This window comes from Prinia subflava, chromosome 3, assembly GCF_021018805.1.
Source record: "Prinia subflava isolate CZ2003 ecotype Zambia chromosome 3, Cam_Psub_1.2, whole genome shotgun sequence".
NCBI lineage: Eukaryota > Metazoa > Chordata > Aves > Passeriformes > Cisticolidae > Prinia > Prinia subflava.
This window is the reverse complement of record NC_086249.1, coordinates 42,205,276-42,446,041: the sequence shown is the minus strand read 5'-3', so window position 1 is coordinate 42,446,041 and position 240,766 is coordinate 42,205,276. Positions and strand designations below refer to the sequence as shown.

The window sequence follows — 240,766 nt, the reverse complement described above, 5'->3', positions numbered from 1 at the left end:
TCTGAGGCTGGGTCCTATTTCATGGGCTTTTACACTTCTGCTGGAGCAGTGATAAATAAATAAAGACACAGTCATCAGAGATCATTGAGAATTACAACATAATGTAATGGATCCTTAAATTTCCAAACAGCCCCCTTTTCTTTGATGCTTCTGCAAAGCTTCTTGGCTTCAGTGAGTACACTGCAGATGTACTTTTAGGCAGCAAGCCCAGCTCCAGTGGCTGTGGAGAAGAGTATTAACTTGTACATTATTTTGTAAATATCTGCCAGAAGTTTGCTGCATGCATTCTCTACTGAGGGATCAAAAAGTGTTGACTCACAGTGACAGCATTAATGCCTCTGACCTGGCTCACATGTGGGATGTCAATATACTTTATACTTTAGGACATGGAATCTTGCAGTCACAATCTGCACAGCCTGCAGCATTTATATACTGCTGTTACTGTAGCCTGAAGCAGCAAGAAAGGAGATTTGTAACAATATAGTTACAAAAATTATAATGCTTTCCCCTCTATCCTATGGTTAGAGAAGTGTATTCCAAATTATTCTCTATGTAATTATTTGGAAATAGCAGCTTGTATGGATAGGAACATCAAGTACTCTGCAGAATATTCCCGTCTCGGTTACAAACCATAAAAGATCACTTGCCCCTTTAAAAATATTAGCAGTGACAGCATCCTGCACAGCTTTCACATCCGTAATTTCCCCCTATCACCTCCCTTCCAGAGTCCTGCCGTGCCTGCCTGCAGAGCACCCCTCATCCCAGCGATGGGAGGGGCGCTCGGGGCTGGAGGGAGCGCACACACTCACGGAGCCCTGGTGCCATCCAGCGGGCAGCCGAGCCCTGCCCCGCGCAGCAGCTCCTGCAGGACTGTGCCATCGCCAGCCCCGCTGCCCGAAACCCCCTCGGGTTCACCTCCCAGCCTGGTACGGGCAGTGACGGGGAGACAGCTCCGCATTAGCACGTCCCCGGGTGGTTCTTCTCCACAGCGCAGGATGCTCGCACATGAGCTGTGGATCCGAGCCCTGTGACAGCCAACACAGCTAGGTGGGTTTAAAAAAGCAATTTGGGTCACTGAAAGGAGGGTCTGCATCCTGGTCTGTTCCAAGGAGCGCTTAAACACTTGTATGTAAAAACAAAGAAGAAGAGAAAATAGAACAATGCTCCCCAAACAAGTCCCAGGGAATGCACTGGCAGTTCAGAATCAAACATTATCTTTGTGACACTCTGATGGGATTCACTTTGGAATACTGGGAGTTGCTCATCTCTTTACTCACCTGTCTCAAAAACCACCTCCTCCAGATACAAATCCAGGTTTTTATCCAGTTTGCCTGACCTACAATTTTGCAAAAAAATGAGCCAGCAAATCCAGGTTTTTATCCAGTTTGCCTGACCTACAATTTTGCAAAAAAATGAGCCAGCAAAAGCAGTGCTGCTCAAATCCAATTTTCAGGGTAAGGTTGTATAAAGTCAGTGTTCTCTCAGTTGGCAGCACAGTTCAGGGCCAGTCATGAGCACCTTGCTCTGCCCAGGTGCATCAGCCCCATGTCATTAGACCGTGCAAGACAAGATGAAAAGGTTTGTGCTGACCACCACAGTTTACTGCCAAGTACAAGGCTTATCTCATATGAGTCCTTTCTGGGGTGATTATTGCACTCAGAAGTTTGATCCCACTGCATGCCTTTTGGAGATTCTGATTTACTGCAACACACTCTTCCCACTCCCTGAGAGTCAAGAACTTATCTGGGAAAACAGATGCCTTGAAAACGTGGGGCCCCCATTCTCTGTTCCAGCTAAATTCCACTTATAACTAGAAGGGAGGGTAAAAGATTACTTTAAGCCATCTTTAAGATCCCCCTATTTCACAGTAGGCAGAGGACTAACATCACTTCTACAGGAATTAAAGTGCCTTAAGGTATTGTGATAAAAGACTAACTGTTTAGGAATGCTAGCACCTTTCTGGCAAAGAGAAGTCGGCAGAGAGGGTCTTAGTCTTCTCTGTCATAACATGTATCTCTGAGGTTAAGAAAACAGAGAAAAAAATATACTTTCTGAGGATATTTATTTTACTACTTATTTCTCTTTACAGTCTGTAGATAGCCCTTCTGATGTGGGAGTTACAGTAGAAGTAAAGACTGTGTTAACTATATTTACCATGCTCTTAAAGAATAAATAACCCAATCTGTAGCTGAGATATCTGTGCACTCTCTAAGGAGTCAGACAAGCAGGATCCACTACATGGAGCAGTGCAACACCATATAAAAGCAAGATAATAGATAGGCATAAGGTAGGGACAGAAGAATGCAGCTATGCACTTAGGAAAACACTCCTCACGCAAGTTTAGATAAAGCAGAAGACATTCCTCCCTTTTCTGCAGCCTTGAGAGAGGTACTCTGATACCTCCCCATCTGCCAGCAAAGGTGACCCACAAACACCATTTATGTGGCTGTGTGCATCCCCCTGCCCTCACCCACTGGGGGTACTCTTCACCTCTCTAGCACAGAACTACCTCCTGCTTTTCCACTGCAGAGTCCAGAGTGAAAAGGGTCTAGGACCTCAGAACACAGCCCTCGCTGCTCAGAAAGTAGCTTACATCTCCTTAGTGGTTAGAGAACAGAAAACAAAGCATGTCTCATACCTTGGAGTTTGGAGAGTAAGCCTGGCCTTGCCAGAGTCCAAGTTTATCTTTAGTTATGGAGATTCTTTAAATGGCAATAGAGGAAACATGGGTAGAAAAATCTATGCAGAGGAATCTGCTCGTACCCATAATGCTGAGCTGTATTTGGAATAACAGAAGATGAAGATACTGGGATAAACTTGTGGAAGAGTTGTGACGTAAGAAATTCCCTTGTGGTGTTTTTTGTTGGGGTTTTCTTTAGGTTTTTTTTGTTTGTTTTGTTTTTGTTTTTGTTTTGGTTTGGTTTGGTTTTGTTTTTTGTGGGGTTTTTTTTGTTGTGTTTTTTTTGTTGTTGTTGTTGGTTTTTTTTTGTTTTTGTTTTTTTTTTTTGTTTTGGTTTTGGTTTTTGGTTTTTGGTTTTGTTTTTTGGAAAAGGAATAATCAGCCATGCAAAAATTCGTGTTAAAAGTCAAGAACAAAAGCACAACTGTGGGGCTGGAGCTGAGTTTCCATCTCCCCACATCCTTTTTTTTTGTTGTGGTGTGAAAGTGAGGATACCCAGGATCCGCCCTAGCAGAGGCTCTGCACCATTCCTGCATCAGCGAAAAGAGAGGAGGGGGATTTTCCCAGAGCAGTTCTGAGGGGAAATGTATACATGTGGGTACCTGGCAGTAAAGGAGGTAAAATTAAGAATTTAAAAAAGCAGATAGAGATCTTCATTCATTGCAGTCATTAAAGAGACTGCATGAAGTCTTACTTTCCTCATCTCACTTTACTTTCCAGTGACAGTGGTCAGAATTGGCCCAATTTCTGGTTTCCTTGAAAACCCTTTAGTATGCACATTTATTCTAACATCTGGAGTGCTGTTAGAATAATCTTGTAACTAAAGAAAAGCCTGTGAATAAAGAGATTTAGAGAGTTCAGAGAGATTTCAGAGATGTATGCATATGCAGGTTTACATGAACGTGTGCGTGCCTGCCTGTATTTGTGCACAGATGTGCACAGGTTTTACACAAGTTTCCAGGGGTTGTAATTTTTCTTTGGGCTGTGCAATAGCTGAAAAGAACAGAAGGTGGCATGTTTTCAGCATTTTCATCCAGCAAGTAAGTGCAGTAAAGGAAATGAAAGAAGGAGCTACAGTAAAGGGAAAAAGGATGCAGGAGAAAGAAGACAGCTAAACCCAGACCACATCCAATTGGATAAATCCCTGCTGTTAATGATTGTGTTGATACTGAAGGCTATTTATGTTCCTCATTTTTGCAGTGTGATTCACTAGTGTCATAAGGGCTGATTTTACTAGACTTTGGAAAATAGCTGGTCAGTTCACTGCTGCAATATTTTTATAAAAATTGCAAAATGCAGGTGGGTAATTTTTTCTGGGTTGTTCTTTTACTTCTTTGGGTTTTTGTTTGGCTTTGGTTTTTTAGTGATAAAATTCATGCAGTATGACCAGTTAACCAAGAACCATATAGGGAAGATAAAAGTATCTGTTTCCCTCTTAAGTACAGATACGTGGGAGATAGCAGCAAGCAAAAAAGAGGATTAATTGACTTTTGCTAAAAAGTTATGAAGCAAAACCACAAACGAAATAAATTAGAAATTACAGAACTGTGTGTTCTCAAGTCATTAAATTAAGACCTTTCTGAATATTTAATCAGGCTTTGTGCAACTCTTACCACAAGCAAGTGCCTTTTGTCTGCAGGGGCACCCCCTTGGCTGCCTTGGCTGCTTTTCTTTAAAGCATAGATTTAACTCTTCTTTCCAACCCACCAGTCTATGAGAAGGAGCAGTTCCCCACGCCCTGAGTGGCAGCAGCAGAAAAAGCCCCCTTTACAGCCACTATTGGTGACTCACCAGGTAGGAAGCTCCTCTTCCTGAGCTCTCCTTTCACCTTCTTCCACGACTAATTGCCACAGCTCCTTTAATGAGAAGCACACTGCTCCAGAGGGGTGGCGAGGGCTGGTCTGAGCGGGACAAAAGCGACCTCTCCTGCCCCAGCCGGGGGTGGCAGGAGCCGCCAAGGAGCTGAGGTTCACTCCCGTGGGAATAAAGCAGCACTTTTGCTGCCCCTTTGAGAAATCTTGGACAGCATCTGACAGCAGACAGCCCTCCTTTGTTTAGCAGCCAAAGCCCTTATTCCCTGGGCAGCTTTGAACTTCATACCTTCACCAGATGAAAAAGACTCCCTCAGAATGTTTGGGCACCAGGGACAGAGGTCTCAGGTGGCCCAGGGGCTGGCAGCATCCCCTGCCACGGGCTCTGGAGACACGTGTACAGGGAGCCTGCTGCACACCCCCTTTGGGAGAACTTCCAGGCCACTCTGCTAATGAGGGACCAAGACCAGCTCACAGCAGTCACAGAAGGGGAGCCCAGAGCCCTTGTGCCCAGTGAGGCACAAGGAGAAGCTGCTGCTGGGTTTCCTGCCCCACACTGCAAGTTCTTGGGGTGTGGAAATTCTGGTGCTGCAACACCTTGACATAAAGAGGAAGCATGGGCTTTGGAAAACTTCTGTCATTTAACTTCTCTTTTTCTCAATGCCTTTACTTGCTGATCGCCAAACATGAGGTATTTTGAAGGAATGGTTTTGCTTCTCCTTGGCATCCTGCAGCACACCAGGACTGAGAAGCTCAAAAGCTGGGGGTACAGATTGCAGCTGCTGGTCCCAGCTACAACTGCTGGTCCTCATCAGGGAGACAGTCCAGAATGCCACCTGTTTGCTCATTTTGGACTCCAGGAGAGTGTATCAAATCAGCCTCCCTGACTCCAAGGCTCTGGGATGTGCATTCTCAGGTTTTGACTGTGGGGCCAGCTGCTGGGATTCCTTCCAGGCAAATACACCCAGAATTCTGCTTGTAACGTTTCATCCTTGAGATCTTATCTGAGGAATTACATATAAATAATTTTTTTTGGTATTTTATAATATAAAAATATAGACATACCCATAAAATATCTGTAATTTACATATATCAGTATCTATAATGTATTATATAAAATGCACAGATACTATCTGTATTGTACATATATGTTTAAAATATGATAAAATCTGTATAAAATTTATATTAATAAAAACATATTGTATGTCTGTGTATGTTTGTGTGCACATGTTGCAATCATGCTTTGAAAACAAACATTTTGCTAGAGAATAGAAATACCCAGCACTTCTTGAGAAGACTGAAGAAATGCATATTACCACAGCTGACAGTCCCAGATGTGGCACTACAGGCAATGACAAAATGCTGCAAGAATTTTTTTGAATTGTTGGCCTCACATTTACCATTCAGAGTGATGTTACGGATGTCAAATGGAGTTCCTGAGGAAACTGAAGTTTCCTGGGGGAGAAATATTTCCCTGGTCCCTTCGTTTTGAGAGCCACATTGGAAAGGAAAATCCTAGCAGCAGTGTACCAAGTCAAATAGCTTGGACAGAACTTCCTGTGGGTGGTCCTGCTCTGAGGGTAGTGTTGCAGGGTAGAGAAATCACCACAGCTGAGGAAAGATAAAGTAATCTTAATAAAATAATATAATAAAAGTAATAAATGAGTGCCCCAACTGTTGCAGGGGCTGTGCACACAAACACAAACATAATGTCTGATAACAGAATGTGAACTTCTCAGAAAATCTGTCTAAATACCCAACTAGTTCAAGAAAAAACCCTCCTTGAGGGAAAGCAGGTAGCCTGGCTACATAAAAGCAAGAAGTGGGTTTTGTCTCTGATACTCCTCCTTTTTGAGGTGCCAGCCAGATTGGCAGCAATTAAGTTAGCAACAAAACAGCTTCAGGCATGCACCCTCTGGGTTTCTTCCTGCAGCTGGGTTGGGTCTCAGTGCACAGCATGCTGTGTTGGGAATCACTGCTGACCAACCAAGCTCCTCCCATAACCAAGCACAGCATGCAGACCCTTAATCAGCAATAAGAGCTGCACCTCTCTGTCACACTTGTGCTCAGAAAACCTTAGGTGTCTGTGGCCAACATGACACTGTCTGTAAAAGGGCTTTTTTTTGGAGCTTGCTACTAAAGTTTCAGCTGAGTTAGGATCTGAGAGGGGTTTAGGTGAAGGGAACGTGCTCTGCTCAGCCTTTTGCTGCTGATGTCCTGGAAGATGTGACATACACATCTCCTGTGCAGCATGGCAATGTTGTGTTTGACATTACAATCTGTGGTGGAAGAAATCTCCTGGGGTGTGCAGGAGCTCTCAGAGTCCCTGTGCTATACTGCACACTCTGGTGCATTAATGTTATCTGGGATATTAAGGGCGTCATGTGGCACCTCTGCTGTGTCCTGGACAGATGAAATTTGCTGGGTGTGTGATGTATGGGCAACTGCTGATGTCCATAAAGCCATTACAAGTCTCTCCAACTCTTTGAGGGTGGATCCAAATCCTTCCTTTCCTCCTACTGGGAAAGAGTGTTTCAAAATCCTGACACAGGAGGCCAGGAATCCTGTCTCCAGAAGACTGTGGAAGGCACACCACTGATGAGGTGGTCTGTGGCACGAGATGTGTCATGAGATGTGGGCATTAGAGGACACCTATGAAGCCGAACTTCTGATATAGCAACATCATTTTGTCCCCAAAGACAGAGGTTTTTTTTTTTAAAATATATATTCTTAACAATTACCCAGATTGTACTCCTCCCTTGGTTTCACAGGTTGGACAATACTGGGGACCAGTCCCTGAGGGGCAGAGTGCAGCTTGCTGCACTGAAGTCCAAGTATCTTGCCAAGAAATGGAAGCAGAGCCCAGCCACATTCCCACGAGCTATTACTTTTAAAGAATTAGGTATTTATGTTTCTTTCTTGACACGATTGTTCTGGTGCCATTAGAAACATAAGAAAAAAATACATCAGTGAAAGAGACATTTGAGAGCCCAAGAAATATTATTTTAACCTTTTGGTACAAACAGCAGAGAATAAATGGAGCATGTTTATAAGGTAAATAAAATCATCAACAGTATCTTTTACCTTGGCCCCCAAGTTCCACAGTCCAGATACTTTACCTCATTCTGCCCAGCTCATATGCCTTCATAGGATATGCACCAGGAAAAGGCTATTGGATCCTGCTACCATTTCAAGCAGTCCTCAGCAGGAGGTTCAGGCAGATGTGAGGTGCAGGTAAACCAGCTGTTAGAGGCCTAGGGTGCTGAAAAATGAAAACTTCCATTCCTTTTTTACTCCAAGAAAAACAAAGTCAGAAAGGCACATTATGGTATTTGTACTTTAAACTACCAATTCCAAGTCTGGGGCTGGTGGCTCTGTACAACTGTTAGGGCCTTAGAGTGGCTCTTCTGGGTTGGTTCACCTGCCTCTGGCAGTACCCAGGAGTGGAGTTGTAGGGAACAGAAAGAGGAGTTGCTCGATCATTCCCCTGAACCCTACTGGCTTTTCCTAGTCGAGGCTTTCTGAACCAGCTGTTGATACAAAACAGCTGAATGCAACTTTTTCCTCCTTTTCCTCCTTCCTAATTCCTCCTGAATTACCCTTGGGATTTTTGTTTGTTTGTTTGTTTGGTTGGTTGGTTTGCTCATCATCCTTCAGTAATGAGTCTTGCAAGTTTAATTTTAGGTTGTATGGTTAGGTATTGACTACTTTCATTCTTGTAGCCAGCAAATTTTATTATGTGGAACCTCTGTAAAATATTACAAGGAACAGTGAACCATTGCTCTGTACTCACAGTCTCTTTAACATTCAGGATTTAATGTACCCCTGGTACATACTCTCCCCTGGGTATTTTCTCCAAGGCTGAAGAGCAGAAGAGAGTTTTATCTAGTAAATCTCTCTTCATGGTGAACAAGATTCCTTACCTTTTATCATCCTGCTTGTCATTTGCTGTGTCATTTAGTTCCATTGTACGCCTTTTTTTTTTTTTGGGGGGGGGGGAGAAGGGAATGAAAGTGGGAGAAGAGTAGAAAGTAATATATTCTCAAAGAGGAGGTAGAACACACACTACTTATCCAGACTGCCTCCTCTTGCCTTCCCTGCTGAGTACGAGGTTTTGCTACAAAAGTGGTCAAAAAGACGCTTGAGATGACAACTGTTACATGTGATCTTCCGGCTGCACTGGTTTAACCTGAGCACTTCTACTTGGACAGATACAGATTTATGCTCTACATGTAAACTTATACTCAGGAAAGCTGCAGGTAACAGGCAGTAAGAGGAATCCAGCACATGCTGGAGTATTGGCCAGGAAATGAAACAAGATGTATCATTTAAGGATCTTCCAGTTGTTTGCTTCAGTTTCTGTGGAAGTCAGTGGCTACCTACCAAAGCAAAGTGGTGCAAGGTGAATTTTGAATTACCTCTTGAGGTAAATAATAAACCCCCTCAAACTCAAATAGCAACCCTGAGAGTAATTTACTGAAGAGCTTTCAGACCTAAAGCACTCCCTGGAACGAGCTGAGTTCCTTCAGGGTAAGAGCTGAGTCATTCTTTCAAAAGACAGTGAGGATGCATTAAAAACCCCTGACTCAGAGATGCTGAAATGGGGCTATGCTTGGGCTTTGAAATGCAAGTTATCCAGGACCTGTTGAGACTTGCCTAAACACCTCAGGGGTACAAAAATTCTTCCACTAAGTGCCAAAATGAGTGTGATCATGGATGTGTGTGGACGTAACTTGATTGCTGAGGATGATCTTAGAGTGGGAAATTAGTGCCCTTTGATTTATTGATAATGCCATACTTCTAGGACCAGAGTATTAATTTACATCATATGTAGCTATTTATACTGAAGCAGGACAGAAACTCCTTCAGTCTGATTTGCCCTGGCAGAAATAACAACCCAGAGCTCACAGATATGACACAGGGCTTCTCAGCCCAGACTAAGTAACTGCTGAGCTTGTTTCACATGAGCAGCTTTAGGTAGCAGAAGGGAATACATGTAGCAAATCGGGAATCATTCATCCTTCCTTATTGCAAGGAAAGTCAATAAATATATTGTGTCACTCGTAACTAGCCATGAAATATTGCCTTTCTGACAGTGAAGGAGGTAAGTGATTGCTTAAATTCACACAGAAGTCAGAGGTCAATGCTTACAAAGGGTGGATGAGAAGGGAAGAAGAGTTCAGAACAGCTTTTTCTTTCTGCACCATAGTTCTTCACGTGTGCCCACATCTATCAGTGATGCGTCTGCCAACAGGGAAAAACAATCTGATGACCTGGCACAAGAAGCAACACCAGCCCTACAGCAACAAGGGAACTGCTCCCTGCAGAGCCACTTTCTCTTGTCAGTGAGATGAGTAAAATAAAGCCTGCCAGCAGCACACAGGAACACGGCAATCTAACCTACAAAGGACTTGCAGGTATCTAGAAATATCTGATATTCTGAAATTGAAAGAGAAATCCCTCTCTGAGCCATGAGCAACCACAAAGATTAAAAAACAAACCCTGTGCTGAACTCTTCATGACAAGAAAACTGAGGAATTGAGGAACAAAGCAGTGAGATTTACTGCAAACACAGGAAATTTGTGTTTTTCCACTGATGTGACAAATTAGGATTTCTTAACACTGCATTACTGATCTCTCTCCAGAGCATGATGATCATACACAAAACTTTAGATCAGTAACCAAACACAAGTAGTTTTATTTTTTCCTGATACAAATGCCAAATATCACAGCCATAGACATCAGCAAAAAGTTGTACCAAATAAATACGACAGCTTGATAATGAATTTAAACACAGTAATTATGTATAAATGGTTAAACAAATGGTATTATTGCTAGCAGAATAAGCATTTCCGGGAAAAGAGGATTGAATACATAATCTGGAAATAGATTAAATATATATATAAAATATACTCAGTTTATTGCTTGGATAGATAAATATTAAAATATTTGTGCACATCACTGGGAACGAGGCACTTATTCAGGTTAGTATAAACAAGGCCACTTGATAAGTAAAAAGAAAAATGTTAATAAGCCTCCAAAACATCTTGCTGAAATCTAAAACCTTGAAGCTGTAATTAAAAAAAAGGCAAAAAAAGCGCATGCTGTTACAGATGTATTTATAGTTCAGTGAATTGTAAAAAATCCAATTTCTTAAGAATGGGACAAATCCAGCATGCCTTACTAAAAACATTGGGATTTTTTTTCCCAGGAAGAGGATTTTGGTATTTGACTCATGAATCTTACTTGTGCTTGTCCAGCTTTTCAGTGTTTGCTTTGTCCTTTTCTTTGTTATCACCATTTTGCACTATTATATTATATATTGTTTCAAAAACATTAATCTGATTATTCCCATCAACCTAAATATTTCACAAAGTTTTAATCAGACACTATTCAAAGTAGTGATTAAGTTGCTTACTGGGCTAAATATTTGGTTTGTAGAACACATGGGTTTTGATATGATTTTATAAAAACCATTAATAATTAAAAAAAAGATTTTGCCTGCAAGCACCTTTAATGATATTTTGCTCTGGTAAAATTCAAAAGCAGAAAAATAGCTCAACTGATAAACACCGAATTTATATATTTTATATATTTTTTTTAAAAAGATCATCTCTGATTACATAAAAAAAGCATTTCATAAATATTAAAATGTTCTATTATTTACATGTATCCCATTCTACTGCAAAATCATTGACTGGTACTATCCAAACATGCAGGTTCTAGGAGAGAAATTCTGCTTTTCTCATAGTGATGTCACACACAGGCACAGAGGCAAATTTTATCTTAATGTATATTTGCAAATTAGTGGTAAACTTACTAAATGTAAAAAATATCCGTGGGTTAAGTCTTTGATCAGTCTTGCACACATAATACATGGATCACAAAACCAGAAACTTCATTAAAAGGGCAAATTGATGTCAGGTGACTGGGGGAAAGGTCTAAAGCATTGGGCATGGCTTACAGATAATTGTTTCAGGCTAGAACTTGGATTAATGAAAATAAAAGATGACTGCAAGTGTTTAGCAATGGAATTTGACCCTTTGGGTGCTGCAAACATTCTTCAATTAAGCTGTCAATTAATCACCATCTTCAGAAAACCTAGAAAAGGTAGGACAGATTCTGACCTGAGTCATTTTGTGAAAAGCTGAGGAAATCCTGTTAAATGAGTGAAGTCATAACAACGCAAATCCAGAGCAACAGATACCAGCACAGGTATCTCTGAGGGTGTATTCACTCTGTACCACGAATCACAGCACAGATACTCCTAGGGTAGTAGAGCTTCATGTTCCTGAGCCTTATGGCTCACAGGAAAACTGTGCAGAATTACTAGGTCAGGTCTGTCTGTGTTGACTGACCCCCACAACCAGGCTGGAAGCCTTCTGGATGGATTTTTTTTTTTTTTTTTAGCTCAGAGGCAGCATTCTGTGCTTACAGGCTGCTTTCATACTGAATCCTGCTCTGCTGACTGATCTCTGCAGCATGATCCCTGGATCACCAAATGCCAAGTGTACTGGGGACTGCCTGTACACACCATCAAAAGATGGTGGTGCTAGAAGGGAAGAGACATTTTAGCAAGGTCTCAACATCCTAATTCAGATTTTGTATAGTTCAACTCCACTGAGAATTCCATTCACTCCAGTGCTGTTTGACAATCTCATGGACAGTGGGATCAAGTGCACCTTCAGCAAGTTTGCAGATGACACCCAGCTGTGGTGTGGTGTGGCTGATACGATGGAAGGAAGAGATGCCATCCAGAGGAACCTGGGCAGGCTGGAGAGGTGAGCCAGAGCAAACCTCACAAACTTCAACAAGGCCAAGCGCAAGGTGCTGCCCCTGGGTCAGGGTAATCCCAAGCACAAACGCAGGCTGGGCACAGAGTGGATTAGGAGCAGCCCTGCTGAGAAGGACTTCGGAGTGCTGGGGGATGAGAGGCTGGACATGCATGGCAACGTGCACGCCCAGGCCCAAAAGCCAACAGATCTTGGGCTGCATCCAAAGCAGTGGGGCCAGCAGGGTGAGGGAGATGGTTCTGCCCCTCTACTCTGCTCTTGTGAAACCCCACCTGGAGTGATGCATCCAGCTCTGGGGTCCCTAATACGGGAAGGACACAGACCTGATGGGGATCATCCAAAAGAGTGCCACAAAGATGATCAGAGGGCTGTGGCACCTCTCCTGTGAAGACAGGCTGATGAGAGAGCTGGGGTTGTGTAGTCTGGCCCAAGAGAAGTCCCTGGGGAGACTTTAGAGCACCTTCCAGTACCTGAAGGGGACTTAGAGGAGAGCTATGGAGGGATTTTTCTCAAGGGGATGTAACAATAGGACAAGGAGTAATGACTTCACTCTGAAAGAGAGTAGGTTTATGTAACAGGAGGAAATTTACTATAAGGGTGGTGAGACACTGGCACAGGTTGCCTAGGGAAGTTCCTCATGCCTGGAAGTGTTCAAGGCCAGTTTGGATGGGGCTTTGAGTAAGCTGGTGTGGTGGAAGGTCTCCCTGCCCATGGCTGTGGGGTTGGACCTAGATGATCCTGAAGGTCCCATCTGACCCAGGCCATTCTATTGATCGCATGACTAAAAGGAGTTATGTAAAACACTAGTGTGACAAAAGGGACAGTTTCCTGAAGGTTACATAGCTTTCATAGCCAAGGATTTCAGAGGGACAGAGCAGGTCCTGTCTGGATAAAAACATTGTTGGGAAAGAACAGGTCATGTCTGGATAAAAACTGACACAGGACACTGCTGACCAGACTTGTCAAGTCACCTAAATCAAGAACGCTGAGAGAAAATTAAAATTACTCTTGCAGAAGTAGTCACTTAAAAATGTTAAAAAATGCTCAACAATGACCCAGCATGTTTGTCAAAATGTACTATGATTATACAGCAATAAATACTACTTGATTTAATCAAATGTTAATTTTTTCCTCTCTTTTTGTTATTTAGTATGGCAACTAACTAAGCTGGATTCATTATCATGATTCCTAGGCTCAGTTCAGCAGAACCTTGTCCTCTGCATTTTGAATCTATCATCTTCTCTAGGTACTGAAATACTAATGTTTGCATTTCTCAGCAGTGGACTTGCACTAAGAAATAAAATTGACCTTACAACACTTCCGTGATCCATTATAAACTTAAGAGGACATAAGCATTCAGTTTCAGTGAAAACCAAATTTTTTTTCTGGATTTGTTGCATTCTTTGGCTTTATATAAACATAAATAAAAAAAAAGGTCTCAGATTAAATAGATTAATAGGAATTTGCAGGAAAGAATATGTATTGGATCCTATGACATGCAACTGTTTATAATGCTATGCTGTATTTTAGCTGTCTTTTGAAAAAGTTCAGTTACATATAAGTAAAAAAAAAAAAATCACTGGTACAGATTAAGTGAAGTCAAATCTTACAGGATGGAGGATCCATGCCTAAAGCATTCCATCACCTTTCAAACTATTTGTAGACATTGAGTTTTTTGTGAGAAACAGTACAAAATATTACAGAAGAGTGTAAGGATCCTCCCTTTCAAGTATAATGTGTTTCTGAAGAAAGAGGTCTCTTATTGCAGACAGGATATATAGCACCTTTGTTCAGCTTCTTTTATTCTTTTGAAATGTCAGAACATACAAAACCACAACAATGATCTCTCCCTTACATTGCAGTCCCTCGAATTGCTGCATAAAATTAGTGCATGGTATAGGAACATCAGCATTTCCTTTCGTGCAACGTGGGAGGTTCGGTTCAGCTTCTTCTTCTGCTAATGGCAGTAAAAACTCAGGATAACAAATTTCAAGTACACCTAGAAACACATGGACTCCTCATGAGTCACCATTATCTGCTGCTAAAAATGCGCAGTTCAAGAGTTTTTTTGAGGCACTCTGGAAACTCTGGCTTGAATACTGTGGTCTTGGAATCAAACCTCTGAGCTGTCATTGCTGTAGTTATGTGGTACCATCATTGGTTCATTGCTGCCTGACTCGTTCGTGCTTTCCTTCTTGTCAGAATTTTGTTTCCATTTTAGCAGCAGAATGATAATTGCAATTAAGCAGACGGCAAGGAAAACAGCAGCAGCTCCCCCGATGACTGTGACTATGCTGATTCCTGCACTTTGGTTATTCAGTTCCCTGGGGAGAACACCGTTGAGCGCAACCTCCCTCGGAGGCACCTGCTTCCTGCCGCTGCGATCCAGGGCTATGTGCTGTATGTTTGTTCCGCGGCTGTTCTCCGCTCCAATGTCTCTGGCAAGTTCTGGGGCCTGCTCGACTCCCCTCCTCTGCCTCCTCTGCGTGGATGCTCCTGGGCTCCCAGCGCTGAGGACAGAGTGGTACTGGCGCTCCACGCTTCTTTTGCCGATTCCGCGGTTAGCGCTCTCCTTGGAACGCACGGTGTAGATTGTATGCACGTACCACTCCCTACCCAGAGACACCTGGGAAGAAACATTTTTCGCGTTTAAACACACACGTACTAAATCCGGGCAGTGCTAAATGCAGAGGAAACCAGTCGCTGTTCTGAATGGAATGCCTGGGCAAGCACTTTCAAAGTCATGCACAGATAACTCCTGACAACGTGCCAGTGTGCACCAGAAGAGTTGTATTTTCTGCCAAAATTTTGAGAGGGTTTAGTCTCCATTCCTCTCCACAGTCAGACTCTGCAGCTACCAAGTGCAGATGAAGAAGGCTGTGGCCGTGGCATGATTTTGGTACTATTAGTACCAAAAGCCATACAAAGTATCATTAGCTATGGATGGGACACAGAAAAGGACCTTCCAAGCCCAATCTACCAAGTGATTAGGCCCTAACTCTAATTCTCTCCAAACATAAGAAAGCAATTTTTTACTGCAAGGATGGCTGAACATTGGAACAGGAAGCCTGTGGAGTCTCCTTCCATAGAGATGTTCAAAAGCCAACCGCTCATGGTCTGGGGCAACCTGCTCTAGGTGACCCTGCTTTGAGCAGTGCTTTGGAACAGTCAATTTCCACAGGTGCCTGAAGACTTCATCCACTCTGCGTGGGTCTCTGCAATCTGTGTGTGAGATAATACTACCTTCCTTCAATTTCTCTCATTTTCCCTGGATACATACCAGATTTGGCTTACACAAGGTCAAGTAGCCTTGTCTGAATACTGTCCAAAAGCTACCGCCTGTTAATTTGAATGGTTGAAGACCACTTTCATTATTTTGAGAAATAACACATTTTCTATTCTACTCTTGTTTTTCCAAGTATTTTTCAAGATATACTTTTGTTTCTTCATATTCTCTTTTTTGGACTGGAAGAGGACCAAAAATCATGGCATTGGAATCCACAGAAATGGATTCTTCACATAAAAAAGGAGATTTCATTTTCCTGGGGGCAGATTTGAAACTCTTTTTATACTTTTAAGTAGGCTTTCTTATTAAATACTCTAATGCTTACAATGGGACCTTTAATACTGAAGTGGCAAGGAGTAGAATCAAAGTCTCCTACATATTTTTCCTACTAATTTATACACTTGAGTTGTGCATGCAGTTTTGCAAATACTAGAGACAAATAATGAAGAGAGAACTTTTTGGCTGGGTTATATAGATCAAAGGGCTGAATGTACACAGTTGAAGGATTATATTTAATTAAGAAGTAGTTGCACCCTTTAGTTGTCAATTTTTAGGCTTTCCAGTGCTTCACACTGTGCAAGTTTGCAAGGAATGAATTGTACAGAAAATGCCGAGTATCAACTTGATTTTGATTAAGTTCACTATAAATGCTTATGATTTTTAACTTTTTTGTCTTTGAGAAGTGAGATGGGAGGCAATAAAACGATGCTGTGCAACAAGAACCTTAAAAACTTCTTAAAAGAAATGTACGAGAACAATTTGCTTAACTTCTGGTTAGCCTGTGGAATTATACATGAGAAAAGCTAGAGTATCCCTACCGAAACACTTCAATAAGTGTTCCAGAATATATATCTAGAAGTTTCTAAGCATTTATAATTGTGTTTTATTGCAACTGGAATCAGAATAAATCTTTCTGTTGGTTTCAATTTGACTTACAGTTAACAATAATACTTGTGCAAGTGTTTCTTCCTTGGTTCAGTACTATTGCTAATAAGCTACAGAAATCATACCTGAAACAGAGGAGTTGAGTCTACTTTAAATCCATCAGAGCCTGGCTGTTTAACTAATGAAATTGCTTCAGGATCGTCTACTGCAAGTTTTGCATTAAAAAGTACATTTCCAAAGCTTGTGGCTTGTGTCTCTGGCTGAGCTTTGTCCTGCATGGAGGGGAAAAATGTTTGTAAGACACAGATTCATTTGTTTGAGGAAAAACAGTTTTAGCATTTATTTGCAATGTATAAATTGTATGTTGTATACATGTTATATATGCTTAAATGTTGTTTAAACATGCTATTTTATACAGTCTAGGGAAATACTACTACAAGAGAAAAGACCTGAGAAGCAGTTGTGATCCCATCTGACTTGTATTAACTTCTATTTAGTAGCTTGCCTTTCTGGAATAAAAGCGGAAAACACTAGAGAACAACCATACTACAGCTCTTAAATAAAAAAAAGATACATAAATGTGGTCTGAAATGAAAGTAAGAAGTCTATTTCCCAGTCTAAAGAAGCTACGTTTCATTTCATTAACAGATAGTCACATAAATATGTTTAGCTCTAGTGAGCTATAATTATCTTACTTAGAGTTAACTCTAAAAGTTGGGCATCAGGTCTGTAGCTACCTGGGGTTACTCTATAGTTATTTTCAGGAAGGAAATTAGATCATCCAAGCCAACTTTAGAAGTATTTCTCTTTCCCTATGGACTACAGAGGCAACCTGGATGACTAACTTTGCAGTATACACTAGATTTTGGGTGGCTAAATATGAAACAAATTCCAATCCTTCACCTCACTTGGATGTCTCCTAAAATTCTCTCTATTGTCTCTCTGTGGATACAGACAAAGCAAGAGAAAAAGCCTATTTTGGGATTCTAACTTAGGTCAAACACTTAATGAAGGCAGCTCCCAAAAAGGTAATGAACCAGGAGGAAAAAAGGCTGTTAAGAATATTTTAAAGAACAGGTGGGTTTTGGATAAGACAAATTAGAAAAAAATTAATCCTCCCAGAATTAGAACACTTACCACAATCTTAAACCTGTACAGAAGGGATGGAGAATCAGCAAGGCACCCGTATTCAGTGTTGGATGGATTATATTTGGGTACATATCCATCAGCCCCTGTGCACAGGAAAACCTTCTCGATGCTACAGTAGAAGGAATCACCCAAGTTCTGCACGGGATCCACCATCACCCGACCGTATATGACATCCCCTGTGAATAGTGCACAGAGTTCACATCCAGTTAGACAGCACAGCTCTGAGGCTGAGCTGACAAAGCCTTGTCGAGAAGCTTAGTGCAAAGAGCACAAACCCTTCCTCCTATCTTGTTTTGACAGCAACAAGATCCTGCTAGTGTGGCACACAAATTAAATGCACGCGATCTGTGCACAATTGTACCTTCTGAGAAAGCCACGTCACTCTCTTGCCCGAAGCCCATCGAGCCATCAGACAGCCACAGTGTCTTTTTGGAGAGGAGGAACATCTGGGTGTTCAAGCTGAACTCAGCAGCCACTGGGTCACTGACCTAAAACCAAAAAAGCATAAGGCTCTTACAACAAAACATTTTAATGAAAAAAACATAGCATGAGCTTAAACTCTTAAAACAAAGCAAGATCTTCTCCCAATGTACATTACTTATCAGCTCTGCACATCTACATGCAATGATACAGTTCAAAAAAAGATGTCCTGGTACTAGAAATATATTTCTATGTATTTTATATGCAAACAACTTTTGGATTATCTGCATCTGTGATATTTGATAGTATTCTAGGTTAGTTTCATTCCACCCAGCTACGGAGGTGTCCAGGGCAACTTATGTGTGAGGGTAACATGAGGCAAATTTTTCCCTCAGTAACTTGTCTTGGACTCATCACAGCCTGTTTTCTCTATCCCATTCTCATTCTTACAAGTGTCACCTCTGCTTCTGATCCTCTATCAATATTTGAAAGTACAAATTGCTGGGAATTTGTTTGCAAATATCAGTTCTTCTAATGAGCTGCAGGATATATCAGATCATGCATGTGAAAATGAACCAAACCATTTGAACATCTTTTTATGCTGGTATTTTTCTTTATATATTTGACATACTTATCTATGGTTCTTCCTTGATTACATGAAAAGTGTAAAATTAATCAATACTATCAACAGCAGTTTTTCATAGGACCATAAACAAAAGAAAGAAGGCAAGTTATAAAGGAACATGGCATAATAAAAGGGAAATGATACAGTGATTAGAAGAACTGGGGGAGCCTAAGTTCAGAAGGTTTTTAAAAACCTGAGGAAATAATGTGGAAGACACATGTATCCTAAAAAAAAAAAAAGAAAAAAGAAAAAATAACAAGAGGCCACTAAACAAAAAAAAGAAGCTAACATATATATGTATATTTATGTATCTATATGTATAATTGTGTGGACAGGAAGGAAAGAAAACACCAAAGAAAACATTCTGGTCTTGAACAAGGTCCATTTCACAAGAGTCTCAAAACTTATCAAAGCAACAGGATCTGGCGAGAAGAATGCAGAGCTCAAACCTTTTTATAAATGGAGTGCTACTCTTCAGAAAAAGGAGCCCTACTGTCATAGCCTTTGCAAAGAAAAAAAAAAGATAAAAAATTTCATTCCCTTGGAATGCTTCCATCTAAATGCCTGGAAAACAGGCCATTGGTAGTAGTTCCACAAATACTAGATTAGCACAACTGTTTCCAGCTGTGTTATTTATGACAGTAGTTTAAGCGTAATTATTCTCATGGACATTTGAGACATTTTATATAAGAGTTCTTAAAAAATAATCTGAGGATCTCCTGGGTGAGAGGAGTAACTGTCAGTTTATTCTGCCTATTTGCCATGTCCATCAATTCTGCATGTGGATGATGTGGGGACACTGCAGATCACCCATGGGATCAAAGCCCATGTAATACCTGGTACCTCAAGGAATAGAGCACTCTTGTGATTGGTCCATCCCAGGGTAACAAGTATCGTGAGTTTGGAAGTGCTTTTGTCAGGAAATAGTCATACACATTGAAAGAAAGGAGATGATGAAAGGACTGGGATAAAGCAAAGCGTGGAGGTTGAACATTGTTCATTTTCAGGGAATCCCAGAGTGAAAGAGTGGTAATACAATCCTCACTAGAGTTCCAGGTTACCTGATTCACTTCTCAGGGGCCATGGAGAGAGGAAAAAGGAAATATGTAGATGACACATGTTAAAAAACGAAATAGTGAACAAGTGGGGAAACACCAAATACATTTTCTTCTTGATTCTTAAAATGGTTCCTCACTTGTGACCAGTGAAAACAATTTCAAAGGAAATTAGAAGAAAAGGTTTCCAAGGAAATGAAAAGCCTCCTATTAAAAAGCCCAAGAAGATAATTTAGTATGGGAGATGGAGCATTAGACTAAGAATTGGGGGACATAACTCTTGCCCTACCTCATGATTTTATCATTAGACTTTGCAGTCAAAAGTAATTCTGGTCCAGTTGTGACACCTACACTCACTGCTTTTAGGGAGTCACAGAGTGGTTTGGGTTGGAGGGCACATTTAAAGATCATCTCACTCAACCTCTCTGCCACGGACACCTTCCACTACACCAGGTTGCTCAGAGCCCTATCCAGCCTGGCCTCAAACACTGTCAGGGATGGGGCATCAGCAGCTTCTCTGGGCAACTTGTACCAGTGCCTCACCATCCTCACAGCAAAGAATGTCTTTTCATCCAATCTAAACATACCCTTTTCAGTTGCCTCTTATCCTGTCACTGCAGCCCTGGGTAAAAAGTCTTTTTTACAAGCCCCATTTACATGTTGGAAGGCCACAATAAGGTCTCTTATTCTCTTCTTCAGGCTGAACAACCCCACATCTCTCAGCCTTTCTTTATAGGGGAGGTGTTTCAGCCCTTTGACCATTTTTCTGGTCCTCCTCTGACCCCCTCTAACAGGTCCATGTCTTTCTAGCACTGGGCACAAGAGGATTGGATGCAGCGGGCCTGGGCAAGGTATCAAGAGTTCCCTAGCTTAAGGAATGGCATCCTTCAGTCTCATCCTTCAGTATTCTGTTTCTTATTTGTAAAACAGTGGATACCAATGCTTATTTCATTTTGCAGAATGACTAAAAAATATTAGTGGTAAAGTGCTGCCTACTGAATTTGTGCTATTGTACTGCTGGTTTTTTGGGATCTGCTTTGGGACAAAGTGTTTCAATCTATGATCAGATGGAAAAATTATCATGGACCACAGGAAGCATAAGCCCCTTTTACTATGAGTATCTCAAGAGACAGACTTGGTCTTGGTTTGAAAATTGTTGGTGATGGGGGTTTAGCTGGCCACAGTCCATGATGTTGTTGCAACTTTGCACCTTGTGCCTATTTTGAACTGATGTACCAGAACCTTCCATATACTCTATTATTAAAGTCTTATCTGATATAATAACCCCTACAGTGTCCATTCATTTATTCCAAGCAGTTCTAATTCTCAGCCATAGCTTTTACTTGTAGGCTACTTCCAGGTAAGATTTAGATCTCTTCCTAGGATACTTTGCCCATTTTGCAATGATTTTTGTACGTTTTTTGACCTTTCTTTGAAATAACAACATCTTATTGTTTATACTAGGATCAGGGACAAGCATTGCTATGAATTGCTTAGGAGTCCCTAGAAGTAGATTAGAAATGCCAGACAGAGGCTGAAGTGCTGAACTAGTATAAATTCCCCTCACCCCTTCCATTCAAACTTCTCCAAAATGTTGAAATGTGGTTAACTCAGAGAAGGCAGGTTTCCCATCAGATCATGTATCATCTCTCTTCTTTGCCAGGACTTAATGCCCTATCAGGAATCATCTGTTCTCCCACAGGTGGCATAAGGCCAAATGAAAGCATAAAGCCTGCATACATTCCCTTGTGTACTCTGACTAAGTCAACAGAAAAGTGATTGTGTACCCCTGACTGACATGGATTTATTCTGTAAGATAATTTAACAGCATAATCTATACTATTAATGAGCATGGAACCACAGCCACACTGTTCTAGTATTAGCTATATTGGCTCCAAACAACAGAAATGATATAACTTCCTCCTTACACATCCCAAGGTCACACTAGCCCTTTTGATAACCTGGAAAGCGGGCAGTTAACTATCCAACATGACCCCCATTTTTTTTTTTAAACCAATGTTTTCTACAGCAGAATCCATTTCTCCATAATTTGTTCCCAGCTACAGAGCTTCACAGCTGGGCTTTGCGAAAGGTATGCTGTTAGCCTGTTACCATATGTTCCCATATGATCCAGTCCATACTGCTATGGACTGGATTTGTTTTGGTCAATTTTGTGAGTTTTAAAGGTAAGCGTTTTACCAGTGTTGCCTATTTACACCTCCCTCTACAGTCAGTGAAGGAAGTTCTACCTTAGGACTGAATGAATCTTCTTATGGAGATTCCACTTTCAGTACTAGAGACTCAACACTGATTTTGCGTCAGATGAAAACCTTCTGATAATAGTTTTATATTTTACTAATTACCTGATAAAACTATTTACTGCCAAAGCTAACAGACAAAAAAAGGATCCCCAAATGCTACTCTCGTATCACAGTAATTCTCCTTAAACCAATGGTTATTTAGCAGGAGGAGTGTGTGCTCTCCCACCAATTTAGGAATGCCTTGTTTATTAGCAAGAAATTCAGTTTCTAGTACCGTGATTACAACACCAACAAATGGGAATCGAATTAGAAAGGAAACATGACGAAGATGTCATTGGAACGGCACCTGCTGGAATCGGATGTCCAGGTCGAAGGTGATGGGCTCTCTGGGATTGCAGATCACTGGCAGGCTGTACTCCTGATGTGGGGCAGTGGTGCAGGCTATCAGCTTCACGGTGTACGTGCCGGAATAGTCTCGAACCTGCACACAGAGAGAGGGGGAGCTGTTCCACCCATGTGCCAGCTAACAGGCTGGGCAGCAGGGCACTCAGCGGGGGCGGAGGTTTTACCGCAAAGTCTGACACGAAGCTCCACTGCTGCACCGGCAGGTTGAACGTGGGCTCACTGCGGACGAGGCTGAGGCTAAAAGTGAGGCCCGGGTGGTCAGCCGACATCACCATGGAAGTTAGAGAGGAAGCTAGAAACATGACAAAGAGACAGATTTGTCACCTTTAGTGTTTCATTGCAAACTCTCCAAGCCTGAAAAACATTCCCAATAATTCATAAACCATAATGCCATAGCTGATGCTAATACCTTCACAGGGTATTATTAGCTGAAATTAAAATCAATTACAGTCCATTCAGCTGAGCCTCCTTGATTCTTGCTCAAGTGTCTATTCAGCAGCTGATTTTGGGCTACACAAGGAGAACTGTATGAAGAATAAATTTAAGAGACTGGCAAAACAGTGAGAGTAGAGTGACAGAGATCTATAATCCCTCCTGTTTTAAACTTAGAATGTCAGCCCAGAGAAACACAACATAATTTCTCTTAGGAACTTAACACTTATATCTCTGCCTGATAGCCAAAACCAAACACACTAGAGGACAGCTGAGAAAAAGTAGAAGCACCATGAAGGAGTTTTATGGGTTAAAAACACCTGAGTTAAACTAAAAGAGATTTCCTATTTTTTTCCTCTTCTCACTGTTGTTCAGCAGATTTAATTTAGTTAGATATTCTTTTCCAAGGCTGGAATTCATGATCAGATTTATGTCTGTAGACAGAGTATTACACCTGTAATTATTCTGAATAAAGGCAGTGGGGTTTAAACAGATTAAATTGCAGAAACAGGTCCTCAGCAATGACTAATTGAATGTCAGTGGGAGTGTTATATTAACAGAGTGATACAATGCCCACACAAGACTTTTTCTTTCTCTCTGAAAAAGGTCTAGATATCCTAGAAAAGCTTCAAGTCAGAAAAGAAATTTCAATGCTAAGTTCCTAGGGCAAGATAAATAAATAGTAATTATAACTGTGGGGTTAAAAACATATATCCATAGACCCCTAATGGTGTATATCCATAGACCCCACAATGGTGTAGATTTTCATCCTTCATAAATCAGGCTCTTGATCAAGTGGAACTATTTGCCTTCCATCAGATTAATGCATATTTCAACAAGTTTGACAACATACAGTCATCAATGAAAAGTAAGAAATCTAAAACAGAAGAAAAATCTGTATCTCAATAGCATAGTATATATAAAAAAATCAGCTATCAGAAGCAGAAACAGAAAAAAACCAGAATAGTACCAAATTTGGGAAGGGTGTCTCTATTTCTGTGGTACTGCTAAAGGGTAGGTTACACTTACCAGGATGGGACATGACAAACAGACCATGAAACCGGGCCTCAGTCTTGAAGTTGACAACCAAGCGCCCCTCCTCGCTGATGCGCATGCTGGTGGGGAACAGGGAACCTGCCAGCAAAACCCAATTAACACGCGTGTTTTAATTGCAGGGGACAAAGAAATCACACTCCTGTGAAACACCAGACATGCTCTTTCATCTACCCCTGCCATGTCACATGTTTTGGGGGGGGCCTGCTGGTACTTTCTGGGTTGACTCCAGACTCTTCTCAAACAACAGTTTACACAGCAAGGCCTTGAGTTTTCAGGATGTGATGCAGCTTCCAAAGCATATAGGGAACCTCCTGCAAAGCTGTGCTTTTACATGCTACCATGGACCCACACAGCTGCTCTAGCAGGCTGAGCAAAATCCCCACAGCAGTCTGTGCTTGGGTTCAGGCAGCATGGTCAGCTGCCGGGGGAAGGAAGGAAGCTGCAGAAGGAAGACTTTTGTTTTCACCAGCTACTCAAGCTGACTGCTACCAATGAAAGCTGCTTCAGAGAAACCCTTTATCAGTGCCTCCCTGCCTACTGTGCCAAGGTAGCAACTATCAGCACTAGCTGGAGCAGCTGGTTGTGACTTCCACAGCAATCTGCTCTAGGGTGCTGCAATCTGTGAAATTCCTTCTGACAGACTTTGCATTGCTGGCAATTTTTGGCATGAATTTGGCACAAAACATAGGCCTTACGTATTCTAATTTCAAATTACAAGATCTTGTCTACACAACACAAGTGATTTAATTCTGTACTTGCAGCCAAGACACTTTTTTTCTGGAGTTCTGCAAAGCTTTAGAGTTCAGGCATCTGCTCCAGTGCCCCCTTACAAACAGCCAGTGATGTACCACATTCTGCTTGCCAGGAAAAAGAAGGAAACAGGAATGTTCCCCCATGAATATGCTGGAAATCTAACACACCAGTGTGAATGTATACCACCTGTACAAAACGATCTGTATCAATCATATATCTTGGTACAACAGAAACAACTATATATCCATGTATGAATTAGGGCTTTAGAAGACCCTGACTGCTTTACAGTGTTACTTAGAATTTATGTAGGGCAATTATATGAATTGAGAGGTATGGAAAGAAACTGGAAATCAGTTAATTCCTCCCTGTCCAGAAAAACAACTGCTGAAAAAATACTACCCAGATGAGACTGGGACAAGTTGGGAGTTGTTTTGTACTGATTGTTTTCAAAGGGAACTGACAATGTTCAGCACCTCCAAAGATGTGACCATCAGCTTCTTAAACAATGAAATAAAGAAATTAAAGATGAGAAATTGTGGCAAAGATGCACCACGTAACTGCTGAGACAGAGGATTAGATCTGGTTATTATTTGGTGACTAGCACATCACATGATTTATGGCATGTGGCTTATTCTTTAGGCTTGGCATGACATGTGCTTCATTCTTCATGCACTGCAGATTCCCCTTGCTGCTCCTCATTTCCTGCTCTTAACATAAGGACAGAAATGGCATAGCAATGATTTCTGTACTTCATATACAGAGTTAGCAGAAGCAAAAAGTGATTTTAGGTTTCTAGGAGTCCTGAAATAGTGTATGTACATAATTACAGCTAGTACCTGTATTCTACCTTAGGCTGAGAGAGATAGGAAACACCTGAAGTGCAATGCTGGGAAATATTAAGTAAATTTGCATAAAAAGAACAATGCAGCACATAGGTGTAACTATATATTTTAATCTTAGTTTAATACTTTTTACTGTTTGTAAAAAAGTAAATTAACTACTTTAAAACATAAATTCTGCAATAATAGATTTTGACTTGTTGACTACTAGTTATACTCACAAACATTTACTGACAGAATCTAAGATATTGTAGAATGTCTCAGAGTTCACTACTCTCACACAGAGGACAGGGCCCCCATTACACAGTTCTGTTTCTTTTGAATGTTTCATAACATTTTCAAAATATCAAAAGTTTCTGAAATTGACCATTCATAGGGAGAAAAAATGATATCACAGAAAAGCTTCAATTATTTTCATTAAAGTGCAAACATCTTGTGTGCTAACAGAATTTGGTTACATGATGTTCCCTGAAGTCCTGAGTAGATATAAATGTTTTAAATTTTGCACATATAGTTCAAATATAACAATACAATTGTCTTTCTTTGCCATAAAAGACCTGATGTCAACTTTACACAATTTTCATAAATGCCCCAGCAGGCACCTGCGAGTGCTAGGAAACGACAGACTGCAATTGATAATAAATGAAAATTTCAAATTTGGTTTTAGTACTGGAATGATTGAAAACGCATCCTACTGTGTGCAGACTATACTCCTAGTAACAGAGGATGAGTTCTACGCCAAGAAACACAAGACCCACCTTGGAGCTCTGCCTCAGGTGGGCTGCCGATCCCATCCTTCCACAGGATGGCAGTGTCATACACGAAAGTCAGCCGGAGCTCTGACTGCAGGTCGAAATGCTGCCAGCCTCCGACGCCCACAGGAGAGTGGAAAACGTAGGAGACGTACAAAGGGACTCTCAGCGTGACATAGGACTGCACGAGGTTGAGAACCTATAAAAACCAGAATTGTGTATTAGGGTTAGTGATGATGAATGGCAGCATCACACAGGTAAGCTGAATGCAAGAGAAAGGGAAGACAGAGCTTGAAACAAATACTGTGACTCAGTCAAATTGTCTCTCTTTGTAAATTACAGGTGAAGTGCAAAACCATGTTTCAGTGGATTTCAGCTGAGCTTATGTCACTTCAAGTTTCATCTTTGTACTTCAAACTGATAAAACATAATCCTCTCAATTTTGACTCATCATTTTTGTTCAGTTTTTTAAAGTACATAAACAACACAGCTACAAATGAAGGCTTTAGAAATTTTTCAAACATGCTTTTGCATTTGCTCTATGGTTATGCCTTAACCAACTCTTTTGCTTACGTTCTTGCTACTATCAACTAAGAAACTCTTCTGGAAGATGCTGAAACTGCTCAGATGTCATTGCAAGACTGAGTCCTTAGACTCTACTTAGTCACCTCTGGAACTCTTTCTTCCTTTGTGCATGGATAATAGCTAACATGCTGCATGCAAACACAGAAATCATACTGTTCATCACTGTCTGGAGGAGCTAAAAATAATAAGCAAGCTGATATGGATTTAAAAATAGAGCCTTTCTTTATATATTGTACCAAACAAATGTAACTACCAAAGAATTACATATTCTTTATATATATTTTTATGAAAAAAGACAAGAATAGTGTCAGTAAACTGTCACCTCTTCAGATAGCTCTTACATGATACATGGATCTAAACCTGTCTGAAGAGACTTCATGTTTATGTTTATTTACAAATACTTTGTCACTCACATATCTCTGACTAGAAATGTGCAATCCAGATCCTTTTAGACCTAGATTTTCTTAGAAATACATGGGAGGAAAGACACTGAGATCATCTCCTTGTGGGAAACTTTTCAAAGTCATAAAAGCTGTTGAATTCTCATTTAGTTCCAACAGAAGTTCCATATATAAATTTGCACATCTGAATATTTTCCTGATTACCTTACATCTTTCTAAAGAGTGTTTTGCACTGTCAAAAATCCCCAACATTTAAGGAAGTTTACAAGCTGGATGCAACCAGCAGCAAGTCAAGGGGATGAATGACCATCACTTTACAGTCGTTTTACACTTTGAAATGTCTGACAGAACTTTTACTAATATAACGTAACCACAAATTTCCTGCTTGCACTGACTAAATACTTTGACCTAATTAAGGACGTCATTAAGGCAAATGTTCATAATTTCCACAACTCACTTTCACGTGTGACTCTCCTTGATCTGCACTCTGTGCTACCAAAATATTTTTGACTTATATTGTTTGACTTGTTCCATAATATGTGCTAGCCTTTAGACAGTAGCCATTTGGAAACACACAGTATCACAGAATCAAAGAATTTTAGGGGTGGCAGGAACCTCAGGAGATCGTCCAGTCCAGCCCACCTGCCAAGGCAGGGTTATCTAAAGTAGGTTACACAGGAGCATGTCCAGGTGGGCTTTGAATGTCTCCAGAAAGGGAGATTCCATGATCTCACTGGGCAGCCTGTTCCAGTGCCCTGCCACCCTCTATGTTTTTCCTCATGTTGTGGTGGAACGCTTTTTGCTTTGGTTTATGGTCATTGCTCCTTGTCCTGTCACTGGGCACCACTGAAAAGAGTCGGGCACCACTGAAAAATAAAACACTAACACAGACAGGCACATGAGATGCTACAGTTGTAGATTATATTAATGCTTCTTTGTTGGTTTACATAAACAAAATCAGGAACTTGTATTTGGAACAGAAAAAGAATTCTCTCTATATACTGGATGACCAATTAAAGTTAGACAAAAGTATTATATAAGTTGCTAGTTTATCTTTGGGATACCTGCATGAGTATCTGAGCAATTATTTTGGACACAGATTCACTAAATTGTTCCAAATGTTCCAACATGATATCCTCACTTCTATTAAAAAAATACAGTGATGATGCAGCTCTAAAGTGTCTCATGGTTTGCCTTTGATTCAGGGGTGACCCCAAAAAGTTTTCATTTCCTGAAGCCGTATCAAAGATTGAATGAACAAATTTTATTTTACAACAAATGTGTTACTATTGTAAGGTCATCCCAGAAAAACTGTGTTGGCTTTTCTCTGTGTGTTTTTGTTCTATAGCTGCATGCTGTACAGTAAGAATTAGACATTGAAGCCAGAGATCTGAAATTTGGTTTGCTTGTAAGGGAGAGACAGAAGTATGTAGAAGAGGATTTAATACATGTCCATTATTTTTTTAAATAGAAGCATACATAACGCTTAATGATAAAGTAGAGGACTGGAATATCAAAGTGAGAATTTAATGACCTTGAGGATTAGAATAATAGCAGTGAGATGAAATCTTATAGCTTAAAGTATAAGGTAATAGAAACCAGTCACAGGGATTTCTCTAGAAATGAAAGGCATTCATTAGATACAATAGAGGGGAAAGAAATTTTGTTATGTGAGTTGATCACATCATAACTATGACCTTCCTACCCTCTCCATGTGCTATGATCCTAAGATAAACTTAGAGGAATGGGGTGGAAATTAGAAGCATGCATGCCATTATACAGAGCACTAGTGAGAGCTTATCTGAAACAGCTTTGATCATCCATGCTTGAAAAAGTCTAATTTGCATTGTAGACTGCAGAAAAAGAAATCAACATAATCAGAGGAATGGCAAAACTATCTGATGAGAAGAGTCTAAAATAGCCATGCTGTTGAGCTCCATACAACAAAGGGTGAGAGGAAATAAGAATGCTGTCTATATCCATCAGGAGACTAAGTGCAGAGAAGGGCCACTGATGATGAAAGATAGTGCTGACACAGGAACAAATGGGCATAAGATGGCCATGACAAACAGAGCCTAGAAATCAGAAGAGTTTCCAGCCCTCAGTGTAATGACATTCCACAAGAATTGTGAGGCCATGAAATCCTGTTAGGTTTTAGATTAAGTTTACTAGTGTTAGAATGACAATATATAGACATAAGGCAGAGGCCTGGATAGGGTGATCCACACAGTTCTTTCTAGCTCAGTACCTTATGACACATCAAGCTAAAAAACCACCCGTCATTACAAAGATTTTTTTGGATTTCAATGTATCTTTGGCTTGTCATGTGCACTGTACATTAAACAGTCCACTAGTGAGGTTTTTAAGCCACATTTTAAGGTTTTCTTGCCTCCATTTGATGGAATCGTAGTGTTAGAGAGCTCAGCTTAAAGTGTTGGTCAAAATCTAGTGGCAGGATCCCTTCTGGGGCAAGTTGCCAAAGGAACACTGCTCCTCCAACATATTACCACTGCTCTGGGGAGAAATCTGAAATCTCTCCATTTCTAGGACCATAGATTTTAAAATGTTCTTCTGTTTTAGTAAAACCTGAGAGAGGTGTCTGGGCATCAGAGCTGCTTGCCTCAGTCTGGGAATTTATTTGTGTACTCATGTGCTTCCATCAGTATTGCTGCCCTTTTGTGTGATTCATAGCATGCTGGGAGAGGAAGAATTTCCTGCTAAAAGCTCATTGAGTTTTTCTGCACACAAACCCTTCTACAGGTGCTCATGGATTTGCAGGTCTGGAGGTAAACCTACAACATTGACAGTCAGAGAACTACTGAATAAATAATTCTTTCTAACAGTAAATGAAAACTTTTAAGACCCTCTCATTCCTACAAGGGGGAATCTACTCTTCTGTAGGCAGAAGAGAAAAATCTCAAGAAATGGTATATGAAAGGATCTTTTTCATAAGTAAGAACAAAATAAAGAGGAAGTCAACTGCAGAGGAAAGCTGTGTCAAAGTGAGCAGACACCACCCTGCCCCCTAAATGAATCAGTGGAATGTGTAACACAGATGGAGGAGTTTGACTTCTCCAGCCGTCCTAATAATGCTGTTTAGACACACATGAGAAAACATTCTTTCCATTGAGTTATTTTTCTTTTCCAGCACTGCATGAAAAGCCTATTGGGAGCAGACAGCTGTTCATTTCATATCTCGATGTGACACTAATGAAACCAAAAGGGTAACTTAGAGCTGTGTAAGTGTAGGATCAGCTCAACTGCTGTGGAGAGACAGGACAGGTGCATTATATATGCATTATGTATGCATGCATCCCATGCACAGGAGATTTTACCAGTTACACTGACAAAATTACATTCAGTAACATTGATTTTAAACAATAATAAGTGGGTGTGAATTTTAGTCTTCTGACACCAGGAGAGAAATACAGACTACAGCTACACCCCAGATGAACTGGGAAAATTGTGTATCATACTCTATAAGGAGTATGCCAGATCTGCAGGACCTGAGAAGACAGAAGACAAAAACTGTTCCAAAGAGGAACAGACTCTTACAGATAATATCTGAAAATATTTAGATAAAAAACCATCAAACAATGCACCTCAAAATTCACGTGTGTGAGAGAAGAACATGATTTGTACTGGATATTGATCTAAGCAGTAGAGCTTCATATTATTTTTCGTCAGAAAAAATTATCACAGATCATAGGGTCTGGTTTAGAATACTGACAATTCCCATTTAAGACTTAGAAAGTATTAATGGGAGTTCCTATAAGTGTTTTTCTTTTCTTCCCCTTTCAGATGCAATCTGTCAAACTTCATTAAGTAAAATACACAATTATTTTGAGAATCTGTCAAGCAACAATGTAGAATATTTACAATAAAAAATGCTTTCAATACAGGGTTTGTGGCATGGACTCTATTCTACATTTATAGTGTGCTTTATTTAGCTGGCTTACACTTCCAGAGGGCAGAGCTTGTCAGTGTATGTGTGTGTATATTGATAGTACTGATAAAATTAGAATTAGACATTAGAAATAACATAAGTTCATGTTTTATTTTGTATATCTCAATGATACAGGCTTTATATGAAAATTGTATTTTTATTCCCTAAATTACCCTAAGTCTCATTTTCTATTGGATTTACTTGTGATGTCTGTGCATTTGAGTCACGCAAGCTTAACAATGTTATCAATTTACTGTTTACACAGTGTCAGTATGGCAAAACTAAGATTTGGCCCTAAGAAGACACCCAGACAGGTAGGTCACAGGTGAAATGCAAAGCAGGTTTTTTTAAAGAAGTCTGAATGGAGAAGAGAATGCAGTACAGCCTTGAAATGCCAGTCCCTTGAAAAAATTTAACCTCTGACTTTGTTACACAAGCTGGTGCGTTCACTTTACAGTTTTTTTCTTTACAGCTTGCTAAATGCACATGCTAGCAGCTAGAGAAAAAATGTTTGTCTTTTAGTGAGGTTTCATGTCAAGGGAACATGAGTTGTAGAATTTTCTTAAACTTCACTGGGGTCACTAAAGTGAATATAAAAATCTGAAAACAGACATTTCTGTCTGTTTGCATTTTACAACATCAAGTGAGATTTTCAGAATGGGTGAGTTTTCATCTTAAAGTATGATTTTGGTAAAACTAGTTCCAATAAAGCTGGAAATATACTGTTTCTGTGTAATAAAACTCTCTGCAAGCTGCCTTGTATAAGGTGAAACAGTACATTAGTGGTTTTAAAACCTGCTTGCAGATGGGTTTTCGAAATGCTCAGTGCCATAACATGTGTAGCATAAATGTGAACTGAACATATTGGAAGAAAGACATTTTCAGTTTGGGCCAAAAATAACTGGTTTTTGAAGAGAAAAAAAGCAAACTACTCAGTTATAATCAATTACCATAGTTTCAAGGTGTAAAGCTATACATTCAAGTATTTTAATACATGTTCTTCACCTTCTTGTTCCTATAAAAGACTTTATTAACGAGCTGTCCTTAATAAAATTAGTTTGAATGGTAAATTCCTTGCTTCCCTATTCCATGTCTGGAAATGGACTGGAACAATGGAAAGCAACATCCATATATAAATACTTGGCCAGAACCACGCAGAAGCCTTCAGATGCCAAACTGCCTGGCTATAGCAAACAGTTATAACAGTAGGAAATGAGATCAAATAATACTTCACACTCCATGAAATAAGTGTAAGCCAGTACTGCAATGTACACTTCAATAAAGTACAGCCACTTACTTGGTTTTCACTGTCTCATTTTTTCACTTCCTTTCGTGAATATCTGTCATTGTTTTGGAACCTGTGTTGCGAGAATGTGTGAGGTGTCTGTAGTACTTGACTCTCACAATATCCTCATGAAGTAAAGCCCAACCTTTGGTAGCTACTTGAAAATACTGGAAGACTGCCCTCACATAGGTGAGTTTCCCCTTTTTAAGGCCTATACATATCCAAATGGAGACACTGAATTTTAGACTGTGACTGCAGGTTGTCCTAAAGGAAACTGATAATCATCAAAGCTGACCTTAACTTTAACAAGGACAGAACTCTAATCCAAATTAATGACCTCAATTTAAAGAGGAGCAAGTCTTTAATTTTAAGTAGAAGTTCTTTAAACTGCACATCTAAGTTCATGTTTAGATACATAAATGCCTGGTTTTTCACTTGTGGGCAGACCCCAGGAACAAACTGTCAAGCTGTACACTGAAAGGAGTGCTGCATCTAGCTCACACAGGGTTTGCTCATGCACACAATAATTGGGAGTGGGTCACAATCAAAAGGCCTCAAAGAGAAAAAAAAAACCAAAACTAAGACCTTCTCTGTATGTATTATGATAGTTCATGAGTTCATGGGAACTGGCTAAGACAGCTGCAGCCTTCAGCAAATGCTAGGAGTTGTGCCAGAAGAAGTGCACCAGCTGTAGGTCTCCTACCTCACTTCTTGCTTACTAAAGTTCATCTTCTCCCCCTACCATAGCAGGATCTCCGATAAAGTGAAGGTCCACATCATTTAAGATATTGCCAGTTCTTAGCATAAAATCTCTCTGTCTGAGTCAACATGGCTATCTTTGTTTGACCATACAGGTACTGGAGAAGTAGAATCCAGAAACAAAATTTTGAGCCTAAAGAACTAGCCAAAGTATCTGGTAAATTCAAGATATTAAATTTACAGTGGTGGCAGGATATGGCAAGAGTGTTTTTGTTATTTATCTGTTCTGTCTGTATAATAGAATTTAGGCTTCCTTTGTCTGCAAAAAAAAAAAAAAGGTGAAAACCATAGCTGCCAGCTTTCCTCTCACAGAAGAGGATTATTAATTGTTCACTGAAGGAGAAAAAAACAACAATGGTGACAACCACAGAGATAGGGCACTGACTGCCTCCCCTCTCAGCTGGAGGGGGTCATGTGAAGATAAAGACCAAACCTGGAGAAGAATTAAATGGAGGTGGGGAAAACCGGGGGGGCAGTGAAGCGCGTACTGGCTGCGGGGCAATGCTTCACCGCTAGAAGTAATTCAGCTTGATATTTCACTTAACACACTGTAACCTTTTTTCCATAGCTTAGAAGGCACTAAAGGATGACTTCAGCTGCAGTTTCATGGCTCTCCCAGCTCACGTTGATCCCTCTCTGCTTGTAAACGAGAGAGCTTACATAAAGTACATTAATGCCTGTGAAGCCTAAGGAAAGTACAGCTCCCTTCTCTGGCTGCAGTTCCACTTATGCATGTCCTCCAAAACTGAAAATACAGGTTCTTTCAATCTACTAAAATATTCAAATGGTACTTATTTCCTCCTCTGCTTATATGAACATAGACATAAATCATGAGGTTTTGTTTAGATACATATTTGTCTAAAGCAACTCTTCAGCCTTTTCTCTAAAGGACACAGAAGTATTTAAAATGGAAAGGATTCATACCAGGTCTTCCTTCCTTTTCACTGAGGGAGAAGTGGCTTGCATAGTTCGAGATGCTCAGGTTGTGTGTGCTTATGGTTGTGTTGTATGGGAAATAAGAATACATGGTTGCATATTGCCTGGGCATAAGGAGATAGTCAAAGAATGATGAGTCGAAGCAATGAAGAAATGAAATCATTCTAAAAACAGTGAAGACTGCCATCATTTTTATCTTGTGGGAATGTGTAAGGTTTACATCCCACGCTTGGATGCCTTCTCTTTCCCTCTGACAGGTTCATAGATCTTGTGGAATGCATCTGTAGGAGGATCTGCTTTCAGCAAAGGCCAAGCCTAAGCAGAACATGGACTGTGAGCTTCCAACATGAAGGCAGAGACATTGAATTGGTCTCTGAAACAGACAAGGAACCAGAACTGATGACAAAGCACTGAGATGACATATCCATCAAGGCCTTTGTACCTGAGACAGGCAGAAGCTCCATTTTGTTCTCATCTTCTGATTTAGAGTACATAATCTCTAGTTAAGAGGGGCAGAATGTTAGGAAGGTAATCACATGCTGAAGAGATCCTGGTGCAATTTCTTTTACAGGAAACTGACTGTATGATTACCTCTGAACACCCACGGAGTAAGGTAGGACTTCAGGCTTGCAATTATAAAAAAAAATCAAAACAAACAAACAAAATCAGTTTATCTGATTTAGGTATCTCCATGTCCATCAGTGACTACACTTTTAGTAGCAATTTGGTCCTCTTGTTGCATATGCTTGTATGTTTCTGTGGGCAATGACACACTTTCCATATCTGCTTTATGCCATTTGGGAATCAAAAAGATGAATTTGTGCTAGTAAGTCTACTGAGGTCTCATAGACGATAGATCCCTGGCAAAATATCAAAAGAAATTATGGCCATTTCACAAAGCAGGCTCATTCTTTTCATAGTAATTCAACAAGGAATGCTACTGTACTAGGAAAGTGAGTTTGCTGTGGATAGACTTCTCTCATATGAGTCCTTCTTCCAGCCTGTAGGATTGTTCCCCAAATATATTTTCCTGTACATAAACTTTAAAGTTACAGACACTGTACTCCAGAGCCTGAGTGGGATCAGGCAGGCTTACATAGTAATTACACAGAGAAGACCCAGGAATTAATTTCATTGTCACTGCTCCAGAAGAAATCCTGCACCCTTTTCCTTCCACATTACTATGGATTTCTAGAAATTATTTTCCAAAGTATACCTGAAGTTCTCTCCAATTCTCTTGGTTTCAACTCCCCAACCAGTTTCACATCTCTGTTCTTTAGCCATTCGATATTGGCACATTTTTTGCTTCCCGAACAAGTATGTGAGAGCACTGTGCTGTCTGCACTGATGGGTCACGTTATGCAGTGAACAAGAGATCAGCAAAGCCAAGCTGCTGGTAGGACACTGCAGTCTTTTGTTATCAGCAAGAGGTCTCTCCACAATGTTTTAAAACTGCATTTGAAGATATACCACAACGAATATTGAACAGCCCAGTGCTATCTATATGCTAAAAGCAATTCTTCAGAAGGGTTTCCTTTTAAGAAAAGACTAAGCTGGCTCACTATACACTAAAAAGGGGATTGGTTTGGCCTGAAATACCCATAACTGTACTGGGAGAAAATCATAACAAATTTCATTCAGAACAAATCATTCTCTTATTCCTACTAGCACAGGTGTATTATAAGGGAAATATTTCATTACAAGAGTATAGTATAAAGTCAGGTTCCAGTTCCATACCTGTCCATCTGTCCCAATGGTGCCTCCACAATCCGTGAGGAGCTCGGACATGTCATAGTAGCTACTGAACTCCCACAAACAGGCTTCCAGGTTCAGGTTGCGGTAGAAGCGCAGGGTATTGAAGCCTCTGATTGTTGGGCTGTACTGATAGGGAATGGTCTCTCCAATCACATCTGGATTCTTGGTGGCATCAGTCAGAAAACCATGGTGGGTCTTTACCTCTGTGTAATCCAACAGGTTGGAGCACTTATGGTTTCCAACCCTAGTTCCATCAGGGCTAAGTGTCAGCTCAAAGTTGGAGAGCTCTCTTGTAGAAATAACAGGCAGCATGCCTAAAAACATTAATTTATAGCGCTATCACTACATGTCAGTTGTCAGACCTGCCTAATTTAGGCAGACTTTTCAAACACTAAGCATATTTTGCTTATGTATTTTTGCATATGTGCTTTTGTATTTTGTACTTACACTGATTACTGTACTTTAGAATTCAAAGAAAGTTGTTATGCTAAATATGTATGACAATTTTACCCACAATAACTGTCTGTATACTATGAAATAGACAAATAAAATAATTCTAAACTTATTAATAATTAAATATATTAATATAAAATATTATAAAATAAATATAGTGTGAATAGTAATTAAATGGTATATTTCTAAGCACTTCAAAGGAGTTTTACAAAGCTTAAAAATTAAGCTAAAATTGGTCTAGATCAATTTATGTAAATTATGCAGTTAATCTGAAAATGCTATTCTTCACATCAGAAACTATGTATCAATACAGTATCTTATGCACCTTGTTGCAAACTGCACTTATTCATTCATAACATTTTTCTTGTTTACTATTGTTTAAAGATTACGTTATTAACTTGTCTACTCAAAATAACTTGACCAATAAATAGCTCGAATAACAGCATGTTGTATCAGTTCTCCTAACTCCACAGCTGACTTTCTCATACCATCAATATGTGGCATTGTGACTGTCAGTTTGATGAGGTTGGCATAGTCGGGATCTTCTGGGCCAGTGTAGCGCAGTTTGGCAGAGAATGGCTCTGCTCCAACTACTCCTGATATACGAGGCTGACAAAGACCTAAGGGAAAAAAGAGAAAGCAACCTTACTTTATGCCCACAGGAAACAATCTGTTCTTTCCCTTGCACTATTTTAGGTGTGCTTGTCTTCCACAGTACAGGCATCCAAAACAATGAGAATTTTCTTGAATGACAGGTAAACACTCTGAGAAGCATGTTCCAGAGGTATTAACTATGCAAAAGAGGATTCAGACAGAAATGATTACTTGATCAACAGGATCACATTTTCAAAACAAGGTGATGATATTGCATTGGTGTCTGTTCAGTTGCATGTGTCAACCTTACTTGCAAAGCCAGTGCCAAGTGCCATACTTTCTTACAGAGGTCTTCAGAGGCATATGTTTTAATTCTTCCCACTATCCTAAGTTTTATAGAAGACACCTGACCAGTGTTGTTGGTTCTGGCACTGGATTGGTGTATGCAGTGATATGCCCTCACAGAGATTTATGAGTCTCTTGATCTATTAGTAACAAAAGTGTAGTTAGAAAGATTGTGTCACAGGATATCTAGAAATATTCTGCATAGAATAGAGCCAGCTCCAAGGCTGGATCAAGTTGCTTTAGGCCTTGTTAATTTGAATTTTGAATTTCTCCAAGAAAGGAGAATATGTAATTTATTTTGGTAATCCTTTCCAGTGTTAGTTCAATGTGTTCCATTATTAGTCCAAGTCTGTAGGACCAGAAAATTAGGTTTGCAATCACATGATCAGAGATATATGCAGCTTCTAGTTGGAGAGTTTAATGCAGAAGTGTTCGTATTTTGGTGCTTTTCTATGTGATGACCAAAGGATTACAAGGTACTCCAAGTAAGAAAGCAGATGTGGCAAATCGAAACAGTTCTCTTTGCCCATTTCTGAGGGATTTCAAGAAAAGAGGAGGCAGGGACCTCCTCTTGGAGAGTTTATTGGTTCTGGACAACCTCATCATCCTCAACATCTCCAAGCTGGAAACTTCTGTCAGGACGAAATAAAATTTCTTTTCTGCACATGACAACTTTTTGGTTGGTGGTTTTAGTTTGTTTTCTTTTTTCTTCAAATGCAAATAACATTGCTAAAGAGACTAAATACTTTTCCTTTTTGCACAATCTGAATTCCTTTTGAGAGTTTGGTCTATGCACTGGAGGTCAGGCATCTTCAAAGTGGAAAATATTCAGGATTTTTGCAGGTTGCTTTGATCATTGCACTTCTTTCCTTCCACATCACAAGTTAGCTCAGGTACTGGAAGTAATTTATGCATGACAACTCAGTCCTGAGACTAAGCTAATTAGCTCTGCTAATTTGTCAACTGTAATCCAAATAATACTACAATAACAAAGCCAGTCTGTTTCACATAACAAGAAGGACGAATAATTATGAATGCTTTGACGAGGGGAAAAAATTGTCCATACCCTGTTATTGGGCCCAGTTGCTTTACTCTTTAGTCAAGGAAGACATCAATTCTCAGGTGTCCAGTGAGGTCTGAATGCCAAATGAGGTTTTTCTTCTGGCTAGGCTTTCATGTGCCACTCCTATGTGGATTCTCCAATGCCCAATAGGAGCTGAGATTGTACTGCATCATTACTGCAGTCGAGTTCAAAAGTCAACAGAAACCAGGCTTCACTAATTCCACTGCTTGTTATATGTTGTTCTCATGAACATACAAGTTTGCTATGTGGATTGTTATTTAAAGATGTGGAGAATTAGGAGAGAGGAAAAACTTTCTCTTTATACAATGCTTTGCTGTGTCAAGACAATTTTTGCACCATGTCTAACAACAACAGAAGAAAAGCTGAGATGGTAATGTTAAAATGTCTGATCACGTAGCCAGCTTTTGCTAGGACTGAATTTGGGATCCAAAAGAGACCTGTGAATTTTGCAGTAGGTGATGACGTCTTACCTTCTGATGTGCTTATAGTGACAATAGGGCTCATAAGCTCAAGACCCTCATTCCCGTCTGAATTCACGGCCCGAGCTGCACACTGGACACGAGAGCCGGCTTGAAAGTAAATAGAGTCGAGTGTAATCATCTTAGAGGAGGTGAAGAAGGTGTCAAAGTCAACCTCCTTCATGGGGCTGGTCACACCATCGGGGCCAGTGGGGGCACTGACAAGCCACCTGTACTGTGTCAGGGTATTATTGATGTTCTCGCTGGCACATATAGAACCAGTCTTGTCAAAGTCTTCATACTTAGGATTACAAGCCTGCAGAACAAGGCACATGTGTTAGGAATTTACTTGCACCACGGAAAAAGAGTTTAAGTCTTCAAGAGTCACAAAACTCGACAACACGGAACTGACAATCTCATAAGCAATCACCTTATTTTGACAGTGATGCATTTAGCCCTGTTAGGGTAGATTAAAAGGTATATCTAGTTGTGTTTACTGAAATAAAAAGTATTATTTTTAATTGATTTATAGGAGAAAACACGGCATAGTTATGAAGGCACAAACTACACTCCTACGTAGTACCTTAATTTGAACTTCTCCCTTTGATCTAATTCTGCAAATACACTTTGCATTCAAAGATTTATTTTCTTTGATTCTTTTTTTTACTTAGAAGAACCATTCAACTTGTGACATTCCTGTGCAAAAGGAATGTGCAGAAAAACAAACTGAAGATGGACAAAACACTCTTCAAGGTATATGAATATTTATGTAAACTTTTCAGTTGCAAAGCTACTAGTGAAAAAAATTGAAAGAAGCCTGAATTCCTCCAGCACTCATTTTATAGTCTGTGACACTCATTGAAAACAATGGCTCATCTGTTACCTCCAGTGATTCTAACCCTGCAAATTAAGGCAGGATAACGCAGGAAATACTAAGGTCATGCAATCATAGACACAGTGTGAGTATCAATATCAAATTATTCTTAGTGAGGAACAAGTGAAACATCTTTCTATGCTTTTTGTCCTCCTGAAAATGGATTCATTATCCAGACAAATTAGATTAGCTCTAAGGATAATTCTAGCTTGAACTAATATGTGTGACTAATATGTGTGACTCGTCACCATATAGATTGGTACTGGCCACCTAAAACCCACTGAACAAAATCCTTATACTGACTTTGCTCTGTTTTTGCACAGAGATACTCACTGTGATACAGATGACAGGATAGCCAGCAATAGGACTGGTTCTGTCTTTGGCTTTAGAAGTATCATCATATATCAACAGAGATGCAACTTGAGGGACAGAGGGGAAGGTAACATCTGCCATGCTGTTCATTTCTTCGATGTAAACAATGGCCTTGGCTGTCTGACAGTGAAAAGGACAGAAACAGTTCTCTGTGAAAATTTAAATAAACAAGCTGGACCTCGATCACAATATGTCTAGCCTTCACAACACTGTTCCAAAGGAAGTTCTAAAACCTCATCTGGATGAGTTGTTGAGAAAGGGTTGAGGCACTGAAAATACACTGCAGAGTGCAAAACAAAGAGCTAAAATGAAAATCTTCTTTTCAGAACAGTGAAGATCCCAGACTTTCAACCTTGTCTCCCAGCATTTTTGTTATCACTTCAGTATTCTGTTAGAGCCCCCAACGTACACTGTATGCTCTAATGACTGGTGGAAATGGGGTGTTTGTCATCAGCAAAGGCTATGTCTCTACTGTCTGGCTGTCTGGAGCCAGACTATATATGGTATGACACTGATGAAGCAGATAAAGAGTTTCAACAACACTTTATGCCAAATCAGAGGAATATATACTGTTTAAATTAAAACTATGTAAGATATAACTCTAAATAATAAGAATGTGAGGCTATTTCATCTTACACAATAGGAATAATATTAACATAGTTTTGACAACCGAAGTCATATTTCACCTGAAATTGCTCTTTTTATAGCATAGAGGTTATATTGTATTGCCAGAGAGTGTTTCCAAGAGGATATAAGTTTCTAAGACTGATTATATGAGAAGACTATGTCTGGAATGATAACCTGAAGACTTTCATTGACACTATGGCCCCATCAACATTATTGCCTTGACAAAAAACTCTTTTGTTTAGGTGTTACTGTGACAGCTGGGATGGCCTTTTTGTCTTTCAATATACAAGCCAAGATGGTATGAATAAATCCTAAAAGAAGAGTAAAACAATGAGCCAGAAAGTAAGTAAGAGGTCTGTTTACCAGATTTTGTTGTTCAGGACTTGGTGTGAATTTGTTACCTGTATTTCTGCGACCATGTTCTCATCAGGCTTCAGGTGAACAGTGAAGGCTTCTCTCATCTCCCTTACCCCATCAAAGAGAACTTCAATCTCCACAAAATGCTGTGTTTCACCCTCCCTGAACTCAATTTCTGAAAACATGAGACAGTTAAAAATAAATCCGTTGTTCATAACAAGCTGTGCTTCTAGGTCCAGCCATGAGAGACGGCAGATAATCCTCACTTTTCAAATTACAGATGCTTGCAAATGTAGTTTAAGCTATTTGATGCTAGAAATAATAGTAACGAATAGCAGTAGACATGCGGAAATCACTGAAAATAAGATATAAATCAAGAGATTTGCAAAGCTCAAGATTCAGTCTAATGGAACTTAATGTTTTGAAAATTATCTGTGGCTAATTACATAAATGTTGGTAACATATGTGAATAACCAAAAGAATGAAGAATTCTAAATAAATAGTATTGTTACATCTTTTTCCAACAAAATGTAATAAGTGCAATGGTATATACCAAAAATACAGAACAAAGATGTAGCTACACAGGAGTATTGTCTTTTGGAAATCATTTTCTCAGAAAAAACTTCCTAAGTCATGGTGATAAAAAGTTCAGCCTTAGCTGATTATTTGGTTTGCATGGCAAGGCTTTGGTAGTGGGGAGCTACAGGGATGGATTCTGCAAGCAGCTGCCAGAAGCATCCTCCATATGTCAGCTGGCTCCAAGATGGACCCACTGCTGGCCAAGGCCGAGCCCAGCAGTGTCAGTGGCAGTGCCTCTGGGATAACAGTTTAAAGAAGGGAAAAAAGTGCTGAACCACAGCAACTGGGAAAGAGGAGGGAGAATATGTGAGACATCACTCTGCAGACACCAAGGTCAGTGCAGGAGGGGCAGGAGGTGCTCCAGGCACCAGAGCTGGGATTCCCCTGCAGACCCTGGTGCAGCCCATGGTGAGGCAGCCGTGCCCCTGTAGCCTACGGAGGGCCATGGTGGAGCAGGGATCCACCTGCAGCCTGTGAAGGACCCATGATCAAGCAGTTGGATGCCCAAAGGAGGCTGTGACCTTAGGGGAAGCCTGCATTGGAGCAGGCTCCTGGCAGGACCTGTGGCCCCATGCAGGGAGGAGCCCACAGTGGAGAAGGTTTGCTGGCAGGACTTGTGAGAGACCCTCACTGGAGCAGTTCATGAAGAGATGCAGACTATGGGAAGGACCAAGGTGAAGGACTGCAGCCTGTGGGTGGGACCTTGTGCTGGAGCAGAGAAGAGTGAGGAGAAAGAAGCATCAGAAATAACGTGTGATAAACAGATTGCAACTCCCATTCCCTCGAGCCGGTCAGAGGTAAGGAATTTGGGAGTGAAGCTAACCCCAAGAAGAGGGGAGGGGTGGGAGGAATGAGTTCTAAGATCCAGTCTTATTTCCCACCACTGTGCTCTGGTTTGATTGGTAACAAATGAAATTAATTTTCCTAAGTTGAAGCTGTTTTCCCCTTGCTGATAATTGGTGAGTGATCTCTCCCTCTTCTTATCTCAACCCGTGAGCCTTCTGTCATATTTTCTCTCTCCTCTGTAGCTGAAGAGGGTGAGTCACAGAGCAGCTTTGGTGGGCACTTGCTGTCCAGCCAAGATCAACCCACCAACTGACCGAGTTAGGGAGTAGTGATTCTTGACTGTATTAACAACTAAAGAATTAAAAAGTACAGAAACTATTTAACCCTTGTGCCAGGAAAGCGTGAGAGTGATAATAACAAAATAAGTGCATTTCTAATATTTTTATTTTTAAAGAATGTCAAAATTACTTCAAAGATGTACAGAAATAACCAACAGAAACTTAGGACCAGATGAACTTGCAGAAAGTGATGTTCTCACTGGTGTATAGAAACACTACCATAATCAAAATACACCAGTTGATAAAGAACTCTGCACTCTAAAGGGACAGGCACAAAAAGCCTTTGTGCATTAAAGCTGAATTGTATATGGCAAATAAGGCACAGTTAGGTGATAGAGACTGCCTCTATCTCTTCCTCTCCAAAACCTTCAAACCAGGACTGGATCCCCTTTCTAAAGGATATTATTTTCTCCAGCCAAAGTTATTTGGATCAATACAGAAGTAACTTGGGAAAACTGGGAGAATCTTGCAATCCACAGAGAGTCTGATTAAGTGATCTAATGATCCTTCCAATTCCAAGTGTTATTAAGCCAGGGAAATACTCTTATGTGTAATAAACATATGAACTCTTAGCTGTGTGACAGCTAAGAATTTTACCGATTTTCAGTTTGCAACACTTCCTCCAGAAAATCTGTGCTTTTCAGGGGGAAAGAGCAAAACTCTAAATTGCAGGAGCAAAGTGACTGGAATTAGCAAGCTCTGGGTTGATGATTTTCTTGTGGCTAACAAGTTGCTTCTTTAGATATCACTAGTGGCAAATGCCACTCTGATGGAATTTGAAGATACAGTGCAATGTTGTTGCTGGATATTCAAAGGCAAGTCATATATTCCAGCTGGACTGGATGCCAAAATAGTTTATCCGAAACTATGAGAACACTCCAGCATGAATGATTAATCTTAAAACACAGAGTAATATCATGCATTATCATAAACTTTAAAAGAAAAAAAAATCATAATGCTACAAACTCCATTAGTCGTTGCTTAAAGCACACAGGTGGGCTACTAATGGAAAGAAGTTTATCAGCTAAGAGATTTCTCATTCTGTTGCACAACTTCTCTCTTCATTCATTAGCAGTGTAGAGCAGCAGGCAGTGAATTCAGAAATACAGAAGGAAAGCTTTAATACTATGAACATAGAAAAATAAAAAGAAATATACATTAATTCCTACATACAGAAAATGCCGTTATCTTAAGATATTGCTCAAGAAACAACCACACAATCATATCCTATAAGTAGATATTTCTTCCGAGTAATATTATTACATTCTGCAAATATAACTAAGGTTTAACTCACACGTCTTCCAACTCACAATTTCTTGAGCTACAGATGTTTTCAAAGGCGTCACAATTCTTTTGTAAATATCTTCACTGATAATTGGTATTCCAACAGCACTTGGCTGTTGTATACCACAGGAGATCTGTCTACACTGAATTCAAACAGGAAAATGCATTTTGGGATGTGGTTGCAAAGTACTCTAATGACAAAGTTATTTCAATTTTCAAAAATTGTGTTACAGTCATGAATGAAAACAAATAATTGGATGTGGTAAGCATGATCCTACCTTCTGATATAGGGTGATAGTCTTCTCCAGAAGTAGCAGATCCATCCTTTGTATGAACTCTCACAACAGAAACTTTGGAAGTGTCTCCCAGACGAAGCACTGGGATTTTCACAATTGCTACTTGCCTTGTGTCCTTCGGTTCACTTACACTAAATTTGGTCTCACCAAACTTAATAATAGCCTCTGTAATTGGAAGAAAAAAAAAATGGTTTTAGAGCACGCAAATGGGCTTCCAAAAGCCAGTAACAATAAGCTATTCTCTTACTGTCTGCGTCATCACGAATCTTTATCAGCGTCTCGTTCTGCTCGCCAATAGAGGCACCAAAGGAAGAATCACTTCTTGGAGTGCCAAGAACCAGGCGTAGTTCTTCCTCCTCTTCATGGAAAGTATCATCCATAAGCACCAGTGTGCAAGGCTTCTCTGTTTCACCTGCAATCGTTCTGAAGGTAGCATCAGGCAGAACTTAGGTGTTCTTTGCTCTAACACAGAACTTCTCTCCAAGCCCAAGGCACCACAGGATGCTCCTGCTGGCCAAGGCATCCACCTCGACACCATAAAAGTTAATGAGCAATGACAGCAGTGAAAGCAGAATTAGCAGTCATTACCTTTCTATGGAAACTCATTAAAGTGGAATCTCCCATTCTGGGACTTATGTAAGACAAGTTTCTATTTGGTATGTCCACTTTGCATGTATTAGTGCAAAATACTCATCCTGTTTATTGTTACATGAAAACTGAAATGAAACTGCTGCATATTAAACAGGCCTAGGAAGCCTATGGAGACAAAATATAATTCTTTGCTACTTGTCTTTACAGAGAAATGGTAGGGTAACACTCAAAAAAAGAGAAAGTCACTTCCTAAGTGGCCCAGATCCATTAATTTTTACTAGCTGGACCCTTTCCTGGTGTCACAGAAACAATAGCAAAGGCTTGAATACAGGACAGCACTTAAGGCCCTAAATAAAGAAAGACTGAACAACTCACTTTTTCAAGAGAACTGTGATACATGTCTACAGAAACATGAAGGTTGTAAGTTCTGTGATAAGGGCATACCAAAGATTTCATGCTGATGACAGAACTTGTTTAAAACTTGTAAAAAATATCACATGCATGTGAACTTCAAAGGCTAGAAGACCAAACTGTCTTCTGTTCAAGTAGAAAGAAATAGGCAATATTCTTTCAACATAGTAACATTTGATTTATTTGCATTTCATCTCTGATGTGAGATATTAAGTACCTGATATTTGTGGGCAGTCTTGGGAAAGCCTTGGTGGGAGAAAAAATTCAAACGGGAATTAGGGAGCTGTTGAAAGATCTATTACTCATTTCAGTGCAAGTCAAATGTATTTGCCAGGAATCTGCTTAACAAAGAGCAGAACTTCTTAAGTTTCCTTTCTGACAGCAGATCTGTGCTTCTGCTGTGTTATGCCAAACCTGCTATTGCTATCAAAAAGGCACTGAACCTAAATGAAGATATACTCTTTTGGTTCTTATTAATTATCCCTCTAAGTCAGAAGTGAAGAAAACAGCAAATATAGACACGTCATCCCATTGTGTATGAAAAAAATCCAAACCTTTGTTTTCCAGAGTGATCTTTTTGGCACTACTCTATATGAGAAGGCACAATTAAAGCACAGCAAAATGAAACAAACAAAGCAAAGCAAAGCAAAACAAAAGAAAACATGATAGACAAAAGGCTTCTAAAATAAGATCAAGAACCTACCAGGAAGGAATGTGATGATGGAACTGTCAATATTGGGACGTTCTTCGAAGTCCATCATAACCTGAGCTGAACCTTGCCTTGTATAGCATCTCACAGTGGATGTGTATCGGATATCCCCACTCCTGTATATCATGGCAGAAATCTGCCCATCATCTTCATTGGCTACATACACAGATTCCTTAAACTGCATCTTTGGCACTGGGCAGAAAAACATAGAAAGGACTTGTAAGTATAACTGCAGAAGTTATCATGTCTTCCCTCCATCATTTCACATTTACTTATGCCACGCTGCACCAGATACAGAACACAAGCAGCCAGACAGCAAATGACTTAACACATCATCTCCAAAATATGAAAAAGTAAAAGAAAAAACAAATTACTCACAATCAGACACTGAGTCATTAATGAAGATTGTGGTCTTGCTGGGTTCTCCAAGAGCAGCATTCATGGGCATCCTTAGCACAAGCTCAAACTTCTCAGTTCCTTCCAACACTGGCTGTCCAAGATCATCCAGAATTATCACACGAAATGTCTGCATATTGACTCCAGGGGAAAAATCCAAATTACGACTGATGCCTACATAATCTACTCCAGCTACCAATGGAAAAGAGAGAAAAATAGCATTACATATAATTAAAAATGAAAATATCTATCATTAGGCAGCTAATTGGAGGTAAAAAATTTTCCTTTATAACTTTAGTATTTTCCAAATTCTAGCATTCATGTAAAACTATCTTTTGGTTATTAAGTTGGACTACACAATAAAATAAGTCAATATTAATTAATTTTTTGTTTAATGATGACTTGAGTCACAAAATGAGGCTGACTCTGTTCTGTTGTAAACCAACAGTTATTCCAGAAAAACTAACAAAATTTGCTTGAAGTGAGAAATGAAGGTAAGCAAAAAGCTTTGAGAGAGACTCTGGAGATGAAGCAAAGTCTTTTGGAAAGAAATTTCACATTATTTTGTAACAAAGATGGAAATTTTAACGTATAAAGCAAAGGAAACAAGGCCAGTGAGATGACTGGGGGAAGAACTGCTGTTCAGAGGAGTTGTGTAAAACAGAATGAATGGAAAACAAGCAAATCAGATTCTGCCCAGAGCATATCAGGTGAGGTCTGCCACTTTACTCTTAAAGGAAGTTTGATCTGGGTCTGTTTTCCTTTAAGCAAAGCAAACCAATCCATAGAACAGGTTCATAGTTTTACAGGCACCCAGCCATTTCAGAGCTTTCATGCTGTGACCAACCGACTAGAGATCTCAAGAGCTGAGCCACTCCCAGCTCTTAATCCTAGAGGTCCTGGCACAATGGATGAGGATCCTTACTGCAAGGAAAGACTTTTTATCAGAAGTAACTTAAATATTAAAGATTTGATAAAGACATCAGATCATATAAGCAAGTTCAGAACTGAAGAAATCATGTATTTTTTTCAGACTTGATAATTTTCTTTTTCATAAGAAAAATACATATATGTTATGTATATTATGTTAGGCATATATCATACATATATATCACGTTTAGATATTTTGGAAATAACAGTGAAGTTACACTCAAGATAAGCATCTAAGGAAGATAATTTTTATGCTTCCTCTGTAGAAATATCTTAGTTTAAACACCATGATATGTTTTGTGAAAAAAATAGAGTATGCTAACACTTGATTCTGCAGACAAAGGTTCTGCTGAAGGATCTAAGAACAACACAGCTGATGCAATGCTGCTCCTAAACAGAACAGGTAATGATTTCTCAGTGCCTACAGTAAAAATGAAAGAAGCAAACTCAGCATGCTGCCAGTGATCATAACCACGCCCAGAGTATGCTCTTGAGGCAGCAATCAGTTGCCTTTGTAGCAGTCTTTATATGAGGATTTAGAGGCATTTCTCTTAGTGCTATACCTCACAGCAGCTCTTATTACTGTTTCTCTGAAATTCTGTCACCTCTTAATTCGCTCTAAGAAGAAGAGACCTGCTAAGAGCAAGACACACACCATTTTCATTCTGTGTGGTGGAAACGGTACCAAGACCCACTGAAGCAGCCCTAGTGAGACGCAGCAGCCCGTGCCAGCAGTGTGCACTGGCATGTGCAGTGCAGGAGCAGCCTGAAAGCAGAGCAAAGCAACAACTCACCCTCTGCAGTGACTGGTTCAGATTTGCGGGACCTCACCGTGACAGAGGCAGCCTTGGACAGGTCGGTTCCAGTCCTCCAGACACGGACCTCAACATAGCCAGCACTCTCATCAACATAGTATTCATCATTTCCAAAGTAGAATGCTGGTTCTGGTGAAAGGGGAATAGTGCCCATAAATGCTTCGTTACCTTACACTGAAGTTAACACGAGACCATCAAATCCACATTGAACAATGGAGAGCACTTTGCTCATCTCAGCAAGTGAAATAAAGCTTCTTTTTCTAAAGTTTAGAATAATTTAGCTATTTTTGGCTTCTTTTCAAGTATTGGTTTCTGTGGTTTTAGATAGCAGTTGTTATATCAGCACTGTGCTCTTTTTCTTACCTCCTACATTTTCACATTTTTGTGTCAGCATATAGTGAATCTGGGTACAAAACTAAATGTGGTATCTCATTAAACTTGTTTTAGTTGAGTCCTGCACACAAGCCAGAAAATTCCTTGCATTTTTCACTTTGGTGCAAACATACAAAGGTGAATACAGATAATGAAATTTAAACTTAAATGTTCTCACAGATTCCTGTTGCTAAAACCAGACTGGAACATGACATTTAACTGGAGTTACTCTTGGTAACGTTTTCCAGCTAACTGAAAGGGAAAATACTTAATTTTAGTTCTCCCACATCTAGCATTTAAAACAAAATCAATCTTATTTCATGTAAACTGAAATGTGAACAGTCTTTATCTTAATACTTAAGTTCCGCAGTTCATAAGAAAGAAGAGCAAAAAGCAAAGGAGATTAAGAGCTTCCACTTAACAGACACATTGTTTAGCTCCATTTTTTCCTCCCTTTTCCAGTTTTCCTACCCACAGTAATTTCACAAAGTAAACAGCCTTAAAAACATATCCCAGCTTCACCCTGGATTTTATCATCTCCTCTTTTCTATCTTTTCCATTCAGTGCCAGTGCCTCAGCTTTCCCACTGCACAGCAGAAATCACCCCTACCTCCCCCAAGCATAGAAAGACCTACCCAAGTTCTCCTTGGGCTTCATCACAGTTTTCCTGTGCTGTCTTGTGAGAATTTATTAGAATCATGAGGCTACAGTATCACAAATGACTTTGAAATACCATGCAGCATACAGCCAACTTGAGTTCAGTCAGCAAAGACCACAGCAATTGCTCAGTGCTCTATGAGTAGCACTGTGGGTACTTCCCCTTCACCAATCATAGGAAAAAAGGCAAAAAATTCAAAGGAAAGGACTGGAAAAGGTTATGGTTCTATACAGCTATGTTTTGCTTATAGAAAAGGTACAACAAAAGAGGAGACACAAATACTTTTTAATGGTAAGTGGCAATTGGGACCATCATTTCTATAAGTCAGATTCCTGTAAGATTATATGTCTGATGCAAAAGCTGTGACTTCTCTTACAATGGAATAAATGTTTTGGAATTGAAGAATCACCACAGTGTATGCAACAATCTCCTCTGGTAGATTGCTGAACCATGTAAAATAGTAACTCCATTAAAACTAACCAGAAATAATATAAAATTTTAAAATTTAATTATTACTAAACCAAAACTTCATCTGAAAAAGCAGCAGTTAATAAGCATTTTGGAACTGTATTCAAGAGGGAAATTGCAAGTTTTGCAGAGAAGAAATTTTTCTTCTGCATTCAAGATTTTCCTGTATTTTACGACTAATAAAATAATAACAATAATAATAATAATAATAATAATAATAATAATAATAACAAAAAAGTGAACTCCTTTAATAATCCTCATCAATGAAAAAACTGCAGCTGCCTCCCTACTTATCTGCTAAAACTGAAATCATGCAACAAATTGATGGAACTGAATGTATTTACTGAAAAAGTAGTGCAGATTCATAGACCTGTTTGAGCATTATCGAAGTCATCAACCTTTGCAGGATAAAAGACAAACTTGGAACAAGTCTAACTTTGGAAGATGAAAACTATGTCAGTTCCAATTTATTTATGTATTTATTCTTTTTAAATTCAAGAGTATGTGTACTTAAATGAGTGTATTTATGTACACAGACAGACACACATCAATTTTACTTGATTTGCTCACAGAGGCTGGCTGGTCAATGGCGGTTTTTAAACTCAGAATTGCAAAGCTCTTATCTGAAACGTTTTCAATGGGTAAACAGGACACACCCTCTGCACCTTTTGTGTAACTGCTATTAACTTTGATGAGAGTTCTTCTTACAGGGATACTGAAGCACTGGATATTAGATCTGCAAAGCAATGTATCATTTCAGACATAAAATCTTCTTCTAAATTCTTAAGATGGACAAAGACTTCCCCAGCCTCTAGACAATAAAAATACAGAATGCCTGCTAAGACCAAGTGGTTATTAACGTGCCAATAGTTAGATAAAGGCAGTTAAAAACATTTTCAATTCTAATACATGTAATTTCTTAAACAGGTATGCTTAGGGTTCAGCACACTTTTCCAAGTCTGATCTTGTTATGTCCCAATGGTTCTGTAACTTGATCTGGACTTGGCTGCTCCTCATTTTAAGCACCTTAGTGAGAGGTACTCACATGGAGCCTGCTTGCTCTCAGTTTGCAAGGACAAAGATAGGCCATTCCAGGTTTCCCAGCACAATGAGCATACAGGAGGACAGGTGGAATGGCTCACTCACTGCAATCAGAAAACTCTGAGGACGTGTGGAAGCATTCCCTTCTACTTACTGCCTACACAGGCTAGCTGATCTGCCTTAAACTAGATGGAAGGCATAAAACAAAATATTTTTTGTTTCTTACAGCATTATCCTAGCACTTGCTTTGCTGCTACTGAAGAAGAATCCTCACATACTATTCATTCCTGTAGTCACAGCCAAACAAAAAAAATATCTATACCCTCAGCTAGCTTGCCTTGTATTTCAGAGTGAGTTTTTCACACTTTTTGAGGTATGTATGTTCAATGAAAGACACATTCTGCATGGCTACCCGTCCTAGGAAACAAATCCTTACAAATGTTTTCTAGATTCATTTCCTGTAAGTTGTGTTAGTAGCTCCCCAGGGGAAGCAGCAAAGCCAAGCTCCTAACAGGGAAAGCATTGTCTGCCTCAGGTCACGTCTGGAAAACACCCTGCTCAGCGGCTGCAGGCTCACTTACAGCAGACCTTTAATCTACTAATCACTCTGAAGAGAGACTACCGCAAATTTAATGGTTCCTCTTAGAGAAATAAGAGGACGTTTTCTAAGGTTTTTTTTGTTCAGAGCCAGATTTCACCGGCATGAAGTTGCAATAATCAGAGGAGAAAGGTTAGGAGCTTTAGTCCCAGGTTTCTTGGCACGGAAATGAAAACTCTGCCTTGTACATAGAGAGTCAGAGGCATATCTCAACTACAGCACTAGTCAGTCATCAAGCAGGAAAACAAACACACTTCTCATGTTGTTAGGAACATGTTTAACTTTGAAGGTACATCGTCAAATCAGTGTGATAGCAAAAAAATGTTTATTTCCAAAGAGGCTTTACCTTTTAAATTATATCCTTATGAACTGCTTTAGGGAGACATTGCAAAAGAGTAGGTTGTTAATAAAAAATCCTGTTGGCAGGATATTTAGGACAAACACAAAAGAACAGACCCTTTCGTGCTGACACTTTGATAAGGCTTAAAACTAAAGTGAATTTCAGTGATATATGCTGCCAGTGATGCACACACACACACATACATATATATACTCTCAGAAGGAAAGAAATAATAGAAGAAAACAGACATGCCACTCTGATAATTCAGATACTAGAACCAGGGGAAGCAGTCTTTACAAATGAACTTATGGCTCATCTTTTCTAGGGTTAAGACTATTTAAAAAAATAATTTAAAAAATGCTTTTGCTTCCTTCTTTCTGTGAACAGTACAAACAAGGCCATGATGTGAACATTATCAGTTGCTAGAGCTAGCAGAAGTCTGTTGTGGTAACACAGAAGGTGCAAACCAGTGCTTTGCAAGCCTACAAGCCTGTTCTGGTACAGTCTGCTAGGGCCATGCTGAATCCAAAGTAAGGAGCCCTGATGGCTGGCACAGCTAATTACCTTGGACACAAAACCAGGCAAACATGGCCAAATTTGGCTGGACCTGATCTGGCTCATACTCAGGGCAACATATACATCCCTATACAATGCCTACTTGCACCTGAGGATCAAAGCTGGCATTAAAGGACTGATCTGATGAGTCTGTAACATAACAGTTTCTTACGTTACAAACATGAAGTGTGGGAGTTGTAGGTAGACCAGCTAAGAATGAGAGTTCCATTAAATGTAAGAAGGCATGAGCATTTACTGTTTAATAGCAGTAAAAGTCAACTTCTGAAATCTCTCTCATATATGCACATTAATAGCAGCAAAAGAAAAGCCCAGAGAAACTATCAATTACAAAAACTTCATTTTAAGACAATATCAAAGAGGACTTCAAAATCTGAAACTAGGTAGCACCATTTTGCAGCTATTTACACATACTTGAAACTATGCAAGCAACTGAGCTTGAATTTAGCACAATGAATTTAATTTGCCAAGTCATTTATTTTCACTGAATGTTGTAGAAGCAGGGGTCAAGATTACAGTCAGAGCTCAGTTCTGCAGCAGGTACCTATTGTGCAAATGCCAACAGCTTTTTATTTGATGTGGTCAAAACAGATTACTTTTCAAATTCATATGTTGCAATCTTAACAGCTTTCATCTTCTTAACAGTGTTGTCATAACTTTTGCAATCAAAAAGTAAATTCCCCTCAGAATCAAAACTGATAGTTTCAGCCAAATTGCCACAGACATTATTTTAAGCAAATAACGTCTGCTTTTCCATTTGTCTCAACAGTTTCTGTCTATTGACTTAAAAAGGGTTTTTAAAACAATTCTGCAAACACTGTAACAATAGGACAGATTCAAATTAATGCAATCTTTACCAAACACACTTTGGTTTTGTAAGGAAATTGTAGTTTCTTTTTCAATCCATAATGGCAGTGCCATGCATTGATTAGACTGGTTCATCACTTAATTACTCTCATTTTATGCAATTTAGCCTAGTAATTTCAGTAGAATAACATGGTGTGAAGCAGCAACCACTATGAACAATATTACATACGACTCACATTTAGTTAATTAACGATACACACTAATTTAGCATAACCCTTTACATTTTAACTCACCCTTCATGTTAAAGTGCATCCATGCTTCAGTTTCTCTAGATACAGTACCATCATAAGCAGCACCTGCCTGGCAGGCTTGGAGTCCATATCTAAACTCTCTGCCACATCAATAAGCAGAACTCAAATGTAAGCACAGTAGCACGCTAAAGGGAGCACACTACAGCTCAAGCTGCAAGACTGAGTGACTCATGGCAGTGAGATGGCTACAGTGATACCCCATCTCTGGTCACCTGTACTTTCCTTATTGACAGCCTGCAGTGTTCTTCAAAGCCTGGAGAACAGAGCTAATTCTGATTTTGCTTAATGTCAGGCTGCTGATCATAAATGGTGCAGTAACAGCTCGATGAGCTACGGAGTATTCCTGAACAGTGGAGAATAAAGACATTTGAGTGTATGAGGACAAGCTGTAGCTCAATGTATTGTAGCTCAATGTAGCTCAATGAATTGAGGATGTGTGCCTTTAAAGTGAAAATTAATTTTTCAAAAATTAGCTAATTATTATGTACAAGATAGTAATGAGCAGTCTTAAATTGTTTCCCAGTTACAAATGGCATGTTAGTAGAAAGGCTAATGTGTGAAGTTCACTCTAATAAGTGACCTTCCCTTGAAGCAATTAATTTGCCTTTGTTGGTTTGCTAAGAAACATTGCTACCTTTCCAAACCACCAAATTCATATATCAGTGAACTAACATTTACATGAAAATATTTATTAGTAGAGTAGTGTTGTTCCACACACCTTCAAGGTATATATAACCTACAGACCTTGATATCACTGGAACTATTACATGTGCTGGAGGAGTTTTCCCTATGTTTAGTCTCAGGACATGGCCAAAAGATTTTTCCTGCTCTAAGTACATCAAGCTCCAATTACTTGCCTAAACCATTCCATAATGCAGATATTTGCCTCATTTACCAATGGCGATAAAAATATACAGACAAACAAATGAAGAAACAGACACTGAGATTTGGGGACACACCCAAACATGATCATATTGCCTGCAGCAACCATTTGAATTTCACATACCTTTTTTACTACTGGCTATACCTCCCACAGAGCATGAAACCAACTCAGAATCTTCTACATGCTCTATTTTTAAAATGAATTAGATTACTTTTATATAACAGGCCTGGGAAATGGGATCGGTGACAAATTCTCAACAAACAGATGAAACAGAGGCAGACAGATAAATGGGAAGGCTTGGCAGTAGCATTTAAATATACTAGACATAAGGTTTTTCACAATGGAGCCAAGCTTGGAGGTGCTTGTACTGTACAGTCTACAGTACAGTCAGTGATTCACACATCAGGTAAAAAATGAGGGCTACAAACACAAATGGTATGAGAAGTTCAGCAGCATTTTAGAGATCAGGCTAGGTAAAGATACAGTGTGCAGACATTTCTGGTTCATCCAGCTTTAGATTTTTGCACTTTTACTATTCAGTCACAATGCTAGTTACGCTGAGTTTGCCTAATCAGTGGAAACAATTTCTTACAGGCTTTTCTGTCCACCTACAATCAGAACATATTTAGCTCACCCAGGCTGTAGAAGAAAAGTATGCAAGAGATTCCTTTACCACAGCTAGCTGAGGATGGGACTTGGCAGAGAAGGCAGAGCAGAAATGAAAACAGAGCAACAGCTAGACTTATCAGACCACAAAAGCAGGGCTCTAACAAAAGAAAATATGCTCCATTTGTACGTTAAAACTTCTTGAATTCTGTCTCTTGGAGTTTTGATCACATTTGTGTGAGAGACAAAAGAGTGTCCTGACAGTGAAGTGAGATAGTAAGTGAGTTAACCTTTTGAGGATTTACATGTTCAAAAGGAGAATCCATGGCATTAAAGCCCAAGGGACTACAGTGATTTCAGTATCGTTAGGGTCTTCAAAGACTATAAGAAAACCGGCAAAGTCTCTGTATGAGGAGATTCATAGTAAGGAAGATGATTGAAGAAGCCTTAGGAAAACTGAATGCACCAAGACATCCCACTCAACTTGATTATCTGAATCTTAAACCTACAAACCACTCACTCGGTCATTAAATTCACTCCCTACAACCATATCCAACAATGAACAGATGATTAATTTAGAATGGTTTGCTAGGCATTCCTTACATTTCTAAATAGTGTATAATAAATGCAAGATCTACAGTACAAAGATCAATGCCATCAAAAATACCATATGCTACAGCAAGACAGGAGAGGGAAAGCAGTTCAATGTACTCTTGAATGAACTGTCATAAACTAATAATGCATTAGGCTCTGGGATGCAATACCAGTTCACATAAGAACACAACTTCATTAAACTCATTCTAAATTTAACAGAAGGTATAATTTTTTAATCTCGTGTCTTCCGCTTATTGGCAATTTTGTGTGCTTTGAATACAAAATTATACGTTTTCTGTATTTCTACACTCCTTGAAATATTACTGCAATTCACATAAGAGTGTAATACTGCATGTGTAAGAAACACATTGAAAAACATGCAGTAGTGAAGGCTGAAGAGCTTTGTGCTCCACCAGCTGAGATGAAGCCAACATCTCCATAGTTCACATACATACATATATATATATATATACACACACACACTTATAAAATGGGGCACACATACATAATAAACTGTAAGGAAAAATACTGGTAAGAAAGCAAATCATAGATGTGCCTGGTTACTCTATAGAATGTACCACTACAAGTTATGACATTAATTTATTTCTGCGATAGGCAGCAAACAGGCACTTTCCAAAATCTTTAGGGCTACTATCACAGATTGAACATTTTTCACTCTGTTAAATTGGTGATAATAAGAAGCTATTACTAAAGAAAACTGGGAGTATAATACGTGTCATAAGCTGGCTGTCATCCACTTTTTCCCTTGATTAGTTGCCAACCTGGCCACCTTCCACAGACTGGGGAAAGGGGGGGGTCATGCAGAGAATTTATTTAATGGGAGCACAAAAGAATTAAAAGCTGCACAGAAGTGCCAGAGGCATCAGACTCACAAGCACTGTAAAAACATAAAAGGGAGAAAGTAATCAGAGATGGATGTACACAGGAAAAAAGAACTAGTTCACAATTTTAGGCATGTCCAGAGAGTGGTGACGGATAGTTGGCCAAATCATGACTCCAGTCTGTAACATAGCAGTGGGCATGCTCTGCCTGTAGTGTTTGGATTTTAATTAAAATTGGACAAATAGACTAGCAGATGTTAACTACCAAGATTAATCAACCACACGTTCAGTTTAAGGTCTGACAGACCTACTGGCAAAGAGAAAAAGGCACACTTGCTTGCCTGCCTTGGAGGCCAATGGAAATAAGGAGATTCCAACCAGTCTTGTGAGATAAGGATGTTCCTCTGATAAACTATGTTACTAATAAAACACTTATTTATCATAAGCTGTAAATTTGGCTCAGTACACACACTGAGATTTAGTTCATACTGCCTGCTTGTTAGAAGCCAATGAAAAGCATATATTTATAGTGTAACAATACAGTGCTGACTTTTCAGACTATTGTTAGTAAATATTAATATGTACTTTACAACTCCAAGTAAGCTGGACAAGTGTTAGTGGGTGCCTATTTCCAGAACATGGTGTAAGGATTTTCAAAATTTAATTAAGCATAAGGAAAGTGACAGCAAGTATTTTAAAGCAATCTCCAAAAGACCAAATAATTAATCTCTTCTGTTAGACTTCTAACATTCCCCTTCTACATTAGGATACCATCATCCAGTTTACTCATCTGTAAAGTATTCCCAGACAGTGCTATCCTCTATCATGAGGTATGAGTGATTGATTCTGTTGATCAGGTGTAAAGACAATGGTCAACAAATCTCTGACATAAACCTGAGTCCTTTGCTTTCCCAGCCTTGATGTAGAAATGTCAAGAAGAAGTTTGAGCCGCTTCTTGCCCATCTAATGTGAATGAAGTGGAAGAAATGTATTTAATGTACGTCCTGCTGTGAACAGCATGAGGCTTCAACAATTCCACTGAGGCAGGATGACTGTTTGTCAGCCTGGCTGCAAGGCTGTGTGCTCTCACGGCAACACTAAACACAGTAGCATGGAATTAAAATCACATGGGGAGACAGCCACTTACAAAAAACTTGCAGCACACAAAATAATTGTAAGTATTTTCCCCTTAGGTGCAAACTTCCAGCCCTGCATTCACCACACCTCTTCTCTTCGAGTTTCCAAATGTGATTACAAACTGAGTTTTAAATTGCCCACAACAAAAAAAAAACAAAACAAAGTAAAAAAGAGTCTAAATTAGCAGAGTAGTCAGAATACTGGGGCATTGAAAAAGCAGAGCTCTGACTCAAACCTTGTTAAAGCATTTTGTGTCAGACTTGTTGCATACAACACAGTAACTTTGTTAGTGCTGGAACCAAACTACAGACTCTTCGTTCCCAGATGAATACTAACAAAAGACTTAGACCTCATTTTTGCTCTCTCTCTATAAAATGATTTCAGAGTCACTGCTTCAGCTGAAAAAACAGAAAGCACTTCCAGGCTGATCTAGCTTAGTTGCTAAGTACCTGAGGATTAAGGCACTTCCATGGAAGAGTAGGATCTGAGCCTTTTCGTGAGTCTTAGACCAACTTCCAGGATTCCTCTGTCCAAGGGGAATGAAAAGTGCACATTAACCTCATCTTCTTTTTCCTAGATGCATAATATTTATCTATTATGTAAAGTGCCTCCTTCAAATGAGCTTTATGCTGAATTCTGTGCTGTCCCTGCAATATAGGTATGGCCTTTATGCCCAGCAGTGCTTACAACTCTATATTTGCAAATGAAATTTGTAGGGTTTATATCTACTGTCATAAACCAATGTATCCAGATGCACCAGGTACCCCTGGTGATTGAGCTCAACAATTTAGATACTTGTCCTAGGATGGCATGTTTCCTGGGAGTACATCTCTCTTCTCATAACTATAGAAGTTTCCTGTAATAGCCTATTTGAATCAGATGTCTAAAGTTTTTGAGGTTAGTACCAGGTGAGTTTAGTGTCTCCCCAGAAGTGGATGATTTACATAGGTCTTTTCCCTATGCATGCTTTTCTTCCATGGTTTATAGTTGGTAACTATCACATCTGACTCAAACAAACCATATTTTTACTTTTTAGTGCCTTAACTGTAGTAACATGTATAACTTTAAATCCAAGATTTCCATGTGAAGTTTTTTCTGCTACTTAACTTCATTAACTTAATTCCTTTCTTTTTTTTTCTATCTAACTTCAGTACCTATCAGGAAAAGTCCCTTCCAAATTAGGAAATGTCCCAAAAGCAGCACCAATTTGAAAATCACCATTCACAATATATAAAGCATGTTCTACATCCTACATAATTTTTTCCCTCAGATTTTGCTTTGGGAGCACAGAACAACTGTATAATCCCCAGTTAAACTTTTCAGTTGCCTGGAATTCAGTGAATACACTGTGGTTCACTAGGGCACACCTCTTACTTTTTTATTGTCATGATTATATAGCAACTACAACATTTTAGTTAGACCCTAAGGGCATTCTCTAGAAATAAAAATCTTGGATGGTAGGTGCTGAAGGTGAGTGTTTCCTAGTTAAACCCCATGGAATGCCAGAGGAGATAAGGCAATGTTGCTAGAGCTGACTTGAGTTCCATAGGAAAGATCTCATGTAGTATTATTAAACTCTGACCTTTGCTATTTCTATTGTTTGGCCTGAAGAAGTCAATGCATAATGTTAATCCAGTCACAGTACTTGGAGACATCACTCAATGACACACTGTGACATTTGTCCAAAGAAACTCTGTTAAGTAGAAGATGAATTTAAACAAACAGTGAGAAATATATATCAGTAGATGTGAAGTAGAGACTAAAGCGGACCACAGATTTTTAGCACTACAGCAGTACTACAGCTGATAAGCTATTACAGATGTGCTAAAGCTTCTACTGACCTCTGTCTTAGACACATTCTGAATTAAATCCTCATGTTAAAAGCTAAAGAAAATTCTTTTTTTTTTTTTTAACATACCACACTGGTTTAACCTAGAAAAATTAATGTTGTGCAGCGCAAACAATATTAACCAATGCTGCTTAAAATCCTCTGCTTATTTATGCAGAATTTCAGTCCTGACTGCCAGGGTCCTAAATTGCTCCCACCTTACATAAATATGTGCTTGTATAAATATTTGTATGTGTGTGTGAATACATAAATAAATATGCAAGGTGTAATCTATAATTTATCTACTCTGTAGTCTGCCCTCTGCTTTTTATAGAAAAGACAGTGCAACAGTTATCAGATGAAACAAAACAAAGACTTTTCATGCTTTATTTTTTTTAATGCAAGCTAAAAAGAATGTGGTAGGAAATTTTACTGATAAGTGAATTGTCAGTAAGTTTTTGCAGGTGGTGGAATTCTTTGTGGGAGTTCTTTCACTGATACAGAAAACTAAAAAGGAGTTCGCCACATCATTCCCAATACAATTTATGCTACATTGTAACAACAAAAGTGAATGTTTGCAAAAAAGTGTTCTAAATCTATCCTTCAAAGACCCCTTATCTTTCAATATCCCAAATATTCTTTACTTCTACTAACAAACATAGGTATTTCAGTTGCTATATAATGAAAATATTCTTTTCTAATTTCCCAAATGCTTCCCCAAATTTTGTAATAAATCCCATAAGATTATTCTTTGTTAAATTAATTTGTGTAGAAAAGTCTGTAGCCCTCAGGCAGCTTGTGCTCATAAATGCAGCAACTTAAAACTGAACAGAGGTACACAAACTAAATTACTTGTCCTGCTTTCTGATGGCAGTGTTAAAGGAGATTTGTCATTAACTTCCCTAGTATTCAGTAGGAGTTTCATAAAATATTAAGTTTTATACTCTGTTGTGACTGGGAGTCACTGAGATTCCCACTGAAGTTAGATGGTCTAGCTTCAGCTCATATCTGATATTAACTAATTCTTGGAGGATCATTCTCTCCATCCCAAACTCTTCACATATTTTTAAGCAGTCAGAACACCTTCAATTTTTGCGTAATCAGCTTCTCCATGAATACATATTTTTAATAGCTACTCTCTAAAAATTCTTTACTCTGCAATGTACAAACTTTGAAGTTCATGAATTCATCAAAATTATTCATACAAATAAAACTCTTGTAGAAGCTCCTAAATGAATAAATTTGTTTTTGCTATAATAGCAGAATCAGACAAAGATTTCTATTTTCCCTTGCATTCAATACATGATCTCTTTACAAGATATGTTTTTAAAGCCTCTTGTAGTCATTAAGGCTATATGATTACCCAAATGCTCCACAGAGAAAACAAAGTCACCTCTGTCACAGGATTACAGGTGAGAAATTTCAGGCAGACTGACTATTTATGGGGCAATTAGATGGGTGTGGACTTCCTGCCTTTAAGAGCTGCCTTTTGTATCCTTACCTAGAGAGAAATCACTGTGCTGATGATAATGGTCTGTTTTGGCATCAGACTTTCAAAGAGTACTGTACTATCTAATTCCTCCCTTTAGCCTTTAGGAAATAGGATGGAGTCACAATAGATGGTTTATGCCCTCACAGAGAGGACTGAAACATCTTATCAGAAGCTCCATCACAGAATTTACAGCTGAGATGTCAGTCTCCAAACTCCAAGCATAAATGAGGGCAATTGTACTAGGAAGCTTTCATGCTACTTCCCTTGAAAAAGAGCTGTCTCACCAATGCTGAAGCATTAAAGGAGAGGCTTGAGACAGCAATAATACACGCATTTTTGAAAGCAGTTGGTGATACAGTGTGCTGATTCTACTCTGCCTTAGTCACACCCCTTTCTGTAATCACCATCAGAAGTGCCCCTTTCAAAGCAATATCTTAAAGCTGTTAACCAGTTGAACAAACAACATAATTCTGTCAGTGTTTCTGAGGCAATTTCTAAAGCAACATTACTCTTACTTGAATATTTGCTTCATTAAAAAGACAAAGAGAGCATAAATGGACACTTCTACACAGAAATTCAAGTGTAGTATCAAATCAGAAGTACAGCTTGCCTCTAGGGAGCTGCTAGATGGCTTCTGCTCCAATAGGGCCCTTTGTAGCATGATTGAATGGGCCCAAAGGTTTTGTGGACACAGCCTCAGAATCACAGAAACAAGGCTGAACAAGGCTGCCCATGCAAGGTGTCATCTTGGATTGTGTCTGTTAACGTGACAGAAGAGAAAGGGGCAGCTCCTTGCTCTGAATCACTGCTCATGTGATTTTCTCAAGCAGTAAAATAGCAATACTAAATACTTTCAAAAACCCGTATAGCTTTCCAATAGTATTTTCTAATCTCAAAATGAAAGCAGCATGTGTTTCAACCAGCAGGAAACAAAACAAACCCCATTTTCTACAAGCTGATTTGAATGTGATGTTATTTGTAGTTTCTGTCCTGCATTGGGAGTATCACTTCAATTATATGATATCTTACCATCATCCTTGTCAGGTACAATGGTAATGCGAGTGCTTGGGAATTCTGCACCAATTCTTCCACCCATGGGCATGCTCAGCAAAACATCAAAGGTCTCAGCCTCTTCATACAAGGAATCATCTATGATGACGATCCGACACATTTTTTCTCGTTCGTCCTTGTCAAAACGTAGAACGCTGTTGTGATCCTCTGGCCTGGATATGTAGTCAGAGTAGGAAAGTACAGAGGTTGGGGCAGTGCCAGACGCTGTTCCTGTGGCATAAAAGGAAAACAGTCACTATGCATACCATGGTTACGATGATCTCCTCACAGAGGTGGAATTTTATTTTCATTATCTTTCAATTTCTGTTTAGTTTTTGGTGCTAAGATGGGCTGTGGACAAGGTCAGAGGTCCACAGACCCACTTCTGAGGTCTGTACTACTTCTGTATAGGACACAGTGGAAGAGGATGGTTCTTCAAATCATTTTCAGTCAGAAGGAATATTGCCTATCACAAGAGACACAGACTGACTAAATAGACCCTGTGGGGATTACCAGTTAACTACCTTAGTATATTTTACCCATACTGAAGATACCAGTGGACTATAACAGAAAGAATTTCATGAAAACAAATTATTTGAATTCCAGATCACTTTGCACAAAATATTGCTTCAGCTCTCCAGATAAAAATAATAATAAAACCACAGGTGTAGAAACCCCATGTCCTGCACATGAATTATTAGTAAGAGACTGAAAGTCAGAGGCAGGACAAGTATGACAATTAAGCAATATCATTTTGTATAAATTTTTTCAAGATACAAACAGGTGAAGGACAACCAGGGCAATCACTGCAGTGCTTTTAGTTCCCATCACTTTCAGATATATGGGGCTGCATATAAAAATCTTGCAGAAATATAAAGAACACAGATCCTCTTCACCTCTCCATGATGATTTTTAAACTGCATTCAGTAACACTCTTAGACAGCTTGCAGAAATGAATACATTTCCCGTCAAGACTGAACACATTTAGATGAGAAGGTTATTAATAGTTATAAACAATTGTTTTATAAAATAGAGGGAGTAAATATTTTTAAATTTCAGTCTTTTTTCCATCCTTGTCATTTTTTTATTCTGTAGTAGATTCTACTACCTTGTTGTGTGTAGCAGATGACCATCAGCTCCTGACTCACATCTCCACTTCTTCTGACTGGAATAAATAACTCACCCACATCTTCTTCAATAGTGTAGGTGGACTGAGGAATAAAGACTGTTGACTCTGCAAAGAAAAGAACCTCATAAAATCACCTATGCATTAGCTAAGAGCATCTCTGAATATTCTAAAGTGCAACAAAAACCTCACATTTACTGGCAATGCTACTAAATTGTAAGTAAAACTTAGAGGGCGAGAGAAGTAGAGTTTCTTAGTGTTTCAGAAATGGAAAAGAAAATCAGATCATTAGGGTCTGAATTCACAAGTCCTTATTCAGTGGTCTCTAATGTGACTGATTTGTTTATCTAGGGTTAATGTGCATGACAGTGTTTGCCCACAAAGTCGATATTTTTATTATTTCCATGGTATTTAATTATTAACTGTTAACTACAGAAGTATCAATAGCATAGCTCACAGACATTGGTTCACCAAGGCCATTCTTTAACTTACTTCATCAAGATAACCTGGAAAATTATTTGGTGTTGAGAAGCAAGGTTGAGCTCTTGACACCTTACTCTGACTTGGACATTTGATTTGAGTTAGTTACATGTCTACACTCCTTTTTTACTAAAAAGAGACCCAGTCCATATTGCCAGTGAAGTCTGAGGAGCAATTTCACCCTAAAATGTATCATACAAAAGGAAATCAGATAAAAAAAAACACTGAGATGCATTCTGAACTCCTTCATTATTTTGTGCTCATATAATCACATTGCTGGGTTTTGTGCTGTTACTGGGATTCAGGATCAATTTTGTTCCTTTTCTCTCAAAAACTCAAGAACAAAAGGTGGCTATGCACATAATTATAAAGCATGTTTACATTTTCATGAGTGTGACTGCAGCCCAAACAGAATATAATTCTGTATAATATCAAATTAAGTAATATCAGCTGACTGCACAAAGCAAATTTTTCATCATTTCAGAGTACTTTGACAAACAGTATTCTGAAAATGGTCAGGTGACTTCTTTGAAAACATGTTCCAGGTTTTATTTCTCCAGCTACTACTAGCATGACTTAAGGTCAAAAGCCTTCCTTAAAAATGCTATAATTCAGGTTTGATAAGATCTAGACTACTCACTATTCTGGCAAGACAAAAATTCAATGTCAAAAATACCAAATCCCTACTTTTTTGTTTTAAAGTAAAGCAAAAGACAGCACTAAAAAAAAAATTAAAAAAAAATCCCATTTAATTCCTTCTATTCTCCCTTTGGAATTTAGTTGGCAAAATAAAACCCTCTAACCTTCCAAAGCATGCAGCAATTTGATTTATTCAGTTTCCTCTCTCTCTCTCATAATTATTCAACCAGGAGTAAAATGGCACTATAAAAGTTTAACAGACCTTATGAACAACATAAAAGCTTCGAGAATGAGCTGCACCATCACAGCTAGTATAAAAACCCACATCCCTATCCAATCTATATTTTGAATAAAATATTAACTAATGTCCCATACCCCAAGAGGCTGGTACAGCTTTCTGAACAAACTCATGGTTTTGATTCTAAAGCTACACCATTCAAATCAATGATTTCTTCACTGGATGCAGAATAAAACTTTGGATGTTTCCTATTCAGTGATCTTGGCAAACCCTGAGCTTCAAAGGACTGTTAGGGAACACCCTAGTTAGTCCTTCCCCTCAGAGTTCTCTCTCTGGTTTTCTTCTAGGCATTCCTTGATTTGCAGCTGTGCATTTGATTTTGCCCTTTGCAACTTCACTTTATGTATAATTAAAACAAATTCTCAGGGACTGTAAAAATTTTATCTTAATGTAAGAAATATAAAATAATGTTGGCGTAAAGAAGACTCAGCCTTTAACTGTGCTATCTTATTGATCAAAGAAAAGATAAAGAGATTTAATACACTTTCAAGTTATTTCTGTGTCTCATACATGCTGCTTTTCAAGTTAAGCACTATTTTTCTCAGTGATTAAAATGGAGGCAAGATAAGCTCTGGTTTAACTTGCATTTGAAACTAGGAACTAAGGCACCTCTGATAATTTCCATGCCCCACACTCTTCAAACATTAATTAGGGAAAACTATGCAATTCAAGTTGTTATGGTGTCCAGTATTTAAAAGGTTTCTTAAGGACATTTCTGTGTGACCACAACCCACGGGTTCAAGTGCCTGGGTGCAGCTGAAAAGATGCAAAGCAACCAAAGCATGATCTACTTCTTTTAATTTTTTTTTAAATCAGCTTATTTCTTAATTTATATTTAACCTTAATTTTATTTGTTCTTGACACAGTGTGTGCTACACTTGGTCTAATGAACTTTATCATTGCTGAGCTTCTCAGGTTGATATCAAGGCTCAGCTGATGCAAATAGTTTGCTCCAAGACCAAACTCGTGATCAACCAGCCCAGACCTTGCTGTACCATCCTCTCCATGAATTACCATGGCAGAGTAAATCAAGTTAGCCTCCAGCCAACTCTTCAGACACACTTAGTCTGCAAACACATTCAATGGAAAACCTCTTATACCTAAAATGAAAACAAACAAAGCCCCTAGAAACAACATATCATAAAAAAATGAAGGTATTTTGTAAAAACATGCTACCTGAATAAGCCCTTCATCAAGCACTTAAAGTGATAGAGGATAAATGGCTACCTGATGCCCAAGTGAGTCTTCAGGAATAATTTGAGGACAATCAACCCTTTGTATCCACTGCTATTCACAGCATTTGCCCTCCAGTTTATCTTTTAGTCTATGCACATATTGGCAGTACAGTTCTGGAAAGGTTCTCACCATCTCCTGGGTCTATAATTTCCACTGTGGATGCAGCAGGAAATTCCAGAATTGCCATGACAGGCTCAGAAAGAACAATTTGAAAGGACTCAGAATGTTCATGTTCACCGTCACTCAAAATCCGTACTCGCCATGTAGCTAAGGTTTGACCAGGGTTAAACTGCACTTGCTTCTGGGCTTTTCCTCTGAAGTCTTTATCTTTCTTGGCAGTACCATCTCTGGTGCTAATACCTGTTAAAATCAGAAATTCAGGTCCTTATAAACATCACTGGTAATTTTTCTCCCATTGTGTCATCTTTAAAAGACTTTTCACAACCTGAGAACATTCAAACTAAATCCATTACTCTTGATCATTTTTTATTTGGTGTCACACATAGAGGTGGAAAAACTCTGCATTCTCTGAAGTTACATCAAATTTCCATTTCCCCATAATTCAATTATGGACATACAAAAAGGACAACAGACTTTTCTCTCTCCTTTCATCTCTCTGGGTTCTCTTCTTTTCCAGAACATCCGAATAGCATCCTGCCTGAAACACTAGAAAATATATATTTCTCATAGAAAAAATAAAAATACTCTTGGAAAGTTCAGACTTTAAAGGGAAAGTTAAGGAAAACACAAAGACACAAAGGAAAATATACTGAATAAAAACAAAACAAGATGTAAAACCTGAACCATTGCCCTCATTGCCACTGCAATAAGAATTTTTAAAAACTATTACCCTCTTATTTGAGTGTTTGCATAATGACAATCACTAGGTTAAAATGAAGTTGAAGCTGCAAGTCCATGGAAAAAAATTCTTTCAACTCAGTCTAGAGAGATGGCACAGGCCTTCCAGCCTCAGTTTCAGATTGCTCTGACACAGGTTTTCACAGGCTTTTTACTCTCAGTTTAAGGCTTTCCAAAAGACCCTCATGGAAATTAGAAAGTATTTCAAACCATCTCCAACTCATGCATTTGGCCTTGTTTAAATCCCACTGTGCAACTAAAATCCTAAAGGCTTTTGTCAGGTTTTCAGAAAAATAACCCTTAAAACTTCTTTCTTCTCTGTTTCTTCCGGGTGCATTATTTAATGTATTGAAACACATAACCTTTCCCTACAAACCTTGCCATTCTTTCTTCAGGCTTGTGCCTCATCCTAAGTCATAGCCAATTTTATATAACCTATAAACCTTCAGCCACTTTGGCAGTGCATTCAGACCACAAGGGCCAGTAAGCATCTTCATCAGTATGTTTTATGCTTTTTCCAATTCTGTAATTCCATCTGCAGGATTAAGGAGGCAAGTTACTCAAACTGGTTTTGTTGATTTTTCAGTTAGCTCAATATTGAAACTGACCTTGAATCTAGAGGCAGAAAATGCTATAAACACTCTGTTTGAAGGATCAGAAGTCACATCAGTATCTGTTATTCAGTACCAGTAATTAATTTACACCACACATCCTGTTTATCGCTTCCATTGTTTTTCTTTCTTTAAAAGAAATGTATTATCAAAGTTGGTTCATTGTTCAAAACAGTCTTTTGAGTAAGATCCTGTTCTTTGTCTATATCCCCTAAATCTCATGCCAAAATAGGTGTCCCTACTGCACCTCGCTACCTGAAACCAGATTTTTAATCAGAAATAGCGCTAAACAGAAATTTGCCAGGTAAATGCTTACATATCTCTGCAAAAACAGCTTTAAATTGAGTTTTCTCTAAGCAGTGTAAGCTCACCATAGGTTTTGATGTGAAACTGCACAAGGATAATGTTCCCTGGTGCAAATGCATCAGAGGAGCAAACAGATCCAGAAGCTAGCAGCAGGTGTGAGGTTGCAGAATGTGATAACACAAACTTTTTTTCATCCTCCCCGGACACTGCAAACAGTTTTCAACACCTCCTGTATCTACCTCAGTTGCCTGCCAACACTGTGTGAAGAAAATGAGCCTAATGCTTGTAGCTGCTGGTCAGAGCAGCTCACAACAGCCTTCCTGGAAAATGATATATGTTTATTGTTGTCTTTTCAATTGCTACAATTGCATTTTTTCATTATAGGGAAAAGAAGATCTGGACATGAACTGTATTCTGTGATATAAATAAACAGTGGTATCAATCAAATCAAAGAAAGAAGAGCAGTTCATGCGTTGTTTATTCAAAAATTCATTGCAGAAGACAAAAAAAAAAAAAAAACAAAATAGGGAAATTTCATTATTTACCTAAAGAAATCATACACACGGCACATAAAAGATACACTCTTTAATAAATAAACATGTTCCCTTGAATATAGTTTGCTTATCGTGAAACAGCAGTAATAGGATACAGTTGTGTTGATACTTTATATCAACAGGCTGGACAGTGATTTACAGAAGCAACTGATAAGGTTAGAATTGAACTTACTTATAAAAGAGGTTTCTCCCAGGTAACCTCTCCGTTTAAGAACAACATCAAGATACTTGGAGTCTTCATTTACTAAGTAATACTCCTTTTCTAAGGAGATCCATGCCCAGTTTAGGCGAAAATGTTGATTCTTCAGCTTATTGCCTCCTGGAAAATCAAAACATAATTATAACCTTTCTTTTTTGTTAAAGATTACTTTTGGCTTTTGAGGTTAATTCAACCTTGTATCCTGGGTAAGCTATGTATCTATCTGGACATCACAATCCAAAGGTTTTAAAGATTTAAAACTAAGAAATTGGAAGTAAAGAACTCTACCATAACACATCTGCTACACATAGGAGTAATTTTTTTCTTACAAGCGTATAAACATAATACACTAATTTTCTTATTTCTCAAGAGAAAAAGATCCAGAATTAATAAAAATGTATTTGGGATGCCTTCTGTATATCATCCTAATGGATGAGCTTTTTATTACTGTAGAATCCTGTAAGTTCCATAGCAATAATAAAATAAGCTGCTCAGCTCACTGATGGCAGATGCTCACTCAGCAATTTTCTTCTGGGAATGCTGGCCTGTGTGGGAGACTGTAGTCTGATTTCCTTCCCACAAGGTGCTGCTACAGAACAAGGTTTGCTCAGGTAACAACTATCTTAAATGTGCAAGAAGTTTCCTTTAGAAATTAACACTTCTGTACCCAAGCCGGTGAAAAAACGTAATTCCTCTGAATAGCAGAGAGACATAGCTAAGCATTTAAATTAACTCATGGCTTAATTACTGGAGGAAGAGACAAATGAAGGTTGCTTTATCCCTTCCAGTTTCTTCCATTCTTGAAAAATGAGGCAGCCACTCCACGTGCTTTCACTCTGCTTCAAAGATAAGACTCTATGTTTCTTTATTGACCTGCCTACTAGAAAAAATCCAGGAACTATAGTTGTGCAATCTCACACGGAGGCACAGGTATGGTGTAAATGAAAGGAGGGAAATGGCCACTGAGGTATCTCCCTGCACTCCTCACCCTGCCCCTTTCTGCTCCTGTGATCTCCATTGTTACTGACAAAGGGGAAGGCTGCAAACACACATATCAGAAACTAATGAGCACCACTGAGAGGCAGCAGCTATAGTGTTACAGCAGAAACTACAACAGCACTTACATCAGGTTAGCCGTGTGTTGTGTCTCCCCATCAGTTTCTGGGGACAAATGTAACAGAATACATCTTGTTCTCTAATCCAGTGAGAAAAGCCATTTGTGTGCCACCCTTGAACACACTGCCCAACCTGAACATAATTTAACAAAGGATAAAAGTTTCTGACATATAAAAAGGATGGAAATTTACGGTCTTTTAGAGGTGAGAGAACCTATTTGTACCGCTAGTGAGAAGAAATACTGCTGCATGAGCTTAATACAAATGAGAATGTCAGATATTTGAAACTGTCCGGATAAAGGGAAATTTTCGAGCAGAGGTTGCATCCTTTTAGACAAAAGATAATCTAAGCAGAGGATAGAAAGCAAAAGAAAAACTGGCATAATTTGTTCTCTTATCCAAAGAACTTAAATGTGTTGTGGGCAAAGGCACACAATCTACATCTTACATACAGGTCACTTATGAATGAAATTTAGGAAGAAAAAAAGCACAAAAAAGGCAATAAATAGATTTAGTATTGTCTTCATTCCATCTATTTCTTGATTTCAGCTGTTTCTATTTTTTTTCATAAAAATAAAAAAAAAACCCAACAACCAAACAAAAAAGTATATTTCTTAAGGGGGTTACAGCAAGCCTCCATTTTTACAGACCTACTTCTGTCCCTGAAATATATAATGTTCACCTTTTAGAATGTGCAATACCAAACCTATCAGCTTTACAGTTTTAAGAAAAGAATATAGGTATTTCAAACCTTTGTGTCTTCACTTTGTACTTTTTTTTCATGTTCAGAACACGTTTTCTAATTTATGCAAGCCATTTAACAGTCCACTGTCCCACAGAATAAAACCGCTATTATTAGCTGCTGCTGCTGCTGCTGCTGCTGCTGCTGCTACTCCTACTATTATTATTATTACTACAGACTTCTAACAAAACAAAGCAAGAAGCATATCATAGACCTTACTTAATTTCAGGTATTTATTCTGGGGCTAGAAATCCTAAACTGTCTTTTCAGCCAAACCCAGGAAAGAGGTATTTTGTAAGGCTATGACTTAATTTAGGCATTTATTTTTGAATGAGATTAATTTTGCCTTGGAATATGCAAAAAAATAAGTGCATTTCTGCTCAGGAGCTTTTAAAAACTCCTGTTGTGACCCTTTACACTGTAGACATTTTTATTAAGGCCATCTAATACTGGGTAAGATGAATTCCCTCCTGTCTAATCTGGATGAAACTGCTACAACACAGTAGCACAGTAGCCAAGCACCACACAGACACAAAACCCTGTGAAGATTATTAAGAGTATAGCTTTAAGAAATTATAAAATGTCAGAAATAAAACAGCACCTGCCACTTTAATTTGGTCACTATTAAAATAAGTATCTGCCGTACAATAATGTTTCTATCAGTAGACAGACTGTGCACTGCTGCAAGCGCTACCCTTGGGCACAGTCAGTCATGCAGCTGCTGGGCAAATCATTAAGCTGCTCTACCCCAGTGACAGTTTTGCTTTTATTCCTCTCCCAGACAAGTGCTGGCAGTACAAATACATCAGAAGTCCAGAGAGGGAAGCCATAACTTTTAAAACTACACAAAAGGAAGTAGGGCAGCGTTACAACAAGGAAAGGAAAATCCAAAGGAACTTTGCATCAATGAGATGTGATTGGCAAGATGCTGCTCAAGTCAGTCATGAAAACTTGTTTCCTCAATTTTGCCAGAGCTCAGAGTGTAGCAGTGCTAAACCAGAAGATGACAGACAGGAGGCGGTGCAGTGAAGATATTCAGGAGAAACGAGATGCAAGAGTTGTGAGGCACACTTAGAAACTTTGTAAGGAGCTGAAGGTAAGGCTCTAGAGTAAGGTGAGCCACAAAGTGACCTCATGACTGAGGTTTTGAGGACAAAACCCTCTGAAAAGGTTTGCCTGTATATGACAAGTAACAAATAGATATAATCCAGAACTGGTCTTTGTAGAAATCCTGTCAGCAAACTGTTTACCTGTCAGAAAATAGTGATGTGTTATTTTGCATAGGTCATCAAACAAGAAATTCCCAAAAAGATCAAGTCATCTGGAAAAAACAGTTTCAGTTACACAACATGAATAAAAGAGGAGGGGGAGGAGGACTTAGTCAGTCAGCTGCTTGAAGGGAAAAATATTTAAATTAATATTCCCATTCAAACATTCATCTTTCCAGCCATGCTGCTCAGATATCTCAAAGTTATAAATTCTCCATGAAAAAATACAGATTAGATTGTCAGAATTTTCTACCATGGTGCAAAGACCTCAGAGAAGGAAAGAATCAGTTCCACTTTTCTCCATAGATCACAGAGGTTTGCAAAGACAGGATAAAAATATTTCTAACATTAAATTGTGTCCCTTGAACACTGTTGGCCTGAGGGGCCATAAAAATGTTCATTCTGTAAGGAAAGTCTGTTTGTAGTTTTGCTGTCCCCTAGGAGGTACCCCAGACCCTAATTCATAAATAAAAGCATGTAACTGCACCTCAGTATTCACTTACTGACACAACAGAAACTGATGCATCTTGATGCAGATATTGACTTCCCTGCTGAGCAGCCATGGCGTAAATCAGAGACTGGTCAAAAGAGCAGACAAAAGAGTGCCTGCCCTGCATGACCACAGCCACACAGAGTCACTGTGTGCACCAGACATGTCTGTACAAACACAGCTATCTGGGACCTGTGGAGCTTCAAGCATCTGCTCTCTTTGGTCACTAGCTAAGGTTAATGGAGAAAAAAACCCAACCTATAAATTCCTCCAGGACAAAGAATATATATCAAAACCAAGAAAGAGTGGAAAAAAACAACCAGTAAATAAAGCACTAAGAAAAATAAATTTCTTCAAAACTTTTACTATGGGTCTTTTCTCCTTCCTCTTCTTATTTTGCTCTCTAAACATACTGCAAAAGGATGTTAGGAAGGAGAATCAAAACAAATGTGATTTATTAATAGTCTGCCTACAGTTCAGGAATCACTGCACAGCAATGCAGTACTTGTTGACTTGTCTGCATGTCAGCTGCACTCTTTCTTTCTTGGTTCTAAATATCTGACCTTATCTGGTGCCTCATTCAGACAATGTTACTTAAGTTGGCACTCCCTATCCTTCTCTTTGTAGTAGGGACATGAAGCATCTGAAAACAGGAACCCACTTCTGAACTTGAATTCAAAGATGCATAGAGGGAAGAGCAGGAAATTTTCCATTTTGAGACATCCATTTTTTAATCTTTAATTAGCCTCCTTTCTGTCAAGTTAATATATACCAGGATCAAGTTACATCAGTAGGTTTATTGGAAGCAAAATCTGATGTGAAATGCAGAAATTTTAGTCCTCAGCATCATGATTCCCCATTTAGCCATCTAGCTTCCTGTGAACCTCAGCACTTTCTATTTTCCCACACTATTTTCCTAGTCATTCATGGAAAGCATAAACCTATTTTTACCTGCCTACAGGAGAAACACATAAATCCTAGGTGATTCTGCTAGTCAGAATAAATATATAGACATTATATGCCCAGTTCAAGGCACATAGTTTCAACAACTCTGATTTGTTGTGCTGTGTAAGGATCCCAGTACATTTTAGCTTCAGATTAAAAAGGCAAAGGTCTCAAGTAAATTCAAGTAAATATTTTTTTTCTGCCAAACTATGACCCCCCCAGCTTTCCCCAGCAATAAAATAGATAATAAATCTTCTGCTCTCAGTGCATTGGGGCGGTACATCATTGGTCTAGATGACCTGAAAATATTCCTTCCAACCCCCACTAATCCATGATTCTATGACCAAATGCTGTTCCCTCTGCTGTGACCATCAGAAAGGATATATCCTGTAAAATTGCCTTAATTTCATATGGAAATTGCAGAAGTGAAATGCCTAAGCAAACCCAGCACATAACACATGCCACTAGAAAATTGTAAATTGACTTTAACAATGCATAAGATAACCTAATGATATTACCTGATTAGAAAAGCTTTAAAATGCTTCACCTCTGTAAGTGTCTTTCAAGTATACTGAAATGGACGCCAATCACTAAAACAACTCTGAACTCTGCACCCTCCTGCACTCTGTCTGCCACTGTAACTCAATATATTTGCAGAACAGCCAAAACGAACCCCCTAAACCAGCCCCTAGTGATTATGGACTAAAACAATGCTTTCTCTGAACTTCTCATGAGAAATCACACACTTCCCAGCATTATGGACTTAGCTGGCCTGGAGTATAATTGCTGTATCCAATGAACTGCAGACAGTTTCCGTCGCTCAGTAGTTTCTGTCGCTCTTTTTTCTGTTTTATGTCTACCCCCAAGAAACAAGTTGGAAGGGCCACATTTGCCAGGGCTCAGAATAAGCAAATGCCTGAAGTTACGTACCAGAAGAAATATCTGAAGAATACCATGTAGCTTCTTTGTTACAAAAAGGAAGGGGAAGTGAGAGACAAGAAATGAATGTCAAGGTTACCTAGTGCGTATTAAATTTGGATCCTTGTAAAATTCAACTAAGCGTCACTAAGGATGTCTCCAAGAGCAGTCTGGAGATTCACGCTGGGTTAATTTAAGGAATTCCCAATTCAAGTCTATGTCCAGTTCTCCTGCAGGAGATTAACTGGGTTCTGATTAAGAGATTAACCTGATTTTAATTAACAAAATCTGTGCAAGCAAATATGCACTGGTTCTTCAGCCAATTAATTTCATAGCTTTAAATTAATTTCAGCATAAATCTGCTCTGTAGAAATTAGTTCACCGAGAGCCAGGATACTGTCACTCTGTTGGCTGTACCAAGAGACTGAGTTTTCAAAGGAAAAAGCAAAGTGGATAGATAAATATCAACCCAATCTGAATCATCAAAAAAGATGCTGGAGCACTGTGTGTGTTTGAAAGCCTTTGTGCACATTAAGTACTTAGTTCACAACTGATTTCTAGGGAATCCAAAAGATCCACTTGCTGGTTTTGGATGCTGTGCCATAAGCAAGGGACTAGCTCTGCAGGATGACCACTGCTTCCGAGCAGAAAAGGATTCAGAGCAAATAAATTCAGTATCTGCAGTGAATAACCACTCCTGGCAAAACACAGTATGTTTCTGCTCAGGTTCCAGAGCACAGGAACATAATCAACTGGCTCCTGATCCACAAAAGGTGAAGACAAGAGATCTGCCTTAGAGAGCCTTACAAGAGATCTTTCCTAGACAAAAGATTCATATCATCTAATGTTATCCTATAAAAGATGTATGTTTAATTAAAGCTAGCAGTCTAGGCAAAAGCAATGGAAAGAACTTCACCTTCAGGAACTGCAGGCACATCTTACATGAAGAGTTGGATCACCTTCTAGAAAGATTTGACCCAACTCCATCAAATATAACAGGATGAGTGTTCAACCCACCAATCTATATGGCTAACCAAATCCCAGGAAAGTCATCTTCTCAACAAAGGAGGGTCCTGAGAAATCTCAAAGACACAACTGGTCCTGAACTGTAATATGGCAAACTTGTAATTTTAAACACTTTAAAAGTAATCTATGGAATATTTAAACATGGCAACAAAAGAAACCTATTTGGTTTAGAAGAACTGTTTTGTTACTATAAAGTTATTTCCATGCCATCATTAAACTAATTAGCATTTTGTGTAGTCACTAACTAACTTTGCATGACAAAATTAATTTAAATTGCCTTGTGAGTATTAACAGAGAAAACCCAAACATACCACTCAAGCTGTCATGTCTATCATTAAACAATGCCCACATTACCTAAAGCACAGTACCTTTTCCCTAAAGATCCACACCCTGCCCCTCCCTCTGAAGAAAAAAAAAAACACCACCTGGATTAGTTAAGGCTTCATACATGCATGGCCTGCAGCAACAAATAAATTTATTAGATCTCTGACAACACATTCTTAAAATAAACTTAATAGTTTTCAGTCTCTGCTTACTAATTTATTTTGTGGCGCCAGACAACTTGTCCCAAGAGGCTCCGCCTGAACTGGAGCAAGGTTCATTTCCCCAGCTCACAGAATAACGGGTTTACCTCAGCCATCTCAGTTACTGTCAAACAGGGCACTTTTCTTTTGGTTTATAACTTTAAAGTACACATGTATTAGTCCATAGGAAAACTACTCTCATTTAAAGCCTACTCAGACAAAGTGTTAAATTTGAGGGTCATGGCATATCCTGAGCCCCCATCAATTTCTGAGTAATAACAGAAAAATGTACTGCAACCTCTCAAATGCAGGACATTACAATAAAACAAGAGTCAGGAGAAATGTAATTACAATCAAAATATTATCTCCCTTCATATTTTACTGTTTTAAGAAATTCCTCTATTCTGAAAAAAGAATAGACTAATTTCCCTTTCATTAGATTACATTTTCATTTAGAACCCACTACTGCACACTCCTACATATGTGCCTAATATTTCAATGCTTGCAAAATCATTCTCATGCTTAAAACCAGGGTGCATGAATGAGGGGATATCATCTGAAACTGAGACCTCTAATTTTTCACAATGAATTTTAAATTGGGGTTTTTTGTGTCAAATTGGCAAATTTCCCTTGATGAAGAAATAACTGAACTTTACAACCTTTTTTTTTTTTTCTGGCTGTTGAACACTGTCTTTGCAGAAAAATCCTCTCCATTTCAGATCAGAATTCAAACTCATAAATCTCAGATTTTACAGACTAAAGAGGAAAATGTATGCAAGAGGAATTAAAGAGGTTGCTATTATTTGGAAAACCTACTCTAAACAAGTTGGAATAGTGTTTCCATTTTCTGAACTGAACTTGCTATAACTCACTGAGCATTGACATAAAAAGCATTCTTTAAACTCTGTGTCAAAGTGATTGAACTGTTTTTTGTTATTAAGAATTTACTTCCAGAGACTTGGATTTTGGTTCCTTTTCTGTTCTGGCAATACAACAAATAAAATGCCCAGCTGACTGGAGAAGAACAAATGTCAGGCAGGTTAATTTAACATTTGTTTTAATTAATTTCAGAGTAATTGTACCAGCTAATCTCAAATATTTAACTTTTAATATTATTTGACCAGAGAAATTCCTTTGTGGTGCCTTTCCTCCTTTTTAAGGTATGTCAAACCTATAACCTTTTGCAGGTGTTTTAGTCCTGCTCAGTAAGGGCAGATTTAAAAACAGAAAACATATAAAATTGTTGATATAAACAAGAACAGAAAAGGATTCCTTCTGAAGTCACTAACTTTGACTTGAGACAAACCTTGCAGAGTAGTAAAAGATATTAGTTCTGCTGAGGAAATACATATTTCTGCAATAATGTGCTTTTTTAATATCCTGACGATTTTTTTAGTCTTACTTGAAGTCTGTCCTAAGGGGCAGAACTGTATATTCCTATGGCAGCAATTATAATATATTCTTGTGTTATTTTATCTGAAATTCCTCTGTTGTAGTCACAATGTATATTGTAAGAAGGGAAAAAAATGGAAGAAGTCAAAAATTCCTTAAAAGATTCAAGCCAAGATGTCAGAAATCTGTTTAAACATTTAAAATAAGTGCACAAAAGTACTTCAGCAATGAAGAGTAGAGAGCCAGAATAATATGAGCACTGTGAGTTTTCCAAGAGAGAAGCTCAACAGACCTAAAGCAGGACAGGGGACAGAAGTGACAGTGAAATTATGACAACTCAATCTTGATAGTATGTTCCTTCCAACACATCATTTCTTTCTCCCTCTTCTCTGCATAAAATCTTCACTTATACTTCAAGACAAGTAGCAATTAAATTAAAATCAGCAGTAGAAAAATTGCATCTTTACAATCAAATTTGTTTGTGTTATACAAATGATTTCAACAACTTATGTATGTACGGTTCACATTTTATTTGGCTTGAAGAGAGATTCCTGTTTTAGCTATTTGATTTGGCATCCCTCAAGCTTCTGAAAAATCCTTGATTTCCACCACTGGTCTCCCATATGTATTGAGAAATTAAAATCCTTCAGCTTTTTCCCAAGGGTCAGGGAAGCAAGTTTTTCTCAAGTCAGCTCTGGCTCCCACCAAATCTGCTGGCAATTACATACAGGCAGGTGAGGGCCAGGGTATCTCTGGTCTCAAGTTTACATTTTTTGCCTTAGAGTTCATACAGAAACGTGCAGAGATGCAATCACAGCAGTTTGAACTCGCCAGCCAGCACAAATGTTTATCACTTCTAAAGAAAGCTGTCTCCCACCCTTTCTTGAGAGGGAGCTGCGTAGCGCTCACCCGTCTGGACACCACCTCAGCCTCCCACATGTCACCTGCTGTAGCTGCTGAGGTTGCTGAGACACAAACCAGGGCAGTGCCCTGGGCTGCAGCGCCATGGGGGGCACTTGGGAAGTCACTGGGAAAACTCTTGCCTGCAGCAATCTGAACAAAGTAGGTGACACAGTGCCGAGCTGTCATCACCTACCTCCTCCTTTTGGCTGGGGATGTTAAACTCGTTATTTTAAACTGATTTCATGGCTGTTCAAAACACTTATTTTCTTTCCCCCACTAAATGTGATGGTGCCCTTGCTACCTCTTAGGATTTCTGTGTCTTGTAGGATGACCGAGGCCCACGGAAGCCCATTCCAGGAATGCCACAGAAGCCCCATGGACCATCGGGCCATGAAGAACAGAGGATACAGCAGAGGAGAACAGGGCAGAGGTGAGAAGATTACAAAACTCACTGGTTGCTCAGTGAGATTAACGACACATCTCAGATGGAATCAGCCTGGGCAGCCCTCCGGCTCCGTAAGCATAGATGGTTACAGAAACCCTTCTAGTCACTGACTGCCAGAGGTACCTGTGAAAGCCTCTGCCCTGGATATTTTTTAGAATACTTCTTTCTCTTACCCTAATTCTAGAAGAAATGGATGTCTTAATTAGCAGGATTGATTAATGAGAGATATGTAGGAGGTGCATAACTTACATTCACAGGATTTTTTTCTCTGTTCTATAGGATCAAACAGGTGTGGATATGAATTGGGTTAACAGCAGAAACTGAGATGGGAAAGGAATTAATCTTCATACAGACAACTGTTTAATATATGAAATGTCACTGATTGCTGGTCCTGTTTGACACCTCTGGGAAGATGAACATTTCAGCCCATCTATGAAAGCTGAGTGACCAGTTTTTCATTTGAAAGCAACACACTGCTGATCCTCCCGTGCAAAACAAGTTATGCCACACATTCTAAAGAAAAGTATGGCAGTGACTCCTTATTTAGAGATAGATCTGAAAAGTTATCTGATCCATAACAAAGTTTCAACCATTCTAACATTTGCACATGTAACTTTACTCATGCCCATACCCTTGCCAAATCAAATCCTTGGCTGGTTTCTCTGTGTCAGAGAAATTTTCCTGCTTTAACTTTACTGGTCAGTCCTATCTTGTCACTTGGAAGGGTGGGCTCTAGCCTTAGGCTTTCTAGAGAAGTACCTGCTACATTGGCTATTTTTAAAAAATCACTTGTCTACCTAGGTTACTTTCTCCTTCCTTTTCAAAGAGGGAAAATATTATTAATGTTGTTTATAAGGTTGCATGGGGGTGGCTGAGATGGAGTTCATTTTCCCCACAGCACCCCTCAGTGGTGTGCTTTGCACTGGTGCTGATAACCAGTGTTTCTGGCTGCTGCTGAACAGCGCTGGCACAGCATCAGAACGGTCTCTCCAAGTTTCCACCACCCTTCAGTACTCTGGGAATGGCAATATCTTGGCAGGGGCCAAAAATAGGACAGCTAATCAAACTGAACAAAGGGACATTCTCACTAATCTCCACCTACAAAAGCAGGGGCTTCTTGCCCTTGTCTCCAACTCATACGGTGGAACAGTCCAAAAATTCTTGAACATCTGAACATCTGAAACCAGACGTTTTTTGACTAAATGGAACAAAATGTTTGAAACTAGATGAACTTTAAAGTCCTTTCAAACCCCAAATAGTCCTATGATTCGAAAACTAGGTGCTGTACTCCAAAGGAGGTCTCAGAATAAGTTGTTTCTTTACACACTTTAACCCAAATATCTCAAGAGAACATATTGTGACCTTGAAACATCTTTGTCCAAACGTATTTCTAATTCTTTGGACATGATTCTTACCTCATGTTAATAAACCAATATATCTTTTAGATTTCCTAGCTTCTGAGACACAAGAAATTCCTCTGCTCTTCACCTCTTCACATACTCCCTGGGTAAGTTCTTGAGAGGATAATGAGGGTAATACAGTCTAACATAACCATGGGAAAGTACTTTCTTTTCACTTTCTAGTTAATGAGCAACTTTCAGGATAAGTTTGATAATGTCCTTATGTTAAAGAACATTGGAGGGAAAAGTGAAAAGAAATGTGTGCGTACTGTCTCAAAAACTACTTGTTCAATGCAGACACATTTGCTCTAGTATGTGCTTACATTAAGAGCCCTAGGTTGTAGTTCCTTTATTGCACAGGTATTTCAATGTACAGTCACCAAGACACCTTAATGTGCTTTTGCACACGAGCATGGAGGCAAGACACAATGCACAATATGTGCATCCTGTCAGAACGACACAAACAGGCTCCAGCTGAGCAGGTACCTCTTCATGGCACAAAGGATAGTGCCACATGACTCAGCCCTGCCAGAGGCAAAGATTTACCAGATGGATGCTCTGCTGAGCCTCCTCAACCCTGCTGATTCCTGAGACAGTTCATTAAGCTCTGTCTTGAGTAGCTCACTAAGGGACAGTGTTGCTCCATAGACAGAAAAGGTTTACTTTTGCCTAGAGTGAAATAAATGAAGGTAGATTTGATCTTGGGTTCTCTCAGTGTTTTTTGACAGTGCATTCCACAAGTTTTTGGACACACTTGTCTCTCTCTTTCCTACTCAAGTGTGGCCACAGAAACCATTTTCTCCCCAGTCTGCCATCACATGCCCTTCTTGAGGTAAATACAGTAGCTGCCTACATAGGCATACAATACAGGCCAAGCCTCCCAACTTTTTTTCTTATGCTTTCTTTAACAATATTCAACTAAAGACGTGCCAGCCGTATGTGTGAGACAAATTTCATAGCCAGTTTTCACACCAGTGTCCTCAAAGGGCACTGCTTTCTCTGAGTCCCGTTTTGATAAGCAGAACAGTTATTTAAATCTACTGGAGAACATGCTGGCAAAACTCACAGCATGAAAGTGTGCCTGGACCTTCATTCAGACTATTTAACTTTAAACTTTTTCTTCCTAAGAGATCTTGAAAATGACATTTGGACAGTACATTCTATGTGAGAACTATAACCTTTTAGGTTAACTCTTTGCTCCCTCACCAAGCATGCAACAAGATAATAAGAGAAATGTTATGCAGAAGTGCATGGAAGTTTGAAATAAAAGCATATTGATTTGCACTACACGTAAGAATACTTACACAATTATATATATAAAATGATGATAATGTTCCAGATGAACAGTTGAAGTTTGAGCATATCCCAGTATGGCTATACTCTATTTCAAATTTAAAATAAACATACATTCTCTTATATTGTGCAGTGCTGAGTGAACCTGGCTTTATCATATCTAAATTTCTGCTTACACTAAATCAAATTTGATGATTAAATATGACCTATCACTTAGTGTTCTTGCATACCCACTGGTTGCAAAAAAACCTCAACAAACAAAAAACCCCACAAATCCATATGAATACAAATAGCATAAAACTTACTGCAAGTTATTCCTGTGAATTCCTGAATGCTCTCTGCAATCTACTATTTAATATTTTGTGAAAATTTTTTGTCTGTGGTTGACACACAAGTGAACCCCTATAAATAAAGTCAGCAGTAACCAACTGTTCTGTGGAATTTTGTAAAATGTTTCAAAGAATCATAATTTAGTATGATGGAAAGACAACTAAGTGTGATATGATGCAGCAGATTGCTGCAGATCTGCTTGAGGCAGGGAGGCTCTGCAGAGGGACTTGGCCAGGCTGAATTGAAGTGCTGAGGCTGTGAGGTTCAACAAGGTCAAGTTGCAGGTCCTGCACTTGGGTCACAACAGCCCCACGTAGGCTGGGGGCAGAGTGGCTGGAAAGCTGCCCAGCAGAAAAGGACCTGGAAGTGCTGGTCAACAGCAGCTCCACATGAGCCAGCTGTGCCCAGGTGGCCAAGAAGGCCAATGGCATCCTGGCCTGGATCAGCAATGGTGTGGCCAGCAGGACCAGGGCAGGGATTGTGCCCTTGTAACTCAGCACTGGTGAGGGCACACCACAATTTCCACATTCGGTTCTGGGCCTTCACTACAGGACAGACATTGAGGTGCTGGGGCATGTCCAGAGAAGGGAAATGGACCTGGGGAAGGGTCTAGAGAGTAAATCATATAAGGAGTGGTTGAGCCAGCTGGGGGTGTTTAGCCTGAAAAAAAAAGGGGCTCAGGGATGACCTTATCACTCTCTACAACTGCCTGAAAGGAGAGTGTAGCAAGGTGGGTGTCAGTCTCTTTTTTCAAGCAGTAGTGACAGGACAAGAGGAAATGGCCTCAAACTGTAGCAAGGGAGGTTCTGGTACGACAACAGGAAATAAATTTTCAATGAAAGGGTGATCAGCTATAGGCTGCCTGAGGTGGAGTCATCATCCCTGGAGGCGATCAAGAAATAACTGGACATGGCACTCAGTTGACATGGTGATGTTCAGTCAAAAAAAAGTTGGATTCTATAATCTTGGAGGTCTCTTCCAAGCTTAATGATTCTGGGAATTTAGAGTTCTTTGTTTGAGTCAATACACAAAATGTTCTGACACTTAGTAGTCACGAAATCGGCATTATTTGGGTTGATAATAGAAGAGTGGAAACTTTCATTACTTTCCCATGAAAACTAAATAGTGTGTCAAGCAAATAGCTTAGAGTGTTTAGAGTTCTTTCAGAGACATACTCAACAAGGTATAAATCTCTTGACTGTAGTAAGTATAATATTTTTATGTTCTAACCTATGCCAGAATATTATTATTAATACGGGAGAAGAAAAATTATAAACATGCATGTTTTAGAGAATATTATTTCTACAGTTTCCTCTGTTCCTAGCATTTCAGCACTATACTGCAAACAGTATAGTGAACTCAAGGCCAGAATTCATTGTTGTGGTTTGAATCTGCCCAATAACCACTGTGAAGTGCAATCATCATTATTCAATGCAGTATGAATATTAGTTTATAAGCTAACATGAGTTAACAGTATGAACTAACACCAATGTATTAAGAGTAATTTGTGGGGAATACGGACAATATAACTAATGCTACAGAATTTTACACCTGATACGCTCAAATGATTGACACCACATTTTTCAACCATGGAGATTTATATTTTTCATATAAATTTTGGGAAGAATTCAAATTTCTTCCCAGCAGTTATGTATCCTATATTTTAAGAAACCATGTGCATTTCAACTGATGAGCTTAAGGCAGCTTTCTTTGTTAGATTAATAAAGAAAATTAATAAAGATGCACTACTTTCATGGAACACTCTTTAATATGTTCCTACACTGTAAGTCTCTTTCTCTCTGAATATGTATTAATCCAAAATAATTACATGTGTATACATAAGTCCCTACAGATACATACACACAGACTTATGTAAGACTGAATTCAGTTAAACTTCACTGAGTACAGTACCTTCACTCTGTATTCAAAATCAGTCTCAATCTGCAGTTAAAGCAAACAAAGCAACAACTGCTTGTTAAGATAAAGACCTGGTCCACAGTTTTTGTGCTTCTCTGCCATCACAGAATCCATAGTAGCTGCTAACTAGTGATATTCACTTCATATGACCAACATAAATGGGAATAAATGTGCTCACAGAACCATAGCCACACAAATTTACGATTTTTTAATGTTGAATTGATGCACTGGGATTTATTTTTCATCTTACACAGAATTTAAATTTTCATTCAGGGCTGGAAGAACCTATGTAACAGGCTGAGGATGAATTGTCTTTGGTGTTTAAAATAAATCAGTAGCACAGATAATAATATTACAGTTATGGATAGTAATAGTATTTTGCTGGATGAAGCAAAATAAAATATCCTGCAGATCTCCAGAGTAATTTTTTTATGTATTAATGGTTTCACTCTACCTGACTTACACACCAACCCCGTAAAAAGCAATTCTGAGAGCAATTCTTCATTAACCTAGTCCAGGACTGCAGCAGGCTCCCACAGCACACAGAAGAGAAATCAGTTCATACATTTTTCCAAGACACATAACTAAAACTTCATATTCTGTCAGTAAACCAAGACTAAGCAGCCTGTTGTGAAGGATAAACAACACAGTATTGTCAGGCATTCTCTCCTACCTTCAGTAAGGCATTTTAAATGGGTAAAACTCACTGACCTTTCTTCTCCCATTAGTCAGACTTTGACCTGCAGCCCACTGAGCCTTTGGCCTGGACACTACACTGGCTGTGGACACTGCTGGTTCCACACATCCTGACTCACTAGGAATAACCCAGTAAGTAAAGACACTGTAAAGAGCAATGTTCTGGCAAAACAAACAAACAAACAAACAAACAAACAAAAAACCCCTATCCTGAGCAGAAAACTCTTTTTGATGTCTGTGGAATTCTTCATTCTCTCCAGTGAACTTCTGTATTCGTGCTACCCTTTACTGGAATAATGACACCTACACCTCACTAAGTATGGTTATAACAGTGAGCTACATGTAGGTCATGGTTATAATCACAACCCTAATCCTTCCCTTTTAGGACTGATCCAGGCTCTAGACCTGCTGGTTCTAGTAACTTCAGTTCCTTCACTGTTCTTGCCAGCAGCAGCTGGAAGCCTTCGTCCACTTTCTCTCCAGAATTCTCTACATAGGGAGACATTACTGCATTGAATTATACTCATGCTATATTAGACAGGCTTTTTTGAAAAGCATTTGTTGAGATTTGTTTCACCTAACTTTGGATGAGGTAGATGTCTGCATCCTAAGATAGCTATCCTAGGCATCCATTATATCCAGGAAAGACTAGTCAATGTATTTGTATCCTACTGTTTAAAGATAGGTATTCAGTGTCATTTGAGACCCTTTAAGGTATCTGAGACATCTGCAGACAGCTGGCAAATATAACACATGATTAACAGGAAACCTATGCCCTTTGGCAGGGTTGGACAGAGGTCAGGCAGGTTGCCTGAAGCCCTCACAGTACACTTGGTGCTATGCTGAGGGAAGTGAAACACACCCAACAGTGCCTGGAGAGCTATTCAGCTCATCATAAAGAAGACGCATTGGCTGAATAGTTTTGTAATTCCAAACCGTACCATCTAGGTTTTCATGGACCTTTGACAATTAGACACATTCAGAAACCTGCATTTAGTCATCTCACTTCATCTGTCTTCAATCTAGCACAAACTACACATAAAAATTTCCTCTGAGAGGGGAGTATGCAGATTGAAAAACAAACATGTTACATGGCATCTGAGTCTACCACTAAAAGGAAAATTTGCAAGCCCAACCTCTAGGCACCATATCTTTGAGATGAATGTGTGGATGTTTGCCTGCATCAAACAGGCAGCCTGAAACAGCAGATAAACAGGGTGGGACAGGAACACGTCTCAGAGCAGGACAAGTTCTGAGGGAGGCAGTATCCATTCAAGTGTTGGTCTCAGGTAGGATTAAACTGACTGAAAATGCATCCCTGAGCCTGCACAGCTTCCTGTATGCATCCAGCTAATGCAGACTAAGCACTGCCTAAGAAAGGGACTCCCTGTTCCCCTACAGGCTCTCAGCCCCACCTCTGCTCTGTCCCCTCCCTGGAGCTGGCACAAGTGGCTGTGCAGCCATCTGAGGAACCGCTCTAGGGAAAGGATCTCTGGCAGAACTAAATGCGGAAAGAAACAGTTTAATTTTAATCTGGGTGTTTTCCCTGACCCAGAGTTCATGGCACAACAGTAACAGTGCTTGTGCCAGTGTAAGGGAGGCATCAGCACAGTGATAAATACCAGGGGTGGAGAGAAAGCGGGACTGCTGTGCTTGGCAGCAGTGCTGTGTCTTGATGCTGGCAGCAAGCCCTCATGCTGACATTCCTTGCTGGTATAAATCAGTGTTGCTAGAACGTAAATCTGGCCCTTAACCTGAAAAGCCAGTTTTCCATGTTATTTCCACTACAAAACAACTTCATCCCTAAGTGTGATTCCTAACAGAGAGTGCAACCAAGCAACACATGCTTTGATGGTGACACAAAACACATCACTTTTAACAACATGAAAATGACTCCTGATAGGAAGCAGTTGTTGTGGCAACCATTTAAAGAGGTCATTAAGGTTCCTGCCTTACAATGCTTCCCAAGGTTATTCCTACAGATAACCAGGCTTTCTGTTAGGGCCCATTTCCATCAGACCCACAGGCCAGGACACTAATGTGACTGAAGGACAGAGTTTTCTGAAATATTGCAACTTGCTCTTTTGATCATTTTTGAGGCACTACCTGGCATCTAACTGCTCACCAGCCACCCCCTTTAAAGGTAAGAAGTCACTCCACAGAATTATTTGATGTCCTAATAGGAAAAATACACATAAAAAATCTAACCCTGTACAAAAATTAACTCTTCTAAACTCGTGGTTTATATACACACTGACAGATACCTACCAACAAACACACAAACATGTAGCTTATAAAGCACCCACCGGAATGAATTCTAAAGTGAATGCATAATTTAAAAAAGAAACTAAATGGACAGAAGTCTGGTTTGTTTGGCTCACTTGTACTAACAAGTTAAATAAGAAAATCTAGATAAGTATTAGGAAATTAAAAATATACTTTGTTTTCACAAAACATATTGAGAAATATGTTAAGGGAGTCACTTCTGAATGTATCCATAATTATATCCTATTTACTAAACCATTCAACATCGTGAGGTCACAACAGAATAAAGGACAAGGAATACAGGTCTCATCTGAAAATCAAGATCTGTGTATTATTTCCCCTTTCAGCAATGTTTCAGTTGACTGTCCCTTCCATATGTTACTATATATACATGAAAACCGCATATATATGGAGAGGGAGTTTTTACCAGGTCATGTAATAACAGACAAGGGGGAATGGCTTTAAACTATAAAATAGTGGGTTTAGATGTGACATCAGGAAGAATTCTTCACTGTGAGGGTGGTGAGACTGGCCCAAGTTGCTCAGAGAAGCTGTGGATGCCCCATCCCTGAAGTGGTCAGAGTGCATGGGGCTCTGAGCAACCCAGTATAGAGGAAGGTCCCCTGCCCATGGCAGGGGAGTTGGAACTGGGTGACCTTTAGGTTCCCTTCTAACCCAAAGCATTCTACAATTCTGTGATTCTATGACACTATCCCTGGAAAAACACAAGTGACCTTTTCCAGTGTAGTACTTCTATGCATATGAAAGTATTCACAGAAATAAAGTTACATGAACAATTGATCCAGAAACAGATATTTGCTGGAAAATCCTTTTTTCAGTATTCACTTTTATATTACAGAATAAACAGATCTGTCTGTGACAGACAACAGGACAAACACAGGGAAAAAAATGCACTGAGAGCAGGATGAATCTGAACAATGTGTTCTTTAGTTTTCTTTGTTCCTCTTGATGATGTTACAGTAAATGTAACTAAGACACTCACACATGCAAAATAAATTTCACATTACCCTCCTTAATTTCACATTAAACTCTCTCATAATTTCATGTTTGTTCAAGTTAGTTTTAAATGCAGAGATGTTTTAACAGTATCTGACAGTGCATGCAAGAGAATCACCATATTCTCTAACACAAAAATCAAGGAGAGTATGGAAACAATCTCATATCTGATTCAATGGTACTGTTTTCAGATTAATCTGAGGCTACAACAAAGTAAGGCTTGCTTCCTGCTTGTTAACATTAGGAGAATGTAAGAATACATCTTTAAAACATGTACAATCCACACACAAAAGGTGATGGCAATCACTCCAGACAGATAGAAAACAGGTCCATGAATGAAAAAAACAGCAAAAACCAGCAATAAAATCTGAAGGACAAGGGGCACCAGCATGACAGTTCTGTACCTCATTACAAGAAACATAATGATCAATACCAAGACCAACTGGCTTCATTATATAACTATCTCACTGGCTGTTTAGATGCAAAAACTTTATCAAGTGTTTATCAGTTTCTCTATTTGCGACTTATAGATGAATGTCACAAACCTGCAGAATAGCTTCCTGAAGAATACAATATTTGCTTTCTTTTATACATAGCTATTTTGTATTTTTATATACAAGAAACCCTGTGAAATATTTTCTGGCCAATACTGAAAAATCTAAATGTTAAATACAAAATACAACTAGCTAACAAGGCCAAACACACACACAAAAAAAGCACTTCTTCTTGTTGCCTTTTTACTTGAAGAGGGGAGTTTTCTAGCTTTGCTTGGCAAACATTGGAACACATAACACCTTGTCTTATGCAACAGCATTGTGGTGGGAGTACAACTGTAGGAATCTCAGATGTACTCTGAACATAGATGGAGAGGAGAAGGAAAAAGCTTTACTTCCAGAAGCCCAGGTGTTGTAGTCCCATAACCTCACACCTATCAAGTGGGTAGGATCTCATTATAAAACTGTATGGAAAACACAGCTTTCATATTAGGCATCAGTAACACGGGTGTTAACTTAAAGGCACAAAGAAGTTCTGAGAGCTTTTTCACCGAAGAGGTTGGGTTGTAAGGAACGATAAAAATCATCTAGCTTCAACCCTACTGCCATGGGCAGGGATGTCACTCATCAGAATATAAATCCAGACATGCAAACTTCACAATTTCTCAACAACTTTTTTTTTTTTTCCATGGAAGCGTAATACCATTAAAAAACAACACAAAACAATACAAACCCCAAACAGTTTCCTTTCTCAGTAATAGAATTTTAAGTATAAGGTCAATGTTATTATGGTTTTGATCTATATATTTCTACTAAAAATAAATTCATTAGAAAGAAATTGATTGCACGTTACTCCTATAGTAGAGTTTGGAAACACATATAAAGAGTTTGGTTTTCATTAGGAAAATGCATGTCCTATCTTTATTTCAGTCTTTCCAGCTACTGTTCCAAATACTCAGAGGATGGAAAATATTTTCTGAACCTATTGGGAGCAAAGAATTAACAACAATTTTATACTCCCAAATATTGGTAGCACATGATCTTTTGAAAAATGAGGGGAGAAAGGTTAACTGTGGCTCTAATCATTCAGTCAAGTAAGGAACTACAAAACAGCTCTAATATATATTTTTTTTTCAGCATTAACTGACTAAAGATGTGAAAGCATTGTAGATGATATGGCAATTCTGGGATAAATGGGCAGCTAGCACACACTATTGTGCTTTCACATTTTGTAGATAGAACATTTTCGCTCCAATAACATCTCCAGAGCCATCAGAAACCAACAGAGAACAAAAGAAAATCTTTTTTTCTGCACAGATTGTCGCCATTAAAGCAGACACTGCTTCTGCACAATACAATAGATTTGTCTCAAAACTGTAATCACCTACTAGAAGTGAAGTAGTTGAAATTACCTTGAGTATCCTTTCAAATGAAACTGAGATGAGCTCAGTTGGTTAGAGCATGGTGCTAATAACACCAGAGTTGTTGATTCAACCCCTGTATGGGCCATTTGCTTAAGAGCTGGACTTGATGATCCTTATGGTTCTTTCCAAATCAGAATATTCTGTGAATCTGAGAAATCTGGTTTATGTTCCAGTAGGTCTGCTTTTTAAGAACAGATTAAATGCACAAAATAGCTATCCTGTCATAATCAGTGGGTAGAAGGAAATCTCACATCTTCTTTTTCAACATCAGTTAAGCTTGAAAATTTGGCCCTTTGCAATAATAAATGAAAGTTGATCTTATAACTGTGAAACCATAAAAATTGGAACCTCCTCACCCGATTCAGAGGTAAAAACCCTCTACACTGGCCAACTTCCCTTCGAGACAGATGTATCTAGTATGTGATACAACATATCACGTTTTAAACCTTCCTCTTAACTGGGCAATAGTTTATCATGCTGAAGAAATGGAAGAGGGCAAACTCATGAGCAAACAGATGGCAGGAAGCACTGTTTGTAGATATCACTGCATGAGAGGTGGCATCTCTAAACAAAGTGTAAGGAAGCACATATTGGATTGAACTTTTGACAGCAAATGTTTTTACCATAGAGCTGTATTGTGCCTGTAGGCTTTAAATTGGGTTTGTGGTAGGTCAGGACTGAAACTGAATTTCATTGTGTTCAAGATGCTAACTTTGAAAAATGAATGTGTATTTGGACTATTTCTGATTTTGATGATGGCGACTTAGGCTTAATTTTGGTTATATTAATGTATCAAGAATAGGTTTCTTCAGAAACAACTTGGATGGCAAACAGAAGGACTATGTCACAGGGAAAGGCTTTGCTTTTATCATTAGTTACAGAAAAAAAGGCTTTACTTGTTTTTATCACTCTCTCATGGTCACAGTGATGTGATGTATCTTTAACATATGTCCTTTAGTCAACAGAGAATGCTAAATGATAGCCAAACACTCCCATTCATCTGACCAACAGAGACTTTAAAGGGTGTGTCCAGTCTTTTTGTTAAACAGTTTTTGATGACTTCACAATGAACTTTGACTCGCATTGAAATCAAAAACCCATTCTTTCAAGGGGCTCATTATTCTGGGCTGACCATATTTAAAATACTACTTAAAGCTCCAGTTCAACTGGCTAGTCAATACTCCTCAGGCATAACAGATTTTGCTTTTCTCCTGAAGGTAAAGCCTGTCTGTGCAGGAAACACAGCTTGTTTGGGAGCTGGTCTGAGTTTGTGAAATGAACTCCCCCAGGAATAAAGCACAAATCTTCTAATTTGAGTCAGAGTATACACCTTTGATTTTTCTTTAACAAACATAATAATACTGTAACAAATACATTAAAAAAAAAAAAAAAAGTGCTAGGTTACACTGAACACACAATTCTGCCTCAAGGAAAGGATGAAAGAAAGAACATTTTGTGACAGATGCTAATCATGTTTGCTCATGTTACTACTGAAAGGTGTTTGGATACTATAGGAAGGGGCGGGGGGGGGGAATGCAGTAAGAACCAACACAGAAGAGAACAGCCACACCATCAGTCATGTCCCAACATGCTCTGGAAGGCTGCTTCCCTCTCCCAGGGCAATGCTCTGTGCTTTATCAGGAATACATTCTCTTTGCCATCTCCACAGGCTCACATCTTAAATGAACCTGACAGTTTATCCATCAAGCCAGATTCCTAAACCTAAAACCACTACAATGAATCCTGTAAATGTTAACTATGATTACCAACAAACAAAAATTTGGAATGTAAAGTAATACTGACAGTACAGGGAGCTATCACTAAACTCAGTCAATAACATGAAGTGCTACAAATTTCTGCATATGCTATCAAACAAATATGGTTTTCAAGCTTTATTTCCCAGTTCCCAAAACATTTCTGAAGTTTTTTAGTTTATCCATTCTTATTTCAAGACAGCTGAATACCATATTGGACATCTGTTCAGATGTAAATCCTTTAATGCCCCTTCAATGGGTTTTCAAAACCACATAAGTTGTAAAACTTTCAGATATCCATTTCTATTTAATAGTAGATTATTCTCTGCCAGAAAACTGCTGCTAAAATGCAGTCTTCATTCTCCACTCCAGCTTGCCTTGTGCTGATAGTTGCATGATTTTACCACAAGCAACATCTGTGTACTCATTATCCAACTGCAGGCATAACATAGGGGAAGGAAAGAGACCACCTGACTTTATTTGACTGATAAGTGAAACCAAAGACAACGTGAAAATACTGTGTATCTTGCAAAATGGTCATGAAGCAGTTTTACAAATTGCACAAAAAACTTTACGCTGGATGCTTTATTGTGTCACATATGTTTTCATTTAACAAAGCCTCTGTCATGATTGATGCTGTAATCTTATCCTATTTCTCAAACTGACAGTTTCAATACCAATAACCTGCATTTTAAAGAAATTTGTGGCTGCTATTTGTACATTTAGGACTAAAGTCTTTAACAGACAATGAATTCAAGCACTGAAATAAACATGGAATTTGCAAAACTTCAAAATGTCAAGATTGGTCTCTAGCAATAAAAATGAGGTTCCTGCCAAAAATAATGGAGAGACTATGACACAAGACATTTCATTTTATACAAGAATTATCACGAGTAGGTTACTATGGGGTAGCCTAAAAGATTTGGAAAAAAGAGCACCATGAAAGCAATTTATGGCAAGTAACCAGCAAGTTTGTTTTATTGCAGCATTTTTACAAGCAGTACTCTCTACTACTATAACAAGTTTCCCTTTGGATACTTTCCTCCTACCCAGATACTTTGCTTCCTTTTGCTAAATTGTCCTTAGTGCAACACCAGTCTTAGCCTGTTCTCAGATTGCCTCAGATAACTGAAGTATCACACAAGCAGCCATCTCACTTCTGTGGGATGGACTGGACACCCTTAAAGACCTTGTTCTCTCACAAAGGGAAGGGCTGGCACTACGGAACGGAGGGATACGAAATGAAGATGGGGAGATGGTGCTTCCCACCTGTCCTCCCCAGTACTGGCAAAGCTGGCCAGACAAGCACTCATGCCAGAAAACTCAGAGGGGCTTCTCTCTTTCTCTGAGCCAGAATCTCCCTGGCAGCTATCTATAGGCCCTGCTGCTTTCTGCGGGACTCATCATGGACAAATTGCAGTAAACAAAATGCTGCACACTCCAAGGAAAACTGAACTTAGATGCTATAGGCAGATTATAATTTACTACAGACAGGTGAAAATTCCATAGCAGATGCAGCTATGTGTCCAAAGTCTAAAAGGATCCTTGAATTCAAGTAAACTCTTGTAAGAATCCATACAATTCCTGTTTTATAAGGCAATGATGCAAAATGCAGAGCATTTAATGCTGTGTCTTCATTTCTGGTTTCAGGGCACTAAAGTCACACTCCAGTATACATGTATTTATTGGACAGCAGCAGCTGGGAATCCTGAGAGATGAGCAAATGGCAAGCCAGAGATTTTGATGTCCAGTTAGTCTTGGACAGGGGCAATACTATAAAACATTGCAGTGAATGAGCATATGAAGAAGATTAGCTATATCACTGCAGCTGTTTAAATTGATATATTTAGTTTTAGGCTGCAGCCCGACATTCATTAAATAAATGAATGAGATGCTATTAGAAGTTGATATACCTTGGCTACTTGTTTCTGCTCCTTTGTTGAAGGCTTCCTCTAGCAATACAATTCAACAGATCTTGTGAACCTCTCTCATCTACTCCAGCACAAACTAACCAGTTTAACAATCCTCTTCACCAACAAGGTAACTGAGGTAAGCATTATGCTGAACCAGAAAAAGACAGTTCTGTTGTCTCCCCTCATCCCGTGTGGGATGCAGCCTCTAGGAGTGGTTTAGTACTGAACAGCTGATGGACAAGGACATCTTAAACCACCACAGCTGCTTCTGTGGTGATTGTCTGGGAGGGCCTCAGTGTTAACTGACTGAGATTCATACACAGGGCAGGTCATACACATGCTACCACGAAACAGCATGCTTATAGATTTCAGAAGAAAAAGAATACTGTATTCATGTGGTTTAGATGCCAAAGCACTGACAACTAGTGCAATTTAAGGTTATGGGAACCAGGCATCAATGCAGACTGGCTTTGGGGCCTATGGAAAACCTGGATTGTTGTGAAGGGACAGCTAGAGACCAGAGGGCTACCCCTTTGTTCTACTGTACTTGGATTATTGCAAGATAGGTATATTTAGGCAATTCATTCTTAAAACAATTAGCTTGATTATGAGGACTGGGAATGTATTTAAATTTAGTAACTTTTTTGTAAAACTCTTCTTTTTCTCTCATAAAATCAATGGTAAATTTCCTATAATTACTCAGGAAGGATAGAATAAGATTAAATACTGGACACTTTTTCAGATCTTACCCTTCCATTCTGGAACACAGTATACAGGCAAGATTCTACAGGTATAGGTGTAAATACATCTATAATTTTATCTAGTGAGCCCTTGTGTTAGAGAGTTTACTGCCAGTGCTATTTCCCAATTCCCAAGGCATCACTGTTATCTTCCTCTACTGAAAAAAGTGCTTTAAACTTCTCACACACTACCAGCAGAGCTCAAGGAGAATATGTTTGTTGGAAAGGTGTCTCAGGTAGTAGCACTTACTCTGTAGATAACTTATACTTTGAACGCCTTTGTTAGCCCACACCCACTGCCAGCCAGAAAATACACGCTCAAGTTCTGCAATGAGGTTTCTGCCAGTCATGAGCTGGCAAGTGTGTGCAGGATCAGGGAAGGGTGCTGCACAGCTCCTGGACACAGACACCCAGTCTTGTGATGACATCTACTGGCTAACCTCAAAGGCACTAAACCACCTCAAGGGAAGTTAATTTCAACATATCCATTCTTGAACATTTTAGATACATGATCTATCCTCAGAAAGGCCAGGTTAAAATTGAAAGGAAAATAAAGACTCATTGAGAAACTTATCTCTGCTGTTGATGCCTATTCTGACTGTGTATCTCACCTTCTCCTATAGAAGAGAAATGCAAAACAGACAGGTGATTATATTTATTTGGAATGTTTTGTAGGTATAAAATTTCCCTTACTGTAGCAGTTTTTCAGCTTTGCTGTTTTTCACTCCTACCTTTTTCCCTTCTGTGGTTTACCCCTGTTTTAGGGGCAAAAAGGACTGTTGTGGTTTAACCCCAGCCAGCAGCCAAGCCCCAGACAGCTGCTTCCTCACTCCCCTACCCGTGGGATCAGGGAGAAAATGAGAAAGGTAAAATCTGGAGAACTCATGGGTTGAGATAGAGACTGTTTTATAGGCAAAGCAAAAGCCAGTCATGCAAGCAAAACAAGGAATTAATTGACTGCTTCCCATGGGCAGGCAGGTGTTCAGCCATCTCCAGGACAGCAGGGCCTCATCACGTGTAATGGTGACTTCGGAAGACCAATATCATAATTCCAAATGTCCTTTCCTTCTTCCTTCTTCCCTCTTCCTTCTTCCCACTCTTCATATACTGAGTATGATGTCACATGTTCTGAATATCCCTTTGGTCACTTTGGGTCACCTGTCCTGGCTGTGTCTCCTCCCAAACCTCAATTTCCCTGCCAGCATGGCAGTCCAAAAGCCAGAAAAGGCCTTGGCTCTGTGTAATCCCTGCTCAGCCATAACAAAAACAACTCTATATTATTAACTCTGTGTTCAGCACCAGTACAAAACATGGTCCCATACCAGCCACTGTGATGAAAATTAACTCTACCCCAGCCAAATCCAGCACACCAATCAAGGTATGCAAAGTGTAAAATGCAAACGAATTACATAAAAGAGAAAAGCTAGAGTTTTCAAATGGTCTCATTTCTACTTATCCTGGATTAATTAGCTTCAGAAGAGCAGAAGAAAAATGTCAAAGAATCAATCAAAATTCCTTTTTGAAGTACACATACTAAACCTTCCAAAAAACATCATTCCTCCAGAGGAGGTTATTTTCTCCTCTGACATAGCATTATAATTGAATTCACTCCAAGTCAGTTCAGGCTAAGTGAAAATCGACAAAACTGATGGCACTCCAGAATGATTCTCCAGGACAAAGGCATTGTGGAAGTAGCTGAGGAGCTACACTAAAGAGAGTTAGAATGGAATGCCTGGCCATGGCAGCCAGCTCAAGGGAAAAGCATTAACCTGACAGATTAAGCAGATTTTGTACATAGGCATGACACAATCTAAAGATAACTCTAAAATCCTGACTTGCAGAAAAAGTATTTAAGTAATTGATCTCAAGAGCAAAGTTTGCTATTAACAGTCTGGTATACCTATAGAAAATGAAGTTCAGAAAATTAGATCTCACACACACACATTTTCACTTACTGAAAGGTCTTTTAACATCTTTTGATTACAACATAAACACTAAGATTAAAAATTCAGCCCACTAACTAATCAATATTCCTGCTTTTAAACAATGACCTTTTAAAAGCTTAAGGTAGAAGATACCCCTGGGTAACAAGAAAGGTATTTCAAACTATGTCACATGAACAGGAGCATTGCCAGAAGCCAGCTATTACTCTGGAAGCACCCTTCAGTGGTCATTCAGTCAGTTTGTGTAGTTTCTTTTTTCTTTTCTTCCCCCTAGGTAGGACCAATTATTGGACACAGATCTGAGAGCACACAGGCAGCTCTCTCCGAGGTCAGGAAACAGCTACTTAATGTATCCTGCTTTCAACTCTGCTAATGAATGGGTAACTCCTAAGTTAAAAATTATCTTCCAAGGTTTATGTACTTTATGCTAGAAAGGGCATGAGGAAAAAAAAGGGTGAATTGAACCCCTTGCTTGTTGTACGTTTAACCTATGTATGTGAAATGAAATGGCAGCAATCACAAAATATCTGTCAGTTTGCTAACAATATTTTTGATGTAAATGCTAATGCCACCACCTAGGAAAAAAAGAATATTAATGTGAATGTAGCTCCTAAGAGGATTTAAGCATAACTTTTTCTAAAAGGACAAAAGCTTTCACGTAATTTCTGTTTCAGTACTTTACAAGATTTATTCCACATTTCCAACTCTGAGAGATAAAAAAGGTGGCAATGGTCAGGTTTTAAAAATCACGTGATTATCTCTTCATTTCACATAGTTGCCTAAAAATCTGCCCCAAATACAGCAAACATCCCATACTTGATCCTGAAGAAAGCACAGTGCCACCAGCTGAAGCTCCTTTTTCCAGTGGCCACAGATAAACACACCAAACAAAAATAAAAAACTGGGGAGAGAGACAGACAAAAAAAAAAAGGTGCATTGTTAATGTGCCAGATTTGGGGCAAAACCAACACAATGTCTCACAATGCAGCCTCACTTCAGGAGGCTGTTAGGAGCTGCTTAGCTATTCACAGAGGGGTTGGTTAATTGTGAGCACAGAACTCATCCAGTGAGCAGGAAATACAATACAGATACATCCCATTCCATGGCTGAGCCTGTACCTTGAACACCACTGAACTGCAGAACCATACGCTGGCTCTTTTCTTCTTCACAACACCCATGTCCCAGAATCTGGCTTGTCAGAGAGAGAGGCTGTTATGTTACATAGCCACAAGGATAGAATGTACAAGTGATCTATGGTTTACAGGGTCCTGCTAAAATACATGTTCTCCATCAACAGCTTAGTGTCACAGCCCAGCTTTTATCATAAGACTTGGTATGTCACATGTCAAGTGACATGACACAGCCATTTGCAAACAGTCTATTAGGCTGTGAGCAGGCACCTTGAGCACTTCACATACCTTGGAGCTTTGCAGATACTAACCCTGTGCCAGTTCCCCAAACCACTCCTGGATTCCAAATAAAATGAAAATTCCTTTGCGAGGCCTGCCAGTAATAAACAGCACAAACGTGCGTGTTCATCACAGCCCTTAAGAGTTCCACTAAACACATCAAACACGTTTATCCGACACATTTCCTTGGGGCAGTCCTGTGCAGGGGTGCAAAGGTGAGGCTTCCCTGCCTCTCTACCATGTGTGCTCCAGTAAAACCACTGTTCTGCAGATTTCCTGCACACTGCTCACCACCCCACCTTGGCCATCCTCTCTGAACCTCTCTGCGTAGTTCATCTCTTTGTAGTGTTTGCTCTTTCTCCAGCTAGCTAACAAATTGAGGCTTTGCAGCCCATCCTAACAGATCTCATCCATTTTTATTTCTATAGTCCATATCCATATTTGCAACTCCATGTTTGTTATGTATTCAAATTTTTAATAAAATTCCAGGACACAGAAAACCTGGTACAGCAGTCAAGTCACTGTAAACTTCACACTTCAGTTCCTACAAGGTGTGTCTTTTGTCAACACAGGGAAAAGGTGGGATTCGTCTCATCTAACTAAATCTAAGTTAGATGAAATAAATCCATTCCTTGAAAGTCAGTTTAAAGATGTTGTAGGCTAAATAAGGATAATGAAAAGGAGATTTCGACCAATGGGGACTGCAACAGAGGGACTAAGGGTACTCCCCAAGATTACCAGACAGGTGAAACATAACTGAAAAAGTGGATAGAGATTTCAATCTCAGCCTGGTCTGGTGCCTTTCTCCAACCCCCTATTTTCTCCTCAAGCTCAATAGATAAAGATCTTCTGAAGTGAAGACAGAAGGGAGATGGGAAGGTAGTTTAGAAAAAAAATATTTTTAAATGTGTCTCTGTGATCACACTGAAGGGACTCGGAGTTATTTTTGTTTCAATTATTTAAAGCAGGATCAGTTTTCTATTAAAATGAAAAATGCATTTTTAAAAGCCTCCTTAATCAGGTCACTGAAAAAAATCCTACAACACAAAGGACACATGTAACTGTATACACTCTCGTGACAAAAGACCAGTCTGCTGACATTTCTGTCACCACAAGAAAAATCAGATGGCATAAAGTTTTAATGTTTAGGAGTGGGTATAACCAACATCCTATTCTTTCTTGTAAATTTTGAAGTGCTGTTCCAGTAATACAGAGTTACACTTAACTCTGTATTATTCAACGTTAAGGTTAAGGGGCCTGGGAAAACCCAGAAAATAGAAAAAATAATAACAAGGGAATTATGACACATGCTGGGGAGGATGATGTGCAGATAGACAAGCAACTCTGTAGGGCATCAGGTCAAGTTTAGCCCAGGGTGGAAGCAATTAGTTGAGCTTACAAAAAACTGTGAGTTTGCTTATATAATTAATCCCGAATTCCTCTCTGAAGTTCCTCTTTACCAGATAAAATTTTCAAAAACATCGAAGTGACTCAGAACCCACTAACTTTTGGTGAAACTTCACACTCATCTCCAGTACAAAGGCACTAGTAAAACAGCACCAAGATCTCCAGTTATACAGCAAGGTGTCAATTCCACTTCTCGAGGCTCAGAGGTGACAAACAGAGCAGATTTGACTGCTTCAGTTGCAGAATACAATCATCATGAAGACAATAAAATAATTTATATGTCTAGGATAGTGAAGAACTCTAACTGTGCAAGGGGTTGCACTATTCCCAGGCTTTAGGTCTACTTTCACTTATTTTTTTTACACTTAACTTTCCTCTTGCTTGATTTAAAAATTTCTGATTTTTTTACACTTTATTTGCTGGCAAACCTTCCAGAGTAACTTCTTCCCTTGAACTGCTCCCCATAAGACCATGGGAAAGAAAACAACAAGATTTCATTCTAAATTTTCAGGAATTATAATAATTTTTCTCACAAAACCAAAAGCACCTAAGTGGACAAGTGTTTAATAGCATCACAAATTTCTGTTGAAATGGCTTCCCTTCCTCCTGCCATGCAGGGATGTGAAAGCACAAAGCATTCCTTATGTTGGTTGCTTCCTGGGAAGCAGCCTACATGATGACAACAGTATTTTCCTAACCCTCTGCAATGGCCATAGAAAACAGTGTGAAACTGCCTTGCAATTGCCTAACAAAAGCTCTGGGCCTCACACTCAGTGCCTGCAGCATATGCCAAAGAATATGGCAGCCAAAAGAGAAAACACCTCCTAAGCCTCCAACTCCACACAGGAGTCACAACTCTGTTTTAGTTGATGATAAGAATCTGATCAGCCACAGCTCTTGGCAGCCTCATGCAAACTAGCATTCATGGCAGAGTATCAAAAAGCTTCAGTGAGCTCTACATCCATATGTACAATTTCTAATTATCATGCTTCATTTGTTCCAGGGATGTCTATAATTGTAATCGCTTGGTAGAACACAAACAAAAAGACAGTCTGGGGGAACTGCTCTGGTGAAGTAGTCATCCATCTGATTACTAAAAAAGTTAAAATCTTTTCAAAAAGAGGCATGTGACTGAACAAGAATAGTCATGAACAGATGCAGTGTGAGATTGGTCAGAATATTAATATTGCAATTGCACTAGAAGCTCAGCTCCTCTTCTAAAGAACCTGCAACCATTGCTTCATTCAGTGTCTGTCTCCACTTTGCCACATCTGCACCCAAACTATGCAATCATCTTGCTAAAACTTATCCCACCTTCTGAGGCTCCTGTACCACTGAATTTCTGGACCATTCTGGCTAAAGTAGTCACTGGAGTGCTCTGGATACGGGAACGGATGGAATGGACAGAGAGAGCAGGACACTTCTGTGTGAGCCAAGAACACCACTTCAACACCAGTGTGTCCAGAGACTCTCACAACTTAGGAAAACAAACATCCCCAGGCAGCTCATTGCAGTGAGGCCATAAGAACCCGTTCTTGTGATTCAACAAGCTCAGCACTGCAAGTCTTGGCAGGGATGGCTACATGAGAGCTGTGAATTGACTCCAGCCCTGCAACATGAACACTCACAAGCAGTCCTGGATCACTTGCAGGCCAAAATCTCCTCTAGGACGCAGGTGACAATGCAGAGAAACACACCTTCAAGGAGTTCTAATGGCCAGTCTGCACTCAGGTAAACTACTTCATGGAAACCCCACGAGTTTCATCTAATAAAGGATTTGATGATTAAACACATACATAATTCTAGATTCTTGTAATATGTCTTACAAAGTGTGACATATTTCTGATGATGAAAATAGAGGGCAGAGAATATTCTCAGTCACACATTAAAAAAATCTGCTTCAAAGATCCCAAAGAAAGACCTTTCACCTTTTAAAGTAAAACTGTCAAGAACACATTTCAGCCCGGGATGATAGGTCTCTCATTAAAATACATAAGGAGAAACAAAAGACATATTAAAAAGTAACAAAATTCTAAAGAGTGATATTTAAACTTGATATTCCAAACTAAGCACATATTAAAAAAAAAAAAAGATTCCCAGTTTAGCTTACATTGTAGCTTACATTGTAAGTTATGGAAGAGATATGCGTATGTACAGCCTAAAGTTGCAGCTGGTGAAGAAAGGGCAGCACAGAAAGAAAAATTACATAGAAATCACAATCTATTGTAATTCTGTAGGCTCCATAAATCATTGCCTTTTTATCCTGCAGTACTACAGAAAGCACCTTAACTTCATTTTAGGTAAGGAAAAATTCCTTCTATTACGTAAATTAATTTTGTAACAAATTAAATCCCCATCTTTTTTCTAAGTTGTTGCTGGATGTATAGCACTTGTTTTCAGTCTCTATTTCTCTGCTAATAACCTTCTCTCTGTTCTTTCCCTATAACTGTTCAAATCTGAAAGTCAAGCTTTTTCTCATGTAGTTGCATCTGCATCAACACATCTGCCCATTTCCTCCAAACCATAATTTGCTTGCTTTTATTCTTATTTTTCTTATTTTTTGTTGCTTTTTTTCTTATTTTATGATACTCTCTATTGTAATTGATATTCATATTCACAATTTTACTTGGCAGTCACTATGTCCAAACTTCAATTCTGTCAACAAACCATTCCACCATTAAGTACATGTTAGCATATGAGATATAAATACACTTTAATATACCCTCCATTTGATATGACAGATACAGGCAATACAAATATTTCTGTAGTAAAAAGAATTGCTGGCACTGTAATGCTCATGATATTACCCTATTTCTTTAAATATGAAACACTATTTATAAGGACTATTTCTTTAAAAAGTGAAAGTCTGACTGCATCTGTGTTATGCCCAGAGACCAAAGATTGCTGACTTGAAAACAACCCCTTCATAGGTGAACCTGAATTTATTTTTACATTGCTAAAACTACATACTTTTTAAATCAAATTTTAAAATTGAATTTGTCTGTCTATGCTCATTAAAAAATAGGATTGCTATAGGATTGCTTTTCATATTTTTTTTTTATGTCCTGTATCGTACTGACATGAAAACGTCCATAATTGCGGTGAAAAATAGAGAAATAGTATAATTAAGAGGGTAGTGGATTCAATGATAATTAGATTGTGGTGTTTTAAATCTGTGTGCAGTCAGGATAGGTTTCTAGGCAGCTTATCCTAACTTGGAGAGGCCAGAAAAACCAACATATACTTCAAATGAGTGGTAAGAGCTCTTAATGCATTGCATGATACTGTGCATTCTGATGCGAATCTTGATCTCGTGTTTTGCCATAGCATCTCTAAGGCATTACCCTCCACAGCTGTTCACCCCCTCCTATACGACTGGCAGACCTCTAGCAGCATCAGTGAAGCAGAGTGTGCGTCCCTGCCCTCAAACACCCACAGCTCAGCATCTTAATCTTGCACTGCAGCAGGCTGGACTAACTCTGGACTTACTCTAACATATGCATACCACTCTGCTGACTCTGTGAAGAGCCACCTACCTCTGGCAAAAGGGGATTTAGTAACATATTAAACCACCACACCTGTTTCCTCAGTAAATGGTAGTCAGGAGTTGTTTTTTCAAATGTGGTCTTTACCACATTACCACTATCTTTGAGAAGAGCTTGAGGACAAAACTTGTGACAAGCAGAGTCAGCAAGCTTAGATACATTTGTTTAAAGGAAAAGGCGTCATGCTTTTTCACTGGAAGAGAGGGTCTGTGCTGACAGGGGCTCCTTTGCTGTGCCAATGTCTCAGTGAGTACACCTGGGCAGAACGCTCCCGTGCCGTGGAGGAACAGCAGTTCCTGCATCATACCCAACCCTCAGCGCAGAGAAAGGGAGCTTGAACCATCAACAGCTCCCTGCTCTTGGTACCACACATTGCCACTGTGCACACAAATAATCAATTGCAGCACATACAGATACAAGACACCTAGCTTTAAACTAGTTAGTTGAAAAACTTCTCTGGCAGTGGCAATGTAGAACTCGGTACAAACACCTGCAGAGTGCTTTTGCAGATCAATCTGAATCCCGAGCTGTTGTGGCTACAGTGTTACTGGTATCTCATCCAGACGGCAAATTCAGCTCAGGTGCAGTCATTATTCCATTTTACAATTAGTCTGCTGTGATTGACATACAGAATCTATCAAGAATAGAGGATTTTGGTGTGCTTTGACACAGACCAGAATCATTATGAATATTCTAAATAGTTTTAGAAGTGAGCTTACCAGATCACCTTCTCTAGAAGTACAAAAAGATTATATTTTATTTTCATGCAAACCCAACCTGGTCACCTGCAACAATAATATAATATTTTCAGATACTCTGTTCAAACCAAATCATGTCTATTAAGCTATAAAATAGCTTCTTATTACACAGTATGGAAAATTTGAAACATCTCATCAGAGCTGCATATGAAAATACAAAGTACAGTAATTTGATGTACAGTGTGACATTATGTTAGATTAAAAAAAAAAATGCAACCAAGCACAAACACAGAAAGGAAATATGGCATGCATGTGCGTGCACTGTCTCTAGAGATACCTTCCGAAAGAAATCTCCGGAGGCAACACTGCCTTTGCTAGGCAGAGGAGATAGCTGGCATCTCTACAGACACTGCATGTCTGAACAGACACGCTGCAATTTCTTGTTTTATTATGGCAGCATCTCTGGCTATTGTCTGGACCTGCCCCCACAGCTCTCCCTGAAATCCTTGCAAGGAGAGAAAGGCCTCTTCAGTGCAAACTCAGTGCAAAAGCTGAGTACTCCCAGCTGATTTCTGAAGAAGCCCTTCTCTCCTGGGTGCAGGCCTGCGAGCATGAGCTCCTGCCCTCATCCCCAGCACCGCAAAGCCACTGACTCAGTACCAGAGGGGAGATCACCTTGTCTTGACATGCACACCACCAATAACTACTTACACAAAGCAACAGAGAACATGTATGAACTCTGGAAATCGCATGGCCTTTTCCTTTAAAATCAGGAGGATACACTTTGTGGGGGGTTTTGTTTATTTGTTCGATCGATTTCTTTTTTAAAAAGAAAGAAAAACAATCTACTTTTGAAAAATCCTGTGATGCTGTGGTGCTCCATTAGCCTTTACTCAGTTCTGGGTGATAGGGTTCACTGGTTTCAGTGTTCTGCTGGGTTGATAGGTAGACTTCATGATCTTAAAATTCTGTTCCTACCTTGGTAGTTCTATGATTCTATGAAACACTAAAGCATCTGCCTAATTACTTGGTTCACCACGCTTTGCATGCTCTGCCATCTCAAAAGAAGATTGTTTTGATGATGTACTCATTGCATGAATGCCACATTTAACTTGTTAATCAAATATTTGCTGTAAAGGATGCCATTTATTATGGTAGAACATGAGATGTAGCCAGCTGGATCTCTCCACTGCACAAATTTTATGGGATTGTAATCCCAATACATATAAGTGCACAACACATTATTTCAATGATCTAACTGCACATCTCCTACCACACTCAAACCACCATCTTGTGTAAGGTACTTAAAATGTTTAACCCACTTTTGATCTAGTGATAATCAACTTGCAGCACCATGTTCCTTCCACAGAGCAATTAAGCTACATTTTCATCACTTGTTACCTCAGTTCCAAGATAAATCAATCACCAACACTAGTGCAACATTCTAAATTAAATGGGAGAGCTTCCCTTATTAAACAATTAGAATTATTTAAAATTTAATGAAAATTATTAGAATTTTGGTAGAAGACATAAAACTTTCTCTATGTGCGTAATGCTAGACCTGTTTTTTTCTCATGTACAGATTTAGATTTTTTTCTCCTAAATAGCACAAATATGTATATAATTTTTCATTTTAATTTTTATTATTTTCTTATTTTTAATATTTAGATCAGTATTACAAAATGTACAGTCTCTTTCAGCACGTTTAAAACTCCAAGAAAAATTTGCCCAAGTGCTAATAAAGATGTCACACTGGAATACCACTGTACAAATTAAATTGACTAACTTTATAAACTGTCTCTGTTGGTAAGCCACCAGTCAGACAAATATGTGTTATTATTATTTTTAAAACAGTAGCTGGAAAGCTGTTTGTTCATTCATCAATCAAATCATCTTAGCCTGAGGAGCCCAAGATTGTAGTTCTAAGATGGTTTTAGGGTGATTAATTTTGGGATGCTGTTGGTAGGGGGAATCCATGCTTTTGCATGTGGCTGCAGCGTCACTTGTGCTCCCACAGAGAGAACGGGTACAGCCAGGTGAAATGAGGAGGTGGGATTTCCCCTCTGGCAGGCAGCACAGTTTCCTGTTGCCTCGAGCAGCCAGAGAAGGCCCATCTGAACTGGGTGGGCAGCAGCACAGCTGCACAACTGAGCTGAACCAATACAGTGCCTCAAGCCCCCAGCTGGGGAGACTCCATTTCTCTCCCACCTCCTCCGGTCTCCGCATTCCTAAATGCCTGGTCTCCCTGCTGCTCATCCCTGCCTGCCTGGTAAACCAGTTCTGCACTCTACCACTCAGCCTAAAATCCTGCTGGCTTTCTGCCAGAACAGTCAGTTGAATCAACCTAGCATGCTATAAACTAGTGGGAGATGAGATAGGAAAGGATGAGGGAGGAAGAGGGGGATCCCATTTGCTTAGTAGCAGTAAGTCATCAAGTCAAATCTGACTGCATCATTGAACCACATTTTAAGGGAGGAACCCAACCACTGTAAACTCTGTAAACAGATGATGGAGAGAATTGACAAACTCCAAAGGGGTACTTGGCCTGCATGAGACCTAAAATATCCTCTAGAGATACCTACATTTCCTCAGTAAAACTCTGGAGGGATCACGTTTAGTGTTAAGAACCAGGTGGCAAGGACTTGGGACTCCCCCTCCTACTCCTCTCACCGAAACAGCATCTCATTCATTAATCTAAATTAAAAAATAGGAAAGGAATTAATTCCAGCTATAAAATGGTACACTTTTATCATAGTTAAGGCACTTCCAGAATATCCTTTCATACCTCTGTCTTACATTATTCTGTGAAAGTCTCCTAATTTTAGATAGCTAAATTGAAAGAAGAATTAACACTTTTTGGGAGTTTGCCTCCCCACTCTGGTTCCTCTAATTTTACCAGCCATTATGAATATGAATCTCTATGTTCCAGCCTATAATATTCATACAGAGAAGGAAGAGAGGAAACAACAGCTTGCAGCTGTTTTGCCATGAGCCAAGGTAATAAATGGTAATAGATCTTGTGAGCAGCTGACAAAGCCTTTTATGTGATTTCCCCAGAATCCTACTGTGAGACAGACTTTCAGTTTTACTTACAGTTGGTGGTTTCTAATACATTTCCCTGTGGAACATGGAAAAGGGTCTCTAGCCCTATCTCAGCTATCAGTGATTCACACTGAACTGGAAATGCTCCTTGCATATAGAATTTGTAAGCCACTCACATTTGTGGTAGTTTGTACACTTGAACACTAGACTTTTGCTTCTCCTCAAATGGAGTAACATGGAATAGATTTTTTTGTACTGCCCCAATATGAGCCCTGGACTTGTTTGCCCCATGACAGTATGAACACAGTCAGCATTCTGAGCTGCATGAGGGTGGCTTGCCAGCAGGTTGAAGTATGCGACCCCTCCTTTCTCTTCATGAAGAGACACACATGCAGTGTTGGGTCCAGCAATGAGACCAACACACGAGGGGCAGGGACATAGGGAGCAAGAAAGGCCACAAAGGTGATTAAGGAACTGCAGCACCCAACTTTTGAGGAGAGACTGAGAGAGCTGTTATTGTTCAGCCTGGGGAGGAGAAGGCGCAGGTGGGAAACTTAACAGTGCATGTAAGTACCTGACGGGGAGGTGTAATGAGAGGGAGTCAGGCTCCTCTTGGAGGTGCCCACAGACAGTGGGGACAAACTGAATTACAAGATGTATTCAAACATGACAATAACACTTCTTTACTGTAAGAGTGTCCAAGCTTCTTATCAGATTGTTCAGAGAGGGTGTGGAAGTCTCCAGCCCTGGAGATATTTCCAGCCTGACTGGACTCATTCCTGGACAGTCTGCTCTAATTGATGCTGCTCTGCACAGGGGTATCAGACTAACTATCTCCAGAGATGCGCCCAGCACTTTGCTATTCCATGAGTCTATGGCTTGCATGAAGTCACATATCAAGTGTGAAAAATTAGGAATAAAATCTATTTTAGCAATTTCATTTCTCCACTTAGAGACACAAATAGAACAGGAAAGTAACTGATTCTTTTCTATTGATGTTATTTATTATGTTTCTAAAAGCTCAGAATATTCAGAATATTCAGTATGTCTTTCTTTAACTTCACAGCTAATATTTTCATTGCATTTTTGTATGCACATGCATATAAATATACACGATCAGGACACTCTATACTTACATAACTACTTAGAAAAACATAGATAAAAGTTCATAAAGAAGAGTTTGAAGTATTTTGCTTTCAATTTCATAGTCCAGTGCTCAACTCCCTATTTGCTCTAATCATTTAATGTATTAAAGGATTATATATATGTAAGATAAAATTTTCCCTGCACTTCTAAGCATTTTTTTATCTGAATCACAACTTCTTGGTATTTCATTTCATCAAAAATTATCTCTCTATTCTTTCCCAACTATTTAGATAAAAGGAATGGCCACTGCAAATGAAAGGGGCTTGCCAAATTTACAGTGAAGAAAAAGATAACACAATCTTACTTTTATTAATTTCCTTAACTCATTAAAACTGTTCTTAGCATCTACTGCATATTTTGCAGTAATTAAGTTTATAAAGAAATAAATTAAAACCATGAACCATCTCCAAGCTTCAGGAAAGGCAAAATACAGCACTCAAGTATAGATTTTCTGAGCAATACATAGTTAACATTAAACAAATGCACTAAAATTACTGCATAAACATTTTTAATATTATCCATAACTACATTTTTCCACAACATTAATTTCAGCAAATAAAATAATTAGAGGGAGTTACAGAACTATGTATGTAGATGCAACATTTTTTTCTAATTTCCACTAATAGCCAAGATGTACAATGACATAAATGACGAAATGAGCACCTCAGGGAGCAATTCAACTAACCTATTAGCTTGTTTCTTAGACTGAGATGAACCACCTTTATTTAACAAGCTTAACAACTCCATTAACTATAAAGGGATCGCAAAATTACCATTTGCAACCATAGCTTTGAACATTTTCGTTAAAACATATGACTCCCATTCTTTTTATTTTCCTTCTGAATTTGAAAGAGCAACATTTGTCCATACATTGAGAATATTTTTTGTTAAAATGTAACAAATGAGCAGACTACAAAAATATATGGCTTTTCAGATCTTGCATTTAAAAACTCAAAACGTAAAAGCGCCCTGGGAAGCATCCTACAAGCTCCCTTCAAACTTGGTTAAATCTTGAGAAAAATTAAGAAAATAGTAAGAGTACAGAACAGTGTACCTGTGCCAGCTTGACCCAGCTAGCACCAAACACTGGCAATTAAGGGATTGAAATGTGGGTTTTAGCAATGTTTGTTATTTATTTAGCATGTATAACCACGATGCACAGAACGTTTGTGCCTGGACGAACATATGTTAGAATTCATGCCATGGCTTCTGCTGCTCTAAGATATGCAGCTAGCTTGAAGTAAAACAAATATGCTAGCACAGGCAATTAATCATGCCTTTGTTCCTCCTGTGTATCCTATTCTATGTCATTTAGCACATGACCTTGTATTTTGGAATGAAGCTGAACAACACTACCCAAAGGGGAATTCTGGGAGGTAATGTATTTGTGGAGGAGAAAAGAATTTTTTTTTTTAATCTTAGCAAAAAATAAGGTAAGGACTACTAAACTGTGTATTTAAGAGAAGGATTTTTAAAAAAAGCTTGGAGAAAGAGATATTAAAAAAAATAAAAAGAAAATAAGAAAATCTGCATTTACTCATGGACACCACTTTGCACTGAAACTCCACCCCATATACTTTATTTTACCCTTAATCCTTAAGCTTGTGTTTATCAGCTTCTTGACAATCTCTTATCAGTTGTACACTGGGAAGGTGGGTTGGGCCTGAAAGCTGTAGTTTCAGATACTGTGATCAGCGAGAACTAAAAGCTAAAAATGCTAAAAAGCATTCTGTAGAAGTGTAAAAATATCTCTTGACCATCTTTCCCCTCCAAATAATTATTTTCCATCAAAAATTTGAGTCTTTCTGATGCCAAAGAAATGTGTCTTTTGTATGTATTTTAAACCTGACTGCTGCTTGAAACAGTATGCTCTCAGTCTCCCCTCAGTGTGGCTGACTGGATAACAGTGTCTATAAGCACTGGTCAGGGTAAAGAACTATTTATGCAAAGCCAAGCACTGAAGGAGGAATACCTGCTTTTTTTCAGGTGGAAAGCCTGTTCAGGCATGTCAAGAATCCAAAAGTCAAGGCTTAACTGTGAGCCATGCTACTCACCAAAGCAACCTCAGCGTTATTTGCGGGGGGGAAAAACAGGAGTGAAGCAGGAAAGAAAGACATCCCATAACAGAGCAGAAAGTCATCCATGTCCCCACATTTGGTATCATGTGACAGCATATCCACAGAGAAGCCAGCAGTGTGATGAACATGACATCTCTGATCTGCTGAACTCTTCCAAGCAAGACACTAATCAGGCAGTGCATATGTTGGATAACCTCTCTGGGAATAATTTTGTTGAGAAGGGGGTAGAAATCTGGCTAGTCTCATTCTATATTCATTTGCATAAGGATGGAGTTATTTCACTTGATTATATCAGAATAACCCTGGTCTAGAACAACAGGATAAACAATGGAATTCTATAAAAGTATTGTCACCTACATTTATATAAATTATTATTTTAATAATATCTGGCACATTATGGGGTTTTGAACATAAAAAAAAAAAATTAGAAACTTTGGTCAATTTTTTTAGGTTTCTATGTTCTTTTTGGCTGTTTTTTTTCCAAGTGCTGCTTACTTATAGAATTCTTTGTAAAAACTTCCCTGAGGTGAAAAATGTTAAGATAACATTAAGATTAGAAAGATATACTTTACAAGAATGTGTGTAGGTGGGAGAGGGATAAGATTGTATGTTGAAATACTAAACAAATAATAACTACCGACTATACGAAAAGCTATAAAAATCCACAGGTTTTGAGTTCTGTACCATTCAGGTTTCATTTTATTGTCTTTGAATTCTTGCTTTCGTAGCTATGTGATTTAAAGGTCCTTCTATGACTTTCACAATAGTACTTCTTAATTTCCTTAAGAATCTTGAAGGAGGGTCAGGGAGGAGTAAGGATTGTTTCTTAAATATACAGTTTGGAAGAACAGAACTGATAAGAATTTTCTGCAAATGAGATATTCTCTTTTCAGTTTTTTCTCACTAACTTTCCAGGAGAGATTTGCTACTGTCTCTAGATGCAGGCAATATCAGTAATGGTTGAGAGTTCTGCTCTATTGATTTCAAGGACAAAAGAGGTATTTGTAATGATTTATCTTGATCTTCTGTATTGAGAGAACGTAGGAGTCCATTCAGTAACTTTGTGTTGGATGTAGTTCCACAGGCAGGATTTTATTCTGTAAGATACCTGTTCTTGAAGACATCTGAATTCAGTACTTGCCTTGAGAATCTGTTACCAGCTAAGATCATCTGCTCTTAAAAACTACATTTCCATCTTTAAGCTAAAGTGTTCTGCATTCAAATTCCAACCACTGATCCTTGTGATGCCATTTCCTAACACGGGTGAAACACAGAAATTAAGCATCCAAAAACTGCCAGCAGACCAGAAGCAGCTTAGGCTCTTTGTTTACCAAAATCACCATTACTGTTAAGTTTCATGAAACAAGGCTTCTCAGGAAATTGCAGCTTTTGTGAAACTTGACAAAGTTCCACAATCCTTCAAGGAAAACATCATAAACTGTCCAAACTGTACGTTTGCTAAATATTTAAGGTAATTTTTTAATGCATTGCTATGTCAAATGCTGTGGAAAAAAACCTCCTATATTAACTCCTTATAGCTATCTGCACACCTAATACTCAATCTTACCATATTGATAATTTTTCTGGAGTCAACAAACATGACCAAAACCCCCCCCCAAAAAACCTCCAAAACCAAACAAAAAACAAACAAACCCCACCAAAACCCAACCAAACCAAACATGCCCCAAAACCCCCTTACAAGTCAAAATTAATACTAGAAAGAAAAAACTACACTAAAAGTACTGTGTTTCAAAAGTACTCAGAAGGTATGAAAACCACAGAATTTAAACAAAGAATATGTAGATGCTTTACCAAATATTTTTCCTCCAATGTCCATATATTCCATGAAAAGTATAAAATTGAAGAAGTGCAGGAAAAAACAGTATAGAAGCTATTTTTTAACCCAAATAATACATTGCCTGTTGATGAGGGGCTAATCAAGGAAAGCCATGCATGGTCAAATCAGGTTCCATCAGCATTTGCAAAAGTATGTCTCAGCTATGAAAAACACCTCCACCCCAAAGACTTTCCAAACAGTCTTACTAAAAACATAAGTCAAGTCCACAGAAGATTTATATTTATTCTCCTCTAGCTGTGGAAGCCAAGGGAAGTCTGTTCAACAACAAACAGATTCACCACACATAAGAGCAGTCTCCGAGGTGCCCCAGTTAAATGAAGTGTCCCTAGAAGCTGACAGCACCAGAAAATAAGGCAGTCACTTGAGATCTCAGTAATTCAGTAACCAGATATTGATCAGGGCTGTCTCCTCCTCAGAAGTTTAGATGAATCTGGGGGCCTCAAAATAATGAATAAAGCCTGGCTTATGTGTGTATTTAAGGGAAGTGTAAAGAACCATGACAAATCAGAAGCTGCATACTTAAGAGTTATTTGCTTTAATAGGTGGTTACAGGAGCAATCGAGGGAAGGAAATAATTTTATCATATGATTTCAAGCAGAGTTCCTATGTTTGATGATTATCAAACTACTTCAATAGCAGTGACTACATAGAGATTAATAGTCTAAAACTACATTGGTTTATTACTCAATATATTGAAAGTTTTACAACTTTAACATTTCGTTCAATGGGTTTACATTTCTCAGCTGTAGATTCTTTTGAGGCGTCTTTCAATTTTCAAGCACAGAATTTTAATTAGAATGAATTCAGGACAAAATCCCACCCAAAATGCCCACTAGAGACGTTCTGTTATTTGGGTCTTAAATGTACAACACTGCATCATCTATTCCTCAAGAAGAAGCTGAGTATAAAGCACTTTGCAGCTGTCAGGGAAAAAAACCAAACTCTATCAACTTTTCCTTTTCACTAGGATCTCTGTCCGAAACACCCTCAGTAAAATTCTCTCAGAAGGGATGTATTTGCACACACATTTGAGTACTATTTGTACTCAAATTTGTAGTACTGTATTTGGGTACTACAAATCCTCTGTGGTAAGGATGAGCCAGTTTGAAGGGCATTACTGAGATTAAACGGCATAGATATTGACTGAATTCAGCACAAAGCCCAGAAAAGTCTTGAAATTTTATTCAGGATACTTCAATGTATTTTTTCTTAACTGGCTACAGTGTTTCAGACTCTTTAGTTCACAAGTTCTGCCTAAAAAGCAGACATCAGAATAAGAAATCAAATACTTTGAAGGCCATAAAATAAAAACTCATAGCGCAAAATAGTTTTAGGGACACTGAATAACAGCATGCTTTTAGCTATGAGAATCTTATCTTGCATTTGCTCTTGAACACCACAGTAGTGAGTGAAAAAAACAAATATCCTCACAGATTTCAGTACTGGAGGATCAAACCAAAAACCTGAGGCACAAAGAGCCTCACTGGAGGCACTGGCCTCCGAATTAGGCTTAGATGTTTCTTTATAGATATCCTTATAATTCCCTCTCTAATTATTATGATATTCCATAACTACAAAGCTTTAGAGAGGCAGCAAAGTGTGTGGTAACAGCATTCCTACAGTCTTGGGGAAAATGTGCATTACACAGCAGCGACAGAAGTGCTGCTACTCTGGTACTTAAGTTAAGAGTTACTGAGACTGGAATTCTGGCAAACATTCAGGGCAATGGCGTATCAAGCTGACTGAATTAATGTTTTACTAATGACTTGAACTTAAACAAGTCAAAATCCTTCTTCAGGAAGGGGAATTTTTTTTTTGTCTTTTCAAAGAGCTTCCTAAGGGCCTACTGGTAAATGAAATCCTTTCCAGTAATAAACCCAAAAACTAATTACTTAAATGTGTTAAAGAAAAAATAACTGATGGAAACCCTAGAGAAAACATGCCACACTATATCAGTCTAAGATATTTTGATTTAGACCAAACCCAAACAATAATCAACACAAGTCAAATTAATTAATTTAGTCTAACAGGATTTTCACTCTGCTTGTATCATTCTTGGCTTTTAATTTCATAGAATCATATAATCATCTAGATCACTGAGTCCAATCACAAACCCAGCACTGCCAAGTCCACCACTAAATCATGACATCCACATGTCTCTTAAACACCTCCAGTGAAGGGGATTCAACCTCTTTCCTAAGCAGCCTGTTCCAATGCCTGATGAGATTTCCCATGATTTTTTTTCTTTCTAATATCCAATCAAAACCTTCCCCAGTGCAGCTTGAGTTCACTTCCCCTTGTTCTGTCACGTGTCACCTGGGAGAACAGGCCAGCCCTCACCTCACATACCCAGGCAGTTGTAGAGGACAGTGGAGTCTCCTTTTGTCCCAGATGTTCCTCACAGGAGTTGTGCTCCAGACCCTTCACCAGCTCCATTGCCCTTCTGTGGACATTCCAGCACCTCAGTGTCCTTCTTGTATTGAGGGGCACAGAACTGAACACAGGATTTGAGGTGTGCCCTCACCAGTGCTGAGTACAGGGGAACAATCCCTGCCCTGCTCCTGCTGGCCACACTGTTGCTGATACAGACCAGGATGCCATTGGCCTTCTTGGCTACCTGGGCACAGTCTGGCTCATGCCCAGCTGTTTTCAGCCAGTACCCCCCAAGCCCTTTTCCTCCAGCCCGTAGCACTGCATGGGGTTGTTTTGACCCAAGAATGGGAGCCAGCACTTTGCCTGGTTGGCCTTGGCTCATCGACCCAGCCTGCCCAGATCCCTCCAGAGAGCCTTCCTCCACTCAAGATCAGTACTCCCTCCCAACTTGGTGTCATAAGCAAACTTACTGAGTGTGAACTTGGTCCCTCATCCTTTGTCATTATTTTTCTCCCCATGTCCTATGCAGGATAGAGATTTTCCTAGTCCTTTTTTTCTCACTAATCTATTAATTGAAACTGTTTTTCATGGCAGTAACTAGATTAAGCTCTACTTGGGATTTGGCTCTTCTAATTTTCTCCCTGTGTAACTTCATGTTATCCTTGTACTCCTCCTCCTCCTGAGTTGCCTGCCCCTTCTTCCAAAGGTGATAAGCTCTTTTGTTCCCCAAGTTCCAGCCAACACTCTCTGTTCAGGCAAACTGGTCTCCTTCCCTACTTCTGGCACATGGGGACATCATAATGGGGACATCTATACTTTTAAGATTTCCTTCTTGAAAAATGTGTGGCTTTCCTGGGCCCCTCTGCCTTTCTGGACTGTCTCCCAAGAGATTCTGTCAACCAGGCTCCTAAACAGGCCAAGGTCGTCCCCTCAGAAGTCCTGTTCCTTTAAAGTCGATAATTTTGTGATAGCTGGGCCCAAAACAGCCTCTGACCACCACATCTCCCACCAGTTCTTCCCTGCTCACAAACAGCAGGTCCAGCTGGGCACCTCCCTTGGCTGGCTTACTGACCAGCTGTGTCAGGAGGTTGTCTTCCATCCATTCCAGGAACCTCCTTACACTGCCTCCTCCCTGCTGTACTGCACTTACAGTAGACATGCTACAAACTGAAGTCCCCCAGGAGAACAGGAGCTAGTGAATGCAAGACTTCTCACAGCTGCTAATAGAATACTTCATCTGCTTTTTCATCCTGGTTACCCAACCTGTCTGCTCGAAAACATACTCTCACCAGGATATCTGCCTTGCTGGCCTTTCCTTGATTCCTACCCCTAAACACTCTGCCTTACTGTCACCATCATTAAGCTCTAGTCAACCAAAACACTCCCTGACATACTTCAATGCCAATTATCAACAACAGGTAATACAACTTTAGGGACAATTTAAACAGTATCCAAGCAAAATCTGATCTTGTGAAACAAAAATAATTGTCTTCATTTTTCCAGAAACAAAACACAAGAGGTTGATCAGGCAAGAAGTGCCCTTATAAGATCTAACAAGGAAAACAGAAACTTGCACCAGTGAGAATGTTGTAAATTAAGATGCACAAATTGCAAAACTTTGATGACAACATATGCCATAATTATATTTCTCCATTTTTGATTTAATTTGATTCTTAGCATTTTTCTATAGATTAATACTCACTAACTTTCCTTGTTGGAATACTGTTTTTCATGTATCTGTTTTTTGTTTCAGAGAAGTTTATCACTCTTTGTATAAATATCAACCTAATATTTAAAGAATTCAGAAACTTCTGGCATACATTTCTTTACTACTCCAATGAATCTGTATGGGATGTCTAGAGGACTCTACACACTTAACTGGCCAGTGAAGTGATAAAAGCTAAACTTATCCTGAGGGCTGTTTAAAATCGCTTGATTAAAACATATTGGGAAATTAAACAAGCTGTGAGCAGGATTTCTTGACAGCAGCCACTGTCCTTTCTCCAGAGCTCTTCAGAATATCCAAATCAAAAATATTTCCAACTGACTACCAAGATAATTTCACAAGCTTATTATAGTTCACTTAAGGAATTAGTGTCTTTCTGCAGGTTCTCATGTCACTGGCAATCAGTGTTACTGCTGAGAGTTCTCAATTCTTCTACTTAAGCCTAGTGTGTCTCCTTAATCCCTTTAATTCTTGCATTTTGACCCAATTTTACTGCTCATTGTCATGCTTTTTTTGCTGCTATCTGGGCCCTATTCTATATCACAAGAATATAAAAGCTAAATTATGGATTATTTTTAAGTAAAAAGCTTGTTAAGTACTTATAGGGCTACCTTATACCTTCCTTGTCTCTTATCTGACCAGGTCAAATGAAATCAATGGCACTATTCAGCTCAGGAAAACAGGCGTGATTGAGATTTAAGTGCTAAGCTGGTAAACTTTGTTGTAACTGTATCTGTCCTTTGAAAGTGTGATTACCCAGCAAGTGATCTCCGTTGGAAACTAGAAAAATACTATCAACAGGTATTGGTGTTTGAGACATTTCCTTTCTATTCAACCAGCCCAACACAGTCCAGGTGCTCATTCTATATGGAAGAAAAGACCATTGGCTCTGACTCAAGGAGAACTGGAATGGAATAAGTATTTGCCTGCTCTAAACTCTGATCTAAACCACCAGCCTAAGGGTTATCCTGGAAGGCACCGATCCTAACTGGCCTGTTTAAGCCATTTTATTCTGTGGAACATAGCAGGTATCACCAGCAAAGGAGAAGTATAGGGGGAAAAAAGAGAAGAGGAATGAACACCCAAAAACCCCCCACCAATGCTCCCCCCCCCAAAAAAAAAATCCACCACCAAAAAAAAAGAGACAGAATTTGTTTGCCCCATAGGAACAATACTTAGTTGAAAGTGGAACATCCAAGTGCAGGAAATATTCCAAAGAGTAATTAAGAACTCATATATTTGGGCAGCAAACAGAAAAATCAATACATAAGAGGCCAGAATGTAAGTGACTCTCCTTCACTAATCCAAGGTAATATCTAAACTCACCCCTTCAGTTACACTGCTTTGCTTTTTTAAGAAAATTATTAAAAATTCAGGATGGGGAGCAGAGGGAAAGCTTTGTTTTTGGATAAAATCACCATTTGAACTAAAGTAATTAAAACCAAACAAAAATTCTCCTGCCAAATCACACAGCTACCTTAATTCCTCTCAGAAAAACCATCTTGTTTCAGCTAGACAAAGCAGACCTTTTCTATGTATGTATTTGGAAGATAATGTGACAGTCAAGTTAGAAATGGAAAATTCAGTAATTTCCACAGCTCAGTCTAAAATGCTAGAACAAGGAGACCAATATAATAACTAGTACAGAAGACAATGAAAATCTTTCCACTGAGATTTGTAAGGCTTGTACCAGACTTTCTACATGCCCCATACAAGCATCTCTTACTGCTGTATATTTCACAGATACTTAATTTTGCTGAGACCTTGCAGCCACATTCACAACAATGTCCCCATGAACTAATTTTTTATTTACAGTAAAGTTTATTTTGATCTTTTTTTAAAATATAAACTGTAGTGTCAAACTAACTATTTAAATCCCCTGGCAATACTTACAGTAAGAACTGTGACATGTGGAAAATTGTTTGGGCACCATTCTGGAGTATTTAAAACCACAGCAACAAGCCTGGCAGTGGACCAGAATCCAATCCAGTACTTGGCAAATGATGCCAAACAAACCACCACCATGTGATGCCCTCATTTTTAAGCCAAAGATAAATGTGGTTGATGTGTCTTGCCAAGACTGATGTGCCCAAATGCCATAAGTGAGGTCAAGCAAGGATGCTGCAAATAATTCCCCATCATATTTTACCAGTTTGCTACTTTAAGAACTATCAGATATTCAGTCCAGAAGGTCTTATATGACATTTTTATTATAGTTCACCCGGAAAAACACATCAGCATTCTGGCTTTGAAAAAGAGCACTGACAACTGTTATAGTTTAAAGTCAAGGGTCTAACATTATTCTCTTACAAATTAATAAAGCATACCAGAATGGTAAAGTTCCTAAAAAATATTATTTGTTTAGCAAAACAAAGGATGACAGACGAAATATTTGTATTTCACAAACTTAATGGAGAGTTTTCTCAGGGCAGTGGAACAGTGATTCTTTAGCAGAATTTGTTGCATAAACATATTTGGGAAAATCTATAAAGTTTTCCCATAAAGTGCTCTTAAAGGCAAACTTCAGGGAATTGTTTTTGCAAGATTCTTGCTTCAGTGGGGATTTAGCCAAATGTTAGTACAGTAAAATGCAGGGCTGTGTTAAGGCATTTAGGGATCTGTAATGAAAAGTTTAAGTAAGATTTAGCTAATGATGTAAATCACCAGTTTTAGTGAGCCTTGGCTTTGCGATGCTTTGGCTTTAAGTCAGAAAAGCTGCCCAAAGAGCCTGAAATAAAACAATTCTTGTTTCCCTAGTGAACCTCACATTCCTAAACCAGCTATGAGAATCTGTCATTACTTCCCCTTTGAAACCATTCTACCCTTGAGGCAAGATGTTGCAAGATATCATAGCAATCCTAAAGAAGCAGTTTGGAGGACTCCACTTAAGCACTGCGCAGAGGATGAAGTTAGGTAAGGGACAGAGAGATTATGGTTCAAACTAAAGCTGAATAGGAAATTGGTTTTCCCCTCACACGATCTAGGGTTGTTTTTCAGAATGTTCCAGACTCAAAAGGCCCACATCAGAGTTATCTCATTTTGTTACTCAAAACAGGAAAACGTAACAGAACTGACTGTAATGCAAAATATTACTAGTGAGCCACTAGCCTCTTGCAACAAAAAATACTAAGGCTCAACACAGAAATTTCTGCCATGTGTGCTGCAATCCTGGTTGACAGTTTCCCAAGCTTCAGAAGACAGGGGAGCAGGGAGAACAAACACGGTAAACTACTGTGATGAGAGCAGTAGTCAAGTAACAAGCAGGCCAAGAACAAGGTCTTCTTTTAAAAACATCTGTGAGTAGACCACTATTTAAAAGAGATGAACATTCCTTCACTGACTTTACATGACCTGATCTTGAACATTTGGGAGTTATCTACAAAACCTAAATAGAATAAAGAATTTTTCTTATGTGAATCCAAAAAGAATACAATAGCTGCTCTCTAACACGCAGTGCACATGCTGCCACAGTAGTACTGCTGCCCTAGACACCCACTGCTAGACAAGAGGATGTATTTCACCTTGATACTGCCTCTGGAGGCATGGAGATTGTGGTGGGGTTTGAGTTTAGTGCCCGTTTTGGGGTAAGTTTGTTTTATACTACACAATCAGCAGAATCTGGTGAAAAAATTGCCTTCAACCAGTTTCAGATTATTTGAAACAGCATCTTTCATGAGAAAATATCTTCTACAGAATGGTATCTGGGCATTAAATCCATATTCTTAGTCAATTATTATGACTTACTACAGTGACAATAATGAATCTCAGACAAGCAAAGAATAAAGAGAAGATAAAAAACAGACTTCAGTTTTAACTGCATTTTTCATGCCCAGTTCACATAAGGAGTAAAAATGCCTTGGTCAACTCATAAGGGATGTAGTGTAAAATTGTAGTGTGCAGTTTTCTGAAATAGGCACAGAGCTCAACATACTGGAGCTAATTTTTGTGTCAACTTTCATTCCATACAGATTAGTGCCATTTTGCACAGCTGAAGCACCAACTATGCAGTGCCATACACACATAATTTTCTCAAACTTCAAGTAATATGAAGTTGCTGCAGAAACTGCAGCTTCTTCCTAAAATTATCACATATAGGTTAGTCTACAAGTGTGTTTTTCAATTATTAAAAGGCTCAAGCATTTTCAACAGGATCCTTTTTTTCAGTCCAGTGAGTCTTTCAAAAGAGTTGAAACTTACATACCAGAAATACATACAGGAGTTCAACTATCAGTCTAGATTTGCATTTTACCTCCCCATGAGAAATAAAAATCCCGCTTTCCCTGCGTTCTATTAGCATCCATTCTTTTATTATTCACTGAATTAAGAATTTAATAATGTAAACACCAGGATTCACTGTCACATGCTCACACTTGCTAAGAAGAGTTTTTTCTCCACCTTCTTAATGGAATGTAGAGGCCACTCTTGAGGAATGTGATTCAACTGAGACTATTTTGCAACCTTTGTGAAAAAGAAAATTCCACACTTTCTTCAAAGTTTTCTGAAAATGGACTCATAACACCTTTTCAGTATCAAAAGATCTCCATATGATTATTTTAAGATTAGAATTTTAAAAAAAGGAAGTAAATTCTTAATATGAACAACAGTAGTTTCTTTCAAAATATTACACAGCTAACTCAGCAGCATCTGATACACTACAGAGTCTTCTTATTCTAAGTACAACAGAAGTGCATGGGTTCACCCACTTTATAGCAGACCAAATTGAGGCTAAATCCCTGTACAGGAGGAAGAAAAATGCTTTCTACATTTAAAAAACATTAGTGTTGATAAATAGGTGAATTGTGTCCAAATTATTTTACTTTTTAATTACTTTTATTTAAAATGCCATTTAAACCCAGAAAATCTCTACAGTCGCACACTTGTAGGTAATTGATGCTGACAATAAGACTCTTTTGAGCTTTAAACCTGAACCACTTCTTCCTGGTGAAACCTCTAATTTTGGTTTGAATACAGCAGTCCTATGCTCTTGCTTGTTAATTATAGTCCTAAGGGCTTTCTTTTCTTTTGTAAAATGGACTTCCTTTCTCTTCACATTGAGCCCATTTCTGCTCTCTTTAGTTATCATTGCAAAGTTTATTATGAGCTAGCCATAATCCCCAAGCTACTCTTCATTTGTCTGTACTTCATTTTTCTACCCTGGCCACTAAGCAAACAACCTTGTCCCAGTAGCAAATTTCATGTTTTCAGACCCCAGGTCATGCTCTGGTATGCAGCATGGCACCCACCTCACTCCCACCTCGAGAAGCAGAGCAGGCAAGGGGCCAAGAGCTGGCAGAGGGCTGACTTGCCTCTTTTCCCCTCACCCACCCACCCAGTCTGCTGTTGCCCTAACTTGCTTACCATAAATACTACTGCATGTCAGAAGATAAACAAAATTCCGAATCCACAACAAAGTTCACACCAGAGCAGTTGGATGACTCCTTGTACTCGGTCTCCAGGCAATTGCATGAAGTAACAGCCTCGGGCCCCAGTCAGACTATCATCATTTAAGAGGCTGAAAAAAGGGCTTCTGCATTTGTTTTCCTAAGTCATAGCATGATGAGTATGGCAGATCAGCCACCAACAGACACACCTAGAGGAAGTCATGCTCCTCTCCTATTTGCAGTGCAGAGACTATGAACAAATATCACAGGACATGTAGAAAAGTATTCTACACTGCAGGTCTGAGGCAGAAATAACTAATTCATGTCACATGAAAAGAGCAAGAACTGCTGTTGTATGTTCCCCTTGCTGAGGCATGAAAGCCTAGAAGATATAAAATACTTGGGTTGCAAGATGTGACTTCTTTTAGGGTTTTTAAGTTACTTGAAATTACATTAGCTGAATTATATGAACGCATATTCATTCATTGAATCATGTTTTAAAATGCTTCTTGATTTGAATCAGATCTCTCAGGAACTACTCCACAATTCAGTTTAAGTGAAGTCCCACTTATTTAATTTATAGCGTTAGGTGCTATAGGGTAGCACAAACTTGTTACTACTGTAAAAATATTGATACAGGAGAGGGAAGTCTGAAGCGTGGCTTTCTACAATGCATGTTGATCACCTGTGCTCCATCTTTCACTCAGCTCTTGTGTGGAGTCTCTTAATATGATTTGGCTTAAAATCAAAAAAACCCTAAACAATAGCCTTGGTACAACTGAAAGTCTGCCAAAATACATCTGAGTTGCAGAAGACTGGCTTTGAAGTCTTTCTGAGGAGGGTGGAAACAGAAGTAGATTAAATTGCTGGATTTTTCATCTGTTACACATTCTAAAGACATTGCTAATAAATCTGAGATATTTCAGACAGACAACTACTAATGTTTTGATCACAACTTCATCAATTTTAAATGTGTCTTTACCATCTTCAAAATCAGAAATACTCTGAAATGCAACAGCTCATGTTTCTGTCAAACAAATAGCCTCAGGAAAGCAAAAAAAAAATCTTACCTTCTAGCTAAGTAGTGCTTAAGACAATAATGTCACAACTTCCAAAGGCTCTAAAAAATTTGCAAGCACCTTGTTATCATGATTCTTTGTATTCTGGAAAATAGCCTGCTGTTACAATTGACAGGCTGTTACAACTCTGCCAAATAGAAGCAGATATGACGGGTAAGCTTTCTACTGAAAAAAATTTCTTGGTATAGTCAGAATACGTTAGGTGTAATTTGCTTTAACTACGTATTTGCCACTATGAAGTGTTAAATAGCATGAAAACAAGTCCCACAAATGTTGGTCTCTCGAGGGGCAACTCAGTTTTACAAACTGAAGTTAAACAGCTCACTGAGAGCAAATTTCCACCAGCTTTAATTACTTCCATCACACGAAACCTTGAACCAATCTCAAGGCTGAATATCTGTTCACCTACGAAAAGAATAACTTGGAAATCACGACCAGTGTTACCTTGTGGTGAACCTGTCATTAAAAAGTATTACTATGAAAAGACAGCATCCTATGTTCCATTTTACTTACCTTTAAGCTTCTCTAACATATATCTCAATGAAAAACAAACATTTATGGAAAATAAGTCAAATGTTGCAAACTCTTATGTCACTACCTCGTCTCTAATGTCACAAAGATTTGCAAAGACATTTCCAAAACTCTCAAAAGGAAGTGTTTCCTCTGTGTTTGTCCAGCACAATAAACAGTAAAACATGTCTTAATATCCCACTCCAGCAATGGTAGGTGGTGACAAAACTATCCCATCTGTGACAGACAGCACAAATCCCTCTTCATTCTTAATTGGCTATGCTTCTTTTGAAGCAGTAACACAATCTGTGTACATGAGCTGACAATCAGCTAACCTGAAGCATTCTTTCTAAGAAGTATATTATTAAATCAACTAAGAAAATTCATTGCCAATTATTCATAGAGCTCATATTTACTCATATCACATATTTAAAAAGGCATTAATCTAGCCACCTGTTACCACACATAGGAATATCTACATTTAGGAATATCTACATTAAGTCAGACTTTGGATGGGAAAAAAAAAGCCTGTTGATGCATTTTGTTTAGCTTTTAAACTGTTCTTTCTTTGTGCTTTTAAAACAAACAAAAACTCCTGACATATTTCTCTCTCAAATGAGTACAGGCCAGTATTCTCAATTTTTAAAAATAATTTTCCTTTGAATTCACTACAGTCTCAAAAAACAGTATTAGCCCAGAGAATTCACACCAGCTGCCTGACAAAGGTCTTTGACAAGCCACTGAGGATTCTGTTACGTACATAGATTCAAAACTTGAACTCTACACAACAGGTACATGTTTTGATATGAATAGTCTTAGAACTGGAACCTTTAAAAAAGTAGACAACAATAACTATAAATGGAAAGTTTCTCAAGATAAAGACTTAAGAGAATTTACGTGTCAAGAGTCTGAACATAGAATACAAAGGTAAAACTACAGAAAGTGCAGGGACTTGATTAGACTTAAGAAATTCTCTTTCTTGCTCAAGTAGGCTGAGGTTTTTCCAGTAGACACAATTACTATTTCACCAACACCTCTCTTCATAATCATCAGAAATAGTTCAAAATATAGGAAAGCCATAAAAAATCACATTCTAGGATACAACACAGATTTTCCTCAATTAAATTCCATGTTCTTCAACTCCTGAAGCATACTTAAATTCTTTGTCTTTAAATAACAAGAAAAGCTGAGATTTTAGGAGTACTCACCACCATCTTCAACCAAAAAATGAAAAATGTCACTGGTGGCATTGTCACTCCCTCGTAAAACATAGCATATCTTCATATCATCAATATCAGCTGGAAAGAGCCAAGAAAAAACAGACTTTATTTTAAACTATGAAGGTAGGAAATCTTTCATAGAAAAACTTGACATGTATTAAATAGTTTAGCTTCAACAATAGAGAGGACAAGGTCCTACAGCAGAACTGAGGAATTTAAGTATTAACAGTGTTGAAGTTTTACAAATATTATTCGTTCTCTCTCCCTTTACTTCCCCCTCCCCAGTGCTCTCTTTCTTTTAAGCTTCTTTCTTTTAATTTACAAAAAGAACTGAAATGAAATTTAAAAACATGGTCTTGACAGTCAGAATTATTTCGTATATTTAGTGGTCCTTTTTCTTAAACAGAGGTGTTTAAGAAACACAAAATCTTCAGAAGAGTATTGATATTGATTCTGTCATTCTTCAACCTGAAAAGTACTGTAGAGGACATTTACAGTGGTTGACTGCTTTAAGAACCCACATAGATGCAATTAAAGTAAACAGAAATTACTTCAATAAGAAAAAAACACAAACCGATAAACAATTTTGAACCAGCAGTTACCATAAAGTATGCAAAAGATAACAAATATTTGTTAATATTGGTTTTTTCTGGTTTCCTTGAGTAATGATGAGAAACATTTATGTAGACAAAACCTATTTTTTGGCACTTTCTTTGAAAGACGGCTGTTGGTAAAAATCCAAGTCTGATACCTTCTTCACAAAAAAGTGTTAGAAATTAATCGCATTAAAGTGGAGCTCAAGTACCACCCAAGTTCTCCTCAGATGTCAGGGTGGACGCATAAGTAAAAGGAAGCCAAAAGCACTTTTGTTAGAGCTTCACAAAAATCTTCAGTTCCAAGAGTAACCAGACATCTTTGAATGCAAACAAGTTAAGTGCATTATTAGCAAATATATGTAACTGAAGAATCTCTTCCATAAATGTTTGAAAGTTAAAGATCAAAAATTCATGGGACCATAAAGAGGATGCAAACAAATACTCCTTCATGCCAGCAGAGCACATAAATTTTTCATCAGGCAAACACAAATGTACTCAGCCCTGCTCATGTGGGTAGCCTTATCAAAACCCATGATTTCAGCATACATAAAGATAAGCAGCTGGTGTTGGCAGGACCAGGACCACCTCATAAGAAAAAAGTCTGCTTGCCATCTAAAGACCTTAATTTCATCAAAATAATTGCAAAGAATGATCTTTTTTCTGTTCCTTAAGAACATGCTTGGAGTCACTTGAGCAAGTCTATGCTTTCCTTCCACAGCTGATTAGGTTGTGCTACCTATATCAAAACTTTTGAAGTTATAAGCACAGTTCATAACCCTGTAACTACAGTGCCTGATAAAATTAATTTTATATTGAAATTCTCCAACATAATTTTGAAATATATCAAGCATAATTTTCTATTTCAAAAAATGTAATTATCCCCACTAGATAAGGAAGAAAGCGGTGTTCTGAACAATTGCTCTGCAATTCTCTTTCAGGAATTTACAGGAATCTGAAGAACCAGACTGCTCCCACTGCTTGTACACAATGAATCTTGTTACCATACTCAAAGTGGTCAGGCTGCCTGTCTGTTCATACAAGCACAGCTACAAATCCAAGAAACATGAGTTTGAGTATGGACCTCACAGACTAGCAAGCAGTTTTAAAATTTTTTTGCATGACATCCTGAAGAGCCTTCTTTGGCTTCGAAGTTGTCCCAGTTTTGAGTGGAGATAGGATCAAATGACCTCGAGAGGTCCCTTCCAACATAAACTGGAAGACTCTAATGAAGTTTTACAAGCCCCATAAGAACCCACATGTGTTGATGAAACTGGAACTATTCAGTATTTTGAAAGAGGTGGCACATGACAGGATAAGATGCCTAAAGAGAGGGGAAGATCAAAACACAAAAAGAAAGCATGTAACAACAGGTCCAAGAGTCAATGCAGAGGCTGCAAAACCTGCGCTTACACCAGGATCATAACGAATGACTAAAGAGGGTCCTGTTTATTTCTGCCCTGAACATTAGACAACTGTTTGTCTCAGTGTAGCATAAGCATGACCTTCTCAAGGGCCAATGTCATTGAAGAAATGTGTATTTCTTAAAAACACTCTTCAATCCAACACAAATTAACAGTGCTTGTGCCTAGTACTGCCAGAGAACCTGTGAAGTTACACCACTTTCTTGGGATCCTCACTAGCTTTAAAATCAACATTTCCTAAGGGTTGCATGCTTCTTACCCAGCTTGGGCAGCCCTAGAATATTAAGATAGCCTTCATGCCATATGGTTGGACAGCCAATTAAAAGCCAAGCAGCAATTTCATTTTTGTCATCAGACAAACGTATGCCTGGCCACATGGTACAGGAGAGAATGGAATATGTACCTCTCCCAAGTGCTCCCTGTCCTCAAAAAAACAAAAGGGATATCACTGTTCCTCTGCTTTCAAGGAACACCTGTTCAATATTTCCACATTCTTCAATATAAGAGAAAACCCACTAAAATAAGTGATGATCTGTTTATTTGCTCACTCCCTTTCTCTTTTGTTTCTCACTTATTCTGACAGCACTCTCAATATTACTCGCAGCTCACTACTGAAGCCTTACATTTAAGGGTTTTTGTGGTGGCCGCCAAAGCTTGGACACGTTTTGGTCTCTTCTTATCCTCTGTTTTGTACTAGCACTGCACAACTTAAGACACTTGGGCCACTGGAAAGTTCATCAGGCCTATTTGAAAGATTTGGTATATCTGACAAGAACAGATTCCTACTGCCAAGACTGTAACATGGATATGTACCAGTATGGGCTCTGTGAAATGAAACAGCCAACTGCAAGTGTCCACATCAAGCCTTTCCACCTACACAGCCCAGCCTGGCTGAGCCCCTTTGAGTGTCCATGCTCTTGGTGCTGTTTGCTCAATCCACAGCTGCAGAAGGCTGCAAAAAAACCTAATTTCATTGTTAGTTAACTAGCCATTAAGTCATTGCAAAGTAACACGGAAAATTCTCCACAGAACAGCTAATGCTCCCATTTCAATTAAAGCTGCTTCACAGCCTTGGGTTGAGGCTTTATTTCAGAATATATGACACATGGGGGTTTTGCCCTATTTATATCACCGAATGTTTTAGTTCCATGTAAAAAGTAAGCACCACTAACATAATTTTAAAATGTTTACATTTACCTTTTAATTTACCACAAACACTTTGTGGTAAAGATTTGTGTAATTAAGGAAACAAATGCATTCATAATATATTATTTCCCACTGGTGGGGAAATGATTTTGCTTTTACAGTTAGATGTGCTCAGACTGTACAGCACTGATACCTTAGCCATTTAATTAATAATAGCTTGGCCATTCCAATAGTATTTTCTAAATAAAACTGATTAAAGAAAGCACTGTCTCTCAAGATGTACAGCCCAATTCTGTTCTTCATACTTTTATCATTATGACTGACAGAAAGTGCAAATCACAGTTATTTGGACCAAGCTCAACAAAGAAAGGAAGCTCCTTTAATCAAGTGTTTGCCCAGCAGATCACATTTCCTGTTTAAAGCTGTCACAGATGTAATAAAAATAAACAGATGTAAAAAATTTTGAAGCCATTATAAATAAGCTCATTGTTGGAAAGTTTCTCCCATCAGTTATTATAGAATTTAGCATAAACAACAATGTTTCCAGTGATCTAAAGAAAGCACATGAAGTACTGTAGTACCTTGAGTGAACTGGGTGATGCTATGGTTGCCTTTCCCCAGATGAATCAGGAAGCCATGGCGTGGACCCTCTGTGATTCTGATCTTAAGAGTAACATGTAAACTGTCCCTGTCTTCCACTTTGAGCACTTTGTTGGTTATCAGAAACCCGATGTGACCTGTGGCCAGAACACGGAGAGTCTGAGCACCCTTATTTATTACAACTTGAGGTACACTGTTGTCCACAGCCATTATTCGAATCTTCATAGTCTGAGGTTTCCTCATCTCAAACACAGTGTTGGGGAAAACATAGAAATCGGTATGAGTGCCATCTGTAACAGTGAAAGAGAAACTGTCCTCAACTGATTCCGACCCATCGTGTTTGTAGCTGATTAGATTTTCATTCAGATCTTGTTTAGTGAAGGTGGTGACTGGTTTGGAGTTATTGAACATGAGCTGGCCATGAACTGGTATTTGAGTGATGACAAATTTTAGCAGTGCATCAGGTGTATCTCTGTCTTCTGCAGTCAGTTCAAATGGGGTTATCAGTTTGTATTCATTTTCACTCACCACCAGGTTATGGATTGTGACAACAGGTTTCTTATTGTCCACATCACTGATAGAAATTCTGAAAGTACGAAACACAGGGTTATAGCCATCAGTCACCTCAAACTCAAAGCTGTCCATTTTCACCTCGTCTTGTGAAGTATGAATGTAATAGATTTTATTGCCCGCTAACAGGAGTTGAGTGAAAGTGGAGATGGGTACCCCAGGCTGATCTGTGCATTCAAGATGACCACGAACAGGTGGTCTGGTAATGGTGAAAACTAAGTTCTCATCTGGACTATTCAGGTCACTGGTACTAAGCAAATCAGTAGTAAGAGTTACTTTCCCTCCTTCCTTCAGAGAAACTCCTTTGCTGATGACATCTGGGAAGACAATATCAATGCTGCCTATTGTCACATAAAAGTAGCGGTCAATGAGAGGATTTATTCCATCTGTCACATCAAACTTGATAAGATCACGGACTCCTTGTTGGCCAAAATGCACATATCGAATCAAATTTCTATCCACTTCATCTTGGGTGAAGTTCATTCCCAGAGTGATATTTTCAGCTCCACCTGAAGGCTTTATTCTCTGTAAAAGGCCTTGTCCTGGCCCATAACTTATAATATATGTCAAGGTTTTGTCTTCAGAATCAAGATCAGTAGCCTTCAGTATTCTGTTATTAATAGTTCTAGTTTCCCCTATTTCAATCTCCAAGCCATCATTGATGGCCATTCTGGGCGTCTCATCATCTACAGGAATAACCATGATGGGTACCATTTTCCTAACAGTGTGTCTACCATCCGTGAGTTGCACCTCAAAACTGTCTGCCCTTGTCTCAGAGTCATCATGTTCGTACAGAATGTTGGAGCTCTCTGTTATCTGATCCAAGGTGAAGCTCTCCACTAGGACAGTCCCATTAACCAGCTGGTTCACAACGTGGCCATGCCTGGGGAGCCTGGTGATTGTGAACACTAACTCATCAGCAGGGACATCCGCATCAACTGCATTGAGGATAGGGGTATCAATAACCAGGCTCATGCCTTCCATCACAACAAACTCTCGCAGGAAGATTTCAGGTTCTTCGTCATTGATTGGCACAATAACAATGGGGAAGAAGTGCCTCTGGGAAAAGTTAATGCCATCAGAACAGCGCAAAGCAAATCTGTCTTCAACTGGTTCTACACCCTTATGTATACTCTGGACATAAAAAATATGCCCTTGACGGAGGTCCTTCAAGGTAAAGGCACTTATAGCTACACCTGCCCTGGATTTTTCAGATCCTGGGGCAGGAGAGATGTTCTCTACATACCCAGATGTGGGCTGAGAAACAATTGTGCAGAGTATATCATCACTAGGAGTATCCACATCTTCAGCCCTGAGGTGAGCAAGAGTAATGACCCGTTTGTCACCTTCCTTCACCACAAACTGCTCCCCCACAAAGATCTCTGGAGCTTGACTGTCTACAGGAAGAATGGTCACCAAGACTGAAACTCCTTGAACAATGTTGCCCCTGACACGCCACTTCTCAGAGAGGTCAGACAAGGTAAGGTTGAAAGCATCCTCCTTGGGCAGAAGGCCTATTTCACCACCCGTGTGAGCATATGCCACAGCTCCATCCAGCAGATCTCTCTGAGAAAATCTCTCTGCAGGCACTCCTTGAACCAGGATGCTTCCATGCTGAGGAGGATCCTCTACAATGAAGGTCAACATAAAGTCATCTGTATCCTCATCCGTGCCCTGAATGACATTAGCAGTGATTTCAGTAGCACCGTTCTCTAGCACATCTAGATAGGATCCAAGAGTGCCTGGGGGCAATCGTAGCGTGGGAACCTCATCATCAACTGGGTGCACACTCATTTTCAGTGTGATGGGCACAAAATGAACCCCATCACTCACATCAAGCCTGCAGGTATCACTGCTGGTCTCAGCTCCACTGTGCACATACACCACTCTCCCTTGTCTGATATCCTCCAGGCTAAAGATACCTCCTGGAACCAGACTGTACCCAGAGAGCTGCAAGTGGCCATACCGAGGAGCCTGCGTCAGGATAAATCTGAGACGGGAAACTTCGGTGTCCGTGTCACTGGCATCCAGCTCAGCTGGACTAAGGACATGGCTGCCTCCCTCAGGCAAAGTGAAGCCAGTATTAGTGATTTCTGGAGGCTGGTTATCCACAGGCTGCAGGTAGATGGTGAAAGTCCCTTTGGCTGCATTGCCAGCCGCATCTTGCACTTGATACTGAAACTGAATCAAATGAGGGGCCACCCCCAGCTCTTCCTGTGGGGGGCGGTACGAGATCTTGTGATGGTTGATCTGGGCTTGGGTGAAGTGCGTAACTTCCACAGAGTGATCCTCAGTCAGCACGAGGGATCCAAGGCGCGCTCCATATGCCTCGGGAGGGTGGTTGGAGTCGGTGTCAGTGGGGGGCTGGATTACTGTGTAGCGAAGTTCACGGTCCCCTGAGTCCTGATCTGTGTAACACAAGTGCTTCCTCTGCAGGGGGGTCACCTGCTGCTCTGCAACTATTAAATGCAGGCTGCTGCTACTATGGAGCTCCGGGGCTAATCTGTCCACAGGATGCACCCTCATCACAAAAGTCTGTGGTCCAGAGCGGTTGGGTGGGTCATTGTCATCCTGGACTCTAAAGATGAACTGGTCCAACACAACACCCGGGCCAGGGCTGTGAGCCCCAAAGTGGTGGTAAAAGAGACGCCCTTCCACAATGTCCTGTTGCAGCCACTCTCTCACTGGCTTTTCATAGATGAGGGAGCTCCCTGCTACACCTGGCACCTTCCTCCAAGAAAAGCCCTCCTCTTCTTCCTCCTCTTCCCAGCCTGGAGGTGGTTGTGCTTGACGGAGCAGGAGCTGCCCAGCTGTGGGGCCAGACTCCACTGTGAAGAGCAGGATGGCATCCTGCGAGTCAATGTCAGTGGCACTAAGGGCACGGGTGGTGATGGGCACTGTTTCGCCCTCAGCCATGTCAAGCCCTGTGTTAGCATTAAGTAGGGGTGGCTGGTCATCAGTGGGCACCAGGGTAATGGGGAAAAGGAACTCAACGCGGTGGCGAGAGCCACCATCTTCCAGCCGCAGCACAAGGTTGTCACTGAGTGGAGACTCGCTGCCGTCATGCTGGTAAATGACTCGGCCTGCTGCCAGCTCGGCCACCGTAAAATGTTTACGAGGGGCAGCAGGTCCTGGGGTGTCCTCCAGGAGAGTGAGGTGGCCGTGCCTCAGCCCTGCCACAACACTCACCCGCACCTGCTCAAGGTCATCCTCATCACTGACCACCAGGTTGGGGCTGGGACCTGGGCCTGAGAGAGGCCTTGACTGTCCCTCATAGAGCACGAGACCAGTGTTGCGGGTCACCACAGGTGCCAGGGTGTTCATGGGTTTCACCACAATCACGAAGGCAAAGGGCTCTGAGGCAGCACCCTCTGGGTCCAACACTTCCAGTTCAAGCTCAAAGAGCCGCTCCCGATCAGAGTCCTCCATGGGTGGCTGATAGGCAATGCGCAGCTCCCGCACATCCCGCTGGCTGAAAGAGGTGACAGGTAAGCTCCGATCGTCTGTGCTGACCATGTGGCCTTGGCCAGGGCCAAAGGAAGAAGTGATGTTGAAGAGCAGTAGATCGGGCGGTGACTCCGCATCCTCAGCTGACAGCATGTCAGGTGTGAGGGCGGTGAGCACAAACTGGTCCACCTCCATCATCAGCATGGCCAAGAAGCTGGGTTTGGGGGCCACGTTCTCAGTCCCGGCGCGGATCCGCACCAGCACCTGGAAGTACTCGCGCTTCAGCAGCGCCCCACCGCCCGCCGCCTCCCGCAGCTCGGCCACCAGCGGCACCAGGTCGCGGTTCGGGGAGCCGCCGGCGGCCGTGTGCCGGTAGCGCAGCCCCAGTCGCAGGAACTCCTCGCAGTCCCACATCGAGGAGGGCATCGGGCCGCCCCCCTCCGCTTCCCCGGCCCCGCCCGTCGCCGCCGGCGGGTAGTTGAGGATCTCTCCGTAGCGGGGCAGCCCGGCCAGCAGCGGCAACAGCCCCACCCGGCAGCGCTGCCGGCCTGGCTCGAAGGCGAACTCCAGGCTGCGGGCGTCCAGCGGGTTGCTGGTGCCCCGCAGGCGCTCCACGGTGAGGGGCAGGTTGCGGGTGACGATCTCCAGCTGGGTGAAGAGCACCTCCACCTCCAGCACCAGGGGCAGCACCAGGGCGCGGCTCGGCGAGTCGTAGCGCAGCTGCAGGCGGACGCGGTCGCGGGCGGGGCTGCGGCCGCCCAGGTGCGAGTACTGCACCTCGCGGGCTCCGAAGTCGCAGGGGAAGCGCCGGGGGCTCAGGCGGCCCGGGCGCTGCCACAGCGGGTCCTCGTCCAGCACGGTGAGGTGGCACCGGTCACCCGGCTGCACCTGCAGCACCAGGTCCCGCGCGGGGTCCAGCCAGGCGGAGCGGCCCAGGGGCACCCGCAGCCCGCGGTTCGCCACCACCACGGGGGCCGCCTCCGGCGACCACGGCGAGGAGACCGCGGCGCTGCTGCCTGGCGGCGGCTCCACCGCCCCAGCCCAGGCGCAGCCGGCCAGCAGCAGCAGTAAGCCGGCTAGCAGCCGCCGCGGCCGGGCAGGGACAGGCTGCATCGTCCTTGCGGGCAGAGCGAAGCGAAGGGAACCTCCGGCAGCGGCCGAACCGCGGCCCCAGCTCTGCCGCCGGCGCGGCGCCGCTCACCCCGCGCACACGCTGCGCTCTGAGCGCGCCGCGCTCCGCTCCGAGGGGAGCCCCGCGGCCGGGCAAGCCCCGCCCCGCCCCTCCGAGCAGCCAATGGGCACCCGCAGGGGGAGAAGCCGCCGTGCGCGATTGGCCAGAGCTGCGTGCCAATCACGTAAGTTACGAGAGGGGCAGGGCTCCCCTCCCTCCTCCTCTCCTTCCCGCGGTCGCCCAACAGGTTGCGGAGGAGAAGGCGCCGGGAGAGCGGCGGGGTGACCCCGGCGGTGCGGGAGCGGGGAGGCGCTGGGCACGGATTGCTCTGCTGGCGCCAGCCGCCGCAGGAAGGGAGCCCTCCTGTCGGGGGAGGGGAAGGGAGCCCTCCTGTCGGGGGAGGGCGGCGCTGCTGTCCCGCAGCGTAGGAGCGCACCTCTGCCAGCGGCGGGAGCGCGCCTCTGCCCCCTGCGCTGAGCTTCCCCGCTCCCGCCTGGCCCCCGGGGGCAGAACTAAAGCTCGGCTGTTCCCGGCTCGCCGCCGGGCAGTGCTCGGGGTTTCCCTTGCCCTCGGTGTCCGGGTGAGCCCACGTTCCAGCAGCCGCAGGAGCGGGGTTGCCCGAGAGCCGGGTCCGGATGACGGGAACGGGGGGCGACAAAAGTGCGCGAGGGAGAACGGGACGGGTCACACGAGGGCAAGCGGCCCGGGACTGCGGCGGAGCTGCCCGCCCGCACCGCGGTTCCGTGCGCCACAGAATATTGGGTAAATGTCTCGGGGAGAACGCATCATTGGCACGGGTTAGTGCCCTCGGAGGGGGCGAGTCACAGCAGCGGGGGAAGGAAAGCCTCGCGGTACCTCTGCCACCTTGTGCCTGCAGAGAGAACCACATTAATGAGAGGCCGAACTTGGAGTCCCTTGCCTGTTAAAATTCCTGATAGCAGGCTCTGAGTTTCGATTCAGCGTGTCTCACAGTTGCTAACATCCTTTCTTGTTTATGAAATGTGATCCGCACCTTGGTTTAAGAAAAGTTTCTTACAAAGTGAAAAATGTGACAAAGAGACAGATTCAAAGACAGCGTAAGGCTGTTTCAACATTTGTGTAATTTTTTAATTCCTTCTTCTAAAATGATCTTTTACAGTATCCTTCAGTGGTGGAGCAACACTATGGCACTTGATCTTGCTTTCTGTATGGCAAAACTCGGGTTTGGAATTTGTCTACCCTTATGAGACATTCACCCTATATTTCAGCAATTAATACCTTATTTGTAAGATTCAAAGGAAGATATTTCATTTGAGTCCCAGGCATCCATGACCAAGGCATTCCAACTATTAATTTTTTTGAGATATTGTGCTGCTTCTGAAAGAGAAAAGAAATCAAAAAATAGTAAAGGGATGGAGTTGCCCTATGTCTCACACAGAAGTTTCTTATTTTCCATCAATAAAGGGTCTGGTTCTTTGACCTCTGTTATCTCCATCACCAAGTAGTAAATCTCCATGTACAAACAGCAGAAATCCTCTTTATTTTTAAGAGTTGCTGTCTTGTCAAACAAGTCAGTGAGCTCTTGTGTCACAAGACCGAGTACAAAGTACAAGGCTTGTTTTATTTCTTCATCTTTTCACAGGACAACATAAACAAAAATTCCAAATTATAGAATTGATGAGAATTTTGAAAGTATTTTCCTTGGCTTGTGTCAACAGTCGTGTTCAAATTGTACCCGAAGAAAATTCATCTTGGCTAAGTTATGATCTAACAACACAGATATAAATCCAAACTGTTTTCTTACCAATCGTCCCTGAAGTTAGCGTGGCAAATCAGAATTGGGCCTAATAACAAGTCCATTGGTCTTATAAAATAAATTTTTAGTGAATAAAGGAACTGGTATTTTACCAGGGGAAAAGAAAATAGATATCTTCGCATGAAAGCTTGCAGTTTTGCTGTATTACTAAATTTTATTTCCAAGTCTAAATAGAAACAGAAAGATTTAGGGCAGAGAAGACCTCCTCATTTAACAGAGCATTAATAAATAAATATGTGCTCTGGAAATCTAGCGATGAATATTTCCTTTGAAATAAATTACCTGTGAGGTTCAGCAGGGTAAATCTATTTTTTAAGTCATTTGTTTATTTAAAAAAGAGTGCAAACACATTCTTATTTTAAATGCAACCCTTCCTGGGGGCATCTGGCTTCTACTTTTGATGATGGATCACAGATATATGTTCCTTACTTGAAACCTACACAATTCATAATCTCACGTAAAACAAATAGAAGTTTACTGCTCTCTGAGTCTTCATTCAAATGTATGGTTATCAAAGACTGCCCTCTGTTGATAAGGCATAATCTTAACTTCCAAACAGTAGCAATGCCTGATTTTTGTTTTTACATTACTTTAACTAGCTGTTTTGTACTGAATGGTGTAAACAATTCAGATACTCTCTTCAAAGAAGTTAGTAAAAATGAAATCATTTTGGTTCTTAAATAGGGATAAAGGAGGCAAAATATGACATACAGATATCAGGGGTTTTAAACATTTTCCAACAGTATATATCATAACTTACAAGTGCAGAACGATTTGCCATCTCTTGCCAATGTGTATTTGCTGTCTTGCCAAGGAAATTAGAGCCAGGAAAGAGGATGGAAACAGCAAGTGGGATTCAAGGGAGTATTTGGGTACTTAATTTGTTGCATAAGTAATTTTGCTATTACGAATCAACTGTGAAGGCCACGTAGAAGCAAGGTGTACAGTATCTACTGAGCCTCAGAGAAAATGTCCATCATTCACAGTAAGTCAAGTAATTTTGTGTTCAAAGATCAAACAACAATCCTATATAAATAGTCCGCTGAAACATAGAATTTGAAAATTTTAAATCAGTCAGCTGAGAGTGTGTTTCAGTTGCCTGTGTGTTACTGTACTTAACCAACAACCTTCCTGTTGCTTCCATACTCTTTGTTCGTTATTTCATTAATGAATTATTACACAAATGGTGATTTATAAGTTTTCTGGCATAGGTTTTTGCCTGGGTATATGCAAGAATATTGCTAAGCTGTAGCTTTCAGTCATCCTTTTCCTGCCAGGTGTCTCTAGAGGCAGATGGCTGCCTCGAGAGTCATCCCTGAAATGTCTTCTTTACCATCACACTCCATAAATGGGTCATTATCCTGAACCCATTCTCCATTGCTTTCATGACTTCTGTTATCAAATATCTGTTGCCATGCAGGCAGAGAAGTTCATGAAAAGTCCAACACCACTAAATCTGGCATCCATAGTTTTTTTTCCCGTTACCTTGTGGTATGAAGAAATGTACCTGGTTTCTGTCAGAATAAGGTTGCATTCCTTGACTGGTGAAACTTACACGGTCTGTTCTCAAAATTGTTTGGGTTGATGCTGGGATGAGTACAGTGTTGGTTTGTATATTTCTTGTACCTACAGTAAATGTGACCACATGACCTAACCAACATTCAGTCCAAAATTACCCCAAATCTTTCTAAAGTTTTTCTTACATTTTGTTGTATTAGCTTTGCTGTTTCTTCTGTTGCTGTCCCAGTAATTGTTTTCACCTCTCTGGCCACCCTCTCTGGTGCTCTGCCCACCCTCCATGTTTTTATTTTTACTTCAACCGTGGCTCTTTGAAAACCTACTTTTCATGTCAACCTTCTTCAATCTCCTTCCCCCTTTAGATCTCATCAGAAGCAATGTGTTTTGCTTTGTGTTTCTTTTTTTCCTCTGCCTTTTGATCACTCTTACTCTTTTTGTTTCAAAGCCAAAATTCAACTTCTTGATCTATTAACAAAGGGCTATAATTATTTACTAGACTAAATAAGTTGTTCCATCAAGCTTCTTTACCTATAGTTTGTGTCTTCTGCTTGGACTCTGAAGTTTTTTTACTGTGATCATGGAATGTATAACATTGTTTTTAAAAGAACACTAACACACACGTGTATGTTCTTTGATATGTAATGAAGGCAAGAAAAAAGACACCGTATGCAACATTGTTGTTTCCAAAAAATATTTAAAGACTTGAAGACCTAAGTCTCTCTCAGATTGCTCTTGGATAAAATTGGTGAGGGGTTGGAAATGTGGTTGACAGGAAGTGGCCAAGTACTGTCACCAGTGACAATGACAGTTTAATCTCAACATACAATCCAGAATAGGTACTTTTTTGTGGTTATGTATAGTGTTAGATATATTTATATAAATCATAATTATAACTGGAATTGTCTATCAACAAGGAATTATTGGTAAAACATTTCATTCTAGCATAGATATTAAAGAAAGTTGAGGTGAAACTTCTTGGAGTACAAACTGGCTACATTTTAATGTTTTTGTTAGTGGCAATATTCAGTTTAGGGTTCAGTTAATGATTTTAGGATTAGCTCCTCAAGAAAGAGAAGACTAATACATGAAAGTAATACCTTTTAATAGATTTAACAGAAGCTTCTATGCAAAAAAGTAGAAAAGCCTTTGACCACGTAGGCCTGTCTTACCTTCTGGCCTGCCCTAGAAACGGAGTATTAAGAACATTTTCCCCAAATTAATTTTGTTATGGTAAATCTATGAAGTAGGTTGAGAGAGAAGTTTGGCACTTCCTGTAGAATGAAGCTGTGCATGCTGAAATTTAATTCAGAAGATTATTTTCCTCCATCATGCGTTCCCATGGTTAATCACTTTCTGTATGTTTCATGTTTAGCTGAAAGATCAGTGGTGAGGGGAGACTGTATTGTACCGAGTACTCACATCATGTTAAAGTGGTTCATTCAAAGAGTCAATCCATTTCTCTTCAGAGGAGTGATCTCAGTTGTTGTGAGGCTTTTATGATATAAGCATGACATGTTGTCAAAAGAATTGCAGCGGTATCTGGAGGAATGTTACAATCTTTCTCATATATTTTGGAGTCTGCTCTTTTTATGGAAGGAGGTATATTTGTGAGTGAGTTAATTGATGAAAATAGTGCAGTAATTCTGCAGCTGACAGAGGATTATATTTAGTAAAAATATTTAGAATTATTTTAATTTATCTGAGCCAAGATGTTGATCTTGGCCTATTAATAGAACTTTTCTATCAACTAAATATTTTTTATACACACCTATACTATAAACATGACACACTGCACGTTATATAGTATGCAATCATGTTCCATGACAAAGACTGTTAAACTAGGTCCAGAACTTCAGTCAAACAAGCTGTCAGGTATCCCCAAATTGAATGCTTTTAAAAATTCAGGATGCTATGGTATATGTTATAAAATGTAACAAAACTCTTTTGAAGAATGATCCTGCCATCTCTGAGTTGACCTTGGATAACTATTAAAATTGCATATCAAAGGCTGACAAAACTGCAGTTTAATCACTTAAGATTCCCTTCACTGTAATTTTTTATATCCTGCTTTATAAAAGAAATTTTACCTAATCTTTGTAGCTTTGGTTGTCATAACAAAACCACCCCACACAGGCAGTTTCATCGTATTATTCAAACAGTATCACTGCCATGTATACATATTCCTGTGACTATAAACTACTGCTCTTTATGTTAGACAGCTACAGGCTGGAAAGTAAATGAGAACTAAGCCTTAAGATTGTGAAGAGGACAAGAACCAGCATCCCTCCTCTCTCTTCATATCCAGGTAGTGATATCAACCACTTACTATGTTTCCTTTCTCCACAGAGATTTCTCTAAGTTAGTCAATGTTAACTTTACTCCCATTTTCCACACAACTGGAATAAATGCATCTTAAACTTTTAGGTCTGATACTGTGACTTCCATTCAAATAAGCCTCATATTGTCTTCAGTGAGTTTTGCCAAGGTAAGAATCACAGTCAGTTTAAAATATGATAGATAAGAATTTGATTAATATACAAGTCATATGGATGTAGGTGTCTGTTCACCTGGATACCTATTAAAAATTGTAATTTTTGTAATGTTGCAAGTTGATTTCAAGACTTTTCTGTCAAATGTTTCAAACCAGTTCTCTAGGACTTTCAAGTGAACCAAATCAATTAGTGTCAACATGTACTATGAAACATGAGGTGTTCCGGAGCAATAGCTATTGAACCACTAGATAAACCAATTTTGCCTGGCTAGGATTGCAGGTGTTCATCACAGAAAAGACAGTGGTTAGCAAGTAAGAATCCAAATTTCAGGTTACATTGCATTTTAGAGCTAAGATTTTTGAAGGCATGGATAAGTACTTAGTGTCTAACTTCAAGCAACGTAGATATTAACTGGAAGGCAAAGAATAGCTGGGATTTGTGTTTGGAGAAATATATTTGCAGCATCACTGAGGTACAGATCTCTCAGAGAAAGTGCTCACCACAGAGCTGGGATCATGCAACTGGCTGCCCTTAAACAGAACCCAAACAACCCAAAAACTCGGGCACGGCAGTTTCAGATTTCCCATCTCAATTATGTGTTGAGTGTGAGAGGCAGGATGTGGCTGCCTGAGCTGAATGATCCTTTGGTACATGCCCCTTTTTAAACTTGAATTTCGTAGTTAAATGAGATTGTAGTATTTTAGTAGGGAGACAGTCTTTTAAATGTACATTCAATAAGCACGTATTAGATGTGCCTTTCCTCACCCCTTCAGACATAGAAAGATTCAGGCCATTTTTGATGTCTGACTTAGATCTTGCACCTCACTTCCTCTATTGATAGTGTGCTGAACCAGGGTCTATCAACCCTGACAGGAAGAGACTTGAATCACTTATTGCTGCCTTCATATTAAAAATTAAGAAACCTTGATGACTGTCAGACACCACTCCTCCTGTATTAAGTGAAAGGGAGGTGGGAGTTAGAGGCATCTCACCCTGTGAAAGATGTTTGAAAAGTGCTCATGTCTTTCCATCCCATGGAAAAGCTTACATTCCTGGCTTAGACTAGGTGCTTAAATCCCAAACTTGGAAAATGAAATGTGATAAAGACCATTCCACATTATGAGAGATTCAGCTCTAAGCCTTTTGCCTCCAGGACTTCTGTTTTTAAATTATTTAAAAACAATATTTTTGGATGCGCTTCCAGAAGTTCTACCACTTCATATGTACTTATTATATTTCCAGAGAAGCAAAATCTGAAGTATTCTCAGGCTAGCTTCTGATGCAGCTCTCTTTAATGCTCTGAATATGGAACATAATCCAAAGCCCAGGTGTTTTAGCATGTTCAAAGGTACTATGAACTTTGAGATTTCTCATTAGTTTGTTTACAAGAAAGCAAAAATAGTTAACTGTCAGTTTCAAAACATTGCCCGCCATTCTGATGTCTCAGTATAACACAGCTTGGTAAACCAAATTAATCCCTGACAAGTCCAATGGAAACATATTTAGCCAAATGGCACAAAATAGAGAGAGCAAGCAGAATTTTGCAGTAAGAATTTCTGGACATGCTTAATGTGAACACACAACATGTACAGCTACCTTTGCCAGTTTAAAAACAGTTACCTACAGAACCTATTTTCTTTTCAAAAAAGGTCAGTTAACAAATGATGAGGGTCAGAGGCCACCAGTATCTGACCCACCACAAACCTTTTTTACTCTTGCTGTAACATGTAAACCTGAAGCTAAGTGGGTAAACCAAGATCTCCAGCAGGGGCTATGCAACAGCACTGCCAATTGCCTTAGATAGCTAAATAAGTATTTGCAGTTGGATAACCTTAGTGTTTGCAGTGTTTAGGCTATTTCCGATCATATTCAGGGAAGTAAAATTGGCAGCTTTATTTGAAATGCTCTCAGCCGGAAGATGAGGTGTGTGTGGTTGGTACACATGCTAGATCCACTGTTCACAGAATATTTTTGAACTGCATCACCATCAGGCCTCCTCACTGTATCTCTATAAATGGTGCTGGGATTTTATGGGAGATGTGTGCTTGACCTACAGCCTTGTGATTGCCCTGCACCCAACAAGCACCTTTGTATCTTTGCACCACTGCCAGACATGGCAGTTTTCCCCATCACTTTTTAAGCTCTTTTAAGGTGTAGTATTGTGCACTTAGGCTTAAAGAAACTACTTTTTCTTTTTCCCCCCATCTCTTCTGTGCCTGTTATGGATTAAATCCCATACTGAAGGGTCAAATCAGCACTGAACACATAATATATATCCACAGGAGAATTCTCCCTCCCTGGGAGTTTCTCATCTCTGAAGGCATTTGAATTAACCTAGAGTCTCACAAAGTAAGTCGCCATTTTTCTGTGCAGTACTCCAGGCCATTCATTTATGTAAAAAACTTAATCACTGTAATGTTATACCTTTCATAATATGTTTATATGTATAGGTTTAGACTTGCTTTTCTGCCCCTTACTGTAGACTGGTAAGTTGTCAGTAATGAATACAACACAATATTGCCCTGAGCAGTCATTCCTAGTTCAGAACCCATTTAAATGCCCCAGAAAGTTTACATTGTTTTGTCTAAAAAAATATTTTGGAGTTGTGGAAATTAATTTTTTTCTGTCACTTTCACTTAAATTTCTCAAGTCTGTAACTGAGAATTTTCTAATATATCTGTTTTTCCATAACCACACCAGGACTTCTCAGTGATGAAGTTTTCAGCTGAAAAGCAAATGTTTCTTTCTCAGATCATAGACCAGGCAGTCCAGAACATTGTAAAGCAACAGAAGCAATAACTAAAAGACATGGTCTGAAAGAAAATAAATGCTATGTGTATGATATCTGCTGAAAAAAATCCCAAAACATATACAAAAACAACTGAATCCCTACAGATCTCTCTGCAAAATAAAGCATCACTGATCATAGACCATCCACTGTGATTTCATTGTTGTTACTGGGTTTATATAAAATGTCTGAGTAAATAGTGAGTGGTTGTCCATGAAGATTTTGAGTCTTTTTGGTTTGTTTGTTTTAAGGAAGAGGTAAAGCAGTTGGTAAGTACAAATAAACTATTGATTAGAGCACCTTCTCCAGAAATACTGGAGGCTGATTTTAGACTTTTGACTATGAAAGAAGACTTAAAATATTCCTCTCAATTACCTGAACTTTCAGCTATGGAACAGTTTTGACATCTGTCCTTCCCAGTGAAGCTAAACTAGCAGAGAAAAGAAAGGAAGGGCCGATTGCTGTCCCTTCTAATGACTGAAGACTGTACTCCCTTATCCCAGCCCTGAAAATTAGACAAGACACAGGAAAGAAAGAAGTTATATTCTTTGGAGCTTTTCTCACTGTGTACTTCACAAAAACCTTCACAAAAACCATCAGTACCCTTCAAGTGAGTGCATTCCTCAAAGATAGCTGGGAACTGGGATGAATGGAAACGTCTCATTATACCTGACTGCAGATGCCTACAGTGAAGGTTCTTCTGTGCTCATCACTCCAGGCCCCTTTTGTTATCAGTGGAAAGAAAAGCTGCTTTAATTTGCAATTCATCTGACCTACCTTGGGTATCTACTTTAGAATAAGATGAATAGCTCTGAAAGCATCTCTGTCTCTATTTACAACATGAAAAGCCTGGGTGAGCAGGTCAGGTGCAGTACAGGGATGAAAATAGGCAGATACTTCTAAAAGAGCATCCTTTCTATGCTGAAAATGGGAATGTTGGAGACATGAGACCAAATTGCCCTTTATCAGTGCTGGTCAATATGCAACAGGGAACCTGAAAACATTGCATGTATCAGAGGCCTAATGTTTACATGTCTGTGGTTATTAATATTTTCTCCTATATGATACAAAGTAGCAATAATAGCACTTAATCTTTGAAGAGGAAAATATGTTAGAAATTCTAAAATGCCCTGAAATTGCAGTAGTTGAAGTGCACATTTCTGAAGAGAAGCAAAATTTTTTTTAACAGTAACTGATGAAACACATTGAAAGACAGTGCATTTCATGTTGTTTTTCCTAATTTGGGTTTTTTTTCAGCACTCATGAATAGATGCTACACCATATCTGTATTTTACCCATTATTTAGCACAACAGCACAATTACCTATAAACTATATTTGATATGGAATGGTCTATATTTGGTATGGTATAGTCTACTGTACCCACACAGATCTTGTAATAAATACTTTTCCAAGACATGTATACATATGAATATTATGTGTATATATACTTTGAATTAAGTGGAAGCTTTATTATATTTTGCAGGACTATTTCACAGGATAAAATGCTCAAAGGTAGACAGCCATGGGCACTTAAGGGTTTTTTGTTTGTTTGTTTTTGGGGATTTTTTTGGGTTTTTTTTTTGTAAATATGCAGTAAAATTGCACTGTACCTTTTCTGAATACTTGAAATACAGTTTCTAACTTAGAGAAATTCAGTAGTTTAAGTATTATGTAGAACATTTGCATGAATCTCTCTAAAGTATTAGAACTTTGTAGTAAAAAAAAATCCTTTTTTTTAATGTTATAACTTCTTTGGTAAGGATCTTATTTACAAGGCATTGAAGCATAGAACCTATGACGTAGGTCTCTTCCCATGCCAGGTGACTGGGTGTTAGGGGACCTTGGGAGCACCTGGTTCAAGGTCTGGCAGCAGTCCAAAATATGCTTAAATTCACTGTTAAAATGGTGTTCAATCTGACATCAGTCCATTGGGAAACTTTCCCTATTTCTGAAACAACAGCTAAGGAAAGCCAATGGGTTGTTTGATACATTCTGTAGAAATACCATCAAATGAGCAGCTTGCTGCCAGACATCTACCTCTGGTGGGTAGATTATCATATACACCTGAAAATGAAGCTGTAGTATTCAGAGCCTACAAATGCTGTTCAGGAAAGATTGTGGTCCAGCCTTATCTGAGATAATTGAGTTTTCGGCTTCCATTTGCAAGTTATGACATCTCTTTTTATTTTTTTTATTCAGGATGCAGTGATAATTTTGGGCTTGGTCTGGTCTGTGATCTAGAGCAGTCTTTAGGATCTGTTTCCATAGAAATAAATTAGATTTAAGCTTGTATATACATTCATGGATTCAGCCTTTCATCCTCTTATTTTTTCATTGCCTAACCTTGTGAAGAGCCCAGCAGCCTACTTATCAGGAACGAATCTGAAAATTGTAGGAAAAAATAGGACTAAAAAGGATGTCAGGTCCACCTTCCTGACTTAGGGTGGGATTAACTCAACCTAGACCAAATACCTATTTGTCTAATCCAACAAAGCAGATTGCCTGGGGAGGCCATGCAATCTCTGCTAGTCAATCATAAACAGAGACAGTGCAGATCAAAACCTCCCACTGCCTTGGAGCAGCCATGCAGATATGGTGCACTCAAGGAAGGACAAGCTAAATCCCAGAAGTTCTTTAATGATACAGTCTAAAGGCTGAGATATCAGTTAAACTCTTTGATGGGAACAGATCCACCTGACACGGCACAGGAGAGACTGCAGCAATTCAGAGAGAAGGCTGGCTGTGCCAAAACATGTATTTCTACCATAAAGTCTTAAAGAACATTTATTTACAGAAAAAAAACAAAACCAAGACAGAAATAATGTTCTTTTCCATCACTCCCTTTCAAAATAGTCAATCCATCTGAAAATAAGGGTGTTAATGGAACATGTACTGCTTTGGGATTGATGACTTCTCCAATGTTCTGGCTTTGTATATGTCCATGAAGGATCAATGTTGCTCTCTAACACTTTGTGTTAGTAGGTCTGTTACAATTTGTTTAAAGAGAATGCAATTTTTTTATTGTATTTTGCAGAAATGATAACACTCTGCTTGAAGGTGTCTTTCTTTCCTGCTGTTTTAAATATTTTGGCATCAGTGCTCAAGGGGCTCTGATTGGAATAATGATAATACCTCTGTATTTCCACTAGCTGAACTTTTTTGCTGTCTTTATTTAATTGCTTTTTCTAGTTATCGGTACATTTTCCCAGTTGCTACCTTTCATACCTACTTCCATTGCTTTCCAAACAGGACTAACAAGAATCTGTGTTTCTGTTCAGAAGTGTACTCCTTGGGTGGTTCTAGGCAGGTTGCTTGTGTTGGAAAAAGGGCTTTTGCACAGGGAAAAAACCCCAAACAAGTGGTGAAATACAGAATCTAAAATGAAAATGCAATAGAATCCACAACAAGTGAAGCCTTTTTTATATGAAACATAACTTTTATAAGCAGTAGAGATAAAGGACCTGCTACGCACATGGAATTATATTCATTAGCAAGCAGAGTTTTCTTATTTTTTCCTTCAAACTCTAAATATATTTACCTGTATTAGTGTCTCCCACTAAAACCACAAAACTCTAGACAGAAGGCTTTCTTGATCTTGCTAAGATTCAGTGCAAATATGTGGTTCAAGCTGTATTCCAGAAGTGCTGTCTAAGGCTTTTAGATGCATATCTTAGCACTCATGCTAAACTCTTGCATTACAGGCCACCTAAACAATGACATCCTGTTTTCTGCCTGGAGGAGTCATAAACTTGTCCTGTAGTCCTTCCAGGGCTGTACTGCCTGAATCTCCTTTAAAGCATCTGAAATGTTCCCAATATCTGTCCAAAAGGACTACAGAGCTCAGGAGAGAACTGATTAAACTCCCTTCCCCCCAAAAGCACACACACAGAAACATCCCCCACTCCACCAATTTGATCTATTTTTATTTGAAGAAATTAATTCTGCCCTAACAAGCAGTCAGGCAGAGAAAATTGGTGATACCTAGGGCTGATCAGACCACCCTCAGAATTCTCTCAGGGAGTGACACAATCTGTTAGATGTTTATAGTACATGTGTAGCATGTCATGCTGGTAGTATACGAACTCTCAGTAAATGTTGACATAAAATCAAGTTTGCTTAAAAAAAAAGTAAAGTAATAATAAAGTAATAATGCTGAGAAATACAGCTCCTTACATGTTCATGTCTTCAGTCTATGCCTTTCTTCCCCAGAGTTTTTGGTTAGATACCTTGAGAGGTATTCAAATGCCTAAGCATAGGTGTCTAGTGCTCTCAGGTGCCACACAGAACCTGAGACATCAAACTGGGCTAATAAATATGTTACAGACCTATGGAAAAGCAGCTGCAGTCTTATGAAGCACAGAGGCAAGAAAAAAGACCACAAAGGCATCTTTAAAAATGCTATTTGGCATGCTTAGTAGCACCCTTCATATGTTTCAGATCCTCGTTTCATGTGTCCAGTATAAATTATTTATTAGCAGCTCCCTCCTAAACACATACAGGCTGGAATTCTCAGGTGGTGAACAGTCATTAGCAAATCTGGGGCCAGGGACTGAACTCCACTTCTTTACTACTGTCAGATTCAGGAGCTAACAACATCAACTGCTGGCCTGATCCTTCCTGCCTCTGTTAAAAAACACCCAAGAAGCAATCTATGGACTCATCTCTTCGCTGTTAAAGCAAAAGCACAGCTCAGTTGCCACCTTACCCTTCTCTTTTCCCTGGTGTCTGACTCACAAGAAGTACTTGCTGCTCTCACAGTCTCAACCTTCTGCCTGTCCTTCACTCTAACACCATGGAGGGCTGCAGCCACTCTGCTGTGCCTCCAGCAAAGCGAAGCAAGAGCTGCACACCTTGCCAACTGAGAGAAGCAGAGAAGGGAGCAGCACAGGTATTCCCACCCTTGGTGCAGCTCAGGCATGTTCCTTGAGCTCAGACACCAGAGCTCATGCCAGGACACAAAGGAGAACATCTCACATGCAAAGCAGTCCTCACGATATCACATGGAGTTCATTCTGCCTTTTTAGCACAAGACTGCTTGGGCCCGATGAAAATTGGAGAGATAGTAACTGAGAGAGAACTGTTGTAGGTAATTTCAGTAGAATCCATGATTTGGTAATACCAGGAATGGTTAAATGTGCATGACACATTATCAGAAACAGCTGGAGAGTGTTGAAATCACTCATTTAGATTTGACTGGACCATGGTCTCTTGATAAATCACAGAGTTGCATGATCAGTGGAGGTGTATGGGGCTTATGTAGGCTGCCAAAAAAGGACTGTGAAACAGATGTGAGCATTGCCTGAACCAAGTAATCTCTTCAGAGCTGCAAGGAGTGTGAGGTGAGGAGAGTAGGGATGAGCATGTTCTACCTCCTGCTGCTGCTCTCAAGGAACAAGGGCCTCGGGTCTGCATGAGCAGAGATGATGGGAGGAAGGGGAGAAATAGACTACAGGACAGGTGGATGGAGGAAAGTCAGGATTGGGAACCACACATGTTAACATCTGCTTGTACTCTTATTCTTGTTTGTGAAATATTGAAAGTTCTTTAAATTGGGTGGGAAAGGAGAGAGAAGTGGGGCAAACCCCCTAGAAATGGCAAAGAATGGACAAGGAAACTTGAAGATAAGGCAGTTTGAGATAACAATTTGAATAATTAGTGATTGTTTGTATACTCTTGTTTCTACCACGCTTTCCTCTGTTAAGTTAAAAATATCTATTTTGCTAGCAGAGGTCTCAAAAGTAGCAGTTGCAATGAAAAGTTACATTGTGCCAGTTTTGAGTGGGATTTTTTGTTTGTGTTTTTAAATGCAAGGATGACTACAGCTATTACAGTTTGTCGTTAAAGCTGAAAGCTTGTGCTTGCTTTTATTACGTGCAGGCCAAGCAAAGATAACAGAGCTTAACTCTGACAGGTAATTTGGCAGAGTGAGCATTAACAGCATGGTTTAGTGCTTTATACCAAGTCAGCAAAAGAGTTTGGCTGTTCCTGCCCACAGCTATTCCTGACTTTTCTTCTCAGAAATTCTTAAATTGTCGGGAATGTACAGTAACTAAAATTTATGGTCTATTTATAAGTACAAGAACAAGTGGAAGGCCTGATAACCTTAGCAGTGCCTTTACAGTAGAGTGGATCTCTGTTCTTTCTCATATGCACACGCCCAGCAGCCAGCCCTAAATATACTGATGTTTTCACGTGCATGTACATAAGTATCCAGTGACAGCAACAGCAGTGAACCAAGATAGACTTTCAGAGTTTTTCCATTTGGAGCAGGGATGACCTTCAGAAAGCCATCTAATCCTGATCCTGGTAGACATTGCAAGCCTTTTTATAAACTCTAAAATACTTCAGTTAGTAATCTCAGGAAATGGAGCTTCAGTGCTTGAGAAGCTTGTTCTTTTTGCTGAATATATTAATCTTTTGTAACTTCCATGACTTTCATGTTGGTAATGTGTTTGTAACTTCTTTACATTTTAGTTATAAGACTCAGAAGTATTAACCCTGGAGCAATGTGATTTACACACATTTCATTTAACGTGAGACATGATGGGTCCATTCAGCAGACAGGCACAAGGCACACCCATGAGAGAAGGTATGAGACAGGCACACCAACAATGCTGCTGTGAGCTCCTGCAGCAGCAGGTTCAGGGATGCAGGTCCCACATGAGGCTGGACAGAGTGGCTCAGACCTCTTGGTGCCCTCAAGGCCCTGACAGAAGCTGAGAGAGAACTTTTCTGAAGTTTGCCTGAAGAAGCATTGAACTTGCCCTGTCCAGTATAAGTCATGATGGTAAGAGGTGGAAGGATTTGTCTGGAAGGCCATCAGGTGAGCCAGACTTGCTTTGCAAATCGTCCTCTGGTTGCTAATGGCCCCTGTGGCACCAGACACATGAAGAGATTGCTTCTGTTTTATTCTTAGCTGAAAAAGAAGCATTGAAGGGACTAAAGCAGAAAGCAGCAGGGACTGAGAGGTGAGGGAGTGTTGACTGAAAGTGATAAAACAAAATGATAGTGTGGGAAGAGCAGAGATTTCCTCCTGTTTGAGCAAGGGAGGAAATGGAGCAAAATTTGGATGTGGTCAGAAGGATCTGTAGTAAATGGACCCTGGAAGTGAGTCAGGATTCCTGAGCCTCCTCTGTTGTCAGCTTTAAACACTGCTGGTAAAATGTGTCTCTTCTTGATTTATGCAGAAGTTGACAAATGTGCCACTATTAACTAAAAAGCACCCAAAGCACAAAATTCTGACAATGAACCTTGCGGGTCACTGTAATGCTACATAATGGATTTTCAGAGGGGGTCAGTTTCTTTTTAAAAAAAACCGAAGATTTTCCATTAACATTCCCTCTCTCCTCCCTTTACTTCTCCTGCTAGATTAATAGATGAATAAATCTGCAAAGTCAAACATTCATATTTGTATATGTAAATGCTGAGATGAATGTTACTCTTGCAGGAGAAGAAACCTCTGCTGGTGTTGCCACCTGCCCATGTACTCAAAGGCAGGTAGCTTATTTTCCCCCTAATCATAGCAAAAGAATTGTGGCCAGCCCTGTGTGATCCTTATGGAACAGCTGCCCTTACTCCCAGAGAACATCTTTGTGTACAGGTCAATCATGAATTCATTCAAGAAAACAAGGGCAAATAAATAAAATATTTACAGCTCAAGTGACATCTCAGCTTCAGCTCTTTTTCTTTTTTCCTTCCATTTACCTCAGAATTATGCTTGAATGAATCCAGTAACTCCAAAGGCTACTGCTATGCTCTTTGATAGATGTGTTTCAATACTTAAAATATACTGGCCAAACTCTCCCAAGTCACTTTCTGAAAGTGATGGCAAACAAAACCCCTTCTCTTTTTAGTTTCTTCATGTCTGATCTCTTGTAGATTATGTTAAGCACCTTTTGGCATCAGGTTATGTATTTCTGAAAAGAGCAGAGTTAAAATGCATCATAAGATGGATGACATCCACAGCTATGTTTGAGGGGGAACCCTTTGGTACCTTTGTGAATATACCAACTGGCTTGGTAAGTGCACGCTACAAATCTTGTCAAGCAGGACTGCAGGCTCAAATAAACTTTCTGGTCTCTGATCTCAAATGGAATGTTTTAGTGTGGCACTACATGTTGTTAATTCATGACTAAATATTTAACAAAGACATAAATTGTGGGGCCCTAGTTCCTGGGCAGAAGGACATTGCTCCTATCTAAAGTTTCCAAATTATTGAACCAAATTTGATTTAGCAGTTTGGTAGAACTGCTCTGTGAGAAGCTTGATGCTTTTAATCTAGACTACAAGCATTTAAGTTAAATACCTTCTGAGGAAGATTCAGCACATGCAATCCTCACAGAAGAGGCTGGGAAATCATGAGCCCCTCAGAAGTGGGAATGTACATCTTGAAGGATTGTAAATTTATTACTCCGTAAAGCTGTAAATTATTTTTTACCGACTAAATCGGTAAATTACTAAATTACTAAACAGACCAATCAAGAAAAATGACACTTTTAATCAAGTCTTTGAATGAAATGGAAAATTCTAATTTTGATAAAAAAGTAAAAGAAATACTAGCTCATTTGCAAGCTTTATTTTGTTTAAGATATTTTTCTGTTAAGACCTCTATTTTATTTGGGAATAATATTGACATCCTTAAATAGTTTGACAGTGAAAATGCAAATAAGCTGGTTTATCTTGTAGAATAGTTTATCTGCCTGAAACACCACTTTTCAGATTTAAAAATTCATACACTAATGCAATTAATACTAGCTAGGTGAATTAGAGTCTATCAGCATTAAAACTATTTCTTCTCAGGGCCAAGGAAAGCTCTAAGAAATCCTGTCCAGGAATGCATCTATTTAGATGACATAAACATATGCATTCTGAGCACAACTGCTGTTTCCCTCTTACTGGTGAAGTCACCCTTTTCAATGCAGAAACCTCCCCTCCCTACTACAGGGGATCCTTTATTTGAGAAAAAAATGGAAATCATTCAAAGCCTTCTTGTTGTTCATAAGTACACTGACTAGCTCTCTATACTCACCTGTTTATGCTTCTGTTGGCAGAGTCCCACAATGACTAGATTCTAAATTATGTCCGTGCCTATCAACTTTCTTTCCCCTCATTTTACGTTTACATTTTATTTTCTTAACTGTGTTCCATTTTCTCCCTGAGGATGGCAGTTGTGTGGGGGTTATTTATTGTGTGAGGGTTTTTTAATCTTATTTTTAAGACTAGGAATCTATTTTTTTCTTATTTTACTAGATCTTATTTTAATAATATCAAATAAATACTAAAAAGTAAGCCTTTTTTTTTCCAACTAGTATTTTTTCCCATGCCTGCACTGCTCATTCATTCACTTCACAGTGGTTCTTAGCTTTGTGAGTAGCATTAATCATTGTGACTTTCTTGTTTTCAGAGCTGAAAATAACCCAGCAATGCTTACTCTCACTGTCTGACTATTAACTCAGTGACCTCTTATCATTTGTGAAGCGCTTTCATTCAGTGTTTGCCCTTCTCAGGTATAGGACTTTGGAATTAGGAGACTGTAGTTTCTACAGTTAGAAAATTCCAAGGCTGATTTAATATTAGCAGCATAAGGATCTTCAAACATTTCCTTCCAGTTTGAAGTCCCTCACAATGCCATGATAGCTAGACACTAGAAAATCCCAACAAAATAAGCGAACAAAAAACCCAAAGAAAACCCCAAGACATAAAAAAACCCAAAAAACCAAAACCAAAAACAAACAAACAAACCCACAAAAAACCAAAACAAACCAAACCAACCAACCAAACAAACAAAAAACAACAACAACAAAAAAACCCCAAAAATTAGTTGGATTTTTCTGTCTGATTTGCATGGATGTGATGGGACTACAGACATTTGCACATTTGTTAGAACTGTGCTCTGTAAAGACGTGGTGTATCTTTGTTCTCAGTTATCTTTACCTCAGGAAAGGTGATTCTACTTTTTTCACAATGTGCTACCTCTTTTCCCATATTTTAGTCACTGGATCTTTTCCTAAACAGATTTGGACACTGAATGTAAACTTCTATTAAACAGAAATGCTCAACATGTTATAATATTAGTAATAAGATTTTTTTTTTCAAAACTTGACTGTTTCTGTCCTTCTTTTTCATTACCAAGATTCCCCAGCAAGCAGCAAAAAAGATTCCCTTTTTTAAAAATTATCACTATTTTTGTTTATTTTTGTTTAATCTTAATAGTTCTTCCATTATTAGAAACTACTATTATAACTTCACAGGAAAAGAAAAATGGTAGCCATGTGAATCTTGGCAAGGTTCTGTGGTCTCTGCTGTCACACCAGCACGATGACATCTGCCCCTGTCACCTCTTCCCCAGTGAGACCTGTCAGCACACTTAACCACCTTTTTGCTTGTACACCTTTAGTGAAGCTGTGGGATTCTCTGTGTAAGTACAGCACTTTGCAGCATCTGAATATAGCCAGTTTCTAGGCATTTGCTTGCTTGGGGCAAGAATAGTTAGGCCTAAATTTAAATTCTGCCTCTGAATTCTAGCTCTTACCATGGATATGTCTTCATGTTACACCCCCATTGAACTCTGCAGAAAGGGGAAGATGCTGGCTGGGAAAGGAACAGTGAGCCAGCTGCCCAAAAGGTCTCCACTAAAGAGAGAAGCTGATGAGTGCTTTTTGTCATATGCTATTTTGAAAATTACAATTTAGAGTAAAAGAAAAGATAAATACAAGGAGCGTGACAGTGCTGCCAGGAATGTCAGTCCTGACGAGATGTGTCCCTAAGTTCTGTCAGTATTGTTATCACTCTCTGTGAAGCTCTAGCAATAAAAACTGTAATTTGTCTTTTTCAAAAGACATTTCTATCAACTGGTAGAAATCTATCTATTCTGATATTTGCCAGTTGCTAATGTTATTTTTGTTTTACTGACAGAGATGTTAAGATCCTTCAGCCAAAACTTATGAAAAGATTTAACCTGTGAGGATGAACACTTCAAGAACGGTCAGCTGAAATTTTTGCTTTTCCCTGATTAGGAACTGTATGGTTGTCTGCAAAGCACACAAGATCTCATCAGCATGGGAAGGGAAGGGAAGGGAAGGGAAGGGAAGGGAAGGGAAGGGAAGGGAAGGGAAGGGAAGGGAAGGGAAGGGAAGGGAAGGGAAGGGAAGGGAAGGGAAGGGAAGGGAAGGGAAGGGAAGGGAAGGGAAGGGAAGGGAAGGGAAGGGAAGGGAAGGGAAGGGAAGGGAAGGGAAGGGAAGGGAAGGGAAGGGAAGGGAAGGGAAGGGAAGGGAAGGGAAGGGAAGGGAAGGGAAGGGAAGGGAAGGGAAGGGAAGGGAAGGGAAGGGAAGGGAAGGGAAGGGAAGGGAAGGAGTATGCTGTATGTTCCTCCTGCCATTCTGATGTGTGGCATGTGAGCACTTCATGTGCAAACTGTACCAATGCTCTGCCAAAGAAAGGCTCAGCAGACAAACATTTAAACATTTAAACATCATTTAAACATCATTTAAACATCATTTAAACATCATTTAAACATCATTTAAACATCATTTAAACATCATTTAAACATCATTTAAACAAGAGTGCTGGACAGAAGACCGGCAACCTACATTTTACAATCAAAAAATATCTTTCTCACTGAAAGTTGTTGCTCTAGAGTTTGGTGTGCTCTAACACCGTCTATGATGCTCCTAGGAGGAGCAGAATTTTAATTGCAGCATGTTTTATGTCTAGATTGTACACAGTAACAGTAAACAATTCAGTTATCATCCCTTTCAATTCTCCATATTGGTTTCCTTAAACATGAAAATATAAGAAATTCACCTCTTCCCCAAGGTGACTGTAGCATTAATGACACACTCAATTGAACTGTGCTTTGAAAGTGCAAAATAGCTTTTGGGGGTTTTTTTTAGGAAGAAAAACAAAACCAAAACAAAATGAAACAACCAAACCATACCAACAGAAAGTAAGTGAAGGCAACTAGATTTCATGAACTCATGAGAAGCAGTGGAAGATGTTCTCGGGCTCAGTATTTTCATGGAGTGCCTGTGAGCCAGAGAAGATGTCTGTAGCTGTCCCATGAGCCATAGCACGCATTAATTAGGAGTTTGATGATAAGAATATGCAAAACTCTCTGAAAGCTTCTGAAGTTTTCAGTGTTTGAGATTCGAAATTCCCTAGAACAGGAATATTTCTGGATACAGGAGAACACAGAGGTCATACCTTCATTTGTGCTGTGTAGCTTTGGAATTTGCCCAGTATTTGGCTCTGTCGATAACACATGGATGATGACACACACACTCCATTTCTGAAGTGGAAATTATAAAAAAAAAAAAAAAAAAAAAAGGAAGAACTATAAGAAATATTTTGTATTTATAAGCGCTGGGATCTGGGGATGAGAAGAGATGTGTGTGTATGAATTGCCTGTAGAAGTGAATCATCCTCTGAATCCCACATCTTAGCAAGGCTTTTGGGGCATTTGATTGTCACACCAAGCAATCATACATGTGCTTTTTGGTTTCCAGGAATTCTTTGCAGATTTTGAAAAGCTTACAAAAGGAGATGTAGTTTTCTAAAGAAATAGCTACACATGATATGAGAAACCACATGGAATCCCTAAAATAAAAACAAATTGAAGAACACATTTGAAATAATTTATGCACTCCAATCAGAGAAAAAACACCAAATCCTGACTGACACCAAAAACTACTAACTTTCTGTGCTTCCTGTTTGAGATATTGCTGAGACAGAATTAACCAGTGGAGTGCTTTGAAGCTGTTAAAACACTTCATTTTTAACCCTTGCCAATGTGGCTGTCTCAAGCAATGCCTTTGATATATCCTAAGTTTTGAGAAAAGGTGTTCTCTAGTGTAAATTCACATACAAAGCTATAGATGAACTGAATGTTCACACTTAATTTTGCAGGCACCAAAAGCCTGATAATGAAAAAAAATAACATCTTTAATGAAAGGAAGAGCACATATTCTATGATACGTAATCTGTGCTTCATTGTCAAAGGAAAATCTTCAAACTTATTTCAACATATCCTGCATGCAATCGCACAGTAAAAAAACCTTTCTAAGAGGCGTTCTTGGGTTTTTACCCTCCTTTTCCATTCTCTTCTGCTTTCCTTCCCTCTACCTGTAAAATATAGATTTAGCCAAAACAGTTCTATCTGAGATCTTTGTTTCCAGAATGTAAATTGAGAAGAATTCCTCATGATCTCTCTTGAAAGTGAAACATGACACAATCTATCTAATTCTTGTTCATGGAAGTGACCTGCATGGCTTCATGCTTCCTTCCTCTTGGAAGGAAGATCCTGATTCTATCTCTGTCTGGTCCATCAGCATGGTTTAGTATTAAAATGGTCACTGTCTATATGTTTTTTTCCCATTAATGCATCTTGTCATAGATTGTGCAAAGTTATATGATTTCTTGGAAGGATTCTGCATTCCTACACCCCTCAGGATGCCCAGGCCCCTAGTGAAAGTGAGAAGAAGGAAGCCATATGGCTCCTCCCTGAACTAATAATCTGTCCAGGCATTGTATTAAGGCTGTCTACAGGTTTTAGCAGACAGTCAACACTTAGGAAGAGGAGCATGCTTCCCACAGATGATGGGGACTTCACATTAAATTAAGGTCTGTCTCAAGCTCTGCTAAACTAAGGTCCTAGAAATTTGTCCTACAAACTGCCAGCATAGGTGGAAATAAAGATGACTTAGAGAAGTTTCTTTAGCCTGGGAAAAGAAGAATATAGGAACTCAAATATATAACGGGATATCACAAAAAAAAAGGAGCAAATCATTTTCCCCATCCCATGGGAAGAAAACAGCTAATGGGCCTATATTACAGCTGTGGAGAAATAGATATAAAAGGGAGAAAAAAAATCTAATTTCTAGCACAGAAAAGCACAAAAATAGATTACTAAAGGAGAAAGGAGTTCCTATCATGGTTTTAAAAGTGCAGTAGATAAATAAATGCCAGAAATTACATAGGCATGTTCTTTGGGGCTGGGACTGCAATGCCTTTCAGCATCCCTTCCAGAACAGCTGTCTACAAGTCTACAAATAACTAAAAATCAGCAATAGATAGACTGGAAAATAAGCTCTCATTTCACACCTGAATCGCACAAAGAAAATGGAACATATTTAAAGACAGTGAAACATTTTCTTCCTCTGCTAATTGTACATAGAGTGTTCCCACAGCACTTAATTTGGTCTTTCTTATGTCCATTGTGTAAACAATGTTACTCTGAATTTAAAATTAGAAAGTAAACTTCTGGACTGAATTCTCTGCTTGTGCAAATTAGCCTGGCTCCAGTTACACTCATGCTGGATTTTATTTACCATACCAGGATCTAGCCATTTGACTTAGAGTCTCTCCTTGACTTCCCTGGCCTTTACATCAAGTCCTTGAGCAGGACTGCCTCTTAACTCATGGGGTGCTGGATCCACACAGACAAGTCAAAGTGCTTCAAGATGGCTTGAACTGTGGGAGCATTCATGGCTGCGTCTAATTAAGCAAATACAGGGAGCCAGAAAAAAATGGGCAAGAGAAGTTAAATCCAGGAAGAGGTCAACCCCGTTTGTAATTAGCAGGACAATGGATCAAAGAGCTCCACTTAGCACAGGAAATATTGAGCACCTCGTCTTTATAGCTGAATCTGATAAAACTGGGGTTATACATTTTCTACTAAATGAGCCGGAGGCAGCTACAAACAGGAGGCTATTGTTTAACCTCTGTGGGAATTTCAGTTGGGTTATTGCATGCTTGATGGGCTACAGAAGAGCAGCCCTTATGCCACATGCTGATGTAGGTCTAATGATCTCTTATCTTCACATCCATAGTGGTTACTCCAAAAGCAAAGAAAATGAAAGCCTTTCAAATAGCTTTTCCTCTAAAAAAAATCTGCCTCTGAGTTTTTGTGTGTTTAGTGGATTTTTTGATGTTGTCTTTCTCTTCAGCTTACAAATATATATGCCCGGTGCTTTATTTTAACAGGTTTCTTGTTCCAAAGGAGTAATTCACTGGTTTTATATTACACCTTTCAAAACTTTAATCAGAAAACTCTGTTAGACAGAAAAGGTCATAAGTAAAAGTAAAAAGAGGAAAGGTCTTCAGAACCATTGTTACATTAATCCCTAAAAATTACCTTTTAGCAAATACTGCACTACTCCAGGCCTGTCCCTACTGACACTGCAGTTTCAGTTCTTTCCAACAGCTTAATTAAGAGAATAACACACACATTGTACCTGCTAGAGTCAGTCTGAACCATGTTATCCTTTGAATTTATGCACTGAATTAATACAGAGAGAACCAAATGACAACAAAATATCCAGTGCTCAGAAAAGAAAAAATCCTTTTCTTTGCAGATGGCTACAACACTATGTATTGTATTCACTGCTGATTGCAGATGAAAAAAACTGCTTTTAGATTTTTCTCTGGAGATGCTGCTAGGTTAACCTTTACTGGTGGCTGGAACATAACCTCTCCACGCTCATTTCAGAGTCAAAGGACAGGGGTACCTGGGTAAGTGCAAATACCTAGCATTATGCTCTTCCTCTGACCTTTTCTGAGAAGATACTATCTTTGTCCCTAGAATATAAAGAATAATGTTTTCTTTTTTCTTGCAGACATATACAACCTTTCATTATTGTTTCCAGCATGTGTCTGGGATCAGAAGCCATCAGAAGGGGATCAGTCACATTCAGAACAGAAATTGCCTCCATCAGGATCAAATTCACTGTAGAAGATCTGATTTTTGCTGCTCCTGCTTCCTTATAGGAGGACAATGTACCACCATTGAAAGCTGCCTTCCTGGGTTTATGGTAACTGGTTTATGGTTTATGGTGTTGTGGACACTTAAAAAGGGTATAGGAATCCAATCTCATTCTCAGATAACTTCATAGAGTGTTTTCATTGCCTGGAATGAATTTGGACCTGCCTTAGCAGAGTCAGAGCTGCAGGTAGTGCTCTGACCATACATGGCATATTCACAAGCTCTTGTACTGCCCTAAAGTTCTGATTTTTCGCTGTGAAATAGCAGCTTCCTTTATTTCATGGGCATTAAAATAGAGTGGTGCACAGTTTCTAATCAACAATTACAAAAAAGAGAGGGGAGAAAAGGAAGGATCACAAAAGTCAATTACCAGCAAAAGCCTCCATAGCAACTAAACTTACTACTTCTTTTCTTTCTAAGCCTCCTTGTACATGCCATAAGCACAAAGCAGCCAGGCCTCCCTACAGTTCATTGGTGCCAAGTGGATTAGGCTGGCAGAGGCTGTGCTGGTTTAATCCCCTTTAATGCCTTGTACCTTCAGTCTGATGAGCAGCCAGACCCTTTTTCTCCAGCTCCACACTGAGCTCATCAGCAGTAATGGCTTATCATTACCATCAGCAACAGGAAACTGCTTTTCCCTGTGCTCCAGGGTTTCATGCCCCTTAAAAAAGCTGAAGAAAAAAACAAGCTTTTGCTGAAGTTTTCTTCCTTCTAACAGCTGCAAGTTGCCTAGTGAAGGGTAGTAGCATTTATGCACATTGCCCCTGAAAAGTGAAAATGAAAACTTGGCAGTAAAAGGCCAATTCTTGGCAAGCCCGTGAAAAATATTTTTCACACCACAGAGAGATGGCTTTCATTCACAACTGAAGTGTATCCTACTGGAATGCAACACCAAGTAGTATTTCACAGGCTTTTCTATACTCAGGGTAGAATGGGCTGGATCGTACTTGTGTTCTTGGAAGTACCGGGAGAGACAGGATATATTCAGGCTGGGGAGGATGGGGACCCTTGGGCTCACCCACAGAGCATGACCTGGCCATACATCATGAAAAGAACTTTAATGGGACTTTTTATTCCTATTACTGAGACAGAAGCAGAAATGGCAAATTATAGGAAGGGCAGAAGACATGCTGGTAAATCTGGACATCCTCTGCCCAGAGGGACAGAGAGTGCAGAAGTATAACACTAAGCCTGTTCTTGGGAAAGGGACAAACTTGGTTTACTAGACAGCTGGACTCCTGCAAACCACCATTTCAAAAGCAGTTCAGTGTATAATTTGTCTGTACCTGTGTGTGCCTTGGTATCTATTGGTGTGTTGGAGGGCAACTGTCATTGCAATGTGTGGTAGCCATCCTCACTCCTGCTAGCCACACAGCCTTCCACGTTCAGCTAACTCTGTGTTCTGGTATAAGGACTGATGCCCCAAGAAAACGTTTCATGCCCCATAGATTGCAGCATCTGTAAAATAATTTCCACATACAAAGCAGCAGAAGCCCTAAACTTATGACAAGCTCTGTCTCATAGCATTGCTCTGAGGGACCCCAGCCTGTGGTTGCTCTCCTGCTATTACTGTCAGCTATGGAGGGAAAGGCATGAAAGCAAGAGTGCAAAACAGACAGAGGTATCCAAGTGCAACCTGGCTGTATAGAGCAGGATTGTGATGATTTTGGCTTCTTGGCGTAAGTTATCCTATTATTAATGTTTAGCAAAACTGTTTCTAGTAAGATCTACGCAAAAGAACTATGGATAACTTAAAGTAACTTCTGATGACTCAGAAGACAAAAATAAATATTTCTATATGTCATGAAAAAGACTGACTTAAACAGATGAACCCCTTCTCAAGTAATTTTAATACATTTGAATGTCTTAATTCCTTTGCCCTTATTTTTCATTGTCACTGGTGTAATGTCAGCCTTTTCACAGGCAGCTATGGAAAGGAAGTGTTACTAAGGTCCCATTATGCTATGAGAATATCTTTCTTTGAGTTTTTTGTCAAACATCATTTGATATTAATTATAGAAGAAATAAATAGATTTTTATTAGCATAAGAGAGGCTGAGAATCTCTCCAATACATGTAAAATTCAGCAAGCCAAAGTCCTGTTTGCTTTTGCAACAGTAGCTTCACCTCTCTGACACAGCTAGTGTGACCACCACGTTTTTAAACAGCATTGGTATGAGAGGGATATCGAGCAGATGAATATAAGGGCTGGCTTTAAAAGTCACTTTCTGTTTTTAAAAACCCTCTAAATGACCTTGAAAGAAAGCATAACACTCATGCCTAACATTCACCTGCTGGTTATTTCTGTACTGCTGTCAGTGAGTAACATCCCAGGCAATTCTGTGCCATCAGAAATGTTACCATATTGTTTATATATTCCCATAAAGTCTTTGCTATGTTATTTATTGATGAAGTCAAATAGAACCCCAAAGATTTTTCTTGCCTTTGTTTCTTCTAGATCACATCTCCAAAATTGGTTTAAAGTGGCAGAAATATCATGGCATAACAATGTAGTGAATCAGTTGTATTATTTTACAGGTTGAAGCAGAGGAGAAGAAAGCTTCACTGTTTTAGCACAAGGATTTTTGTTTTCTGTTTTACATGATAAAGAGTCCAGATAAATAGCAAAGATAAATCAGTGACAAAAAAATGTATGCCAGTAACTGGGCTTCTGGATGCCCGAGGGCTGCCAGCTTTTCCTGGGTGATCCCTGCTTGTATGTGCTGTACTTGGCTGACAGCACTAACCTCAGCTGCTGCTGAAAGCTTTGTGGAAGAAAAAGCCTGGCAGAATACAAGAGGGAGGCAATGGAAACCAGACTCTTTAAAAAGTGAGAAAATATTAGAAGTGCCATGGTGGGCTTTGGGTGGGGCAATTCAGCAGCTGTCCTGCACAACAACTGGACTCATGCCAGAGCATTTGGTATGGCCCTTCACTGGTATGGTGCCTTCAGTGACTGTAGGGGACAGAGCCATAGTAAACTTGGCTTCACATGAGCTGAAAAGTTGACAGCTGACAGTGGAAATTATGCTGGTAACAGAACGGCCCCATTGAGTTTTTGGGCTGTTGTCATTAGGACATTTTCTTAGTTCTACATTCTTCCCAGCATCTAGTTTTCAGATTTTCCACAAATATTAGGGTTAGGAGTCAGTTTAACCAACTGTAGCTTTTAAGAAATCAGTTGTCTAGGCTAAACCATGGTCATGTGTCCTTTTAAATCACTAGTTGTACTGATTATAAAATACAGTGTATAGAGTACACCCGGTTGGGTTTGGTTTAGCTTGGTTTTTAAATGACCTGCTTTTTATAAAAGAATTAATTAATCTTAAGAGGATCTTCACTATTCACTAGAGGAAAAGCCAAGGAGAACACATAAATTCACCCTGGAGTAGTGACTGCTCAGCTGAATCACTGTCCATGCTGTGGTGCTGATAACAACTACATCTCCTGAACATCTAAGGGGAATGTGGAAACATTGACCTCTGCAGACACTGAACATATCCTGTTCCTTGAGCTCATTAACCCCACAGAGGCTGTCATTTTCAGACGGCCAAAGTCATGTTACATGAATCCCATCTCAGATATTTGTATTGCACTAATAAAAACATACCAGAAAATATGAAGAAAAAGAAAAGAAAAATACCAAGGCTCTATCTCCTCATGCCAGTTCATAGACTTGAGTGAGGTTACTGTGATTCATTGGAGTGGAATCCATGAGTTATTATGTTGTGCTGTCACTACACGTTTGGGAGTGAGGGACGCTTGTCTGGTCACCGGATGGTGTCCTTCTCAGAATGAGAAATGGCAAGGCCAGTCAAGTTCCTCCAGTCTCTAATAAATTTCCCTCATGGAGACTCAGTGTCTTCTACGACATGGCCTAAGTAAACATCCAGCAGAAAAGAAATCCTATTAACTTCAAACAACTGTGGATGAGATTCCCAGTTTGTATGTGTGACCTATGGCAAATCAAAGTGTTTGTTGCCTCAGCAACTCAGATAAGTCTCTAAGAGAGGACTGAAGGAGTATGTCTGTCTGAAGGACACATTATCTTGCATCAGCTTTACTTTTCCGGATGAAAAACTCCTGTCCCAAAGGACCTTTGGACATAAAACAACAAGAAGGACATCAAACATGAAATGGATTTCTTTCTGTTCTTTTATTGAAACGTGATGGCTTCGTTAATAAATCTCTCCTTTGAATGGGAGTTAAGACAAGCTGTGTGGTCTGTAATTAACATGATTAGCCACTTTCCAATCTTCCACAAAGCCAGGGTTTTTCTGTGGGGCATTTTTACTGATATTTCTGTGAACAGTTTGAAGGAAAAACTCAGCAGTGTAGCGTATGGTTGTAACTACATTATTTTCAGGTCTCTCTGGGCATTTGGCTCTCAGCCTGTGCAGCATAATTCCCAACATTTTCCTCAGCTCAGAATGGAAATAAAATTGCATTGTATTTTCTTTGCAAATGAATCATCACACTAAGGTTTGTTTCCCAAAAAAAGCTCTACTATCATAGGAGAAAATATGTTCTTACAGGGAAAAAAGTTATCATATGAAGTCAATGTAAACTTCCTAAAATTGCTAAGAGCTCAAATAAATGTGTATTTTATGTCTCTAAGCTGGTTTAGGACGTTTGCCAAGGTTGCATTGTCTTTAGCATTGTATGGTTTGTATTAATGTGTCTCCACAAAATTCTGGGTTCCCAAAGATCTGGGCAGTCAGATCTTGTGAATAAGGCACTGAGCTCCTTCTTCCCAAGGATTAGGCAAGCATGGCTATGACTCATAAAACACAGGGCACTTCAGGCACATTTCTTCATTTGACTAGACATAGCAGCAAATAAAGATAAAATAGGTCAGTTAGAGAGTTGCTGTGAAACAAGATGTGACCAGAGGAGGTCACAGATCTCTCTCAAAGGCCTTGCAGTCAGATTCATTCTGCACACCCTGGGGGGCTGTGGCTGGGCGCTGTTTTTGAGGAGCAGGAGGCCCTTTACTGATGGGATCCTTTGGAAATGGGGCTAAGCAATGCTGGCTCCAGGACATCACGGAACAGCCGTTCCCCTTCTCTGTACTCCCCTGTCAGACAGGGCTGGGGTGAGCCAGGTGACCTGCACAGAGCTGCTGCTGCAGCCTGGGGCACCGGGCACTGTGGGGGCTTCCAGCTAATGCACAAACAGAAGGGATGGCCAGGATGTGGGGGAGGTGGGAACGGGAATTAATTGTGAATCTTGAGCTCAGTGTGCATGCATGAATGCTCAGACTTGAATGACTTCCACAACTGCGCTTCAGAACTTGTCAAGTGAGAAAGAGGAGACTTTTCTTCCCCATTTTTCAATCTACTTTAATGTTTTTATTATCATCTGACAGCTCAGTTACAGTTTGCCATTGAAAAACTTTACATTGCATTCATTATAGAGAGCTGGCACCTAAATGTAATAATTATCCTTATTCAGTAAAATACCTACATTCCACAGAATCAGAGATGAGTCACAAACAAAACCTATCAGTAGTTTTAATCACATAATTCATGTATCTGGGCTTTGCAAATAAATCTCCAAAAAAGTTTCTTCTGCAAGGAAAGAGCCTGTTTAAAGTGGAGAGAATAAATGAGAAGACGTGTTGAAGCAGGCTCTCTCATTATTTTCTTTATTGCCCCATTTTTGCATGATTTTTCCTCAAATAAAATATTTCAGAAAGTGTTTCATAAAATGAAGTGTTTCAGGGAAAAAAAGGACAGTTAAGAAATATTACTTTTCCAGTACTCTCAGCAAATGCAAGAAAAATTTCCCTGGTTCCAGAAATCCATTTGCACAATTTTTCCTTTGTCCATCCAAGTACTACATTTGGTATAATTTTATATTTGTTTCTGACTTCACACAGAAACAGAGGTGAGGAAGGTGGCAAGCACTCTTGTTTAGATTTATTTTAGACACTTCATGTAAAGACTACATTTTAGAGAATTGGGTTTTCTGCTCCCCAAACTGCCATTTGTTAGAATATATTTTGAGTAGACCTCTCTCGACTGTGTTGAAAACTTACAATTTGAAAAAAAAAAGAAAATAAACTTCTACCTACCTAGGCTGTGAACTGAGCTATGGGATGTGGGATGGCATATGGGACCATGCTTGTAGGGACATCAGTAAGCAGCTGTATATGAAAGGTGTTAACTATGTGTCTTACGTCCTGGCTGGTCATTAAAAGTGGAACTTGAACAAACTAAATTTAATAGTCTTACATCAAAGGTAGAAACTCCCAGAAAAGTTGTGTATTTTCACACAGATCCTGCCCACATCGTCTTCCACCTTCCTTAAGCAGACACAGTAGAAAACAGAAATTGAGACAGAGAGAAAAATACAGATTCCTGGGAATTTATGGAAAACCTGTTGGCTTAAGGCAATTGTACGTTTATGGACCTTGGCTTAAAGCCTCATTGATGATGACGTGTGAAGGGAGAGAGAACGTTTCATTTATAGGCCACACTTCCCTGGACAGGGTTTGAGGGTAGGACAAAAGTTCTGCTTTCTCTCAAATCTGAAAATTAAGTCAGCATATCCTTTAGCTGTTCAACTTTTGCTCTCCCTTCCCTTTTCTTCCTTTTCACCTCTCCATTCTAGATTTGACCAAGGGTGCCCATGTTTTATGGTTAGAAATATTATCAGCTTCCATGTGCTGATACTTCCCAAGGTCTATTCCTTAATGCCATGGTTTTCAGCACAGCACAAAACTCGGGACCCAGTCCTCCTATGTACATGAAACTTCTAGAAACCAAAGCAAAATGATGCCTTAGATTGCCTAAATTACCTGTGAATCAGACACAGAGAGACAAATTCATAATGCTGATGATGGTGGAACTTCTGCCAATCCAGACGCTTTTGCAACACCAAACTAGATTTTGACCTCAACCACTTTGTAGGGGCTGTGCAATTAATTAACAGGCTGAGAGTAACCTTATCCTGTACTGGCAACTCTAAGCAGTAAAAAAGGCTTCAAGGAGGCCCTCAAATGAAAAGTACAGTTAATACTCAACAGCTTTTTATTAAAACATTTAAATTTTGTATTATCTTTTTATTGTTTATGAGGCCTTTAGGGTATTCTCTCTCACACTGTTGAAATTTATCACCTTTTTTTCTAACTGAGCTGTTTAATGGTAAAATGAAACGTTCTGAAACAAGAAAATCGTTGCCTTGTGTTATGTAGTTAAGGAAATTCAGAGAAGCAGGAATCAATCTGTATGAATATATGTATAATATTCCTAACTGATACACAAGCCTTGCCTCCATTCATCATCTAATTCAGCTTTCCTTATTCTGGTCTTCTAGTTAATTTAAACCTGTCACAATATTAGAGCACAGAGAGCAAAGGGAAAGCAAACTGGTGGCACATATGTCAGATCTGGCACACATGCCAGAAGAGGACATTTTATGTGACATGAAAGGTTCTGCCACCTTTGGCTTAAAGGCTCATCCAAGCCTCCTGGTGCCACTCAGTGACAACTACCACTTTGTAACAGTGTAAGCTAATACAAAATTGAATAGAAATGACTGTACAACAGGAATGTTCTTTCAAACTAAGAACCATGTTCTGAGCCAATTACAGTTAACACACAGTGGGAAGGAGAAAACCAGAATTACATAGAGTTTACTTCTTGATCTATTCCATTTTGCCTACCCTCAATCTGCAGTTTTTAATTCCGGTAGAGCAACAGGGTAAAGTAACAGGGTAAAATTCACATGGTCTTTTTCATCAGGTACCAAATGTTCAGTCCTCTAAGAAAGCACAGGCCCAGGTGTGTCCGTGTTACATTTCTCATGTGCCATGCATACAGACAGGAAAGAGCAGAGTCTCCTCTGTCCCAGTGTCTCAAACACTCAAACAATGGAGAATTCTACTGTCCTGTGGCAAAGCCTGTGGCCACTATAAAGGTGGGTGACAGATGAGCTTCATAGCCTGAGATTTTTCTTCTACAGCAGTAGCAATAGTACATGTAAAACAGCATCAGCTAACTCTTGCTGGGATGTCTGAAGAAGGGAGCTGCTTAGAAGAAATGAAAATCATCAGTGTGCAAGGCAAGGTGCATTTATTACACCAATGTACCAGCTCAAAACTTCACGGAATTGATTTTATTTTACAGTCAAAAATTGGTCTGTTTACACTGTAATAATAATTTCTGCAATGTAATGTTATCATAATTTTGTATTTTTTTATACCTTGGCAACTTTTTTATACCTTGGCAATTTTTTTAAGGGAAACTAGATTTAATTCTTGGTAGTTTATCATTTTTACAGATTGTTTACAATTTTTCTCTATTTTTGAAAATGGCAGAAAAAATTACTTTTAAATGCTAGAATTGGCCATATATATTTTTAAGGCTTTTTGATTTTGTTTCTTTCTTTCTTTATTTATATGACCATGTGACTCAATTGGATCTGAATAGCATCCAGATACAAGTACATCTATGCATAAAAATAAACCCCAGAAGAAATCCTAACAAAACCAGGCAGATGACACCATGTTCTGTCCAGGTCTCTGATCCGGACCAGGACTGTGATAATGCATGGCTGGACTCTCTTCAGCTCACACAAAATAAAGACACCACCAAGGTTTACCATGCTTCCTTCAAATCCCAAAATACCCCTGGCAAAAGGATGCCCTAGCTTCCAAAGGAGCATTTTCTTCAACCTTGTATGTGAAAAAATAGCAGTCTTATGTAGCCTCTGATATGGCTGTAAAATGTTTTACAGACATTTAGAAATGTTTGTTGGTTTTTGCTTACTTAGCTCAAAAACATGATGGTGTTTCAATCACAAAATTAAGCTCTGGAGCTGATATGAAATGAGATACCTCCCTTCTTTTGGTCAGAGGAAAATATCCTGTGGAACCTGCACACATTTTGACCTTACCTGAACTCCAGATAAGCAATCTCATAGTGTGCAAGTATGTGCAGTTTCCTGTTATGTGAACTTAAAGGAATCACTGAATGTTTGTTAACCAAAGTATGCAGTCACTAAGGTGATACATGAATGACATTATTTAACCAAAAGAATGCTTGTCATGATAGATTGCCAGGGGGGAAAAAATGATACCAACTTAAATCTTTTTAACAACTCCAAAGTTCTGTTTAAAAGCATCTTTCCTAAAATTATCAATGCTGGAAAAATACCTTTGCTAATATTCTTTGTATGTGCTCTATACTTCAGGGGTAATGACCTGCATGTTTGCCAGGTGACTGGCACATGCATGACTCTGCTCAAACCTGCTTTCATGAATGGCAGATGAAGGCAGAACTGTAATATTTGTTGCAGGATTAAAGTGTGCAGGATAATGGGGGTAATCACACCAAATTCCAGTGAATTTGTCAACCCAGTGAAAAGGTTAATTGGATGTTACTATAGATTTGGGGACTTTATTTAAAGGACTTTCCAAAAATAAGGGATTATTTTGTACATCTCAGCGGGGAAAGTTGCTGACATAACAGCCCTAAAACTGCCAGATGGTATCAGCCATTCATCATTGCTCAGTCAGACAAAATTAGACCCTAACATTTATATACAACCCAGGAAAATGCCAAGATGCTTTGCAGATGAAAATAAGGTTCATCTCAGCATCCCTGAAATCACTGAAAACATAAGAATGTTCTTTTCCCTCTTAGTGCTCCAGTTTGAGGGAGAGGAATTTCAAGGCCTGGGGAAAAAAAAAAAGTGAGTGTAAACAGCTTGTGTGTAAACAGGATATGTGCAAACAGCTTTGTTATAATCAAGTATTTGCACATCAGGGTCTATTCGATTGTTTTGCCCCCAGTAATTAACACGCTGTATGATCCATGTTTCAAACTTTCTCAGATTCCCATGGCTCTTGTCTCAGTACTTCTTGTAATAGGGTCCTATCACTTTGTGGAGGTAATGATTACATCAACAAGCAACAGACAGAAATGAACCATCTAACAGAAGGTACTTGTATTGTCTGCAGTGGTTGTTTCAAAGCATAACCACTGAAAACAAAAGGTGGGCATGATTCTGCATCTGATATGCAGCAGTTTATAACATGTCATGCTCAGAAGGTAACATCAATTCCTTAGTCATCTTCTTGTCTTTGTTTGTTTCTTTCTTGCCCTGCTAATTTGCTTCCCCCTTTCCTTATTTCTTATAGCCCCCTCTTTGTTTGCACTGATCTCAGATTTTTGTTCCACAGGTCTGAGCAGTACAAATTCCTAGCACAAAACTGTAGCTCCTACTAGTTTCAATAATAATAAGTTAATCTACTTAAATGGCTTAATCAATTCCAAAAAGGTAACTCTGCCTTTCTGAAAAATTATGTTAAGTGGTGATATTACTCCCTTGTCAACGATTTGAGGGCTTCTGTATTTGCTCTGTTTCTGCTCTTTATGCTAGAAATAGGGATATTTTCTACCTGTATTCCATTAAAAATAAAAATACTCAAAATATTGAAATATGTATAGGTGGTATTCAAACTACTTCAGTTTGTTTGTCTGGAGGCCAAGTTCTTAGTCCAAACCAATTGTCCAAAAGTCAACAGAGAGATGGACCAGCTGCAAAGAGTTGTCCTACTGATATAAGGTGTTTACCTTAAGAGAGGATAAATGGCTCTACAGACATGTAAATCTCTGCTAACTGCAGAGGTCAGCTTACAAAGCAGTTTAGACTAGATGCCTATTTCAGTTGATGAAGTTCAGAGAAATAACAGAATATCTCCCTATTTGTCACTTTGTCTCCTGCCTCTCGCACCCTTGACCACATTACTAAAACCGATCACAGCATTTTCAGGGAAAAAAGTTTTAGAAACGGTATTAGATTTATAGGCAGTGGGAAGGGGGGCTGCAGACATAGCTGCAGTGAGAGGACACCAGCAGCTCCCCATGTCAGACAGAGCCAGCTCCTGCCAGCTCCAGGACTGAGCCACCGCTGGCCAAGGCCCAGCCCATCAGTGACAGGGGTAGTGCTTCTGGGAGAACACATTTAGGGGGAAAGAGCTGCTGCAAAACAGCAGCTGGAGAGAGAAGTAAGAAAATGGGAGAGCAATAGCCCTCCAGACACCAAGGGCAGTGCAGAAAGAGGAGAAGGAGCAGCTCCCGGAGCTCCCAGAGTGCAGACCTTGGTGAGGCAGCTGTGCTCCTGCAGACCATGGGGGAGCAGAGATCCACCTGCAGACCGTGGAGGGCCCCACACCAGAGCAGGTGGATACCCCAAAGGAGGCTGTGACCCACTGGGGACATTGTGCTGGAGCAGGCTCCTGGCAGGACCTGTGTCCCTGTGGAGAGAGGAGCTGAGGCTGGAGCTGGTTTGCTGGCAGGACTGTGACCCTGTGGAGAGCCCATGCAGGAGAAGCCTGCTCCTGGAGGACTCTTCCACTCTGGGGAAGGGACCCATGTTGGAACAGCTTGGCCAGAATTGGGATGCACCCACACTGGAGGGCAAGAAGGACTATTTCCAGTGTGTGGGACCCCCTGCTGAAGCAGGGAAGAGTGAAGAGAGAGGAACATGAGAGACAACTGTGATGAAATGACTGTAGCCCCTATTCCCTGTCCCTCCGTGCTGCTCGGATGGGAGAGGTAGACAAGCTGGGAGTGAAGTTGAGCCTGGAAGAAGGGAGGGGTGGGAGAAGCTGGTTTTTATGTTTATTCATATTTCTCACTATCAACTTGTCATTAATTGTCATTAAATTGAATTATTTTCCCTGAATTGAGTCTGTTTTGCCTGTGACAGTAATTTTTCTCCAATCTTCCTGTCCTTATCTCCACCAACAAGTTTTTAATCTTATTTTTCTACCTCCTTCTATTGATGGGAAGGAACTGATAGAGCAGCTTGGTGGGCGCCTGGCAGCCAGCCAAGGTCAACACTCCACATTAACTCAGTTGATACTTTTCCTCTGATAGTGGCCATCATAAGTGAACCAGCATTTAAGCCAGCATTAATCTTTGGTAGTCACACACTGGTATTTGCTCTCACAGATGTATGCAGAGAATAAATATTCTTTCAGATATTCTAGTTTATTTCTGCAAATGAGGAAAATATTTTTCCTTTGCTGATGCTACTTTGATGCTTTTAGTGAGTCATCTCTTATTTCTTAGTGAAATCTAAGGAGAATTTGAAAAGTATCCAGTAAGGTCAGTGGGTTGCATTTTTGTTGATAAGTGATTTCAGGAAACTACAATACAGTTGGAGAAGGCTGTTATTCCAAAGAGCTGAACTGGCTGAACTGAATGGGTTTTTTTAGATCATGTCACCAAACTCAGACTTTTAGCGGTAAAATTGACAATACCCCTTCTTCATTTTTTCTTGAAAAGTTTCCAAATAATTACTTCATAGCCAATATTATGTTTCACTACCTCATCATTTCATGCTTGTTCTGAAATAATTGCAAAAATCACACTTTACCATATATATTATCTGATGATCTGCCTAATAGCTGACATGCAAGTGTGGTGCCTAATGCAGAGTAAGCAGGTACTTGCCCGAACGAGATTTCTCCATGTTCTTGCTGAAGAATGGAATTTAGATGGCTCTTTGCTTCCTCCTCGACAGGCTGCAGCCCTCTAATCCTTACATTTCAGCTCTTTACATGGGTGTACACAAGACAGAGCAGGCATAATACACTGCCCTAAGTAACTATGCAGCTAATACCACAAAATCCTGGAACTGAGAGGCTCAGTTTCTGAACACCACATTGCTAGAAAGATATTGAGCAGCTGAAGATTAGTCAGAAGAGTAATATAAAAATGATGAAAAATGAGAATCAATTTATGGTGGAATGCCAGGAGAAACTGGAATAGTTTGACTAAGGAATGACCAAGAGTAAGATATGATAAGTGACTCAAAACATCTAAATGGTGCTAATATTATAGGCATAAGGTTAGTATAGCAGTATAGAGAATAACCAAATGTAAAAGGATGAATTTAGGTACAGAAGCATGTGGGCAGCCAGCTTCAGAATTCTTATCAATAAGTTTTGTTCAGGTTTTGTGCAGCCTTCAAAAACCACAAAAAACAGAGGATAGAACACAGTCTAGAAATTTTATTTAGTTTATAAATTCTCCAGTTAGTAAAATTTCCTAAAAAGAAAAATAAAATAAATCTGTAAATTGAAATATATATATATATATATCATATACCTTATACTCCACACAGCTTTAATTTAAGTTTATGAAGTGATGTAGGTAAAATCTGAAAAATTCAGAGATAGCACATGAGGCAGCACATGAACATAGCATGGAGATATGAGCTAGAACTCAGGGCAGAATCAAAGATTTGATTTTTAGAGAAGGTATAGTGTGATGAATGGTGCTTCAGGATGAATGTAGATAAATTAGGGTATCAACCCATTCAGTTTACCTCTATTGCAGCCTGTCATAATCAAGGTTAGTTTGACTAGGTCCTACTACAGAGAAGGCACTTTGCCTTTCTGTTCTGTCCAGGAGTCTGACAGAGAAGAAAACCCAGGTGAGGAGGGATAAAATCTAGATTAGGTGACTGATAGTCAAGATGGACAGAACCAGTTAAGCTGTGTGCATAGATAATATGTATATTATTATATTTGTCAAGATGACAAACTGAACTCTTATGGATCACAAATACATTTATTGGTATTAGGACAGTATTACATATTTACTAATCCCAGACAAATTTATTAATTCATAATGATTCTTAAAAAATAATTTATCTGGGCTAAGAGAATCACACTTTAGATTTTATGTCTGGAGATTACCAGAAATCTGCCTATCCCAGGTTCCTAAGACTAATACAGAGAAGGTGACTTGGCATGCTTACATTATTTTAATATCTGTTAGCAAAGAGAAAGATTTTCAACTGTGTGTTTTCAGGCCTTTCTGTTCCAAATGTCAGACAGTCTTTGTTGCCACCTTCTGGTTTTATTAAATATGGGTAGCTCCACAACAGCTGAGCCACACAGTGTAGCTGTCAAGTAGACATGTTACCAAATCTTACCAAATCTCCATGTTCGTTGTACATGTAATGCAGCAGCAGGTTTTGCTTTGTTATCCCTTGTCCCCAGGTTGAAAGTGTCCTTTTCACATAGGAAACACAGTCAACCAGAGAGAAAAAAACCAAGACCTGAAATCTTAGCAGTCATCTCAGAATATATGAAGAGTTTAAACTTTACTAAGTTCTGAAATGCATCTGCATGTCAAAAATCTGTGGTTCTTGCAAACAAGAATTTACATGTATTAGAAGCAAATAATTATGCTATTTTTGCATGTCTGTATGTAAGCAAGGTTTTCTTAACACAGTTTATTTTGAAGATAGTATTTAAACAGATAAGCTAAAAATGTTGTATTTAATCAGATGTAACTGCCCCAGGCAATTGCCTCTGCTAGTTGTATGAAGGCTCTAATCTGAGCAGCAGTACATAGCCAGAGCACTTGAAGCCTGGACTCCTCAGCCAGTTGTTCCTTATGCTGTGCATCTGGAGGACTGGAAGCAGAGTGCCATTTCCTGCCCTGCTCTGTGTGGATGTGGAGTCATGCCAAATCTATCAACTGCTAATCTGTTTTTCTATTGAGAACAAGGCTTAGTACAATCGTTATTCAGCTCCCCAGACAGCCCAAACTTGATTTACTGAATAGGACATTGCTGTTGATTATTACTGTTCTGCCAGCTGATCACTAGAGTGCTTACACAGTCCAGACAAGTTACTATAAAATTCACCAGACAGGCAACAAAGCAAGTTGCTCCTGTTGTCCACCTGGGCCTTCTCCAAACTGTGTGGCTAATACTTTCAATTCTTAGAAATTATGTGGAGTCTTCTGTGCTGTAACACTGCAGCATGTTAAAAATGGTTTTCATTTTTAGAGGACTGCCTCCTATGCACACCAAACAAATTCTCCATGTCTCAGTAAGTATGATGAAAATAATGATTTCTTAGAGATAAGAGTGTGGGATTCTAGGAACATAGTGCAAAGTACAGAACTATAAACAAAGGTAGATAAGAGTTTTAAAATTCCTGTACTTAGTTAGAATTTGTGTAGACTTAGAGTGGAGTTTATCTCGTTTACCCTAACACCTTAAAGTTAGGTATCTGGTCAAAAAATACCTCTTCTTTAGTTTTTTGGGACTGAGCTAAAGATCTCCAGAGGGCAGTTTATTCATCCTAAAATACATGTTCAGAGCACAATGTATCCCACATGTTTATGTCAATAATAAAGTGTAAAAGGATATATAGCATAGGATATCCTAGGATATCCTATATATATAGGATAGACACCTAGATTTCATATGATTAGAGGAAAAGGCTGCGGGATTTACACGGAAAATCACTGTTAAATCACTGTTTTTCATTTAAAGACTGATATTATTTTATAAATAAAGATCACTTTACTTTGGGCCCTTAAAATATAAAAAGGTGTGTTGTTGTTGTTTTAATGAGGAATACATGTCAGATTCTATGTCAGGTTTATATGTAATATTTTTGCTAAAAAAATATTATGTACTTTATATTATGTATATTATATTATGTACTTTATATTATATACTTTTTATTTTTTGCTAAAAAAATAAATGTACTTTATTGCACTTCAAGTTTCCTTATGTGGGGTAGGACAACGTATGTGTGTAGATTCAGAATAAAGGCATAGTCCTAAGACTCACCAGATATTTGTCTTCCTCTACTTTGGCCTTGGTGCTTTCAGAGAGCTGTGCCTTAGTCTCTTTGCATAGAGACTTCCATGAAAAGGTAGACATCTTCCTTTCTAATACCATGAGAATTAGATCAGATGTTTTATATTCTGTTCCCATACAGAACTTTGCATTCATAATTGAGAAATGCAAATTAATGACATTGATTTACCCTATTACTTTCATTTTAGAAGCTGTGCTCAGATACAGCTCATCAGTCACAAGTATGGAGAGAGGCAGTCACAGAAAAGCTAAGAACACATCCACAGGCTCACTGCCAAAAAGTATTACTATATGGTAGTATGGAGAACTCTGCATTTTTACTCCAGGCCTATAGGAGTTTTTTTTTCTCCTTCCTACATTACTGATATTCCCATATTTCTATCCAACATCCTCCATCTCCCAAATGTCACTGTGCTCCCCTGTGGCCTGTACAAGTAGCACCTGCAATATTGATGGTTTTGGAGTGTGTTATGTTACATTTACCAGGCTATTGTCTGAAGGATTTTCATAGCACCCTTGGGTGTTATCTCAACTGATTCTCACTGTGGGCAGAGCATCCCTGTGTTGCTTCCAGAAAGTTTAGCTCCCACTGCACAAGCCCAGTGGAGCTCACGTGAGTGTGAGCGGTGGATGTGTCCAGAACCTCAAGCTGACTGACTGAACAGTCTGACCTGCAGTGACAGGAAGGACAAGAAAAGGTACTGAAATACCACCTAAATGGGGAATAAAACATTTCACTGCAGAAGCCATGTGCTGACCCTAAAAATACCTCTTGGTTTGTAGTATCCATTAGAATGCAGGATTAGATAGAAGAATGAAATGTTATGAAATACTACATCTGCATATGATGTGGAAGTACCTTTTATCCTATGGCTTTCCAAAACTCAGATGTTGGGAAGCTGTAGTTAATTTGATTCACTCTCCAGCTAAGAAGATATTTTTGTTTCAGAAAAAAATAGCACTTTGTAACTTTCCAAAACTATCACAGAAATATGAAAAGCAAATGTGTTTAAATTGCCCGTCCTTATGTTGAGTCATGTCATGTTAAAAGTACCTCTTATGTTACAAAGAAGCCTCGAGTAACAGGCCTCCTTGTGTTTGCTTCTGCATACTTCTTCCAGAACTGTCAAACTGAGTTTCCCTTTTTTTGTACACCACAGCCTAACCCTTGAGAGGAGAGGGCTTTGAGAGCTGTCTGGGGCTTACGCTGACCTTTCTCTATTACAGCCTGCTTTTTTCTCTTAAAAACGTGGGTCAAAAAACAACCCCACAGAGCCATCTTGCAGTATAATAACATTATATATGTGCTATTGTTAGATGACTGAGGTTACAAACGAGGATGCCGATACCCTCATGAGAAACAAGAGATGAAAATCCAGACAGCAGCGTCTCAGGAAATTCTTGTCTGGGAACTTAATGTCTGAACACACTGAGCTGGAAGGAATTCGTTGTGAGTGGCCATGAATGCCCATATGAGCCTCTCTACCTACAGGGAGAGTGTACAAAAAACTTACTGGTTCTGGGGTCAAGACACGAATGAGGGAAGAAAAGCAGGTCAGAAATAGGCTTGGTAGGTAGGAGATAGACGGCTCATTATTTCACTAGCCATATCCACCACTCAATGAAGTTCTTGGGACAGAAGTGAAACCCACCAAAACTAGGTTCCAGCTGGGGAATTTCTACAGATGTAGTGATTTCATTAATACAGACAGGCTGAAAATCTGGTTTGGTTGCAGAATAGTGGGGGCAGATAAGCCTCCATGTCAGTCTTTTGGATGCAGGGAGGTAAGTGAACATGCTTATTGTTGAAGGAAAGGAGGGGTGCATTGAGATTTTGCAATCTTGCCACACCAGGAGTGGAATGTGGCCTAAAGACATTGAAATTATTTGCAAATATTAATATTTTTGTTTGCAAGGCATGAGGATAGATCCACTATTTGAGGATTATGAAGTTGAAGTGAAAGCTGTAAAAACATCTCTTTACTTGAAAAGAAAATTTTAAACGATAACTTTGGTCCTACTTTATAATTAAGTAAATTACCCCAATTAAACTAATTGCTTATACATCCCTCCATGATATCCCTAAATGCATCAGTTTCTAACTCATTCAAAAGGAACAAAGCAATGCCACATGCTTGTTGGAAAAGATATATCTTTAAGGGTATAATTCTAGTGGGTTTTTCCCCTTGCAAAACCATCCCAGCAGGGTGAGTATAAAAGGCTACTCAAATGCAAATAGTCTTCTAGAAAACAAATAGAAGAAGCAGGTGAGCAGAGAAGTGACTTCTGGAAAATTTTCCTAAAAAGTAGACATGCAGAGGTGTACTGCTGACATTTGCATAATGAAATGTGCAAAGCAATTTGTCATATTAGTCTGCAAATCATATGAATATTGCAGACTGATATGAAATGGTATATCCTGTGAAGCTTTTCCTGCTTTTGAATCCTGTGATATTCCACAAAGATGCATGCCTGAGAATATATTTTCTGGCATTTCTGAGGATCTGGAACAGAAGCGGGATGAACTGTAAGGAAAATAAACTGTTGGTCCCAAGTCCATCTTCAGAACCACCTGCTTAATAACAACATACAAAAGAAACTGTGGTGTTATGGGAGTCACCAGTTACACATCCAATTCCCAAATGTTTCACTTAGGGGCTCCAAGTCTCTTTGATTTCCCCTGGCTTGCTGTGGGAGTACTTCCATGGGGCTGAATTCTTGGCTGAATGTGGCTGAGGAGAGATCAGACTGGGATAACAGAAATGTGATTTGTTAGTATGAGGTTTTCATTGCTTTTCACAAAGAAAGTTTTAGGGCTTTAAAATCTAATGATAAAAGATAGTATACTTTTATTCAGCCAAATGAAATGGAGATCAAAAAATCTAACAGTTAACAGAGGTAGTTAACATATTACTTCAAAACAATATTAACTCACATAAAAAAGTTACATTTTATCCCACAGCAATGTCATTAACTGAAGTATATTGTTTAATTTTTTTTTCTGATTCTTTGAATCAGGAATAACATGAGCACATCCACAATAATAAGCAGAAAGATCAAGGCAAAGTATAGTAAGCAAGCTATTTGAGACAATGGATTGTTTCAGGTAATGTATTTTCCATCTTTCCAGACTGTTTTGAATTGTCAGAGCCCTGGGGACTGGGGCTGGAGTCTGCCTAAAGTGTGGCTGTAAGATGTCACACTGGTGACGTGGTACATGTGTGATAGATATTGTTCAGTGAGGAATGGGCTCTCTCAGCTACTGCTGTTACCATATTCTTTACCCTTCCAGGAAGCAGAAAACTCAACTTTCTCTAGTTTATCTTGCATCTTTCTGCAAGTCCTCTCTTCTCTTTCCCATAATTTTTCCTTTCCATTGACGGCCCCAGCCTTTTATACTTGAGGAAGCAAATTTTGATTTTCCCTCCGCTGCCTGAAGCTTTGAGATGGCCACAGCTGTGCTCAGCTAGTGAACTTTGCAGAGCTGCTGAGGTTACCAGTGCAGGCTCAGTGATGAATGGACGATGTGCAGCTTTCAGGTACTGGATTCTACTCAGTCAGCTGAGAGTGTGGGCAGAACAGGCTCCTGTCTCTGCTCAGCTTTGTAGACAACCCCAAATTCTGCCTCTCTGAGGGAAAGAGATACTCATATGAGAGGTAAAGTGGAGGCAGGAGGGAAAAAAGAAAGGGGAAGGAGTGCAATGAGTCCAGATGAGGAATTATTTTGGAAGATATAAAAGAAGAAGTAAGACATAGGAGAAATCACGAGATATTTCTTCACAGATTTAAAGACAAAATCAAACTTCAAGTGTAATAGACATTTGAAATTTGAGTTGCATCTGAGGTAGGTACTGCTGAAGAAGGAACAAGGGAATAGAAGAAAGAGGATATACAAGAAGTCTGTGAGAAAAATCTCTTGTGGAAAGAGAATTGGGAGTGTTGCTGCTCATATATCGTAGAAAAAGGGTCACATTTCAGTGTAGCATGAGCAGTTTTATTTTTTTAACCTAATTATCTAATATATTTCGGCTTTACACACCTGAATTCCCATGAGGTCAATGCCAATTTAGGTACCCAAATCTCTCTGTCTCTGATCTTATGTGCTTTATGTGCTATTTTGCTATAATCCAAAGTTTGCAATCTGATTTAACACATCTCTAGACATTATGGCTTTGCCAGATGAATGAGAACATGCCTTGTAACCCATGAAAAAACAGATTATATTTATGGAATACTGAGGAAATAACACCATAAGGGTGGATATTGGTAGCATAGGGTAGGGCAGCATCTCAAGAGCAATTGTTAGTTATACAAATCAGATGGAATAGGTCACCTCCACCACAAAAGCATAAACCCAGCCTCAGATCCCAATCTAAAGTGCTCTCACATTTCCAAAACATAAAACATCAAGTGGAAAGAAACAGCAATTGAAACAACTCCTGATTACAGAGGAACAAACCTTTCAAACCTGGGTTTAACCAGGGATCAAACAGGCATTGCACTTGAATATGGCATTAGAGAGTAACAATGAGTCATGTCAAGGCCTGTTTCAGTCTGCAAATCCCATGGCCATAAAGGAAATAAGCCTTTGCCTATTCCTCTGCATCTAATAAATCTGAGGAATGCAGAATGATGTCTCGGAAATGATAGTCTTCTTTTGAATGAAGCAATAACTTTTTTAAAAATGGTATATGCTTTGACAGAAAAAGGTATTTAAACATACAGAACATTGATTATAAAAACTGGGAAAGCTTGCAAGTAACGTCCTTCTCTCCTAGCAGTTTTTGCCCGAAAATAGAAGGGATTACATGGAGGGTTGCCCCAAAATAGAATGGATTACATGAAAGGTTATGGCAGTGTTTGACAGCTACAGCAGTGATGTAGAATCTCACCTATTTTCTGTCAAATAATGAACATTCTTGCCAATTTAATGTGGCGACTGAGTAATTCCACTACAAACATCAGTAATCAAAGAGTAACTCACTTTGACTATAGCTCTAAAACAATTAATAGCTTGGACATACTGTGTATGTAAAGTATGAATAATTACAACAAAATTACATGTTTAATATTATGCAGTGTATATCTTGAATTAAATGTAGGCTGAAACCAAAATAAAACTTGGCACGTTGGCAAGACATTAATGTAAATGACACATAAAGTTCCATAAAGTGTTTATTTTACAGTTTAGGTAATTTTACAATTAAACATTTGCCGTGCCCATATTTATAAAATTTTTTAAAAAAATAAAAAGAGATTAATTTAGATGAAAGGAAAAGCATTACATTCTGTAAGTGGTTTTTAGTAGCAATTCAATACATGTTATTATGCTGAACTGATTCAAAGTCAACTGCAACTTGCAGTGGTACAAACAGATCTCACCTCAACATTTTCAGAGAAGCTGATACTGCCATACTTAATTAAACAAGGTGCTTTTGCAAAAGGCCGTGGTTTGCTACAAATCCTGAAGGCAAATGAGTACAGGGAACCCACACATGATTAAGGAGCATTGTTGCACCCAGATATTTAGTATTAACTTCAAAATCTTCGTGATAAAATAGTGACTTTACTTCTAACCCCATGTCACATTTGGACTTAGTCACTGGATATTTTAGTGTTTTCCTTCATCTCTGGGTCTTTTTTAACCAGATCAATGATCTGGTCCAGTTTACTGCATGGCAGCATCATCATTAATTTTAACAGAAAGAAGTCAACAGGGATGTGTGGACAGCTTACAGAAACAACATGGTTTCCATCTTCAGACTTAAAAAGGAACTGACAGGTTCAGTCAGTCTGACATTTCCAAACTTAGCAGTTCTAAAGGTCTACGATTAGAAAAGAACTGGAGAATTGGGTAGCAATGAATATGCATGTACAAAAGAGAGGAATGTTAACGTGACAGAAAAATGGCATAAACTCCAGTTTGGGAACTTCCTCCACACTGCGAGCTGTCAATGCCTGTCACTGACACAAGTCTTCTAGGGTAACTGAGACAGAAAAATCCTGAATCTGCTTCCAGTGGCCTAGCCAAACCATATGATCTCATCTCCAGTACACTGTTTGCAAAGGCAGAACTAAATACAGTTCTGCAAAACCCTTTGTCCCCTTCTGATACAAGTGTAGATGAAAGGAAATTACATGGAGACACCTTACAACAAAACAGTGAGTTTATCTTTTGTTTCATAGATGAGCAGTTATTTATAGCACAGATGCACAGTCGAAAACTTCTGGATCACTGAATGAAAGTCTAATAGGAAAAAAAACCCTCACCTTTCTTTTATAATGTGAGAGGGCAGATTTCAAGGCTCATGTACCTGGACTGATTCCCAGACCCTGTTAATTTTTTCTGCCCAGAATGTGTAAGATGCAAAAAAGACGGAGTTATCCCACCTTGCAGCAGTCTCTAACTACTGCAGTGGGGAATGTGACACAGGCTTTCCCCTGGTGATACTGGGGTCAGATTCAGCTTCCAGGACCTGATTAGGCTGCTCTCTTCCTTTGCTGTGGAAATCTGTGTCCCGGGTAACACAGTGCCTAGGGCTGCAGACCAACTAAGCTCCTCTTTCCTCCTGCACACAAAAGACTAACTTCTCCCCTAGAAGAGAAGGTTCACTACTTCCAGTTCAAACTGAAAGACAACTTTGGAGCAACAATATGCTTCTCCAAGCTAGCTCACTGAAAGACAAGCTATGAATCTCAGGAAAGGCAATAGCACTTAAAATAGAGAGGAACAATCTTTTGAGGATATATTTAATCATAGAGTCTGTGAGCAAAGAAATTTTTAAAGAAGAATTCAAGTGCAAATAATACTGTGTTTGATACTATGTCTTCAGAATCAATAACCCTTTTCCAAGCAAAAGATTTGTTTCAGGTGAAAGTTGTTTCTCTTATATTCTGATAAGGCCTCTCATGTGAAGTTAGGATTCCTGGTGATCACACACGCCAGCTGCACTCTGTCACAGGGCTTCTCATGGAGAAAATTTCTGACGTTTCACCTCTAGCAGCCAGCTGCAAACTTATGGCTTCATGTTTGGCATGGACTGAAAAAACCCCAAAAGCTATGGTCCACACTCTGTATTTTGCTTTACTGAAAATATTCCAAGGAACAGAGACTATGTTGAGCAGAGTCTCAAATACGAATGGAAGATTTGCATTTGCCATTAGAGCTTTAGGCAAATTTAAAAATAAAATTTTTCAATTGCAAAATATGTTTTTGTTACAGACATTGGAGAAATCTGCTTTATATTGCTGTATGAATTTGGTAGGGAAAAATAATCCAGCCACCCAGAGGTGATGGCTGTCTCTTTCTAGAACTGAGATTTCTTAAGGGCAAGAACTCCTACAGGAGTAGGAGTTTCCAAATCTCTGGTAAGATGATTAAAATCATTGTCTGTGACAAAGGTTATGCTGTGCAGGAGCACAGCAGGGAGAGATAATTTTGTGTAATATTCTGGTTTACACTGGCAGTAAAATTTTGGATCATGACTGTACAGAGGCAAGTATCAAGGCCCTTGCTGCAAATTGTTCCTAACTATTAAATGGTCTATATTTTCCTGTGGTATCCTGAATTATGGCTGTTTGACGCATTCCTCTTATGCAGATACAAAAACTGATTTTGCCATATCCTGTAGGTCTGGTCTGTTTATGCCACCTTAGGTGTAGCTTTGTGAGAAGGCTTTGTTTAAATCACAAAGAGAAGAGCTGAGTTACTCTAAGGTAGATACTCTGATTTCTGTCTGAAACACAAATAAGACCACTTTAGAAGCTCTTTTCTATTAATCTCCTATCTTTGGATCTCATCTTCTCTGATGGTCCTTTTCCCTGAGACATGACCTCCACTGAGATCTAGTAAAAGTCTCCATAAATAGAGGTGCAGCAAAACATTTGAAATTTCTGGAATCCAGCTCTTCAGATGGAAAAGCACACATTCAATCAAAAGAAACGGAACAGTGAGATCTAGCTATGATAAACCATCAAAACCCGGTTTTCAGATAGTCTGTGTAAATACCCTTCATCCACAGAACAAAGACAGTGTTAGGGATAGTAATACGTGCCTGAAATCCAACACTGGCAAGGTTTTTTCCTCCTTGTTTCTCCCCAGCACTGATAAGTTGGTGTGCATTCCTGTACAATCTACTTGGGAGATTCAAATTACACAGTGTTTGCTAAACCTGACACTTGGCCAAAGAAGTACTTAACAGAACTAATACAGGGACCAGTGATCAAATGACAGTGTCTTGAAAAAGTGTCATTATCTATTTGGTGAGTGACAATTTAAGCCTCATTTTGCTGCTGATCTCTTTTGAAGAACTGAGGCTCCAAAAACATAGTTCATAACTTGACCATATCCTTAGAGCCATTAATTAATTGTTCATACAGGCATGGGATTTAAAAATACCGCCCTCCTTCAAGTTAAGTGAAAAAAAGTCTCCATTCCTTTGAAGCAAGGAAGTGTGTGACTAACAGAAAGATAGTGCTGCTATTACATGGCAATAAGAAAAGGTCACCAGTGCAGAATCCATATAATGTGTAGGAAATTTTATGAGAAATAAACATTTTGATCTTGAAGAAAAGATTGACTATGGGTAGCAAGTGTAGCTCTGTAATACTGCCCCTTGTTTTCTCACCAAGATCAGAAAAAGAGTGAATTTATGGTCTGTCAAAATGCAGGAAGAATCTATAATTCTCTGCCATTCATTCACAGTGACTAGAATCTGCTTTGGGCAGCTGACTTCCAATCACAGGATATTTCTGTATGAATGGAAGCAAGGAATATTCCTCTGTAAACTCCAGCCATTCAGATGTTTTGTAGTCTAAAACCACATGCAACACTAGACCTAAGCCAGAGAAAGCATAGTTCAACCTTCACAGCAGGCTTCCTGCTAAGCTGCAGCAGGAACAAAACTTAAAACAAAACTGTCCAATAAGCAGTACTTTCCCTTCTGAGTTCCTCTCAAATCTAAACCAGGAGGGGGTTTTTTCATGGGTTTTTTGGTGTTGGGGTTGTTTTTTTAAAAAAATTTTGGGTGGATTTTTGGCAGAGGTGGGGGAAACTAGAAAAGGTACAGAAAATCTTCAATTGAAATCAACATACCTCTTTCTTTAGGCCCTACAAATGCTGGTATGACAAACTTGCAGTGTGATGTGCTCCTTGTAGGTGCATATACTCCTTTATCTCAGTTGCTGAAATTTGTCATTGCTCCGATCCTCCCAGAAATGTGGAGAGCAGGCTGAGGGATTGCCTCCCTCACCTCCTGTCATCAGCACAGATTTGTAGACCCCCATCTGCCTATCAAGGAGCTGTCTCCCTTTCATTCCCAAGACAGAAAGCTGTCTTGGACAAAAAGCCAGATACATTTTAGTTTTTTTCTCTTTCTCTTGTGCAGCTCTTTAGGTTAGCTGCTTAAAACATGATGTAGCCATCAGATTTATTATTTGACTTTAAAATCTTTCTTTTTTTTTTCTCTAGAAAGTATTTCCATTGTGCTATTTTGTGGTGTTTTGAATATGGCACATGTGAACCTCAAATAATATAATCAATGTCCTGTCTCCACATTGCTCCACTGCAGAGTATGGGGAAACACTATGGAGACACTTTCAGCTTTCTTAAAATAGTAAAAATTCGCTTCACTGCTGCAATACCTATTTTCATCAGTTCAAGGGCTACCCCTGCTCTGGATGTCAGCTCAGGGGTGTCAGCTCAGGCTGCCCCTACTCGGTTGGAGGCCGGGAGTTCAAAACGCAGAGAGAGACTTCCCTCTGCTGGGCATGTTTACAAAACGGTGCAAAATAAGTGTTCAAAAATAAACAAGTGGCCTCTTTCTGTGTTTGACCCTGCAAGGTCCAGGTAAATAATCACAACATTTAGCTTTGTGCATCTAAATGCAGATGTTTCTACATTTCTCTGGAGGCACCTTCCTTTCTCCAATGGCTGGATAAGGAATCAAGCTCACTAACATTATCTGTTGTAGCTGTATGCCTCATGGAGGTAGAAAGCACCATCCTGTTGCTTCCAAGTACTTTAGCTGGAGGCCAGCATCATCAGAAATTCCAAGTCCATGTAAATATCACTGGAAAACTTTACTGGTTCACATGATTATTTGCAAACATAGGGTGGACGTTGAATTTGTCTCACAAATATAAAGCCCTGTGCTCTAGATTACTACTACACTGAGGGCAATACTGGGAAACTGGGCCATGATTTGTAGTACACATCACAGGTTATGCAGAAAAAGTATTACAAAATTAGATTTTGGACTATTTACAAATCACTGCTGGAAAACTACAGCAAACTGTTCTCTCCGGACCTCCCATTTATTTGGTAGGCAATTGATTCATATGTAAATTAGGATAGGGTAATTCAACATTTAGTCAGGTGTTAGATATGGATATTTTCTTGAATGGCATTTATTCGTGTGCTGAAAAAAAGCAATTAAGGGAGTCAAAAATTGTTTGCAAGGAAACAACTGGTTATAGACTGAAAGGTTTTTCAGACCACTGTATAATTCTGGCATATTTTTTCAGTAGAACAATTTACGTCGCTGAATATGTCATAAGAGTTTGGATGATGTAGCAGTTTGGCAGCTGGGATTCACTGTATTTCTCCATGCTCAATGAAAATTTTTTTCATGTTGTCAGTTTTTATCATAAGGGTCGTATTTTCCAGACCAACTGGGATTTTGAAATAGTATAAGGATTTACATTTTTATGAGTGCTCAAGAACTTTTATTGCTGAACATTTTGTAAAGAAGTTAAGTATGCTGCAGCAATTTGTATTATGATCCACAGGTGGAAGAGACAGGCAGGCAATAGAAAGGAATCAGACTCTCCATTTTATGTTGATTATTCAACTAGTCCTATATCCCAACAACATTCTGGAATCCAGATTGATTACTTTATGATTATTGCTTCAGAAATTAAAGCACTAGCCTAAAATAGCATAGATTTTTATCCTGTCTATTCATTTTGCTTTTATTGCAATATCATCTGTCAAGGAAAAAAGTTCTGTTTTATTGAGTTACACCTACAGTTCAGGCTTTATTTCATTATGCTATTTCCAGAAAAAACATTATCCTCACTGTTTTTAGGAAGCTATTTGTCATTTCAGTATCACCCACAAGTTCTCACTTTCCTAAAAATAATGACCTGCAGTTCTGCTGGATTGCTGTTGGTTTTCTTCCCCACAGATTTCTTCAGTCCTCAAGCCACAATTATTTAACATAATCACATTAAGATTAGGTTCCCTCTTTATCTTATACCCTTACATGGATCTGATCCTTTTGTGCCTGTTCATTGACAACTGTGGAGTTTCCCCATCTTTGACTTTTCATAATCACAATCAGAGACAAATTTATAAATTTATCTCAATTTATAGACAATAAGTAATTTTTATTTACTCATGTACTTGTTGTATGACAACATCAGATAGCAACAAGATGGCTAGAATTTGCAGAGTGAGTAATAATGAGCACAGTGAGGTTGCCTTGCCCAGTAGCTCTTCATGCTCTTGACATATGATCTGTGAATATCACAAGAGTTGGGATATATGGCACCTTAACTATCAGAGAAAGGGTCTCCCCTGAGCACGTGATTGTGTAGAGCAGCAGATTGGTTCTCACAAAATGTTTTCACAGGGGAAAGAAGCTTGTGGGGTAATTTTAGCTTTAGAAGTAAAACTGCTGCAGATGAGGAATTGTAAGTCCAAGCTGCTATTAATTCTCTCTCACCTTGTAACCAAGCAGTCTCTTCAGAATCCCCACTCCTCTAACTAAGCTTTTTATTCCTGTCACCTCTGTAACAGGCTACCTGGCTGTAAGACTACAGCACCCTATGCAACTGGATTAAAATAAAATCCACCTGCTAATGCTTGACTTGGTATTTTCAATATTCTAATACATCCTTTGACTTTTATTATCAAGAAACAATGGATTTTGCATTGATTATAAACAGTTTTCCTTGTGTTTTAAAGGTACTTTCACTCAGTTGCAGTCCTCCACTTCTCAGCTTTCACTGTTTTCAAGTCACAGTGAGGACATTTAATTCTGAAGAGATTCTTCTCATCTGCTGGAATTAAACACAGGAAAGCATCCTCTTTTAAATCCTCCTCTTCTTCCCGGTATCCTTGAACTTTATAGAATCTCATCATAAACATTTTAAAGATATTCTCTCTTACTGTGCTGTATTGAGACCAAGCAGCCTGTAAAAGATAAAAAGACAAAGCAAGAAGCATTAATGAAAGGTACCTCAAAGTACTGTACTTTTCATTTCAGCAGTAGTTCTGAGCTGCAGCAAATACAGATCAGAAATTAGCTACCATTATACATTGGAAAACTGGCAGATTCTCTCTCTTGAAAAATAGTAATAATCTCTCTCTGCTCTGACAAATTTAGCAAATTAGATTAGTTAAACTCCTTACCTTCAATTTCTAAACTAGTCAGAAATGTATTCATTTAGGTAAAGTACAGCTTAAGTATGCAGGAAAAATACAAAGCAGTGAAAAAAATGACCTGGCATATGAAGACTTTAATACAGAAAAGATAAGGTGAAATTTTTTTCATAAATAATGAATTAAACCAATGCTGTAGATCTCTGTAAAAAAAAATCCAAGGCTTGTAGAAGGTTTGTACCTGAGAAGTTTTTCAAATTAATTTATTAGTAACGTGATTAAATTCCTGCATTTTGTTTCACTGATTAACTCCTTCTGAGTCTGGCAGATCATTCCTAGGAAGGTAAAGTTTTGGTTGCACTCCTTGAGTAATGTAATTACACAAGATTAGATTAGAATTTAGATGCCAGCACCCTACCTTGCAACATGGAGAGCTGCATTAAGCAGGTTTCAGTTCCTTCACAGGGTTGTCTTGTATGTCTCATGACAACATACAACACACATGCTGGTCGTCTCCAAAGGTAAAATCAGTTTCACAGTGGTAAACATGTAAAACAGGAGAACATAGATTTAAAAAATTACATCATAAATTCCATCTGAATTAAATAGCTGGAAAGGCACTGTCATGGGTTAGCACTGGCCAGATGTTAATGCACCCATGAATATATGTTTTTATCTAACAACTGCTGTGGGATGTGATCAGGAACAGAGCAGAGCAGGCTTAAATCTTGAAAACAAAAAACCCAAAACTTTATTACATTACATAAGAACAGAGACAGAAAACTCTTAAACACACACAGAGACAGAAATAAAAACTTCTCAGAACATCTCTTCTCCCAGTTTCCACCCCCCACACATTACTCTCCATAGACCACACCTTTGGGTTTTAAATCAAACAATCACCACTCAAAAACAAACCAATCTTCAATTCAGCAAGGGAGAGAGGAGTCTCTCTCACACCACAGACTGCTCCTCAGAAAACACGGGTCCACCCCTTATGTGTTCCCATGTCACCCGTGGCACTGCCTGGAGAAGTCTGCCAGGGTGACTCTCTCTTTTTCCTATGTCCAGCGCTCTCACTGCTGTCTACAGGCTGAAAACTGCATACAGGGCTCTTTTAAGGATGCTGCATGCTGAGCTCTCCCCTTTTTACCCAGGGGCCGGGGTTCCAGGAGCAGGTCTGCCCTGAGGGCAGAGGGCGCCACTTCACCCTCCCCCTCTCTTCTCTGCTCGCTCCACTCTTCAAGTGCCAGTCACTGTAGCAAAAGCAGGGGCAGCTGTATCTACCTAAAATGCAGTTTATGTTCAAAAGAGACTTAAGTTCAGTCCATGGCTGACATTATGCAAGAAAAGTCCAGCTCAGAAAGCTACTCCTCTCATTCTTCCATCGGGTTCCTTCCAATCATGCTTTATCATCTCGGTCCCAGGCTGCTTCCCTCTCTCCTCTGAAACCACCAGTCATGAGAATCAATGTCTAAGAAAAGTTTCTTTCTGCCAAGCAAGGGTTAACAGCTTCTATCTCCCAGCAGGGTGGGGGCTCAGGCACTCCCAGGCTGGGCAACCCCCACGTGGCTGGGCACCTTCTCCCGGAGTTTGGGGGAGGGGGGGGTGAGCACACACAGAAAACACTTCCACAGTTTTCCACCCCTTCATCCTGGATGGGGCAGCTCAGTTCCAGTCCTGTCCCCTCTCTTCTCCCCCCGGGGCCCAGCTTACTTCAGTTCCACCGCGTGGTGTTCCTGAGCCCGGCCACGTGGCTCACCTCCCCCACTCAGCCCAGAGCTGAGCAGGGGAGAGGAGATGTTTCTCCTCTGAAATCTGAACCTAAAAAGAGGCTGAACCCCCCTGGAGTCCTGTTTTTAACTCTTTGTGTCCTCAGAGGCGTGTCCAAACCTCCGAGTGACCAATCTAAGTGCCAGCAGAAAAGCTGATCACTGATTGGCCTGCCCACATCCCCCTGGAAAAATTCACCTCCCACCGCAACCACGACAGGCACTGAAACAGTATGTGAAAAAATGTGTTTGAAGTGAGGTGTATATATAGTTAAAGTTGTGTGGTTGCAATGCAGATAGACAGGTTTGTTCAGATTTGTTGCTTGTTAAACAACATTAGCTCATCTCAGCTAGACTAATGTTCACTGTCTAATGAATAACAACACTAGAATATTTATAAAAACCTGTCTCTATTCAAGAAAGGAAAACATATTTTTAACATTAATAAAGATATGAATGAGAGATTTCCAGGTAATGAGGTTCCAGATGGGAAAAAGTAGAAAAGAATTTTAGTTTAAACACCTTAAAACTAATAAAATTTTTTTCCTGACGCAAAGCTCTAGCTCTGAACTTGAAGATTGTTGACCCAGTCTACACAGGCTCAGGACAGCAAAAAGATCTGACCTAACCCACCGTATGCAGCCAAATCCTGCCTAGCACACCTTGACATGATGAAACCATTTTGCAAACATGACAGCTGGAGAACTTTCCCCACCTTCCTGTTCAGCCTCCTCTTACTGTTGACAGCAGTGCAGGATTTTAGAAAGACTTCAGATCTCCTGCAAATCACAAATGCATCCACACACATACCCTTCCTCATGCAAGGGGTACCGAGGCTGGATGACCAGGTGTCTTCCCCACTTTAATACTGAGCTGTCTGCTTTGTGGTGCACTCTGGAGGTACTTTTAAGTCTCAAAATACTTTAGAGCTCTTTCAAAAGGTGTAGATTTATGAGGCTGTGTGATGTGAAGTCATTTTACTGACTGATGTAGAAAACCAGGAACATAAACCTGAAGAAAGTCCTGTGGTGTGTCACAACTGAAATTACTGGAACTCTGTCAGTATTAGCTGTGGAGATTTTGACATTTACCACTGTAGTTGGCAGATTGAGCAAGCTTGTGGCTAAATGATCTCAATTATTTATTTTACTACTGTGTCAATCATTCAGAGATATTTTGTTGAGCTGAAGAAACCTCCAACTCTGATATGGGAAAAGTAAAACATCTTTTTGTTTTCCTGAAAATAAATAATATATTTTGGCAGACAGATAAACTATTGACTGTTTTTGTTTCACACACTGAGTAATAACTTGTTTAATTTTTTAAAAATAGCACTTGATTCAACCTGAGGATACTGACTCGCTCTCAGTAAAGTGTTTGTAAGCAGAATGCATATGGAAGTATTTCACTACCTGTAATTAAACGTTATGTCAATTCCTAACAAACAAAATAAAATTTTAGTGTTGGTTTAGTTTCCTGCTTTACATGTTAGTTGTAATCTTTTGGATAAAGGTCCAAGTCTTAAATTTGCTAGGATGTAGCTTTACTTGTATTTCTTTAAAATACACAGGATGGAAATTTGTATGTTCATATTTTAAAAATATACACTAAAATTTCAGTTTCAGGACCTTTTCTGGTTAATGAAAACAGAAAGGCATCACAGAACAAATAAAGATTGTACATGACAAGAACAACTCTGGAAACTGAATTTGCTAGGTAATTAGCACATTCTATGACACTTCACTAAAGCATATCAAGACCACTCTCTGCCTGTGTTATTTTTATGTCTTGGGAAGAATATAAAAAGAACGTGGAGATCAAATTTAATTATCACCTCTTCATTTTAGAACAGATTAGCATTTGCACATTTCCACATGGATTCTCTTTTGTAACAGAAACATTTGAGCTATGATAATATCACAGAGGTCAAAGTGACTTTAAACTAGTCCAAATGAGAACGAAATCTTATTTGCATTTCTGCTGGTTTAAGCTGTTGACCGTAATTGAATTGGTATTGAATATTCAAATTATTAAAGCATGTCTATATTGGTATTAACTTGGAATTTAACGCTTCTAAAATACTACTGGGTAATGTTCGTGGGTGAATGATGACAGCTTTTAAACAATTTTATTTCTCCTGTGATTAGCTCTTCTAAAAAAAAATATGGAATATAAGGGCAGTGAACTGGTCTGTGATGGCTGAATTGTATGTGACATGGCCTCAGGGCATGCAGAAGGTGTTCAGCATCAAAGGCTGGGGGAGAGTCTTCTGCATTCATCTGTAACTGCTCTACCAGAAGTAGGTGTTGCAATGCTGGGTTAAAATCAGATTTGTGGATTCATTTTGCAGTGTATCAGTTCATTAAAAAAAATAATATTAAATGGTAATAATATTTGGAGGGTAATCTCTATCTTCCAGTGGTTTAATACCATTTGATTTCAGGAAATATCTTCATGTGGAGTATCAACGTGAATTTTCAGACATGAATAAAGGCAAGCATGAATCCCTAAACCTTTGTTATCTATAGGCAGTATCTTTCAGAACTAAAAATTTTTAATCTTCTGAGACTTCGCTCTGTCTGCAGATCCTTCTGCTTGTATCTGGGGATAGGTGTTCCCCATGCAGTGGCAATTTCACAGCTTTACGGATTGAGTACCTGTGCTCCCATGACCTGTAAATGTGCAATAGTGCTTTGGGCAATGATAGCAGCTCCGTTTTCATTCCAATAGCATCTTTTCTCATATTAAAATTTGTGCTTGAGGTTTAGCTTTGTGTCATTTGCAGATGCAGCATCTTAATGTGTGGATATAGATTGAGGGATAACATTTTGCCATAGTGAGGCATGGGGCAAAACTTGACCAACATCTCTAACAAGACTTTCAACCTCAGAAAAAGCAGGGAGAAACAAATGCAAGATTAATTTCCCTCTTGTAAAAATCCCTGTTTGAAGAAATGGGATAGTTAGTCTCTGTCAAGGCAATGTTATATTTCACAGAGACAGCTTTAGTCCATCTGTCTGGGGGAGAGGTTTGTAAAAGAGTTGGGGCTTCATATGTGACAAAGTATATGCTAGTTTTAAATTAAATTTAGTACTCTTGTCAAACATGTAAAAGGCCTTATGCTCTTAAATGTGCAGTTGTGACTATAGTAATGATCCCATTAAATATCTGGCAGAAAAGGAATAAGAACCTCTAGACTAAACCAAAATAAATGTTACTGAGCACTGGTTCCCCTGGTTTATCTTTAATTTTTTTCCAGCCTAGAAGTCCACAACACTAATCAGTCGTCACACCATGCACTGTGTTCTACCTCGCCTTTTTACGTTTCTTGTTTTAAACTGTTTTGAAGTTACAAGCTGTCTTCTGCAAAGGCAGTTGTGCCTAAACCTTGAGGAGAAAAGGGAGAGCTCCCTTGCTATTGCCATCTCTGCTGAGAACCATGTTGACCTCGATGTCTACAGCATTTAAAGATAAAAAACGCCCTTTTGAGTTTGGTTTCTGTACTTCCCCTCAGGAGTCTGAGTGGAGGTTTTTGCCTTTCCTGGAAAACAAAGAGGTTTGGGTGCCTAGAGGGGGCCGGGCTCCTCCCTAGCGCCCTGACCTGAGCTCAGGCACGCACTGGGTCTCACGCCATGCCCCATCATGGGTCGGGTCTCACTGCCACTTTGTCTGTCTTTTCTCCCTTAAGCAGTTATCCTCTCAAGGCTGGACAAGCTGGGGAAACCCTTCCTTTGTGATGGGGAGTAGACCAGCCAAGTGTGCAAAATAAAATATTGTTTAAGAGTTCCAATAGAACATGAGAGAATAAACAAAGTTTGAAGTGAACTGCCAGTAAACATTTATTCTTACTAGATGTAATACGGTAGGAAAGTAGCCAGGTGATACTCCTCAGGTCCTGTCTGGCCCACAGTGATTCTCTCACTCCAGGTCCACAAAAATACATAAGCTAAGCACTAATATAGAAAATATTTATGAATTATCACAGCAGAGAGCACAGCTGTATTGCAGCAAGGCTATGCTGTGTTATGCTGGTTACAGTCCTGCTGTGACAATAGAATTTCATATGCAATACAGCATTCAAATTCAAGGAGATGAATTGGATTTGACTTCAAATTAATTAAGTCCTAATTTAAATATTTGACGAGAAGAAAAAATATATGAGTCTCTACTCACAACTTTTTTCTAACTTTATTACTGAGGCTAAAGTGCTTAAGAAAAATGCTTGTTAATAATCTTTATTACATTACAAATTAGACTTGATTAAAGTAATCATAATGATCATCAAAGACACTGCAATTAGAGTGCAAAGCACATTCTATACTACTAATGCTACATATATTGCAATAACAATGGTTAAATGAGTACAATTCTGTCATTCCATGGTCACAAGGCCCTGTAAGTATGTAAGCTCATGATGGACATTAACCTTATCATTATTCAGCAAAACATTTGCATGTGCAGTGCTCTCTAACTAAGACAGGCACTTCTCTGATGCCTGAATGGTTCCCCAGGAGTAGTTTTGAAATTTATTCAAAGGAATGGATCCACCAGGTCTAGTGAGGGACACTCCTGCCCACGGCATGGGGTTTGGAAACAGATGATCTTGAAAGCCCCTTTCAACCCAAGCCTTTTTATGATTCTATGAATTGTGTAAAACTTGATGGCTGGGCATGGTTTCACTGGGACCTCTTGTAAATTTTGCAGGAGGATTTAATAATCTGCCTTTTTCTATCTGAATACTCATTGTTTCCAATTCCCTTTACTGGGGGAGATACAGAAGGTACTAGGATGAATTTGATCAGTTTAGAACATCTATTGTGAAAAAATTTGTCATTATATAGAAACTAATAGAGAATATGAAATGAAACGTCTCATACATGCTCCTTTTATTATTTTTTTAATTTGTAACATTATGACTTTTGACTAGAATTGAAACGGTTTCATTTTTATGTATTTGCTGCAAGGAATCAATGTATAAACTCTATATTTAATATTTTAGGGGTTTGGATTCAGAAAGTTATAGCTTGGAACGTATTTAATTTGAGAATTAGACTGGTATGAAGAAGATTATTTTATTTTTTTGTGAACAGAAGTTTCAAGCATTTCAAACAAAATAACCATTTCCTCTGCACAGTCATTATCAGAACAATCCAACAGAGTGTGCTCATGTACTGTGAGAGATGAAGCTGCTTATAGTTAAAAGATGTTTTTCCTATCCCTTGTTCTTCCTCTTTAAAAATAATTAGCTGTAAAAGCTGCATTCCCTGTCAAGATTTTCAATGACATATAACATCTCCAGAAGAAACAAGCATCATCTTACATAATTAAACGGAGGAAGAGAGGGAATTCTAGATGAGAACAGTGGGAGTGAAACTTTTTTACAGAAAGTCAGTATTTAACAGCAATATCACAGGTCTCCACCAAGCTTTTTGTGTTAGTGGAAGTATTGAGGTGTGCCCTGGTGGTTAACCCCACGGCCAGCTTGTGCACAGCACTGCTCTTTTAGAGAGGTGATCTGCCGTGAGCCGGGAGGAACTGGGAGTGGAGCCTCGAGGAATGGCAGAGCTGAAATGGATTCTTCTGCTGGGGGATGCTTGCAAAAGGTTCTGCTGGATAATGTTGTGATGTTAAGATATACAAAAGCTGTTGCAGCCCAGATCATTTTTTGCCAATAAAGACTGTATTTGTGAGGGATAGATCCCCAAAGAAAAGAGCTAATATTGAGCACTGGAGACAGCACAAAAACCAGATGCAAATGCATAACCTTCTTCATAATGAATCTTCTGACCAAGGTGGAGTAGTTTCCCATTCTGTTTATAGAAACACTTCAGACCTTTGATATCAAAATCTGTTCTGTGAATAAAAATAATAAAATAAAAATCTGCTCAATATGCACAGGAATAGGGCATATTTGATGCAATCCAGCATACATCTGCATTCATGAGGTCTGAATATTTTGAAAAAGGCAGGCATGGGCATTTGAAAGTCAGTACTACACAGGAGGGAAGGAGGATGCTGTACTGTTACAGTCACAAAATTTGGATTTTGTTTGCTACCTCAGTTGTCAATTAACAGCTGTGAAATAGCTCAGACAAACAAACAGGTTACCACTGGATGGGGAGTTATGTACATTTTCATAGTCTGATGCCTTAGCCCACAGCAAATTCAAGAGGCTTAGAAAAATCTGAAGTGCATGAAACAGCTGAGAGAGCTGATTTTGTGAAGGGCTGCTGCACAGTTACTCCCTCAGGGAAGTAATTTATTCTGTGCCTCAAAACCCAAACTCAAATAAGAATATTGTTGTTGTTCTGAAGGTCGCCAAAAGATAAAGTTCATTGCTGTTTAAAATCAGCAGTCATTTCATTGCCATCATTAATATTGTAATGATACCTAGTTATGTAGATTATTGCTATCTCCATCATAGTGCCACAGCATTACTTTTTAATAAAATCACATTTGAGATGAAGTGGATACCTTGATCTGAAAAGGTAATCCCAAACTCTCCACAGCTGCTGCTGCATGATTCCCAGTAACACATAGACAGACACTGTTCCACCTGAAGAATCTCCAAATCTCTAAATCTATATGCTCTTGCAAAACCATTCTCTCTCACCCACATACCATGTAAAACTCAGCTTTGCCTTTCTCTTCTTTTCCACTGTCACAGTCTTTCTTCCTTGCTCTAGGCTTTAGGCCACTTTAATGCAGTTCAGTTTTGCAAAACTGAGAATTTATACCAACTGAATATGAAACTGAAGGGTTTAGAAATGTCTTCCAGTGTAAGAACTTCAGACTTTGTAAGATCTTACTACCTGATGTGGTTAGTTTTTGAATCCATCAGCACTAAGAACATATTCCTGCTAAAAATGTTGCCACAATGCATTGATTATAATCATATGCCTTTAGACATTCCCTGTTATAAATCAGAGAAGACATGTCTGGTGCAGTACCAGCATCAGTATATTTGAAAAAATCCAACCCGGAAGTGAAAACTAGAAAGACTTCATCATGCATTATTTGAAAATTCCCCATCATTCTCATTAGTTTGATGATAAGAATGTAGTGGATAAGATACATTTCTGAGTTTATTAATCTTCAGTTCTTTTTCAGCACAGCTTCCAATTCAGCTTATATTCTTAAAATGAACAGTGATTTTATTTGTCTTGGGGTTTGCCTAGCTTAATATGTTTTCAGAAAACAGGCTACTTAGAAACTGCCTGTTGCCCCTTAGGAAAAACAGCTCAAAAAATGAAAATACATCACAAGAGGCCCATGACATATGAGGATGTAGTTATTACACTGCTGAATTTCATTCGAGTTTCATTCTCTGATAAGGAAATTCACATTTTGAACTAAGGTTTCATAATTGTATGGGAACTGATTTGATAGCAGAATTAACAGTTTCCTGTACCTAAGCAAACATTTAGGGATAAAACAAAAAGAAACAAATCCCATGAAGCATAAATTTCTGAGGTTCACATATCAAGCCTGTATTACTGTCAGGCTTCTCTAAAAACAGGAGCTCAGGAAATGCCACATTCATGCTGCCTGGTGTTTCATTTCCCCAGCTGTCCTTTTTCTTCTTTCCTCTTTATGACTTCTGCATTTCAGCTTGCGCAGATTCAACAAACAGGAAAAAGACTGTCTAACAGTAACACTCAGTCATAAGCTCTTTGTACCCAGAAGCATCTTTACATCTACAACCAGACAGGGAGTGAGTTGGTGTGTTAGCACTGTTGTCACTGGTAGGTACCAAATAATAGCTGGAGCAGTTCTGCTGCAACAGGTTATGTCTTAGGGATCAATTTGTAATGCAGACTGCAAACCTGTCTGAATTATGAAGCAGCTGCTGTCTTCAGGACCAGATCCTGCCAGACCCATTAGTCTGGCCACTCCGTAAGAAAAAAGTAGATTATGCCCTTTAGACCCACAATGAATTATGAAACTCTCCAGCTTCTCACCAGAAACAACAATGATGTGAGGAAAGAAGAGATAATTTGCTTTCATTGGTCTCACGATTGACAGTTCATATTTAGACATCTGGGGCAATTGTTTCCAAAATTAAGAGACTCAAAATAGCACTTGTTTGTCTAAAATCAGCTAGTTCATCAATATTTAATTCAATACTGGCAGTATTTCTGATATTCTTAGTTTAAATGGTGAGAAAATTCAGTTTTGCTAAAATGTTCCAAAATTATTACTGCCAAAAAGGATTCTAGAATTCATTTTCAAGCAAATTTAAAGAAAGATATGACATGAAGCTGAAAATTATTAGAAGACATTGGAGCTGAAAGGAATGGGTTTTTCAAAGACACAGGATATGGAAAAATGCAAGGAGGACTTATTTTCTCACTGAAGGTCAAATAAAACTGAATAGAGCTAAGAGAAATGAGGGCTGCACAGAGACTGGCAAACAGTCAGGAGGTAACTTTGTGCCTGTAATATAATTGCAAAATATATCACAAGGCAACAGTGACTCCCTGAGAGAGATGGACAGTATGGACGACTAAGAATCTCAGTCTTACTAATCAGTAAGACTTTAATCAGTAAGACTTTGAAAAACATAAAATGTACAGTCTTCTTTTATCTAATTTAACTAAAAATTATTAGATCCAATTCTGTGAGCACTGCATAAGTACTCTCAAGTAGCACAAGTTGTACAGACAATTACTACTTAAAATGACATAAACTGAAAGGGTTTTTAATTTAAATTTCCTCTTGCAAAGGCTGGTTGCCAAAAAGCTCTTTTCGCTATTGCTCAGTCGTTGGTGGGCAATTTGTTCCAGACTCTTTCACCTTCTGTGGAAAGGATCTTTGTGCCAGCTGTTTCCCCATCTAGTTTTAAATCGTTCCAATTTCAAAGGGGCGCTAATTCTCTGAGGTACAGAAGATCCCACGTGTTCAGAATGGGTAAACACCTCAGAAGAGCATATGTCTGACAATCTTTCCCAGTGCAGTTGCTCATATTTTCCCCGTGACTGAATCATGCACGTGTGGGTCCATATAAATAGAAGAGAGACAAAGTGGAAAAACAGCCTCTTCTTTCACAGTTTTTCAATATCTAGGGCTCAGAATTCATAAATACCAGAAGCTACTGCTGCTCTCTTCATTAATATCTCTGTCTGCAAAGTTAAGTATTTGAGGAAGTAGATAGCAGCCAGCCTTGCCAGAATCCTGGACCAAACTTTCTGTCAGTGTTGGGAGATCCAGCAGGCTTGCTCAGACATGTATTTATTTGAGATCATACATACAGAAATGTACACTAGTTTCACAGCATACTGAAAAACTGCCCACACCAGATTGTTTCTTCATGGCCAGACCTTGAAAAAAAAAAAAAATCAACATTAGGATCTTGGATAGATGCCACCCTTTCCTCTCAGTCACAGTCATATGGCACTGCTGTACCTTGGGTCAGACCCCATCTCCCACTCTCAGCTGGCAAGGGCTTCTGAATGCTCACAGAAAACACAAAACCCCCCTGAGTCCTACAAACCTGCCAGTACAGCCAGCAGGTCTCTCTGAAGACCATAAGCAAAACCAGCCTGGCCAGCAGCACAGCGGCAATTTCAACAGAATAAGCCTATTTTAGCAGCAGGAAAACAATCAAGCAGTCCTGTGAGGTAGCACAGCCCAGGCACCCCTGCGTGCTCTGCCTCAGTTTGTGCTCCATGGTCCCACTGGCCATGGAGGCTACTTCAGTCCAGAGTAAGAGGTGACTGAGGCTCTTTGCCTCCCAAACACAGGTGGATAAACCACGTCAGACACCCTGAAATGCTTGTCTCTAGCCACCATAAGGATTTGACAAGAGGAAGTAAAAATGCAGCTGCTCCTTTCTCTCCAGGGCCTCCAAAAACCTCCCTCCCTGCAGCAGAAGAGAACATGTGAGATGGGGATACATGGCCCAGGCTGCACTATGCCAGACAAGGAAAAATAGCACAATTCAGATTTAAGTATTTCTTAGGAGCTCTGCTCTGTGTTTGGTGGACAGGCACAATTCTTCAGCTGGTCACTAATGAGCTCTGCTGGAGCAGGGCTTAAGCAGTGGTCTAAAACTACTGTGTTGCTTTGCTCTGCCTTTATCTGGTTCTGCAGCCCAGGTCTCGTATCTGTTTTCCACCCTCCCAGGTGCTAATGGTTTCTGACCTCTGAACCATTGGTTGCTGAGCAAATGTCTGTGGTCTTGTGTTCAGGCTCAATGCCAGCCACAAATTTCTAATCACATTACATCCTGCTGCTCTCTTCAAAGAAACTCTGGACACCAGGACTGCATTCAAGGCTCTCCTTTTATTTAGCAGCACAACTCTGCCCACAGTCTCATCAATAACAACAGTAAAGACCATTTGTGTGCACAGCTGGATACTCTGGAAAACTGAGGGGTGTAACAGCCAGCAGATGAGCACTCCAATGATTTAATTCTATTAGATAACAGAGCCCACTCTTCTTTTTTTTTAATCCATAAAACAGCCTTTCCCAGGCTCAAACCTTATCTCTTTAAAGAATATACATTCCCCATTAACAATATTCTCTCATGAGAAGGAGAGCCTTTTTTTCCTTATGTAGGTAGAGTCCCGATTCCTGAGACTGTGAGTCATTACTGACACAGGGGACAGATGAAATATAGGTGGTCAAGACCAAGGCTGGTTTACACTGTGAAGCATTTAAAAGAATACAACACAAGACAAGAGAAAACAATTAACTTATGGGAGAAATATTTTCCTACATGCATGGTATATTGGGTGAGTATTTTGGCAGTAAATATCAAAATCAATGGGGTAATTTAAAAGCAGTTATTTCAGAGAAACGGGGGAAAAAAAGGTAATTACAATAAAAATTCAATTAGGAACTAACCAAACAACCAACCAATGCCATTAAAAAACAATAAAACTCCACTTTGTGCAATATTGTCTTGGTATTATTCTGACATCTGAAGTTCCCACTCAGAATCAGGCTCTTTGTCATCCAACAGCAGGATGCACAATGTGGGAGTCTTAAATTCAATGATTTTTGAGGCATGGGAATACACCAGTCCCTCAGGAGTCCATAGTGGGACCAGCATTTTTTAATGTCTTAGACAATGACATGCTGGAATCAAGTGCACCCTCAGTACATCTGCAGGTGACACCAAGCTGAGTGGTGCAGCTGACACATGTGAAGGACAGGATGCCATCCAGAGGGATCTGGATAAACTCCAGGAAGTGGCCTCATGGGAACTTCATGAGGTTCAACAAGGCCAAGTGCAAGGGGATGCACCTGGCTTGGGGCAACCTCCAGCATCGACACAGGCTGGGGGATGACAGGACTGAGAGCAGCCTTGCTGAGACAGACATGGGGGTACTGGTGGATGAAAAGCTCAGTGTGAGACAGCAGTGTGTCACAGCGGACATGGAAAGAACCACACCAGGACACGCTGGTGAGCGAAGCAGGGAAAAAGGGACGAGTTTATTTACAAAACTCAGTTTTATACATTTCCTATGGGGCCCGTGGATTGGAGGATGGAATTCCACCTCTCAATCCACATTGGTCAAGCCAACTGTCAATCAACTTTCTCCGCCCACCTAGAAATATGTAAACAATGAAAGAGCAAAACATGCCTAGTGTTTATAGTAGAAAGTGTGGTAAGGTGAAATTTCTGACTCCAATATGAAGAACATTACAGAAGGCTTAGAAAAGTCTTCAAAACCAGGGTGACAGCAGTGCTCTCACAGGCCAGAAAGCCTATTGTGTGCTGGGCTGCATCCAAATTTGGCCAGCAGGTTAAGGGAGGTGATTCTCCTTTGGTGTGACCTCATGTGGAATACTGCTCTGGGATACTCAGAGTAGGCAAAACATGGACTTGGTGAAGGGGGTCCAGAGGAGAGCCATGAAAATGATCAGAAGAAAGGAGATGGAACACCTCACCCGTGATAAAAACCTGAGAGAGCTGGGGCTGTGCTGCTTGGGGAAGTGAAGGGTCTGGGGAGAGGTTATTGTGGACTTTCAATACTTACTGGGGACTTCTAAGGAAGATTTAAAAAAAAAAAATTAGTTGGGACTATTGCAAACTAACAGAGGTTTGATATAGACTAGATTCAATAAAGATGTTTCACAGTGAAGGTGCTGAAATACGGACAGATTGCCCAGAGAGGTGGCAGATGCTCCATTCCTGGGAAAACATTCCAGATCAGGCTGGATAGGGCTCTGAGCAACCTGATCTAATTGAAGATGTCTCTGCTAATTGCAGGGGTGGTTGTAGTAGATGACCCTTCCAGCCCAAGCTCCTGTGGTGTTCAGGGATTCTATGGTTACACAGCAGTTTGCTTAACCTCTGTTCTCTGCAGATGGAACTCTACAACAGCATTTATGTTTAACTAACAGTAATTGTAACAAAGGACAAGAACAGGTTGCACTGGGGTGTTACCAGACAGACAAATGACTCAGAAACAAATTTCTGACATGTTTTGGAAACCTTAGAGTTTTCACAGTCATGTTTGTAGGAAGAACATGTAAATATTTTATATAATGAACTGACAGTTACATATCTCTGCCATGAACAAATTCTTAGTAGGTAGACAGATACAAGGACAGATAGATAACTGAGTGATGCAAGTGTGAGCTGTAGTCAGCAACTGGTTTTCAGATATAATCTGTTACCATCCATTCAGCACATGAATACTGTAAAGACATTTTTCCAAATGCTTCCAGCCATGGTTGTATAAAAAATGCGGTAAAGAAAAAGTATTTTCAGAGACCCAGGAAATGTAATTCTGAACCAGTCTGTCTGAAGATTCTTGATGGCACTAGGCAACAATACCTGCTAGAAGGCAGCTGCTTGTAGGTATGCCAGCTTCATCACTGTCTAGTAACACAGGCTGTCTCTTACCTACATGAAAACCATTCAGTCCAACGTGAGGAACTGGAAGTAATGAGCTCAATTTTAATATTTTACAGCCACTTCAAACACATATAAATGAGCATGCAAGCTGCAAGGTAAAAAAGAAATAGGCCAAAATTCTGTTTTATAAATAAAATATCTCAAGTGTCAAATTGACTTTTACATTCCTGTAACTTCACTGTAGCCATGGGGCTTTTTTCAATCTTTTAAAGTAGAAATTGTCTCCATATGTGTGATAGATGATACATCCAGAAGAAGGTATCTGGCAGAAATAATGTATTTACTTTTGGTATCATCATAACAGCTTGCAATATTATCACTTGTTGTATACCATAATTTAACAGACAATATATACTGAATGTATAAATATTAGATCGTGTTTCATATCTTTAGAAGTTATAGATTTTCAGCATGATGTCAGAAAAGGAGTCTAGCAAGTTAAAGAGGGTAATAAAAATTTAATCCACACGTGGAACTTCTATAAAGTACACTCCAGTAGTTTTTATACATTAGAAGTTCTTTACTTTGCTTCAATGTAGTTCAATTTTCTCTGTCTTCCTCATACCATATTGCTTCTTTCTCTCTTGCTGTTTCATAGAGTTGTAACAGAGATTAAATTAACCATTTGTTTTAAAGTCAGATTTGACCTTTATACTCTAACATAATAAAAGAGACTTTTACAGTAATATGTTGTTAAACTTTGATGGCTAAGCCCCTTCCCCTCCAGCCTCTCACAGACTTAAATAATGAAAAATTCCCATGGTGATTTCCCCTGGAATCATATGTAATGCCTAATTTCAACCAGGAGATACTAAATATTTGCCAAGAGAGACTGGGTAACTGATTTTTTAAAAATGTGCAGTATTTTGTAAATAAAATAGTACAATTCTACTGCACTTGCTATACAAAAGTAGAATCTTACAGTTTTAAATTGAACAGGATGTGATTTTATTAAAACAAAACCCACAAAATAGAATGTAAATATCTGTAATTAGAAAAGGATCAAGAGGCCCTGCAGATCAGGCATGACTTAACATGTAATATGATCACAAATCATACTTACAAACATTTTTTTCAGTTAACACTTCGAATTTCTGTGTAATATTTCACTTTGAAGAATTCACTATTCCCCAATATAATTTTAAGCAAAAATTGGAAGAATTTTGTCCTTAATTTAACGCTTCTCTATTTTGATGTGATTTTGATCATTGGTGAAAACTGAGGCCTTATGATTCACCAGCATAAAAAAGCAGTTTCCCTGTAATCAAGGTTAATTAATGCCAGTTGATTTTCTGTACAGCTTTTTCATTTTTAACATTGACAAGGTACTGGGATGTCAGAGAGTGAAGGGGAAATGAAGTACCAGGTACAGGAAGCTAGGATAAACACTAACTACAGGATAAATATTTGAAGTGCAGTCATGAAAAGGAAAGGAAGTACCTTGCACAGTGCTGGAATGAAGAGCAAAAAGAAAAATTCAAAAAATACCGTTTAAAAAGTAGGGAAAATAATCTGTCAGGTCTTGAAGGATGGGGGAAATAGCCAATATCTTTATACCTCATGGTTTTGAATATAATTTGATAAATAGTGATGTTAGAAAGTGTACTTTTAAGAAAATATTGGGGCTGTAAGTCACTTTTTTTGGCTCCAGAGATTCTTTGTCCTTCCTGAGCCTGTGAAGGATGTTCCATCTCCTTTGAAGTCAAGAGCAAACCACCTACAGAGAACAAGAATACACACCATATCCCTAGTATTTGAAACACTCATCTGCAGAGCTGTTAGAAAAACCCTGCTTCTGAAACCTTTCAGCATGATATAGACAAATATCTCAATCTCTTTGTATTTATGAAAACTGACTCTCCTCATAAAAACCTCATGTTTTATTTTAATGTCCTTCTACATGTAAACACACATGCTTATAACACCCTTTCTTTCAAAAGCTACATTAATGTAGTTTAGCAGATGTATTCCTAAGTGATTCAGCCTTTATGGGCAGTGTGTCAGACTTTTGTCTTAAACCAGATTTCAACTACAATGTGATTGGCTTTATCAGACACATATAGTTCCATACTCCGTATAGGTTGTTGTGGTTTCCCCACATATTTGGAGGGAAAACTGCAAAAGGAGAACTTGATTTATGGATAGCACTGGCATAACATTGTGATAAAGCCCAGAATGCTTCTTGAATTCCAGGGTATTTTGCTTTTGTGCCAGCTGTCTTGGCAGCCACCTGGCGATGGGAGAGTGGTTGTGTTGGGATGCAACCACCTCAGCACTGTTAAACAGTGGGAGAAAGGACAATGTGGCATCCCCAAGGTGTGGGTGACAGAGGACACACACTTTGTAGCTTTCATGAATGTTACAGAAGTTTCTGAGAATAAGCATATTTTCCCAACATTATCCTGGAGCAAAAGGGGTCTCATCTTCTCCCCAAAAGGATAAAGTCCCAAATTTTAGCTTCTTTCATGGACTCTAATACACTAAATTTTGCTGGTTTTCCCCTGAGTACAGAACAGGTTGGGGTAGGTTTATTTGCTTTGGTCCTCCCAGCTAAATAGAACAACAGAGAACACACTGAATATTTATGTTCCTCATGGAGACAAGGAGTCTGTGAAGAACACTCTTAAGTATTCTTTTGAAGAAGGAAGGGAGGAAGGGAGGGAGGGAGGAAGGAAGGAAGGCAGGAAGGCAGGAAGGAAGGCAGGCAGGCAGGAAGGAAGGAAGGCAGGAAGGAAGGAAGGAGATACAAATTTGTCTATGCAGGAAAGAAGGATAGTGTAATACTTTTGCTTCCACAATGAAAAAGCAAACATCAGACCTGACAGTGAGTGCATAACACGAGGAGATGGCAGGTAAGGCTTTGCCTTGCTCTAATTTATCTGGCCATGGTGCTTTAGCTGACAAAGCCCTTCTGTGATTACTTCCCAGCCAGTCTCAATCTGGCACCAGAGGAGTACAGCTGCAAAATCTGTGAAGAGCTCATTCACTGCAAATACCACCCAGATAGGCCAAAACCAATTATGGCTAGCAGTTATTAAAGCACTTTAACATGAAAGAAGTTTTACTGGTGTAAGATTATGTAACGCATAATATATGCCCAAACATATGCCCACAGACCAGTCATGATGTATTTCAGTTTGGGCAAAAGCCTATAGTTGTTTGACTTAAGTAATAGAAGGGTTTTAAGACCTTTATGGAAACCACAGAGAATGCCAAACAGATGGAACTGAAAGTCCTCTTTTGTTCACAGCCCATTCAGGATAAATTCTATCTGTATTGCAGCATTCACCCACTTTTTTTGCTGTTATTTGAGGTGATACTGCTGAGACATGTATCTCATCCATTTTCTGCTCTGTGGCATAAGAAATGTGCCTCACATACTTTCCAAGAGCACTGCTATACCACCAGTTCTAGGTATGAACTTGTTATCAAATGAAGTGCAACCGATAAATGTCAAAAAAAAAGGGGTTGTTAAGATGCTAGGATCTGCAAATCACTCCCAGTAGAACTCAGTAAGAGAAACAGAAAATATCTGACTACTAGTTCACGTGACTCAGAAGGGTATCAAAATTTGTTACTAGAATCTTAGATGCTTCAATATAAAAATGCTGTTCAGTAAAAGGGTAACAATTAGCCTACTTTTCAGAAAATGAAGTTTCTTCTTATGGTCATAGTGTATGCCACAATTTTTCTCAAAGGCTAAAGAGTAGCCTTGTTCGAGTAGTACAGGCAAAAGCTAAAATTCAGGACTTTGTGTGCAACTAACCCCTGAATTTGGTATACAGAAATTTTGAGGTGGCCTTTGTAGTTATGCTGTGCTGATGAAAGAACACAGGCAAACACAGCTCTGCACAGGTGACAGATAAGACTCTCAAAATAGATGAAAGAGGAGCAATAATGCCCATTATCTCAGCTTTGTGGGAAATAGCAGGGGTCCTTTATTATTTAACAGCATTTTATTGGCTGCAGCATGAGGGGGGCAGGAACCAAAAAGATTTGCAGAAAAAGTATTTTGTATTTTCCCTCATCAGAAGAAATTTATAAATATAAAATATTTAAAACTTGATGGCATACTGAAGAGTGAGGGAATCCTCTGTGGTTTCCATAGGAATGTCACCTGACTCAACAGGGAATTTGGCACCCCATTGTCCAGTCCTCTGGAAGCACAAGCAGTGGTATACAGAGTACCACCTTGGGGTGGTATCACTTCCCACAACAGTGGTTAAGGGCTTGCCTACAGCTAATTTGATCAGTGTGTGTGTTACTGGGTCAAGGCCCGAAAAGAAACACAGCCCTGGTTCCCTCTTGGGTGATGGAAACACGAGGCAGCAAAGCTTCACATCGTCTTGGAGAAGGCCAGGCACAGGTGCCTTCCCCAAGGGGTGACATGTGGGAGAGACTGCTGGCATGGTGCACTGCTCTCCTACTTAATCAGCAGGAAACTGCAGTTTTTCCTTCCCCTTTCTCTGGCAGTCTAGCTCAGAACTGACCTAACGTTTTCCATCCTCTCTCTTTTGGTTGGGAAAGGTTAGACAGGTCTTCATAGATTTTTTTTTTTAATCCAATTAATGTTTATGTCCCCTGAACAATGGGCAACAAGACCCTTAGTCCAGTAATGCCAAGCTACACAGATCTCTCTGTGGTTTGGAGAGAGGTATGGTGTTCACTAAAGAGGCATTTGTGTTGGAAACAACAGTGAATGCTGTTGTTTGATTGTTGTTTTTCCACCCCAAAGATGAGTCAGGAAGTGCTGGTGCAGCCATTGAAACCCAGGCCTGTATTACAGGAATAGTCTCAAATGTCACCCTTTCAAGAGGGTTCAAAAGTATGTTCCACCTCACTCATGATGAGCCTTTGCTGCTGGTTCTAGGCTGAGTTTTATGTTCCTACAGTAATTTAAACTGTAACAAGGGGCAGAGCAGCAGAAATGTCTGTATTCTGAGCTCTGTTCTTGTGATCAGACAGATCTGTCAATCTGTTGATTTCACAGCCTTAAGGATTATTTCAGTGGCAGTATATTACTTCCTATCAAAAGTCTGTACAGATCTTCCCCAAAACAAATGTGACCACCTAAATGCGTGGAACCAAAAGGATTTTGTAAAATTTATTTTACATTTTAGAAGTATATAAACTTTATTAAAAGATAATATACTACTACAAGTGGGTAATGCATCTTTCTCTTTGGATACAAGACTTTAAACTGAAGACTGAAAGTAACAATGCTGTTCTTGAGGTGCAACGCAACAAGCATCTTTGAATTTTAAGGCAGTTCCTCTGCTAGTACAAAGCAGAATTATTCCAGTGAAGGCAGTGGAGTTCTGCAGATTTATGTTGCTAGGGATCTGTCTGACAATGGCAAGTGACAGAAGGGACAGATATCTCTCAGCAAAAATAAAACACAAGTACCAAAAACCATCTAATATGTATTCAGCAGCAATTGCTCCTAAGAGAAAGGGCAATAATAAATGCCCTATAGTGGAAAGAGGAAAGAGTGATGTAAGCAAGACAGAGTAAGAAGAAAAACATTACAGTCAATAAGAAGCTGCAGAGAAAAGATGAGAAGGGCAGCAAAATATCAAGTTGTGCTGAAGCCAGCTGAGCAATGCAACAAGAATAAGAATGCAACCTGCTTATAAAGCAGGCGAAAATTACAGTACTGAGAATAAAATAATTTATTGAACCTTGTTGTGTGAGGCTCCAAATACTTCATGTGCAAATCTGAGTCTTGTCTTATCCTCATCCAGAGTTGCTTTGAAGAATTCTTCTGTCAGAGCCAATAGTCTTACTACATTTGATTGACATCTGTAGTCAGAAGTTCTGAACTTGATATAAAGGTACAAATTTTCCTTCTTTTTGTAATATTTACTCTGTAGAGTTTTGAAATTTAAAAACATTTTTAAAATACTTTATGGAGTTAATAATTTGCTGGGTTTTTTCAGTGAGAACTATGAAATATTTTACATTTCATATCATGCCTAATCTAATAGCTACCTAAATCTATAAAATCTAAGCAAAGAGAGAAAGACAAAAAGAAGGTTTTATATTATCCAAGAAATGAGAAAAGACACCTTCTTTTTTAACATTAATCTCTTGACAAGGAGTACAGAGACAAGTAGATATTAGAACTATTACATGTACTGTAGATATTATTCTCATGATCTGCTAGTTTTGTTTAAATCACTGGCAGTAATCATAGGGGCAGAAAAGGTGAATTACTTGGATGAGCTTGCAACCTGAGCTGTAGGTAAATACCACATATAGGATTGGACCTAAAATGTCTCAAAAGAATATAATAGATGTCAATATAGAAGTCTTGACCCGAAGTGACTAAGTGACTTTGAAAATGAGCCTGCAAAGTTCCCAATATCAGACCTTTGCTGACATCACAGAAAATATAAGAATTTTGAAAAGTAGCACTTCCATCTATTACTATTTCCTCAAGGATAACAGGCTTTACACTACAGCCTGCATATTGCAGACCAGATGTAGTTTGTGAGTGCTGACATTAGCAACCTCTAATGTGGACCTCCTTTTCCCCTCAGGTTTATAAAGGGATTTATTTTTCCAGCTCAGTGTTTTTCCTTCATATTTTGAAAATTAGAGTGAAATTTCTCCTTAATTGCCGTTTTTCCCTCTTTCAGACACTGGTTCAAACTCGGCCTTAGTGTGACTCCTTAGCAGAGTGTGACCCATATGTTAGAAAACAGTGCTCTAACCAGCAACACATCAAAAGTATTTTTTCTCTTTATCTGAAGAGCAAGTAAATTCCAAAGCTTTTTAAGGTGATGTCAGGAGGAAGCTGAGAGGACTGAACTCCATTTAATTCTCAGTTCATTTCAATTGACAGTGAAATACAGATCTGACACACCCAATTCCAGACAATCAGTGGCATCAATCTCTGAAGAACCAACGTCTCCACATCTTCAACAGGGTTTTTCACAATTTTTCTGCTGTGTGATATTTAAAATGGTGTCTAGTCAGGTATTCACTTTTGCTAAGCCAAAATATATTGATACTATTAATCACACACACAAAGGTTAAAAAAAAATAGGTTATTATAAGTCTGGAAGCCAAGAAAATTCAGGATTTTTTCATGCTTTTAACCTGAAAGCTGAATGGATCTTGGTCCTAATTAATCTATTCAGACAAGAGTTGGTGAAATTAAGGAACTGAAGGCTTTAAACATTGAAAAAAATTCTCACATGATGGAAAAGGACATTGTCTGGTCATACTCAGAATTTTATAACAGCTTACATTTAATCTGGGTAGAACTTTCCCCACAACAATAGCGATTAAATAGTGTGTCAAGTTCAAGGTGGAAAGGTGAGACAATGTAAGAATCCTTGTTTGCCCCTCCTCTGATGCTAAATCCCTGAGTTCTTACATACATCTGTTAAAGGGAGAGCTGCAAAAAGAAACAAAGCTCCTGGAAATCATTGTAAGGTGTAAATGCCCCGTACTCAAGTAATTTTAAGAATTCTTATTGGGTAGGTCAGAACTCTGCTATCAGTATAAGAAGAATATGTAAAATATTTACAACAACATGCATAAATGGAAAACTCTCTGAGACCTTATCAAGTTTACTTTTGCTCAGTACCTAAGAGTATATTGGTCATTAAAAGTTTGGCCTGCTGATCCAGGGGTCAGACCAAACTAGTCTGCATTTTAAAAATTCCCCATTTTTTAATACTGCTTGCTCAGAGGAAGGGAAGAACTACATTTTATTTAGCATGAGGAGTGGCTTTGTTCTCTCTAGTGAAAAAACCCCACATTTAGCAGGAAAAGAAACAGCATGTCATATATAAATAAATAAAATGTTTTTAAAAAAACCTGATATTGTGGGAAAGACACTTTTTAATCTTCTGGGATTCCTTCCTATTATTTCTTAAAGGCAGTAGTGGAGACAAATTCTTGTTCAGTTTAATTGTGTGTATGATGCAATTCCTCCAGGGAAAATGTCCTAAAGTGGCACAGAACCTTGCTTCCCTTTGGTCTACCTAAAGAGTTGGCTGGTTTCACTTCCTGCACAATGTTCTGTTGGTCTCAGGAAGAAATGAAATGCTGCTGGCATTGAGAAGACTCATAGGGACATTCAGTAATCACTGTGAATAATCACACTGTTCATGCAGCCTTGAGCATTTGAAGTCTCTTGCTCACCAATATTTTACTTTCTCCCTCAGTATATAATTCATCATAATTTTCTGCCCTTCCAACAAGTTTTCTTTGTTGCTCTTTAGTGCAGTACATTATTTTCTGTGGATTTTATGTCCTTGCCTCACTGTCACCACACTATTCTGCTTTATTTATTAAATTTATCTTTTCTGTTATTGTACTTATAAGTCATTGTGGGCTATTTTCATGTGTTTGTTACGTTCCATCTCATGCTTGTTTAATTATCATAACAACAAGGGTATCTTTTAAATATTTTTAGTAGACACATAGCACACTTAGCTTAAATTGGACAATTGTTTATAAATTATTATGGGAACGGCGCCTTGAGAAGCATTCTCCTCATAGCACATTTATTTGTTTTTGTTTTCAGTTCAGAGTAAAAGGAACTTTTCTAGGTTAGGCCATGCTTGCCCATCTTTGCACGGAATTTCACTGAAGTGAAGGAAGGCCAGTGTCAGGTCCAGGATGCACTGGAGCTGGTGGAAAATACCTGAAGTGGAACATGATTACTATGTGGGTCAGTGCATTCTCTCCCCATCAATAAGCCAAGGTGTGGCTTTTGGCAGCAGGTCTGAAATCCTTACACAGACAAACCAGGAACTGAAAAGTGAGCAGAGCTCAAACGTGTCTTCATCATCGTCTTTCAGTCAAAGTAGGGTTTTATTTATTATTTTTCTACTCCAAAGTAGAAGTGTCTTTGTTTGCCTTAACCACCATGGACATGTAAACCTCTAGCATAAGGAAATATGTGCACAAATAAGGCATGAATGAGTAAAACAACAAAGGAAAGAAATCTTGGAGAGCTGTTTAAAGTCTCTGTTTCACTCAAGCTGCACCTTTGCTTTCTATAATGCCTTCCAGTGAGTGCAAGGATCTCATTCTTTCCTAATTCCATTATGATTTTGAAATAATTCTCTGCTTTTGAAGTAAAATACCCATTTTCTTTTCAGGAAGCTGTTGCAATAAGTTGAGTATCTGGGCAAGCCACTAATTATTAATTCCTTTCTTGTACAGAGGCTCTTGTTCCACAGAGTTGGTCAGCTCTAAATGAGCTCTGTAGGACATTATCAGATAATAGACAAATATCTAGACATCTAGAAAGGTCTTCATGGTCCTTTCCAGCATGTCTATATTCCTTAGCAGAATTGTCTACACTCATGTGAACTAACATTTGCATCTGAGTTTGTCTGATCTTGATCTTATCTTCTTCCATTACCTATTAAGATCTGAACTGTGAATTTAATGTTCACATTAATGTGCAGTTCATATTTTGTCCAAGAAGCATGCTCAGGCTGTCCCTAATGGCCTGAAATGCAGACCACAGGGAAGACTAGGGCCTGCCCGTCTAAGCTGCCTTGTGAGCAGTCTGAACTTATTGCAAGTCTAAACCTCATCTGCAGTGACATCAATTAGCAGTGAGGGGCTGGTAGGCAGCACTCTGCCCCCATAATCACGGCTGTTATCTGTACAGAACCTTTTGTTAGCCCAGAGGGGCTCGGCAGAGGCTTCTTGCAGCAGGGTGTAAGATGTAGTGTTGGTGAGATTCGTTTTCCTTACGTACTGTGTCACAATCAGCATTGGAGGTTTTCTTGCAGTTTCCCCAGAACCAGCCCTAAGGCTGTTGCTACAGGCAAAAATAAAACAGAAAATTCATCCCTGTTCCCTGGACAGGGCTGTTCCATAGTTGCATTGTAGGTAAAATCGCTGAACCTAGTTCTGCTAGGAGAGCAGTAACTGTCTGAAATGATCCTTCCACAGCCTGACCCTTACTTACTGGGTGCCTAAAAACTGCATGGTCTGCTTGTAGTGAGATGTTGTTGTCCCTCTAATTCTGTACTGAATTTCAGTTTGCATTCTGTGAAACAGACCCGCTACTTTTGTTCAAAACCGGTTCTAACCTTTGTGACTCCAAATGAAGTTTTGTTCAAAGAACCATAGGTGACCTGTAGCCACAGGCCACCAGTTGCACATTTTTAAAAAGTCAGACAAGATGCTTAAGAAAGTCTATCTTGGTTTGAGTTGTTAATTCTGAATTCAGGAGGTTGTTTTAGAAACAGGTGATTTCCTAATGCAAACAGCATGAAAGACCAGCATGAATACCATGTGAGCTGCAGCAAACTCAAAGGAATTGAAAGTAATATTCAGGGTTGGTGCAGTTATTTATATATTTGAGACCCATTTGGATTCAATGAGAAATGCAGATTTAGAGAGGCAGAGAATTCCAAAGTTGTCATTTACAACTGAGATTAAATGATGGAGAAATTTTTATGTGCGTGACAAAGCAACGTGTGGGCTTAATTCGTGCCGAAGTGGATGCACATCAGTAATTGTTTGCATGCAGCCAGGAACATTATATATATATATTTATATATATATATAAAAGTTGTCATGGCAGTGCAAAGTATTGCTGCTTTCAAAATGTATGGGTATTTAGACAATAAACTGAAATATAATTCTGAAAAAACAAACTGTAAAATTCACCATTTTGAAAGGTTTAGAAGCACATACGATACAGGTTTTTTTAAATGAATTTCATTTAAACAGATGTTTGGCAACAAGCTGTTAAAGCTTGCTATATAGACCCATCATTCCAATTCAATCTCATGGGCTAATAATGACCTTTTCCTTTTTGTCAATATCCATCCCTTCAGGTCAATAGAGAGTAAAGCACTGTGTGAAATGCAGAACTTGCCTTATATGCCCATGAAGGCTGGGAAGCACTGCTTCTGCTAAACATGTTTTACCTTGAAATTTGTCATGCAAACACATATCCCCTGTTTAGGGACTGAAATTAGACAGGACCGTATCTGTGCTCTTTTACAAACACATTCCCCTCAACTCCCCAGCCCCCTTTCCTTTTTACTGCTAAAACTGCATAGCTAAATTAAGCCTAGCAGTCCTGTAACTCAGGATGGATTCTGCCTTTGTTGTCACTAAATGAAGATCTGGCAATAGAAACAGAGGTCTTACTTCTGCAGAATACTTAAGTGTTTGGTTAGCAATGGAATACCATTAAATTGTAACTGGAACAGGAGGACTTGGGACGTGTCAGAAAGGGGAGTGATTTAGGTTTATAAAAGTTCACAGACAAAACCACAGACTTAGTATTTCTCTTAGCTCCATAGGACTGTCACATTTTGTGTGAGGTGATGAGGAACCATGAACATCCCAAAGCTAACTGAATTACACGCCAGTGACATGCCCAGAAAAAAATGCCACAGTGAAGACCTGAGGTTCTCAGATTCCTCCTATCAAGCTGCTGCTTGATATAAAACTCAATTGACTATGCATTTTAACAAATATGATCCATATTAATAAAAAAGAAAAGCAAATGAGCCCTAAACCAGGTTGAAAAAATTCTCCATTTCATCTGTTTCTGCATTCACATCTTTTCCCTAAGAAGCTGGAGAAAGACATCTTTAAACAACCCCCTCCAGTCAGCAGGAAGAAACAGACTTTTGGGAACATATTCAAGGAAGGGCCTGCGTGACTGAGAGCTTGTCTTTTCCTCCTTTTTGTTAAGTTTTAAAAAGTGATTGCAGCTCCTGCTGCACCTTACCCAGGGCAAATATTAGTAAAGGCTCTCTATAAAGACAGGTAAGAGCAGGACAGGACAGGAGAGGACAGGACAGGAGAGGACAGGAGAGGAAAGGAAAGGAAAGGAAAGGAAAGGAAAGGAAAGGAAAGGAAGGAAAGGAAAGGAAAGGAAAGGAAGGAAAGGAAAAGGAAAGGAAAGGAAAGGAAAGGAAAGGAAAGGAAAGGAAAGGAAAGGAAAGGAAGAAGGAAAGGAAAGGAAAGGAAAGGAAAGGAAAGGAAAGGAAAGGAAAGGAAAGGAAAGGAAAGGAAAGGAAAGGAAAGGAAAGGAAAAGGAAAGGAAAGGAAAGGAAAGGAAAGGAAAGGAAAGGAAGGAAAGGAAAGGAAAGGAAAGGAAAGGAAAGGAAAGGAAAGGAAAGGAAAGGAAAGGAAAGGAAAGATGGTGCAACAATGCTTTGCAAGAATGGTTATAGAGATTACAGATGTTCAGCTTCTTACATGTGCATTCAATGTCCTTGCTCCACTAGTATTTTTCTGAATATGTTTTACTGAAAAGATATTTTTCTTTTTCAAAAGAGGATACACTGTACCTTCAAGCAGAAACTTCAAGTGCATTTTGTCTCTGCTCTTCTTCTCTCTGGACTGCTGCATAGCCTGTGGCACAGCAGGCTATGTCCTGAGAAACCTCAATATGCAGGACCGTCTTCCACTTTCTTTTAATTCCAATTCTTCTACACAGCCCTAGGAAATCTCAGTGGCTGTGATATTTAGAAGAGTGATGGAGTTCTAATTTCTTCAGTATATAATGAGAAGTGTAATCTGGGGGAATGACTAAGTTATTTTTTCTTTTTAAGCACTTTGTTTCCCTGACTTCTGTAACCTATAGTCCAAAATGCCAAGAGGAAGATGATGTGTTTTTTTTGAATGTCTGCTGAGTGCTTTTTCCAAAACTGCTAGATGGAGTGCAAGTGTCTGAAATTCTAAGGGGAATTTCAAAGCAGCCTCTTTGAAAAGTGGTAGGGGAGGTTTCAACCCTGAGTTTTCATTTCTCTGAACTGTTGTAAATATGTAATTTAGGACAGGAGCTGGCAGAAGAGTGTAAGAACATTAAGCATCTTGAAGATAGCTAGCAGAGTGCACATAACACTTCAGCTCTGGTGCAGCACTACATAGACTTCCAAAGATAATGAAGAAATCACATGTTTGTTCAGGAAACCCATACCCTACAGAAGCAAACCTGTCAGGGGCCATAAAAATACACAGAGAGTATTTCCATGGCACGTTGTAAAAAGATGCCTCTATGACTTATTTATAAAGCAGTAAATTCTAATGTGATTTGAAATGAAATTCTTTTTTGCTACCTACTTGTAGGTTAGGTTGTGTCAATGTGTAGACTGTTGTATAGCTGTTATCTGTTAAAGAACATTTGAGATGAGGATGCCTGGGGATCCCAATGATGCCAAAGGATGCCCTAGGTGGGCCCAATGGGATCCTCATACAGTTTCCAGGTATTTGGGAACCCATGCATATATTCCCAAGTATAGAGTCCTGCACCTGAGTTGGGGCAAGCCCTAGCACTGGTACAGAGTGGGAATGACGGGATTTAGAGCAGCCATGCCAAGAAGGACTTGGGCTTGCTGATGGATAAAGAGCTCAGACATGACGCCAGCAATGTGCACTCACAGCTCAGGAAGCCAGTCGTATCCTGGGCTTCATCCAACACAGCGTGGCCAGCAGGGAGAGGAAGGGAATTCTGCCACTCTGCTCCACTCCGAGACCCCACCTGGAGAGCTGCATCCAGCTCTGGGGCCCTGACAGGAGAAGGACATGGACCCGCTGGAACAGCTGCAGAGGAGGGCCATACAGCTGCCCAGAGGGCTGGGAACCTTTCCCATGAAGACAGGATGAGAGAGCTGGGGCTGTTCAGCATGGGGACAAGAAGGCTGCAAGGAGAACTTGCTGTGGCCTTCCAGTACCTTACAGGGATTTAAATAAAAACTCCCAATTGTTTTATAGGCCACAGCCAAGTATTGATCTCTTAAATCATTGTAGAGTATTGATCACCTGGTCCATGAATTTTAGCGGTCATTGTATCTTGTCCTGAAATTGTGTGAAAGTTACTAAACCTTAATGAAAACTAATGGTGTGGCTCTGACACCATGCTAATCAACGGTTACACTTGGGAAGTATTTGCATTTGTTATTTATTTTTTTCTTTAAATACAGCAGTGCTCTGGGAGATTTCACAATTCACAGCTAAGCTTACTCTTGTTACTATTATTGTAGTAACAATACAAAAATGAGAGCATTTTTCAGAACAATGTTCATTGGAAATAATCCATTTTTGCAAGCAGAAAAAGATTACAGAATCAGTCTGGCTGCAACCATAAAGACAATTCACAGTCCTTAGAATGCTCCAAGAATATGCAGCAGTTAACAATTGACATCTTTCACACAAGTCAGTCTTCTTTTAGGGTATGGTTAATAAACAGAATGGATTGTTTAAAAGACTTTAACAACGAGAACCCTTGGTATGCCCACCATCTCCAGTAAACAGATGACTGTCACTCAAGACAGTGCTGTGTTTAGCAAATTGCACGGTATTTTTTCTTGGTTGAAACACAATTTCATGAACATTGAATTAAAATTTCTGACTAAGAAGGCACCTTCAGACACAGGCATCGGTCAAATTTTACAAAACCTTTCAGATGCTTATGCACATATTTTGAATATTTTGCCCCAAGGTGGGGGTTTTTTTGTGACTTTTTTTTCTTTTTTCAATACGAAAATTCTTAGCTACAGAAGCTGTTGGTAATGAGATACATTAAAATAATTTACCCCAGACCTTCTTTGTATTTTATTAAGTACTGGGTTTATCATTAGGTTGTTCATAAAAGCTTTTAACAATGAAAGGCAAAAGGAAAAAAAGGAGGAGTTTGAATGAGCATTTAAAGGGACTCCAGAAGCAAATCTACCTACATTTCTTCAAACTAAATAAACAGGGAAGAGAGAAGAGGGAAAGAGGCTTGTCAGAGCACAGATCAGAAATGGAGTTGAAATTGAGTTGTTAAGATTTACCTTCTGGAGTAAGAACATCCTACTGCAGTAATTATAGGAGGAATTTAAGGAAATTAGCTCAGGTCTCTGAATCAGTTACACACAAATTTAAACCTCTAAAATACAAAGATAGAAGACAAAACCTTAAACACATTTTTGCTTAGCTTGGGCAATTCACACCCATATCACTTAACAGCAATAAATCATAGGAGTGCCTTTGAACATTGTCACCTAACAGACACTGACACAGTGCTCAGTACTGATGAGCAAACTTGTGCCTGTCCTACATCCATTGAACTGTGGGTAGAATTAGTCATGCTGGTTGACAGAGTTAATTGAAATTCAGTCCTTTTCTCTTTCAGTGAGTTACTGATTGACTTTGCTTTTACAAGTCTAAATTATTCATGACAGAACACATGAAAAAGAACTCCAGCCTCTTGGCTATTTATGGAATGTCCACTCTGACAGTGTGCAGCTTGTGATTAATTGATGACATTCATTTTATTACTTCTTGAAATGACTGTTGCAGGCTTTTCAAGCAGGGGAGTAATGCCAGATAACCTGCATTTCAAACTGCATTTTCAAATTTTACTTTAGTCTGTGGGAGGGAAGAAATAATCTGATTTTCACTGACACGATGCCTTACATCTGTATGCACACCAAAAAATCCCTGCATTTCCTGTGGAGATGCATGTACACAGCTTTGAGCTTATTGACCAGAACTTACATGAGACCCGTTGAAAATTTGATTCACTGTGGACTGAGAAGCCAGAAGAATTTCTAAAGTAATATAAAGATAATGAAGGATGAGTATGCTTAACACAGCAAGCTGGACAAAAATATACAGCTTTAATTAAGAACCAATTTGAAACTCAGATCAGTTGCTGATTAAAAAAGAAAAAAAATCATTGAGTTCAGACAAGTGGGCTGTTATCATATGGCCCAAGTTCAGGCTGTGACAAAAGCTTACCTTAAACCATGCAGTCTGTCTTCATTTCAAAAGAATCAGTCACTTGCTTGACAAGCATTTCTAGATGAGAATTAAAGTCAGTTTAAAAATTTATTAACCAATGCATACCAGATTTTTTTTTCTTGAACATATTTGAGCTTATTAAATTCAGGCTGCTTTGTGACAGGCAGCCTGACAGAGGGTAAAAATGAATTGCTGCTGACATCCAGGCCTTAAGATGTGCATATACATAAACCAATTTAAACCCTAGCATGCTTGCATCCCCTTGTTTGAGAACGTTGGGTTTTACCTGCCAGTGGCACCACACGAATGGCTCTTACCAATACAGGCAAATGCAGAGTTCATAGTTTCCTCTGCACTAGGTCTACAGATTTTGTGCTATGATATTACATGGCATAAACAACTGGAAAAAACCCAGGATGGACCAAGAATTTACAGATACCCTAGCAAGAATTAATTGCCAAATACTTTGTAGCCTCAGCTGGTTTTCAGCAGATGGCACTGTAAGAGCATTTCAGCTTGAATTCCCAAATACATTTCGTGTACTGTAGACATAAATTTCTCCTTAACATTTAAATTTGACATTTCACAAAAAAAAAAAAAAAAAAAAAAAAAAAAAAAAATTTTTTTTTTTTTTTTTTTTTTTTTTGAATGATTTTTTGATTTAGTTGGGGAGAAGATAGCAATTAAGAAATAAAGTAATATATCACTGGTTTGGGATACTTTATTTTTGTATGTTTTCTCTCTGGTTATTCAGCCAGTCTTGTGCGAAATTGAGAGCAGAACTGAGCCAGCCTATATATGATTCTTTACTAAGGATTTCTTGTAAGCCTGTTGATATAGTGTCTAAAGCCTTTACACATTGATAAACACTGTGGATATGGACATTTGTCTTTGGATCAATATTTGGATTTGCAGCTGAATAAAAAGATATGTGACTCCAACATCCAAGCACCAGCTCAGCTGCCAGCTCAACAGCTTCCTATCCTTCCTTCTCTCTTACCACCTTTCCAGTTTATTCCTTACAGCTCCTACTCCTTTCTCAAATACCAGTTCTCTGATTTTTTTGTCTTAAATTAAGTGTTTCTTCTCTTATCAATTCTCATGGAACTCCTTGTTTACACCTCCATCACCTGTTACTTTGCTGTCTGCTCTCTACAAGGTCCATGGGAACTACAGCCCTGGGCATGGTCATGGGCCCCTCGTCCACTCCAACACTCCTCAAGAAACCAAAGATGCAGGGTGAGAAGCAGACATGTCAGAGCTAAACGTGAACTCAAAGAAGCATCATGCACAATATTACAGTCACAGAACAACAGAGTATGAGCTGCTTGAAGGAAATACAAGTTCTGAGAAAGGCTGAGAAGATGCATTGTCTTTCTGAATCTTTAGCTGATGGAGTTGTTATGATTTATTAATATGGAGAGGACTAGTGAATTTTCTGTTTTAGATAAAAAGTCTTTTTGACAAATTGAAATTTCAAAACATTTATTTTCCAGGGGAAAAGAAAATCAAACATTCAGAATAATTTCTTTTTTTTTAAACCTCAGAAGTACTCTTAATCTTTTAAAGTCATACAGCTCATTCAGTATCTCCATACCATTCTTCTTTCCAGAAAAAGAGCAAGAAAAACTTGAATTAGCTCAGAAATCAATACCACAATTAGGGTTACAATTTCATATACATATTACAAACAGCATTGGGAGAAAAGACAGGTTATGGGTACTGCTTTGAGTTTGATTTTCCTGATACTTTCCCTAGCTCCAGCTGATAAAATAGTGAACTTTAAATGAGACAGCAGGCAAATAATGAGATGAAAGAGTGGACTGACAAAGATGTACATCCCTTGGGCAATATGGAAATTAAATACTTTGTTATAAAGCATTTAAGTTTCCATTTAGTTGACTCACTATCTGTGGCTCTGATTCAGCACTGCACTTGGCTACTGCGTGCTTTTACTGAGACCAATAAAGCAACAAACGTGCTTGAAGATTGTGAATGTCCTCAGCAATGCTGCATTGCCTTTTGTTCTGCAGACACCCACCACACTTCAGAATTCACTGTCTGAATGATGAAGCCTTGGCCTGAATCTGATGAAGGATGAGTCTGGGACCTAGACATTTGTGACAAAAGAAGAAAGACAGATGAACACCTTCAAAGTTGAGGGACAAATGATGCAATCAGATGAATGGATCCTACTTTGGGGGATGAGGATGGGAGAGCTAATAGAGGACTTTGTGTAGTGTCCAAAGAGTTAGGGCTGGTAACATTTATGGAAATCTAATTTCCTGGTAGATGGATGGGACAGACAGGAACAGACCAGTCAATTGTCCAGCATAGGCTACAGCTGAATATAGAGTGCTGACTGGATGGTCTGTGAAAATGCCTAAGAACTCCTGGTATGAATAACAAAAACAAACAGACAGACAAATAAATAGGGAACATGGGCTCTTTACAGAGAAATCATATTTTGAAGATCAATTTCAAAAAATCATCTTTATAATACAAAGGAACCAACTATCTTTAAGCTCAGATTTGTGTAGCTTCCCTGATTTTTCTATACATGTCAAGAACAGGACGATCATTATTTTTTTATTAAAAACTATCAATTTATTTCATATAAATGCATTTGGCTTCATGTTAAGAACACCAGAAGTACAGTAACAGATCAGTGCAGAATTCCATCTCAGTCAGGTATCCAAACCCATTTCTGAGAAAAAGTCCCCTTAAATGTAAGGAAATCAGATATGATTCTGTGTTATTGTAAAATGAGATGTATCATATAGGAACTATAAAGGCCATATTTTATTTCTTTTCTGGAAGTTATCAAAAAGTTTTTAAAAAACCCCGTGCTGCAGCTCTTATGAAAAGATCTCTCTTCCTGAGCAGGGCTGCAGTGGGATTATGCGGCAGAAGGAATCTCTAGAGACAGTGACTGACTCACACCAGCAGTGGCTGAAGAGACTGCGTATTTGCCTCTAAACACAAGAATATAATTCAGATTAATAAGATGATAAAATGTTTGGGTTTTTTTTCTTGAGAAGACTTTTATGCAAACAGAGATACTGCCTCAAGACAGCTGTCAATTTTTGAATTTTGTTATCTGTGCAACATTTTACTCACAACAGAAATCTCCCCAAACCAGTTCTTTTCCCCTTTGTTACTCCTGCATCCAGAACATACTTCAAAGGTGGTGCCCATTCTTCTTTCTCTGCCTTTAATGTTGCATCATTATGTGGGAACATAAAATCTCCTTGAGATAATTTAAATCACCTGTCCTTAAAATAGAATCAACCCCTAAACCACTGCCCAAACTAGTAGCTGTAATTCTAATAGCAGCAACTATTTTAGATGCCTTACTGTCAGTTCTTATGTATAGTTTGCTTTTCAGATACTCCCATGTTCAATAGGGACATTAACAAAGTGCATCATGATCCTGAAAATGTATTAATTCGTGCAACATTTATATGGGGCAAGTTGTCCCTTTTCTAGAGTAGATCTTTTTGGGTGTTTTCAAATATTATCATAAAGGAAAGTAATTTCTGTTCAGTGTTCTTTCCTATTTTCTCAGCCATTAATCTCTTCCCCTAGAAATGAAATCAAATAACTTTGAGCTTTAAAAGAAGGAAACAAATGGAAAAAAACCACACAGATATCAGAACCCATCAGAACAGAGACCTTGGAAAATGAGCCACAATTCCACTTTAGCAAAGTGCCACTGTGTAGTGGGGGTCAATGTAGCTTCTAGGCCACATCCTATTGAACCTCAGCTGCTAAATGTACCAGGGCAGTCTTTGACCCTCAATCCTGCTTCTTCCTGATTCTAGCTAGTGTTAGTGTCCTGTATAGGTCTATCCATACAAATTCTACATTAATCAATAAAGCTTCAAATTTTTCTATTTGCATCCAGACATTTTTACTGTAAATAAGCCCCTTTCCAAGTGCAGGAAGGTTTTTTGGTATTGACAGTTCTCTGCCCTCTTCTGTCTGTCAGCAGAGCTCCTCTGCAGAAGCAGAGGGTTTAGATACGAAAAAATAAATATTGTTCATTGTGAGAAAACAAACTTTGTGTAAATACATACCAAACACTGCAAGAAAACAAATTCACAGAAGGGGAAAAACCCCAGACAGTAAAGAGGCTGTGATGTTGTGGCAGAGCAGTGGTTCCCCATGGTGAAAGTGTGGTATTTGCAGGAATTCTCATCCAGCTCGAGCAGAAAGAGACCAGCATGGCAGGAAGCTCAGGAGGACCTGGGGAGAGAAGTGTAACTGGTGGGCACTGGCTGCTTGGGTATGTCTGAAGCTCTGCACTGGGAAGTGTGGGATAAAGGGAGTGGGAAAACCAGCTCCAGTCCTGACCAGCCCAGTGGTGAACAGCCAGGCTACAAGCAAAACTACGAGGAGCTAATTCTGCTGTGATCGATGCCTAGAAGCTGGAAATCAAACACTGTAATGGATTTGTAGGCCAGCTAGAGACCTTTTCCTGTGAGGATATGACATTTTAAGGAAGAAGGTCAGACAAACTGCATTTGTGTAATCTAGAAATCATAGCAGTCTCCTTCATGCATGGCCTGGGATGTTCCCTCCAAAATGCCTTTCTTCCTCATCCAGTCGGTGTCTCTAGAATGTTTTGTAAGCCCCATATGATTATGAGAAATTTGAAAAGTTCCCTTACAGGTGTCTTCTGTAATGTCTATCAGTCCTTGTCCACATCTAAATAGATACCAGAAATAGATATCACTTCTTTAATCCTTCTATACACCAATAGTGAAAGGATCAACTTTATGCTGCTTAAAATAGGGAATAGAGACCTCATCCAAAATCCAAAAAGATCTGCAGCTTCTATGCACAGGATAGATTTAGAAGAAAACTTTCTTATATTTTCAACTCTGTGGATATGTATACAGGAATCTTACAAACTTCAAGATTTCAAAGTAAAACTCTGCATCATGTATGACTCTTTCAGACCCATTTAAAACCCCTGTTTGAATCTCCACCTCATACATCTTTAAAAAGAGAATATTCTGAAAATATAAGATTTTGACACAGCAGACTTTGTGCATGTGCTTAACTATGCACACAGCATTTAATCTCAATTTCAGTGATATGCACAGTGATGCATAAAGTTCAACATAAATCTGGAATCTTGAGGCTTGTTTAAATTTCAGCTTTGTGAAAAGACTATAAAATAGATAATTTCTGTGAGCCACAAAGTTTTTGATGATCCTTTTAGAAGAAGGGACAATTTTGTGTGACTATATGGAGGGGGGAGCTGTAAAGGACAGGTAGAAGTATAATTACCACTATGCTTGTAGGGTCAGGTTGAATTATCTTTGGGATATACAGGGGCTTTATTTCCCTTTCCCCCGCTAACACCACTTGCTGCAGGGTCTGGTCGTGTAATGGCAGAGCAGCTGCATTGTTATGGATCTGTCACATGTTTTTCATAGCTTGCTGACCTGGCAAACCAGAATGGGTTATTGAAAAATAATTTGTTTCTTGACCCAGAATCATATGGAAGTGCAGCTTTTCATATGGTGTTCATTTGAGAAAAATGCCCAAAAGCTGTTTTTATTGGTTGAAGACAAATTTGATCTGAATGTGAGTTGGAATGTTAACTGTGTGCACCTTTCGATTTTTGTGAGGATCTGGATTTGATGCCATTTGGGTCAATGACATGACACAAATTTGTCAAGGTGGTAAGCTTAAAAATACCTAAAATAGTGGTTTTAAAATTAAAAAGGGACTGTTCAGCAAGTTCATCCTATCTCTAATAAGAGCAGGATAATGACTTCTTAAGGGGAACCTCTCTCAGCATATAATAAGGAATACCTTGCTTCAAGATTCCCTTTTTTCAGTCCTTCTCTGTTGCCTGGCCTGTTCCCAAATGCCTGGACCTCTGCCTTTCTGGATCCACTGTCAAATATCTCAGATTATTGCCAGAAGCATGTGGCTCACTTATATTTTAACAAAGTAATTTTATTTTGCAGTCACTCACGGGGTTTTTTTTGACCTTTTCTTCTTTCCCCAGGATGGATTAACATGTTGCTATTCAAAAAAAGAAGTAAATGGAAGATTGATACAAATTACTGTGAAGTGTGTAATGCGTCATATGATTTATTCAGCACGGTACATTTTCAAAATTAATTATACCTAACAAAAACTAAGACTGATGGGGTTCATGTGTGGGACTGCAGCTAACAAATACAAAAGCAATGGTTTCTCAATGACCTGAAATTTTAGTACAATGACTTATCTAAGAGTAAAATCTAAAGCTCTCCACAAGGAACAAAGTTGAATGCCACTAATTTAAAAAATTATGCCTTTGGCTGTTTTTTCTGGAACATGTTATCAGAGTGCAATTATATCACTATTTTCCGTCACAAATGGGCCTGAAAAATATAGGATTTTTATTTCCTATTTGTGTGGGTTTTATATGGAAGGATTCAAAATGAACTGTGATTGGCATCATTAAGCTCCTTTTGTATCTAGGATACCAGTACATCCTGAATGGTACTTCAGAATACTTTCTGATTGAAAGTATTTGCCCTCCTGAACAAAATCCAGTTAATGAATTGTGTGGCTATACACACTGATTCCAGGTAGCTGCACTGGACCCTTCGAAATCCAGCCTGCAAGTGTGGTATTTTACATGACATGCACGAAGGATGGGCCAAAACCATCACTATCACATGCAAAATAATGTGTTTGTTCAGAGCTGAGAGCACTTCTAACGGTGCCAGTAAGATGTAAAGATGTACCTGTCTAGCTAATGTGTGCTGTTTGCTAAAGATCACTGTAGAGCAGTGAAGAGAAACACTTTTTAAAGAAGGTAGACTAAAATAATGCACTGCTGGACTTAGAGAGCTGTACCTTCTTTTGTTAACTATAGTGAGTCAGACATATAAGACCAACCAACAAGAATTATTCCTTTGTGTTAACACAAAGATATCATGCTTTGACTACAGGCTGTGACAAGCCCCCCTGGTTCCTGGATTCACAGTCCACTCTCCAAACCCTCCTGATTCACAGTGCACTCTCCAACTTGCCTACATTAGTGGAGCCAACAGAGTCAGCAAAGCTGCTTGAAGATCTCATGCTTTATCTCTAAGCCAACTTGATGTACAGCTGGCAAGTCTGGGAAATTTTACCAACCTGGAACACTGCAAATTCTTGGTGCAGAAGAGAGGCCAACAAAACAGATGGCCAGAGAACACTTGGAGATGAATTTAAATACTCAGGCCCAACGAATACCTTATCTATATCTTAAATATGTGTCACAGCTGAACGCTAGAGGCATCTGTGCTCTGCTTCAGTGTCCCTGTGAGGCTGCAAGTCTGTTCTGAACTGTCTTATCTTAGCAACTCAGCTCACTTCCAGGGCAAACCTTTGGTTCTCTAATGTCTTATCCACCAGATGACTTCCAAAGCCATTTTTGCATGAATGGGCAGAATCAAGGACTGCAGAGAAAATGACAGTGGATTTCTGTTAAGACTGATGGAAGATATAAACCTCATCATTTATATGACAGTCCTGACACGAGCACTGGGAGACATGAGTTGAAATCACAATTTGGTAATAAATTGAAAACTGTCCTTTTGAACTGCAAAGTAAACAAAAGGTAGCTTAAGTTGCATCCTAACGGTTTGAACATTCCCCTGGGACAGAAAAGCACTGAATTTTGTTTTAATAATCACATTATACATTATAAATTATAGTACAACCACATTATTAAAATAGAGAATGAGTCATAAGTTCCATGCTCACAAGTTTGTACATGTGCTTGAACTAAGAGAAGAAAGCAAATAGAAACCAATCAAACAAACAAAACCAATAGAACCAGCAGTGTTCTTGAACTTCCATGAGGTGGAACTTGTGAGATCAGAACTATATTCCCCCGATGAGCTGTTCACTTATTTGGACAATAAAGAAGAGGTGATCCAGTCTGTGTGGCTGTTAAAGTAAGGACCCCTCCTTCTTTCTTTGTCTGTTACTAAAACTGGGTCTTAAGAGGACATAAAATTCTGGTATGTCATCATAGGAATACAGAGGTTTCATACTAAGTAGAGCCTATTATTGTCTTAGCAGCTGAAACTGCAGAACAAAAAAAATCCCCAACCCCCACTTCAAAAGAACAAGATTAGAATCACAAAGCCGAGTATTCAAAAGCAGGGAAGTGGCAGAACGAAGACAGCCCAGAATTGTTTTTTAGCAATTTTGTCTGTAAGTATATGGCTGCATATAATTGAAAGGTCACCATCCTTTGTTTCCTGCACAACATTGAATAGTTACTATTTTCAAATTGATGAGTAGTTACACTTATTTTCTTCTTATTGTTGTATAGATAGCTCCATGCCCTAATACAATACATTTTGAAACTTCGCTCTGTAGGAGGTGATGTTAACCTCAGTTTTATGGTTCTGGGACTAAGATGAGGTGCAGTGTTTTCACTAATTTTGAATGCTGATTTGGAAATAGAAGCTTATTTTTCAGAGCTCATGAGCTTGTGCAACACATTATATATATGACATACAGAGAAATATGTGTCCAACAGAAAATATTGTCTTAAGTTATTGTTTCTTTCTTAAGAGAGGTGACTCTTTTCCCATTAAATTCCTAATATTGAAAGTAACCTTGAAAATCATGCTGTTTGTTACAAGAAGGAAAAATGTTCATTTTTTTTTTCAAGTAACTAATGACTATGCTGCTTTTACTAATTTCTTCATGGCATAGCACACATAAGAGATATAGAAAGCAAGTTTGTATTGAGCTTGACACTTCTGGCCTCTTTAAGTTTTTCCCATTTTACACTGTTGCGGTTCTTTCATGTTGACATTATATGAAAGTAAAGGGAGAACTGGGATCTTCCTCCATGGTTTCATTCTGTGTTGCCAGAAAATAATGGATGCCAATGTCAGAAGCACATTAACTGTAAAAGTCGTTTTACTGAAAAATATTCAATAATTTAAAAATCATGAGGTTTTTTGTCACAACAAAACAGCTATTAGTGTAGTCAGATTACTTATGCAAACCTGAGAGCCTGCATGTGCTGTCTGGTAAGGGTAAGCACATTAATAATGCATACAACTTGCCTGAGTACATAGTAGCTGTTACCTTATATTTAATATGTGTCACTGGTAGACAAAAACACACTGCTTTTGAAACAGCTAATTCGGGTTAGCCATCACTAACTAGATGGAAAACTGTACTTGAGGCAAAAGAAAATCTAATTTACCTCCATGTCAATAAATATAATAAAGCTCAGTCTCTTCCCTGCCATGTTCCCGCAGCTCCTCCACCAGCCAGTGACGCAGTGTGCAAGTTTCATCTGCAGACTGATGGAAGCTCAAGAGCACCTGCTATACATCACAGCTAATAAAAAAAATGACCTTTTGGATTGACAGAAAAGCACCTCGGTCCTGAAACAACAACAGGAAATCGTGTGTAGGTTAACTGAATTGCTGACAGACCACATTTTCTACCAGCTTGATGAGACGTCCTTAAACATACCTCATCCTAGTCATGGTGAGGAACTGCTTTGCTGGCAACAAAGATCTTAGATGTTTATCATGTAGAAGACCCTGTCTGAACTAGTCACTACAAAATCCTTCTATAATTAAGGAAAATGAAAATGCACCACCATAAATGTTGATCTTTTCTCCACTGACAAAGGTGAACTCGGGACAACAAATCAGATTTTATATGCTGCAAATATCTAAAGTTAGGGAAGAGGAATCCTGCCTTCAGTGATGAGACAGTGTAATAAGTAATTCATATTTGAAAACCTATTTTTATTCCAATTACCTGAAACACACAGGAAATAATTTATTCAGTTAGTAAGGTTATCCAAGGTGAGAAAAACACCATTAAAAGGCAGCTGTAGTGTACACTTTCCTGTTGTTCCACACACATATATAGAAAATAAAATGGTGGAATTTATTGAGTATTTCAACCATGAACTTGTGAAATGGGCTTTTAGAGAATAAAGATTAATTTGACTTGTTTTATTATAAATAAAAGAGATAATATCATTTCATTATGCTGATGTCTCCTACAGTACATAATCTTGCAAATGGCAACTACCTGGACAATATTTTGACACAAATATAGTCTAGAAATCAGTGATGTTTGTCTTCATTTTCCCAAAAATCTCTGATTGCTGGTCATTTGGGTTTGAATGTATTGAATATTGACAGATTTTTTTCAAAAATAAGATCTATGTTTGTACAGCTCTGAGCTCTGACTGCAGATACACTGACTTTTCATGTACCATCTTCCTTGGTAGAATTTTTTGGTGCATTGGGCTAACTAATTGTGGATACCCACAGAGTAGAGATGGTGTCTATGTGGGAGCACATACTACCATCAGTGGAGATCTAGGGCAGATATTAATTGCTTAAGCATAGGTATCTGGCATGATTTGGGGTGTTATCAGGTATTTCATCTAGCTTCCAGCTGTGAAAGTTCTCTCAAAGTCCTAGATACAGAATTTGTAAGGTTGATACAACTCAGAAAGTGTCAAAACTCATCTTAAATTGGCCTATATTCAGTCAGCTGACAATCTACACACTACTACAAGCACAAGTACTGGTCAGGAAGCTAAGGCAAATCTGGGTATCTGGTAAGAGAAGGGATGGTGCACCGTCCTTCGCTGGTACAACTCAGCGTCAGAGACATTCAGCTGTGAAGCCTCAGTCCAGGCTCTGTAAAGCTAAATTCCAGACTCTCGTCCTAGCAATTTCTCCTTGGTGTCTAAGTGAACCCAGCACATGGTACACTTAGGGCTGGGTGTAATCTGCAGTGCAGTGGCTTGTGATTCGAGTCAGGACAGAAGAATGAGTCAAAGCACCCTCTGCCCATGGCAGCCAGACTGTCACTAGCTATCTGTACCATTGCTGCTGTCAGACAGGGTGTTTGAATAGGTGAAAGGTTATCAGCTTGCAGATCCCTCAGCAAAACCCACAGCCCTCTGCTTATCAATAAAATGATTAAAAAAAAAGATGAAGTAGGCTAAAGTATTGACAGAAATACTCTATCAGCTACAAGGAAAAATCTTGTAAAATGACTGCATTTGATATAGTAAGATGAATGTATGAAAAGCTTTACTAACTCCTGTGTAATTTTGAACCAATAGCTATGAAGATTTCATTTTTTCCCTGGTAACTGCTCTTTTATTGCATAATACAAACAAAGAAAATTAGTTTTAAAATTCCATTCTTCATATGTTCACATAGAACAAAAGGTAGGTGGCAAAATGTGGGTGTGGAAATGCTTTGGAGAATGAGGCAAAACAATAAAAAATGAAATTAGTTTGGTAGTAATTCTTGAATTGTACAATAAAATCATTCTCTAGTTAAGAGAGATCTAGCTGCCCATGTCTGAGATCTGAACCTTAGAGATCAGTGTTACAAGAAAAAAAAAAAAGAAAAAGAAAAATAATGGAAGAAAAAGTAGTGATGACAACAAGTCTCATAGGACTTACTTGTTGTTCTTGCTGTCTAGAGATACAGTGGTGCTATGACAGTAACAAGGATCACAGGTATTATGGACCTTTTGGTCTCCAATACAGAAATCTTTCAATCTAATTTCTGATATTCTAACAAACACAAGACCTCGGTAAGGATTTATTCACCTTAGTACCTCCAAGCTCACACTTGGCCAGAAGGGACAGCAATGTATTTGGCACAAAATCAGGGACACATTGCTCCTTCATCTTAGCCTTAATATGAAAATGCTTCTCAGCTGCTCGATCTAAGACAAGCTTTGAAAAAAGCCACATCTGGGCCCAGCTGAGCAGGTCTGTATCCATTGCTCATTGCAAGCCACAAGTCTCTATCCCTTGTGCTGGGTTCTGTGCTCCCTGTGATTGTATGGCACTCCTATCACACTTCAGACATCTCTGGTGGGTCAGCTGGAATCAGACTTCTCCTGTGTTTGTCATATTCATAGTGTTTCTACTGAACCAAAAGTGTAAAATAGGGAGTCCCTAATTAAGTAAATCAATGCAGAAGCCAAGTGATTCTGAATCACTAGAAGTGATTGTAGATAAGAAGTCAAAATAATATTTCTTTATAAAAGGTTTATATGTCTATGGAAATCTTCTGAAATGGATAATTTAAGTCCTCTCTCTTGGGATAATATCAGGTTAGGTGAAAACAAAAAGTCCCGTAAAAACCAATCCAACTTGCAGAAGAATGAAACTGGTATTTGTCAATGATGTGAAAGACAACTCCCCTGAACAAGCAAATGTGGTCCTAAGTCTGACCCTTCAATCACCTTCAATGTTGAGTACTTCTGTTAGTACTTGGATTTTATTCCATTCACTTATATATTATTGATTGTTTTAAAGCAGCCTGTGTTGATAATCATTCACTCTTTTCCTCCAATAACTAAAGCATTTTGCAGTTCTCATTTGTAACTGTTTGAGCCTCAGTCTTCATTCTGAATTGTAAGTGGTGTCATAAACAGACTCTGACTTTTTATTTTAAGGTTTATGACAATTAATATTACAGGGAATTAAACTCTGACTGTTATATCCTCTCAGGAGTAAGTAATGCAAGAACAATTATTGGTAACACGACAGCAGCTCTGACAGCTTGTTCCAAAAGGTGCATTTTATGGCTGAATATAAGATAGTGGTTATGTACCCAGTTATTACCCATTGATCTCAAAGTACTTTCCCTACTACATTTTAAAATACTCACTAATTTTTTCTCTCAACAAAATATTTAATATATTTTTTCTTCTTTAAGCAAGTATTTTCCCATTTCTGATCTCCAGATTTCCTCTGATTCACAATTAAGGAACTTCTTTTTTTTTGTTTGTTTGTGGTTTTTTTGGGGTTTTTTTTGTTTTTGTTTTTTGTTTTTGTTTGTTTGTTTGTTTTTTGTTTGTTTGTGTTTTTTGTTTGTTTGTTTTTGTTTTTTTTTTTTTCTTATGGGCACAGATATGTTTCAACTTCCAGATATTTTTGGATTACTCATACTAACATACATGACTGCAAAGGTGCTCCAGACGCCATTGCAGAGGATGCAGGAATTTCCCCAGATGTCTCTAGAGCATCACTTTTCCTGTCCTCAGCACACTAACATCACAGAGCCTACTCTGCAAGCAACTCCTTACAGGTTTTATTTTATGGTTTAATTCACAGGATATGATCCAGAGTGACCCCACATTCACTGAAGGTGCAGGAAAACACCCTCAACCTCAGACTCCTCCAACTGCAGCTCTCACCATTGTTCAATCCCTCTGCCTGGCACAGCAAGGGGGCAGAATGCTCAGGGTGGGTTAGGGAGGGCATGGGATGCAGGATCAGGACCAACAGAGAATGGAGGAGGAAGAAGAACTGATGACAGAGGAGCCATGAACAGCTGTGCAGGATTTTACAGGATTGGCCAACTAAGTAACTAACTCCCCTCTTCGTCTGTTCTGCAGGAACAACAATATGAATTATTCTCTTCAAGGATTCTTTTCTTATTTTTTTGGCCTCCTTCTGGGAGATTCAGCTGATCTATCTTGTTTTTAATTTCTGTGGTAAAGCCTAGCAGTGACGTTTTTATAATTTTAGTGATTTTCTAATATTATATGTGAATATAAAGTGCCTGTGTGTCAATCCTCCCTACAGCTCTTTTTTGATAACACAGAATTTATATTATTTTGACCATATTCTTTCAATGACAGTGCAAAATAGTTCTCTTTCATTCAGTCACCTCTAACTTCTTTCTCTCTCTATATATATATATAAATAAATCACTCCCAAATATAAGTAGAATCCCTCAAAAAAGGAGAATCCAAAAAGACCATAATATTTTGCATAGCCTTTAAATCCTATACACAAGCACTTCTCAGAAGTGTCTTCAAATAGCTGGTTTGCATTTTCCAAGTATTTTACTAAAAATGTAAGCTGGTGAAAGAGGACAGGTTTTAGCAACTTGGAATGGATCTCTGAGGATCTGCATCTCTTTGGCAACCCACACAAAGGTGGGGACATCCCCAAAGAGGCTGAACTCATGCCAGAGAGGAGGAAAAAGAAATAAGAAGCAAGCAGCAGGATATGATTGTGAACATGGTCCCAACCCCCTGAGATTCCTGTCACCTCAAAAAAGGGATGGAGAGAGTCTGGGTGAAGCCTGTGTCAGAAATAAGGACAGTTGAGACTAGAAAAAGAAGGGAGAACAGTTGAAAATAGTTCTTGTGGACAAGAAGAGAACAGGTAGCAAGAGTAAGGAAAGCAGGAACAAAAAGTGTCACAGAACAGTTGTGCTAAACTCTCAATCTTCTGCCAAAACCCTGTGTTTTTTCTTTCTTTCCTGAGGCAGCTGAGAAAGGCACTGTTCAAAGAGCAGCAAGGACCAGCAAAGACTAGATGAAATTTTTGGCTGCAGCACAAATGAGTCCTTACCTGAACAGCTTTCATATATGTCATTATGCAGACTGATAAACTCCAAACATAGAGTACTAGATATCATAGTACCATAAGATCAGCACTGGTGTTTGGTATATTGCATGGAACATCGGAAATTTGATTTCTCCTTTTTGGGACCACTTGCAAGGAGGGAAGAAATAGTAATCATAAACAGGAAGGTGTGATGATATTCCTGAATATCCTGATGATATTCACAAATAATTTATTAATTCTAGGAACAAAATTCATAACCAATAAAAAAAGAAAAGAAAATGGACACCACTGACATGATTAATTTCAGGGACTAAAATCTAATAAGACAGTAAAATTTTAGGTAAATATTTTAATATAGTGCATGTCTTAGCTGTTAAATTGAAGATTCTCCAGTTCAGGGACAGCAATGAATAAAAGCAGTGTGTGGAGACTTATGTAGCCCAAAAGAATAAAAATTTATATGAGTGACATAGAAATAAACCCACGACATTTCCCAAGACCTTGGACTGTAGCAGAGGGCAAGAAATTACTTGGGGAGCATATAGTTGGGAATGATAGTTGTTGATTTGAAGCTTTAGAGCTACTAAAAGAAAGCAGAGAAAATTTCTCTGAATATGTTTTGACCTCTGGCCAGCACTTCCCTCTAACAAGATTTGCATTCCTTTTGCTTTCTTGAGTGTAGAAATCCATCAGGTGGTCAGAGAGCTGCTCCTACAAATATTACAGTACAGAAAGAAATGTGGGTATGTGGCTGAATTGTGTTGTGATTAAATAGACTTTCTTTCCCGAGAAAATTAAACCAGTATGATGTTATTTTTCTAGTTTATTGCCAAGCAGTCTGTGTGCAGTATAAAGCCCAATTGTGTGATGAATCATATCTAACTATGATGCTCAAGATACATCCTCCATCTTAGAAGCAGTGCATCAAAAGAGACTGCAGAAGGCAGGAAGCTCTGCTCCCTCTTGTGTGACTACTACACAGGCACGGACTAGTAGTGATTTCCTTGCTCCAGGCTGTAACAAGAAGAACAGAAAAATCAGAACATGAGAATGATTTATTTTCCTCCTAGTAATACAATCATGTCACTACAGGAACTACACAGTGTTGTGCACAATGAGCTCTGCATTTGAGACATTTACAGCCCTTGTGTCAGCCACATGTAAGAGTAGCTGGTTTGAGACTGGTCTGCTGGTGTTCCGGAATGTGGGTGAAACTGTACTTTTTCTTTCCAAAAAACCTTTGCCCTTCTTATTGCAGAGCTCTGTGAGGTATCCATGTCTCCTGCCTGCTGAGGACTTTTTGGATGGCAGCATGACCCTCTGGTGTATCAGGCACTCTTCCCAGTTTTGTATTGTCTGCAATACAGCTGAGGGTCATCCTGTCATACAGATCCTTTAAGAAGATGATAAACAGGACTGGGCCCAGTACTGATCTCTGGAGAACAGCAGGAGTCACTGGTCTCCACCCCCTGGACCTGGCCATTCAGCCAGTTTTCTGTCCATGGGGTCATCCAGCCCATACATCGCCAGCTCCTCTATTAGGATCTCACACACAACAATTTAGAAAGCCTTGCTGAAATCAAGTTAGACAATATCCACCAGTCTTTCCTCATCTACCAAGCCAGTCATTACCTTGTGGAATGTTATCAGGACCTATGTTAACAGACACTAAAATTAAAGGGAAAGTGTCTTTTCTCCCTCCTTACTCTTTTGGACACATTAAAAAAAATATTAGAGACACTGAAAAACTAAAAATGGCTAAAAAGAACACATGTCAAATGTTGGATCATTTCAAAAGAAATATTTGTAAATGATTTAAACACTAATTAAAAAAACTAGGCCTGGCATAAAAAATTTACTTGAATGTGAATTCATAATTAATTGTGGTACTTTCTGCACAGACTGAAAATCCATCATGAAATTAATTGAACTAATATTTAAAAAGAAATAAACACTGTGTAACATTTGGAATTACTGTAGTGCTATAGCAGAAATTAGAAAGGTGCATTAATTTAAATCCCTTACTGTTAATAGCTTAAATTACAAATCTGCAGCCAGATGTAAGAATTAGGTCAAGTCAACAGAACTCCGTACCAGCGTAAACTAATTTAAGTATGAATTTTTCATCAATAATATTTTACAGAAGTGTCAGTCTGTGGAGCAGACTCAATCCTGTGCAGGTTTTGTCAGAGAGAAGTGATGGCCACGGCTGGACGAGGCTGTGGGGAGCTGGAGACCAGCCCTCCTGTGGCATTATAGGGCAGGGACTGATGGCTCCAGGGGCTGACAGGGGGTCCTGGGCTGTGGTCAGGGCTGGCAGCACTTCAGGGACCCAATAAATTCTATGATAAATGCAATCCTAAATCAGAAATGAAATTCCATTCTGTCAAGGAATTGATTGTCTGAGTGAAGCATAAATGTTTATTGGGTAGGAACTGGACTTTAAAAGCAACAGTCCAGAAATACCAGCTCTCCAAGAACAGACCAGGTCTCCAAGAGCAGACGTCCTTCCACGCATGTCACAGGAACAGAACAACTCCTTTAATGAAGGACAGCAGCCCACGTGCATCAGACTGCACAGAAACACTAGACAGGCAAAACTGTGCCGGCAAAAACTGAGCCTCCAGCAAACTTATGAAACTTCAAGGAGTGGAAGAAGGTTTTAAGGTTTCATATCCAAGAGTTTGTTTTCCAAGAAATGTTTTCTGTCTGGAACATTGAAGCTGCATTCACACAGGACGTTTCATCCACAGGAAGTTAGTCAAAGTATATATATAGGTACATATATAGTTGAGATTAGCGTAGCAAAGTCAAAGTAGGGAATGCCAAAACTAGGACTGCTTATGTAACCCATTTCTGCTTGCAGGAGATAGACTTGAATATAGAAATCATCTCTCTCACATATGTCTATTTCATTTACTGCATGGACAAGGGATTCAGATTACTGAGTCATCTTTGAAATGAATGGGAATTCAGACAGAAACATACCCACTCTGTCTCAGTTACAGGAAAACATGTAATTAACAAGCCAAATGTTTGCAGCAACTGCATGTAATGGTCAAGTCTGAGTACAGGTGTCAATAGGTGCCTTCTATATCTTCAGCAATTGTGTTGGTTTGAGCACTTACTCAGGAAATGTGGGAAAGAATCAGCTTCCCTTCTTGCTGCCACATCCTGAAACGCAGTGGACATAGACCTCCAGCATCAGCATGCCCACTTTCACAGCCAGCCATCTCTAAACTTTCCACACCATACACGATCTGACTCTAAACTACTGAGGTACCTTGTTGTCACTTCTTTCAGTGGTATAGTTGGTGATATCCTTCACAGTATGTCTTTCCAGATGAATATTTTGTTCCTTTAAACACTGTCTGCAAAACTGTAACCTAGGAGGGGAAGCGTGCACCTTCCCAGGAGTCCTAATTCTTGGGTCAATGGAGATGCACCAGGGTGGGAGAAGCAAGAGCTGGGAAACTGCAGTGAGGAAGAGGAAGGTGCCTGCCCCAGAAAGAGGTAAAAAGCTTCCCTGAGACCAGAGGTGTGGAGCAGAGAAGTCTCCAATACTGAATACCATTGAACTGTCTGTAAAGAAAAACCTGCTCCACTAGGTACAGCAGATGAGCAAGACAGTAATGGACAAAGCCTGTCTCCTTTTTCATTAGTTCACTTAGTGTCCCTGAGTTTTCAATATTAAAAAAAAAAAGAAATAATTTAGTCAAAAAGGGGTGTGTTTCACATTTCCCCAAATCTCACAAAGCAGAAAGACAAGATGAGGACTTGGTCAAACAATGATGCCACCTCGTTGCCATGGGTGCTGTCAGAGTTCCCTCCACAGTTTTATGAAAATTCAAGGTTTAATGTTGCTGCTAGCAAGAGTCTGTAGCGACCTCTGCACTTTTAACAACTTCAGGTATTCATTTTTGTAAACAGGAATTTATTCTATTATTTTAGATAGAAATCAAATTTCCCAGGCAGCTCTAACTAATAATACTGTATCAGAAAGTTTTTCCTGGTCCTTATATAGACACATTTTGTCTCCTTGCTATAGCAGTCTTGCTTAGAAGTGTTATTTTACATGGTGCCAAAATGTACAATTTATGTTTTCAAGAGATGAAGCAGATGTGTACTGAGTTTGTAGCCATTTAAGGCATTTTCCTTCACAGAAAGCTACATCATGAAGTATTCATTTAAACTCTCACCTGCCCTCTGCAACATGAAAAACTGTACTCAGAAAGCAGCCTTAACAAAGTAATAAAGTTTGATTAATTAAATTCTTCTGCCTTGCTTTCCCTTAAGAACATAGCAAATGCACTTTTATCCCCTTCTGGAATCATTGATCTATATAAATAAACCCCAATATTTTCAGAGGAATAAAGTAAGTTCTTTCTCAACTACTTTCCATCTTGCGATAATACATTGTGCCTTCCATACACAGGAGTGCAGAAACACCAGTTTTGTCATTTGAGGTTTTTCATTCTGTGAGGTGAGTTTATCCCCTCCCACATACACCTGAGATTTTAAGAAAAAGGTTTCTTCATTCCATCAACTTTGTGTTTTTCCTGATTAAAAAAAACCCCTGTGATCAAAACCAAGACTGCTCACAAGTCCTACCCTAAAAATGTATGAGCCAACAGGAAGTGCCCACTGAGGAATTAGAAACTGAAAATCCCTGTTGTCTTTTTGACCAATGTACATCCTGCACCAGAAAAGCAATTTATATGGGGTTCATACATACACTGTTCTGCTTGGTTTCTCACCTGTATATAACCTACATCGATGGTTCCAGCATTGCTGGCTCTCCTGCTTGATATTATTACCTACTTGCTGGAACTAGATCTTCTGAGACAAAATTTCCTGGGGCTTCCACTACTGGCAATAAACATTTTCCAAGATAATCTTTCATATCTAGAATAAAAATGTCTGTCTGTAGCTCAGTTCAGCCCTTGAAGGAAACAGGTCAAGAAAAAAAAGCAAAGCTCTTCCAGTGTTATCATACCTCTGGAGTCAGGGAAGCTTTATGTTACATTTATCCCCTTTTCTGGGGAAACACATGTTTTTGTAGGGATGGCGAGGGAATTTTTCAGTTTAAAGTCCTTCCTCTGCGATGTGCAGAAGGGACCCACATTGGGAATACTAGAGATGAAAGGAACAGAGTTGGAACAGGATCAGGTCTAATGTCTTCCTTCTTTCTCATACCCCACACTGTTTATGCATGAGACAAGGGCAGGTATTCCAAGTGCAGCAGATGGAAAGCAGCCATAACTAAAGAGGAGGCTTGTGTATCAATTCTCTTGCCTGCAAATTGGATTAAAATGTTGAGTTAGCATTTCTTAGTGGCAGACACCTGAATTGCTATAGAGTTTTCTGCAAAAAATCAGTCACTCTCAGTTCGAGCTAGTAAGCCACAAGTTGATACAGCTTGCTTTCCACAATCCACAAAAAACAGGAATGCTGCTATTCAACAAACCACAGAGCTTTGCAAAGCGTTTTCTTTAACAACAGCATAAATGTGCTGCAAAGTGGCAAGATCAAACACAGTAAGAATCCACAAATTTGTGCACCCCCGCAAGGCACACGCCCGATGAAATGCACGAGCTGTACCCTCCAAAAACACAAACCCTACATTAGATTCCACATTTCTGAAGGGAAGGACAATTTGCACTGCTTTTGGGATGGGATGGTGCCAGTCTGTCAGATTCTGCTCCCCTTTTTCAAGATCAACTGACCTTTGCTCAGCAATGAGTAGATGGAACTGCTGTTTAGCAGGAGAAAAGCCAATGCATGGGGGTGAGGACACAGCACCAGAAATGTCAGGAATTCACACACAGGTTTAGAGATATCAGTACCCTATTTCAAGATATGCAGACACTTGGATGCTGAGGCCCTTGCTGTAACTTCATCTCCTTTTTTTTTTTTTTTTTTCTAGATCAGGTCATTTCACCCAGATCATCTCCCACTTACAATCAAAAACATTCATGAGATGTTTCCTCTCTCCTCAGAAGAGGACAATTCTGTTCATCTGCCCAAGAGAAGCCCCTCACTGCTTGAGAAGGGTTTTTTCAGGCCTCCATTAACACAAAAATCTTATGTTTCTTAATTGAGTAAACCACAATTTTTGTAATCTCTTGCTGCAGTTAGGATTATTTTAAAATGCCTGGAACAGTTTCTTATACTCTGTTTATTGTCTTTCTCACTGCTCTGCCTGAGCTGGCTGGGCTCATTTTCAGCTGCTGTGGTTAGCAAGGAAATAATGTATGGTGGATTTGTAGGATGATTGGATTAAAGTATGCTTTAAGAACTATTCCAGAAGTAAAAAAAAAAAAGGTTAAAAAAAGGAAAAAGAGGAAATAAACAGACCAAAAATTTAAACCCAAAAAGAAAACTACCGAGAAAAATGAGGCTCAACAGCATTGGGTTTCCTAGCTGACACAACGGCCTTCCAGCTCTCAATCTTTTGCGTGACACAGACTTAGATCTACTGAAGCAATGTGGAGAATACGAAGAAGCAGACAAAAATAATTTCACGTTTGAGTTGTCCAGACTAATATATTATGTTACCAGAATACTAGAGCCTGTGTTCTGCATGCCAGATTTTTTTTCTTTTTTGCTGAAACTATATTTGGTGTAGAGAAGACTTTTTCAGCTACCTATATTAATATTCTAGCACACCTTCACATACCAAATTAGCCCTGGGGCCAGGAAGAGCAAAAATATAGTCAGACTATCAGCTAGACTGGGGATTAAGAAAGGGAAAACAGGCAGGAGAGTTGCTCAGCAATTCATAACAAGCTGGCCACACAGACTTTAATTTTGCTACTTTAGGTAACAGAAATCAGGACTGTGGAAAGGTGTCAGGAAAAGAAGGGAAAAATGAAGTCAAAGAGCTGTGATGTAACAAGGTAATGACAGACAATTGGAATTAGATTACAACAAAGGAAGAAAAAAACTATTTAAAAGTAGATGGAAAGAGAATTCTAAGGGAAAAAAACCCAAACACTGGGCATTCAAACAGGCTGTCAAAGGAACTGGCCACAGCACTGAGCCTGACAGAGTCCAAGAAGTGGTTGGACAATGATTTCAAACATATGATGTGACTCTTGGAGTTGTCCTGTGCAGGGCCAACAATTGGACTTCTTGGAGAAGAAAAATTAACATCTTTAAATGTATGACACAAGAAATTAATTGAATTGACAGAGTTATTGATAAGATTTTAAATTCATTTATTGCCTGAATACCTCTAACAAGAGTTTAATTAAAGCATAATCTACAGAGTTTCTTTAGCTTGGTTTCAAACAGATTCTTAAGCTGTCTATGTTTATGACCAGTAGTACTGTGGGTAATTTAGAAGCTCATAAAACCAATGATCTGCAGGGAACAAGAAGCATCATCTTCCCCATCTGTGCTGGTTCATGCTTGTTTTCTGTAAAAGCCTCCCTGACTGGAATCTGTCTTACCTGAGCTAGCAGTTCACTTAGCATAAACTTATTGACCAGGCTTCCTCTGTGGTCTGTAGAAATAGACACCTGCAGACACTGGCCCCATCAGTTGTCCTAGATATATGCTGGGAAAGGAGGAAAAAGAAGCAGGCTTAACTTTCACAAATTAAAATGGAATTTGTTTAAAACTTCCTAAATATAACTGTAGTAGAATACTGGTCTACAAAACATCCAGACACTGGCAGTACATTTTAAAGAACCACATTTGCAGAAACACTTTCTAGTACAGTTAAACTTATTCTTGCCTTATTCTTTAAATACTGCAGGACCAATAGTTAAACCTGATCAATTTTATTCAGTCTTTTTCAACTTTGGACACATAACAAATTTCCAGAAGAGTTTTAGATCCGTTTGGAAATTCTGCATATGTGGAATATGTATAATTGATTCAGATCAACAACAAAAAAAGTTGAAGAATTACTGTATTAGAAAAATTAAAATTCCTTGTACATAGTCTTCTGCATTAAATCAAATGCAGAGAAATCAAAATAGTGCTGAGACTTCTGGCAAACCAAAATGAAGTACCATCACTGCATTTTGGTTGCAGATCTTCCTCATCCATAAGACTCTTTCATTTTTTAATACTAAAAGGTTCACTGAGGTAGGTGATCATACATTTTATTGATATCATAACTGTTAATTGCCACTTCACAGTCCAGGGTTCTTTCTTTCTGGACAGAATTGATGTTTTAGTCCACCATCACTAAATAATGGAAATAATTATTTGTCTTCCTTTAGCTTTTACACTGGAACATGTACTGCAGTACAGTGCACAAGTTTTGGAGTGCAGTGATATGCCTTACTCTTACCAGGGAAGCATTACTAAAACTAATATTTGAGCACTGATAAGAAGGAATTTGTTTTGCATTAAGCATCATCAACTGTCAAATGTTCAGGAAGAAAATCTGTCAAGGATTTAATTAAACTAATTGCCCCTTACCAGCCAAACCCTGAGTTAAAACATCTTTATGAATATCTTAATTTTGTGATGAACACTAGAGGCTGTTACAGCCTTTCCTTGCCATTCAAATTTGAGGTCATCAATCAATGCATGCATATCAGAGCAGCAGTTTAATAGGCTTCATTTTCCAGGTGATCTCACTGTTCAAACTAAAAGTAAAATTTGCATTTAAGGCATAAGATGATGAAGAATGCACATGTTAACTTTGATAGCTGCCACTTTCAGGATGAAGTGCTAAAGGTTCTCTTTCAATTTCATTTTAGAGAACTTAAAATACCTGATAACTTCAAATAATTTTAGAATAGAGGACAGTTTATGTATTTGCTATGCTTCCTTAGGTGCAAGGACTTTCCCAGTGTAAACTGCATTACTTTAATCATTTAGAGATAAATTAGTCTACACTACCGCAATGACAAAGGACATGATGTCTGCAAGTGAAGTATAACTGATATCAGACAGATGACTTCCCTGAACAATCAGAATTGAAAGCAGGATGTTTCTTTAGAGATGCTCAGAGACAAGTCAGCTCTCCATTTCATAACTGGAAGTGTTTGGAATCAGGGTTATGGAATGATGACAGGGCAGTGCTCACCAATGAAAATTCTGAGAACTGCAAAACTGAAATAGGATGTCAGGTTTCATCAGGCCCTGTATTACCCACACGCTCTCATTCTTAGATCCTCTTCACTTTTTTTTTTTTACTCTCCCATAGTATTTTTCACGACTGCAAAATTTTCTGACATTATTAAGTTCCTCTGGGATGTCAGTAGGGCAGAAGTAGGCCTAATTTACAAAAGCACATGGCTGAAAGTACTTTCCTGTTATTTACAGACATTTAGATATGGCACTTTAAACTTCAGCAATTCCTGACCCTAAGGGCTGAAAATCAGTGGAAGCTCTCCACCTTAAGTTTTCATGACCACAGGATGACAAATAAAAACGAAATGCATAGACTTCAGAACAGGTTTTAAATAACAGATTCTCAGATGTAAGGCCCTATAGAATTGACTGTCCTGCAATCACACTGTAGAACAGAGCTCTCTTGCACAGAGTTAGAGCTGTCCAAAACAGTCATGAAATGAGTACCAAGAAGTGGGGATTAAATGAACCTGACATAAGTAATAAGAACATCTGATTATCATTGTCACCTGTAATAGATCACACCAACTACAGAACAGCTGCAAAGATGTACTGTGCCCTTGTTCAGGTACTAAGAGGCAGCTCTGCATGGGTGGTGCTTTAGTGACATTGAGTGCTTGTACAAACCCTCACCCTCCGTGCTGCTGGTAAGGATGCCTGGTTGCTCTTGTTAGCCACTGTTATTTGTGTACTATTCAAGAGCCCACAGCAATAGAACAGAACCCTGTCACAAATTAATGGGTCTCTACTAACTGGAAATGTCAATGCAAAAATGAATTTAAAGATGTTAATTTTTCAAGCAACACAAAGCGCCTGACAGCACTTTATTACAGCAATGTTATTTACTGCTTCCCCTTCCCACAGTTTAAAAAGCTACTGCAATAAACATCAGCCGATTAGCGACATCCAGCACTGCCTTTTGGTTTTTAATTTAAACATAAAAAAATAATTTACAGAATGGCTGAGAGCAACCTGGCCTAATTGAAAACATCCCTGCCCATGGCAGGGGGATTGAAGCTAGATGATCTTTAAGGTCCCCTCCTCAGGGGAGTTATGAGTGCTGCTCATGTTACTCACTTTCACATGGATATATATTCAAGGTCTGCATAAACCCAGCTTGGGGCATAAGCAGCGTTTCTATCTCTAAACTCTACACAAATCATAGCACGAAGTTTGGCCCACAGTAAAAATTACAGCACTTTGGCAAAGCTAGAATGCAATCAGAAGCATTACAAATTACTTTGCAAAAAACAGACGTGAAAAGCAGTTCAAAATAATGCCTGATGCTTTTAAAGCATTAGAAGCACACATCAGTATTAAAACCAAGCTACTTCTGATCATCCATAGCAAGTGTTCCCTAGATGTGGATATGCTTCATATGTCTATTGGTTTTATATTTACTGTCTTACAAATAGCCCTCAGCTCTTTAGTTGAATTTCTAAGATGTTTAATAGCAAACATTCACTAAAATCTTGTTACGTCTCCTATGAGAAGTTACAGAGTGTGACCCTTGAATTGCAAAATGACCTCTTTACTCAACGGGTCAAAAAATATCCCCCACCCCCTTTTCATTCTAAACTTTTCATTAGACAGCAATGGATTTTTATCACAGCCAAGTCTTCTGAAGATAAAGATGCTGCACTTCTCAGTTCACACTTCACCTTTGAGACAGAATTCCACAGGGAGAAGTCCAGTTATTTAATGGCCAGACTGTCTCAGACTTACTTCTTGTCAAATACCACGAGCAGTGAAAGGGATTGTGCAGTGATTTCATTCCCATAAGATGAAGACTGCTTTCAAGGTCTGTAAACAAATGTATGTTTTTCAAAATCAAAGAGCAATTCTCTCCATTAAAATGATCAAAAGCCTCCAGGGCTGGAAATTACCACATCTGGTATTTGTCAGCAGTGAAAGACACTGACAGTTCCCACTCATGGCCTCAGGATTTTCTTCACAGTAGTAAACAGGAGCACCTGCACCTGGTGCTTTTAATAATGGCTATTTGTATACATTCAAAACCTTTCAAAAATCTGCTTGCCAGGAACATTTAACCACTTCAGAGGGATAAAGGAGACCAAATCCATACTTGGAAAAGATGCAGTAATAGAATCTTTCATTTTCTTCTTCAGTACACATATTTTCTTATTTGTAAACAGAAATATTTTTAATCTGGCAAAGCTTTCTGTAAAAAATGACAAGCCTTCCTCACACTACCACCAAGGGTCCTGAACCTGCTGTAAAAGGAAAAAAGATTGCATTTAAGTCATTATATGACATTAGAAAGTAGTTTTGATTTCATGCAAAAAGGTTTTTTGTGGTTTTGAACAAATCCCTGAGAACTTTCCATCATGTGTTAATCAAGATCAAACAAAGCTGAGTGGACAGGTATATAACATATAATATTGAACTGAGGGGAAAAGTACCAGTTGGGGAACGCATTCAGAAGGGTTAACATTAGCCCTTGCAGGTTAATGCCTCAATTGCTTTCTCCAGCCAGTGAAAAGATAAAGGCTTCTCAGGGAGCAATTCTGAACTGAAGATTTGTTTAGCTACACTGAATCTCTCTGGAGGACTTCAACTTGTAACTTCAGAAGCAGCCTGCAGATATTAGCCTCAAAAAGATCATACTTGCTTTTGTGAACACTCCCCAGTATTTATTTACCTTCCATCAGCAGCTGAAATTCACTACTGAGATGTGCTGCTGGAATACTGTATTTAATTCTCAACACTGTGCGTTGCACATGGACTGAAGTTCACACAGCTGGAGCTCCTGCTAGAAACACTGGAATCGTATCCACAGCACTGCTAGGATGACTGCAGGATTGAACTTTTCCCAGTGCCCCATAAAGTGCTCCGTTTGAAGGCCACCTGCACACTGCCATACAAAGGACTGCTGTGCCCCAGCACCTCCAGAACCCACTCATTGTGCAGTCGTGCTGGCACAGCTCCTTCTCTCACTCTGGCTGCTCCTCGGATCACTGGAGCAGCGGCGGGAGCTGGGCTTTTGTGATCAAGCTAAACACAAAGAATAAGAATTCTCAACTTTTGAGACCTACTGTCAA

The 240,766-nt window shown here is 39.3% G+C and overlaps 1 protein-coding gene and 1 long non-coding RNA gene across 3 annotated transcripts; one reads left to right on the top strand and one right to left on the bottom strand.

Moving 5' to 3' along the window:
- Positions 1 to 10,169: 10,169 nt before the first annotated feature.
- FREM2 (FRAS1 related extracellular matrix 2) lies at positions 10,170 to 131,572 on the bottom strand. 2 transcript variants are annotated; one of them, XM_063391980.1, is made up of 24 exons: positions 126,246 to 131,552; positions 122,490 to 122,579; positions 68,049 to 68,195; positions 65,677 to 65,907; positions 62,877 to 63,002; positions 61,748 to 61,999; positions 48,148 to 48,297; positions 46,406 to 46,615; positions 46,022 to 46,219; positions 44,564 to 44,728; positions 44,299 to 44,481; positions 41,078 to 41,208; positions 40,011 to 40,169; positions 38,816 to 39,119; positions 36,811 to 36,942; positions 35,852 to 36,183; positions 26,209 to 26,401; positions 23,832 to 23,936; positions 22,535 to 22,662; positions 22,312 to 22,446; positions 17,966 to 18,092; positions 17,593 to 17,780; positions 16,581 to 16,727; positions 10,170 to 14,910 (listed from the first exon to the last, which is right to left on the bottom strand). In XM_063391980.1, the coding sequence occupies exons 1-24, from the start codon at positions 131,392 to 131,394 to the stop codon at positions 14,398 to 14,400; spliced, it is 9,495 nt and encodes a 3,164-aa protein (XP_063248050.1). In that variant the 5' UTR covers positions 131,395 to 131,552; the 3' UTR covers positions 10,170 to 14,397. The 2 variants fall into 2 exon arrangements, with proteins under 2 accessions (XP_063248050.1, XP_063248051.1); XM_063391981.1 differs by lacking the exons at positions 10,170 to 14,910; positions 16,581 to 16,727; positions 17,593 to 17,780; ... (8 more) ...; positions 40,011 to 40,169; positions 41,078 to 41,208 and adding an exon at positions 42,777 to 43,853 and having other exon boundaries at positions 126,246 to 131,572.
- On the top strand, positions 131,551 to 160,120 carry LOC134547872 (uncharacterized). The gene is made up of 6 exons (XR_010079640.1): positions 131,551 to 131,636; positions 136,981 to 137,070; positions 137,190 to 137,250; positions 150,961 to 151,029; positions 155,397 to 155,553; positions 155,658 to 160,120. It is a non-coding gene; the product is annotated as an uncharacterized LOC134547872 (long non-coding RNA).
- The last annotated feature ends 80,646 nt before the right edge of the window (positions 160,121 to 240,766 follow it).

Bases quoted from the DNA above. Each gene is read 5' to 3' on its own strand.
- FREM2 (XM_063391980.1), bottom strand. From the start codon at position 131,394: ATGCAGCCTGTCCCTGCCCGGCCGCGGCGGCTGCTAGCCGGCTTACTG. The intron at 39,120-40,010 runs GTGAGTATCTCT...CTTGTTCTGCAG, and splicing joins ATCCTGTCATCTGTATCACA to GCTTGTAATCCTAAGTATGA. The intron at 26,402-35,851 runs GTATGGAACTGG...TGGTTTTTATAG, and splicing joins CCATTGGGACAGATGGACAG to GTTCTCAACCTCGTGCAGTC.